The sequence below is a fragment of the Eleutherodactylus coqui genome, chromosome 4 (assembly GCF_035609145.1).
Source record: "Eleutherodactylus coqui strain aEleCoq1 chromosome 4, aEleCoq1.hap1, whole genome shotgun sequence".
NCBI lineage: Eukaryota > Metazoa > Chordata > Amphibia > Anura > Eleutherodactylidae > Eleutherodactylus > Eleutherodactylus coqui.
This window is the reverse complement of record NC_089840.1, coordinates 4459651-4748008: the sequence shown is the minus strand read 5'-3', so window position 1 is coordinate 4748008 and position 288358 is coordinate 4459651. Positions and strand designations below refer to the sequence as shown.

Genomic DNA, 288358 nt, shown 5'->3' with positions numbered 1-288358 from the left:
CCAGGGTCATCGCCGCAAAACACCACTGATCCCCAGGAGTCGGAGGGCGCAGTCATACGGATGCAAGCCTGGTGCACGAGAAGCGATTCGCTGCGCGGTTCTCGTGTTTGTGTTGCCGATGGGAGTTTTCTTCCGTCCGTGTGAGCAAAAAATACCAGAATGCCCGATCCGTCACCTCTTGTTTCACTGTCTCCTAGCAACATGCATAAAAACATCTGTGCTCGCGGCACACGCACGCGCCATCCGTGTTGGCGGCAGTTGTTTGATGCCCCCATAGACTTACACGGCTAATTTTGGTGAATGCAGACAGAACTCGCTGCGGTTTGTTTTCTGCACTCCGGTCCACATAAAACACATATGTGAATGCGCCAATTTACTTTAATGGTCATGGGATGTCCATATTTTTTCAGAACGGACCAAAGACCCCCGCTTGTGCTGGAAGGGGTTTTTCCCATTCAAGACTTTTATGCCCAATCGGCAGGATCAGAGATAAATGTCCAATCATTGGGACCCCCACACGACAGGAGACCGCCGCTCCATTCACTGCAGTTCGCTGACTAAAGGCTGCCGACGGTGTGGATTTTGCTGCACAATTTTACGCAGTGCAAAATCAGCAACACTTCTGCTACGTGTGACCGGACCCCAACCGCAAGACCTCCCCCGGACCCCCAGCCGCAAGACCTCCCCCGGACCCCCAGCCGCAAGACCTCCACCGGGACCCCCAACCGCAAGACCTCCACCGGTACCCCCAACCGCAAGACCTCCACCGGTACCCCCAACCGCAAGACCTCCACCGGTACCCCCAACCGCAAGACCTCCACCGGTACCCCCAACCGCAAGACCTCCACCGGTACCCCCAACCGCAAGACCTCCACCGGTACCCCCAACCGCAAGACCTCCACCGGTACCCCCAACCGCAAGACCTCCACCGGTACCCCCAACCGCAAGACCTCCACCGGTACCCCCAACCGCAAGACCTCCACCGGACCCCAACCGCAAGACCTCCACCGGACCCCAACCGTAAGACCTCCTTGCTGCACCGCAGCCTATCACAGCGCAGCGTGAAATAGAAGCTGCGCCATGATTGGTTGCTACGGCAGCTGGACGTCTGTTAGTAAATGAGGCGTGGTATATATGGTCCTGGAATAGCTGGGCGAGAAGCAGAGCGCGGCACCGGCGCAGCCGTGTGCTAGCGGGGTGCGTGCAACCATCTCCTTCCATGTGCAGCACACACTGCGTCATACTGAGGACGACATACATGCGTGAAAATACTCCTAACGCGTCCTACTCGCGTCTGGGTCACGGACGCACCACCGGACGGGACCGTCGCACTTGTTAATCAGGGGTTAATACAGTTTACCCAAAAACTCGTAAAGCGGCGAATACTGGCCCGCACGTTCTGTAGCAGCGGGGCCTTCAGCGCTTCCTTTAGTCCTTCTCCATCAGAGCCGGTTGGGGCTCCTGTGAACTTACGACGGGCAGTAAGACCAGCGGGATCGGCGGCTCGTGTCCACGATAATCACCGGAGGAAGCTGCGTGACGACACCGTGGGGCTCGATCACGATGATCATCGCTATATGGACACGAGAGACGCAGATCCCGGCAGGCTTATTGCCGACCTTAACTCTAGGAGTCCCTAACAATGGCTGTGTGCGCCGGTGTGCCGCATCCGTGTGCATCTGCGGGCGGTGCGCGCAGATGGGACGCGTCCGTGTGTATCCGCGGGCTGTGCCGCATCCGTGTGCATCCGCGGGCTGTGCCGCGTCCGTGTGTATCCGCGGGCTCTGCGCGTCCATGTGTCTCAGCTGGCTGTATGCGCTGATGGGCCGCGTCCGTGTGTATCCGCGGGCTGTGCGCGCCGATGGGCCGCGTCCGTGTGTATCCGCAGGCTGTGCGTGTCCGTGTGCATTCGCTGGCTGTGCGCATCAACAGGCCGCACCCGTGTGCATCCGCGGGCTGTACCCCCACTAACGCCCAATGTCCACCGGCGGATGCTTGTTGCGAAATCCAGAGGGGGCGTCCCGCAGCGATAACCCTCCACGCTGGGAAAAGCGATCCTGCACGCCCCGAGCGTAGGACTACTGTGGCCTCCACTGGCGTACAAAGATAAATAAAGATGGCGGCACGCGCCATTCACTGCGGCTCCCACTGAAGTCGATAGAACCAGTCCAGTGCGCGGGCCGGCTGCGGTCCAGATTACGGAGCGGCCGCGGACTCCGCAGGAGGCTGAGAAGAAAAACTGTAACGTGCGAAAACAGAACAGGCAGCGCTCCGAAATCACCGTGTTTTGCGCACGTCTGCGAGGCCTCATTGGAATTAATGGCGGTGCAGAACGCTGCAATAATCGCGGTAAGAAGCGTCATGTGGGCGGCAGCGGCCGGAGGGCGCCGTCACACTGCGAGAAAATGGCGTGATGCGAGAGCGAATGAACAGAATCATGAAACTAAAGAGAAAAAAGAGGAGGGAGGGCTGGCGGTGCGGACGCCAGCGGTGGGGCGCTGCAGGGGCACGATGCCAGGGGTGCTTGTGGGGATCGTCGGCACGCAGCATCCTGACTGTACGCGCCATAGTAGGGCACGCTGCACGCATTGTGTGCGGTGCGTATGTGAGAGCGGTACGGCGGGTTACATGTAGTGCCCGCTAGCCCCTCCCCCTCTACACCCAGCTTTCCCAGCACCCTGAACGTGCTGCAGGTCGTTCCTCCACACCATGCGGGCAGCCATCTCAGCTGTCACCCAACTTTCCCAGACGCAGGGAACAACAACACTCTGAGGCGGCTGACGGCGGCCTCCGTCCTGCGAGGGGCGCTAGTAGTCATTAATAACAGGCGTATAGATGTGCATTATAATATTGGATTAACCCTTGCTATGCAGCATAAAGGAGGGTTCATTTGAGTACAACTACGCCAAGCAGCAGTAAGTCCTCCTGGCACTGCGCAGAGGAGTAACCGAGGGCAGCAGAGCAGCACAACATACAACTCACATGTACTTCTATGGAGCCTGGACACTGCAACCAAACGTGAACCCACCTCACTACCCTGCTGTGCTGTCACTGCCATGACAACAGCCAACCAGCGCTCAGGAATCTTATAAGGCTCGCGGGCTTTTTGGTACGTGACAGCTGATTGGTACATTCTTTCCAAGGGGGAATATTCTGTCTCCTGATTGGCTGACTTTGCCAAGCCCACGCAAGTGAACCCGGAAGTATGCTATAGGGTGAGGAAGAAGCCGGTCATATTACCTTTTTCCACAGCACTGCTGCCCTAGTCAGCAATTCCAGCAATCTGATTGGTTGTTTGGGTTGGCTGATTCACGAAACAACCAATCAGGTTCCTGGAATTGCTGAATAGGGCAGAAGTTTTGTGGAAAAAGTTAATATGCAGCCGGCAGTGAGGTGGGAATTGAAGAGTAAAGCTTTATTAACAGCATCACTAATAAACAAAGTTAGCAGTGACGTCTTCGGCTGCTGCAGGATTCTGGAACTTGCAGTTCAATCTCATTTTTACATATTTGCCTTTTTGCATCTTTATGGACTTTTGGTTCCTCAGTTGAGTGTGACTCTGTGGGACCGCACGATGCGTACATGGACCGGATGCCTCTCTTTCTCCCCAAATTTTTGTAAGGATTCATTTAACCCCTTAGTGACGGAGCTTTTTTGCTTTTTTCCATTTTTGTTTTTTCCTACTCCCTTTTAAAAAATCGTAGCTCCTTTATTTATCCATCGCCGTCGCTGTATGAGGGCTTGTTTTTTGCGGGACAAGTTGTATTTTTCAATGGCACTATTTATTGTACCATATAATGTACTGAAAAACTTTTAAAAATCTCTAAGCGGAGAGAAATGGGAAATAAAACGACATTCCACCATCTTTCGGTGCGTCCTGTTTCTACGGCGCACAAACTGCAACAAAAACGACGTGATATTTTTATTCTATGGGTCAGTACGATTACTACGATACCAAACTTATATATTTTTTTTTTTGCTGTAGTACTTGTATTTTTTTTTTTTTTAAGATATTTAATTTTTTTCAATTATTTTCTGCGGTCATTTTGTGCGCGCGATAACTTTTTTATTTTTTCGTCGACGTAGTTGAGCAAGGGCTCATTTTTTGCGGGATGTCCTGTAGTTTCCGATAGTATCAATTTGGAATACATACGACTTTTTGATCGCTTTTTATTGCATTTTTTCTGCAAGACAGGGTAACTAAAAAAGTGTATTTCTGGCGTTCTTTTTTTTTTTTTTCGGACGACGTTCACCGTGCAGGAAAAATAATGCACTACTTTGATAGATCAGACTTTTACGGACGCGGCGATATCAAATACATATTTTTATTTTATGATTTAGATTTTTTAGTAATTGATATGGCAAAAGGGGGGTGATTTAAACTTTTATAACTTTTTTTTTTTTTACAATTTAAAAAACTTTATTGATCTTTTTTCTTACTTTACTTTGAAGTCCCCCTGGGGGACTTGAACATGCGATGCTTTGATCGCTCCTGCAGTATGACGTAATGCTATAGCATTATGTCATACTGCTTTTTTACAGGCAGTCTATGAAGCCACCCTGTGTGGATGGCTTGATAGGCAGTCTGCTAAGGCAGCCCTGGGGCCATTCATTAGGCCCCCGGCTGCCATGACACCTGCACGGCTCCCCCGATCTCACCGCGGGGGGGGGGCCGTGCGGGACCCCAAACAGCGTTCGGGGCATTTAAAGGGTTAATAGCCGCGACCGGCCAAGCGTGGCTATTGCCCGCGGGTGTCAGCTGTAATAAACAGCTGACACCCACGCTGTATGGAGGTAGATAGCGGCGCTACCTCCCTCCATACACGTCCTGCAACAGTTGGACGTAGTTTTACGATAGCGCCGTCACTAAGGGGTTAAAGTAAAAAACTAGTAATTTAGCAAATGAAATAGAGTCCAGTAATCCTACTATTTAGTGTACACAGCTCCTCTGCAGAGCAATGTGTCCCTGCGCCCAGGGTCCCGGGTGGGACAGCCTTACGCCGGGTCCCCATGAAGGGGATTGCTGGCTGGGGGGCTCAGCTGCTGTCCGGTCAGCGGGGTTAGGGGGGTCCTATAACGGGGCACAGGACCTCCTCGCTGTTTGGTAAATCTCCTGTTTTCCCCCACATACATTTTTGCGCTCGCCGGCCTCCGTATCTGCATCTCCCACCTACAGTAGTGATAATAATCCTGTTTGGCTATTTCGGCGAGCGCCCCCTCCCTCCTGACTCGGGTTTGCTGTCTTTCGGCAGTCATGCAGACCTATAGACTGGCACCGGGTAAGGTTGGCACATCGAAATACCGCTATATGGCTGATGCTTTGGCGATACTTTCCCTGTATATTGTGATGTCCGATATATCGGTGACAGCGATAGTGTAAGGCGATACAATATGGATGTCTGTATAGCAGCAGCCCGTCTTGTGGTCCGGTGACTGCATCTTCTTCCCTTTGTGTTGTACTGGATGCAGTTTTGCTCGCGGCACTAATGACCTTATAAACAAGTTCTAGAACCTTCTGTAAAGTGTCAGGTGACTCTTTGTCCCCAATCAGGTTTGCTGCAGACAGAATAGTGGGGTCTTCGGCCCCTCCGCCACATGGTTTGTTCATGGCGTTAGACGAGGCTCTGAGCGCTGGGGTCTAACGCCATGGCTGTGGGCAATGCTGTCTAAATGAAAGATGGAGGGCTGCGCTGAATGCAGGAAGGTCGCGTCCAGAAAAGGAGACGCCACATGTCGTGCGTTCAGCGCCTAACGGGAACGCAGCGCCCATAGAAAAGATAGGAGACCATCTAATGCAATTACAATTGTGTTCGGGGCGCTGCGTTGGCGGTACCAGGCCCTGCATTGTTTACAAGTTACCATGGAGACCGTTGGTCCCTCAGCGGCAACTTGAACAGATGCAGGGCCCGCAGCCCCACAGACACAGCGATCGCGCTCACATCCGTCAGGTCCAGCGGCTCCTGGCCTCCTTGTAGCCGGCAGGACCTCGTCTCAGTGTGTTTACCTCCAATCACCTTCCTGCGCTCCGGTCATGTGATGGGAGAGCCGCCAGCAGATTGATACTTCTTGGCTCATTAGATAACGATTATTGGGCCGATGATACAAAACGCCTCCTCGGATCCCTCATTATAATTCTATGTTTCATCTGTAACTTTCATCTATTTTCCTGTTATTAATAGTTAGAAGTTAATAAACACAACAGTTTGAAGTTCTAACAGTAAGCTATAATTGTTTTTGCTGATTGTTGCTCTATTAACCCCCGACCGGCTTTATTTTATACAGCATTTTAAAAAGTTGATATGTCGGAATATCCATAGTTTTCCACTGATACTTTACAATAATCGATAGTTTGTTCAGCGATAGTCGATACTATCGATATTTTTGTGTCGATGTCCCAGCCTTAGCACCGGGTTCCTGTCGCTATTCCCCCTCCGCCTCGTCCGTAACATCCCATCCCTGATCCCCGAGGCCAGGCGGATTCACATGCCGTATCCCGCTAGGGGGGCTAATGATCTGCCCCGCACTCACCAGCACAGATAGGAGGCTGTTGGCGCTGATGACATACCGGCTGTCATGGCGTCCGTGAAGACGCAACATCTGTCTTATCGGACAAGTAAACTGCAATCTTCATCTGCAGCACTGTGATAGACTTGATGATTAGTTAGTATAAAATGTCTATTGATTTGTATAAACCAAATGTATTATGCTATTGTAATGACTTTTTAACTTAGTGGAGGTTAATGGCCACACAATCTCATCATGGTATTTGTTGGACAATGGCATGGTGAAAGATGTGTGGTGTAATGTTAGCTGAGTGCATAAGTTGCACAAACAGCCTCTAAGAGTTAAAGGTCATAGTGTTATATGTATAGTCGTCCAATACTGAGTGTTTTCCTAGCCCTCTTCCACCCCCCCACACAGACACTATTTAAATAATGAGCTGCCACGTACACAGACATTGCTTAAGGTTGCCTGCATGCTAAGAAGACAAAGTCCAAGCTACATCGGGCTTGAGGAAGGGTGGGCAGAGAGGCGGGAGATTCTATATGATCCGACAAATGAGAATCTTATATGTTACTGATGTAATCTGTTGCACGCCCATTAAAGGGCAGGTGTCATGTGTTATAATAAAAAGGCTGAGGCTCTACACATTGTAGAGACTCTCCCGGTTTAGACCAGCATTTGTGTCTGATCTGGTCGATGATGTGTGCACACTATACAATTTGGAAGCTACAAAATACCCCGAAACCTGCTGGAGAAAATATAATCCAGCTCAGCACTATTTATTATACAGTGCCAACATATTCCATGGCGCCGTACAGAGGACGCCCTACACCAATCCCTGTCTGCATATATATAGCATCCCTCCCCTAGAAGGAGTATATATATATGTTAATATAACGTTGGTATAAGGGGTCAGGGAAAACTGAACTCCTTGTAGGGAGGCTCTAGTATAAGATGTGGATACAAGATATGATACTGGCAGGCATGGAGGCTCTAGTACCCTGTTGTACCACCTCTAGCTTGGATACAAGATGTGATACAGGTGGGCATGGAGGCTCTAGTACCCTGTTGTACCACCTCTAGCTTGGATACAAGATGTGATACTGGCAGGCATGGAGGCTCTAGTACCCTGTTGTACCGCCTCTAGCTTCGATACAAGATGTGATACTGGTGGGCATGGAAGCTCTAGTACCCTGCTGTACCACCTCTAGCTTGGATACAAGATGTGATACTGGCAGGCATGGAGGCTCTAGTACCCCGTTGTACCACCTCTAGCTTGGATACAAGATGTGATACAGGCAGGCATGGAGGCTCTAGTACCCTGTTGTACCGCCTCTAGCTTGGATACAAGATGTGATACAGGCTGTCATGAAGGCTCTAGTATCCTGTTGTTCTGCCTCTAGCTTGGATACAAGATGTGATACAGGAGGCATGGAGGTTCTAGTACCCTGTTGTACCACCTCTAGCCTAGATACAAGATGTGATACGGGCAGGCATGGAGGCTCTAGTACCCTGTTGGGCTGCCTCTAGCTTGGATACAAGATGTGATATGGGCAGGCATGGAGGTTCTAATACCCTGTTGTACCACCTCTAGCTTGGATACAAGATGTGATACGGGGGCATGGAGGCTCTAGTACCCTGTTGTACCACCTCTAGCTTGGATACAAGATGTGATATGGGCAGGCATGGAGGCTCCAGTACCTTGTTGTACCGCCTCCAGCTTGGATACAGGATGTGATACAGATGGGCATGGAGGTCCTAGTAACCTGTTGTACCACCTTTAGCTTGGATACAAGATGTGATACAGGAGGCATGGAGGTTCTAGTACCCTGTTGTACCACCTCTAGCTTGGATACAAGATGTGATACGGGCAGGCATGGAGGTTCTCATACCCTGTTGTACTGCCTCTAGCTTGGATACAAGATGTGATACAGGCAGGCATGGAGGTTCTAGTACCCTGTTGTACTGCCTCTAGCTTGGATACAAGATGTGATACGTTAGGGCATGAAGGCTCTAGTATCCTGTTGTACCGCCTCTAGCTTGGATACAAGATATGATACGTTAGGGCATGAAGGCTCTAGTATCCTGTTGTACCGCCTCTAGCTTGGATACAAGATGTGATACAGGCAGGCATGGAGGCTCTAGTCCTCTGTTGTACCACCTCTAGTTTGGTTACAAGATGTGATACAAGTGGGCATGAAGGCTCTAGTATCCTGTTGTACCGCCTCTAGCTTGGATACAAGATGTGATACAGACAGGCATGGAGGCTCTAGGACCCCTTAATGACGCGGCCCCTTTTTCTTTTTCCATTTTCGTTTTTTCCTCCCCCCTTCAAAAAATTCGTAACTCCTTTATTCATCCATCGCCGTCGCTGTATGAGGGCTTGTTGTTTTTTGCGGGATGAGTTTTATTTTTTAATGGTGATATTTAAAGTACCATAAAATGTACTGAAAAACTTTTCAAAAATTCTAAGTGGAGTAAAATGAAAAAAAAAACACATTTCGCTATCTTTTAGTGCGTATTGTTTCTATAGCGCACAAACGGCAACAAAAGCGACATGATAACTTTATTCTATGCGTCAGTACGATTACTACGATACCGAACTTGTAGAGGTTTTTTCTTACTATACTACTCTTTTTTTTTTTTCAAACACATTTAATTTTTTTCAATTATTTTCTGCGGTCATTTTGTGCGCGCGATAACTTTTTTATTTTTCCGTCGACATAGTTGAGCAAGGGCTCATTTTTTGCGGGATGTCCTGTAGTTTCCGATAGTATCAATTTGGAGTACATACAACTATTTGATCTCTTTTTATTGCGTATTTTTCTGGAAGACAGGGTAACTAAAAAAGTGTATTTCTGGCGTTCTTTATTTTTTTTTTCGGACAAAGTTCACTGTGCAGGAAAAATAATGCACTACTTTGATAGAGCGGACTTTTACGGACGCGGCGATACCAAATACATATTTTTATTTTATAATTTTGATTTTTTAACAATAGATATGGCAAAAGGGGGGTGATTTAAACTTTTATAACTTTTTTTTTTTTTACAATTAAAAAAACTTTATTTAGATTTTTTTTTTTTTAACTTTACTTTGAAGTCCCCCTGGGGGACTTTAACATGCGATGCTTTGATCGCTCCTGCAGTATGACGTAATGCTATAGCGGGGGGCCGATAGCGGCTATTGCCCGCGGGTGTGAGCTGTTATAAACAGCTGACGCCTGCACTTTATGAAGAGAGGTTGCCACTTAACGTTGCCAATTACGTCCTCTTAACTAAAAGGGCAAAACTGACCCAGAATGCCAGCGCCGCGCCCAGACGCAGAACCAGACGCTTCCGTGATCTTGGATGAATGATATTCACTGCAGGTGAAGTTTACAAGAGTCACTCAGGAGTCACTGCAGAATATTTACTGACAAACAGAGAAATCAGTAGAAGTTTCTCCAAAAACAGGGAGTTCTAAGAGATAAGATTGTCTTGTGGACAACAGGACGCAGGAAATGCCGCTGACCGCCGGAGACCTCATCACTGTTTATGTCAAAACATGGCAGCGGAGCTGAGCGGGGTCTCCACTGTGTAGAGGGGGACGGAAATCCCACAGGTGAGGTTATACCACCCTTCATCTCCGGTGACCCCTCCCAGGTTTTACCATATTTTGGATTCTACATATATTTCTGCATGTACAACAACCAGCAGCACATTAACCCCTTAGTGACGCAGCCGATTTCAGTCCTAAAGACACTTGGATTTTTTTGAGATTTTCATCTCCACTTTCAAAATCCATAACTTTTTTATTTTCCGTCAATGCGGCTGCAGGAGGGCTCGCTTTTTGCATTTTTGGGTACATATGATGCATTGTAGAACTTTTAGTAATTCCTTTTGTAGGACCGGGAGATAAACACATCAATTCTGCCTTGTTTTTTGTTTTATTTATTTTTTTACTATTTTTTTATGTCCCTGTAGAGAACTTGAACCTGCGAAGCTGTGATCACTCTGATAATATATTGACGTACTTCTGTACTGCAATTCATTATCGCTTCTCATAGCGATCACAGGCCATGTCAGACCACAATTACATGTTGGAGTGCCGATGACATCACAGAGGGAGCGCCCTCCCTCTATGAATCCTTTACATGCTGCAAGCAACACTGACCATGGCATGTAAAGGGTTAACAGCAAGGATCGGTGTATTCCCTGATCCCGGCTGTTGCAGTGGGAGGCCGGCTGTCAGCTTCTGAGCCCACGCTATCCATAGGACGTAATTTCCGTCCATTCACAGGAACTGCCTCCCAGCCAGGACGTACATTTAGGTCCCGGGGGGGCAGGGGTTTAATCACAAACTGGTGAAGGGAATGACGTTATGGGGTGACAGTGGCTCCTGTCGGGAGCGGGAAATATTAGGGCCCTTTTACACGGGCTGATGAATTGCTCAGATTGCTGTATGCATCTGGTTCTCTGTGAACGATCTCCGGCCGCTCCGCCTCCATTCACTAGCGGCGCTCGCTTCTGAGTAAACACTCAATAATCGTGGGGACAAGCTGTCGGACATCTGCACCTGACAGGTCATCCCGTGTAAAGACCCTTAGATGATGATGTGTTGGAAGCAGGAACAATAGGCAAGCACAAAGAACTGAGCGACTTTGAAAAGGGCCAAATTGTGATTCTGTGACAGACAAAGGGTCAGAGCCCCAGTCTTGTGGGGTGTTAGGGCAAAAACACACTGCCATAGGCGAAACTATTCTCACTTATACGGAGGAGATAGATGCCGCACGATTTTTCCCGCATGACGTATTCGCAGTAGGCGAGGAGTGGGCCCACGGACGAGGAGATGGCGGGGGTAGAGATGTCACTTGTCACGGTGGCTCTACCATCGCCTCCCCCTTAAGGGATGAACAAGATCCATCCAGGCCACTGCTTAGGGGGAGGCTTCAAGGGGAACAATGAATTGAGCTGTGGTTCAGAGCATACAGTTCGAGGTCTCGTGACGCCACTGTTCCTTCCTCTGCAGTGAAGCTGGATGATGGAATGATACCCCACACACACAGAGTATAGTTGAAAACAAAGCCGGGAACAGTTGGCAAAGTTGCTTTACTCGTAAACGCCAACACTAAACAGTCCAACAGTACATAGACCAGAGCAGAACATCGGTGCAGGCAAAGTTAGTGGTGAGACAGGGAGGCAAAACTCAGGATGACTATCGGGCCCACAGTCCCAGTTATCTGTGCAGCACCTGGAAAACACACTCCTCACTCCACCGGACTCTCAACCCGTCAACACTCACACTTCCAGCCGCTCTCAGCGCTGCGTTGCCATCTCCTCTCCCCTGCTTAGTGGGAAGAACTTCTGGGGGTACTAGTCCCAGGGACGTTCTCGGGAAATCCCTCAGCCTCCTCCATTATCCATGCACAGACTGATCAGTGTCTGTGGGGGTCCAAAAGCATCTGCTCTCTCTTGCAGACTAGACTACTGTCTCTCACTGACTGACTATTGACTCTACTCCTACTCTCCTGTATTCCACCTAGGAAGCACATATAAGAAGCATGATCACATGACTTCAAACTCACAACACAAAATGATACATTTCCAGACACAGACAACACATTTGCAGACGTTAACCCTCTCATTCCTGCAAACATTAGTACGTTTAGCTGATTCATTCCACATGACGCTATACCAGACAAAGTACAAGACAAGACAATACACATATAGCATCCATTCTGGAGGGGCCCCAGTGACTTTGGGCCAACACATATTCACGGCCGAGCAATCCCGATAGTGAAAGTGAAACCACTGAAATCTATTGACATCAGTGGTTTGGTTTTGTCCCGTTATGAGGCCGTGATTATCACCGCTGTACAAGGGGAGGGGAACACCTTTATGTGTTTTTGCCTTTACCAGAATTTAGTACCTACCAAAGGAGGTCCAAGGAAGGACAGAGGATGAGCTGTCGCCCGGGTGATGGGTAAATCCTGCTGATGAGCGACCGGAGTACCAACTGACCTAAACATTACTGCCAGAGACTCGAGGCCCCCGTACACATCAGCGAAAAGTCAGCTGAACACAACATTTTCATCAGGAGCGGTCAAACACTTAATGCGTACGGGATTGTCCCAACTTACTCTAGTAAAAGATGAATGATAGCAAGGGGGTGGAAGGTGGGGATAGCTTCGGTTTCAGGACTGGCGTGGGTGTATTACCTGCAGTTCTTATTCTTTTCTGACCCTTTGATGCACCGCTGCCGGGTCCTGCTTTCTGACATCCAAGGTGGCCGACACAAACTTCTGACTACCTAATCCCCATAGTGCATTGGTAGTGTTACACTACTAATATACTATATCTGCTCTCTGATTGGTCAGGGCTAACCATGTAATCAGCAGAGGCCAACCAGAGAGTAGCGTACAGTCTGCATTAGGTAGCTAGAAAATTTCAGTGGCCATTTTGGAGAGCTAAAAATGGGGTTGTTGGGGGTCTGTCAACGGAGACCAGTGCGAATGTTGCTTGAGTCCAAATTCAAAGGAGAATTATAATGAGTACTCATAGGTGAGAACCATAATAAGCCACTACATACACACACAGTCTAGTGAATCAGAATGAGTTCTACTTTATTGTTGAACAATTGCTAGTTTTTATGCAAGATGAAAAGAAGGCGTTTCCAAATGTTACCTGATACTAAGTTTCGAACTACTTTGCTGACCAAACCCTCATTCCAACAGATTACAATATGGCTGTAAATCAAAAGCCTTCTAAACAAAAGGTATCAGCAAAACTGTGTGAAGTGGACATCAAACAGTTGCATATGATCATAAAGATTGACTCCATACTGTCTGAGTACCCACTTAATTACACCTCTTCCCAGACCAGAATGTAATCTTAAAAGTCCATCAACAATTTGCACATCAAAAGAGGGGGCATTGGTTCTAGTTTGCACATAAAACTGGTTTAGCCACCTACTTAGTATTCAGTACATTCTGGTCAAGAAGTTCAGAATTGTGATCAAAATGGCTGAATGAAATCTAATTAATCATACATTTAGTATTTTAAAATCATCATCCAAATAAACACTTGAATATCCCTTTTGACATATGATTCTATATCCGAGTTCTATTAGCAACTTCCGGAATGTTTTACATATTTTTCATTTCCATAATACATAACATTATACAACCAAATAACTGATGTCCCATTTATTACACTGTTTCCTTATCTTTCTTATGTTGGGTTATTTAAAAATAGGATTAACCCCTAACATAATCCCCCATTTGGACATCAGAGCCACCATTATCTCCTGGTCCTGTCACACGTTGGTGCCGGCTTCAGCTTCAGGTAGGAATGGTGCACTCTATGTCCATCTAGGATATCAAGACATTTAAATGTGGGTAGAAAAATCGGCATTCAGTACATTTAGCTACACATGAAATTATTACCTTAATTTGTTGACATTTCCCGATTTCATTAGGGTCACAAGTAAAATTATAACACTCTTCAGCCAATGCAACATTTCTCACCTAAAACCGAGTCATATTCACCCAATGTGTATGTTCAGCGGCATCGCAATGGGGACAATATTTATATATATATTAAGGAAGGTGTTTTCCTGAACAACATTGTCATCTACTACATCACTATCATGGTGTGCTTTTAAATATATGTCTTGAAGAGTCTTTACAGGGGTGGGGACAGATAATAGACAAGTCCGCAAAATGTCCTTTCCACTCCTGAAGTTGGGCGTACACATGTGGGAAATATTTGCCCATCCAGTCCATCGCTTCTCAATGTGGATCGTTCGTAGTGGTGTTTCGCAATAAGAGGACAGTCCAATAAGACAAAATGCAGATGTCAAAGTCAAAATGCCCAGTCCCCCCCACCCAAACAACGCCGGGATCTCACCCATCACTTTTCCTCTGGCTCGGGAACTTTCTTGTGGGAGGCGTGTATCCAGGTAGCTCTCCCTTCTACTTTTACCGAAGTAGGTGTTGTCAACAGAACTTGGTATGGTCGGTCAAACCTTGGGTCCAAGGCCTTTCTTACATGTCTTTTTACAACCACCCAGTCTCCAGGCTGCAAGGAGTGAGTCCCCTCCAGGTTGTGAGGGTCTGGAATTGGAGAAAACACTAGACCGTGTGTTATTTTCAGTTTACGACATAGTTCTTGTACATATTCAATAACCTTATCACACCCCTGCTGCAGGGCCTGTGGATGGTACAGGCCTAATCTTGGCATAGAGCCAAACAACACTTCTTTTAACTTAAGCGTACCATTTTAGTTCTTTTAACTTTGTCTAAACTCTGCGGGTGGTATGGAAACGCTTGTTCCACCCCAAGGGCTGGCATCACCTCTCGCATCACTTCACCTGTAAAATGTGTACCTCTGTCACTCTCAATTGTCTCTGGTACCCCAAATCTACATACAAGTTCTGACACACGTTTAGTCGCTGTACATTGTGCGGTGGCTTTTATCAGGTCCACACACACAAGGACGTACTCATACCTGCCTGATTTGGAAAGCTGGATGTAGTCGATTTGTAATCTCTGAAAGGGGTACAATGGTCTGGGTGTGCACTTCCGGGGGCAAGGTGCACACTTCACATGCCTTCACATATGCCTTCGCCAACCTGTCGAACCCTGGAGCATACCATACCTTGACCACAACAGAAACCATGGCATTCCGAGAGGCATGCACTTTCCCGTGAGCTAGGACGGCGAGGTGGGGGTAGGCAGCCGCTGGTACATCATCTACGTCCTGTAGGACGCCAAATCCCAAATCAACAAGAGTGGTGGGACCAAGATCCAACTTACAGCACAAGGGGTCTTGCGTCCTGTCCTAGGAGAGCTGCAGCCTTGGCTGCCCTATCCCTTGCTCTCTGGTGACTGCCCCTGCGTGTGTGCTTTAACCTTTATTATGGCCACCTGTTCTGGCAACATGATAGCCTGCATTTAATCTTAATGGGCTTGCCTTGTGCCGTGAGAAAGCTCCTGGACCGCCAGATGGGTCCATTATCGTGTGCAGTACCAAAGGCGTACCTGGAATCAGTGTAGATGTTAGCAGTGGTAGCTTTTTCAATCGTACAGGCCTCAGTTGAAGCACGGAGCTCATCCTCCTGCGCTGACATGTATGGCGGCAGTGGTTTTTGTATAAGCATCTCATTCAGTGTAACTACTTCAAAACCTGTTACAAACCTTTCTTCGTCATTCAGGTATCTAGATCCATCCACAAACATTTCAAGGTGGGGGTTTAGGAGGGGTTTGTCAGTGACATGTGCGAACCCAGCTGTCTCCTGCTCCATGAGTGCTGCACAATCATGCTGGTGTTCTGCGTCAAAGGCCTCCTCATCATCATCAGTCAGAGAATTTGCAAAAAGCTGGTCCCCTGTACTTACTCCCCCATTTGAATCAGTGTCACCTAATGGTAATAAGGTGGCCGGATTCAAAGTGGTGCAACGTTGAAATGAGACATTGGATGAAGAGTGTACTGCAAGTTCCATTTTGATCTGTCTAGCAAGGGACAGATGTCTATGGCTTACCTGAGTCAGGATACCATGTATGTCATGTGGGGTGTAGATCACCATGGTGTGATCTAAGAAGTTTCTCTTTGCTGGCTTTGTAGCCATTCTACTCTGATGGAGGAAACACAAAAGGCTTAGTGATGCATTGAGGTAACTGTTTGTGTCAGCAGTACATAAAAGAAAATAAAAATTAATCATCAACATATTACAAGAGGACGGTGCCCTCGGGAATTGGCCAGGCATCTAATACCACCTTCATGCATCTGGTGAACTGGTTTGGGGCTATTCTGAGCCCCTTGTGGCAGCACTATCCAACAGTACTGCTTTCCTCTGAAAGTAAATGCAAACAAATACTGACAGTCTGTTGAGGTCCATCTGACTGGTAGCCCAAAGGCTCAAAGGAACGACACTAAGAACTTGTTTCTCTGCGTGCGTTAAAGTGAAGACAGGGAGAGGTGTCGCTAGGTCTGCTGCCATCCGACAGAAGGTCGGGTGACTTTCAGACCTGGGGTGTATACGAGCCTCACCGGACGGGTGACGTTTGATACAACATCCCAAGGGTCCCATCACATCGGTTCCCAATATGCTTTCAGGACTTTCCAGCACAAGGAAGCGCATGAGGCATCGCAACCCTTTAAACATTACCTCTAGCGGTTCAGTTTCTGCCAGCTGAATCGGCACTCCTGAAACCCCTTGCACTGATTACCGCTAGACAATCAGGCTGGTATTCTATTTAAAATAGATCAGAACCCTGTTGCAAAAAAAAAATAAAAATGTTTAAAATTGCTGACCTGCAATACCGAGATCACCTATGTCAGATGTTCAGTTCCTTGGGCTAAGCAATGACCCAGGAGAACAACCTTTGTTTTGCAGAATTGGAGTTTGTCTTGGAGATGGCTTACTATTTGTCAGGACCTGCGGAAAGCTGAGTTTCTGCAGTAGCTGTCAAGACAAATACATGAGCCGGATCTACCAAGAGAGCAGTTAGTTTACAAACCTCCTCTGAACTGTCACCTGAGGTCTCAACCTGTACCGATCCATCTGGTGAAAATTTGATGGATGCAGATAAGGCTTGTAAGATATTAGTACATATAACAGAGACATGACTTACAACAAGGCAGAATAATCCACAAACATCTAGCCACATTGGAATATGATATTCTTTAAGCAAATTCATTATTAATCTGATCCTGCCTGCAGTGTCTCATCAAATTTAAGAAAAAAAAACTTCCTAACTGCCCAAGCTCCTCACCCCCCTCCTTTGTAGACAAAAGAAGGATGAAACATTACGTACTTTTACATCATCTAGCTCCACCCCTTCGATACTGGTCGTTTGCATGTCTCTCCTACAGAACTTTCTCTCAGCGACAGTACAATACTAACAGCATTTAGCAGTGATACAGACATCCAACCAATCACAGAACTGACATTTACACAAAAAGCAAAAATATACCTTAAAAATCCCTATATGTTTTCTATTTTTAAGACCGTATAATTCACGTAATTCATTACAAGTTTCTTATTTCATCAGCATCTGTCTTCCTTTCTATGACACTGAATTTTTATCTCTCTATGAAACAGAACAATAACTACGATATTAATAAGCAGCTAGAACATTCAGACTTTAAACAGCATTAATCATTAGTGATGACAAGAGGTATATTTCTCTGAGGATATGAATAGTTAAACACATAGAAAAGAAAACCTGCTAAGCGCTTCTAACAGCGCAGCATTTTCTGCATTTTTAACCCTTATATCCTTAAAAGCCCCCACAGATGTGAGTGGGGTATAACTTTCTTACATTTATATGAAAAAGACTAAGACGTACAACAAAGATTAGATTACATGACATCAAGACATACAAGACAAACAATAATGGTTATTTGTCACATAATTGTCCACAGATTTTGCATGAACTTGATTTATGTCCCAAAGGAACACAAACTATAAGAGGATTCCCTTTCTCTGATAACCCCTTCCTGCCGTATCTACACTTGCCTCTATCCATCTGTCTAACATACTTTTATCCAACCTTTTGACTATCTCTGAATCTTTCCCAAGCTTGCTGGTCTAAGACTACCAAAATTCTAAACATCTTACTACATTCTTCTTCCCACAGCTAACGTGCCTTCTTTGTCTTTTACTATTTCTCCAGCTGATTTCCATATAGGCATACTCCTTGCCCTGTACGTTTCCCATATTGTCTGTTCCTTTATCTAAACCGGCGTCTCTGATATCTTTCATACTTTTTCCCGTACTGTTACCAGAACCCATAGTTAAAGGTTCCCGCTTTTCTAAGTCCTATCTTTCTATATTTTATATGCTTGTCTGCATACGTCTCCCCCTTCCCTTTCTCACACAGCTTATGGACTTACCTCTTGATTTACCACTATCACACAGTATTGAGGATGCACACAGCTTTGCACACAGCTTCCTCTGGTAAATCTGGCGGTCACACAGACCTTTTATTTGTCACACAGACCCCTATTTGTCACACAGACCTTTTATTTGTCACACAGACCCCTATTTGTCACACAGACCCCTATTTGTCACACAGACCCCTTATTATTACTATTTTTTTTATATTATTTTTTTCTTTTTTATTATTATTATTTTTCTCATCCACAAAGGTAATTTATTTCCCACTATTCATCACTAAGTATACAGGACCTTATATCACACAGTACACTAAGGACACTTAGTCCCTGGTCCTGGAATAGTTTTACGGAACTCACTTAGATTACTTAGGGGGGTTTAGGGGAGACCAGACCTCTCTTCTAAGGGAACTTCTGGTGATATTATAACAGATTCAGTAAAAGCAAATTATGGCTAACATGACACAGACTATCAACGTACAGATTTCAACAATTACTACAGGCAACATGGCATGAAAATATCCCAGTAGTGAGTTCTTCCGTGTAATACAGTTTCATGAACAAACTACACAAAGAGGCGAGGAACCTGAAAGTAACACATGCAGCGACTAACCTTCTGTCAACAGGAGACACGAGTCAGGGGAGCCCAGAGCTGAAAATGGCAAGTCAAGAGCTTACCGTACACCGGTGTTTTGTAGATCTGGGGTCCCGTGATCCTGGTCCTGGGTTGTTGGCAGTTGGTGTCGTCAGGTATCGGCTGCAGGTGAAGAGGAGTCCCCGCCCCACGTTGGGCGCCAAATAAACTGTTGGGGGTGTGTCAACGGAGACCAGTGCGATGACTGAAAGCCTCTAGGGCTTCTGTCGACCATCTTACTGTTACGATCGTGTGGGCAGGCAAAGCATGGGACCCACACGATCGTGACCAAAGGGGACGTACACGGGTATAACTAGGGTCACACGGGACTCACACGAGTTTCAGGCAACTGATCCTGTGCTACCCGGAGGTGGCATGGCCCTACCTAAGCGGGGACATTGCCCCAATAAGGGCAGCCCAGCGGTCTTCGGATCTGGGCCCTAGCTGATCCTAGAAGCCACGCACCAGAACAGGATTCATTCACATGCCACATGACCGACCCAGAATACACCGCATACAACATGCAACCACTAGTAACAGATAGGAAGCTGAATATAAATACCAGGTATTGGTTGACATGTTGTACAATATGTGGAAGCTAGCAGGCCACTTCACGGCTCCTGGTTATACTGCTAGTCCCTACACTAACCAGGAGTCCAGCAGAACCGGACACCGTTCACACCACACGCTGCAACAGGATACAGATTGCAGGGCACACAGCAAACTAACACAAAACTGACAGAATTTAAACATACAAACAGACATGAACCAAGTCACACTGCAAACCTCACCAGACAAGCATTCATGACTACTCACCTGAGGGGCCATGCAGTGACTGACCAGGAGCTGGGTTTATATGTGAGCACAGATCCAGGAGATTGGCTAGCAGACAGTACCACACCCAGCCAGCTCAATCATTAACCCTGAGAGTGCTGTGCTGCTGGAATCACAATAGTACAACAAGTCTCAGCAGCACACGTAACAGTACCTCCCCTTTAAAAAAGGGGCCTCTGGACCCTTTAAGCATAACCAAAAAAAAAAAATTATGCAACTCCTCCAAACCGCGCACGTGTACAGGATTTATCTAAAAAGGACCTGACACCAAGGCAAAGATGACAAAATGGGAGAGAGTAAGGGAATAACTAAGCAGGACCACTGCGCCTTATACCAAAAGGCCACCGAACAGTAGCCTGCATAGAATACGCACAATCCAGAGGGAAAAATGGCTACCCTCCCTACTGACATAGCGTGACCAGGACTTATCACTACGAGCCTGATGCGGACGCCAGCCAGTCAGCAGGAGAAGGAAGTACACCCTGGTACCTCCCGCACGGGGGTCTACAACAAATTACGTCCGCAGGGCGCACCTCGCCACAAAATGGACACCGGAACAGGAATACAGACTGAGATGGAACTCAGACACAAAATGCATGCCACCAAAGTTGTATGGAGCCACCACACCCACCATACCAGGGGAAGGACCGCCAGAACACCTATCTGGCTATAAGGAAAATCGTGGTCGGCATCACCAGCTCGCACCACGCACACAAAATCAGATGTTCGGAGGCCGCACCTGCCAAGGGAAAGGAGAAACCTGCGAGTGGCTACACTTGCGCGGTCACCGTGCCGCACCTACTGGGTGCACCACCCCAGAACGCCAGGAAGGAAAGGACAGCAGGTGTCCAAACCATCTGCGGGGAAATACGGGGAAACTTGCTCCAACAACCGCATGCAACAGACACTACAACACAGAGTGTCTACCATACATATGAACACCAACATCCTCAGAACATGACTATCCACACCTGATGTCTGGCCACCCGCACAGACACCGGACTAACCACACCTGAACATAATCCACACCTGAACATATAACATACCAACATATAACATACAACATACCAACATATCTATCCACACCTGAACATAATGCACCCCCTTTTGTAAGTGGGGGGGCATTATGTCACGATCGTGTGGGTCCCGTGCTTTGCCTGCCCACACGATCGTAACACTTACCAAGTCAGCCCCCTTCTTGGTAAGATTGGTCAGGGGTTGAGCAATAACAGAATAATTCTTAATGAATCTACGGTAGAAATTTGCAAAACCTAAATACCGCTGGAAAGCTTTCAGGTCATCCGGTCTGACCCATTGGGAGATTGCTGCCCCTTTATCAGACTCCATTTGAATCTCCGTGGGTGAAATCACATAACCCAGGAAAGACACTTGCTTAGCACCAAAAATGCATTTCTCCAACTTGACAAAAAGTTGGTATTCACACAAACGGGTCAGAACCAGCCTCAGGTGCCGCACATGTGAGTCATAGTCTGGGGAGTACATCAGAATGTCATCGAGATATATGACCAAGAATACCCCCAGGAAGTCGTGGAAGACCACGTTCATAAATCCCTGGAACACAGCGGGGGCATTACAAAGTCCGAAGGGCATGACTAGACATTCAAAATGTCCGAACGAGGTGTTGAATGCGGTCTTCCACTCATCTCCCTTTCGGATGCGAATTAAATTGTAAGCCCCCCTTAAGTCCAGTTTGGAAAACCAGTGGGCCCCTACCAGATTCAACAAGTCAGGAATTAGGGGCAAGGAGCACTGGTTCTTCACTGTAATTTTATTCAAAGCCCGATAATCCACACAAGGCCTCAATGTCCCATCCTTCTTCTCTACGAAGAAGAGACCTGCCCCGGCAGGAGACCTGGACGGCCTGATATGTCGTTTGGCCAGAGACTCTGAGATACAGGACTTAAGGGCTTCGTGCTCACGCCCCGACAAATTGAAAATGGCTCCCTTAGGGATGGGACTGTCGGGGATCAAATTAATACCACAGTCCCACTCCCTATGTGGAGGCAAAGTCTCAGACAGCTTCTTGGAAAATACATAATGAAAATCAGACAAACACTCAGGAATAAGTATGGTATCTGCTGAACACATAGGTATAGTAGCTAAGTGACTATGACAGGACAACCCCCAATGTGTCAATACCCGAGTGGACCAATCAAATCAGGGATTGTGCAGTGCCAACCAGGGCATACCAAGCACTACACCAACGGACATCCTTTCCATTACCAAGAACAACAGATTCTCAGAATGGAGAACACCCACAGTGAGCTGTAACATGGGAGTCCTCCATTGTACAACCCCTGCCGACAGAGGGTAGAATCGATACTAGTGAAGTGTATAGGAATCTTTAATGCCGAGAATTCAGTCATCAGAGGTCTGACAAAACTTAAACTAATCAAATTGGCGGCCGCACCCGAATCAATAAAAGCTTGACCGGACCGAGTGAAATTCCAGAAGCCAATCTGACAAGGCACCAACAACTTAGGGGGTACCTGTGGTCCTAGGCGATCCTCCCAAAAATCGCCTAGGATCTGAAGTTTTCCACCGGTTCGGACTCATGTTGTAGACGCTTCTGAGGACAAGTCGCTACACGATGTCCGGCTTTCCCACAATAAAGGCAGAGGTGATGAGTCATCCGGAACACATCGGGACTTAGCTGGTCCACTTCCATAGGCTTGGCATCAGAAGTTGGCATGGGAGAAGTGGGAGCGGGTCTGCCGGATTCCCTAGCCTTACGGGCCTGACGTTCCTCCTTTCTAGATCTCCGCCTCCTGTCAGCTTTAACCGCCAATTCCATTGCATCATTGAGTGTCACGGGAGCGGGATGAGAAATGAGTAGATCCTTGACAGCGTCAGAAAGACCCAACAAGAACACATCTTTAAGGGCGCCATCATTCCAAGAGGTTTCACCTGCATATTGTCTAAATTTAGAGCAATAGTCCTCTACCCACTGCTGCCCCTGACGTAGAGACATGAGACGAGATACCGCCAACCCTGCATGGTCCGGCTCATCAAAAATACCTCCAAGTTCCCAAAAAAACAAATCAACTGACTGCAGGCAAGCCGAACTCTCGGGTAAGGAGTAGGCCCATGTCTGGGGGAACCCTGCAGTAAGGGCATAATCAATTCAACTTTCTGGGATTCTGAGCTGGATAAGCGGGGCCGCATCCGAGAATACAATCTACATGCCTGATGAAAAACAAAAAAACTTGCTCCTCTCCCTGAAAACACCTCAGGAAGAGGACACTTGGGCTCAGGAATAGAAGGGGCGGCAGAAACATTCACTAACGGACAGGTCTTGGATTATGACCACCAAATCCTGCAACTGACTTGTGAGGGTACTCATGGCCTCCATTGGAGAGCAAAAAACCCGCTGAGCAATTTTTAATGGCCAGTTATTATGTTACGGTATACTACCCTTGATACGCCAGTCTGGGTGCCCTAGATCTCACCCACAACCCTTGTCCCTGCCTGCTTGCCTCCACTCCTGGCTAACCCCAGGCCGGCAACTGGGCGGCGGTCCCTACTCTCACTAGGGACTGAGAAGGGATGCTGGCCTATCTGATGGAAGGGTAGAATACTGACAGAAAAGGCAGATGTAAATAACCAACATGAACAATACTAAGCAGAACTGAGGCAGATGGGAAAACCTGGTGGACAATAATTATATAATATAATAATAAATCTTTATTTGTATAGCGCCATCTTATTCCGCAGCGCTAAGATGGCTTCGGATGGATAATAGCAAAGTATAGCAGACAAGATGACAGAAGCAGGAGACCAACAGAGGCAGACTAGCTAGCACACTGAGGGAAACCAATAACTGGCAGTGATTGCAAGTCTAGACCAAACCTTTAAACGAAAGCCTCCGCTCGGGGGCGGAGAGAGGGAGGCAGCCAACTCCCAACAGAGCACAACAAAGGGGAGCTCGTGCACGGCAGCTGCACTCACAGGTGTGCGCGCCACCAGCACCACGTTGGCCAGGCACCCGCACCCCCAGCAACTGGACCATGGGACCCTGCACACCACAGAGGACCAGCAACCGCCGCATGGTAACAGTCCCTGCCTTTCAGCCGCCTATTAGGGGAGTCAACACAAAGTTGTCAATAGGGACGACGCAAGGGAAGAATTGCTCCTAATATTCAAAGCATCTGAATAAGTTTCCAGAGAACTGATGTCTGCAAAAAAATAGATCAACTTCAGATGGGAGCCGTAATGTGCAGAACTTTTGGTTACATCCCAACAAGGTGAGTATCTGAGGATGACATTCCCGGGCTCAGATGTTTTTGGTTCTGTTCTGAACTGATACAAAAGATCCCAAATGGTGTCTTAGAGAAAAACAAAAAAGTTCTCAAACTCAGATGTTCAGCAGAGGTGAGTGAGGATGGAATGTTCGCGGATCATCAGGAAAATAGTGAGCTTAACAAAAAGACATCTGAGAAATGGACAACAAGCAATACATGGTAGAGCCTATATAAGTACCAGTAACTGAAGTACACTAGTGATGCAGTAAGCTGGACTCAGGACGATGGGCTGCACTAGAACTGAAGGACTATATGGGCTCCCATACTATGCTGACCAGTCCGGCCTGAGAGGAAGCACCCAAAAAGTATTAGATTATCTCATATAGCTAGACTTCTGACAAAAAGCCTACAAGCCAATGGCATCATGCGACTACTAGCTTGTAGGGCGAGCACAGCGGCCCACAGCGCAGCAGCACCCCATCTTCATACAAAAGTAAAAAAGAAGCAGCGCTGTATCAAGATGGGGCGACATACCGGGAAGGGACAGAGAATTCTCCTTTTGGCTCCTTCTTGGCTAAAGGTAGGGCGCCTGCAGACAAGCATCAACACAGAAATGCATACGATAGAGCGACATGTTGCGCAGTGAATGTTGGGTTATCGCGCACGTATAATCGCTTTTAGTGTACATTCTGCGGCGGTAGGTACGGCTCACATCAGCGCGGGACACCCCCACACTGTGATTTTAGGGTAATATCGCCCATCAGCGGCAGACATGCCGCCTCGCACTCGCACGTAGACGAGGTGTTCACCTGAGTATGATGCTCATGTTTTTGAAACATATTGAAATACAATAGTAGTGTGGGGGGGGGGGGTAGTGGGAGGTCTGCGGACACCATCTAGTAGTAGGGGGTGCTGACAACATCTAGTACTGGGGGGTGCTGACAACATCTAGTACTGGGGGTGTGCTGACAACATCTAGTAGTGGGGGCTCTGCTCACAATATATTAGTAGGAGGGTCTGCTGACAACATCTAGTAGGGGGGGTGCTGACAACAGTTGGTAGTGGGGGTGCTGACAACATCTAGTAGTGGGTGGTGCTGACAACATCTAGTAGTGGGGGTGCTGACAACATCTAGTAGTGGGGGTGCTGACAACATCTAGTAGTGGGGGTGCTGACCACATCTAGTAGTGGGTGGTGCTGACAGCATCTAGTAGGGGGTGGTGCTGACAACATCTAGTAGTGGGGGTGTGCTGACAACATCTAGTAGTGGGTGGTGCTGACAACATCTAGTAGTGGGGGTGCTGACAACATCTAGTAGTGGGTGGTGCTGACAACATCTAGTAGTGGGTGGTGCTGACAACATGTGGTAGTGGGTGGTGCTGACAACATCTAGTAGTGGGTGGTGCTGACAACATCTAGTAATGGGGGTGCTGAAAACATCTAGTAGTGGGGGGGGGGGGTGCTAACAACATCTAGTAGTGGGGGTGCTGACAACATCTAGTAGTGGGGGTGCTGACAACATCTAGTAGTGGGTGGTGCTGACAACATCTAGTAGTGGGTGGTGCTGACAACATCTAGTAATGGGGGTGCTGAAAACATCTAGTAGTGGGGGGGTGCTAACAACATCTAGTAGTGGGGGTGCTGACAACATCTAGTAGTGGGGGTGCTGACAACATCTAGTAGTGGGGGTGCTGACAACATGTGGTAGTGGGTGGTGCTGACAACATCTAGTAGTGGGTGGTGCTGACAACATCTAGTAGTGGGTGGTGCTGACAACATCTAGTAGTGGGGGTGCTGACAGCATCTAGTAGTGGGGGTGCTGACAACATCTAGTAGTGGGAGGTCTGCGGACACCATCTAGTAGTAGGGGGTGCTGACAACATCTAGTACTGGGGGGTGCTGACAACATCTAGTACTGGGGGTGTGCTGACAACATCTAGTAGTGGGGGGTCTGCTGACAACATCTAGTAGTGGGGGCTCTGCTCACAATATATTAGTAGGAGGGTCTGCTGACAACATCTAATAGGGGGGGTGCTGACAACAGTTAGTAGTGGGGGTGCTGACAACATCTAGTAGTGGGTGGTGCTGACAACATCTAGTAGTGGGTGGTGCTGACAACATCTAGAAGTGGGGGTGCTGACAACATCTAGTAGTGGGGGTGCTGACAACATCTAGTAGTGGGTGGTGCTGACAACATCTAGTAGTGGGGGTGCTGACAACATCTAGTAGTGGGTGGTGCTGATAACATCTAGTAGTGGGGGTGCTGACAACATCTAGTAGTGGGGGTGCTGACAGCATCTAGTAGTGGGGGTGCTGACAACATCTAGTAGTGGTGGTGCTGACAACATCTAGTAGTGGGTGGTGCTGACAACATCTAGTAGTGGGGGTGCTGACAACATGTGGTAGTGGGTGGTGCTGACAACATCTAGTAATGGGGGTGCTGACAACATCTAGTAGTGGGGGGGGGGGTGCTAACAACATCTAGTAGTGGGTGGTGCTGATAACATCTAGTAGTGGGGGTGCTGACAGCATCTAGTAGGGGGGGTGCTGACAACATGTGGTAGTGGGTGGTGCTGACAACATCTAGTAATGGTGGTGCTGACAACATCTAGTAGTGGGTGGTGCTGACAACATCTAGTAGTGGGGGTGCTGACAACATCTAGTAGTGGGGGTGCTGACAGCATCTAGTAGTGGGGGTGCTGACATCATCTAGTAGTGGGGGGTGCTGACAGCATCTAGTAGTGGGGGGGGGGTGCTGACAACATCTAGTAGTGGGGGTGCTGACAACATCTAGTAGTGGGGGTGCTGACAACATCTAGTAGTGGGGGTGCTGACAACATCTAGTAGTGGGGGTGCTGACAACATCTAGTAGTGGGGGTGCTGACAACATGTGGTAGTGGGTGGTGCTGACAACATCTAGTAGTGGGTGGTGCTGACAACATCTAGTAGTGGGTGGTGCTGACAACATCTAGTAGTGGGGGTGCTGACAGCATCTAGTAGTGGGGGTGCTGACAACATCTAGTAGTGGGGGTGCTGACAACATCTAGTAGTGGGGGTGCTGACAACATCTAGTAGTGGGTGGTGCTGACAACATCTAGTAGTGGGGGTGCTGACAACATCTAGTAGTGGGGGTGCTGACAACATCTAGTAGTGGGGGTGCTGACAACATGTGGTAGTGGGTGGTGCTGACAACATCTACTAGTGGGTCGTGCTGACAACATCTAGTAGTGGGTGGTGCTGACAACATCTACTAGTGGGTCGTGCTGACAACATCTAGTAGTGGGTGGTGCTGACAACATCTAGTAGTGGGGGTGCTGACAGCATCTAGTAGTGGGGGTGCTGACAATATCTAGTAGTGGGTGGTGCTGACAACATCTAGTAGTGGGGGTGCTGACAGCATCTAGTAGTGGGGGGGGGGGGTGTGCTAACAACATCTAGTAGTGGGGGGGGGTGCTAACAACATCTCTTATTGGGGGGGTGCTGACAACATCTAGTAGTGGGGCGGTGCCAACAAATATAGTAGTGCGGGTGCTGACAACACCTAGTAGTGGGGGGGGGGGGGGGTGCTGACAACATGTAGTAGTCCTAGGGTTGCTGACAACATGTAGTAGTGGGGTGTGCTGACAACATGTAGAAGTGTGTGTGGGGAGGGGGGGGGGTGCTGACAACATGTAGTAGTGGGGTGTGCTGACAACATCTAGTAGGGGGGGGTGCTGACAACATCTCTTATTGGGGGGGGTGCTGATAACATCTACTAGTGGGGTCTGTGCTGATAACATCTAGTAGTGGGGGGGGGTGCTGACAACATGTAGTAGAGGGGGTGCTGACAACATCTAGTAGGGGAGATCTGCTGACAACATCTAGTAGTGTGTGGGGGGGGGGGTGCTGACAACATGTAGTAGTGGGGACGATGCTGACAAAAAACATCTCGTATTTGGGGGGTGCTGACAACATGTAGTAGAGGGGGTGCTGACAACATCTAGTAGGGGAGATCTGCTGACAACATCTAGTAGTGTGTGGGGGGGGGGGGTGCTGACAACATCTCGTATTTGGGGGGTGCTGACAACATGTAGTAGTGGGGGCGATGCTGACAAAAAACATCTCGTATTTGGGGGGTGCTGACAACATGTAGTAGTCCTAGGGTTGCTGACAACATGTAGTAGTCCTAGGGTTGCTGACAACATGTAGTAGTGGGGGGTGCTGACAACATCTAGTAGGAGGGGTGCTGACAACATCTCTTATTGGGGGGTTGCTGACAACATGTAGTAGTGGGGTCTGTGCTGATAACATCTAGTAGTGGGGGGGGGGGTGCTGACAACATCTAGTAGGGGAGATCTGCTGACAACATCTAGTAGTGTGGGGGGTGGGGTGCTGACAACATCTCTTATTGGTGGGGTGCTGACAACATCTACTAGTGGGGGGGGGGTGCTGACAACATGTAGTATTGAGTGTGAATGCTGACAAAACGTAGTAGTGGGGGGGGGTGCCTACAACATGTAGTAGTGGGGGTGGTGCTGACAACATCTCGTATTTGGGGGGTGCTGACAACATGTAGTAGTGGTGAGTGTAGCCGCCTCTGCTTCGCCTTCTGGCAGTTGAGTCTAGTGACTGGAGAAGTGCACCTTCTACAATCCCCTGGGGGTCCGGCATCCTTCTTCCTCCCCCTCACCTGACCGGCTGTTTATTTTAGGTGAGAGCTGGAGATAAAGCAGCCTGAAGGGTCTTCCAGTCAGTTTCCAGCAAGCGGAGGTAGAAGCCGGATCTATGGATCCTGCACACTGTGCTCTGAAGACCACTGCGGCCCCCCTCTGCCCCAGCACGAGGAGTCCTGACCAAGGAGTGGGGTAAGTGGCTCTTCATTCACTATGGCCCCTCCATTCCCTGTAGCCCCTTCATTCCCTGCCGCCCCTTCATTCCTTGCCGCCCCTCCATTCCCTGTAGCCCCTTCATTCCTTGCCGTCCCCTTCATTCCCTGCCGCCCCTTCATTCCTTGCCGCCCCTTCATTCCTTGCCGCCCCTTCATTCCCTGTAGCCCCTTCATTCCTTGCCGCCCCTTCATTCCCTGCGGCCCCTTCACTCCCTGCCGCCCCTCATTCCCTGCCGCCCCTTCATTCCCTGCGGCCCCTTCACTCCCTGCCGCCCCTTCATTCCCTGTAGCCCCTTCATTCCTTGCCGCCCCTTCATTCCCTGCGGCCCCTTCACTCCCTGCCGCCCCTCATTCCCTGCTGCACCTTCATTCCCTGCGGCCCCTTCACTCCCTGCCGCCCCTCATTCCCTGCTGCACCTTCATTCCCTGCGGCCCCTTCACTCCCTGCCGCCCCTCATTCCCTGCTGCACCTTCATTCCTTGCCGTCCCTTCATTCCCTGCCGCCCCTTCATTCCTTGCCGCCCCTTCATTCCCTGCCGCCCCTTCATTGCTTATCGTCCCTTCATTCCTTACCGTCCCTTCATTCCCTGTCGCCCCTTCATTCCCTGCCGCCCCTCTCCTGGAGATTCTCCTTGAATTGAACTTCATTGCTTTTTCTTATCTCTTTTCTCCTTTTCTCCGTGCGGCTCTCTAACACTGACGACTAGACGTAATTAGTGTAAGTTTTGTTGGGAGTCTTACGGCAGAATACGTTTCGGACTTTACGGAATGTCTTGTGTTTTACGTGTTATTTGCGGTATTACGTCTCCTGTTTGTTATAAAACACCAGCTTTCTGGCTGCGGAATTTAATCTTGCGGTTTTGAAGTAAAGCCGCAGATTTCAGCAGCTGCGGATTCAGCGCCCTTAGGGTTAACATCGTGATGCAGAAATGTCCGTCCGGACTAATCCCGTCCCGCGTGACGCTATGTGCGCCACAACGTCCATGCACTTTTATGTAAAACCGCAGATAACACATGTTAGGGGCCGTGCTCTCTGATTGCTGGGGTCCGATCACAGGGACACCCACCACTCCTGACAACGGGGGTCTTGGAGGACCCCTATATGAATAGACCGCTGGTTGATCACGCACACCGCCACTCCATTCATTCCAATGGGAGTCCTGGAGATGGCGGAGTTTAAGCATTTTGGCGTTCCCATTGGTCCCATCGAGCACCGCTCCATTCTGGTCAGGACCTTTGGGATTACTGGGGTCCCAGAGGTCGGACCACCACCGAGCAGAGAGTGATCCCCTATCCTGTGGACCCTGAATCTAGCGGATAACTTTCACTCATTCATGGCACATCACCTGTCATGAGTTAACTCAGCTCTGCTACATCTTACTTAGTAAAGGGTTGGCAGGAAGGCGACTGCATATAATTGTGTCAGCAGGGATTCAGCTCTGAGACATAACGCAGACTTATCCCCCCTCTACCCCTTAATTATGGGATTAGTGCGTCTCCTCCGGGCTGGGGGGCTTTGTAGACTCAGTTATAAAGAAGTGGAGCAAAAACCCCTCGGATAGATGATGGTGAGTATAATACTCTCCCCAGCGGGACGAAGTATATAGTATTATATATAGCAGATCATAGTATATAGTGTTATATATAGGGATAGATAGATAGATAGATAGATAGATAGATAGATAGATAGATAGATAGATAGATAGATAGATAGATAGATATTAGATAGATAGATAGATAGATATGAGATAGATAGATAGATAGGAGATAGATAGATAGATAGATAGATAGATAGATAGATAGATAGATAGATAGATAGATAGATAGATAGGATAGATAGATAGATAGGAGATAGATAGATAGATAGATAGATAGATAGATAGATAGATATGAGATAGATAGATAGATAGATAGATAGATAGATAGATAGATAGGAGATAGATAGATAGATAGATAGAAGATAGATAGATAGATAGATAGATAGATAGATAGATAGATAGATAGATAGATAGATAGGAGATAGATAGATAGATAGATAGATATGAGATAGATAGATAGGAGATAGATAGATAGATAGATAGATAGAAGATAGATAGATAGATAGATAGGAGATAGATAGATAGATAGATAGATAGATAGATAGATAGATAGATAGATAGATAGATAGATAGATAGGAGATAGATAAATAGATAGATAGATAGATAGATAGATATGAGATAGATAGATAGGAGATAGATAGATAGATAGGAGATAGATAGATAGATATGAGATAGATAGATACGAGATAGATAGATAGATAGATTAGGATTAGATTCATATAAAACAAACAATGATATAGGTAAAATGGGGAGATCTTTCCAGGCTTTTCTTCTTCTGGTCTCCTGATCAGTGCCTTATACAAATATTAACCTGACGCTGACACTAAAAAGTCAAGTCCAAGACTGCTGCAACATTGCGTCTAATGCAGTGAGTGTCCAGTTAAAGGGGTTGTCCCGAGGCAGCAAGTGGGGTTATACACTTCTGCATGGCCATATTAATGCACTTTGTAATGTACATTGTGCATTAATTATGAGCCATACAGAAGTTATCAGAAGTTATTCACTTACCTGCTCCGTTGCTGGCGTCCTCGTTCCCATGGTGCCGACTAATTTTCGGCCTCCGATGGCCAAATTAGCCGTGCTTGCGCAGTCCGGGTCTTCTGCTCTCTTCAATGGAGCCGCTCGTGCAGAATGCCGGCTCCGTGTAGCTCCGCCCCGTCACGTGCCGATTCCAGCCAATCAGGAGGCTGGAATCGGCAATGGACCGCACAGAAGAGCTGCGGTCCACGGAGGGAGCAGACCCCGGCGGCCATCTTCAGCAGGTAAGTATGAAGACGCCGGACCGCCGGGATTCAGGTAAGCGCTGAGCGGTTTGTTTTTTTAACCCCTGCATCGGGGTTGTCTCGCGCTGAACGGGGGGGGGGGGTTAAAAAAAAAAAAAAACCTGTTTCGGCGCGGGACAATGTTTGTTACACATGTACATGCCATAAAAACCAGGACTTAAAGGGGTTGTCCCGCGGCAGCAAGTGGGGTTATACACTTCTGTATGGCCATATTAATGCACTTTGTAATATACATCGTGCATTAATTATGAGCCATACAGAAGTTATTCACTTACCTGCTCCGTTGCTGGCGTCCCCGTCTCCATGGTGCCGACTGAAGCCTTCTTCTCCTTCCATTAGACGCGCTTGCACTGTGCGGTCTTCTGTTCTATTGAATGGGGCCGCTCCGGCGTGCTCACGCCGGAGAGCTGGTCTGCGCATGCGTAGAAGACCTCGGCGGCGCGAGCATGCCGGAGCGGCCCCATTCAACAGAACAGAAGACCGCACAGCGCAAGCGCGTCTAATGGAAGGAGAAGAAGGCTTCAGTCGGCGCCATGGAGACGGGGACGCCACCACCGGAGGGGGTAAGTGAATAACTTCTGTATGGCTCATATTTAATGCACGATGTACATTACAAAGTGCATTAATATGGCCATACAGAAGTGTATAGACCCACTTGCTGCCGCGGGACAACCCCTTTAAGTCCATGTTCACATTGCCACGTTCATTAGCACATCATGCAAGAAAGCCGATGCACCCCAATATAGTCCACGGTGTCTGCTCCGCCCTGTTCATGTCTGGTAGATGTTGGGTCTGGCGCCATTCCCCTTGTTCGGCTCCTATGGAATAACGAAACAAATCATGAAAAATCTGAGCTCAAATGTGAGAAGGGAATTAGTGGAGCATCATTACACACTCATCACACTGCTGTTTTTCAGTAGCCCAACTCTATGGAGGCCCTGGATGTTGTCATCTAGAGACGGAATGTCAGAGGGGCAGATACTGGTAAGACAGTCATTCTATCTATCTATCTATCTCATATCTATCTATCTATCTATCTATCTATCTATCTATCTATCTATCTATCTATCTATCTATCTATCTGTCTATCTATCTATCTCATATCTATCTATCTATCTATCTCCTATCTATCTCATATCTATCTATCTATCTATCTATCTCCTATCTATCTATCTATCTATCTATCTATCTATCTATCTATCTATCTCATATCTATCTATCTATCTCCTATCTCTCATATCTATCTATCTATCTCATATCTATCTATCTCATATCTATCTATCTCCTATCTATCTCATATCTATCTCCTATCTATCTATCTATCTATCTATCTATCTATCTATCTCCTATCTATCTATCTCATATCTATCTATCTAATATCTATCTTCTATCTATCTATCTCCTATCTATCTATCTATCTCCTCTCTATCTATCTATCTTCTATCTATCTATCTCATATCTATCTATCTATCTCATATCTATCTCATATCTATCTTCTATCTATCTATCTCCTATCTATCTATCTATCTCATATCTATCTATCTATCTCATATCTATCTCCTATCTATCTATCTTCTATCTATCTATCTCATATCTATCTATCTATCTATCTATCTATCTATCTCATATCTATCTATCTATCTCCTATCTATCTCATATCTATCTATCTCCTATCTATCTATCTAATATGTATCTTCTATCTATCTATCTCCTATCTATCTATCTATCTATCTATCTATCTATCTATCTATCTATCTATCTATCTCCTATCTATCTATCTCATATCTATCTATCTATCTAATATCTATCTTCTATCTATCTATCTATCTCCTCTCTATCTATCTATCTATCTATCTATCTATCTATCTATCTTCCTTCTATCTATCTCATATCTATCCTTCTATCTCATATCTATCTCCTATCTATCTATCTTCTATCTATCTATCTCCTATCTATCTATCTTCTATCTATCTATCTCCTATCTATCTTCTATCTATCTATCTCATATCTATCTATCTATCTATCTATCTATCTATCTATCTCCTATCTATCTATCTATCTCCTATCTATCTCATATCTATCTATCTTCTATCTCATATCTATCTTCTATCTATCTATCTCATATCTATCTCCTATCTATCTATCTCATATCTATCTCATATCTATCTATCTATCTATCTATCTATCTATCTATCTCCTATCTATCTATCACATATCTATCTATCTCATATCTATCTATCTATCTATCTCCTATCTATCTATCTCATATCTATCTATCTCATATCTATCTCCTATCTATCTATCTATCTATCTCATATCTATCTATCTATCACATATCTATCTATCTATCTATCTCATATCTATCTATATATCTATCTATCTATCTCCTATCTATCTATCTCCTATCTATCTATCTCATATCTATCTCCTATCTATCTATCTCATATCTATCTATCTATCACATATCTATCTATCTATCTCATATCTATCTATCTATATATCTATCTATCTATCTCCTATCTATCTACCTTCTATATATCTATCTCATATCTATCTCCTATCTATCCATCTCATATCTATCTCCTATCTATCTATCTCCTATCTATCTGATATCTATCTATCTATCTATCTATCTATCTATCTATCTATCTATCTATCTCATATCTATCTATCTATCTATCTTCTATCTATCTCCTATCTATCTCCTATCTATCTCCTATCTATCTATCTATTTATCTATCTCCTATCTATCTATCTCCTATCTATCTATCTCCTATCTATCTCATATCTATCTATCTATCTATCTATCTCCTATCTATCTATCTATCTCCTATCTATCTCATATCTATCTATCTATCTATCTATCTATCTATCTATCTATCTATCTATCTATCTATCTTATATCTATCTCCTATCTATCTATCTCCTATCTATCTATCTATCTCCTATCTATCTATCTCATATCTATCTCCTATCTATCTATTTATCTATCTCCTATCTATCTATCTATCTATCTATCTATCTATCTATCTATCTATCTATCTCATATCTATCTCATATCTATCTATCTATCTATCTATCTATCTATCTATCTATCTATCTATCTCTCTCCTATCTATCTATCTATCTATCTATCTATCTCATATCTATCTCCTTTCTATCTATCTATCTATCTATCTATCTATCTATCTATCTATCTATCTATCTATCTATCTATCTATCTATCTATCTATCTATCTATCTATCTATCTATCCCATATCTATCTATCTGGTTAGCTGTCTGTGTATCTTAGATTTTTAGCGTTTTCTACCAGTAATACAAGAATTGCATTTGGTCGTATTCTGCCCTTTCCGGTAGCAGTGAATGTACTGCCCATCGGTGTCCAGATGACGGTCGCGCTCTTCTTCTTGAGGACAGGACGATCGCGTTCCGACAGACAGTAGCATTTCTGAATACGCCCGCAGTCACACGAGGAGCCGCTGGTCATCTCTTGTGTTGAGACTTTACTGGATCCCATTTTCAGCTCTCTAATCCCAGACTGATGGCGCTTGTAGTACCACAGGAGCCGCTGCAGACAATCACATCATGTCACTCCAATCAGTCAAACTGGATCAGTCGGAAGATATTTCTCTGCGAGGAAGTTCTGCTCTGCAGGTGGTTAATGGGGCTGATGACATGTGGACATTTAATGTCTGTAGCGCAGAAGTTTAGGGTTTAAACTGTTTAAGTTTCTCTAGAAAACATATTTAGATGAATTTTATGTTTTTCATCAACAGAGGACTGATAATGAGAATGCTGGAAAGAAAGGAGCGCTGGGGTTTCAGCACCCTGTAAGGTAAGCGCCAGTAAGTGAATGTCCGCCCTCCGCTGATATCTTATTATACCTTTATATAATGGGCGGGGCTTCATTTTGTAAAGCAGAGCTCCAATTGATCCCCTCCTCCTCTCCATGCTGGACTCAGAGGGACAGTCCTAGAGTTTGGGGACTGTTCCATTGTTTCGGTAGGCATGCCATATGGGCCAGTCTCTGCTCTATCTAGATACAGTTGAATACAATGGCAGCCATCAGCTCCTTGCTCCACCATTCACTTTGGCAATAGTTGATTGCGGAGGGGGTGCGCAATAACCCATCCTTGCTGAGAAGGACGAGCAACCCAACAAGTTCTCTCCAGTAGCAGGAAAAGCCAACGGCCGGCTGAGTATCCTGCACACAGGGAGGAGCCAGGAGGCGGGGCTTGTTGGACCCTTATGGAGCAATGGGGAGAAGAGAGCTGGAGTCTGTGAACCTAAGGAGGAGGGAACACTGAGCAGGCATAATCACTGTGAGGGGCAATATGAGCCGGCAGGGCACTATCAGTGCATGGCGCACTAGTCGGACAGATGTTTAGGCCACTAAGGGGGCCTTCACACTGCGAGGAAAATGCACAATTTCCCAGAGCTGCGAGAAATTGCAAAATTATGAAGCCAATGGCTCCATGCACGCTTGCGATGCAGAAGTTAAAACAAAATTGCGGCATGTCCATTCTTTTTGGGATCTCGCCCATTGTTTCCAATGGGGTCTGCGGCAGCAGCTCCAGCCCTGTTAAAATCAATGGGACACGATCGCGATCCTTTGGCACTCCTGTGACAGCAGTGGTAGGGGACTCCCCGTGGCGAGAATTTTCGAGGAGGGCTTGAAATATAAGCCCTACCCCAAAAATAGTCCATAACTGTAGAAAAAATAAAATATAAGAATATATCACCTCAGTAGCGCTGTTGTCTCCGGCGCATCTTCTTGTAGGTTCCCGGCACTCCTTTTCTGCTCCTTTTTTAGCCAAAAATTGAAAATCTCCACCTCTTGAAGCGCTGCCTCTGATTGGCTGAGCGCTGTGACCAATCAAAGGCAGCGCTCAGCATTGAATGACAGCTATAAGTGCATGGGGCACTAAGGTGGCACTATCAGCATGTGGAGCAGTATTAGTGTGTGGGACACTATCAGCATGGGGCTCTAAGGGGTCACTAGCAGTGTGTTGGACCCTATGGGGGCATTATAAGCATTTGGGGCACTATCATTGTATGGTACATTATCAGCATGTAGGGCTCTGTGAGTGTGGGGCACTAAGTAGACGCTATTAGCGTGTATGGCACTATCAGTATGTGGGGCACTAAGGGGACACTATCACTGTGTGGGGAACAGTCACTCTGGGGCAGTGTCAGCATGTGGGGCTGTAAGGGACGCTATCAGTGTGTCGGGGAGTATCAACATGTGGAGCACTATGACTCTGTAGGGCACTATCAGTGTGGGGCACTAAGGGGACACTATTAGTTGTGTGGGGCTCTATCACTCTGTGGGGCACGGTCAGAATGGGGTACGATCAGCATGTGGGGCACTAAGGGGACGCTATCAATGTGTGTATCCCATATCGACATGTAGAGCACTATCACTCTGTGGGGCACTATCAATGTGTGCAGCAGTATTTGTATGTGGGGCACTATCACTGAATGGGGTACGATCACTCTATGGGGACTGTCAGCATGTGGGGCTGTAAGCGGACACTATCATTCTGTGGGGTACTAAGGGGCACTATCAGTGTGTGCAGATGTGTCAGCCTGTGGGGCACTAGCACTGAATGGGGTACTATCACTCTGTGGGGCACTATCACTGAATGGGGTACTATCACTCTATGGGGCACTATCACTGAATGGGGTACTATCACTCTGTGGGGCACTATCAATGTGTGCAGCAGTATTTGTATGTGGGGCACTATCACTGAATGGGGTACGATCACTCTATGGGGCACTATCACTGAATGGGGTACTATCACTCTGTGGGGACTGTCAGCATGTGGGGCTGTAAGCGGACACTATCATTCTGTGGGGTACTAAGGGGCACTATCAGTGTGTGCAGATGTGTCAGCCTGTGGGGCACTAGCACTGTGTGGGGCACTACAGGGGCATTATCAGTGTGTGCAGATGTGTCAGCCTGTGGGGCACTAGCACTGTGTGGGGCACTACAGGGGCATTATCAGTGTGTTAGGCACTTTCTGTGCAGCACTAACATAAAGAATTGCAGCGCTAAGCGCACCTCATGAGTTTTCCCTCTTTACATTCTTTGAAGGTTGGGAGGTATGCCGATCCTCCATATCGGCACGGGGTTACATGATGCAATTGTCATTGGCTGTATTCTCACACTCCTCTCTTTGCATTTCAAAGGCTTTACATGCCAAAGTCGAAGTCAGAAGAGTATCTACAAGACATGGGGAAGAGAGTTCTCTCCAATTTCCCAGTACAGGCCACCATACACTTCTACAACGATGATTCTGAGTCTGAGGAGGAAGAAGACGAGGAGATGGACTATTACAACTATTATCACAATTGCAAAGGTTTTCCAGGAAGGGAGGCTGGAAGCATGGCGGAAAAGGACTCTGCATATTCCTCAGGAACTAAACAGACCACCAAGTAGCTGAACTGCACCCAAAAGTCGTCACATAAAGACTAGAGGTGGAGCAATTGGCTATAAAGTGCCAGTGGGGCCTTTATTTTTTCCTTCCAGCTGCCATGAGTATGAGGCCACCTTGTATTTTAGGAAGGTTCTTGTGGAATGAGGTAAGTCATCCCCAAGAAATGACTTACTGGTCTGTCAATCAAGCCTTGTGGGTATAAACCTCTCATGGAGTGAAAGAACAATGGATGCCTAGACTCGGAGATTAGAGGGTAACCTCTGAGTTGTACCAACTGCTGCAGGACAGACGGGTTTTGAGAACCCTAAAATGGAAGATCATATAAAAGGCGTGTGGTTGTGTTCTATGATGTGGACAGACGGACAGACCGGTGAAGCCTCAGCCCATCCAAATATTATGTAAAAGTCTCCTTCAGCTGCAGGAGACTTTGCTACAACATGGCGCCAACGGTTGGAGGTTGGAGCATTTTTCTACATGTTCTGCCAATAGTCGGTTCCATAAAACACAAAGCAATGAGCGGAGGGCCGGTCACCCTGGAAAGACCACCCATAGTGGGGAGACAATCCTGCTGCCAACTCAGCCAGACAACCTCCACCCAGGAGATGAAGGAAAGGCGGACAGAGCTGTCTACATGCAGATGTGCAACCAAGTGATTCACCCATATACGTCCAAGCCTCGGGAGACCCTCCTCACCGCACCACTACCGCTTTATTGTAAATGTTTGTATATGTTGTAATTACAGCACTATTTTTTATTATAAATGTTATAAAATGATTCTTTTTGCTTTTGACTATTTATATTAATGTAATAAACTAGCTGGATTAAACTGGGGGATCCCATAAAATAATAGAAATACCATGTTTACTAAGGCTATTGGTATTGTATACACAGGATGGAGGAAGGGGGTCCAGAATGTCCTCACACCCTCTCACGTTCATACATGTTGTTATGTTGTGGCCTTGTGCCCCCCTCATTCTGCACTCAGGACCCCATAATGACAAAGTGACAACAGAATCTCTTTACATTGTTTAATAATGAAAACTCCCATTTAGTGCTGACATAAGTATTCACACCCTGTACTCAGGTGGATAGCATATTCAGGAAAGCCAGAGGTTGGTAGGTCAGGTAGCAGTATGGAAGAGCAGCTAGTGGGTAAGTTTGACTACTTGCTGGGAGTACAATAAGGTCGCACTGAAGGAGAGACAGGGCCCGGTTTATATAGTGCGGCTAATCAGTGGGCGGTGGAGCTAATTAGGAGCAAGAACTGGAGAAGGTTAGGCAGGGGAGCTGTCCAGCAGGCTGAGCAGCTCGCCAGGGAGAGACGCCGCCTAGAGCAGGGAGTTCCCAGGAAACCCTGACACTAGTCCCTTCCTTCCAGGATGGCCTCCGGACATCCTAGGGGACGACTTTCCTGCAATGGAACTCCCCTATGAGCATGAATCTTCTCCTAAGAATCTTCTCCTAGGCCCTACCCTTAAACTGTACAAGGTATTGCAGTTTACCTCTCTGCGTTCTTGAGTCCAAAATGTTGTCCACCACAAACTCTTCCTCCCTCGGACCCTCGCTGGTGGAGGAGGTGGCTGGCTTCTTCTCGAAAAGGTGTTGTCAATGAATGGCTCCAGTAGCGCCACATGAAACACGGGATGGATCTTTAGTCTGCTGGGGAGTTCCAAGCAGAAGGCAACCTGACCGACCTTCACAGCAGTTTGGGAGAGGGCAAATGCATCCTCAGAATACTGGCTGAAAAAGCCTTGTGCGCAGCGCCGCTCCTTCCGTTCAAAAGCCAGGCAGCCGGACTGAAAGCAGACGGACATCATTTTAGTCAATGGGGTCTGGCCAGCGCTGTTCAGTTCTGTCCAGAGACGGAATGGAGTAGGAAAGCGGAAGGCCGAGCGCAGGGGTGAAACCACCCTACGGCCTCATGTCCACAGAAAAGTGTCATTTTAAAAATCTGTGCGAGTCTCCCACGTGCGATCCACGCCCAAAGGGAAACATTGGGCACCCGCAGGTAATTAAATACCTGTGGATGTAATTAAATACCTGCGGATGTCACTTTTCCCCCGCGTGCAGATCACACATGCGCAAGCAAAAAAGCGCAGCATGCTCCATTTTCTGCGGTTTTCCCCGCACGGACGGCTTCCACAGCCTCCATTGAAGTTAATGGAAGCTGTCCGATCCACAACACAGCCGCGGATGACAATGTGGCTGTGCTGTGGATCCGCGAGAAAGCAGAAGATTAAAGAAAAAAAGCACGGCGCATGAGTCTGGTACGTCGCCGGAACGCCTGGACGCATCTGCCATGCAGAAGAAAGAAGACCCAGCTGTGACGGCGGGGACTCGCCCAGCATCCGGACAGGTGAATTCCCCTGGAATCCATGCGTACCCGTGGACATGAGGCCTAAGTGGTCTGAGGCTCTGAAGAGTTGGCGGACCCCCTGTAAATATTGATATGCAGATTATAACAGAACCTAAGGAAATACATAGAACTATCTGCTTGTATGGTCGCCCGGCTTTATCTGCTTGTATGGTCGCCCGGCTTTATCTGCTTGTATGATCGCCCGGCTTTAGGGTCAAACAGGATAATACATCTGGAATATCTATAATAACTGCGATGCTTCAAATATCTCATTCACACTATTACAATCTGTCTACTCAGCAGGTGTTAGAAGCATCACATCCCACCGAGAGCCTCAGGGGGCTTCAATCACAGGCTGTTTATTGGGTCAATTGTGGTGGATTTAAGGGACTGACACGGACCTGCGGTGGGATATTTTAATAGTTGTCATGCGCCGATCGCATGAAAGTGTAAAAAAGTTTTTAAAAATTTAAGGATTCAGCTGCCTTCATGGATCGAACCCATATGGGCAGATGAGAGTACTCACTCCTGTCCTACGTGATGTCCTGCAGCGATCTATTTCCTCAGGACCTGACGCCGGTCTTCTGCGTATGCGTGCCAGGCGGCATTACGTCACGCGCATGCGCAGAAGGCTGGGAGCCCCGGTAAATTTGAAATCTTCTGGTCCCCAGCTCCTGAAGGTAGCCAGGAGGCAGGAGATGTCACCGGGGACCGCGGTGACCGGTCCCCGGCCCGTGATCACCGTTATCCAATGGATAACGGCAATCACGGAAAAGTGAAAAAGTTAATAAAAGCTAAAGTTTCACATCCCCCCATGGATTGGATTCATGAGGGGAGGTGTAAATACTCACCCCCGTCCTCCGTGACGTCCCGTGGCGACCTGGACCCGATAACAGTGATCATGGAAAGTTTAAAAGTGTAAAAAAAAGTTTAAAAAGTTAAAGGAGATGTCCCGCGCCGAAACGGGTTTTTTTTTTTTTAAACCCCCCCCCCCGTTCGGCGCGAGACAACCCCGATGCAGGGGTTAAAAAAACCACCCGCACAGCGCTTACCTGAATCCCGGCGGTCCGGCGTCTTCATACTCACCTGCTGAAGATGGCCGCCGGGATCCTCTGTCTTCATGGACCGCAGGGCTTCTGTGCGGTCCATTGCCGATTCCAGCCTCCTGATTGGCTGGAATCGGCACGTGACGGGGCGGAGCTACACGGAGCTACACGGAGCCCCATAGAGAAGAGGAGAAGACCCGGACTGCGCAAGCGCGGCTAATTTGGCCATCGGAGGGCGAAAATTAGTCGGCACCATGGAGACGAGGACGCCAGCAACGGAGCAGGTAAGTATAAAACTTTTTATAACTTCTGTATGGCTCATAATTAATGCACAATGTACATTACAAAGTGCATTATTATGGCCATGCAGAAGTGTATAGACCCACTTGCTGCCTCGGGACAACCCCTTTAAAGTTAAAAGTGAAATTACGTATTCCAAAGGAAGGAAAGGACCCGGCTCAGTGCCAGAGTTACCGCCCTGTTTCTCTGCTGAACGTGGACCTGAAATTGTTCTCAAAGATTTTGGCAGACAGGATTTCCCCCTTTCTACAATCTACAATTCATAAGGACCAAGTGGGCGTTGTACCACTCAGAGAGGCTAGGGACAATAGGACAAAGGCCATAAACCTGATACACTCCCCCCAAAAACAATCCCTGCCGGTTTGCTTACTGTCCACGGATGCAGACAAAGCATTCGATAGGGTGGAGTGGGACTTCCTGTTTGCCACTATGGCCCATATGGGGGTAAGCCCTAACATACTACATTGGCTTGCGGCCTATATCCAATGGACAATGGCGATCACATAAAAGTTAAAAAAAAGTTGAAGTTTCATGCCTCCTTTCTGATGCGATTGTTGAGGGGAGATGAAACTTCTTACCAGAGGCCTCCGTATTTCACCCCCAGCACAATCCTCCTCCATGGACCTTCCCTGGCTCCTGCGCATGCACCCGTTGGTAAAATGACGGACACATGCGCAGGAGCCGGGGAGCCCGGGAAATTTAAAATCAGGTAGCCAAGAGCCTGGAGCAGTGAGCGGTGGCCTCATTGAGCGGTCCCCGGTCACATGATAAAAAGGTAGCGCTCTGCCTTAGGCCGGTCTTACACGACTGGATAGAAATTGCGGATTCCGCATGCGTTTGATCTGTGGTAATACGTGGTTCAATCAAATTGCAGTACACAATTGCGCTCACATGCAGGTTGGAATTGTGTAATCCACTCGCAGAAAACAGAACGCAGCGGGTTCCATTTCACCGCGTATATCCACAACGTAGAGCCCATTGTGCTCCATGGCCGTGGATATACCCGCAGCCCATACGCATCTACATTGTGAACGGGCTGCGGGTACCAGCATCACCGCTAAGTGACGGAAATACAAACTAAGGAAGGTGTACCGTGCATGACCGCCTGTGTGAGTAGGCAGTTATGCGCAGTACATTACATGGCTGTACGCAGGGTCACAGCCGGGCTCACAGCTGGGATCCGCTGCAGGCCTCCGCAAGGGGATTCTGCATACGGCCGTGTGAGCCCAGCGTTATCAGACCGCTACCTGTAATCCGTATTTTACAAGAAGCCCCGGGAACGCTCGCCTACATGCAGGCGAGGAGCAGCTTGTTGAGCGCCTTCTGTGTGAGACCGCCGCACCTCAGCAAGATTACGGAGACTCACAGAGCGCCACTTTACACCCCGTACCCGCCGCTGAGGGCACGAAATACCCCAAAAAGCATGACAGGAGGGGGGATACCGGTTTTATTGCCCCATGTGCCCATCCCAACCAGCCTCCGCAATTACCCCTGTTTTCTGATATAGCACACAGTTCACATTATTACTTTTATCTAAGATTTAGGACACGGCAAAGGGAGGGGGGAGGGGGGATTTTTAGGGAGTCAGTTTTCTTCTGCACAAGTGGGCAATGGGGCCGGGAGTTTATTCAGTTGTGCCCTGAAATCCAACAAGTGTTCCCTCCATTATAGGCCTAGCCATGTGTCCTGTAAGTCTATTAGGGCCATAATGGGTATGTCTCTGAACACGGGACAAACAGGGGGATCCATTTTGGGGTGAAAGTCTTCATTCCTATGTGCGCTGTACAAAAAAAGACTGTTTTTAAAGTGACACAATTGCCAAAAAATGAAAATCTTAATTTTTCCCTTCTGCTTTGCTTAGAATTATTCAAAAACTGTGGGGTCAAAATCCGCAGTACACCCCTAGATAAATTCGTTAAGGGGTCTAGTTTTCAGAATGGGGACATTTGTGGGGGTTCTCCATCGTTTTGGCCGCTCCACGGCTCTACAAGTGGGCAATGCGGCCTAAATCACCTTCAAACTAAATGTCTGTTCTGAAAGCCACCGGCTGCTCCTTTCGGTTTGGGCCCCGTTGTGCAAACAGACAGAAGATTAGGGCCACAATGGGTGTTTCTGAATACAGGACAAACAGGGGGATCCATTTCGGGGTGTAAATCCTCATTTTCATGTGCGCTATAATAAAAAAAACTGCCTTTAAAATTACATATTTGCAAAAATATGACATTTTATTTTTTTCTCCTCTAAATTGTATTAATTCCTGAAAAAAAACTGTGTGGTCAAAATCCTCCGGACCCCTCAGTGAGTACATTAAGGGGTGCAGTTTATAAAAAGGGGTCATTTGGGGGGGGGGTCTATCATTCTGACACCTACGAGCCTTTACAATCTTGGCTTGGTGCAGAAAAACAAAACGTTCCTCAAAATGTTGATAATCAAAGTTAAATTTGTACGTCATCTAAATGGTTTAAAAAAAAACAAAAGTTTTTCCAATGTGCGCCAGAATAAAGTAAACAGATGGAAATATATATCCTATCAAAAATTTGTCCAGTATGTTCGCACATATCTGAGATATTACAGTTAAAAATGTGAAAAAAATGAAAATTTTTAAAATTTTTTCCCAATTTTGGCGCTTTTTAATAAATATCCACAAATTCTATCGGGCTATTGTTACCACCTAAATGAAGTACAACATGTGGCAGAAAAACATGTCAGAATCACTTGGATATACAAAGCTTAATGGTAACCTTCTATGTTAAAGTGACACAAGTACGATCTCCAAAACTTGGCTTGGCCATTAAGGCGCAAACAGGCTCAGTCACTAAGGTGTTAAATTGTTTATTTTTTTTTATGGGGAAAAGGGGGGCTTTTTGAACTTTTAATATTTGACATTTTTATTTACTCTTGATATAAACTTTTTTTTACACTTTTACGGTATTTATTCCCCACATTTGATCGCTTGTACTGTACAAAGCAATACTTCAGTATTGCAGTACATAGTGATTATTAATGTTGTCTATGAAGGCCTGCCACAGGCAGGATACGATAAGCATTTATACATGGCAGCCCTGGGAGCCATGCTAACCCATCAGCACCATCCAATTGCATTGCAGGGGGTCCCCTCCGCCTACCACTGTTTAGATGTGTGGTCAGCTTTGACCATGGTATATAAACCCGGTAACTACCGTAACCAGAACTGTCAAAAACATTGATAGCCGCCAAGTTTGGAGCAAACTTGGCTCCTGAGCCCACTCCATACACCATTCACAATGATATATATGTACGGCTGGGAAGGGTTTAAGGCCGCATGCACACAGCAGAATCATGAACTGGCCGTGGGCATTAATGTTGGCTGAACATGGCAAGATCACCTCACCATCTAAGGTGAATGAAGACCTTCGGACTCTCCTCTGACAGCAGATGGGTTTTAATGTGCCCAACCCATTTGTTTGTGGAAAGATGGGCCACTGTTAAAAAATTCTGGAAGCACTGACCCCCTGAGCCAAGTAAGGGGGGTGTCAGGAGAGTTAGCTGTCGGCTGAAGCTCCGCTACCTACAATGTATCGCCAGCTATAGGGTAGCACACAGTGACGGTATGACATACAGACGCAATGTACTGCCTGCCATACTATGTACCAAAACCAAACACTATGCTACACCCCATTGACAAGAGGAATTGTAATACCCAGTTGTCAATGTATTCATACATTTCCAGGAGGAATAACAGAGGAACAGCGCAATGCAGGGTTCTAGGAAGAGATGCTCATGTAGAATAAAGATATTAACTAAAGGAGACATGTCAGCAGCGGACAAGCCCTCCTTAAGTGGAAGGATCCTCAGAACACAAGAGATGCCAACGGACTGACGCGATCCCACGGGTCAGATGGCCCTATACGCCTACCATGATGGAATATTGTATATCCTATTTCCTCCCCCGCAGTATAATCAATCATGTTGCACAAGTGTCATATCACGGTCTGTCACATTCTGTGTAACTTCTACCTTGGGAACTCCTTACTGCAGGTAAAGACATCCTGTGCCAGCGCCGTCACGCACCGCCATAGAGCGCTCACCACAACGGCGCCTGACTGTGACGGATGGACGGGGGTCACATGCAGATTCCTGGGTCAATCGGGGAATATCTCAACATCCAGTAACATCCGGATAATGAGAGGCGATACAGGAATATTGTGACACCGGTCATTATATGTAACAAATCAATAAGGAGAAAACTAAGCATTAGTTACATTTAATCTCACATTTAGATACAAATACTTAAGGAATCTATTATCTATCTCATATCTATCTATCTCATATCTATCTATCTATCTATCTATCTATCTATCTATCTATCTATCTCATATCTATCTATCTATCTATCTATCTATCTATCTATCTATCTATCTCCTATCTATCTATCTATCTCCTATCTATCTATCTATCTATCTATCTCCTATCTATCTATCTATCTATCTCCTATCTATCTATCATCTATCTATCTCCTATCTATCTATCTATCTATCTATCTATCTATCTCATATCTATCTCATATCTATCTATCTATCTATCTCATATCTATCAATCTCCTATCTATCTCATATCTATCTATCTATCGATCTATCTATCTATCTATCTATCTATCTATCTATCTATCTATCTATCTATCTCCTATGTATCTATCTATCTATCTATCTCATATCTATCAATCTCATATCTATCTATCTATCTCCTATCTATCTCATATCTATCTATGTATCTCCTATCTATCTATCTATCTATCTATCTATCTATCTATCTATCTATCTATCTCATATCTATCTATCTATCTATCTCCTATCTATCTATCTATCTATCTCCTATCTATCTATCTATCATTTATCTATCTATCTCATATCTATCTATCTCCTATCTATCTATCTCCTATCTATCTATCTATCTATCTATCTATCTATCTCCTATCTATCTATCACATATCTATCTATCTATCTATCTCATATCTATCTATCTATCTATCTATCTATCTCCTATCTATCTCCTATCTATCTATCTATCTATCTATCTATCTATCTATCTATCTATCTATCTCCTATCTATCTATCTATCTATCTATCTCCTATCTATCTATCATCTATCTATCTCCTATCTATCTATCTATCTATCTATCTATCTCCTATCTATCTATCTATCTATCTATCTCCTATCTATCTATCATCTATCTATCTCCTATCTATCTATCTATCTATCTATCTATCTATCTATCTATCTATCTATCTATCTATCTATCTCATATCTATCTCATATCTATCTATCTATCTCATATCTATCAATCTCCTATCTATCTATCTCATATCTATCTATCTATCTATCTATCTATCGATCTATCTATCTATCTATCTATCTCCTATGTATCTATCTATCTATCTCATATCTATCAATCTCATATCTATCTATCTATCTCCTATCTATCTCATATCTATCTATGTATCTCCTATCTATCTATCTATCTATCTATCTATCTATCTATCTATCTGTCTCCTATCTATCTATCTCATATCTATCTATCTATCTATCTCCTATCTATCTATCTATCTATCTATCTATCTATCTATCTCCTATCTATCTATCTATCTATCTATCTATCATTTATCTATCTATCTCATATCTATCTATCTCCTATCTATCTATCTATCTCCTATCTATCTATCTATCTATCTATCTATCTATCTATCTATCTATCTCCTATCTATCTATCACATATCTATCTATCTATCTCCTATCTATCTCCTATCTATCTATCTATCTATCTATCTATCTCCTATCTATCTATCTATCTATCTATCTCCTATCTATCTATCATCTATCTATCTCCTATCTATCTATCTATCTATCTATCTATCTCATATCTATCTCATATCTATCTATCTATCTATCTATCTCATATCTATCAATCTCCTATCTATCTATCTCATATCTATCTATCGATCTATCTATCTATCTATCTATCTCCTGTGTATCTATCTATCTATCTCATATCTATCAATCTCATATCTATCTATCTATCTCCTATCTATCTCATATCTATCTATGTATCTCCTATCTATCTATCTATCTATCTGTCTCCTATCTATCTATCTATCTATCTCCTATCTATCTATCTATCATTTATCTATCTATCTCATATCTATCTATCTCCTATCTATCTATCTATCTCCTATCTATCTATCTATCTATCTATCTATCTATCTATCTATCTATCTATCTATCTATCTCCTATCTATCTATCTCTCTCCTATCTATCTATCTCTCTCCTATCTATCTATCTGTCTCCTATCTATCTTTCTCCTATCTATCTATCTATCTATCTATCTATCTATCTCACATCTATCTATCTATCTCCTATCTATTATCTATCTATCTCCTATCTATTATCTATCTATCTCCTATCTATCTATCTATCTATCTATCTATCTATCTATCTATCTATCTCCTATATATCTATCTATCTATCTCCTATCTATCTATCTATCTATCTAATATCTATCTATCTATCTATCTATCTATCTCCTATCTATCTATCTATCTATCTATCTATCTCATATCTATCTATCTATCTATCTAATATCTATCTATCTATCTATCTATCTATCTATCTATCTATCTATCTATCTATCTATCTCCTATCTATCTATCTCTCTCCTATCTATCTATCTCTCTCCTATCTATCTATCTGTCTCCTATCTATCTTTCTCCTATCTATCTATCTATCTATCTATCTATCTCACATCTATCTATCTATCTCCTATCTATTATCTATCTATCTCCTATCTATTATCTATCTATCTCCTATCTATCTATCTATCTATCTATCTCCTATATATCTATCTATCTATCTCCTATCTATCTATCTATCTATCTATCTAATATCTATCTATCTATCTATCTATCTCCTATCTATCTATCTATCTATCTCATATCTATCTATCTATCTCCTATCTATCTATCTCATATCTATCTATCTATCTATCTATCTAATATCTATCTATCTATCTATCTATCTCACATCTATCTATCTATCTCCTATCTATTATCTATCTATCTCCTATCTATTATCTATCTATCTCCTATCTATCTATCTATCTATCTATCTATCTATCTCCTATCTATCTATCTATCTATCTATCTATCTATCTATCTATCTATCTATCTATCTATCTATCTCCTATCTATCTATCTATCTATCTCCTATCTATCTATCTATCTATCTATCTATCTATCTATCTATCTATCTAATATCTATAATAATAATAATAATCTTTATTTGTATAGCGCCAACTTATTCCGCAGCGCTTTCAGGCATGGATAAATGCAAAACAACACAACAATTACAATATAAGGTACATTGGTTTAGACACAAATGGGTTGAGGGTGGTACAGGAGGTGCAGGGGTTGGGGAACATAGGCAATAGGAAATATTATGTACAGATCATTTATCAGAAGGCAAACAGGGTGGAGCACCATAGTGAGGGGCAGGGGACTAGGTCAGGAGATTTGGTATGCTTCCCTGAAGAGGTGCGTTTTTAAGGCACGTCTGAAATTTCGTGCATCGGGAATTGTCCGGATGCCTTGGGGTAGAGCATTCCAGAGGATGGGTGCTGCTCTAGTGAAGTCCTGGAGGCGAGCATGAGAGGTTCGTATTACAGGGGTGTTTAGTCTGAGTGTGTTAGCCGATCGGAGTGAGCGGGCTGGGTGGTATACTGACAGGAGGGAGGCAATGTATGGTGGTGCAGCGCCATGCAGAGCTTTGTGAGTGAGGTAGAGGAGTTTAAATTTAGTTCTGCAGTGGATGGGCAGCCAATGCAGCGACTGGCATAATGCAGAGGCGTCTGAGTAACGACTGGATAGAAAAATGAGTCTAGCTGCTGCATTTAGTATGGATTGGAGCGGAGCGAGTCTAGTGCGGGGGAGGCCGATGAGTAGCGAGTTGCAGTAGTCAAGCCGGGAGTGGATGAGCGCAACCACGAGCGTCTTTAGCGTGTCCGTGGTTAGGAACGGACGTATTTTAGCAATATTTCTGAGGTGCATGTGGCATGTTTGGGCCAGAGATTGGATATGGGGGGCAAAGGAGAGGTCAGAGTCCAGTGTGACCCCAAGGCATCGGGCATGCCGTCTGGGGGTTATGATGGTGCCAGACACTGGAATGGAGATGTTGAGGGGAGGTCGGTTAGAAGGTGGAAAGACAAGGAGGTCAGTTTTAGAGAGGTTTAGTTTGAGAAAAAGGGAGGACATAGTGTTAGAGACAGCGGACAGACAGTCGGTGATATTTTGGAGGAATGGTCCAGAGATTTCACGAGAGGAGGTGTATAGTTGGGTGTCGTCAGCATAGAGATGGTATTGGAGGCCAAATCTGTGGATGGTTTGTCCAATTGGGGCTGTATAGATAGAGAAAAGAAGGGGACCAAGGACTGAGCCCTGGGGTACCCCGACAGCGAGAGGAAGTGGAGCAGAGATAGAACTAGCAAAGGAAACACTGAAAGAGCGGTCAGAGAGGTAGGAGGAGAACCAGGAGAGAGCAGTATCCTTTAGACCAATAGAGTGGAGCATAGTGAGAAGGAGATTATGGTCGACCGTGTCAAATGCAGCAGACAGGTCAAGGAGGATTAGTAGAGAGTAATATCCTCTCGACTTTGCAGTCATCAGGTCATTTGTTACTTTTGTAAGGGCAGTTTCGGTCGAGTGTAGAGAGCGGAAACCAGACTGGAGGGGGGCGAGGAGCGAGTTGTCAGAGAGAAAGCGAGTAAGCCGGGAGTAGACCAGGCGTTCCAGTAATTTGGAGATAAATCCTATCTATCTATCTCCTATCTATCTATCTATCTATCTATCTATCTATCTATCTATCTATCTATCTATCTCCTATCTATCTATCTATCTCCTATCTATCCATCTATCTATCTATCTAATATCTATCTATCTATCTATCTATCTATCTATCTATCTATCTATCATCTATCTATCTCCTATCTATCTATCTATCTATCTCATATCTATCTATCATCTATCTATCTCCTATCTATCTATCTATCATTTATCTATCTATCTATCTATCTCCTATCTATCTATCTATCTCCTATCTATCTATCTATCTATCTATCTATCTATCTATCTATCTATCTATCTATCTATCTATCTATCTCCTATCTATCTATCTATCTATCTATCTCCTATCTATCTATCTATCTATCTCCTATCTATCTATCTATCTATCTATCTATCTATCTCCTATCTATCTATCTATCTATCTATCTATCTATCTATCTCATATCTATCTATCTGTCTCCTATCTATCTATCTATCTATCTATCTATCTATCTATCTATCTATCTATCTATCTATCTATCTATCTATCTATCTATCTATCTACTTCTTCTAGGGAGGGATGTTACTGACCATATGTGTATATATATATACTCCTTCTAGGTAAGGAGTAAAAACACTAAACTAAATAATTTAAATAAGAAAATAATTTTATATAAAAATCAAAGAATAATACAAATGAAGTGTTGGTCTGATTGTGGCCAGAAGTAGGAAAACTGTGAAGTCCTGTGCAGGCGAGGCGCGGGAATCAGACTCAGAATAGAATGTACTGGCACATCAGAAATACTATATACTGGGGTAAGTAACTGCTGCCGCCCCTCATGTCGGGGGGGGGGGGGGGGGGATACGGCATTTTTGAAAAACGTTTTTCATTTTAGATTTTTCAAAAAAATCTGAATTTTGGGATTTTAGACCCCTAAAACCCTTTAAGATAACATCTTCATGTAGTATTTATTGAGTATTTGCGCTCCCCCAGCACCTCCCTGTCACCTCTGTTGTAGTGAATGACAGAGCAGGTCAGGAGGTGAACATGGGGGCATTCTGAGGCCGGATATGTGATCCTGGGTCAGTCATTCCCGCCGGCTGCTGGTATCCCTGCTGACTGCTGCCGATCTGATGGCTATTGATGGGACAGATTACGTACTGAGAGATGGATGTGTGCCACTCACTGACCACCCGCTAGCATTTACCGCCACTCACTGACCGCCCGCTAGCATTCACCGCCACTCGCTGACGACCCGCTAGCATTCACCGCCACTCACTGACCACCCGCTAGCATGCACCGCCACTCACTGACTGCCCGCTAGCATTTACCGCCACTCACTGACCGCCCGCTAGCATTCACCGCCACTCACTGACCACCCGCTAGCATTCACCGCCACTCAGTGACCGCCTGCTAGCATTCACCGCCACTCACTGACTGCCCGCTAGCATTCACCGCCACTCACTGACCGCCCGCTAGCATTCACCGCCACTCACTGACCGCCCGCTAGCATTCACTGCCACTCGCTGACTGCCCGCTAGCATTCACCGCCACTCACTGACCGCCCGCTAGCATGCACCGCCACTCACTGACTGCCCGCTAGCATTCACCGCCACTCACTGACCGCCCGCTAGCATTCACTGCCACTCACTGACCGCCCGCTAGCATTCACTGCCACTCGCTGACTGCCCGCTAGCATTCACTGCCACTCACTGACCACCCGCTAGCATGCACCGCCACTCACTGACTGCCCGCTAGCATTCACCGCCACTCACTGACCGCCCGCTAGCATTCACCGCCACTCACTGACCACCCGCTAGCATTCACCGCCACTCAGTGACCGCCTGCTAGCATTCACCGCCACTCACTGACCGCCCGCTAGCATTCACCGCCACTCACTGACCGCCCGCTAGCATTCACCACCACTCACTGACCGCCCGCTAGCATTCACTGCCACTCACTGACCGCCCGCTAGCATTCACTGCCACTCGCTGACTGCCCGCTAGCATTCACGCCACTCACTGACCGCCCGCTAGCATTCATCGCCACTCACTGACGGCTTGCTAGCATTCACTGCCACTCAGTGACCGTCAGCTAGCATTCACTGCCACTCACTGACCGCCGGCTAGCATTCACTGCCACTCGCTGACCACCCGCTAGCATTCACTGCCACTCACTGACCGCCCGCTAGCATTCACTGCCACTCACTGACCGCCCGCTAGCATTCACTGCCACTCGCTGACCACCCGCTAGCATTCACGCCACTCACAGACTGCCTGCTAGCATTCACTACCACTCAGTGACAGCCCGCTAGCATTCACCGCCACTCACTGACCGCCCGCTAGCATTCACCGCCACTCACTGACCGCCCGCTAGCATTCACCACCACTCACTGACCGCCTGCTAGCATTCACCGCCACTCACTGACCGCCCGCTAGCATTCACCGCCACTCACTGACCGCTTGCTAGCATTCACCGCCACTCACTGACCGCCCGCTAGCATTCACCGCCACTCACTGACCGCCCGCTAGCATTCAACACCAGTCACTGACCGCCCGCTAGCATTCACCGCCACTCACTGACCGCCCGCTAGCATTCACTGCCACTCAGTGACCGCCCGCTAGCATTCCCCGCCACTCACTGACCACCCGCTAGCATTCACCGGCACTCACTGACCGTCCGCTAGCATTTACCGCCAGTCACTGACCGCTTGCTAGCATTCACTGCCACTCACTGACCGCCCGCTAGCATTCACTGCCACTCACTGACCGCCCGCTAGCATTCACTGCCACTCACTGACCGCCCGCTAGCATTCACCGCCACTCACTGACCGCCCGCTAGCATTCACCGCCACTCACTGACCGCCCGCTAGCATTCACCGCCACTCACTGACCGCCCGCTAGCATTCACTGCCACTCAGTGACCGCCCGCTAGCATTCCCCGCCACTCACTGACCACCCGCTAGCATTCACCGGCACTCACTGACCGTCCGCTAGCATTCACCGCCAGTCACTGACCGCTTGCTAGCATTCACTGCCACTCACTGACCGCCCGCTAGCATTCACTGCCACTCACTGACCGCCCGCTAGCATTCACTGCCACTCACTGACCGCCCGCTAGCATTCACCGCCACTCACTGACCGCCCGCTAGCATTCACCGCCACTCACTGACCGCCCGCTAGCATTCACCGCCACTCACTGACCGCCCGCTAGCATTCACCGCCACTCACTGACCGCTTGCTAGCATTCACCGCCACTCACTGACCGCCCGCTAGCATTCACCGCCACTCACTGACCGCTTGCTAGCATTCACTGCCACTCAGTGACCGTCCGCTAGCATTCACTGCCACTCACTGACCGCTGGCTAGCATTCACTGCCACTCTGTAACCACCCGCTAGCATTCACCAACACTCACTGACCGCCCGCTAGCATTCACCGCCACTCACTGACCGCCCGCTAGCATTCACCGTCAGTCACTGACCGCTTGCTAGCATTCACTGCCACTCAGTGACCGCCCGCTAGCATTCACCGCCAGTCACTGACCGCTTGCTAGCATTCACTGCCACTCACTGACCGCCCGCTAGCATTCACTGCCACTCACTGACCGCCGGCTAGCATTCACCGCCACTCACTGACCGCCTGCTAGCATTCACCGCCACTCACTGACCGCCCGCTAGCATTCACTGCCACTCACTGACCGCCCGCTAGCATTCACCGCCACTCACTGACCGCTTGCTAGCATTCACTGCCACTCAGTGACTGTCCGCTAGCATTCACTGCCACTCACTGACCGCCGGCTAGCATTCACTGCCACTCGCTGACCACCCGCTAGCATTCACGGCACTCACTGACTGCCCGCTAGCATTCACTGCCACTCTGCAACCACCCGCTAGCATTCACCACCACTCACTGACCGCCCGCCAGCATTCACCGCCACTCACTGACCGCCCGCTAGCATTCACCGCCAGTCACTGACCGCTTGCTAGCATTCACTACCACTCAGTGACCGCCCGCTAGCATTCACCGCCACTCACTGACCGCCCGCTAGCATTCACTGCCACTCACTGACCGCCCGCTAGCATTCACTGCCACTCACTGACCGCCCGCTAGCATTCACCGCCACTCACTGACCGCCCGCTAGCATTCACCGCCACTCACTGACCGCCCGCTAGCATTCACTGCCACTCACTGACTGCCCGCTAGCATTCACCGCCAGTCACTGACCGCTAGCTAGCATTCACCGCCACTCACTGACTGCCCGCTAGCATTCACTGCCACTCAGTGACCGCCCGCTAGCATTCACGCCACTCACTGACTGCCCGCTAGCATTCACTGCCACTCAGTGACCGCCCGCTAGCATTCACGCCACTCACTTACTGCCCGCTAGCATTCACTGCCACTCAGTGACCGCCCGCTAGCATTCACCGCCACTCAGTGACCGCCTGCTAGCATTCACCGCCACTCACTGACTGCCCGCTAGCATTCACTGCTACTCACTGACCACCCGCTAGCATTCACCGCCACTCACTGACCACCCGATAGCATTCACCGCCACTCGCTGACCACTCGCTAGCATTCACTGCCACTCACTGACCGCCCGCTAGCATTCACTGCCACTCGCTGACCACCCGCTAGCATTCACGCCACTCACTGACTGCCCGCTAGCATTCACTGCCAGTCAGTGACCGCCCGCTAGCATTCACCGCCACTCACTGACCGCCCGCTAGCATTCACCGCCACTCACTGACCGCCCGTTAGCATTCACCGCCACTCACTGACCGCCCGCTAGCATTCACCGCCACTCACTGACCGCTTGCTAGCATTCACTGCCACTCAGTGACCGTCCGCTAGCATTCACTGCCACTCACTGACCGCCGGCTAGCATTCACTGCCACTCACTGACCGCCCGCTAGCATTCACTGCCACTCACTGACCACCCGCTAGCATTCACTGCCACTCTGTAACCACCCGCTAGCATTCACCACCACTCACTGACCGCCCGCTAGCATTCACCGCCACTCACTGACCGCCCGCTAGCATTCACCGCCAGTCACTGACCGCTTGCTAGCATTCACTGCCACTCACTGACCGCCCGCTAGCATTCACTGCCACTCACTGACCGCCCGCTAGCATTCACCGCCACTCACTGACCGCCCGCTAGCATTCACTGCCACTCACTGACTGCCCGCTAGCATTCACTGCCACTCACTGACCGCCCGCTAGCATTCACCGCCACTCACTGACCGCTTGCTAGCATTCACTGCCTCTCAGTGACCGTCCGCTAGCATTCACTGCCACTCACTGACCGCCGGCTAGCATTCACTGCCACTCGCTGACCACCCGCTAGCATTCACGGCACTCACTGACTGCCCGCTAGCATTCACTGCCACTCTGTAACCAACCGCTAGCATTCACCACCACTCACTGACCGCCCGCTAGCATTCACCGCCACTCACTGACCGCCCGCTAGCATTCACCGCCAGTCACTGACCGCTTGCTAGCATTCACTGCCACTCAGTGACCGCCCGCTAGCATTCACTGCCACTCACTGACCGCCCGCTAGCATTCACTGCCACTCACTGACCGCCCGCTAGCATTCACTGCCACTCAGTGACCGTCCGCTAGCATTCACTGCCACACACTGACCGCCCGCTAGCATTCACCGCCACTCGCTGACCACCCGCTAGCATTCACTGCCACTCACTGACCGCCCGCTAGCATGCACCGCCACTCACTGACCGCCCGCTAGCATTCACCGCCACTCACTGACTGCCCGCTAGCATTCACCGCCACTCGCTGACCACCCGCTAGCATTCACTGCCACTCACTGACCGCCCGCTAGCATTCACCGCCACTCACTGACTGCCCGCTAGCATTCACCACCACTCACTGACCGCCCACTAGCATTCACCGCCACTCACTGACCGCCCGCTAGCATTCACCGCCAGTCACTGACCGCTTGCTAGCATTCACCGCCACTCACTGACCGCCCGCTAGCATGCACCGCCACTCACTGACTGCCCGCTAGCATTCACCGCCACTCACTGACCGCCCGCTAGCATTCACCGCCACTCACTGACCGCCCGCTAGCATTCACTGCCACTCGCTGACTGCCTGCTAGCATTCACCGCCACTCACTGACCGCCCGCTAGCATGCACCGCCACTCACTGACTGCCCGCTAGCATTCACCGCCACTCACTGACCGCCCGCTAGCATTCACTGCCACTCACTGACCGCCCGCTAGCATTCACTGCCACTCGCTGACTGCCCGCTAGCATTCACTGCCACTCACTGACCACCCGCTAGCATGCACCGCCACTCACTGACTGCCCGCTAGCATTCACCGCCACTCACTGACCGCCCGCTAGCATTCACCGCCACTCACTGACCACCCGCTAGCATTCACCGCCACTCAGTGACCGCCTGCTAGCATTCACCGCCACTCACTGACCGCCCGCTAGCATTCACCGCCACTCACTGACCGCCCGCTAGCATTCACCGCCACTCACTGACCGCCCGCTAGCATTCACTGCCACTCACTGACCGCCCGCTAGCATTCACTGCCACTCACTGACTGCCCGCTAGCATTCACGCCACTCACTGACCGCCCGCTAGCATTCATCGCCACTCACTGACGGCTTGCTAGCATTCACTGCCACTCAGTGACCGTCAGCTAGCATTCACTGCCACTCACTGACCGCCGTCTAGCATTCACTGCCACTCGCTGACCACCCGCTAGCATTCACTGCCACTCACTGACCGCCCGCTAGCATTCACTGCCACTCACTGACCGCCCGCTAGCATTCACTGCCACTCGCTGACCACCCGCTAGCATTCACGCCACTCACAGACTGCCTGCTAGCATTCACTACCACTCAGTGACAGCCCGCTAGCATTCACCGCCACTCACTGACCGCCCGCTAGCATTCACCGCCACTCACTGACCGCCCGCTAGCATTCACCACCACTCACTGACCGCCTGCTAGCATTCACCGCCACTCACTGACCGCCCGCTAGCATTCACCGCCACTCACTGACCGCCTGCTAGCATTCACCGCCACTCACTGACTGCCCGCTAGCATTCACTGCTACTCACTGACCACCCGCTAGCATTCACCGCCACTCACTGACCACCCGATAGCATTCACCGCCACTCGCTGACCACTCGCTAGCATTCACTGCCACTCACTGACCGCCCGCTAGCATTCACTGCCACTCGCTGACCACCCGCTAGCATTCACGCCACTCACTGACTGCCCGCTAGCATTCACTGCCAGTCAGTGACCGCCCGCTAGCATTCACCGCCACTCACTGACCGCCCGCTAGCATTCACCGCCACTCACTGACCGCCCGCTAGCATTCACCGCCACTCACTGACCGCCCGTTAGCATTCACCGCCACTCACTGACCGCCCGCTAGCATTCACCGCCACTCACTGACCGCTTGCTAGCATTCACTGCCACTCAGTGACCGTCCGCTAGCATTCACTGCCACTCACTGACCGCCCGCTAGCATTCACTGCCACTCGCTGACCACCCGCTAGCATTCACGCCACTCACTGACTGCCCGCTAGCATTCACTGCCAGTCAGTGACCGCCCGCTAGCATTCACCGCCACTCACTGACCGCCCGCTAGCATTCACCGCCACTCACTGACCGCGCGCTAGCATTCACCGCCACTCACTGACCGCCCGTTAGCATTCACCGCCACTCACTGACCGCCCGCTAGCATTCACCGCCACTCACTGACCGCTTGCTAGCATTCACTGCCACTCAGTGACCGTCCGCTAGCATTCACTGCCACTCACTGACCGCCGGCTAGCATTCACTGCCACTCTGTAACCACCCGCTAGCATTCACCACCACTCACTGACCGCCCGCTAGCATTCACCGCCACTCACTGACCGCCCGCTAGCATTCACCGCCAGTCACTGACCGCTTGCTAGCATTCACTGCCACTCACTGACCGCCCGCTAGCATTCACTGCCACTCACTGACCGCCCGCTAGCATTCACCGCCACTCACTGACCGCCCGCTAGCATTCACTGCCACTCACTGACTGCCCGCTAGCATTCACTGCCACTCACTGACCGCCCGCTAGCATTCACCGCCACTCACTGACCGCTTGCTAGCATTCACTGCCACTCAGTGACCGTCCGCTAGCATTCACTGCCACTCACTGACCGCCGGCTAGCATTCACTGCCACTCGCTGACCACCCGCTAGCATTCACGGCACTCACTGACTGCCCGCTAGCATTCACTGCCACTCTGTAACCAACCGCTAGCATTCACCACCACTCACTGACCGCCCGCTAGCATTCACCGCCACTCACTGACCGCCCGCTAGCATTCACCGCCAGTCACTGACCGCTTGCTAGCATTCACTGCCACTCAGTGACCGCCCGCTAGCATTCACCACCAGTCACTGACCGCTTGCTAGCATTCACTGCCACTCACTGACCGCCCGCTTGCATTCACTGCCACTCACTGACCGCCCGCTAGCATTCACTGCCACTCACTGACCGCCCGCTAGCATTCACTGCCACTCAGTGACCGTCCGCTAGCATTCACTGCCACTCACTGACCGCCCGCTAGCATTCACCGCCACTCGCTGACCACCCGCTAGCATTCACTGCCACTCACTGACCGCCCGCTAGCATGCACCGCCACTCACTGACCGCCCGCTAGCATTCACCGCCACTCACTGACCGCTTGCTAGCATTCACTGCCACTCAGTGACCGTCCGCTAGCATTCACTGCCACTCACTGACCGCCGGCTAGCATTCACTGCCACTCGCTGACCACCCGCTAGCATTCACGGCACTCACTGACTGCCCGCTAGCATTCACTGCCACTCTGTAACCAACCGCTAGCATTCACCACCACTCACTGACCGCCCGCTAGCATTCACCGCCACTCACTGACCGCCCGCTAGCATTCACCGCCAGTCACTGACCGCTTGCTAGCATTCACTGCCACTCAGTGACCGCCCGCTAGCATTCACCACCAGTCACTGACCGCTTGCTAGCATTCACTGCCACTCACTGACCGCCCGCTAGCATTCACTGCCACTCACTGACCGCCCGCTAGCATTCACTGCCACTCACTGACCGCCCGCTAGCATTCACTGCCACTCAGTGACCGTCCGCTAGCATTCACTGCCACTCACTGACCGCCGGCAAGCATTCACTGCCACTCGCTGACCACCCGCTAGCATTCACGGCACTCACTGACTGCCCGCTAGCATTCACTGCCACTCTGTAACCACCCGCTAGCATTCACCGCCACTCACTGACCGCCCGCTAGCATTCACTGCCACTCACTGACTGCCCGCTAGCATTCACCGCCAGTCACTGACCGCTTGCTAGCATTCACCGCCACTCACTGACTGCCCGCTAGCATTCACTGCCACTCAGTGACCGCCCGCTAGCATTCACGCCACTCACTGACTGCCCGCTAGCATTCACTGCCACTCAGTGACCGCCCGCTAGCATTCACGCCACTCACTGACTGCCCGCTAGCATTCACTGCCACTCAGTGACCACCCGCTAGCATTCACCGCCACTCAGTGACCGCCTGCTAGCATTCACCGCCACTCACTGACTGCCCGCTAGCATTCACTGCTACTCACTGACCACCCGCTAGCATTCACCGCCACTCACTGACCACCCGATAGCATTCACCGCCACTCACTGACCGCCCGCTAGCATTCACTGCCACTCGCTGACCACCCGCTAGCATTCACGCCACTCACTGACTGCCCGCTAGCATTCACTGCCAGTCAGTGACCGCCCGCTAGCATTCACCGCCACTCACTGACCGCCCGCTAGCATTCACCGCCACTCACTGACCGCCCGCTAGCATTCACCACCACTCACTGACCGCCCGTTAGCATTCACCGCCACTCACTGACCGCCCGCTTGCATTCACCGCCACTCACTGACCGCTTGCTAGCATTCACTGCCACTCAGTGACCGTCCGCTAGCATTCACTGCCACTCACTGACCGCCGGCTAGCATTCACTGCCACTCTGTAACCACCCGCTAGCATTCACCACCACTCACTGACCGCCCGCTAGCATTCACCGCCACTCACTGACCGCCCGCTAGCATTCACCGCCACTCACTGACCGCCCGCTAGCATTCACCGCCACTCACTGACCGCCCGCTAGCATTCACTGCCACTCACTGACTGCCCGCTAGCATTCACCGCCAGTCACTGACCGCTAGCTAGCATTCACCGCCACTCACTGACTGCCCGCTAGCATTCACTGCCACTCAGTGACCGCCCGCTAGCATTCACGCCACTCACTGACTGCCCGCTAGCATTCACTGCCACTCAGTGACCGCCCGCTAGCATTCACGCCACTCACTTACTGCCCGCTAGCATTCACTGCCACTCAGTGACCGCCCGCTAGCATTCACCGCCACTCAGTGACCGCCTGCTAGCATTCACCGCCACTCACTGACTGCCCGCTAGCATTCACTGCTACTCACTGACCACCCGCTAGCATTCACCGCCACTCACTGACCACCCGATAGCATTCACCGCCACTCGCTGACCACTCGCTAGCATTCACTGCCACTCACTGACCGCCCGCTAGCATTCACTGCCACTCGCTGACCACCCGCTAGCATTCACGCCACTCACTGACTGCCCGCTAGCATTCACTGCCAGTCAGTGACCGCCCGCTAGCATTCACCGCCACTCACTGACCGCCCGCTAGCATTCACCGCCACTCACTGACCGCCCGTTAGCATTCACCGCCACTCACTGACCGCCCGCTAGCATTCACCGCCACTCACTGACCGCTTGCTAGCATTCACTGCCACTCAGTGACCGTCCGCTAGCATTCACTGCCACTCACTGACCGCCGGCTAGCATTCACTGCCACTCACTGACCGCCCGCTAGCATTCACTGCCACTCACTGACCACCCGCTAGCATTCACTGCCACTCTGTAACCACCCGCTAGCATTCACCACCACTCACTGACCGCCCGCTAGCATTCACCGCCACTCACTGACCGCCCGCTAGCATTCACCGCCAGTCACTGACCGCTTGCTAGCATTCACTGCCACTCACTGACCGCCCGCTAGCATTCACTGCCACTCACTGACCGCCCGCTAGCATTCACCGCCACTCACTGACCGCCCGCTAGCATTCACTGCCACTCACTGACTGCCCGCTAGCATTCACTGCCACTCACTGACCGCCCGCTAGCATTCACCGCCACTCACTGACCGCTTGCTAGCATTCACTGCCTCTCAGTGACCGTCCGCTAGCATTCACTGCCACTCACTGACCGCCGGCTAGCATTCACTGCCACTCGCTGACCACCCGCTAGCATTCACGGCACTCACTGACTGCCCGCTAGCATTCACTGCCACTCTGTAACCAACCGCTAGCATTCACCACCACTCACTGACCGCCCGCTAGCATTCACCGCCACTCACTGACCGCCCGCTAGCATTCACCGCCAGTCACTGACCGCTTGCTAGCATTCACTGCCACTCAGTGACCGCCCGCTAGCATTCACTGCCACTCACTGACCGCCCGCTAGCATTCACTGCCACTCACTGACCGCCCGCTAGCATTCACTGCCACTCAGTGACCGTCCGCTAGCATTCACTGCCACACACTGACCGCCCGCTAGCATTCACCGCCACTCGCTGACCACCCGCTAGCATTCACTGCCACTCACTGACCGCCCGCTAGCATGCACCGCCACTCACTGACCGCCCGCTAGCATTCACCGCCACTCACTGACTGCCCGCTAGCATTCACCGCCACTCGCTGACCACCCGCTAGCATTCACTGCCACTCACTGACCGCCCGCTAGCATTCACCGCCACTCACTGACTGCCCGCTAGCATTCACCACCACTCACTGACCGCCCACTAGCATTCACCGCCACTCACTGACCGCCCGCTAGCATTCACCGCCAGTCACTGACCGCTTGCTAGCATTCACCGCCACTCACTGACCGCCCGCTAGCATGCACCGCCACTCACTGACTGCCCGCTAGCATTCACCGCCACTCACTGACCGCCCGCTAGCATTCACCGCCACTCACTGACCGCCCGCTAGCATTCACTGCCACTCGCTGACTGCCTGCTAGCATTCACCGCCACTCACTGACCGCCCGCTAGCATGCACCGCCACTCACTGACTGCCCGCTAGCATTCACCGCCACTCACTGACCGCCCGCTAGCATTCACTGCCACTCACTGACCGCCCGCTAGCATTCACTGCCACTCGCTGACTGCCCGCTAGCATTCACTGCCACTCACTGACCACCCGCTAGCATGCACCGCCACTCACTGACTGCCCGCTAGCATTCACCGCCACTCACTGACCGCCCGCTAGCATTCACCGCCACTCACTGACCACCCGCTAGCATTCACCGCCACTCAGTGACCGCCTGCTAGCATTCACCGCCACTCACTGACCGCCCGCTAGCATTCACCGCCACTCACTGACCGCCCGCTAGCATTCACCGCCACTCACTGACCGCCCGCTAGCATTCACTGCCACTCACTGACCGCCCGCTAGCATTCACTGCCACTCACTGACTGCCCGCTAGCATTCACGCCACTCACTGACCGCCCGCTAGCATTCATCGCCACTCACTGACGGCTTGCTAGCATTCACTGCCACTCAGTGACCGTCAGCTAGCATTCACTGCCACTCACTGACCGCCGTCTAGCATTCACTGCCACTCGCTGACCACCCGCTAGCATTCACTGCCACTCACTGACCGCCCGCTAGCATTCACTGCCACTCACTGACCGCCCGCTAGCATTCACTGCCACTCGCTGACCACCCGCTAGCATTCACGCCACTCACAGACTGCCTGCTAGCATTCACTACCACTCAGTGACAGCCCGCTAGCATTCACCGCCACTCACTGACCGCCCGCTAGCATTCACCGCCACTCACTGACCGCCCGCTAGCATTCACCACCACTCACTGACCGCCTGCTAGCATTCACCGCCACTCACTGACCGCCCGCTAGCATTCACCGCCACTCACTGACCGCCTGCTAGCATTCACCGCCACTCACTGACTGCCCGCTAGCATTCACTGCTACTCACTGACCACCCGCTAGCATTCACCGCCACTCACTGACCACCCGATAGCATTCACCGCCACTCGCTGACCACTCGCTAGCATTCACTGCCACTCACTGACCGCCCGCTAGCATTCACTGCCACTCGCTGACCACCCGCTAGCATTCACGCCACTCACTGACTGCCCGCTAGCATTCACTGCCAGTCAGTGACCGCCCGCTAGCATTCACCGCCACTCACTGACCGCCCGCTAGCATTCACCGCCACTCACTGACCGCCCGCTAGCATTCACCGCCACTCACTGACCGCCCGTTAGCATTCACCGCCACTCACTGACCGCCCGCTAGCATTCACCGCCACTCACTGACCGCTTGCTAGCATTCACTGCCACTCAGTGACCGTCCGCTAGCATTCACTGCCACTCACTGACCGCCCGCTAGCATTCACTGCCACTCGCTGACCACCCGCTAGCATTCACGCCACTCACTGACTGCCCGCTAGCATTCACTGCCAGTCAGTGACCGCCCGCTAGCATTCACCGCCACTCACTGACCGCCCGCTAGCATTCACCGCCACTCACTGACCGCGCGCTAGCATTCACCGCCACTCACTGACCGCCCGTTAGCATTCACCGCCACTCACTGACCGCCCGCTAGCATTCACCGCCACTCACTGACCGCTTGCTAGCATTCACTGCCACTCAGTGACCGTCCGCTAGCATTCACTGCCACTCACTGACCGCCGGCTAGCATTCACTGCCACTCTGTAACCACCCGCTAGCATTCACCACCACTCACTGACCGCCCGCTAGCATTCACCGCCACTCACTGACCGCCCGCTAGCATTCACCGCCAGTCACTGACCGCTTGCTAGCATTCACTGCCACTCACTGACCGCCCGCTAGCATTCACTGCCACTCACTGACCGCCCGCTAGCATTCACCGCCACTCACTGACCGCCCGCTAGCATTCACTGCCACTCACTGACTGCCCGCTAGCATTCACTGCCACTCACTGACCGCCCGCTAGCATTCACCGCCACTCACTGACCGCTTGCTAGCATTCACTGCCACTCAGTGACCGTCCGCTAGCATTCACTGCCACTCACTGACCGCCGGCTAGCATTCACTGCCACTCGCTGACCACCCGCTAGCATTCACGGCACTCACTGACTGCCCGCTAGCATTCACTGCCACTCTGTAACCAACCGCTAGCATTCACCACCACTCACTGACCGCCCGCTAGCATTCACCGCCACTCACTGACCGCCCGCTAGCATTCACCGCCAGTCACTGACCGCTTGCTAGCATTCACTGCCACTCAGTGACCGCCCGCTAGCATTCACCACCAGTCACTGACCGCTTGCTAGCATTCACTGCCACTCACTGACCGCCCGCTTGCATTCACTGCCACTCACTGACCGCCCGCTAGCATTCACTGCCACTCACTGACCGCCCGCTAGCATTCACTGCCACTCAGTGACCGTCCGCTAGCATTCACTGCCACTCACTGACCGCCCGCTAGCATTCACCGCCACTCGCTGACCACCCGCTAGCATTCACTGCCACTCACTGACCGCCCGCTAGCATGCACCGCCACTCACTGACCGCCCGCTAGCATTCACCGCCACTCACTGACCGCTTGCTAGCATTCACTGCCACTCAGTGACCGTCCGCTAGCATTCACTGCCACTCACTGACCGCCGGCTAGCATTCACTGCCACTCGCTGACCACCCGCTAGCATTCACGGCACTCACTGACTGCCCGCTAGCATTCACTGCCACTCTGTAACCAACCGCTAGCATTCACCACCACTCACTGACCGCCCGCTAGCATTCACCGCCACTCACTGACCGCCCGCTAGCATTCACCGCCAGTCACTGACCGCTTGCTAGCATTCACTGCCACTCAGTGACCGCCCGCTAGCATTCACCACCAGTCACTGACCGCTTGCTAGCATTCACTGCCACTCACTGACCGCCCGCTAGCATTCACTGCCACTCACTGACCGCCCGCTAGCATTCACTGCCACTCACTGACCGCCCGCTAGCATTCACTGCCACTCAGTGACCGTCCGCTAGCATTCACTGCCACTCACTGACCGCCGGCAAGCATTCACTGCCACTCGCTGACCACCCGCTAGCATTCACGGCACTCACTGACTGCCCGCTAGCATTCACTGCCACTCTGTAACCACCCGCTAGCATTCACCGCCACTCACTGACCGCCCGCTAGCATTCACTGCCACTCACTGACTGCCCGCTAGCATTCACCGCCAGTCACTGACCGCTTGCTAGCATTCACCGCCACTCACTGACTGCCCGCTAGCATTCACTGCCACTCAGTGACCGCCCGCTAGCATTCACGCCACTCACTGACTGCCCGCTAGCATTCACTGCCACTCAGTGACCGCCCGCTAGCATTCACGCCACTCACTGACTGCCCGCTAGCATTCACTGCCACTCAGTGACCACCCGCTAGCATTCACCGCCACTCAGTGACCGCCTGCTAGCATTCACCGCCACTCACTGACTGCCCGCTAGCATTCACTGCTACTCACTGACCACCCGCTAGCATTCACCGCCACTCACTGACCACCCGATAGCATTCACCGCCACTCACTGACCGCCCGCTAGCATTCACTGCCACTCGCTGACCACCCGCTAGCATTCACGCCACTCACTGACTGCCCGCTAGCATTCACTGCCAGTCAGTGACCGCCCGCTAGCATTCACCGCCACTCACTGACCGCCCGCTAGCATTCACCGCCACTCACTGACCGCCCGCTAGCATTCACCACCACTCACTGACCGCCCGTTAGCATTCACCGCCACTCACTGACCGCCCGCTTGCATTCACCGCCACTCACTGACCGCTTGCTAGCATTCACTGCCACTCAGTGACCGTCCGCTAGCATTCACTGCCACTCACTGACCGCCGGCTAGCATTCACTGCCACTCTGTAACCACCCGCTAGCATTCACCACCACTCACTGACCGCCCGCTAGCATTCACCGCCACTCACTGACCGCCCGCTAGCATTCACCGCCAGTCACTGACCGCTTGCTAGCATTCACTGCCACTCACTGACCGCCCGCTAGCATTCACTGCCACTCACTGACCGCCCGCTAGCATTCACCGCCACTCACTGACCGCCCGCTAGCATTCACTGCCACTCACTGACTGCCCGCTAGCATTCACTGCCACTCACTGACCGCCCGCTAGCATTCACCGCCACTCACTGACCGCCCGCTAGCATTCACGGCACTCACTGACTGCCCGCTAGCATTCACTGCCACTCTGTAACCAACCGCTAGCATTCACCACCACTCACTGACCGCCCGCTAGCATTCACCGCCACTCACTGACCGCCCGCTAGCATTCACCGCCAGTCACTGACCGCTTGCTAGCATTCACTGCCACTCAGTGACCGCCCGCTAGCATTCACCACCAGTCACTGACCGCTTGCTAGCATTCACTGCCACTCACTGACCGCCCGCTAGCATTCACTGCCACTCACTGACCGCCCGCTAGCATTCACTGCCACTCACTGACCGCCCGCTAGCATTCACTGCCACTCAGTGACCGTCCGCTAGCATTCACTGCCACTCACTGACCGCCCGCTAGCATTCACCGCCACTCGCTGACCACCCGCTAGCATTCACTGCCACTCACTGACCGCCCGCTAGCATGCACCGCCACTCACTGACCGCCCGCTAGCATTCACCGCCACTCACTGACTGCCCGCTAGCATTCACCGCCACTCGCTGACCACCCGCTAGCATTCACTGCCACTCACTGACCGCCCGCTAGCATTCACCGCCACTCACTGACTGCCCGCTAGCATTCACCACCACTCACTGACCGCCCACTAGCATTCACCGCCACTCACTGACCGCCCGCTAGCATTCACCGCCAGTCACTGACCGCTTGCTAGCATTCACTGCCACTCAGTGACCGCCCGCTAGCATTCACCACCAGTCACTGATCTCTTGCTAGCATTCACTGCCACTCACTGACCGCCCGCTAGCATTCACTGCCACTCACTGACCGCCCGCTAGCATTCACTGCCACTCACTGACCGCCCGCTAGCATTCACTGCCACTCAGTGACCGTCCGCTAGCATTCACTGCCACTCACTGACCGCCCGCTAGCATTCACCGCCACTCGCTGACCACCCGCTAGCATTCACTGCCACTCACTGACCGCCCGCTAGCATGCACCGCCACTCACTGACCGCCCGCTAGCATTCACCACCACTCACTGACCGCCCGCTAGCATTCACCACCACTCACTGACCGCCCGCTAGCATTCACCGCCACTCACTGACTGCCCGCTAGCATTCACCGCCACTCGCTGACCACCCGCTAGCATTCACTGCCACTCACTGACCGCCCGCTAGCATTCACCGCCACTCACTGACTGCCCGCTAGCATTCACCACCATTCACTGACCGCCCGCTAGCATTCACTGCCACTCACTGACCGCCCGCTAGCATGCACCGCCACTCACTGACCGCCCGCTAGCATTCACCACCACTCACTGACCGCCCGCTAGCATTCACCACCACTCACTGACCGCCCGCTAGCATTCACCGCCACTCACTGACTGCCCGCTAGCATTCACCGCCACTCGCTGACCACCCGCTAGCATTCACTGCCACTCACTGACCGCCCGCTAGCATTCACCGCCACTCACTGACTGCCCGCTAGCATTCACCACCACTCACTGACCGCCCGCTAGCATTCACCACCACTCACTGACCGCCCACTAGCATTCACTGCCACTCACTGACCGCCCGCTAGCATTCACCGCCACTCACTGACTGCCCGCTAGCATTCACCACCACTCACTGACCGCCCGCTAGCATTCACCACCACTCACTGACCGCCCACTAGCATTCACTGCCACTCACTGACCGCCCGCTAGCATTCACCGCCACTCACTGACTGCCCGCTAGCATTCACCACCACTCACTGACCGCCCGCTAGCATTCACTGCCACTCACTGACCGCCCGCTAGCATGCACCGCCACTCACTGACCGCCCGCTAGCATTCACCACCACTCACTGACCGCCCGCTAGCATTCACCACCACTCACTGACCGCCCGCTAGCATTCACCGCCACTCACTGACTGCCCGCTAGCATTCACCGCCACTCGCTGACCACCCGCTAGCATTCACCACCACTCACTGACCGCCCGCTAGCATTCACTGCCACTCACTGACCGCCCGCTAGCATTCACTGCCACTCACTGACCGCCCGCTAGCATTCACTGCCACTCAGTGACCGTCCGCTAGCATTCACTGCCACTCACTGACCGCCGGCAAGCATTCACTGCCACTCGCTGACCACCCGCTAGCATTCACGGCACTCACTGACTGCCCGCTAGCATTCACTGCCACTCTGTAACCACCCGCTAGCATTCACCGCCACTCACTGACCGCCCGCTAGCATTCACTGCCACTCACTGACTGCCCGCTAGCATTCACCGCCAGTCACTGACCGCTTGCTAGCATTCACCGCCACTCACTGACTGCCCGCTAGCATTCACTGCCACTCAGTGACCGCCCGCTAGCATTCACGCCACTCACTGACTGCCCGCTAGCATTCACTGCCACTCAGTGACCGCCCGCTAGCATTCACGCCACTCACTGACTGCCCGCTAGCATTCACTGCCACTCAGTGACCACCCGCTAGCATTCACCGCCACTCAGTGACCGCCTGCTAGCATTCACCGCCACTCACTGACTGCCCGCTAGCATTCACTGCTACTCACTGACCACCCGCTAGCATTCACCGCCACTCACTGACCACCCGATAGCATTCACCGCCACTCGCTGACCACTCGCTAGCATTCACTGCCACTCACTGACCGCCCGCTAGCATTCACTGCCACTCGCTGACCACCCGCTAGCATTCACGCCACTCACTGACTGCCCGCTAGCATTCACTGCCAGTCAGTGACCGCCCGCTAGCATTCACCGCCACTCACTGACCGCCCGCTAGCATTCACCGCCACTCACTGACCGCCCGCTAGCATTCACCACCACTCACTGACCGCCCGTTAGCATTCACCGCCACTCACTGACCGCCCGCTTGCATTCACCGCCACTCACTGACCGCTTGCTAGCATTCACTGCCACTCAGTGACCGTCCGCTAGCATTCACTGCCACTCACTGACCGCCGGCTAGCATTCACTGCCACTCTGTAACCACCCGCTAGCATTCACCACCACTCACTGACCGCCCGCTAGCATTCACCGCCACTCACTGACCGCCCGCTAGCATTCACCGCCAGTCACTGACCGCTTGCTAGCATTCACTGCCACTCACTGACCGCCCGCTAGCATTCACTGCCACTCACTGACCGCCCGCTAGCATTCACCGCCACTCACTGACCGCCCGCTAGCATTCACTGCCACTCACTGACTGCCCGCTAGCATTCACTGCCACTCACTGACCGCCCGCTAGCATTCACCGCCACTCACTGACCGCCCGCTAGCATTCACGGCACTCACTGACTGCCCGCTAGCATTCACTGCCACTCTGTAACCAACCGCTAGCATTCACCACCACTCACTGACCGCCCGCTAGCATTCACCGCCACTCACTGACCGCCCGCTAGCATTCACCGCCAGTCACTGACCGCTTGCTAGCATTCACTGCCACTCAGTGACCGCCCGCTAGCATTCACCACCAGTCACTGACCGCTTGCTAGCATTCACTGCCACTCACTGACCGCCCGCTAGCATTCACTGCCACTCACTGACCGCCCGCTAGCATTCACTGCCACTCACTGACCGCCCGCTAGCATTCACTGCCACTCAGTGACCGTCCGCTAGCATTCACTGCCACTCACTGACCGCCCGCTAGCATTCACCGCCACTCGCTGACCACCCGCTAGCATTCACTGCCACTCACTGACCGCCCGCTAGCATGCACCGCCACTCACTGACCGCCCGCTAGCATTCACCGCCACTCACTGACTGCCCGCTAGCATTCACCGCCACTCGCTGACCACCCGCTAGCATTCACTGCCACTCACTGACCGCCCGCTAGCATTCACCGCCACTCACTGACTGCCCGCTAGCATTCACCACCACTCACTGACCGCCCACTAGCATTCACCGCCACTCACTGACCGCCCGCTAGCATTCACCGCCAGTCACTGACCGCTTGCTAGCATTCACTGCCACTCAGTGACCGCCCGCTAGCATTCACCACCAGTCACTGATCTCTTGCTAGCATTCACTGCCACTCACTGACCGCCCGCTAGCATTCACTGCCACTCACTGACCGCCCGCTAGCATTCACTGCCACTCACTGACCGCCCGCTAGCATTAACTGCCACTCAGTGACCGTCCGCTAGCATTCACTGCCACTCACTGACCGCCCGCTAGCATTCACCGCCACTCGCTGACCACCCGCTAGCATTCACTGCCACTCACTGACCGCCCGCTAGCATGCACCGCCACTCACTGACCGCCCGCTAGCATTCACCACCACTCACTGACCGCCCGCTAGCATTCACCACCACTCACTGACCGCCCGCTAGCATTCACCGCCACTCACTGACTGCCCGCTAGCATTCACCGCCACTCGCTGACCACCCGCTAGCATTCACTGCCACTCACTGACCGCCCGCTAGCATTCACCGCCACTCACTGACTGCCCGCTAGCATTCACCACCATTCACTGACCGCCCGCTAGCATTCACTGCCACTCACTGACCGCCCGCTAGCATGCACCGCCACTCACTGACCGCCCGCTAGCATTCACCACCACTCACTGACCGCCCGCTAGCATTCACCACCACTCACTGACCGCCCGCTAGCATTCACCGCCACTCACTGACTGCCCGCTAGCATTCACCGCCACTCGCTGACCACCCGCTAGCATTCACTGCCACTCACTGACCGCCCGCTAGCATTCACCGCCACTCACTGACTGCCCGCTAGCATTCACCACCACTCACTGACCGCCCGCTAGCATTCACCACCACTCACTGACCGCCCACTAGCATTCACTGCCACTCACTGACCGCCCGCTAGCATTCACCGCCACTCACTGACTGCCCGCTAGCATTCACCACCACTCACTGACCGCCCACTAGCATTCACTGCCACTCACTGACCGCCCGCTAGCATTCACCGCCACTCACTGACTGCCCGCTAGCATTCACCACCACTCACTGACCGCCCGCTAGCATTCACTGCCACTCACTGACCGCCCGCTAGCATGCACCGCCACTCACTGACCGCCCGCTAGCATTCACCACCACTCACTGACCGCCCGCTAGCATTCACCACCACTCACTGACCGCCCGCTAGCATTCACCGCCACTCACTGACTGCCCGCTAGCATTCACCGCCACTCGCTGACCACCCGCTAGCATTCACCACCACTCACTGACCGCCCGCTAGCATTCACTGCCACTCACTGACCGCCCGCTAGCATTCACCGCCACTCACTGACCGCCCGCTAGCATTCAGCGCCACTCGCTGACTGCCCGCTAGCATTCACTGCCACTCGCTGACCACCCGCTAGCATTCACTGCCACTCACTGACCGCCCGCTAGCATTCACTGCCACTCGCTGACCACCCGCTAGCATTCACTGCCACTCGCTGACCACCCGCTAGCATTCACTGCCACTCACTGACCGCCCGCTAGCATGCACCGCCACTCACTGACCGCCCGCTAGCATTCACCACCACTCACTGACCGCCCGCTAGCATTCACCACCACTCACTGACCGCCCGCTAGCATTCACCGCCACTCACTGACTGCCCGCTAGCATTCACCGCCACTCGCTGACCACCCGCTAGCATTCACTGCCACTCACTGACCGCCCGCTAGCATTCACCGCCACTCACTGACTGCCCGCTAGCATTCACCACCATTCACTGACCGCCCGCTAGCATTCACTGCCACTCACTGACCGCCCGCTAGCATGCACCGCCACTCACTGACCGCCCGCTAGCATTCACCACCACTCACTGACCGCCCGCTAGCATTCACCACCACTCACTGACCGCCCGCTAGCATTCACCGCCACTCACTGACTGCCCGCTAGCATTCACCGCCACTCGCTGACCACCCGCTAGCATTCACTGCCACTCACTGACCGCCCGCTAGCATTCACCGCCACTCACTGACTGCCCGCTAGCATTCACCACCACTCACTGACCGCCCGCTAGCATTCACCACCACTCACTGACCGCCCACTAGCATTCACTGCCACTCACTGACCGCCCGCTAGCATTCACCGCCACTCACTGACTGCCCGCTAGCATTCACCACCACTCACTGACCGCCCACTAGCATTCACTGCCACTCACTGACCGCCCGCTAGCATTCACCGCCACTCACTGACTGCCCGCTAGCATTCACCACCACTCACTGACCGCCCGCTAGCATTCACTGCCACTCACTGACCGCCCGCTAGCATGCACCGCCACTCACTGACCGCCCGCTAGCATTCACCACCACTCACTGACCGCCCGCTAGCATTCACCACCACTCACTGACCGCCCGCTAGCATTCACCGCCACTCACTGACTGCCCGCTAGCATTCACCGCCACTCGCTGACCACCCGCTAGCATTCACCACCACTCACTGACCGCCCGCTAGCATTCACTGCCACTCACTGACCGCCCGCTAGCATTCACCGCCACTCACTGACCGCCCGCTAGCATTCAGCGCCACTCGCTGACTGCCCGCTAGCATTCACTGCCACTCGCTGACCACCCGCTAGCATTCACTGCCACTCACTGACCGCCCGCTAGCATTCACTGCCACTCGCTGACCACCCGCTAGCATTCACTGCCACTCGCTGACCACCCGCTAGCATTCACTGCCACTCACTGACCGCCCGCTAGCATGCACCGCCATGATCTCAGCAGCACATAATAGAATCAATGAAGTTTGTTTGCTGTTGCAGAATTCCTTTTAAGTGCGAACCAATCCCATCCATATCTGTGCCGTGTCATAAGTATATATATCCATGTCTGTGCCTTGTCATAAGTGTATATATATATATATATATATCCATATCTGTGCCTTGTCATAAGTATGTATGTTATAAGTGTGTATAAATATCCATGCCTCTTCAGATCCAATCCATAAGCCTGAAGAAGTACCCTGCGTTGGTTCGGAAGCTCGCTATTATTACATCATGTATGTTTGTAGCCATTAGAATGTATCATATCTACAAGGTTACGTCGTTTCTCTTGCTGGGAACAATCACATTTTGCTCTACTGGCGACACCGGACCAGATCTATGTTTTCATAGAATCAATGAAAGAACAGCTAATAAGATGCAAAGGAGAGACTCCTGCCATGTTGGTTCCGGGCGCATGAAGGGGGCGTCATATACCAGGGTCATCTGCGGATCAGTATGGAAAGTTACTGATCGGGATATTCAGGATATTTATACAATAAGGGGAAACACCGCAAGTCGCCATCATTTGTAAGAAAGGATGAGCTGTGCATCGGGGAGCCTTCAAGAATCTAAGAGAGAGGTGCGGCCCTCCCCAGTGTGCGGCCCTCCGCAGCCGCAGGGACAAATAATGCATGTGCTTCACTTGGACCGATCATGCGCATTGGATGATGGCGGTAACCCAACTGCTCTATGCAGTATCAGACTGTGATGTCTGGGGGCCACCACTAACATTTATGCTGGGGGCCACACTGAACAGCTCCATGCAGATAATACCTGTCTGCCCACGACCCATCTGTATGTAGTGTAGGGGGTCTTGCCCATCTGTATGTAGTGTAGGGGGTCTGGCCCATCTGTATGTAGTGTAGGGGGTCTACTGCTGCTGTCACGGAGATATTCAGCTCCTGTGGGCCAAGTCTGCTTGTCTGGTATGTGTTGGTGGGGTAAACAAGCTGCTTATCTGCCCTCCTGAGAGATTACTGCAGATGAGTAGTTTACTTAGCCAGTGTGCTTGTGCATTGAGCTGATTTCTTTAGGAAGCAGACAGCTCCATTCTTACTGCAGTGGCCAGGCTTGGTATTACGGGTAAAGTGTCCATTCATCTCAATGAGAACTTGTCCTGCAATACCAAACCTGGCCTCTGCGGTAAGAACGGAGCTGTCTGCTATCTGCAGAAATCAGCCTAGAATGCACCAGCCTGGAAAGCAGTTGATCAGTAAGGGTTGCAAATGACGACTCCTGCCAATCTACTATCAGTGGCCAATGCTGAGGATAGGCCATCAATAGTTTACAACTGGAGCGGTGATCTATCACCTATGACTCCCGCTGATCAGTTGTTCACCAGCCTGGTGTACTTGTGAATGGAGCTGATTTCTGCAAGAAGCAGACAGCTCCATTCTCACTGCGGTGGCCAAGCTTAGTATTACAGGCAACGTACCCATTCTTTTCTTCAATGCCTGCAATACCTATGAAGAAACACAGGGGACACAAGAGCTTACAATTTGTGAGAAAATAGGGAGGACAAAGAGGTAGCGGTGCTTGTTCTGTACCATGGTCGGCCATCTTGTATATGAATAGGGCAGTATCCATAAAGCCGTATGAGCCGCTCACCAGCCGCTATCTGTAATTGTATAGATGTGAGGTGTATAGGGGGTGGGGGAAGCTGTGGGATGAGGGGGTCGGGTTCTGAGGAATAAAGGTGATAGAAGGGTCTTCCCAAAAAGATGCATAAATCTCAATATGTTGGGAATTAATGTTATTATCTGGGGTAGCGGAATCCAGAGAGCTGGTGCAGCACAAGGAAAGACTTGGAGACGGGCGGTCTGGATTATGTAGGATGTCAGTCTGACTGCAGTCAGAAGTAGGAGCACAGGCAGATGAGGGGGTGCAGCACCGTACAGAGCTGTGGGGGCTTACCATCCATCCGGAGGGGGTTTGGGGGCCACAGGAGAGGAACACTGTATACTGACCCGATTGGCACGGAGGGTTTATCTGACCCACTCGCCGGCTGTATGGGCGCCCTTCCACCCATTGGCCCAGGCTGCCTCCACCTGGTGAATGGACGCCATCTGTAACAACTTCTGTAGGTTTTGCTTATATGAACATTTGCCTTTTGTTGTGTTTTGTAAACAATCGACCGAGCGAAGCCGAACCCAGGCGGATGTCAGACCTCTGCGGCTTCAAAGCCTTCGCAGGACGGGCCTGTCTCCACTGAGATGCATGGGCAGATCCGTCATTGATAGCATCTTCAGTGACTCAGGCGCCTCTCATCTCTGTCCTCAGGAGCCCGGCTGCCTCTTTCCCAGCAGTCTCTGGTATCAGGCAGCGGCTGTCACATCGGCAGGACTGATTATTACCTGGGCGGTTGTTGGCAGACTGGGGAAACAAGCTTTACACTGGGAAGAGGCGGCTGACGTCAGCAAGCTCTGTTACCGACTTCACGGTGTCCTTGTAACTGGTTTCACGGGTGGCCGATGCAAGGATGACCCGGGATTGGCATGGCCGGGTGGCCAATGCAAGGACGAGCCGGGATTGGCATGGCCACTGCATGAGCCTCCAAGAACGTGATGAAGTCCGCTGACCAAGATATGTACAAGTGGCTCAGACTAGTATTGGCAAATCTCAATATGCTTAAAGGGCCATCATTCATGATGCAGGTATCCCCCCCCAGTATATACGTCAGCTGGTGGTATCCCCCCCAGTATATACGTCAGCTGGTGGTATCCCCCCCAGTATATACGTCAGCTGGTGGTATCCCCCCCAGTATATACGTCAGCTGGTGGTATCCCCCCCAGTATATATGTCAGCTGGTGGTATCCCCCCCAGTATATACGTCAGCTGGTGGTATCCCCCCCAGTATATACGTCAGCTGGTGGTATCCCCCCCAGTATATACATCAGCTGGTGGTATCCCCCCAGTATATACGTCAGCTGGTGGTATCCCCCCAGTATATACGTCAGCTGGTGGTATCCCCCCAGTATATACGTCAGCTGGAGGCATCCCCCCAGTATATACGTCAGCTGGTAGTATCCCCCCAGTATATACGTCTGCTGGTGGTATCCCCCCAGTATATATGTCAGCTGGTGGTATCCCCCCAGTATATACGTCAGCTGGTGGTATCCCAGTAGAGGCCCATTTAAACGGGAAGAACGTTGGGCAAACGATGGCCGTCCCGCACATTCTGGCTGCGGTGCTCCTGCAGGACCTAGTATCGCTGGCTCAAAATGGGGCGGCTGCAGGAGATTTCACCCCAGCAGCACCGCTGCGAGTATGTGCAGGGACGAGCGTCCCATCTAAATGGGCCTTTAGGCCCCCTGTCCACGGGCGTTGTGATTCTCTGCTCGTGGACACGGGGCCACGCTATGGAAAGCTTCCGACAGCGAAATCACAATCGTGGACCGTGAATCTCCCGGCCTCCTCTTCCTCGGATGGTCATGTGATCTCAGTTCGGACCGGCTCAGATCTACTTGGGGTTGTGTGTTCAGTTTCTAGTTAGTTTCTCAGTCTGTGTGATGTGGTTACATGGATCTAATGCAGAAACTGCCCAGAGAGGGACACAGATACTCCTATCACGGTTACTGATGATTGATCTCACAGGTATAATAGAGGAGATCACAGCTCATGCTCCTGACTGTATATTTATGGGGTGTAGTTTATATGCTTGAGTATAGAATGTAATGCTAATTAAATTAAGGCAGAAATGGTACAGCTTATAGCTAATGTGCTGATAGGATGCATGTGAAAATAAAAGAAAAAAATCAGCCTCAAAATGGAGCCTGTTCAGTATATGACAGGGGGCTGCACTGCATGGAAGTAGTTGCAATAAACAAGACAAGACTCCCATGAGCAGGACCAGCAATCAGGTGAGGGGAAAAGACCAGCCGCTTGCCATGTCCTGCGCTGATTTGTGCAGGAATCAGACAGCGCTGTTCCCTCTGCACTGGCCAGGTCCGGTCTTACAGGTAAAGCTCCCATTCATTTCAATCTCCAAGTAATGGCAGCGCTGTGCAACACGTCTGCGCTACATAAAGGTGATACGTATTATTAGTAATACCAGGTGTGGCCGCTGCAGCAGGAATAACGCGGTCTGCTTCATGCATACATCTGCTCAGGGCACAAGTGCACCAGCCCAGAGCGCAGCCGATCAATGGGCGTCCCAGGTGGAGGGGGTGGTGGTGCGGTGCGCCATCAACAGTTTACAGCTGCACGGCTCCTTTAATGGGTTTGTTCAGGATTAACAAGTAGTGTCTATGTTTCCCTTCCAGAAACAGCGCCACTGTTATCCATTGACTGGATCTGGTATTGCAGCTCAGCCATATTCAACTGAATGGGGCTCAACTGCAATTCCAGATACAGCCAATGCATAAGAGTGGCGCTGTTTCTGGAAAAAAATGCTTTTTATTATTTTCAGAAAGTGATATTTATCTTACATAAGGGATAGGTGATAAAAGTCGGATCAGTGGGATCTCACCGCTGAGACCCCCACAAATCCCAAAAATGGGGATCCTGTGTCCCCCTCATCTCGTCACTGTGGGCGGCAGTGAGGAGGAGGTTGCACACGCCGCTCCATTTAATTTCAGTGGGGCTGACGGAGGTAGCGGAGTACAAGCCCTCCACTATCTCTAGCAATCCCAATGGAGAAGAATGGAGTCACATCATACATGCTCGCCCACCGCGGCGCCATCTCCCCATCACTACGGGTGGGTGCAGGAGGGGCACACAATACCTCCGTCCTCTGGCTCAGCGGGGGACTCATTAGAGAGACCCCACAATCATACATTCATCACCTATCCCTGCCGAGTCCACTCGCTGATAATGGTGAAATAGTGGGTGCAGCAACACAAAAAACAGACCCCCGAATCAAAGGACAGAAATTAGTGTGCCGAGCTGGCCGATTTAAAGTGACCCAATCTCTTGTGAGGATGAAGAGAGCATGTGATCCCTCCCAGCCAATCAGCTCAGAGGGGTACATATGGCACACGCTGACTTCTCCCCACCGCCCAGAGCTCCGCAGGTTCTTCACTGCCTCCTATAAGAGCCCAAATACCGGCCAGTTCTTACAATGTTCCACAGACACAAACAAAACCCCAAGAACGGAGACTGAAGACGTTCAGAACTTTCTTTTAATTGTCCCATTATAAAAAAAAAGCTAAAATTTACGATGTAATCCATCAGCGGGCGACGAGAAATGGTTCCCCGGGTCGCGTCTCTGGTCCGAGAGGAAGAACATCCTATTGACGTCACTAATGGCGATGTCCCGTAGGGCCGGGATGGCGTCTGGATCCGACACTTTTATCACTTGATTTTTGGCGTATGTGTCTGCGGGGGAGGGGAAATCATACATCATTCATTCACATAGAAGAGCGGGTACATGTTGGCAGCAGCCCCGCGGATACAAGGCAGAAGTAGCTTTTTTAATGCTTTTTCTCATATTAGCATAAAATTTTTTTTTAAAAAAGTTAAAAATACCACGTTTGGTATCGACGCGTACAATGAACACGCTTATTATCCTGCACTGCAAAAAGCGGTAAAAAAATGAAAAAACTGAGGCAAATTGCTGATGTTTAGCATTTTGCCTCCCAAAAAACGCAATAAAAGTGTTAAAAAAAAGTGTGTACCCCAAAATGGTACCAATAAAAACTACAGCTCGTCTCGCTAAACATAAGCCCTCACTGAGCCCCGCCCATGGAAAAATAAAAAAGTCATAGCGCTTTGAATGCAGCCAGTTTAGAAAAAAAAGAATTTTGGTATCGCTGTAACCGTACCGACCCGCAGAAACATATGTAGTGCGCCATTTATGCTGCATAATTAACACTTAAAAAAACCCAAAAACTTAAAAATCTGTGGCAGAATTGATGCGTTTTTTCTCCCTGCGATCATAAAAAAATAATAACAGTTTTACGATATAGTCAATGTACCCAAAAATGGTACCAATAAAAACTACAATTCGCCACGCAAAAAACAAGCCCTCATACGGCCGCGGTGACGGAAAATAAAAAAGTTATGGCTTTTGAAAAATGGAGATGAAAAGATACCAAAAATTGTTTGGTCCTCAATGCCAACATAGGCCGCGTCATTAAGGGGTTAAAGGGAACCTGTCAGCGGTTCTGATGAAGGTGAACCACGAACAGCGGGAAGCACTGCAGCTTCTCTCTCTCCAACAATGTGTCCGCAGGACGGTGGGTGGAGGCACGCCGCATGATTAGAACACTGAACATGTCCGGCGCGGCACGTAGACCCGGCAGAGCGGTCCGGCGGGCCTCAGCTGGCTGCATGTAAAGCTGTAACGCCCCTCCAGCCGCCTCCGACGAGGATGTGACGCCATCCACACATGGCGGTGAATCTATTCATCTGTGCATGTGATAATTCTCCAGACACAAGATATCACAGCGATGGCACAGCATCCGCTGCGTCAGAGGAGGCTGGAGGGGCGGGGCTTTACATGCCGCTAGCAGAGACGGTCCGGCCCAGGGGCGGGGCTTTTGGCTCTACATGCCGCTAGCAGAGACAGTCCGGCCCAGGGGCAGAGCTTTTGGCTTTATATGCCGCTAACAGACGGTTCAGCCCAGGGGCGGGGCTTTTGGCTTTACATGCCGCTAGCAGAGACGATTTAGCCCAGGGGCGGGACTTTTGGCTTTACATTCCCCTAGCAGAGATGGTCCAGCCCAGGGGCGGGGCTTTTGGTTTTAGATGCCGCTAGCAGAGACGGTCCAGCCCAGGGGTGGGACTTTTGGCTTTACATGCCCCTAGCAGAGACGGTTCGGCCCAGGGGCGGGGCTTTTGGCTCTACATGCCGCTAGCAGAGACGGTCTGGCCCAGGGGCGGGGCTTTTGGTTTACATGCCGCTAGCAGAGACGATTCAGCCCAGGGGCGGGACATCAACCACATTTTTCATAGCCATGACACCTTCACCGCATCAACTAACAATGGCCATCATTGTGAATACAATAGCAAGTGCAGCCACTGTCAGGTGGGCTCTGGGCACCGGCCGCCGCCGCCATCTGTGTCCTTCATCTCCCAAGAACGCCGGCGTCTTCTGAAACGTGTCCCGTCTCTATAAGCTCCTGTTCCCGAGAAAAAAATTAGGAGCCCATAAAACCTGAATGAACCTTGTAGAGCCCAGTAAGTGCCATTATTTGGGGGTCTCCTGTTCTCCGGGCCGCTCCTCCACAGCGGTCAGGGATGTCCCGGTGGACGGAGCCGCGCCGGTCGTCAAAATCATTATTAGAAGAATTCTAATCAGCTCAAAGGGGTTTCCTGCAGTCGACTTCTAAGGGGTCCCCCCCCAATAATTCTATAACTAGCGGGTAGGTGGGGGTCCGACCACTGGGACATCTACTGACCGTGAGGATGGAAGTCCTGAAGGTCTGCATGAATGATGAAATGGTCCCGCGTGTGTATGACCACTTCATTCACTTTGGCTATTTCTGTCAGTCCGACTAAAATGAATGAAGCAGCAGCAGCCCCCAACGATTTGTGGGGGTCCCAGTAGTGAAACCCCCACTGATCAGCTAGTAATACCCCATCCTAATGATTGGGAATAACTTCTAATGGCTGGAAAACCCATTTAAAGCAGTAGTCTGCGCAGCGCGGTCGGACCGTCCTCACCAATCCAAGACCGGGTGGCGTCTATGGGAGATATGAAGACAGTGAGGGTCCGCAGCCCCTTCATATCTCCATAGACGCTAGTGGATAGGATATAGATAGCCGGCAGCTCGGACGTATAGGAGGGGGCTGCAGATACCTGCCTTTCCTCATTGCAGTTTACATCAGTTATGGAAGAAGTTGAACGGGGTTGTAGCTGAGGGCGGTACAAGGTAAGCAGTCGCATCCAGACGCTGGTGGCCGCGTACCCTAGAGGTACTATACACGGCACGTGGTAGGTGGAGCCCTCTAACTGATTATGCATTGGGACTCAGAAGTTAAAGGGGTTGTCAGGGTTATCAAAACATGGCTGCCTTCTTCTAAACACAGCGCCACCCTTGTCCGTGGGTCATGTCTGGTATTGCAGCTCAGCTAGCATTCACTTCAATGGAGCTGAGCTGTAATACCAGACACAACCCACGGACCAGGGTGGTGCTACGCATGAAAGAAAGCAGCCATGTACTTCTAACCCTGGACAACCCCTTTAAGATCACCCCTCGGCAGCTCCAGAGGATGTTGGCACCGCACCCAGCAGGGCAGCACCCTGGCCAGTAAATACAGGTTACATGGGGTTCTGTAGATGGTGACTTGTATAGAATTAGACCCAATTACCGGTTACGGTCTCGATGGAATCCAGCGGCGCCGCGTTTATCAGGTTCACTCCAAACAAGAAGATATAGGCAATGCCGAGCACGACCATGAGGTACACCGGGATCGCCACCGCCCAATACCTAGGAGGCAAATACCGCAGTCAGAGGGGAAGGGGACGAAATACAGAATGTGCTAAAACCCCCTCAATACTGCGCTGTAACCCCTTCACGGCCGAGACGGTTTGTGCCTTAAAGGGGTTTTGTCATTAAAACACAACCCTGTCCCCCAGCTGGGCCTAAGATAACAAATGAGAGTATCCTCCCCTCTCCTGCGGCCCTGGGACGCAGCTGACAGCCGGCGGTCACTTCCAAGGAGGTGGGCTGATTAAATCACGTGACTGCTGTGGCCTCTGATTGGCCGCAGTGGTCACATGCTACCGCCGGGCCTGTCACCCCGGAAGTCCCTGCTAATGCAGCGCTGGTTGTCAGCCCAGGAGGGGCAACTGTACCCTTGTTTGTTATTTTGGGCTGGGCCGAGCTGAAGGGGGGGTTCTTTTAATGACCAAAGCCGTGAGTCGCCAGAACTGTGAGGGTCTTACCAGTCACCCTGACAAGGGTCTCTCGGTGCGTCCTGCACGGTATCTGGGTGATAGGAGGAGGCCATCCCATTTAGGTATATTTTTTGAGTAAAATATTTTAAATCTGTTGTTTTTTTTAGCGGCAGTAAATGGCGCCTCTACGCTTACTGGGCGGAGAGCAGATATATATGTACACACTGACCGTAAGGAGGAGGAGAGAGAAGGGGAGAGCACTGTGATTGGCTGTCAGTGATGACGTCATCGAGACCTCAACCAATCACACTAAGGGCTCGTTCACACAGGCATTGTGTGCAGCGCTGCGAGTCTCCCGCATTACAGCCCATACGCTCTGCCGGCAGAGGCTGCATAGGGCTGCGATTGGTACTGCACAAGCCCCAGGGTCCGACGTCACGGACAGCGCAGCGGTGCCGGCGTACGGGCGGAGTAGCCCAGTCAAGGGCAGCGTATAATGCACGGAGATACAAAGCGTGCTGCGATTTATTTCTTCTTTGTATCAATACGCAGCGCCCGGATTAGGGCGTGAATAAAAGCCCATTGACCGTCATGGTAACCATTCACCACGTGTTACATATGGGTAAGACGATGTGACAATACGCCCGTGTGAATGGGCCCTTAGTAACCGCCTGTTTCGGGTGTTTTTACCCGCTGTGGGGGCCACAATCACCGGGGGAAATCCCCAACATTTACGTCACTGCATCACAGAGCGCAGGCAGCAGCGACGTAAATGTACCGTCGGCGGTCACGAAGGGGTTAACAATCTCCAGCTGCGCTCCTGGCACATACTCACTTCTGAGGCCAGTAGGTCAGTCCTAAGGAGTGCAGCCAGGACTCCGGGATGAACGCCCACGTCAGGAACAGGACTGGAAGACATAAGGGAAGAGGCGCGTTATACAGGACATGTGCTGGAGCCCTGGGGTCCCAGCAGAAGGGGATTAGCCATTGGCAGCGCATCGCGGGAAGGGTTCAGTCGCCGGCAGCGCACCGCGGGAAGGGGTCAGCCGCCGGCAGCGCATCGCGGGAAGGGGTCAGCCGCCGGCAGCGCATCGCGGGAAGGGGTCAGCCGCCGGCAGCGCATCGCGGGAAGGGGTCAGCCGCCGGCAGCGCATCGCGGGAAGGGGTCAGCCGCCGGCAGCGCATCGCAGGAAGGGGTCAGCCGCCGGCAGCGCATCGCAGGAAGGTGATGCCCTTTAACCCCTTCCTGCCCCCAGGGCACACGTCTACATCCTAACTAGGAGGCAGATCCTGCAATTGGACATCTACTTACACGCTATGGATGGTGCGAGCTCAGAGGCTGAACCTGCGCCATCGGCAGCGGGAGGCTGGCTGTGACTGACAGCCGTCCTCTTCTTGCAACATCCGGGACCAATCCCTGCTGTCAACCCCTTACATGTCACAATCCATGTTGATTGTGGCATGGAAAGGGTTCACAAAGGGCACTTCCCATTACGTCCTCAGTACCCCACCGTTGCCATGGGAACCGGATGCCAGTCAGTGGCGTCCGGGTCTGCCATGTCCTGTGAGTAATCGCTGTGAGAAGCAATACTGCACTGCAGTATAGAAGCACTTCAATGTATTATCAGTGCAATCAAAGCATCGCAGGTTCAAGTCCCCTACAGGGACACAAAAAGTAATAGAAAAGAAAAAATAGTATAAAAACAAAAACCCTTTTTTGCTCATTTTCCCCTTTTTGTTTAAAATTTATTTATTTTTTTTTTAATTCATCCGCGATACCATAAACTGAACACAGTGTTATCCCGTACGGCAAACGCTGCAAATAACAAAAAGCTAAACAATGTATCCAAAATGGTTTTTTTAATTTTAAGTGATCAAAAACCGCCGAATGCGCTGCGAACGGGTCCCAACAACGACTTCAGCTCGTCATGCAAAAAACAAGCCTCACAGACCCGGCCGTGGGAAAAGAAGAAAGTCACGAGGCCGAAGGCAAAAACTAAGAATAATACGTATATATATAATTTCTCAAGAAGGCCCCGTGTCCACCGGCGGATCCGATTTGTGGAAGCCGCACGGGTGACCCGCAAATCAAGCTGCCCGTAGGAATACGTGGGCGTCCGCAAATACATTAAAGCATTCAGGTTTGTATTGCAGACCTTTCAGTGCGGAAAACCAACCCCAGCATGCCCCATTCAGCGGTGGATCACGGACGGATTCTATTGAAGTCAATGGCAGCCGTCCGATCCGCCACTCAGCGGAAATTCAATTTCGGACGGGCCGCGGATACCGCAGGAAAGCAGGAGTTTAAAAAAGCTTAAAAAGTACTGCGCATCATTTAGGCAGCACGATTAAGGCTTCCTGCGCACGGGCGACTACAGAGCGCGGCGTCCATGTTGGTGCCAGATCTGTCTTGCAACGCACAAACATCACAGGATTTTCTCAGCTGCGCCAAAGTTGCAAAAACAGCGGCAGAATGAAGGTGTTTTTTCTCGCTGATCTCAAAAAAGGAGATAGAAGTTCTACAAGACGTTATAAGGACCCAAAGACGGAACCAGCCGCACACCGCCGGCCGCCACGCAGAGCGCCAGCCTCACACCGCCGGCCGCCACGCAGAGCGCCAGCCTCACACCGCCGGCCGCCACGCAGAGCGCCAGCCTCACACCGCCGGCCGCCACGCAGAGCGCCAGCCTCACACCGCCGGCCGCCACGCAGAGCGCCAGCCTCACACCGCCGGTCGCCACGCAGAGCGCCAGCCTCACACCGCCGGCCGCCACGCAGAGCGCCAGCCTCACACCGCCGGCCGCCATGCAGAGCGACAGCCTCACACCGCCGGCCGCCACGCAGAGCGGCAGCCTCACACCGCCGGCCGCCACGCAGAGCGGCAGCCTCACACCGCCGGCCGCCACGCAGAGCGGCAGCCTCACACCGCCGGTCGCCACGCAGAGCGCCAGCCTCACACCGCCGGCCGCCACGCAGAGCGCCAGCCTCACACCGCCGGCCGCCACGCAGAGCGCCAGCCTCACACCGCCGGCCGCCACGCAGAGCGCCAGCCTCACACCGCCGGCCGCCACGCAGAGCGCCAGCCTCACACCGCCGGCCGCCACGCAGAGCGCCAGCCTCACACCGCCGGTCGCCACGCAGAGCGCCAGCCTCACACCGCCGGTCGCCACGCAGAGCGCCAGCCGCACACCGCCGGCCGCCACGCAGAGCGCCAGCCTCACACCGCCGGCCGCCACGCAGAGCGCCAGCCTCACACTGCCGGCCGCCACGCAGAGCGCCAGCCTCACACCACCGGCTGCCACGCAGAGCGCCAGCCGCCACGCAGAGTGCCAGCCGCACACCGCCGGCCGCCACGCAGAGCGCCAGCCTCACACCGCCAGCCGCCACGCAGAGCGCCAGCCTCACACCGCCGGTCGCCACGCAGAGCGCCAGCCTCACACCGCCGGCCGCCACGCAGAGCGCCAGCCTCACACCGCCGGCCGCCACGCAGAGCGCCAGCCTCACACCGCCGGCCGCCACGCAGAGCGCCAGCCTCACACCGCCGGCCGCCACGCAGAGCGCCAGCCTCACACCGCCGGCCGCCACGCAGAGCGCCAGCCTCACACCGCCGGTCGCCACGCAGAGCGCCAGCCTCACACCGCCGGTCGCCACGCAGAGCGCCAGCCTCACACCGCCGGTCGCCACGCAGAGCGCCAGCCTCACACTGCCGGCCGCCACGCAGAGCGCCAGCCTCACACCACCGGCTGCCACGCAGAGCGCCAGCCGCCACGCAGAGTGCCAGCCGCACACTACCGCGCCAACGGAAACATAAAACAAACGTACGGGTTTTGAACAGTAGAGATGAAGATTGTGTCTACTCACTGAATCCGCAGTGCGAGGCCAGGTACAGCACGAACCCGTAGATGGCGCGCTCCGGCAGCGGGGACGGCGAGTTTTCTACCATTTTTTTGATCTTGAAAATCCTGAAAAACAAAATAAGATTCAAAAACAGTAAAGCTGCGACACGAGCCGAGTCACCCGGAGGACCCAACGACCGTGGAGGACCCGGCGACCCAGAAGGATGCGGCGACCCCGGAGGACCCTTCCCACTCCAGCATTCTATGAGTTATGCTGAGACAGTGGTCAGCATTACGAGACAATCAGGCCAGGATCACATGACCTGGTTGAATTCAGCATGCAGGAGGGATCGGCGCGCGGAGAGAACCGCCAGGAGGGATCGGCGCGCGGAGAGAACCGCCAGGCGGGATCGGCGCGCGGAGAGAACCGCCAGGCGGGATCGGCGCGCGGAGAGAACCGCCAGGCGGGATCGGCGCGCGGAGAGAACCGCCAGGAGGGATCGGCGCGCGGAGAGAACCGCCAGGAGGGATCGGCGCGCGGAGAGAACCGCCAGGAGGGATCGGCGCGCGGAGAGAACCGCCAGGAGGGATCGGCGCGGGGAGAGAACCGCCAGGAGGGATCGGCGCGCGGAGAGAACCGCCAGGAGGGATCGGCGCGCGGAGAGAACCGCCAGGAGGGATCGGCGCGCGGAGAGAACCGCCAGGAGGGATCGGCGCGCGGAGAGAACCGCCAGGCGGGATCGGCGCGCGGACAGAACGGCCAGGCGGGATCGGCGCGCGGACAGAACGGCCAGGCGGGATCCGCTTCCCAAGGACAAGAGCGGATGTAGGGGAAGATGAAGGGAGGACGGACAGCCGGGGCGTCAGTGAAACTACAACATCTGACCGGAAACCAAGAGCCTCAGAAGGGGGCGCCGCTTCTTCCCCCCCGGGGGTCGTTCATCATCTGGTGCCGCAGCTCTGTCACAATGAACAGCTCTGAAGCTGTAGGGATTCTTCACCCGATTTTACAGACGGCTCTTAGTTTCTTAACCTCTTAAAGGGGATGTGGGGCCGCGCAGGGGGACGCGTTTATAATAATGCTGCTTCCATTATAACACACGGCGGACGGGGGCTCCACGGCAGGAAGATCCGCTGGGATGTCTGTGTCTTACTTTGCAAACGGATGTTGGAAGATTTCAAAGATGGCGCCGTTGTGCTGCAATCCCACAATGCCCTGCGCCTCCGCCCTCTGTGCCCGCTCCTGATGACAGCAAGACGCATTGACGTGAAAAAGCAGTCCCCAGGCCCCGCCCACCTCCATTGATTTAATTGGTAGTCTCTTATATAGTGATCCCCTCCAGGGTCGGCCCCGGCAGTAATAGTGCCCCCCTTACAGTCGCCGCCGCAGTAATAGAGCCCCCCCCCCCCCCCGTCACCCCGACAGTAATAGTGCCCCCCCCCCCCCAAGTCACCCTGGCAGTAATAGTGCCACCGCACAGTCGCCCCGGCAGTAATAGTGACCCCTTCCCCTTTGGCCTAGCAGTAATACTGACTCCCCCACAGTCGCCGCAGCAGTAATATTGCCACCCCCCCCCCCCCCCCACAGTCGCCACAGCAGTAATAGTGCCCAGCCAGTCGCCCCAGCAGTAATAGTGACCCCCCCACAGTCGCCCCAGCAGTAATAGTGACCCCCCCACAGTCGCCCCAGCAGTAATAGTGACCCTAACAGTCGCCCCAGCAGTAATAGTGACCCCCCCCACAGTCGACCCGGACGTAATAAGGCCCCCCCCCAGTTGCCCCAGCAGTAATAGTGCCCCCACCACCCACAGCTGCCCAAGCAGTAATAGTGCCCCCCCCCCCCCACAGTCGCCCCAGTGGTAATACTGACCCCCTCACAGTCGCCCTAGCGGTAATACTGACCCCCCCTCACAGTCGCCCTAGCGGTAATACTGCCCCCCCCCACAGTCGCCCTAGCGGTAATACTGACCCACCCCCCAAAATCGCCCCAGCGGTAATACTGACCCCCCCCCCCACAGTCGCCCCAGCGGTAATACTGACCCCCCCCCCACAGTCGCCCTAGCGGTAATACTGACCCCCCCCCCACAGTCTCCCTAGCGGTAATACTGACCCCCCCCCACAGTTGCCCTAGCGGTAATACTGACCCCCCCCCCCACAGTCACCCTAGCGGTAATACTGACCCCCCCCACAGTCGCCCCAGCAGTAATACTGACCCCCCCACAGTCGCCCCAGCAGTAATACTGACCCCCCCACAGTCGCCCTAGCGGTAATACTGACCCCCCCCCCCCCCCCACAGTCGCCCTAGCGGTAATACTGACCCCCCCACAGTCGCCCCAGCAGTAATACTGACCCCCCCACAGTCGCCCCAGCAGTAATACTGACCCCCCCACAGTCGCCCTAGCGGTAATACTGACCCCCCCCCCCACAATCGCCCTAGCGGTAATACTGACCCGCCCCCCACAATGCCCTGCACCTCCGCCCTCTGTGCGCGCTCCTGATGACAGCAAGACGCATTGACGTGAAAAAGCAGTCCCCAGGCCCCACCCACCTCCATTGATTTAATTGGTAGTCTCTCCTGGCCCCGCCCCCTCTAAGTTACACTCTACAGTATGGGACGTTCTCCTGCTGTACAGTGAACGTGGAGGGGGCGGGGCCACAGTTGCCCCAGCAGTAATACCGACTCCCTCACAGTCGCCCCAGCAGTCATAGTGATCCCCCTCAGGGTTGGCCCCGGCAGTAATAGTGACCCCCCTCCTTTGGCCTAGCAGTAATAGCGACCCCCTTACAGTCGCCCCAGCAGTAATACTGACTCCCCCACTGTCGCCCCAGCAGTAATAGTGATCCCCTCCAGGGTCGGCCCCGGCAGTAATAGTGCCCCCCTTACAGTCGCCGCAGCAGTAATAGAGCCCCCCCCCCCCGGCAGTAATAGTGCCCCCCCCCCCCCCAAGTCACCCTGGCAGTAATAGTGCCACCGCACAGTCGCCCCGGCAGTAATAGTGACCCCTTCCCCTTTGGCCTAGCAGTAATAGTGCTCCCCATACATTCGCCCCAGCAGTAATATTGCCACCCCCCCCCCCCACAGTCGCCACAGTAGTAATAGTGCCCAGCCAGTCGCCCCAGCAGTAATAGTGACCCCCGCACAGTCGCCCCAGCAGTAATACTGACCCCCCCACAGTCGTCCCAGCAGTAATACTGACCCCCCCACAGTCGCCCCAGCAGTAATAGTGACCCTAACAGTCGCCCCGGCAGTATGTGACCCCCCACAGTAGACCCGGAAGTAATAAGGCCCCCCCCAGTGGCCCGAGCAGTAATAGTGACCCCACCACCCACAGCTGCCCAAGCAGTAATAGTGCCCCCCCCCCCCCACAGTCGCCCCAGTGGTAATACTGACCCCCCCCTCACAGTCGCCCTAGCGGTAATACTGCCCCCCCCCCCACAATCGCTCTAGCGGTAATACTGACCCCCCCCCACAGTCGCCCCAGCGGTAATACTGACCCCCCCCCACAGTCGCCCTAGCGGTAATACTGACCCCCCCCCCAGTCGCCCTAGCGGTAACACTTACCCCCCCCCCCCCAGTCGCCCTAGTGGTAATACTGACCCCCCCCACAGTCGCCCCAGCAGTAATACTGATCCCCCCACAGTCGCCCTAGTGGTAATACTGACACCCCCCCCCCACAATCGCCCTAGCGGTAATACTGCCCCCCCCCCACAGTCGCCCCAGCGGTAATACTGACCCCCCCCCCCCACAGTCGCCCTAGCGGTAACACTGACCCCCCCACACACACAGTCTCCCTAGAGGTAATACTGACCCCCCCCCCCCACACACACACACAGTCGCCCTAGCGGTTATACTTACCCCCCCCCCCCCCCCCCACAGTCGCCTTAGCGGTAATACTGACCCCCCTCCCACAGTCGCCCTAGCGGTAATACTGACGCCCCCCTCCCACAGTCGCCCTAGTGGTAATACTGACCCCCCCACAGTCGCCCCAGCGGTAATACTGACCCCCCCACAGTCGCCCCAGCGGTAATACTGACCCCCCCACAGTCGCCCCAGCGGTAATACTGACCCCCCCACAGTCGCCCCAGCGGTAATACTGACCCCCCTACAGTCGCCCCAGCGGTAATACTGACCCCCCCACAGTCGCCCCAGCGGTAATACTGACCCCCCCCACAGTCGCCCCAGCGGTAATACTGACTCCCCCACAGTCGCCACAGCGGTAATACTGGCTCCCCCACAGTAGCCCCAGCAGTAATACTGACGCCCCCCACAGTCGCCCTAGCAGTAATACTGACCACCCACAGTCCCCCACGGCAGTAATAGTGACCCCCCCACAGTTGCCCCAGCAGTAGTGACCCCCCACAGTCGACCCAGCAGTAGTGACCCCCCACAGTCGCCCCAGCAGTAGTGACCCCCCACAGTCGCCCCAGCAGTAATAGTGACCCCTCTATACAGTTGCCCCAGCAGAAATACTGCCCCCCCCCACAGTCGCCCCAGCAGTAATACTGACCGCCCAGAGTCACCCCAGCAGTAATAGTGACCCCCCACAGTCGCCCCAGCAGTAATACTGACCCCTCCCTACAGTCGCCAAAGGAGTTATCCTGAACCCCCCACAGTCGCCCTGGCAGTAATAGTGATCCCCCCACAGGTGCCCCTGCAGTAATAGTGACCCCCCAACATTCGCCGCAACAGTAATAGTCACCCCCCAACAGTCACCCCAGCAGTAATACTGACCTGCCACAGTCGCCCAAGCAGTAATATTGACTCCCCCACAGTAGCCCCAGCAGTAATACTGACTCCCCCAGTCGGCCCAGCAGTAATAGTTACCCCAGCAGTAACAGTGACCCCAAATAGAGGGTCCCCATTACTAGCCGGGGCTCGCGGAGGGTCGCCATTACTAGCCGGGGCTCGCGGAGGGTCGCCATTACTAGCCGGGGCTCGCGGAGGGTCGCCATTACTAGCCGGGGCTCGCGGAGGGTCGCCATTACTAGCCGGGGCTCGCGGAGGGTCGCCATTACTAGCCGGGGCTCGCGGAGGGTCGCCATTACTAGCCGGGGCTCGCGGAGGGTCGCCATTACTAGCCGGGGCTCGCGGAGGGTCGCCATTACTAGCCGGGGCTCGCGGAGGGTCGCCATTACTAGCCGGGGCTCGCGGAGGGTCGCCATTACTAGCCGGGGCTCGCGGAGGGTCGCCATTACTAGCCGGGGCTCGCGGAGGGTCGCCATTACTAGCCGGGGCTCGCGGAGGGTCGCCATTACTAGCCGGGGCTCGTGGAGGGTCGCCATTACTAGCCGAGGCTCGTGGAGGGTCCGCATTACTAGCCGAGGCTCGTGGAGGGTCCGCATTACTAGCCGAGGCTCGTGGAGGGTCCCCATTACTAGCCGGGACTCGTGGAGGGTCCCCTTTACTAGCCGGGGCTCGTGGAGGGTCCCTTTTACTAGCCGGGACTCGTGGAGGGGCCCTAGTACTACACGGGGCTCGTGGAGGGTCATTTGGGAACCAGAGCTGTGATCTACAATATGGTGTAAGGGACGGAAAATAGGCAACGAGTAACAGGTGCAAAACCCCGACAACTGCGAAGACGAGAAGTACTGCAGACCCCCGCCGCCGCACATGGAGGATTTACTCCTGGTTCACCCTCCAGCCAAGTGTAACTGAGCAAACAGACTCTTAGATTACATAGACTGGCTGATAACAGGGAGTCAGCGCTGGAGGGGTAAAGTCACCAAAAGTTCATTGCGGTTAATCAGCAACTTAACCTAATTGTGATGAGCAAAAAATGATCAATGTCAGGTCAGGGGTGACAGGAGGAGGGAAGGAGGGGCGGCTGCACCTAAGTGTAATCATTCTGTCACCTGGACGGCCCCTCTACTCCTCCTGTCAGCAGGGGGTCCCACACGGCATCCCCCCTCTAGAAGCGTTGCGTCCGTCTGTGCGTGCGTCACACAGATTCACATGATGGCGGTTCAGTCACACAGATACTAGGATGCCAGAAACCTGCAGCGAACACGGGCGCCCGCTCTCTGCCGGGTAGAGCTACCGTAGATCCTACTGGCCGACTGCGGTCCACGAAGGTAACAACCGCACCCTGAATGCCCCGCAGCGCTCTCACTGAGACCTAGGCAGCGGACAGAGAAGAGCGCAGCGCGGTCTGACATACTGAATGTGGCGGTCACTGACCGCTGTGAAGAAGCGCCGTCCAGGAATGGCGCCGTCACACCATGCATTTATGCATCCAAAACCGAGTCACAACCCGCAGCCCTGAAGCCGACCGTGCCGCGGAACGGGCTGCGTATCTGCAACGGATGTCAGAGGATCCGGCGCTGCCCTGCCCCCGACCGTGAGGGGTCCTGGGTGTGGGGGCTGCGCGGCGCTCCTGGGAGGGACGGACACGTTGTCCTTCTGGAGACGAACACAAGAATCCAACATGGATCTCACTGCATGAATGTCACCTCTAGAGGGCGCAGCGCTGCGGATCGGCGCTCGCGGACCCCAAAGCGGACGCCACGAAGAAACTGCGCAGACTCTGCGACAAGTCACTCACCGCGCACAGCAGGAACTCCACGCGACCCGACGCACCGCGGCCCCCACTGGAGTACAGTGCCCCCTCTTGGCGCTCTTCACCCCCTTATTTGAAGAGATCCGCTGCATGACTTGACATGAATCACTTTGGCGCAGGTCCGCTCACTAGGGGCTTCTCTCTGCCGCGGCGTCTACGTGCGATTACATCATGGCGGCTCCGCAGGGCGGATCTCCTGTGGACTATCAATAGCGGAAAACCTGCAGCGGTCCTACGGCGCCGACATGAGGGGGTTTGACCGCAGTTTTGGTCGCGGTTCTGCTGCGGAGTTTAACCCTTGTGATTCCAGCATTAGTCAGCGGACGGTTTTCTTCCATAACGCTGCGGATTCCTCACGGGAAGGGCAGATTTATGACGTCTCCTCCCCGCGGTTCGTACGGTCGGCCCTGTGAACCTCGCCGGATCTACGCGTCTGAATTTCTCAGGCCACATTTAGTGCGTTCCGAGACGCAGGACCGGAGAAGCCGCTATTTGCCGCAGTTTACACGTGGCGTCACTCTGCTGCGGCGGGACGGAGACGTGCCGCACACTGTATTTTGGGGTGATATCGCCCATTATTTCTTACTGGAGGATCGACCGATACTGCGGAGGGCTTACTTTGGCGCAATCTGTAAACGCAGTGACACACATCGCGCTCATGTACGCCATCATACGGACAACCAATGGCTCCAAGGGGCCCTGGCTACATCTGGAGCCCTTGAGCGTGAAGACCTTATGGAGGGGTCCAACAACCACCCAACGACCCCCTGAGGAGTCTTGTCCACCTACCGCACTACTCACCGTCTGCCGCAGCCATGAAGCGCTTCCTGACCGTCATTCAGCGTCCCGCCAGCAGGTGGCGCCGCGTGGAACGCAAACAAGCTGGCTTCCTGTGCTGACGGTCCGCATCCCGCCGGCAGGTGGCGACAGAGAGCCAGAGACGTCAGTGACTGCAGCTTCCTGTGCCGCCCGAAGCTGGAAGTATCCGCGGCTCGTCATCACAGCGCGCCGGCCTGGTGGGACACAGCAGCGGGGGCTCCGGTACAGTGTGCCAGTGATAACCAGCGGGGGCTCCGGTACAGTGTGCAATAATAACCAGCGGGGGCTCCGGTACAGTGTGCCAGTGATAACCAGCGGGGGCTCCGGTACAGTGTGCAATAATAACCAGCGGGGGCTCCGGTACAGTGTGCCAGTGATAACCAGCGGGGGGCTCCGGTACAGTGTGCCAGTGATAACCAGCGGGGGCTCCGGTACAGTGTGCCAGTGATAACCAGCGGGGGCTCCGGTACAGTGTGCAATAATAACCAGCGGGGGCTCCGGTACAGTGTGCCAGTGATAACCAGCGGGGGCTCCGGTACAGTGTGCCAGTAATAACCAGCGGGGGCTCCGGTACAGTGTGCCAGTGATAACCAGCGGGGGCTCCGGTACAGTGTGCCAGTAATACCCAGCGGGGGCTCTGGTACAGTGTGCCAGTAATACCCAGCGGGGGCTCCGGTACAGTGTGCCAGTAATAACCAGCGGGGGGCTCCGGTACAGTGTGCCAGTAATAACCAGCGGGGGGCTCCGGTACAGTGTGCCAGTGATAACCAGCGGGGGCTCCGGTACAGTGTGCCAGTAATAACCAGCGGGGGCTCCGGTACAGTGTGCCAGTAATAACCAGCGGGGGCTCCGGTACAGTGTGCCAGTGATAACCAGCGGGGGGCTCCGGTACACTGTGCCAGTGATAACCAGCGGGGGGCTCCGGTACAGTGTGCCAGTAATAACCAGCGGGGGCTCCGGTACGGTGTGCCAGTAATAACCAGCGGGGGCTCCGGTACGGTGTGCCAGTAATAACCAGCGGGGGGCTCCGGTACACTGTGCCAGTAATAACCAGCGGGGGCTCCGGTACGGTGTGCCAGTAATAACCAGCGGGGGCTCCGGTACGGTGTGCCAGTAATAACCAGCGGGGGGCTCCGGTACAGTGTGCCAGTAATAACCAGCGCGGGGGCTCCGGTACAGTGTGCCAGTGATAACCAGCGGGGGCTCCGGTACAGTGTGCAGTGATAACCAGCGGGGGCTCCGGTACAGTGTGCCAGTAATAACCAGCGGGGGCTCCGGTACAGTGTGCCAGTAATAACCAGCGGGGGCTCCGGTACAGTGTGCCAGTGATACCCAGCGGGGGGCTCCGGTACAGTGTGCAGTAATAACCAGCGGGGGCTCCGGTACAGTGTGCCAGTGATAACCAGCGGGGGCTCCGGTACAGTGTGCCAGTAATAACCAGCGGGGGGCTCCGGTACAGTGTGCCAGTGATAACCAGTGGGGGCTCCGGTACAGTGTGCAATAATAACCAGCGGGGGCTCCGGTACAGTGTGCCAGTAATAACCAGCGGGGGCTCCGGTACAGTGTGCCAGTGATACCCAGCGGGGGGCTCCGGTACAGTGTGCCAGTAATAACCAGCGCGGGGGCTCCGGTACAGTGTGCCAGTGATAACCAGCGGGGGCTCCGGTACAGTGTGCAATAATAACCAGCGGGGGCTCCGGTACAGTGTGCCAGTAATACCCAGCGGGGGGCTCCGGTACAGTGTGCCAGTAATAACCAGCGGGGGCTCCGGTACAGTGTGCCAGTAATAACCAGCGGGGGCTCCGGTACAGTGTGCCAGTAATAACCAGCGGGGGCTCCGGTACAGTGTGCCAGTAATAACCAGCGGGGCTCCGGTACAGTGTGCCAGTGATACCCAGCGGGGGCTCCGGTACAGTGTGCAGTAATAACCAGCGGGGGGCTCCGGTACAGTGTGCAGTAATAACCAGCGGGGGCTCCGGTACAGTGTGCCAGTGATAACCAGCGGGGGGCTCCGGTACAGTGTGCCAGTAATAACCAGCGGGGGCTCCGGTACAGTGTGCCAATAATAACCAGCGGGGGGCTCCGGTACAGTGTGCCAGTGATAACCAGCGGGGGCTCCGGTACAGTGTGCAATAATAACCAGCGGGGGCTCCGGTACAGTGTGCCAGTAATAACCAGCGGGGGCTCCGGTACAGTGTGCCAGTAATACCCAGCGGGGGCTCCGGTACAGTGTGCCAGTGATAACCAGCGGGGGGCTCCAGTACAGTGTGCAATAATAACCAGCGGGGGCTCCGGTACAGTGTGCCAGTGATAACCAGCGGGGGGCTCCAGTACAGTGTGCAATAATAACCAGCGGGGGCTCCGGTACAGTGTGCCAGTGATAACCAGCGGGGGCTCCGGTACAGTGTGCCAGTGATAACCAGCGGGGGCTCCGGTACAGTGTGCCAGTGATAACCAGCGGGGGCTCCGGTACAGTGTGCCAGTGATAACCAGCGGGGGCTCCGGTACAGTGTGCCAGTGATAACCAGCGGGGGCTCCGGTACAGTGTGCCAGTGATAACCAGCGGGGGGCTCCGGTACAGTGTGCCAGTGATAACCAGCGGGGGGCTCCGCTACAGTGTGCCAGTAATAACCAGCGGGGGCTCCGGTACAGTGTGCCAGTGATACCCAGCGGGGGGCTCCGGTACAGTGTGCCAGTAATAACCAGCGGGGGGCTCCGGTACAGTGTGCCAGTAATAACCAGCGGGGGCTCCGGTACGGTGTGCCAGTAATAACCAGCGGGGGGCTCCGGTACAGTGTGCCAGTAATAACCAGCGGGGGGCTCCGGTACAGTGTGCCAGTAATAACCAGCGGGGGGCTCCGGTACAGTGTGCCAGTAATAACCAGCGGGGGGCTCCGGTACAGTGTGCCAGTGATAACCAGCGGGGGCTCCGGTACAGTGTGCCAGTGATAACCAGCGGGGGCTCCGGTACAGTGTGCCAGTGATAACCAGCGGGGGCTCCGGTACAGTGTGCCAGTGATAACCAGCGGGGGGCTCCAGTACAGTGTGCAATAATAACCAGCGGGGGCTCCGGTACAGTGTGCCAGTGATAACCAGCGGGGGGCTCCGGTACAGTGTGCCAGTGATAACCAGCGGGGCTCCGGTACAGTGTGCCAGTGATAACCAGCGGGGGCTCCGGTACAGTGTGCCAGTAATAACCAGCGGGGGCTCCGGTACAGTGTGCCAGTAATAACCAGCGGGGGCTCCGGTACAGTGTGCCAGTAATAACCAGCGGGGGCTCCGGTACAGTGTGCCAGTGATAACCAGCGGGGGGCTCCGGTACACTGTGCCAGTGATAACCAGCGGGGGGCTCCGGTACAGTGTGCCAGTGATACCCAGCGGGGGGCTTCGGTACAGTGTGCCAGTAATAACCAGCGGGGGCTCCGGTACGGTGTGCCAGTAATAACCAGCGGGGGCTCCGGTACAGTGTGCCAGTAATAACCAGCGGGGGGCTCCGGTACAGTGTGCCAGTAATAACCAGCGCGGGGGCTCCGGTACAGTGTGCCAGTGATAACCAGCGGGGGCTCCGGTACAGTGTGCAGTGATAACCAGCGGGGGCTCCGGTACAGTGTGCCAGTAATAACCAGCGGGGGCTCCGGTACAGTGTGCCAGTAATAACCAGCGGGGGCTCCGGTACAGTGTGCCAGTAATAACCAGCGGGGGCTCCGGTACAGTGTGCCAGTAATAACCAGCGGGGGGCTCCGGTACAGTGTGCCAGTAATAACCAGCGGGGGCTCCGGTACAGTGTGCCAGTGATACCCAGCGGGGGCTCCGGTACAGTGTGCCAGTGATAACCAGCGGGGGCTCCGGTACAGTGTGCAGTAATAACCAGCGGGGGCTCCGGTACAGTGTGCCAGTGATAACCAGCGGGGGCTCCGGTACAGTGTGCCAGTAATAACCAGCGGGGGGCTCCGGTACAGTGTGCCAGTAATAACCAGCGGGGGCTCCGGTACAGTGTGCCAGTGATACCCAGCGGGGGGCTCCGGTACAGTGTGCCAGTAATAACCAGCGCGGGGGCTCCGGTACAGTGTGCCAGTGATAACCAGCGGGGGCTCCGGTACAGTGTGCAATAATAACCAGCGGGGGCTCCGGTACAGTGTGCCAGTAATAACCAGCGGGGGCTCCGGTACAGTGTGCCAGTAATAACCAGCGGGGGCTCCGGTACAGTGTGCCAGTAATAACCAGCGGGGGCTCCGGTACAGTGTGCCAGTAATAACCAGCGGGGCTCCGGTACAGTGTGCCAGTGATACCCAGCGGGGGCTCCGGTACAGTGTGCAGTAATAACCAGCGGGGGGCTCCGGTACAGTGTGCAGTAATAACCAGCGGGGGCTCCGGTACAGTGTGCCAGTGATAACCAGCGGGGGGCTCCGGTACAGTGTGCCAGTAATAACCAGCGGGGGCTCCGGTACAGTGTGCCAATAATAACCAGCGGGGGGCTCCGGTACAGTGTGCCAGTGATAACCAGCGGGGGCTCCGGTACAGTGTGCAATAATAACCAGCGGGGGCTCCGGTACAGTGTGCCAGTAATAACCAGCGGGGGCTCCGGTACAGTGTGCCAGTAATACCCAGCGGGGGCTCCGGTACAGTGTGCCAGTGATAACCAGCGGGGGGCTCCAGTACAGTGTGCAATAATAACCAGCGGGGGCTCCGGTACAGTGTGCCAGTGATAACCAGCGGGGGGCTCCAGTACAGTGTGCAATAATAACCAGCGGGGGGCTCCGGTACAGTGTGCAGTAATAACCAGCGGGGGCTCCGGTACAGTGTGCCAGTGATAACCAGCGGGGGCTCCGGTACAGTGTGCCAGTGATAACCAGCGGGGGCTCCGGTACAGTGTGCCAGTGATAACCAGCGGGGGCTCCGGTACAGTGTGCCAGTGATAACCAGCGGGGGCTCCGGTACAGTGTGCCAGTGATAACCAGCGGGGGCTCCGGTACAGTGTGCCAGTGATAACCAGCGGGGGCTCCGGTACAGTGTGCCAGTGATAACCAGCGGGGGCTCCGGTACAGTGTGCCAGTGATAACCAGCGGGGGGCTCCGGTACAGTGTGCCAGTGATAACCAGCGGGGGCTCCGCTACAGTGTGCCAGTAATAACCAGCGGGGGCTCCGGTACAGTGTGCCAGTGATACCCAGCGGGGGGCTCCGGTACAGTGTGCCAGTAATAACCAGCGGGGGGCTCCGGTACAGTGTGCCAGTAATAACCAGCGGGGGGCTCCGGTACAGTGTGCCAGTAATAACCAGCGGGGGCTCCGGTACGGTGTGCCAGTAATAACCAGCGGGGGGCTCCGGTACAGTGTGCCAGTAATAACCAGCGGGGGGCTCCGGTACAGTGTGCCAGTAATAACCAGCGGGGGGCTCCGGTACAGTGTGCCAGTAATAACCAGCGGGGGGCTCCGGTACAGTGTGCCAGTGATAACCAGCGGGGGGCTCCGGTACAGTGTGCCAGTGATAACCAGCGGGGGCTCCGGTACAGTGTGCCAGTGATAACCAGCGGGGGCTCCGGTACAGTGTGCCAGTGATAACCAGCGGGGGGCTCCAGTACAGTGTGCAATAATAACCAGCGGGGGCTCCGGTACAGTGTGCCAGTGATAACCAGCGGGGGGCTCCGGTACAGTGTGCCAGTGATAACCAGCGGGGCTCCGGTACAGTGTGCCAGTGATAACCAGCGGGGGCTCCGGTACAGTGTGCCAGTAATAACCAGCGGGGGCTCCGGTACAGTGTGCCAGTAATAACCAGCGGGGGCTCCGGTACAGTGTGCCAGTGATAACCAGCGGGGGGCTCCGGTACACTGTGCCAGTGATAACCAGCGGGGGGCTCCGGTACAGTGTGCCAGTGATACCCAGCGGGGGGCTTCGGTACAGTGTGCCAGTAATAACCAGCGGGGGCTCCGGTACGGTGTGCCAGTAATAACCAGCGGGGGCTCCGGTACAGTGTGCCAGTAATAACCAGCGGGGGGCTCCGGTACAGTGTGCCAGTAATAACCAGCGCGGGGGCTCCGGTACAGTGTGCCAGTGATAACCAGCGGGGGCTCCGGTACAGTGTGCAGTGATAACCAGCGGGGGCTCCGGTACAGTGTGCAGTGATACCCAGCGGGGGCTCCGGTACAGTGTGCCAGTAATAACCAGCGGGGGCTCCGGTACAGTGTGCCAGTAATAACCAGCGGGGGCTCCGGTACAGTGTGCCAGTAATAACCAGCGGGGGGCTCCGGTACAGTGTGCCAGTAATAACCAGCGGGGGCTCCGGTACAGTGTGCCAGTGATACCCAGCGGGGGGCTCCGGTACAGTGTGCAGTAATAACCAGCGGGGGCTCCGGTACAGTGTGCCAGTGATAACCAGCGGGGGCTCCGGTACAGTGTGCCAGTAATAACCAGCGGGGGGCTCCGGTACAGTGTGCCAGTAATAACCAGCGGGGGCTCCGGTACAGTGTGCCAGTGATACCCAGCGGGGGGCTCCGGTACAGTGTGCCAGTAATAACCAGCGCGGGGGCTCCGGTACAGTGTGCCAGTGATAACCAGCGGGGGCTCCGGTACAGTGTGCAATAATAACCAGCGGGGGCTCCGGTACAGTGTGCCAGTAATAACCAGCGGGGGCTCCGGTACAGTGTGCCAGTAATAACCAGCGGGGGCTCCGGTACAGTGTGCCAGTAATAACCAGCGGGGGCTCCGGTACAGTGTGCCAGTAATAACCAGCGGGGCTCCGGTACAGTGTGCCAGTGATACCCAGCGGGGGCTCCGGTACAGTGTGCAGTAATAACCAGCGGGGGGCTCCGGTACAGTGTGCAGTAATAACCAGCGGGGGCTCCGGTACAGTGTGCCAGTGATAACCAGCGGGGGGCTCCGGTACAGTGTGCCAGTAATAACCAGCGGGGGCTCCGGTACAGTGTGCCAATAATAACCAGCGGGGGGCTCCGGTACAGTGTGCCAGTGATAACCAGCGGGGGCTCCGGTACAGTGTGCAATAATAACCAGCGGGGGCTCCGGTACAGTGTGCCAGTAATAACCAGCGGGGGCTCCGGTACAGTGTGCCAGTAATACCCAGCGGGGGCTCCGGTACAGTGTGCCAGTGATAACCAGCGGGGGGCTCCAGTACAGTGTGCAATAATAACCAGCGGGGGCTCCGGTACAGTGTGCCAGTGATAACCAGCGGGGGGCTCCGGTACAGTGTGCCAGTAATACCCAGCGGGGGCTCCGGTACAGTGTGCCAGTGATAACCAGCGGGGGGCTCCGGTACAGTGTGCAATAATAACCAGCGGGGGGCTCCGGTACAGTGTGCCAGTGAAAACCAGCGGGGGCTCCGGTACAGTGTGCAGTGATACCCAGCGGGGGGCTCCGGTACACTGTGCCAGTGATAACCAGCGGGGGCTCCGGTACAGTGTGCCAGTAATAACCAGCGGGGGCTCCGGTACGGTGTGCAGTGATACCCAGCGGGGGCTCCGGTACAGTGTGCCAGTAATAACCAGCGGGGGCTCCGGTACAGTGTGCCAGTGATAACCAGCGGGGGCTCCGGTACAGTGTGCCAGTGATAACCAGCGGGGGGCTCCGGTACAGTGTGCCAGTAATAACCAGCGGGGGGCTCCGGTACAGTGTGCCAGTAATAACCAGGGGGGGCTCCGGTACAGTGTGCCAGTAATAACCAGCGGGGGCTCCGGTACAGTGTGCCAGTGATACCCAGCGGGGGGCTCCGGTACAGTGTGCCAGTAATAACCAGCGCGGGGGCTCCGGTACAGTGTGCCAGTGATAACCAGCGGGGGCTCCGGTACAGTGTGCCAGTAATAACCAGCGGGGGGCTCCGGTACAGTGTGCCAGTAATAACCAGCGGGGGCTCCGGTACAGTGTGCCAGTAATAACCAGCGGGGGCTCCGGTACAGTGTGCCAGTAATAACCAGCGGGGGGCTCCGGTACAGTGTGCCAATAATAACCAGCGGGGGGCTCCGGTACAGTGTGCCAGTGATAACCAGCGGGGGCTCCGGTACAGTGTGCAATAATAACCAGCGGGGGCTCCGGTACAGTGTGCCAGTAATAACCAGCGGGGGCTCCGGTACAGTGTGCCAGTAATAACCAGCGGGGGCTCCGGTACAGTGTGCCAGTGATAACCAGCGGGGGGCTCCAGTACAGTGTGCAATAATAACCAGCGGGGGCTCCGGTACAGTTTGCCAGTGATAACCAGCGGGGGGCTCCGGTACAGTGTGCCAGTGATAACCAGCAGGGGGCTCCGGTACAGTGTGCCAGTGATAACCAGCGGGGGGCTCCGGTACAGTGTGCCAGTGTTAACCAGCGGGGGCTCTGGTACAGTGTGCCAGTGATAACCAGCGGGGGGCTCCGGTACAGTGTGCCAGTGATAACCAGCGGGGGCTCCGGTACAGTGTGCCAGTGATAACCAGCGGGGGCTCCGGTACAGTGTGCCAGTGATAACCAGCGGGGGCTCCGGTACAGTGTGCAGTAATAACCAGCGGGGGCTCCGGTACAGTGTGCCAGTGATAACCAGCGGGGGCTCCGGTACAGTGTGCCAGTAATAACCAGCGCGGGGGCTCCGGTACAGTGTGCCAGTGATACCCAGCGGGGGCTCCGGTACAGTGTGCAATAATAACCAGCGGGGGCTCCGGTACAGTGTGCCAGTGATAACCAGCGGGGGCTCCGGTACAGTGTGCAGTGATAACCAGCGGGGGCTCCGGTACAGTGTGCCAGTGATAACCAGCGGGGGGCTCCGGTACAGTGTGCCAGTGATAACCAGCGGGGGGCTCCGGTACAGTGTGCCAGTGATAACCAGCGGGGGGCTCCGGTACAGTGTGCCAGTGATAACCAGCGGGGCTCCGGTACAGTGTGCCAGTGATAACCAGCGGGGGCTCCGGTACAGTGTGCAGTGATAACCAGCGGGGGCTCCGGTACAGTGTGCCAGTGATAACCAGCGGGGGCTCCGGTACAGTGTGCAGTGATACCCAGCGGGGGCTCCGGTACAGTGTGCCAGTGATACCCAGCGGGGGCTCCGGTACAGTGTGCCAGTGATAACCAGCGGGGGCTCCGGTACAGTGTGCCAGTGATAACCAGCGGGGGCTCCGGTACAGTGTGCCAGTGATAACCAGCGGGGGCTCCGGTACAGTGTGCCAGTGATAACCAGCGGGGGCTCCGGTACAGTGTGCAGTAATAACCAGCGGGGGCTCCGGTACAGTGTGCCAGTGATAACCAGCGGGGGCTCCGGTACAGTGTGCCAGTAATAACCAGCGCGGGGGCTCCGGTACAGTGTGCCAGTGATACCCAGCGGGGGCTCCTGCACATTGTGCCAGGTTTCGGAGTGATTGGCGGTCAGTATAATGGCGGCTCCATCTGAGGGACCTCTAATAGTTCGCTGAGCGCAGGGAGGCAGTCATCTCGGCTCCTTCTCTTGTATTTTGTATGTTAATCACGCTGCACAAATATTGCGCTGAATGTTGTTCTGTTTTTCTGAATTCTACAATATACGTATTTTTCTCCCGTAATAAAAGACTTTTTTTTTTTTTTTTAATGTGTATTTTTTCTTTGCTTCGCTGCATTTGAAGTCCCTGCAGTGTTTTTTGTACCGCGTCCGGCGCGCTGAGGGGGCGGGCTGTCTGTGTGACGAGCTGCGGCTCTTATTGGTCGCACGTTGCGCTTCGTGAGGCTTTTATTAGCATTTTTCTTTGAAGGCAAAATGAACAAAGAAGCATTTGGGCTGTTTTTTTCTTTCTCTTCTAGCGGATGATCGCGCGCACTTTACTGTCCGGTTCGTTACGGATGCAATGAGGGGAAATGTGGGTTTTAAAAAAAACTTTAAACAAAGTGAAACGTTTGCAAAAACCTTTTTTTTTCCTGTTACTTTTAATATGTAACTTTTTTTAATGTCCCTGTAGAGGACTTGAACCTGTGATCCTGTGAGCGCCCTAATAATACACTGCAGTAGATCTATATTGCAGTGTGTGATCACAAGGCATGCCGTGGTCTGGTTGGCCTTCCATGATTACACGGCGGAGGGCCAGTCAGACAGAGCGCCCTCCCCCTGTGAACACTTTATAGGCCGTTGATCCTGGCATATAAGGGGTTAACAGCGGGGATCGGTGCTCTCATCTATCCCAACTTTGGCAGAAGAAGGCCAGAACTTTACGTCCATCCGTGGAAACCCTCCCAACCATCTTGGGGACAGGAAGGGGTTAATATGTTGACTCATGTGGCATTGAGTAATGTAGCAATATGTCTCCATGTAAGCAGCATCCGCCCCCCCCCCCCCCCCCCCCCAATCCTCTGCAGGCATGCGCCCCCCGCAGGTCCGTCGGTTCATCTCTCACTCTCTGTTCTCTTGCAGCCATGGCTACGGTGGTGAGTGAATTCGGCATGCGAACGACTCGGCTCATCCCGGGCAAATGTGAGCGGGTGAGTAGCCGATGGAGTCTCCACTATGGACCTGTGTGTTGTGCCACTTCTGTCCTTGATGTCATTGTCGTCTGCCCGCAGTGTCCGCACTTCCTGCTTATCATTCCTTATGGCGAGTTGATGCTTTACACTGCAGCTTCGCCTTTTCAGATGTGACTTTGTTGTTAAGCAAAGAGGGTCTGCAGCAGCCCGGAGGTTCATTACTGGCTTAAAGGAGTTGTTGCACAACTGTTCTCCCCATCCGCAGGGCTTCCAGAAGATAGGGCCTAACTTGCTGATTGGTAGGGGTCTTACTGTTAAAAGTCCCGCTGATCCCGATAACGGGGGTCCGGTGTCCTTACTGCATCCCCCCCGCAGCGAGGATGAGACTGTATGGAGCGCCTCACCGCTCCATTCATGGTCAATGGACTGCGGAGATATCTGAGCAGCGCCCCCTGGGGATTTCCATCAACCACGGATGCTCGATCAGTGCCACATCCACAGTGACAGGAGAGCGGGACACAGGACCCCTGATCTCAAGATTGGCGGGGGTCTCAGCGGTGAGCCCCCCAGCGATCAGCAAGCTATCCCCTGTCCTGTGGATGTCCTGTGGACGGAGGGGAGCTGGTGGTACAATCCCTGTAAGCTGCGGTCACACAGCTCTGCTGTACGTGGTCCCCATAAGGGTCCCACATGGTGGGTTTTCTGCAATTAATCCACAGATGGTTTTACCCGTTCCACTGAAGGAGTCCTCTGTGGGTCCGCAGCAAATCCGGAAACCCCCCTAGTGGTATGGCTGTGATTCAGTAGCATGGCGGGGGGATAGCAGTGGTGGGCTTGGCTGTGGCTCAGGGGGTGTTCTGAGTTCTTGTGTTGCAGACAGCTGCAGCCGCCGATCACAGATGCTTTTCCCCTAATGAGCGCAACTCGTAAACCTCCAGCGCTGCAATAAGTGACGTCGTCCGGAGAGAAGCTCTAAGATATCCAACGGCTCCTTGTGAAAGTCCTTTCATCCCTCTTAAAACCAGTGAATACAACCCAGAACATCTTTTTAGCGCTTTTGTGTTGTCATTCCTCTGCTATTCCTCCTGGAAATGTATGAATATGTTTAGACACTGCAGATTATCATTGTATCTGCAGATGCATCTCTGCTTTTGAGTTCTATCTGAGCTGGTGGGTGCAGACTGCTGTTATGATGTCTCCATACACTGTACACATAGGAGAGCATGATCTCTTCTCTATCTCTGAGCTGGTGGGTGTAGACTGCTGCTATGAGGTCTCCATACACTGTACACATAGGAGAGCAGGATGTCTTCTCTATCTCTGAGCTGGTGGGTGTAGACTGCTGCTATGATGTCTCCATACACTGCACACATAGGAGAGCAGGATCTCTTCTCTATCTCTGAGCTGGTGGGTGTAGACTGCTGCTATGAGGTCTCCATACACTGTACACATAGGAGAGCAGGATCTCTTCTCTATCTCTGAGCTGGTGGGTGTAGACTGCTGCTGTGATGTCTCCATACACTGTACACATAGGAGAGCAGGATCTCTTCTCTATCTCTGAGCTGGTGGGTGTAGACTGCTGCTGTGATGTCTCCATACACTGTACACATAGGAGAGCAGGATCTCTTCTCTATCTCTGAGCTGGTGGGTGTAGTCTGCTGCTATGATGTCTCCATACACTGTACACATAGGAGAGCAGGATCTCTTCTCTATCTCTGAGCTGGTGGGTGTAGACTGCTGCTGTGATGTCTCCATACACTGTACACATAGGGGAGCAGGATCTCTACTCTATCTCTGAGCTGGTGGGTGTAGACTGCTGCTATGGTGTCTCCATACACTGTACACATAAGAGAGCAGGATCTCTTCTCTATCTCTGAGCTGGTGGGTGTAGACTGCTGCTATAATTTCTCCATACACTGCACACATAGGAGAGCAGGATCTCTTCTCCATCTCTGAGCTGGTGGGTGTAGACTGCTGCTATGATGTCTCCATACACTGTACACATAGGAGAGCAGGATCTCTTCTCTATCTCTGAGCTGGTGGGTGTAGACTGCTGCTATGAGGTCTCCATACACTGTACACATAGGAGAGCAGGATCTCTTCTCTATCACCGAGCTGGTGGGTGTAGACTGCTGCTGTGATGTCTCCATACACTGTACACATAGGGGAGCAGGATCTCTACTCTATCTCTGAGCTGGTGGGTGTAGACTGCTGCTATGGTGTCTCCATACACTGTAAACATAAGAGAGCAGGATCTCTTCTCTATCTCTGAGCTGGTGGGTGTAGACTGCTGCTATAATGTCTCCATACACTGCACACATAGGAGAGCAGGATCTCTTCTCCATCTCTGAGCTGGTGGGTGTAGACTGCTGCTATGATGTCTCCATACACTGTACACATAGGAGAGCAGGATCTCTTCTCTATCTCTGAGCTGGTGGGTGTAGACTGCTGCTATGATGTCTCCATACACTGTACACATAGGAGAGCAGGATCTCTCCTCTGTCTCTGAGCTGGTGGGTGTAGACTGCTGCTATGATGTCTCCATACACTGTACACATAGGAGAACAGGATCTCTTCTCTATCTCTGAGCTGGTGGGTGTAAACTGCTGCTATGATGTCTCCATACAGTATACACATAGGAGAGCAGGATCTCTTCTCTATCTCTGAGCTGGTGGGTGCAGACTGCTGCTATGATGTCTCCATACACTGTACACATAGGAGAGCAGGATCTCTTCTCTATCTCTGAGTTGGTGGGTGCAGACTGCTGCTATGATGTCTCCAAGCACTGTACACATAGGAGAGCAGGATCTCTTCTCTATCTCTGAGCTGGTGGGTGTAGACTGCTGCTATGATGTCTCCATACACTGCACACATAGGAGAGCAGGATCTCTTCTCTATATCTGAGCTGGTGGGTGTAGACTGCTGCTATGATGTCTCCATACACTGTACACATAGGAGAGCAGGATCTCTTCTCCATCCCTGAGCTGCTGGATGTAGACTGCTGCTATGATGTCTCCATACACTGCACACATAGGAGAGCAGGATCTCTTCTCTCTCTCTGAGCTGGTGGGTGTAGACTGCTGCTAGGATGTCTCCATACACTGTACACATAGCAGAGCAGGATCTCTTCTCTATCTCTGAGCTGGTGGGTGTAGACTGCTGCTATGATGTCTCCATATACTGTACACATAGGAGAGCAGGATCTCTTCTCTATCTCTGAGCTGGAGGGTGTAGACTGCTGCTATGATGTCTCCATACACTGTACACATAGGAGAGCAGGATCTCTTCTCTATCTCTGAGCTGGTGGGTGCAGACTGCTGCTATGATGTCTCCAAGCACTGTACACATAGGAGAGCAGGATCTCTTCTCTATCTCTGAGCTGGTGGGTGTAGACTGCTGCTATGATGTCTCCGTACACTGTACACATAGGGAGCAGGATCTCTTCTCTATCTCTGAGCTGGTGGGTGTAGGCTGCTGCTATGATGTCTCCAAGCACTGTACACATAGGAGAGCAGGATCTCTTCTCTATATCTGAGCTGGTGGGTGCAGACTGCTGCTATGATGTCTCCATACACTGTACACATAGGAGAGCAGGATCTCTTCTCTATATCTGAGCTGGTGGGTGCAGACTGCTGCTATGATGTCTCCATACACTGTACACATAGGAGAGCAGGATCTCTTCTCTATCTCTGAGCTGGTGGGTGTAGACTGCTACTATGATGTCTCCATACACTGTACACATAGGGGAGCAGGATCTCTTCTCTATCTCTGAGCTGGTGGGTGTAGACTGCTGCTATGATGTCTCCATACACTGTACACATAGGAGAGCAGGATCTCTTCTCCATCCCTGAGCTGGTGGGTGTAGACTGCTGCTATGATGTCTCCATACACTGTACACATAGGAGAGCAGGATCTCTTCTCCATCCCTGAGCTGGTGGGTGTAGACTGCTGCTATGATGTCTCCATATACTGTACACATAGGAGAGCAGGATCTCTACTCTATCTCTGAGCTGGTGGGTGTAGACTGCTGCTGTGTCTCTCATACAGTCTAAATGTTAAAAACAGCAGATTCTGTAGCACACACAGAAATAATAGCATCATGTAGAACATTGTGCAGAAGAACTGAGCAGTGGAGATGTGATTCCAGTAGCTGTAACATCACTTAAGGTTAGGTTCAACAGCATCTTTGTGAGTTTCAGTCCCTCTGCAGCAGCTTCCTCCTCCTCCCTCCCCTCTCCATAGACTTCTGTGTACAGCAGGAAATAACCCACCCCAGCAAACTGAGAGGAGATGACTAGTAGACAATACTTCAGAGGGATCATTTTAGGTAAACGAGGTGATCTGGGCTTTTCCTCGTTATCACATGGACTCTAATAACGCTTATCTCAGGGTGCAGCGGCCACTTAAGCAGACGTGTTGGGGGAGCGGACAGATCCTTCTAGAAGAGGTATCCCCACTCTGACAGTCATGGCGGTCTGACGCCTCCGTACAGCAGCGTGTTCTCTCTGTGTGCGGTGTTACGGATCTGTACAATGCGGACCGGTGATGCGGTCGTGTGCCGGAGGCGCGAGTCACTGCCGGCACCGGTGATTAATGTGTTGTTATCCTCTAACTGAATCACCAAAACTTGTTTCCTTTATTTCAGAATCATGATAAATACACGGAAGTCCCGGTTATCGATATTGTTAGAAAAGGTAACGTCCCGTCTAGGGTGAGGGGCTGGTGGGTTTTGGCAGTCTGCGGAGGGGCAGCAGGGAGGGGCTGGCGGGCATTGGTAGGTGGAAACTCGCCAAAAAAGCCGGACCCGCCCGTCCTGCATCGCTGCTGTGACCCCCAGCAGTCCGACCCTGGAAGTGACTGAAGCACATGTAACCAACCGCCGGCCTCAGTGGGCATCTGTTCGGCGCAGGAGTGGCAGCGAGTGGCACAGAACTGCTCCACTCACTTCCGGCATTGGACTGGCGGGGGCCGCAGGGGCCGTTCGACAGGTAAATATGGCTTTTTTCTACTTTTATCTGCTCTTGTATGGGGGTTGAGCTGATAATTTCTGCCTTGAGGTTTAGTGTTTCTTCTGCAGCTTCTACTTACCCCTGTATATAGTAACTACAGACAGTAGATCCGTCGGTGAGGCTGAACTGAGAACGGTTCCCCTCTGCTCTCTCCTCTCCTGCACCTTCTGCATCCTGTGGGTAGAGGGCGACGCGCTACGGCTGCTCTGCCTCTTAATCAGATGTATGGGACACTTATTTGTGGTTTCACGGCATATTTGGCGCTAACCCCCCATGTGACCGCGGCCTTGGGGTTGGAGTTAACAAAAGGGATTTAATATCACTACAAGATATTCATATGTAGAAGTTTAGACCGAGGGTCAGAGAGAGAATTTTCCTAGTTTGAAAAGCAGCGCCACTTTTGTCCATAGGCCATGTCTGGTATTGCAGATCGGCTCCGTTCACTGGAACGCTAGATACAAACTATGCAGGAGCCCAACTACAGGCCTCGATGGTGACATTAATGTATCACTCTTGTTCCCCAGTGGATCCGGTTGGTTATTGGCTTTCTCATCTCGACGAAGAGGTGAATAAGAACTGCGATCTGATGAAGATCTACATGTTGTGGCCGATCCTGATGACCCGCAGTGGTGATAATAAACCGCAATACCAGCCCTGGTGAGCTCCCCCTCGATGTCCTGTATTCACCTGTCTGTATCCTCGACCTACTAATTCCTACAAGCCAAAGACACCCCTACTACCTCGCCCTGCTACCTCGTCCTACCATAGCAGGCATCATATATGGGAGACCCCGCTGTGGATCCCCCAGGTGTTCTCGGTGTGGGCACCCCCTCACCCTACTACCTCGCCCTACCATAGCAGGCATCATATATGGGAGACCCCGCTGTGGAGCCCTCAGGTGTTCTCGGTGTGGGCACCCCCTCACCCTACTACCTCCCCCTACCATAACAGGCATCATATATGGAAGACCCCACTGTGGAGCCCTCAGGTGTTCTCGGTGTGGGCACCCCCTCACCCTACTACCTCGCCCTACCATAGCAGGCATCATATATGGAAGACCCCGCTGTGGAGCCCTCAGGTGTTCTCGGTGTGTGCACCCCCTCATTCTACTATCTCGCCCTACCATAGCAGGCATCATATATGGAAGACCCCACTGTGGAGCCCTCAGGTGTTCTCGGTGTGGGCACCCCCTCACCCTACTACCTCGCCCTACCATAGCAGGCATTAAATAGGGAGACCCCGCTGTGGAGCCCTCAGGTGTTCTCGGTGTGGGCACCCCCTCACCCTACTACCTCGCCCTACCATAGCAGGCATCATATATGGGAGACCCCGCTGTGGATCCCCCAGGTGGTCTCGGTGTGGGCACCCCCTCACTCTACTATCTTGCCCTACTACAGCAGGCGTGATATATGGAAGACCCCGCTGTGGAGGCCTCAGGTGTTCTCGGTGTGGGCACCCCCTCACCGTACTACCTCACCCTACTATAGCAGGCATCATATATGGGAGACCCCGCTGTGGATCCCCCAGGTGTTCTCGGTGTGGGCACCCCCTCACCCTACTACCTCGCCCTACCATAGCAGGCATCATATACGGGAGACCCCGCTGTGGAGCCCTCAGGTGTTCTCGGTGTGGGCACCCCCTCACCCTAGTACAGCAGGCGCAAGATTTGTGCATTTTGAGACACGCAAATATGAACCCTGCTCATTTGAATGGGGTCACATACCTGAGCGATGTTTTTCTGCATGGACCAGCGATGCGGGAAACACGTCACAGCATGTTCTGACTGCGTGATCTCGCGTCGCACTGCCCATTGTCTTGAGTGGAGTCGTCGGCAGCAGCGCCGCCCCCCCCCCTCCGTCTTTACATGAAAACTCCTCGCGTCCACCGGCCTTCACAAGGTGGTGAGCGCGATATGGGGGCGGGATTCACGGCCTAATATCGCACTCACTGATGTGAAGCTAGACTGAAGCTGGGCTCACACGATTGTATGCCTGCATTTGATCGCGGAAGCGAACTACGCACGGTCGCGTAATCGTGCTGTTTTCCGCGTTGATGTACATTTTTGGATGGTGTATCATCCAGGTGGAAGACTGAGCGCAAGCAGGGGATGACATCACAACGTTACCCAACCCCTTGGAAACGCCCTTCTATCGCTCGGGTGACATTCCCATGTGCTGTCGTGGTGAGCGCTGCTCTGAGGGCCTTCAGGACGGTATACTGCTCTCTCGGCTCGGCTGGTTTATACTATTTTGGGAGTAGTGTAAATCACTTATTCTTGTGGAGGAGGAACAAGCGGCGGCTGCAGGCGGTCCTGATGGTTTGTTGCTCCCCGTCCGGCATCGTCCGCCCACAAACTCCTGCTTTCTTTAGGGATTCTGAGCCAATTAAATAAAATGAAATCCTAGTTCTAGTTTTCTGCCCTAAACCGCCATAACTTCGACACCTCAAGCCACCGGGACTCTCCACCACTAGACCACCGCGGTCCATCTGTTCCACCGCGGTCGAGGGGTCGTTCAGTAATTGTGTTCTCTCCACTTCCAGGCCGCTGCAGACTGTCGATATGACGATGAAGGACCTGAACTACATCGAACTGCTGGAGGATCTTGCTGACCTATTTAAGAAAGTGGCGGTGAGTATTCTGCACTCCATGATCCTGTCCGATGCCTGGATCTAGCACGGTTTAACCAATTATGGAGCCGGGTGAGTTGCTCCCTGTAGTCTCCGCTCTCCTGGAGCCTCACCTGCTTCTATGGGGCGGACCATGATAAGTGTTGGGCAATGTAAAGTGAGCGTCCCATTAGGACCCCCTCACTCCACCGCACCACCCTCGCCTCTGTTCACAGCCCTCACCCCGGAAGCTTTGAGCCGTCCTGGGATGACCATTTATCTGGTGGGAAGAACTACAGCTCATCAGGAGTGTCAGCAGCTTCCAGCTTAAAGGGATTGGCGAGACAACCCCTTTAACGTTTCCTCTGGTCTCGCGTTGGCTGCCTCTGTTTGGTGCTGGAAACGTGGGTATCGAATATTTTTGGTAAATTTTGGCCCAACATTCAGCCATAGAGAAGGGATTGTGAGACGTGTGCCGCCTGGTGCCAGCGTATAGGCAGTGTGATGGGAGTGAGCGACCCATGGCAGCAGGGCGAGGAGGGGGCAGAGTACAGCCGGGCGCCGTGGGATGAAGGACTGGAAATAGTTGGCCTAGGTAAGAGGAACCCATGTAAGCGCCAACAGGATACAGTGTGACGAATGAGAATGTAGGTAACATCCCCGACCAATCACTGCCTGAAACACAAGCTTTATTTAATGTCTTAAAACCAGGACCGCTATTAATCCCTTCCCACTAAAGGACGCACATCTACTTCCTGCAGCGCGGCTCAGTGGAGCTGTTAACCCTTTAAATGCCACTGTCCATTCTGACATCGTTCGCAGGGAGCCGTGCGGGTGTCATGGCAGCCGGAGGTCTTCTGAAAGACCCCAGACTGTCTTAGCAGACTGCCTATCAAGTCATCCCTGTGGCATGGCCTGATAGACGGCCCGCCGGATCGCAGCATGATGTAATGCTAAGGCATTACATCATACTGCAGGAGCGATCAAAGCATTACCAGCTGTGGTCCCCCGGGGGGAGTAAAAAAAAAAGTCAAAATAAGATCAATAAAGTTTTACTAATTATTAGAAACAAAACCCTTTTGCCATATTTATGATAAAAGAATCTAAATCTTAAAACAAAAATACCTGTTTGGTATCGCTGCGTCTGATCTATTACATGGTGAACATCGTCAGAAAACAAAAAAAATGCCAGAAATCTGCTGTTTGGTCACTCAGTCCCCAAGAAAAAATGCAATAAAAAGCGACCAAAAAGCCGTATGCATTCCAAAATGGTGCCAAACTACAGGACGTCCGCAAAAAATGAGCCTCGCACAACTGTGTAGACGGAAAAATAAAGTTATTGTGCGCAGAAGAGGCGGCAGAAAACAGTGTGAAAAAATACAAGTAGTAGAGCAAAAAAACCAAAAACAACAGCTGGTGTGGCAGTGATCGCACCGACCCGCACAATAAAGTTATCCGGTCATTTTGGTTGCAGTTTTTGTGCCGTAGAAACAAGACGCACCGAAAGATGTTTTTTTTTTTTCATTTTGAAAGGCAACAAGTTCAGATGCGGCTTTAACCCCTTAATGACCCGGCCCCCTTTTTGTTTTTCCATTTTCGTTTTTTCCTCCCCCCCCCTTCAAAAAAATCGTAACGCCTTTATTCATCCATCTACGTTGCTGGATGAGGGCTTGTTTTTTGCGGGGTGAGTTGTAGTTTTTAATGCCACCATTTACTGTACCATATAATGTACTGAAAAACGTAAAAAAATTCCAAGTGGAGTAAAATGAAAAAAAAAAAGCGACATTCCGCCATCTTTCGGTGCCTCTTGTTTCTACGGCGCACAAACTGCAACAAAAACGACCTGATAACTTTATTTTACGGGTTGGTGCGATTACTGCGATACTAAACTGGTATAGGTTTTTTTTTTTACTATACTTTTTTTTTTCAAAGACATTTAATTTTTTTCAATTATTTTCTGCGGTCATCTTCTGCGCACAGTAGCTTTTTAAAATTTTTCCGTCAATGTAGTTGTATGAGGGCTCATTTTTTGCAGGATGTCGTGTAGTTTCTGATAATACCAATTCGGAATACGTACGACACTTTGTTCGCTTTTTATTGCGTTTTATCTGGGAGACAGAGTAACTGAAAAAGTGCATTTCTGGCGTTCTTTTTTTTTTTTTTTTGGACGCCGTTCACCGAGCGCGGTAAATAATGTGCTAGTTTAATAGAGTGGACTTTTACGGACGCGGCAATACCAAATACATATTTTTAATTTATGATTTACATTTTTTTAATAATAGATATGGCAAAAGGGGGGGGATTTAAACGTTTACAAGTTGTTGTTTTTTTTACACAATTTATAAAACTTTATTGATTTTTTTTTTTTTTACTTTAAAGATGCTTTGATCGCTCCTGCAGTAGGACATAATGCTATAGCATTACGTCATACTGCCATTTAACAGGCAGTCTATCAAGCCACCCCACGGGGAGGCCTTGATAGGCAGTCTGGTAAGGCACCCCTGGGGCCTTTTTAAAGGCCCCCAGCGGGCCATGACACCTGCATGGCTCCCCCGATCTCACCACGGGGGGGCGTGCGGGACCCCGGGGCTTTAAATGGAGCTGTCAGAATTGATTGTTGACTCATGTTCAGTCTATGATCTATTAGTATACCCAAGTCTTTTTCACATGTGCTGCTGCTTAGCCCAATTCCTCCCGTTCTGTATGTGCTTTTATCATTTTTCTTGCCCAGATGTAGGACTTTGCATTTCTCCTTGTTAAATACCATTCTGTTAGTCGCCGCCCACTGTAGAAGCTTTTCTAGATCCTTTTGAATCCTCTCTCTTCTCTAGTGTTAGCTATCCCTCCTAGCTTTGTGTCATCGGCAGATTTGATCAGTTTCCCACAATTCCCTCCTCCAGATCATGTATAACAATGTTGACCAACACTGGGCCCAGGACAGAGCCTTGTGGTCCCCACTTGATACATTCTTCCACTTGGATATGCAGCCATGTATGACCACTCTTTGAGTACGATCACTCAGCCAGTTGTGAATCCACCTAACAGTTGCCTTGTCAATCCCAGATTTGGTCATTTCCCAATACGTCTGGTATGAGATACTTTGTCAAATGCTTTACTAAAGCCAAAATATACTATATCCACCGCATCTCCCTGATCAGCCCAGTCGGTGATTCTGTCATAGAAGGACATTAGATAAGTACATTGTCTTTAGCAGGAATGCGTTAACAATGGATTTCTTCACACTAATTAGGATCCTTCCGGCCCGATGATCCCACAGCCACCTGGACTGATTAAAAGCAATTTATATTTTATGCAAAGAAGTCGTCATTCGGCTATTTTTGCTATAATCGTCGCGTGTAAATGGGCCTTAAGATGGCGGGCTGCAAACGGCCACTTTGATACATTTTCACCACAGATGTAACCTTCATGAATTGAGGAAGCTTTGATGTCAGACATGTTAGCTGGATTACCGCATGGATGTTTATGGCGTTGCACACGGGGCTCACGTTGAATGGATGTATTGTGGGCAGAACCTTTTGCATCGTGTATATCGGAGAACAGCCTCTCCCGCACGCCGGGCGCTGAGTGATACATTCATTAATGTGAGACATCCTGTATATTGAAGGCTGCTGTAACCGGATGTCTTTGCTCAAGCTGATGGGTATCTGTTGGGCTTTTGCTGCTGGACTCACCTGACGTTCTTCTCATTCCAGGATCAACGCCGCTTCATTGAAGAGATACTAAGAATCGGCAATAAGCTGGACATAGTAAGTAATCTCAGGAAATACAAAAAGGCTTCTGGAATTTGAGATTGTGAGACCTGCACTTTAGGGGAGTTTACTGCAGACGTGTCTGGGGATTACATCTTCAAGGCTCAGCATGTCTGAAGATACTCCACATTCCTCCAAGATGTGCTTGTTGGCTACAAATCTGTGGCTTAAAGGGTTGTCTAAGTTAAGGAAACCACTGTCACCGGAACACATGCCTTAAAATAACAAGTCAGCAGTTACTCACCTCTTTCCTCACAGCTCTGCTTCATGCGCGTCACACACACGGCTCCGCTTCATGCACGTCACACACGGCTCCGCTTCATGCACGTCACACACGGCTCCGCTTCATGCACGTCACACACGGCTCCGCTTCATGCACGTCACACACGGCTCCGCTTCATGCACGTCACACACGGCTCCGCTTCATGCACGTCACACACGGCTCCGCTTCATGCACGTCACACACGGCTCCGCTTCATGCACGTCACACACGGCTCCGCTTCATGCACGTCACACACGGCTCCGCTTCATGCACGTCACACACAGCTCTGCTACATGCACGTCACACGCACACACGGCTCTGCTACATGCGCGTCACACACACACGGCTCTGCTTCATGCGCGTCACACACACGCCTGGCTTTGCTTCATGCGCGTCACACACGCCTGGCTTTGCTTCATGCGCGTCACACACACGCGCGGCTTTGCTTCATGCGCGTCACACACGCACGGCTTTGCTTCATGCGCGTCACACACGCACGGCTTTGCTTCATGCACGTCACACACACACGCACGGCTCTGCTTCATGCCGTCACACACACACGGCTCTGCTTCATGCGCGTCACACGCACACGCCCCCCCCCCCCCAGTGTTTCTAGTGGCGTTATGCGCCACGCCGCTCTGATGCATGCACGTCACAGACTTACAGCCACATACACAGCTGTGCTTCATTTTCCGGCTGTCTGATGAAAACTAATTCCTCAAAATGCGTTGCCTCATCCCTCTAGGGCGAGTGTCAAGTGCAAAATCTGGATCACCACGAGATCCCAACATGGAAGAGCCTTTTCTAGACTGGAGAGCTGTAGACGTGTTTGCAGCTTGCTGCTGGGTGTCATAATCGTCCATCTTGGTCCTGCATTGCGCCGCCTGCTGCTTGCAGCCTGAGCACAGTGGCAGTTAATGCAGCCCCTGAAGCCTTTGGTGGCCATTGCCTGTCTGCGGCTCCCGCTGAGCCTATCCTGCAGTACTGCGCTGCTTGCCAGGGCTCTGATTGTGACGCTTCTTGTACAGCCCAGCTGGTCCTCGCTACCTTCCTGCAGAGGACAGTCTGCTCCAGCCCGCGCTCCGTATCCTCTGACCCACCAGCACGAATCAGTGAGGACTAACCCCGTGAGGGCGGGCTCGGTTCTAAGGAGTTTTTTGGGAGCCCCTCACCAGCTTCTGCTAACTATATATAATTTTTCTTTTTCTCTGACTACCTGTCAGTTTAGAGCCAAGTATCTGTTGGGGGACTTGTGCCCAGTTCTTCTGGACTACAGCTTGCTCTGCTCCGTCTGCTCCCCTTCCCGTGTCTTTTAAAATATTCTTAGAAATGGCCTTTTGAAGGCAACCATAATGTTGATGTGGCCCCCGGGGAGAATGTGTCTGCCGCCTCTGCCCTTGTGCTTTCTGATGTCACAACTTTTGATGCTTATGTGACCCTTGGCTCACCATTAATACGAGGCCGGCCCCACCGACCATGTCGCCTCCTTCACAATTGTATCCTAAACAAAGTACACAATGCTATTGAATAAGAAGCAATTAACCGAAAATCAAACCCTTGTGGGTCATGTGAGGTGCGGATTAAAATATGGGAAATCTGGAAATCTGCTTCCTGAGGAGCGTCACCCCCTTCATAAAGTGGCCTTTTACACTGCCTGTGTGGCATGCCCTCTGCTGATGGAGGGCATTGTGGCCGGCTTGCGTTGTATCACACGGCGTTGCCTTCCATGCCGTACAGCAGAGAGCTGAACTGAAATGCTGCGGTGAAATAATGTGTCTTCTGTTCCTCCTTGTGTTTTTTCAGCCTAGAAACAAGACAAAGCTGGCTGCCATAGCCGACGGCCTAACGTGGGTGCAGAACGCCGGAGAGCACGCTCTCTATAGGAAGATAATGAGCTCCCAAGAGCGGATTCGCAGCAAAGCCATCTTCACCTTCTTCTACCAATGTAAGTTTTTTGTGACTTCTCAGACCACGCCAGTCGTGTCATCGGAGGCCGGCGCTGTTTGACTCACTCTAATCTCGCTAATAGATTGCTTCCTGCTGGCCAAGATGGGGGAGGAGTGCTGCACGCTGACCGATAAAGTCAAGAAGCACGAATGCTACAAGTGTGACGCGGTAAGATGGCGGGCGGGCCTGCAGGTACCAGACGCCACCAGGCTCTCGCACATACCTGGCATTGGTGTTACGACACGAGTTTACCGCAGCCGCCATTATTGTGACGTAATAATAGCTCTGCGTGCAGCGGCCATCATCCCGCCGGACCAGAATCTGCGGCAGGGGGGCCTCCTTTACGGACTTCTACGTAACCGTACACACTTGCGCAATCACTAGCTGGTATGGACACAGCGACCGCGGCGCAGCCTATACTGTAAGATCAGCTGCTTGCAAACCCTTAACCCCTTCAGGATAAGGGAATTGTTTTTTTTAGTGTCCCCCCCCCCCGCCTTCCAAGAACCATAATTTTATTTTCTTTCCACCGTTGACATGGCCGTATAATAGCGCGACTTTTGTCGGACGAGTTGCATTAACAGAGGTTTAAAAAGTGTTTGATTGAGACATTAGATGTGGGATGGATTAGTTTTTGCAGCCCTCACAGTGCGATCTGTCGCTGTGTTCTGTGGATCGGTTCGGTCACGGTGACACCAACATTTTAGTTTTTTTTCCCCAAATTTCTAAAAACAAATACATTTTTTTAATGACTTTCCGTTGCCGTGTTCTGGGAACGTTACCTTTATGTCGATTTGGCTCTGTGCAGCTTGTCTTTTTGGGGCGGTTAGCTGCAGTATTTATCAGTCTTTTTGAGTACATTTTATTTACATTTTTGGGGAGCCGGTATACAGAAAAGAACTTTTTAAGATATTTCTTTTTATTTTATTTACGGTTAAAACTTTTTTACGCTTATTTTTCCCCACATTGAACTTTGCGATGATTTGTTTGCTTGTACCATATACTGCAATGCAGTATTGCAGTGTATAGCGATTTTTGATGCCTGTGAAGCCGTGCCACGAGCAGGCCTTAATAAGCATCCATCTATGGCAACCCTGTGAGCCTTCAGTATGCTTCAGGCTGCCATGCTAGCCCATTGACACCCTCTGCTGGTGCCTATGGGGCACGGAAGGGGACCTTCCTCCTCCTGATGAACATTTAGATAACCGTCTGCTTTGACTGCAGCATGTAAACGGTTAATGAGCCGTAATCTGATCTAACCCTGATCATGACATCTAGCTGCCAGGTATGGAGCAGACTCGGCTCCGCCCACTCTACATGACCGCCTGCCGTGAGTTTACATTAGGCAGTCGTGAAGTGGTTAAATATAGGGGCTTTACATAGTTTGAGTTAAGCTCCTAAGTTCGCTGTCCTCCCTTGTTCCAGGAATGTGAAAGAAAGAAGCTTTGTGGTAACATCGCCTTCGAGAAACAGCAGTACGTCTGCGCCATTCAGTATTACACCGCGGCGATGCAGTTCAGGTACCTACCTGTAATCTACGGATGTTTAGGGGTGCGTTCACAGCCAAATTCATACAACATCCACATGACCATCTGCTGCGTTGGCGCGGGCTGTGCCAGTGTGGCGGCGGCCCGCAGACCATCTCACCTGAATAGAAGCGATGGATTCTGATAAGAGGTTTTTGTTTTTTTATGATTTTTTGCACTGTGGAGCCTCTGCAGCAGTGCGGCTGTGTGTGAACATAACACAGTAACACGTTATCCCCCATCCACAGGCTCCCTGGTGGCTAATCGCTGAAACTGCCGCCGACCCCAGGAGTGAGGGTTCCCGTAGGGTTACAGCGTCCCCTGCAGGTGGAGAGTGAACGGAGCTCTAGTTGTGCAGCAGCGCTCCATGCACTTTCAGTGGGGCTGCAGAGATGGCGAGCGAAGACCCATCTGGGTATTCCGTCAGCCCCATTGAAATGAATGGTGTGCTGAGCGCATGTGAACGGCCGGCGCTCCCTTCATGCTGACGTTACTGCGGGGGGAGAAGTAACCCCTGCAGACATAGGCTGGACACAGCAGTCCTATTCTGCAGATCAGCGGGGGTCTCAGTGTTGAGACCCCCACTGATCAGTAAGTTATCCTGTGAATAGGGGAGAAATGGCAAATGTGAGAAACCGCCTTTAAGGGGTTTTCTAAGACTTGGATATGAAGAGTCGTCAATATCTGGTCAGCGAGCGTCCGCTGCGTGAGAACCCCAACAATTACCTGCTTAAGGAGGCCGCTGCGTTGCGGTGAGTGCCGCAGCCTGGTCTCAGGCTTGTGACGCCGTGTTCACTTGTGGTCTGGTCTGAGAGCAGTTTAGTCCTGTGATCAGGATTGAGCTGCTATACCAGGCACCACCACTACAAAATGTATGGCGCTGTGGCCTCTTGAAACAACTGACCAAAGGGTTAAACTTCCACTAATCTGGTAGCACTGATGATCTGTACTGCGGGTCGGTTATCAGGTCTTCGGTATTTCAGTCCCAGAAAACACTTTAGAGTAATAATCTGCACCTTGAGGAATTTGTACTGCTGACTTGTTGCTGTTTTCGTCTCTCTTCAGCCCCCACAATCACGTGCTGTTCAGTAACCGGGCGCTCTGCTTCATTCGCTTGGAGGATTATTGGTAAGTGTCGTGTACTGCGGGGTATATTGACCCTCGGACGATGCTGCACCGCTGTCATTGGGACCCCAGGCAGCGGTGCTCAGCAGATCCTCCGTTCTTGCCTCACATCTCAGCTCGGCCGTCGGCTTTTCTCTTATTAAGCAGTTTACACCGGATTTTGTGTTTTAAAACAAGAAAAAGAAATAGCAAAATTTGGCGCGGTGCCTGCTTATGCAAAAACCTAGTGACTTTTTGCCTGCTGTGCCGCTGCCCCGCCCTGCTGGACACATCTATATCTGTTATATGGGGTAAGCCCTGGCTGACCCATTTGTGTAGGGTTACCCCAGAGCGGACCGGACGGTAACGTCTGTGAAGGCGTTGGGAGGAGCCAAGATGCGTTGGGCGCCTCCTCGTATATAAGGTGCATCGTGTTGGCAGAAATAAGACGACTTGGAGGGTTTCTGTACAGTCACTGCTTGCTTACACAGGCCCAATGACTTGAATAGCCGATTTCAGCGAGTAATGCGCGCCAAAATAAGACCTGTGGAGGGTTTGTTTATGCGACCAGAATATTCATGTTTGAATGAACTCCTTTAAATTAATGGATTCTATTCACTGCGTGTTTCACACATTATACATCAATGCAGCCGTGTGATCGAGCCCCAAGCCCAACCACAGGCACCACTTAATAGGCAACGGTCATTCCCTGGGTGCTGGGTTGGACGTAGAGGTCCGGTAGAATGGCCGTCAGGTCGCTGGACTTAACGCCTGGGGCCCTTTATCTCTGGGGCCATTTAAAGTCCCTTGTGTATGCGGAAAGATACGCAATATGGAAACCTTCCAGCGCTGTGAAGAGATATCACCCGCAGCAGTTCAGCCGTTCACAAAGACGGGATTAAATATTTAACCGTCTGCAGCCGGCAGAAGAGTCGACACATACAACACATCATGTAAAGCGCTTTGGGAAACTCCGCCCTCAGTGCCTAAACAAGTAAAGATCGCGCAAAACTCACACTTCAGGGTGCAAATTTGAGCCAAGACTGATACGTCACATGATCCCTTCCTATTGGAAAAAACTGAGCTGAATTCAGTATGGTGGAGTTCAAAATGACCGCCAAAACCGTCTCCTGCACCAAAAATGCAGCCGCCCTGCTTATTAATACTTGTGCACATCGGAAGTCAGCATTCTCATTATTACAGCAGGTAAACAGGTGTGTCCAGACTTTTGCCTCGCCCCATATATATATATCCTACACGCATGCAGTGAGCTGCAGGCTATAACCTACCACTTGGCCATTATTTGCAGGTCTAGCCAAGTGTTGCTGGTTGTGATGGTGAATCTTCTGTGTTGCAGGCACGCGCTGTGTGATGGGAAGAAGGCCATTGTGCTGAAGAACTCCTGGCCCAAGGTGGGTGCTGTAGGATTATACCTGCTGTTGGTGCGCTGTCAGACGAGTCTGTTATTACGTGTGACTATATCTTCAGTGACCGTGTGACTGGGGTCTATACTGGGAGGAAGTTCTCTGTACTACAGGCGCAGCCAATCCCTTAACAAACCTTCACGGAGGACGTGTGCGCTGGAGGAACAGGCGCGGCCCAAGATCATGACACACTTAAGGCCCTTTAGACGGGATGAGTGTGGGGCAAACGATGGCCGCCCCTCGCCCCGCACATACCGGCTGCAGTGCTGCTGCAGGAGCTAGTATCGCCGGCTCACAGCGGGGCGGCTGCAGGAGATTTCACCCACCCCTCTCCATTGACCTAACACAGCGGACGTTCAGTACTGACCAGCTGCTATTTACACTGAGCGATTAGCTCCTCCTCCATCATTTATGCAGCATATGGTGCCGGAGGATGAGCTGATCGCTCAGTGTAAATAGCAGCTGGTCAGTACTGAACGACCGCTGTGTTAGGGCAATGGAGAGTGGAAGGGAAACGAGGAGAGGAATCTGCAGCCGTGATACTAGCTCCCCTGCAGCAGTACAGCAGCCAATATGTGCGGACGAGGGGCGGCCATCGTTTATGTAGGAGCACCGCAGCCAGTATGTGCAGGACAAGGGGCGGCCATCGTTTATGTAGTTGCACCGCAGCCGGTATTTGCGGGACGAGGGGCGGCCATCGTTTATGTAGGAGCACCGCAGCCGGTATGTGCGGGACGAGGGGCGGCCATCGTTTATGTAGGAGCACCACAGCCAGTATGTACAGGACGAGGGGCGGCCATCGTTTATGTAGGAGCACCGCAGCCAGTATGTACAGGACGAGGGGCGGCCATCGTTTATGTAGGAGCACCGCAGCCAGTATGTGGGGGACGAGGGGCGGCCATCGTTTATGTAGGAGCACCGCAGCCAGTATGTGCGGGACGAGGGGCGGCCATCGTTTATGTAGGAGCACCACAGCCAGTATGTGCGGGACGAGGGGCGGCCATCGTTTATGTAGGAGCACCGCAGCCGGTATGTACAGGACGAGGGGCGGCCATCGTTTATGTAGGAGCACCGCAGCCGGTATGTGCAGGACGATGGGCGGCGATCGTTTATGTAGAAGCACCGCAGCCAGTATGTGGGGGACGAGGGGCGGCCATCGTTTATGTAGGAGCACCGCAGCCAGTATGTACAGGACGAGGGGCGGCCATCGTTTATGTAGGAGCACTGCAGCCAGTATGTGGGGGACGAGGGGCGGCCATCGTTTATGTAGGAGCACCGCAGCCAGTATGTGGGGGACGAGGGGCGGCCATCGTTTATGTAGGAGCACCGCAGCCAGTATGTGCAGGACGAGGGGCGGCCATCGTTTATGTAGGAGCACCGCAGCCAGTATGTGGGGGACGAGGGGCGGCCATCGATTATGTAGGAGCACTGCAGCCAGTATGTGGGGGACGAGGGGCGGCCATCGTTTATGTAGGAGCACCGCAGCCAGTATGTGGGGGACGAGGGGCGGCCATCGTTTATGTAGGAGCACCGCAGCCAGTATGTGGGGGACGAGGGGCGGCCATCGTTTATGTAGGAGCACCGCAGCCGGTATGTGGGGGACGAGGGGCGGCCATCGTTTATGTAGGAGCACCGCAGCCAGTATGGGGGGGACGAGGGGCGGCCATCGTTTATGTAGGAGCACCGCAGCCAGTATGTGGGGGACGAGGGGCGGCCATCGTTTATGTAGGAGCACCGCAGCCAGTATGGGGGGGACGAGGGGCGGCCATCGTTTATGTAGGAGCACCGCAGCCAGTATGGGGGGGACGAGGGGCGGCCATCGTTTATGTAGGAGCACCGCAGCCAGTATGTGGGAAACGATGGCCGCCCCTCGTCCATGTAGGAACACCGCAGCCAGTATGTGGGGGACGAGGGGCGGCCATCGTTTATGTAGGGGCACCGCAGCCAGTATGTGGGGGACGAGGGGCGGCCATCGTTTATGTAGGAGCACCGCAGCCAGTATGTGGGGGACGAGGGGCGGCCATCGTTTATGTAGGAGCACCGCAGCCGGTATGTGGGGGACGAGGGGCGGCCATCGTTTATGTAGGAGCACCGCAGCCAGTATGTGGGGGACGAGGGGCGGCCATCGTTTATGTAGGGGCACCGCAGCCAGTATGTGGGGGACGAGGGGCGGCCATCGTTTATGTAGGAGCACCGCAGCCAGTATGTGGGGGACGAGGGGCGGCCATCGTTTATGTAGGAGCACCGCAGCCGGTATGTGGGGGACGAGGGGCGGCCATCGTTTATGTAGGAGCACCGCAGCCGGTATGTGGGGGACGAGGGGCGGCCATCGTTTATGTAGGAGCACCGCAGCCAGTATGTGCGGGACGAGGGGCGGCCATCGTTTATATGTAGGAGCACCGCAGCCGGTATGTGTGGGACGTGGGGCGGCCATCGTTTATGTAGGAGCACCGCAGCCAGTATGTGTGGGACGAGGGGCGGCTATCGTTTATGTAGGAGCACCGCAGCCAGTATGTGGAGGACGAGGGGCGGCCATCGTTTATGTAGCAGCACCGCAGCCAGTATGTGGGGGACGAGGGGCAGCCATCGTTTATGTAGGAGCACCGCAGCCGGTATGTGGGGGACGAGGGGCGGCCATCGTTTATGTAGGAGCACCGCAGCCGGTATGTGGGGGACGAGGGGCGGCCATCGTTTATGTAGGAGCACCGCAGCCAGTATGTGGGGGACGAGGGGCGGCCATCGTTTATGTAGGAGCACCGCAGCCAGTATGTGGGGGACGAGGGGCGGCCATCGTTTATGTAGGAGCACCGCAGCCAGTATGTGGGGGACGAGGGGCGGCCATCGTTTATGTTGGAGCACCGCAGCCAGTATGTGCGGGACGAGGGGCGGCCATCGTTTATGTAGGAGCACCGCAGCCAGTATGTGGGGGACGAGGGGCGGCCATCGTTTATGTAGGAGCACCGCAGCCAGTATGTGCAGGACGAGGGGCGGCCATCGTTTATGTAGGAGCACCGCAGCCAGTATGTGGGGGACGAGGGGCGGCCATCGTTTATGTAGGAGCACCGCAGCCAGTATGTGGGGGACGAGGGGCAGCCATCGTTTATGTAGGAGCACTGCAGCCAGTATGTGGGGGACGAGGGGCGGCCATCATTTATGTAGGAGCACCGCAGCCGGTATGTGCGGGACGAGGGGCGGCCATCGTTTATGTAGGAGCACCGCAGCCAGTATGTACAGGACGAGGGGCGGCCATCGTTTATGTAGGAGCACCGCAGCCAGTATGTGGGGGACGAGGGGCGGCCATCGTTTGTGTAGGAGCACCGCAGCCAGTATGTGGGGGACGAGGGGCGGCCATCGTTTATGTAGGAGGACCGCAGCCGGTATGTGGGGGACGAGGGGCGGCCATCGTTTGTGTAGGAGCACCGCAGCCAGTATGTGGGGGACGAGGGGCGGCCATCGTTTATGTAGGAGCACCGCAGCCAGTATGTGCGGGACGAGGGGCGGCCATCGTTTATGTAGGAGCACCACAGCCGGTATGTGGGGGACGAGGGGCGGCCATCGTTTATGTAGGAGCACCGCAGCCGGTATGTGGGGGACGAGGGGCGGCCATCGTTTATGTAGGAGCACCGCAGCCAGTATGTACAGGACGAGGGGCGGCCATCGTTTATGTAGGGGCACCGCAGCCAGTATGTGGAGGACGAGGGGCGGCCATCGCTTATGTAGGAGCACCGCAGCCAGTATGTGGAGGACGAGGGGCGGCCATCGTTTATGTAGGGGCACCGCAGCCAGTATGTGGAGGACGAGGGGCGGCCATCGTTTATGTAGGAGCACCACAGCCGGTATGTGGAGGACGAGGGGCGGCCATCGTTTATGTAGGAGCACCGCAGCCAGTATGTGGAGGACGAGGGGCGGCCATCATTTATGTAGGAGCACCGCAGCCAGTATGTGGGGGACGAGGGGCGGCCATCGTTTATGTAGGAGCACCGCAGCCAGTATGTGGGGGACGAGGGGCGGCCATTGTTTATGTAGGAGCACCGCAGCCAATATCGGGGCTGGCCATGTGGGTGGCCCTGGAGTGTGATCGCATGTCGCTGGCTTACTGCGGATCTACAGCTGGTTTAACCCCTTCAATTTCATTTTAATTTAAAGGGTGACAATAAATCAGCATCGTGTCCTCGCACCCGTAACCCGCCGCCGCAGGCGTCCGCCTTTCTACAGAGCAGCGTCTGCCTTGGTTCAGGGTAGGGAGGGGGCAGCGCTGTATGTGACGCCCGTTACGGCATGTTGTAGGTTTTCTCATAGACAACCCTTTATAATCTGTTCTCACTGATGGGCGGCTCCTCAAGTGTGTTTTACTAGAAGCTCTGCAAAGAAGCCGCCCTGTAGAATGGACCTGTGACGACACCATCAAGGCTCTGGTGATGAGTGTGTGCCTGGGATTTACAGCGTCTGAAGGCCATTTGTAGCTTTTACTGCGATTTGATGCATTTTCAGCCAGTAAAATATTCCATCCCAGCGTCCGACAATCTGTGATAAAAGCGCACGCTGTTGTCGGCTGTCCATCGTGTGTCCAACTGCTGAGAAGTATACGTCCCCCTTCTGTAGTCCCTGCAGCGTCGCAGGGTATTGATGTGCTGAGCTGCACGCTTGGCTTCCCTCCGGTATTCTAGTCCGCAGACGCACAATGTCCGATTTTCCTTGCATCTTAGAGCATATAAGCCACAAACTGTGCAAGTAGAACGACCGAAAGTCAGTGGAGCGGTAGATACCGGGCCAAGCTGTGGTATGAGGCGTGTCCTGGGCTGCGGTGGTGTGCGGCCGCGCTGCAGACATACGGTTCCGTGTCGTTTCATTGTGTGTGTTCTGTTATTTAGGGTCATTACCGGTTTTGTGAAGCCCTTCTCTTACTGGGGGAGACGGAGCGCGCCGTGACTTCCAACAAGAAGGCGCAGGAGTTGTGCAGAAACTGTCCTTCTGGTATCCGCGACCTCATCCAGCAGCACATCCGCCTGGTCAGAGAGATGGACGCGGCGGAAGCTGAACACGGTAACCTCTTAATGTTTCTGTAGGTTCTTTTCTGCCTTCTTGCTTCTTTGGACGTTTCTCAACTTTCAACTAATCAAACAAAAAATAGCGTTCTCTTTACTTATTGCGTCCTCCACTGCTTGGGATAACCCCGGCGAGAAGAACATCAAAGGGATTGTGCGCTTGCAAACCATCGATGTGCCTATCTGCAGGACAATCCGTCGGTAGTAGAAGAGCGCAGGCCCGCTGCCTGGTGCCGCTCCTGATCAGCGGTTTCCCAGACTAGTGCGCTCACAGACACGGAGCTCCGTTCCCGCTGCAGTGTCCGTGTTTCTTATTGCCATTAAAGTAAATAGGAAATTTGCCTGTAATACTAAGCCTGGCCACTGCAGCAGGAATGGAGCTGTCTGCTTCCTGTAGTAATCGGCTCAGTGCATGAGCACACAACGGGGTCCCGGGTTTTGGACTCCCACCGATGTACTATCACTGGCCTATTCTGCAGATGGTTTGCAATTGCACAGCCCTTTTTATGTAGCCTTTGCTTCTGCATTACGAGTGCGTTCACATGTGACAGGTTCTCAACAGTGAAGAATCTGCATGAAGATCCGCGTTGTTGGTGCAGATTAGGACACGGATCCACGGCAGATCCGCCCCAAAATATGCCAAATGGCGCTAATCCGTATAGCAAAATATGCTGCGTATGTTCCTGCGGATCGGCCCCGCAGTCCTTCGGGGTTGGTTTACATGGCGGATCTGCCGTACAGCTGCTGCTCTTGCAGCATTTGTCGTGGATCCGCACGTGGATTTAGTTCGGTCGGTGTGGCGTTTCAAACATGCTTCCATGCAGATCTCACTGCTTCACGCGGATTCATGCAGAAATGCGCTTGTAGTTTTGCGCTCAGATTCCGCCCGCTGGTTTTACACGTGGAATCCGTGCAGAGAAGCTCCTTCACACGGAGCATTAAACCATTGTTTGCATTGGTGCTATTTCTCAGATGAAGCCTCAGAGCTGCACTCATAGTTCAGCTCCCTTGTTGTCAGGGGCATCATGTGAGCTCAGTGTTGGGGTCTCGTGGATTGTTTTATAGCGCTTGTGTTCTCATGGGATATGAAGTAGGGCTGAACAATTTAAGGCTGAATGCATGTGGCTGGGTCGGATTTGGCATGAGGGCTCCTGCAGCACCCGGCGCCGGGCGGGCGACCCCTGTGTAACCGTCCACAGCAGGGGCGTAACTATAGAGGGTGCAGGGGATGCGGTTACACCCGGGCCCAGGACCCTTAGGGGGCCCATAAGGCCTCTCTTCTCCATATAGGGAGCCCAGTAGTATGAATAAAGCATTATAGTTGGGGGCCCGGTTACAGGTTTTGCATTGGGGCCCAGGAGCTTCAAGTTACGCCTCTGGTCCACAGTGTTCTTTTCTGTAATGCCGTCACTGGACAATGATGCGGATTCCATTGCTCCTCTGCAGTGACTGCTATGGACGGCCCGCCGATCGGATGGCTTTCATTGACTTTAAGACGAGCCGACCGCGCGGAATCCACGCTGAAACAGAACATGCTGTGATTTTCCCTCCGGGTGGAAAATCTATTTTCTGTAGCATGGCTAGGGGCAGAGACAGACGACCCGCTCCGGATTCCGAAATATAAATACACCCGTGTGCATTTGACCTCCGGCCGCATGCACGTTGCCGGGTCAGTGGCCCCAGCGGACCTGTCCAGATCCGTTTTGCAGATGTGCCTGGAGTGCCGGCTCGCATATGCGCAGTACAGCTGATGACACGGATTCCGCGGCCCGTCCTGTTTATGTGGAATCCGCACCAAAATAGAACAGGCCGCATCACAATTGACTTCGCCTCGTGGACGTGGAAAATCGATTTCCTGTAGCATGTCTAGGGGCAGTATTTGCTGACAACCCGCTCCAGACTCCACAATGTTAATCCGCCCGTGTGCGATGGGCCTCGGGGATTTTAATAATTCACCTTTTGTTGAAGCGTAAACCGGCTCTTGGCCCCGCCCACCAATTTCTATCCCAAGGGGGGCGGCTAAAGTACGGGGGTACAAGCTGTGGAGGAGGTGTGAGAACCGCATTAGACTGAGACGGGGGGGGGGGGGGGCACAGCGGGCGCGGATGCTTCATAAGTTACTTTTATTGGTCGGCCAGATTTTGGTTCATCAGCGACAGAACTGGTCGCTCAGTATTTGGATAGACGTTTGCCCGCTGCATTGTGGGTAATTGGAGGTCTACTTTGAGTAATATCTGTGGCGGTGGCACATGAGCTTCATTCACCTGACATAAGAACGCCCCCGCCCCGCCCTGCTGCAGGTAACGCCATTGTTCACGTGAAGAACAATCGCTGTCAACATCCGAACAAATAAAGTTATGTGAAAATGAAGCGGCCGTTGTCTTCCTGGTGAGATTCTCCTCCAGTCTGATATACCCCACACCGACCCTCCCCCTGGAAGAATTAGAGTTAAATCCAAGATGGCGGCATTCAAAATGGCCGTCACGTTGGTGGCATTACTTACAGGCTTCCTCCACAGCTTGTATGCAAAAGTGCATCACCGTCTGCCGGACCGCCGCCCTCCTATTGAACATTAAGGCGCGGACAATTACTTGTCGCCTCGTTTTATGCTCCCCTCATGCATAAACTGAGCCAGTCTGCGAAGTGTTAACTGCGCCTGAACCCGCCGGTTGTGCGGAGACATTTGCACTCAACTGGCTGCAGATCAGTGAATGCAGCAGTGGAGGAAAATAGACTACAAGGGGACGTCCACATGTGGCGGAAATCCGGGGATTCTGCGCTGCGGTGAAGGACTGCTGATTGCGAGATGAGATGAGCTGCAGGACGAAATCAGCTGCAGAACTGCAACTTGAAATAAGACCCACCAATGCTGCAGGTTGTGATGCGGAAATGCTGCAGATTTGGAATTTTCAGCTCTGGAAAATCTGCCACATTTCTGCTACGTGTGAACGAGCCGCACTGCTGCGAGCCGGGGTCCGAAGAGGTTGTGACGTCCGATGTCGGCGTGCGTGCGACAGATCGTGGTGATCGTAGGGGGTCCTGGGGGTCAGACCCCCACCAGTTGCACTCTGACAGAGGGAAGAGCAGTATATGCAGTAAACCTGTGCCACATGGTATACAGTGGATGTAAGCTGCAGGGCAGTCGTGTCTCCTGTGTCTGACGAGGATGTAAGCTGCAGGACGGTCGTGTCTCCTGTGTCTGACGAGGATGTAAGCTGCAGGACGGTCGTGTCTCCTGTGTCTGACGAGGATGTAAGCTGCAGGACGGTCGTGTCTCCTGTGTCTGACGATCTGTTTTGTTTTTTTCTCCAACGGCTTCTAGAAATTAAAGTGAAGAAAAGTTCTAAATTGAAAAGCAACGGAGAGAAAAAGTGAGTAATCAGCACTAACGATGTGATAGACATGATGATTAGTTAGTATAAAATGTCTATCGATTTGTACTAAACTAGACGTATTATGTGTGTTTTGTGACTTCAGCCTAATGTGGAACTCTGCTGCATAAGGAAAGAGTTAAATCACAGTGTTATATGTTATTGCGTGTGTCCATCTTGAGTGTTTTCCCAGTCCTCCCCATCCCCCACACATAATCTTCTTCAACAAAGAGATATCTACTTTCAGTTTCAGATTTGAGCACATGTTTGTAAGACAAAGACTTGCTTATACATTGGAGTTGAGAGAAGGTGGGCAGGAAGGAGGGGGGATTCTATATGATCCGACAAATGAGAATTCTATATGTTACTGATGTAATCTGTTGCACGCCCATTAAAGGGCAGGTGTTATGCTTTACAATAAAAGGGGCCGTCTGGGTGTTTCTGCCCAGAGAGCCATTTTGGATATGAGACTGATGGCTTGTGTCTGATCTGCTCAATGATGTGTGCACACTATACAATTTGGAAGCTACAAAATACCCCGAAACCTGCTGGAGAAAACCAATGTCCAGTTCAACGAGCCGCGACGTTGTCTCTACAGGGCGCCTCTGGGGCCCCTTTAAAGCCCCTGAAAGAGTAACTGCACTTTAGTAAAACTTTTGAGCTGCCATAGAGATGTCGCATGTTTTGTTTGTCGGGGTCTAATGGTGAGACCGGAGTGAAGGGGTGGAGGCTCCCGCCTGCGATCATTACTCTTCTGCTGAATACGGGCTCACAGAAGTATATAGACGCCATCAATAGACCATGAGCCTGTTATTAAGTCTGTCTAGTCTGAGTTTAGACCACCTATTAGTTGGCTTAGTTTAAATTGTTGTACCCACGATATTATTACATAAGGCGGTGAGATGAGGGGGTTACTGCATCACATTCAGTGCATAATAACTGATACACAAATTGCAACAATGTAGCCACCTGTCTAACTCCTCCATACACCGGCAGCTTACTCTGGATGTCTTCTCTCTGTCCTTCTTTGTATTTATGTCTCTTTATTTCTTTATCTCCCTCCCTTCATATTTATGTCTCTTTTATTTTCCCTCTATTCACTGTCACAGCTGTCTCTCCTCCTCAGTGACTCACGGATTCTCAGATTTCTCTCTTGTTTCTCTCTTTCTCTCTCTATCACGGCTGATCTCTCTGTCATGGCTGATCTCTGTCTCTTTTCACTTCTCTCTCCTGCCCGACACTTTCTCTCCCCTGTCGGGTGCTTCTTTTTTCTGGCGCTCTCTCTCTGCCTGGCGTTCCTCTTCTCGGCGCTCCTCTGACTGTCACCTCTCTTTTCTCACTACTCATTACTTATTGCTTACACTTATTCTGCCTCTGCTCTCTGGCCCTTGCTTCACCTGGTACGTCTCACTCACTCGCCGGCTCCTGCGACCGTTGTCCAGCTATTTATCACCTCTGTCACCTGACCAGTTTGTCTGCAGCCAATCACAATCTATCTGGTTGCTAGGCTTCCTGCCTTACCTGAGTCTCTATGCATTTTTTCTATCTTGTGCAGCTGGCTAATAAATGTCCTTACTGGTTGCTAGGTTACCTGCATCCCTTTTGTAAACTGACTCGGATTAAACCCCTAGGTCCGGTTATTATATTACCGGTTCCCATAACTAAACAGCGCTATGTAGTGCCTATTTCCAGGCCACTACAATACTTTTAGTAATGACTTATTTAATGCATGAGGATCCGTCCGGCTTCAGGCCAAATAAAACAACAAATACTAAGTAGGTTATACCTGAATCTCAGGGCGGAACATCCAGGTTTTGGGACAGGGCTGTTCTTTCACTCGACACTGGCAAATCGTGGGCTGTTCCTCCTTCAATGAGAGGTTTGTGGCAGGGGTTAAACTGCCGTATTCAGTTCCAGGGGCATGATGATGATGACGGCAGCGACCTTTATTTATATAGGACCGAGGTATTCCGCAGCACTTACAAACAGGGGGAACAGATACAAAACCCCGGCTACATGTAGTAATCAGCTGATGGAGACAGTAGGGGTGGGGGGCTCCAAAGAGCTTACATACTACTGATAATGGGGGGATACAGAAGGTAAAGGAGGGGAGATGTGCACGGTATGGCGGGGTGGAGATGTGCACGGTATGGCAGGGTGGAGATGTGCGCGGTATGGCAGGGCTGGAGAGTGAGGGATGCTATACACAGACAATGGTCAGGCCATATAGTGGCAGAATCGGTATGACTGCAGGGGGGGGGTTGATGATGGCTAGCAGGGATTGCAGTCAGTAGGTCAGGGAGCATGTTATCAGGGGGTACAGAGGGGTTTGGTTTAGGGGATATAGTATGCCTCCCTGAAGAGGGGCGGTTTTAGAGCACGCCTAAAGTTTTGTGTGTCGGGGATTGCTCGGATAGTTTTGGGTAGCGCGTTCCAGAGGGCAGGTGCTGCTCTGGAGAAGTCTTGGAGGCGGGAAAGAGAGGTTCGGGTTAAAGGGGCGCTTAATCTGATTTTGTTGGCGGAGCGGAGAGCCTGGGCTGGATGGGGAATTGAGATGAGGGATACAATGTAGGGTGCTGTGGAGAGCTTTATAGATAAGGGATACAATGTAGGGCGCCGCGGTGCTGTGGATGAGGGATACGATGTAGGGCGGCGGGGCGCTGTGGGTGAGGGATACAATGTAGTGCGGTGCAGTGCTGTGGATGAGGGATACAATGTAGGGTGGCGGGGTGCTGTGGGTGAGGGATACAATGTAGTGCAGTGAGGTGCTGTGGGTGAGGGATACAATGTAGTGCGGTGCAGTGCTGTGGATGAGGGATACAATGTAGGGCGCCGCGGCGCTGTGGATGAGTGATATGATGTAGGGCGGCGGGGCGCTGTGGGTGAGGTATACAATGTAGGGCAGCGCGGTAGAGGAGGGATACAATGTAGGGCAGCAAGGTGGAGGGATACAATGTAGGGCAGCGCGGTGGAGGGATACAATGTAGGGCAGCGCGGTGGAAGAGGGATACAATGTAGGGCAGCGCGGTAGAGGAGGGATACAATGTAGGGCAGCGTGGGGGAGGAGGGATACAATGTAGGGCAGCGTGGGGGAGGAGGGATACAATGTAGGGCAGCCTGGCGGAGGAGGGATACAATGTAGGGCAGCCTGGCGGAGGAGGGATACAATGTAGGGCAGCCTGGCGGAGGAGGGACACAATGTAGGGCAGCCTGGCGGAGAAGGGATACAATGTAGGGCAGCGCGATGGAGGGATACAATGGAGGGCAGCGCGGTGGAGGGATACAATGTAGGGCAGCGCGGTGGAGGAGGGATACAATGTAGGGCAGCCTGGCAGAGGAGGGATACAATGTAGGGCAGCCTGGCGGAGGAGGGATACAATGTAGGGCAGCCTGGCGGAGGAGGGATACAATGTAGGGCAGCCTGGCGGAGGAGGGATACAATGTAGGGCAGCCTGGCGGAGGAGGGATACAATGTAGGGCAGCGCGATGGAGGGATACAATGGAGGGCAGCGCGGTGGAGGGATACAATGTAGGGCAGCGCGGTGGAGGAGGGATACAATGTAGGGCAGCCTGGCAGAGGAGGGATACAATGTAGGGCAGCGCGGTGGAAGAGGGATACAATGTAGGGCAGCGCGGTAGAGGAGGGATACAATGTAGGGCAGCGTGGGGGAGGAGGGATACAATGTAGGGCAGCCTGGCGGAGGAGGGATACAATGTAGGGCAGCCTGGCGGAGGAGGGATACAATGTAGGGCAGCCTGGCGGAGGAGGGATACAATGTAGGGCAGCCTGGCGGAGAAGGGATACAATGTAGGGCAGCGCGATGGAGGGATACAATGGAGGGCAGCGCGGTGGAGGGATACAATGTAGGGCAGCGCGGTGGAGGAGGGATACAATGTAGGGCAGCCTGGCAGAGGAGGGATACAATGTAGGGCAGCCTGGCGGAGGAGGGATACAATGTAGGGCAGCCTGGCGGAGGAGGGATACAATGTAGGGCAGCCTGGCGGAGGAGGGATACACTGTAGGGCAGCCTGGCGGAGGAGGGATACAATGTAGGGCAGCCTGGCGGAGGAGGGATACAATGTAGGGCAGCCTGGCGGAGGAGGGATACAATGTAGGGCAGCCTGGCGGAGGAGGGATACAATGTAGGGCAGCCTGGCGGAGGAGGGATACAATGTAGGGCAACCTGGCGGAGGAGGGATACAATGTAGGGCAGCCTGGCGGAGGAGGGATACAATGTAGTGCAGCCTGGCATAGGAGGGATACAATGTAGTGCAACATGGTGCTATGGGTGAGGAATACAATGTAGGGCCGCGCAGTGCTGTGATGCAATGTAGGGCGGGGCTGTGGGTGAGGGATACAATGTAGGACGGGGTGGTGCTGTGAATAAGGGATACAATGTAGGGCGGCGCGGTGCTGTGGAGAAAGGGATACAATGTAGGGCGGCTCTGCGGATGAGGGATACAATGTAGAGCGGCGCGGTGGAGGAGGGATACAATGTAGGGCGGCGCTATGGATGAAATATACAATGTAGGGCGGTGCGGTGCTGTGGATGAGGGATACAATGTAGGGTGGCGGGGTGCTGTGGGTGAGGGATACAATGTAGTGCGGTGAGGTGCTGTGGGTGAGGGATACAATGTAGGGCGCCGCGGCGCTGTGGATGAGTGATATGATGTAGGGCGGCGGGGCGCTGTGGGTGAGGTATACAATGTAGGGCAGCGCGGTAGAGGAGGGATACAATGTAGGGCAGCACGGTGGAGGGATACAATGTAGGGCAGCGCGGTGGAGGGATACAATGTAGGGCAGCGCGGTGGAGGAGGGATACAATGTAGGGCAGCCTGGCGGAGGAGGGATACAATGTAGGGCAGCCTGGCGGAGGAGGGATACAATGTAGGGCAGCCTGGCATAGGAGGGATACAATGTAGTGCAACGTGGTGCTATGGGTGAGGAATACAATGTAGGGCCGCGCAGTGCTGTGATGCAATGTAGGGCGGGGCTGTGGGTGAGGGATACAATGTAGGACGGGGTGGTGCTGTGAATAAGGGATACAATGTAGGGCGGCGCGGTGCTGTGGAGAAAGGGATACAATGTAGGGCGGCTCTGCGGATGAGGGATACAATGTAGAGCGGCGCGGTGGAGGAGGGATACAATGTAGGGCGGCGCTATGGATGAAATATACAATGTAGGGCGGTGCTGTGGACGAGGGATACAATGTAGTGCGGTGCTGTGGATGAGGGATACAATGTAGGGCGGCGCGGTGGAGGAGAGATACAATGTAGGGCGGTGCGGTGCTGTGCAGGAGGCATACAATGTAGGGTGGCGCTGCGGTGAGAGATACAATGTAGGGCGGGGTGGTGGATGAGGGATACGATGTAGGGCGGCACTGATGTCACTGGAAGAGGTGTATAACTGGGTGTCGGTAGAGATGGTACTGAATGCCACATTTCCTGATGGTTTGTCCAATAGGGGTTGTGTAGATGGAGAAGAGAAGGGGTCCGAGGACCGAGCCCTGGGGGACCCCACAGCAAGGGGAAGAGGAGGGGGCTGAGGACCGAGCCCTGGGGGACCCCACAGCAAGGGGAAGAGGAGGGGGCTGAGGACCGAGCCCTGGGGGACCCCACAGCAAGGGGAAGAGGAGGGGGCTGAGGACCGAGCCCTGGGGGACCCTACAGCAAGGGAAAGAGGAGAGGAGGCAGCTGAGGACCAAGCCCTGGGGGACCCTACAGCAAGGGAAAGAGGAGAGGAGGGGGCTGAGGACCGAGCCCTGGGGACCCCCAACAGCAAGAAGGAGAGGAGGGGAGGGGAGGTAGAGCCAGCTGGAGGGGCAGCTTCACATGGATCGATTTGCGTACAAAGAGAATAGAACTTGTTCTAAAATTGGAGACCCTTCAAAGGGATAAACAGCCGGGACGGTGGGCAATCCCAAATGCTTGGATATATTTTCTGGCATCTCAATGGCGACAGTTGAAGGAGGAAGAAAGAAATTGGGTGCTGTTGAATGGCAGATTTGTTTCTAAAATGGCAGGTTGTAGCCCCCCATAACTGTGTGAGAGAGGAATGAAAGGAAGGGGGAAAAAAACGATATCCAATAATTATGGAATGGGTTGAAGCAGATTTTGCTATATGCACCCCATCTGGAAGAACCCTAAACTGACAGATTTTTACATTGGAGGGAGGCGTGGCGGCCGGAAAGCATTCTTCCCACGACCGTTCAGAACTGACCGACTTCTGTTTACACTGAACACTAGTCGTTCAGTCTCTGCATGCATTTACACAGGATGAATATCGTGCAAAACCCTGCGGGAGCGTAGGGGCCTGTACAACTACCAATAATAATTGGAGGAGAGAGAGGGTGGAGGGGATAGGTGAAAGGATGGAGTAGAGGGTGGAGAAGAGGTGAGTGGGTGGAGAAGAGAGGAGAGAGAGGGTGGAGAAAAAGGAGAGAGGGTGGAGAAAAGGGAGAGAGGGTGGAGAAAAGGGAGAGAGGGTGGAGAAAAGGGAGAGAGGGTGGAGAAAAGGGAGAGAGGGTGGAGAAAAGGGAGAGAGGGTGGAGAAAAGGGAGAGAGGGTGGAGAAAAGGGAGAGAGGGTGGAGAAAAGGGAGAGAGGGTGGAGAAAAGGGAGAGAGGGTGGAGAAAAGGGAGAGAGGGTGGAGAAGAGAGGGGTAAGAGAGAGGGTGGAGAAGAGAGGGGTAAGAGAGAGGGTGGAGAAGAGAGGGGTAAGAGAGAGGGTGGAGAAGAGAGGGGTAAGAGAGAGGGTGGAGAAGAGAGGGGTAAGAGAGAGGGTGGAGAAGAGAGGGGTAAGAGAGAGGGTGGAGAAGAGAGGGGTAAGAGAGAGGGTGGAGAAGAGAGGGGTAAGAGAGAGGGTGGAGAAGAGAGGGGTAAGAGAGAGGGTGGAGGAGAGAGGGGTAAGAGAGAGGGGTAAGAGAGAGGGTGGAGAAGAGAGGGGTAAGAGAGAGGGTGGAGAAGAGAGGGGTAAGAGAGAGGGTGGAGAAGAGAGGGGTAAGAGAGAGGGCGGAGAAGAGAGGGGTAAGAGAGAGGGTGGAGAAGAGAGGGGTAAGAGAGAGGGCGGAGAAGAGAGGGGTAAGAGAGAGGGCGGAGAAGAGAGGGGTAAGAGAGAGGGCGGAGAAGAGAGGGGTAAGAGAGAGGGCGGAGAAGAGAGGAGTAAGAGAGAGGGCGGAGAAGAGAGGAGTAAGAGAGAGGCGGAGAAGAGAGGAGTAAGAGAGAGGGCGGAGAAGAGAGGAGTAAGAGAGAGGGCGGAGAAGAGAGGAGTAAGAGAGAGGGCGGAGAAGAGAGGAGTAAGAGAGAGGGCGGAGAAGAGAGGAGTAAGAGAGAGGGCGGAGAAGAGAGGGGTAAGAGAGAGGGCGGAGAAGAGAGGGGTAAGAGAGAGGGCGGAGAAGAGAGGGGTAAGAGAGAGGGCGGAGAAGAGAGGGGTAAGAGAGAGGGCGGAGAAGAGAGGGGTAAGAGAGAGGGCGGAGAAGAGAGGGGTAAGAGAGAGGGCGGAGAAGAGAGGGGTAAGAGAGAGGGCGGAGAAGAGAGGAGTAAGAGAGAGGGCGGAGAAGAGAGGAGTAAGAGAGAAGGCGGAGAAGAGAGGAGTAAGAGAGAGGGCGGAGAAGAGAGGAGTAAGAGAGAGGGCGGAGAAGAGAGGAGTAAGAGAGAGGGCGGAGAAGAGAGGAGTAAGAGAGAGGGCGGAGAAGAGAGGAGTAAGAGAGAGGGCGGAGAAGAGAGGAGTAAGAGAGAGGGCGGAGAAGACAGGGGTAAGAGAGAGGGCGGAGAAGAGAGGGGTAAGAGAGAGGGCGGAGAAGAGAGGGGTAAGAGAGAGGGCGGAGAAGAGAGGGGTAAGAGAGAGGGCGGAGAAGAGAGGGGTAAGAGAGAGGGCGGAGAAGAGAGGGGTAAGAGAGAGGGCGGAGAAGAGAGGGGTAAGAGAGAGGGCGGAGAAGAGAGGGGTAAGAGAGAGGGCGGAGAAGAGAGGGGTAAGAGAGAGGGCGGAGAAGAGAGGGGTAAGAGAGAGGGCGGAGAAGAGAGGGGTAAGAGAGAGGGCGGAGAAGAGAGGGGTAAGAGAGAGGGCGGAGAAGAGAGGGGTAAGAGAGAGGGCGGAGAAGAGAGGGGTAAGAGAGAGGGCGGAGAAGAGAGGGGTAAGAGAGAGGGCGGAGAAGAGAGGGGTAAGAGAGAGGGCGGAGAAGAGAGGGGTAAGAGAGAGGGCGGAGAAGAGAGGGGTAAGAGAGAGGGCGGAGAAGAGAGGGGTAAGAGAGAGGGCGGAGAAGAGAGGGGTAAGAGAGAGGGCGGAGAAGAGAGGGGTAAGAGAGAGGGCGGAGAAGAGAGGGGTAAGAGAGAGGGCGGAGAAGAGAGGGGTAAGAGAGAGGGCGGAGAAGAGAGGGGTAAGAGAGAGGGCGGAGAAGAGAGGGGTAAGAGAGAGGGCGGAGAAGAGAGGGGTAAGAGAGAGGGCGGAGAAGAGAGGGGTAAGAGAGAGGGCGGAGAAGAGAGGGGTAAGAGAGAGGGCGGAGAAGAGAGGGGTAAGAGAGAGGGCGGAGAAGAGAGGGGTAAGAGAGAGGGCGGAGAAGAGAGGGGTAAGAGAGAGGGCGGAGAAGAGAGGGGTAAGAGAGAGGGCGGAGAAGAGAGGGGTAAGAGAGAGGGCGGAGAAGAGAGGGGTAAGAGAGAGGGCGGAGAAGAGAGGGGTAAGAGAGAGGGCGGAGAAGAGAGGGGTAAGAGAGAGGGCGGAGAAGAGAGGGGTAAGAGAGAGGGCGGAGAAGAGAGGGGTAAGAGAGGGCGGAGAAGAGAGGGGTAAGAGAGAGGGCGGAGAAGAGAGGGGTAAGAGAGAGGGCGGAGAAGAGAGGGGTAAGAGAGGGCGGAGAAGAGAGGGGTAAGAGAGAGGGCGGAGAAGAGAGGGGTAAGAGAGAGGGCGGAGAAGAGAGGGGTAAGAGAGAGGGCGGAGAAGAGAGGGGTAAGAGAGAGGGCGGAGAAGAGAGGGGTAAGAGAGAGGGCGGAGAAGAGAGGGGTAAGAGAGAGGGCGGAGAAGAGAGGGGTAAGAGAGAGGGCGGAGAAGAGAGGGGTAAGAGAGAGGGCGGAGAAGAGAGGGGTAAGAGAGAGGGCGGAGAAGAGAGGGGTAAGAGAGAGGGCGGAGAAGAGAGGGGTAAGAGAGAGGGCGGAGAAGAGAGGGGTAAGAGAGAGGGCGGAGAAGAGAGGGGTAAGAGAGAGGGCGGAGAAGAGAGGGGTAAGAGAGAGGGCGGAGAAGAGAGGGGTAAGAGAGAGGGCGGAGAAGAGAGGGGTAAGAGAGAGGGCGGAGAAGAGAGGGGTAAGAGAGAGGGCGGAGAAGAGAGGGGTAAGAGAGAGGGCGGAGAAGAGAGGGGTAAGAGAGAGGGCGGAGAAGAGAGGGGTAAGAGAGAGGGCGGAGAAGAGAGGGGTAAGAGAGAGGGCGGAGAAGAGAGGGGTAAGAGAGAGGGCGGAGAAGAGAGGGGTAAGAGAGAGGGCGGAGAAGAGAGGGGTAAGAGAGAGGGCGGAGAAGAGAGGGGTAAGAGAGAGGGCGGAGAAGAGAGGGGTAAGAGAGAGGGCGGAGAAGAGAGGGGGAGAGAGAGAGGGTGGAGAAGAGAGGGGTAAGAGAGAGGGCAGAGAAGAGAGGGGTAAGAGAGAGGGCGGAGAAGAGAGGGGTAAGAGAGAGGGCGGAGAAGAGAGGGCGGAGAAGAGAGGGGTAGAGAGAGGGCGGAGAAGAGAGGAGTAAGAGAGAGGGCGGAGAAGAGAGGAGTAAGAGAGAGGGCGGAGAAGAGAGGAGTAAGAGAGAGGGCGGAGAAGAGAGGAGTGAGGGAGAGGGCGGAGAAGAGAGGAGTGAGGGAGAGGGCGGAGAAGAGAGGAGTGAGGGAGAGGGCGGAGAAGAGAGGAGTGAGGGAGAGGGCGGAGAAGAGAGGAGTGAGGGAGAGGGCGGAGAAGAGAGGAGTGAGGGAGAGGGCGGAGAAGAGAGGAGTGAGGGAGAGGGCGGAGAAGAGAGGAGTGAGGGAGAGGGCGGAGAAGAGAGGAGTGAGGGAGAGGGCGGAGAAGAGAGGAGTGAGGGAGAGGGCGGAGAAGAGAGGAGTGAGGGAGAGGGCGGAGAAGAGAGGAGTGAGGGAGAGGGCGGAGAAGAGAGGAGTGAGGGAGAGGGCGGAGAAGAGAGGAGTGAGGGAGAGGGCGGAGAAGAGAGGAGTGAGGGAGAGGGCGGAGAAGAGAGGAGTGAGGGAGAGGGCGGAGAAGAGAGGAGTGAGGGAGAGGGCGGAGAAGAGAGGAGTGAGGGAGAGGGCGGAGAAGAGAGGAGTGAGGGAGAGGGCGGAGAAGAGAGGAGTGAGGGAGAGGGCGGAGAAGAGAGGAGTGAGGGAGAGGGCGGAGAAGAGAGGAGTGAGGGAGAGGGCGGAGAAGAGAGGAGTGAGGGAGAGGGCGGAGAAGAGAGGAGTGAGGGAGAGGGCGGAGAAGAGAGGAGTGAGGGAGAGGGCGGAGAAGAGAGGAGTGAGGGAGAGGGCGGAGAAGAGAGGAGTGAGGGAGAGGGCGGAGAAGAGAGGAGTGAGGGAGAGGGCGGAGAAGAGAGGAGTGAGGGAGAGGGCGGAGAAGAGAGGAGTGAGGGAGAGGGCGGAGAAGAGAGGAGTGAGGGAGAGGGCGGAGAAGAGAGGAGTGAGGGAGAGGGCGGAGAAGAGAGGAGTGAGGGAGAGGGCGGAGAAGAGAGGAGTGAGGGAGAGGGCGGAGAAGAGAGGAGTGAGGGAGAGGGCGGAGAAGAGAGGAGTGAGGGAGAGGGCGGAGAAGAGAGGAGTGAGGGAGAGGGCGGAGAAGAGAGGAGTGAGGGAGAGGGCGGAGAAGAGAGGAGTGAGGGAGAGGGCGGAGAAGAGAGGAGTGAGGGAGAGGGCGGAGAAGAGAGGAGTGAGGGAGAGGGCGGAGAAGAGAGGAGTGAGGGAGAGGGCGGAGAAGAGAGGAGTGAGGGAGAGGGCGGAGAAGAGAGGAGTGAGGGAGAGGGCGGAGAAGAGAGGAGTGAGGGAGAGGGCGGAGAAGAGAGGAGTGAGGGAGAGGGCGGAGAAGAGAGGAGTGAGGGAGAGGGCGGAGAAGAGAGGAGTGAGGGAGAGGGCGGAGAAGAGAGGAGTGAGGGAGAGGGCGGAGAAGAGAGGAGTGAGGGAGAGGGCGGAGAAGAGAGGAGTGAGGGAGAGGGCGGAGAAGAGAGGAGTGAGGGAGAGGGCGGAGAAGAGAGGAGTGAGGGAGAGGGCGGAGAAGAGAGGAGTGAGGGAGAGGGCGGAGAAGAGAGGAGTGAGGGAGAGGGCGGAGAAGAGAGGAGTGAGGGAGAGGGCGGAGAAGAGAGGAGTGAGGGAGAGGGCGGAGAAGAGAGGAGTGAGGGAGAGGGCGGAGAAGAGAGGAGTGAGGGAGAGGGCGGAGAAGAGAGGAGTGAGGGAGAGGGCGGAGAAGAGAGGAGTGAGGGAGAGGGCGGAGAAGAGAGGAGTGAGGGAGAGGGCGGAGAAGAGAGGAGTGAGGGAGAGGGCGGAGAAGAGAGGAGTGAGGGAGAGGGCGGAGAAGAGAGGAGTGAGGGAGAGGGCGGAGAAGAGAGGAGTGAGGGAGAGGGCGGAGAAGAGAGGAGTGAGGGAGAGGGCGGAGAAGAGAGGAGTGAGGGAGAGGGCGGAGAAGAGAGGAGTGAGGGAGAGGGCGGAGAAGAGAGGAGTGAGGGAGAGGGCGGAGAAGAGAGGAGTGAGGGAGAGGGCGGAGAAGAGAGGAGTGAGGGAGAGGGCGGAGAAGAGAGGAGTGAGGGAGAGGGCGGAGAAGAGAGGAGTGAGGGAGAGGGCGGAGAAGAGAGGAGTGAGGGAGAGGGCGGAGAAGAGAGGAGTGAGGGAGAGGGCGGAGAAGAGAGGAGTGAGGGAGAGGGCGGAGAAGAGAGGAGTGAGGGAGAGGGCGGAGAAGAGAGGAGTGAGGGAGAGGGCGGAGAAGAGAGGAGTGAGGGAGAGGGCGGAGAAGAGAGGAGTGAGGGAGAGGGCGGAGAAGAGAGGAGTGAGGGAGAGGGCGGAGAAGAGAGGAGTGAGGGAGAGGGCGGAGAAGAGAGGAGTGAGGGAGAGGGCGGAGAAGAGAGGAGTGAGGGAGAGGGCGGAGAAGAGAGGAGTGAGGGAGAGGGCGGAGAAGAGAGGAGTGAGGGAGAGGGCGGAGAAGAGAGGAGTGAGGGAGAGGGCGGAGAAGAGAGGAGTGAGGGAGAGGGCGGAGAAGAGAGGAGTGAGGGAGAGGGCGGAGAAGAGAGGAGTGAGGGAGAGGGCGGAGAAGAGAGGAGTGAGGGAGAGGGCGGAGAGAGAGGAGTGAGGGAGAGGGCGGAGAAGAGAGGAGTGAGGGAGAGGGCGGAGAAGAGAGGAGTGGGAGAGGGCGGGGGATAGGCGGGGGAGGGGCGGAGGGGAGAGGCGTGAGAGGGGGCGGAGGAGAGAGGCGTGAGAGGGGGCGGAGGAGAGAGGCGTGAGAGGGGGCGGAGGAGAGAGGCGTGAGAGGGGGCGGAGGAGAGAGGCGTGAGAGGGGGCGGAGGAGAGAGGCGTGAGAGGGGGCGGAGGAGAGAGGCGTGAGAGGGGGCGGAGGAGAGAGGCGTGAGAGGGGGCGGAGGAGAGAGGCGTGAGAGGGGGCGGAGGAGAGAGGCGTGAGAGGGGGCGGAGCAGAGAGGCGTGAGAGGGGGCGGAGCAGAGAGGCGTGGGAGAGGGCGGAGGAGAGCGGCGTGGGAGAGGGCGGAGGAGAGCGGCGGGGGAGAGGGCGGAGGGGAGAGGCGGCGGGGGTAGAGGGCGGAGGGGAGGGGCGGAGGGGAGGGGCGGAGGGGAGGGGCGGGGAGAGGCGGGGGAGAGGGCGGAGTGGAGAGGCGGGGGAGAGGGGGCGGAGGGGAGAGGCGGGGGAGAGTGGGCGGAGTGGAGAGGAGGGTAGAGAGGGGCAGAGGAGAGAGAGAAGAGAGGGAGGAGGTGAGAGGGTGGAGTGAGGGGAGCAGTGAAGGGTGGGGTAGTAGGGGAAGAGGGTGGGAGAGAGATGAGGGGGAAGAAGGAGGAGGGTGGAGGAAAGAGGGTGAGGTGGGGGTAGTAGAGGATGAAGTTGGAGAAGAGGGAGTGGGGGGAGTAGAAATAGAGAGAGAGGGTGGAGGAGAGAGGCGTGAGAGAGGGCGGAGAAGAGAGGCGTGAGAGGGGGCGGAGAAGAGAGGCGTGAGAGAGGGCGGAGAAGAGAGGCGTGTGAGAGAGGGCGGAGAAGAGAGGAGAGAGAGGGGGCGGAGAGGAGAGAGAGGGGGCGGAGAGGAGAGAGGGGGGGCGGAGAGGAGAGAGGGGGGGCGGAGAGGAGAGAGGGGGGCGGAGAGGAGAGAGGGGGGGCGGAGAGGAGAGAGGGGGGGGCGGAGAGGAGAGGAGAGAAGAGAGGGGAGGAGGTGAGAGAGGAGAGAAGAGAGGGGAGGAGGTGAGAGAGGAGAGAAGAGAGGGGAGGAGGTGAGAGAGGAGAGAAGAGAGGGGAGGAGGTGAGAGAGGAGAGAAGAGAGGGGAGGAGGTGAGAGAGGAGAGAAGAGAGGGGAGGAGGTGAGAGAGGAGAGAAGAGAGGGGAGGAGGTGAGAGAGGAGAGAAGAGAGGGGAGGAGGTGAGAGAGGAGAGAAGAGAGGGGAGGAGGTGAGAGAGGAGCGAAGAGAGGGGAGGAGGTGAGAGAGGAGCGAAGAGAGGGGAGGAGGTGAGAGAGGAGAGAAGAGAGGGGAGGAGGTGAGAGAGGAGCGAAGAGAGGGGAGGAGGTGAGAGAGGAGAGAAGAGAGGGGAGGAGGTGAGAGAGGAGCGAAGAGAGGGGAGGAGGTGAGAGAGGAGCGAAGAGAGGGGAGGAGGTGAGAGAGGAGCGAAGAGAGGGGAGGAGGGGAGAGAGGAGCGAAGAGAGGGGAGGAGGTGAGAGAGGAGCGAAGAGAGGGAAGGAGGTGAGGGAGGAGCGAAGAGAGGGAAGGAGGTGAGGGAGGAGCGAAGAGAGGGGAGGAGGTGAGGGAGGAGCGAAGAGAGGGGAGGAGGTGGGGGAGGAGGTGAGAGAGGAGAGAAGAGAGGGGAGGAGGTGAGAGAGGAGAGAAGAGAGGGGAGGAGGTGAGAGAGGAGAGAAGAGAGGAGAGAAGAGAGGGGAGGAGGTGAGAGAGGAGAGAAGAGAGGGGAGGAGGTGAGAGAGGAGAGAAGAGAGGGGAGGAGGTGAGAGAGGAGAGAAGAGAGGGGAGGAGGTGAGAGAGGAGAGAAGAGAGGGGAGGAGGTGAGAGAGGAGAGAAGAGAGGGGAGGAGGTGAGAGAGGAGAGAAGAGAGGGGAGGAGGTGAGAGAGGAGCGAAGAGAGGGGAGGAGGTGAGAGAGGAGCGAAGAGAGGGTAGGAGGTGAGAGAGGAGCGAAGAGAGGGGAGGAGGTGAGAGAGGAGAGAAGAGAGGGGAGGAGGTGAAAGGGTGGAGAAGAGAGGGGAGCAGTGAAGGGTGGGGTAGTAGGGGAAAAGGGTGGGAGAGAGATGAGGGGGAAGAAGGAGGAGGGTGGAGGAAAGAGGGTGAGGTGGGGGTAGTAGAGGATGAAGTTGGAGAAGAGGGAGTGGAGGAGTGGGGATTGAGGAGAGAGGGTGGAGTGGGGGTAGTAGAGGAAGAGAAGTGGGGGGGAGTAGAAGGAGAGAGAGGGGGAAGAGGTAGAGAAGTGAGAGAGAGGAGAGGAGCGAGAGAGGGTGGAAAAGTAATGCTTATAATTGCCTATTCTGAACACTTTTGAAGCAACCTAGTAAAGTGCCGTACTCTTTAACCTCGCAGCGATAAGAAGGGGGATGAGGCGTCTGAGTGCTGCAGGAAGGAATTTGACTGTGATGTAATCGGGTAGTTTGCAGGAAGTCCTCGTAGGGAGAGGGACATCCTGAGTACACAGCAGCGCGCACAGCAGTCGTTATTAGGCGAGCGGCACATCACACAGCAGCCCCTAACCGTATGGATTACCCTGCGAGAAGCCTGTTGGTTGGCTAGGCTCCGTTTGCGTCACGGACTCAGTTTGCAGTCTCAGGTGCGGATCTGACACCAAATCCCAAGTGAACATTGCGGCTGGTATGCTGGAAGCTGACAGACCTCATTCTAGTCACCGGTGTCGGTCCGGCACACTGCGCTTCTTGTATTTTAATCGTCCAGCTCCGAGGATAGAGCAATGGAAATCACATTGGAGCCGGGCGTGGGTGTGAATGGGACCATAGCATTATATGTTCAGGACGGGTTTGCTTCGTGGGGGTTGTCCTCCTACAGCAACTTGCTACCTATATGGAAGATTGATGATAAATGTCTGATTGCTGGAGGTCCCACCTCTGGGACCCTTTTCCAATCATGACACCCCCATGAGTTCCCCATTTGAATGGAGCAGTGGTCACGTGTCCTTTCACAGTTTATGGGCCTGACGGAGATAGCAGCGTGGAGATGGCACTAGTGACCATTGCTCCACTGGGAGGGGGGACTTGGGAACCCCTTTCTCATTACTGGGGACCCCCAGATCCTATGGATGGGCTATAAATTGCTATGTTGACTTCTTCCCTTTGACAATTGCTGCCTGGCCTCATTTGGCGTCTATCTTAGGCCCGTGGTTGACTTTACTGTTCTCTCTTCCAATCATTTTGTCCATCTAATTGGTTCTTTAATGTTTTTTGTTTCCTTCAAGGATCGCAGCACAATTCACTTCAGTTGTAGAAAACAAAGATGTTACGGATCAACCCAGCAAATCTGAAGACCTTCCAGATCTGGTGAGTGGATTTGTAGGTACCGCTGTCGGCATACATGACAAGCTATAGGACGTCGGCCATGTTTTTCTTGCCCTATTAATGCCGTATATCTATGCATGAGCGCCTGAAGGAGGAGTGCAGGCTCCCGTCTTCAGCACCGTATGCACATTAGTGGTGGACCATCAGATGGGCGGCCCACCTCTGCAAGCTGTCCGGGTGCTATACCTGCCTCTTCATCTCAAACGTTGCTGAAGACGGGAGCCTGCGCTCCTCCTTCACACATGCATAGATATATACGGCATTAATGTGACCGACTTCCTATAAAGACGTCTTCTGACACATCTGTGCTGGTAGATATTTGCATTCGCCGTAGATCAATGGTCTGCAGGTTTCTTTCTTAGCATTTTCTGGAAGCCGTCCATCTTGCTGGTCTTTAGTAGCAGCTCGCTGGTGTCAGATGTGCGCTGTTATCTTTTGTAGCGTATCGGAGGCGTCTCATCTGTAAAAGCGTGCCGAACAGCAGCAAAACACTGTAGGGCGGTCATTAAGGGGTTAATGGGTGTGTACCACCTGGGTGAAACGGGCAGAGCGCACGGTGCCAAGGCGAGACAAAAAGATGCAGAGAGTCGGAATGCTTAAGTAAATCCTGTAAACCACGAGTGTAGAAGTCCAGAACGTCGTTGGCTTCAGTTCAAGGCTTGATGTGTTTTGTGTGTCGGGAGGAAGGAGCAGCGTGTTCTGGCGAGATAAGCGCCGCCTCTCATGAGTAAGGGTCCGGCGAGGAAGCCATGCTGAGGAGCGCCTGCGTCTGGGCCCTCCTCGTGATCACACAACTACTCTTCTTGCTGGAGCGGAAGTTGGCAGCAAATATCTGCAGATCGTAGGTACTGGGAGGCTTCCTGGTGGCTCGGAGGTTAGTGAAGCCTGTACGCTCCTGATCTCCGGTCCCTGGAGGACTCCGACCTGTCAGACCTTCATGTTGTGGCTGATCGCTGCGTTGTGATAAGATGTGGGGAGGTAATTTCTGAGAGGCACGGGTCAGACTGGAGGCCCACGGGCAGATCTGGACCGCCACATCCCTTTATGTGGCCACGACGAGATCCGGACACAGAAGGACCGGCTCTCCACGTTCCCCAATGGACGCAGCCAGCGCTTGGCAGAGGGGGCGGTGCCAGTGCAGGGAGCGGGTGCCATCTTGGATCCTGAGCTTCGGCATCCACCACCACAGCACTCTTTTTGGTGCAGACTTTACCGCGGCTTGCAGAGCCTCCTGCGGCCCATTATGCCCCGGGTCCGTCAGGCCTCATTCACAAGGGAACGTGCAGTTTCGATTTGTGAAATACAGAGCACTTTCCTGAACCAAAGCTGCACGTATTCGCTGCACACTTGGAGCTTCCTGTTTATTTTTGCGCACATATTCACTGTGCTTTTTACATGTTTCAAAAGTTATTTTTTTTGCTAGATGAGATAAGGCAGCTGCGTCAATAAACGAGAAGGTCATGGTTGTGGTCGCAGCAGACTCACTCCTGGCGCGGTCCGCTGGTTTGGCTATGGGAGCAGTAATGCAATATATCCGATACAGACTCCTCCCACCTGCTGGATCTGATTGACCATTTCTTCTGTATGGTCAGTCAGATCCAGTGGCAGGAGGAGGAAGCCGGGATCAGTTATACGGGACCGCCGGCTCCGGGTCACGGGACCTCCGTTGCCGGGTCACGGGACCTCCGTTGCCGGCGCCGGGTCACGGGACCTTCTGCTCAGTAGTTGGCCTTAAGCTTCCCAATAAATCGGATTCCATGATGTTTTCTGTACATGAGGTTCTATAAAGGGTATCTGGGGTTACAGAACGTGTCCAGCCCACGGCCACATCTGCCCGCCACGTCATTTTATTTGGCTTGCAGCGAGATCCAGCCACTGAAGGTCCAGATTTTCACTTTCCCCAGAGGACGCAGCAGGCATATGGCAGAGAGGCGGCAGCACAGGGAGCGGCTGCCATCTTGAATCCTGAGCTCTAAAGCACCTCCACACCGCAGCTCACAGGTGGTGGCACAGCTCTGCCAGCCCCCTGCCCGCGCATCCTAGCCACCCTCCAAGGTAGAAAGCTTGGAGCTAAAGAGATGAAAGGGCAGAAACCCATCCTAGTGCGGAGAGCGCCGCAGCCATGGTAAGGAGTAGTTACATTTATGGCTCATTCACACTGGCGAATGCAGTTTGTGCAACCCCTAGGGCACCTTGTACCACCTATGAGCACTGTAAAATCATTAATGGTGGTCCTACGACATGTTTCAAGGAGTCCAGGAGTGGAGCTTTTAAACTTTCCTGGCACCCTGTTCCTGTACTGTCACCCGTTGAAGTCAGCGGACTCCTCTCTGCGTGCGCTCCCATAGAGATCGCTGTGCACACAGCTTACTATGCAGGCTGTGCATGCTCACACTGTTCTCCATTGGGGTGCGTGCACAGCTGACGGTCGGGTGAGGGTAGGAGCTTAGTTGCGGGGCTGCTGACCACCTGCGGGGCTGCTAACTACCTCAGACAGACAACAAAATGCCATCCGTGATTTTTTCTTTTACAAACTGTGCTCTTCGCACGCGCCGTAAGTACTGACGTCCACCGGCGTGCTGACTTCACAGAAACACTGCAGTCAGCAGCGAGGAGCAGCCCAAGGAGGTGAGCTGGACGGCGAGTCCTTCCACCCAATCATCGCTGCTTTCTTTAGGTTCCAGCATACGCCACCGGTACTATGCAGCCCCACGACCGCGTGGATATGAGCAGGCATGGCAGTCCTGTCCTCATTTGGGTGCTGCGGCCAAAGAGAGCAGTCGGTGGGCTCCAGGCCTGTCTGCTGCCATCAGCAGAGATGTTTCTGTGATTCCGACCACCTCCCATGGCCCGTCATCCTTGTAGGCTCCTTCCTCTTTTGGTCCGGCTCCACAGCTTCAGGCTCGGTCTGGGAATGGAGGAGCTGTCAGAGCAAAGTGTTAGTAGACAGCTGCGTGCATCACCGGAGAAGAAAGGTGGTGGGCAAGAATTTACGTACGGTAGAGACAGACCATGCCACTGCTACGGGCCCTGGGAGAGAGGAGCCCCAGCTCCGCCTGCGCCATCTCTGGTAGCGAGAACATGTGCAGGGTCTTTCTCCATAGTGGAACTGCAGGAGGTGGAGATCAGCCCGAGGGTCATTTTAAAGAGCGTAGAATGGAAGGCAACTACCCGTCCCTCGTGTCCTGGGTGTCAGAAGCAGACCCCGAAATAGAGGGCCCCTTTAGGTTTTTGCTATGGAGTCCCATGTCTTCTATGTACGTATGCCAATGGTGCTGAGGGCCAATATGTACTGCTGCTACCGCTATATCCTTGGGTCTGGCGTTCCTTCTATATATACTCCTAAATGCTGCCTACGTATACGGCATCCTGTGGGCATTCAGAGGCAGCAAGTAGATGTATTAATACGTTTGTGATGCCTGGGTTAGCCTTCAGGTGAAGGGCTGTCGCAGGAGGTGATGTGCGCCGCCGCTTACAGGATGAGACGCGGATGGCGGCTGCAGAAATAGTAACAAGCAACTGGAAAACAACAGTTATGTGGTGTAAGAGGCCAAATAACCTTCACGGTACCGTAGGCAATCCTGGCCACCAGTAACGGCGTAATGCACAATACTCCTATGTCAACCGGCGACTCGCCTCACCAAGGCAGTAAAGGCCCTTGTAGACACACTGATTATCACTCAAAATTCACTCAAAAGCCGTCTCTTGAGTCATAACTGTTGGGTGTAAATGTGTGGCCATCGTGCACTGTTCGTTCATCGCTGAGGTTTAGCAAGCTAGAAATCACGGATGACTCTTATCAGCGCTGCACGCAGGGTTCGCAGCAGGACATTGCTGATAACAGTCTTTCAGCTGTTTTCCGGTTCAGACTTCTTAGCGGGACACCAGCTGAAAGCTCCGAGGACAAAGCAACTCTTTGCATTTACAAAGCAGTTGCTGTGATCTGAGCTGTCATCGGTGTCCCGCTCCGCCTGCATTTAACTCTGAGGTAGCTAATTAGCTACTGAAGAGTTTATGCAAAGATCGCTCAAAACTGTCACTCAAACTGTCGTATGAGCGATTTTTGAGCGATCATCTTTCAGTGTAAATGGGGCTGAACAATAGTTAAACAGACTACAGATATGACAGTGTAGACCCGGTTGGTGAGGCTGTAGGCCCTGCGGTCGGAGTGGGTGAGGCTGCAGGCCCTGCGGTCGGAGTGGGTGAGGCTGCAGGCCCTGCGGTCGGAGTGGGTGAGGCTGCAGGCCCTGCGGTCGGAGTGGGTGAGGCTGCAGGCCCTGCGGTCGGAGTGGGTGAGGCTGCAGGCCCTGCGGTCGGAGTGGGTGAGGCTGCAGGCCCTGCGGTCGGAGTGGGTGAGGCTGCAGGCCCTGCGGTCGGAGTGGGTGAGGCTGCAGGCCCTGCGGTCGGAGTGGGTGAGGCTGCAGGCCCTGCGGTCGGAGTGGGTGAGGCTGCAGGCCCTGCGGTCGGAGTGGGTGAGGCTGCAGGCCCTGCGGTCGGAGTGGGTGAGGCTGCAGGCCCTGCGGTCGGAGTGGGTGAGGCTGCAGGCCCTGCGGTCGGAGTGGGTGAGGCTGCAGGCCCTGCGGTCGGAGTGGGTGAGGCTGCAGGCCCTGCGGTCGGAGTGGGTGAGGCTGCAGGCCCTGCGGTCGGAGTGGGTGAGGCTGCAGGCCCTGCGGTCGGAGTGGGTGAGGCTGCAGGCCCTGCGGTCGGAGTGGGTGAGGCTGCAGGCCCTGCGGTCGGAGTGGGTGAGGCTGCAGGCCCTGCGGTCGGAGTGGGTGAGGCTGCAGGCCCTGCGGTCGGAGTGGGTGAGGCTGCAGGCCCTGCGGTCGGAGTGGGTGAGGCTGCAGGCCCTGCGGTCGGAGTGGGTGAGGCTGCAGGCCCTGCGGTCGGAGTGGGTGAGGCTGCAGGCCCTGCGGTCGGAGAGGGTGAGGCTGCAGGCCCTGCGGTCGGAGTGGGTGAGGCTGCAGGCCCTGCGGTCGGAGTGGGTGAGGCTGCAGGCCCTGCGGTCGGAGTGGGTGAGGCTGCAGGCCCTGCGGTCGGAGTGGGTGAGGCTGCAGGCCCTGCGGTCGTAGTGGGTGAGGCTGCAGGCCCTGCGGTCGGAGTGGGTGAGGCTGCAGGCCCTGCGGTCGGAGTGGGTGAGGCTGCAGGCCCTGCGGTCGGAGTGGGTGAGGCTGCAGGCCCTGCGGTCGGAGTGGGTGAGGCTGCAGGCCCTGCGGTCGGAGTGGGTGAGGCTGCAGGCCCTGCGGTCGGAGTGGGTGAGGCTGCAGGCCCTGCGGTCGGAGTCGGTGAGGCTGCAGGCCCTGGGGTCGGAGTCGGTGAGGCTGGATTGCCGGATTGGTTTTATTCTTCTCCTGAACAGATTTATCAGCTAAACTAAGCAGTCAGTCCAGCCTGACCGGTCCGACCCCCCCCCCTCCCCCCCCTGCTGATCGCCCATCAATTGTATTGATTGATTTGGATGTTATCTGTGGAAACTAACCCTGCAGATTGCAGAGGAGAAGCTTCGCCCCGCAGCTCGTCCCGTGTAAATAGACTTTAGGGGGTTAAGCGATGCCCGGTACCCGTCCCAGTGATGCTCGCTCGGTGCTGTTACACAGGAGTATCGCTGGCATCGCTCGGAGCGCGGATGGCATGGAGGCGGAGCGGCCGAGGAACGCTCTTCCCCACGCAGACTCCATTCCTTCAGAAGACGACCGCTGTTTACACTGAATGACACAGACGATTCCCGAGGGAGCCTGAACGATAAGCATCCCATTGGTGACGCGGCCTACTTTGGCGCTGAGGACGCAACGATGTTTGGGGAATTTTCATCTCTACTTTTCAGGAGCCGTAATTTTATTTTTTGAACTTACAAGTTTTGCGTTTTATAAGTTTTCCAACAAACTCCACGAACGGAAGAACAACAGGCCTGCGCAAAGAGGGGAACCGCTCTGCGGAATCCTGGAACCAGCCGGGGGCAGCTTGTCAAGACGACGAACCCAACAATGAGGAATCGGGGAAACGGCTGAAGAGTGCAGGCCGGACCGCAGACTGGTGTAGGAAAGATGCCTTATAGTCACAATGCACATGAAAAAAGTCCTGACAAGAGGTGACGCCCCCAAAGCAGTTCGCACCTCACCTGTATTCAGTGATGGTGGTGAGGTCACGCTCCATAACAACACATATACCGCTCCATGACGGGCGTCCGGAAGTCACTGAGGCGCAGGCGTGTATTGTGTCAGGAATTACCGTGATCACGTCTTATTCGCGCATCCGCAAGAGTAGTTCTCATCTCGGGAGATCACGCTGATGTCACACTGCCAGCGTCATCACCTGCCCGCCATCGTAATGCTCCACGGACGGCCAAATAAGCAATGCAGTAAGGGATTCAACATCCTACTCTATGAACTGGATTACCTGTTATATCCCGGATTCAAAAAATAAAAAAAAATAGGAAAAAGAATGCAAAAAAAATAATGAAAATAAATCTAGGGAATAGAAAAATGAGAAAAATAAAAGACAGAAAATAATCCCCATAACTGTGGAGTGTTCCTGCCAACCCAGTACAATCACATAGCCCAGGGACCAGAGCGGGTGGAATCCCCATTATGAGTTGTGGATATATCTACCCCATGTGTGATGCCTATAAGTACACCATGTAGCCATGTCCATGTCTGGGGTACATACGGCTACAGAGTGGCCCCAGAGTCCCCATTATGAGTTGTGGATATATCTACCCCATGTGTGATGCCTATAAGTACACCATGTAGTCATGTCGATGTCTGGGGTACATACAGCTACAGAGCGGCCCCAGAGTCCCCCATTATGAGTTGTGGATATATCTACCCCATGTGTGATGCCTATAAGTACACCATGTAGTCATGTCCATGTCTGGGGTACATACGGCTACAGAGCGGCCCCAGAGCGCAGGGGGAACAAATGGCTGGAGACATTTATCCGAATGTAACAGGCTGTTGTTCCAATAATCCGGGTGCCAATGCAGACGAGCCTGTAGATGCACCGCACCACCGCCATGACACTCCCCGATGGGGAACCCTGTGAAAAGCATAAACGTGAGAAGTTAAAACATACCTATCGGTGATCTACATTATAAAGCTGCGCATGCAGAGGGCACGGCGAGCTCACAGGTATTGAGACGGTCTACTGATGTACTCCTCATGGCTCCGACCCCGTCACCGCCTCTTACTGTAGGAGGTCCACTATCCGATACCCGGAACTTCAGCTGGCTGCTAGCATGGCCACCATCAGTGAAGTGTCTGCGGAGCGGGAGATCCATGAGTTCTTTGTTGGAATGTTTTATGCTCCTTCCCTCCATGGATCCTTCTGCTGCCACGTCTGCTGCCACGTCTGCTGTCACGTCTGCTGCCACGTCTGCCGTCGCACCTTCACTCTTCAGCTGTTACCCTTTGAGCCTATTTGGGATGACCTCTAACTGTCCAGCTGTATCCGGCCTACAGATTGTGCCGCCGGCGTTCTCTCTTACTGCTTGAGGAAGTCAGAGCATTGAAAGGAAGCACGTAACCGCGGCCAAGGGGGGCGAAACCGATAGCATCCCCAACAGGACGGCGCATAACACAAAGGAGTCTAAATAAAGAAGACAGGACAAATTAGGAAGAAGAAACAGGAAGGGAGGAGATGAGGGGGGGGGGGGGGGGCGAGGAAGGCCTGTCCGCAAGGTGTGCGCAAAACAAAGTGGCAAGTGAGGGTTGGATTACACGGATGATTATATCTACCTGTCAGGACGGCCCGAAACAAATAGTCAACCAGTGGTGACCAAATCCTTAAATACGTCTCCTTTTATCCATCCCCCTCCCTGACTATATGCCACGGCATGCACACTGCAACGCAGAAAAGTCGGGCGCTGGTCTTCACCGGGAAGCCGCTATAGTTTGCCTCATGGCTAAGAAAATAAAATCCGAATCCGTGCGTGGCGAGGAATAGCTGCCAGGGCACTGAGGGTTCTTTACTAGATGGCAGCCATGTCCAGAGCCAGCGTACCCGAGGGCCGCCGCCAACCGCGGCACGTGGCTCCGCCCACCTGGCATCCTCGGGAACAAGCTAGCATTGTTTATTTTTCCATTAACGGCCGTATGACGGCTTGTATTTTCCATGGCGGGCTGTGGATTTTACTGGTACTGTTTTGGGGGACATGAGGCTTTTTTAAAATCCGTTTTATTGCATTTGTTTGAGAGGAGAAATTAGCAAAAAATAAATAAATAAAAATAATAATTTTGACTCCTTTTTCCCGTTTGCCACGTGGGCTTAAAAGTGTTCAATTGCTGTACACGTCATTGATTGTGTCACGTAAAGGGTTAACGGGATTTAGGCCGGCTTCACACGACCGGATTCCTGTTGTGGAATCTGCGAATATCGTCCGCATGGAGGATCTGCAGAAAATCGCTTGCATTGCAAAGCGTGCAAATTTCCTCTTTCTCGCAAATACGATTTGCGTATTCTGCGAATGGAGGAATAATCCCAGCACGTTCAGTTTTGCTGCGGACTCCGCGTGGCCGCCCTCCGATAGTCAGTGGAGTCGGACCGAGGCCTGTGCACAAATAACACTGTCTATGGAAATACAGATATAGAAAAAAAATCTGCCGCGCATGACTGACGGCGAGCGTCCATGGTTATCCGCAATAGCAGGTACGCGGGGTCGCCGGCCAACTGCCACAGCGGAATCTGACCCGATCGCGTGAAGCCGGCCTTATTGTTTTTTTTACCGATCCCGGCTGTTGGTCACAGTTGGGTCCATAGGATGTAGGCGGGCGCCCGTTCACAGAAACCCTTCTCACCCAGGACGTAAATATATGCATTAAAGCTGAAAGGGGTTAAAATGGCGCGGAGTGAGGGGACCCTTGCAGTTTCATGTTTTGGGGGGCATGGCGAGGCCTTTCTACAGGAAACTTCCAATTAGCAATGCATAAATCAGCAAGTCTTTGTTACTCCATCCAGGAATCCACAACCGAATGCAGCGCTGAAACTAAAGACGCTTCAGAGCCCATGAGCAGCAAGAGCGGCGCCTGCATGCGTCCCGCACGCTGGAGCCTCGGGGACGCACACGCCAACCCCGTGACGAGCCAGCAGCCCAAGAAGGGAAGATCAAAGGGAAAGGCGGGCGACTGCGAGAAATCAAGGTGAGCGACATAACAGAAAGTGACGATTCCAGATAAACGGCTGTGCGCTGAAGGGCTGAGCTGACGGGCCCGCCTCCCGCTAGCCACGAGCGCTCACACAAACGATACAGACCTAATTATCTTCACGGTGGCTTTTTGCTGTGGATTTTGTTTTTTTTATGGAATCCACGCCAATTGCGCATCAAGGTCCGTGGTAGATCAGCATCCCATTACCGTGTGTGACAATCTGCGCCATAATGTATGAGGTTTTACGCACAGATTTCAAATTTGCTTTTGCAAAGAAGTGACATCACTGCTTGACGTGGATTCCACCTTGCACACAAGGAACGGACTATTGAAAAAGGCTAAATCTGTGTGCAGAGGGGCGGTCCTAGGCGTGCAGAGGGGCGGTCCTAGGCGTGCAGAGGGGCGGTCCTAGGCGTGCATAGGGGCGGTCCTAGACGTGCAGAGCCGCGGTCCTAGGCGTGCAGAGCCGCGGTCCTAGGCGTGCAGAGCCACGGTCCTAGGCGTGCAGAGCCGCGGTCCTAGGCGTGCAGAGGGGCGGTCCTAGGCGTGCAGAGCCGCAGTCCTAGACGTGCAGAGCCGCGCAGAAATCTGCAGCTCACCTGGGTTCTTAGAGTCTCAGTCCACAAGGGACGATGTGCGTTCTGCCGTCTGAACAAACCCTTAGAACATCAGGGAAAATAAGTCCCGAACAGTCCCTGCTGCTAATAGATCCCTTGCTGCGGCCCGCTTCTGCTGTAAGCTCACTCTTCTGCTAAAGGTTTGACTAGGGCTAAAAGTTACAGATGTTGTCCAGTTGTAAATATTGATGGCCTATGCTCGGGTTACTAGTAGATCAGTGCAGGTTGCTCGCCCAGGACGTCCGCCATTTAGCTGTCAGCCAGGCCGGTGTGCCCATGTACTGAGTAGATTTCTTGCTATTGCAGGTGAAGTTTCCATTGAATGAATGGATGTAATACTAAGTCTGGCCACTGCAGTAAGAACGGGGCTGTCTGCTTCCTGCAGAAATCTTCTCAGTGCATGAGTGCATCAGCCCAGAGAACAGTTGATTGGCACAGGTCAGTCACCCAATACTGCACCAATCTACTACTGGTGGTCTTACCTGAGGATAGACTAGTTTACAACTGGACGACCCTTTTAATGGTTTACCCTTAAGCTACCCTGACATGGAGTGATTATTGCCCAAATCTCGCTGGAAACCGAGTGATAATCGTCCTGTGTGCACGCGGCTGCCGGCGGTTCTGCGAGCGATCCAGTGCCACGATGACCAATCGGATACACTGGTGTAAGGGAAAAGAGGTGCTAAGCAGCTGGGCCGTGTATTAGGATAGGGCGACATGACCCAAGAGCGCTGTGGAGCCCTCCAGCCTGACGCGGTTGTTGCGGTGTGATTCACGGCAGATATTATTGTTGTTCTGTTGTCAGAAAACATTTTCTTATTTTTTTTATATTCAGGTTTTCCAATCCGAACGCTGAAATCCAGAAGCTTCCGCCTCCTGGTCCGCCGCAGGTAGGAGAAGAAGGGAACTATTATAGCCCTTTTCACACCTGTACTTGATAGTGCGGCGTCCTGCCCGGGACGGGTTGGATGCCAGGCGCACCCATTATAGCCAGTTGTGCCCGCTCTGTGCCAATCACCTTCATCTTAGATGGATTTGGCTTTCTGGTTTTCTGCTGACCCCAGTGTGAACAGGAGCGTCGATACTAAAGAGCCTGTTGTATAGCCTGCTGGCTCACTCGCTGCCCCGGGCACCCTCAGGGCATGAGATCTCCGGAAGAAAGAGATGATCCAGGTTTCCTTTTTTGAGGCAGATTTCATATAGATTTGCAATCCACGGGAGCCACGCCGTGTGAATCGGGCCTTAAGGGTATGTTGGCACGGGGCAAGCGGATGAGACTTTAAAGGGAAACTGTCCTCAACTATAGGCACCAGAAACTAAGTTATGCTCCTTCTAGTTTAGGCGAGGTGCAGTCCGGGGAACGTTCTCAGACTCCCCCGCTCCCTCGTTACTGCAGTGACCCCTGCGTGGTCAGCGAGCGCTCACCAGCTTGAGGCTCTATGGGAACTCGTGCCCACTCTTCTGGAAACGGTGACCCTGGTGTGTGCGCTGACCTCCGCAGCAACGTGGGATAGAGTGAGAATGAAGAGGCTTTGCAGACTTCATATCCCCTTAAAGGGGTTGTGTGATTAAAGGGAAACCTGGGCAGGTGGTAAAATAAAGACCACGTACTCCCTTACCTTCGGCCCCTCAGGACCGGGCTGAATGGCCCCTGCTGCCCCGTACCCTATCGCCAACAGCTGCTGGAAGTCAGGTCACCGATGCAGCCAATCAGAGGGCACAGGATCACCGTCCGAACTCCTTGCATCAGTGCTCACATACTGAGCGCAATGATAGCAGGAGTTCGTTGTGTCCTTTGATTGGCCGCAGCAGTCACCTGACTTAAGGCGGCTGATGGGGTGTTGGGAGCCGCTCAGCTAGGGGGTGGGGGAGGGAGGCAGGTAAGTATGTAGTCTTTTTTTTCTTTTATCACCTGGCCAGCTGTTAAAGGGGTTGTGTGACTATAACTAAAAGCAGCGTCCCTTGGTTTATGGTGCTGATCGTTGGCAGGTTCCTTGTGGGAAATCTCACAGCAAAGAGCGTTGAAGCAACTTACACACCATGTGTGGCCTTGGATGGGCTCAGTTGTCTCTTCTCTAAGGGTGTGTTCACACTGTGGGATTCGCCGTGTAGGTTTTGCTGTGGATCCTGTCGGTGGCCAAAATCCACACGCAGAATTCAGACGCCTTTCTGCATTAAGAGATTTCATATCACTTCTGGAGGCAGAAAGCCGAGGGGTTCCGAGGCGGGGTTCACGTGTAAATCTGCGTGGTGACCTCTGAACCCTGCCGGGCTTCACATGGAGCCGGTTTACTGAAGATTTTCAGCAGCGGAAAAGCTGCACCATTTGCACGGATTTTGACTTGGATCCCCGAACGATCCCGTCTTCTAGTTGTCGGAGTGACGTCTGCTTTGGACTTTCCTGCCCCAATTCCGCTATGTGTGAAGCCCTAAGAACAGAACGTGCGCCAGGCAGCCGCTCATGGGAGACCATCTCTGTTTCAATGGCTTTGTCTTGCAGGTTGATTTAGCCAAAGTCCAGGATACGGTGAAGTCTCTCGTCCGCGAAGCTTACGAGGCGCTCCACGACAAGCGCTGTCGCAATGCAGAGGGGATATTTTGTAAACTCCTGGACATCCTGGAACAGAATGACCCCCAGGTAAGTTGTCCTGTATAAGCGGGCACCCCCCTAACGGTTGCATGGTTCTCCTGTGGGGGTCTTTGCAGCCGCTGATACATTGTATCTCCCTGTAGACAGTGTAGCCTGTGTTTCTCATTGAGAGATCCCCACAATGCTATTTCGCTGTCCGCTTCCCGCCTTCTCTCTCCTGACGGCTGTTCCTCTCCATTACTCCAGAGTTTACACCTGACGAAGCTCGATTACCTCGTCTTCCAGTATGGCCATGCGAATGCGCTGCTTGGTATTGGTCAGTGTGTGGTAAGTGTTAATATTGATACCCCCTCCCCCATGCAGGCTAAATGTGATCATTTTATCATTTGGGTCATTTTGGATGCAGTTATAGCAATTCTGTATTGTACGTTTTTCCCTCCAAAATAAAAGGTGTTTTGTTTTTAGCTTTTCTTAGTTTTTTATGCTTCATTTTTTCCCCACTGGAGGACGGGCAAGGCTTTCATCACTCTTCTAGTACTCGGCAATGTTTCTGGGCCTGTTGGGCTCACATCCGTGGCCGAACTGGTTGTCTGTGGGCCTATATAGTGAGTCCCTCCCTTTGTTAAACCCCATAGGTGCTGCGGTTAGTATTGACCGCAGCATCGAAGGGTTAAAGGCTAGTATTGACGTTGTCCCCAATCCCAGCCTTTGCAGCAGGATAAGTGCTGTATTGTACGGCTGCTGCCGGGTCAGGCTCGGCTCGGTATGCAGCTTCCTGCGCTGTACGTTGACGCCACCTTGCAATAACCATGTATTTCCAGTGCAGCGGTCTGTAAAGGGGTTGGGGCGGTAAATGTTTTATATGTGCTGCAACAAATCTCTTCTGCTTTGTCCTCTTGCTTGCATTTGTAGGAGTTGGTGAAGGCTGAAGGCCAGTTCAAAGTAATTATACAGCAGCACTCCAAGGAGAGGTTTAACTGTCTGGCGTTTTATGGAATTGGCAATGTATATTTTAGGCAAAATCGGTAAGACTGATCATTTTGTTACCCTTTCATGTTTTTAGCAGGTTGGAGCAGTTTAATACACTATGTTATAAACAAGTATTGGGACACATCTAGAATGGTATTTAACAAGGAGAAATACAAAGTCCTACATCTGGGCAAGAAAAATGAAGAAAGCACATGCAGAATGGGAGGAATTGGGCTAAGCAGCAGCACATGTGAAAAAGACTTGGGTATACTAATAGATCATAGACTGAACATGAGTCAACAATGTGATGCAGCAGCCAAAAAGGCAAACACAATTCTGGGATGTATTAGGAGAGAAGCATAGAGTCTAGATCACATGAGGTCTTTATCCCCTCTACTCTTCCTTAGTCAGACCTCATCTGGAATACTGGGTCCAATTCTGGCACCCCACTTTAAAAAATACATTGACAAACTTTTTGATTAGTGAGGATGATCAGTGAGTAGAACAGGTTGCCACGGGAGGTGGGGAGTTCTCCTTCAATGGAAGTCTGCAGAACACCCCCCCCCCCCTCCACACACACACCATAACAGAAATTCCTCCATTGGGACAATGCAGTCATGTGAAAATGCTCTCCAGGCAACCGCCACACCCAAGTGCCGCCATCCTATCAGAAGATGGTGTCCTCTGAGTCATCCACAGCACTTGCTTCCACTCAGTTACAGTCCTTTGCTCCGAGCCCTATGGCAGGCGCCGCGGTGCATTCACTGCTTCACATGCCATTCCCTACGGAGGGTTCTGGTGCTAATGGATGTTCCAATGTCCTGTAAGACCCCCTGAGCGAGGGCAGACGATGTGTGTGGTGTCTTCACAGCCCCTACAAGGCTTCGTTGTCCCCGTTCTGACAGTTTATGAGGTCTCCTTGAACGTGGTGGCACCTCACACACCAGATGGCTTCCATCTCCCAATAGCATGACCAACAGTAGAAAGGTCCAGAAGCTGCGCTGTCCATACTGATTGGTTGATGACATCCCACCGCCAGACCCCGTTGTCAGCTCTACACCTGGTGACATCCCACCGCCAGACCCCGTTGTCAGCTCTACACCTGGTGACATCCCCCCACCAGACCCCATTGTCATCTCTACACTTGGTGACATCCCCCCTCTGGACCTCGTTGTCAGCTCGACACCTGGTGGCATTCCCCCGCCAGACCCCATTGTTAGCTCTACACCTGGAGACATCACACCACCAGACCCCGTTGTCAGCTCTACACCTGGTGACATCCCACCCCCAGACCCGGTTGTCGGCTCTACACCTGGTGATATCCCCCCCACCAGACCCCATTGTCAGCTCTACACCTGGTGACAACCCCCACCAGACCCCATTGTCAGCTCTACACCTGGTGACATTCCCCTTCCAGACCCCGTTGTCAGCTCTACACCTGGTGACAACCCTCCACCAGACCCCGTTGTCAGCTCTACACATGGTGACATCACACCACCAGACCCTGTTGTCAGCTCTATACCTGGTGACATCACACCACCAGACCCCATTGTCAGCTCTACACCTGGGGGCATCTGATGGTTTCTGTACTGGGATCTCCTGTGTAATCCTCTCCTTTATACCTAAAGCTCATACATCACCTGACCGCACAGGACTGTTGGGGGGGGGGGACAAAAATTCCAAAATACATAACACGTTCATTTGGTTAGTAAATAGCATTTACCCCGAAGTAGTGTGAAGGTTCTCAGGCACTCCGGCTGATTGGGAGTTGAATGGCTTAAATGGCAGCAACAAAGGAGAAAAGCCGGATCCTTAAAAACAGTTTTATTCTAAAAAAAAAGGATAAAATTACAATTTGTGTCTGGGGCCCTGTCTGTCTGCCTGGGGCCCCGTCTATTTGTCTGCCTGGGGCCCCGTCTGTCTGTCTGCCTGGGGCCCAGTCTGTCTGTCTGCCTGGGGCCCCGTCTGTCTGTCTGCCTGGGGCCCCGTCTGTCTGTCTGCCTGGGGCCCCGTCTGTCTGTCTGCCTGGGGCCCCGTCTGTCTGTCTGCCTGGGGCCCCGTCTGTCTGCCTGCCTGGGGCCCCGTCTGTCTGCCTGCCTGGGGCCCCGTCTGCCTGCCTGCCTGGGGCCCCGTCTGCCTGCCTGCCTGGGGCCCCGTCTGCCTGCCTGCCTGGGGCCCCGTCTGCCTGCCTGCCTGGGGCCCCGTCTGCCTGCCTGCCTGGGGCCCCGTCTGCCTGCCTGCCTGGGGCCCCGTCTGTCTGTCTGCTTGGGGCCCCGTCTGTCTGTCTGCCTGGGGTTCCGTCTGTCTGTCTGCCTGGGGCCCCGTCTGTCTGTCTGCCTGGGGCCCCGTCTGTCTGTCTGCCTGGGGCCCCGTCTGTCTGTCTGCCTGGGGCCCCGTCTGTCTGTCTGCCTGGGGCCCCGGTCTGTCTGTGGCCCTGTCTGTCTGTGGCCCTGTCTGTCTGTGGCCCCGTCTGTCTGTGGCCCCGTCTGTCTGTGGCCCCGTCTGTCTGGGGCCCCGTCTGTCTGGGGCCCCGTCTGTCTGGGGCCCCGTCTGTCTGGGGCCCCGTCTGTCTGGGGCCCCGTCTGTCTGTGGCCCCGTCTGTCTGGGGCCATCTCTTACAATTTCCTTCTGTTTTGCAGTTTTTCTGATGCATTAAATCACTATATTAAGTCCAAGACGATGCTGAATCATAAGATGCATCCGGGGATATTAACCTGGCCGACCACTTCTGTTGTTATTGAAGAAACGAGGACTGAAAAGTTGCAGGTAGGCGCTCCGCTCCGGGGGTTCCTATTCCAGTACCATTGCAGGACACGCCTTTAACCCCTTAAGGAAGCGGCCCTTTTTTCTTCCTCCCTCTAACTGTCCTGTTTCTGTTGCGGTCGCCGTCTGACGGCTCGTTGTATCTTTAAGTGATACTATTTAATGTGCCGAAAAACCTAACCGTTTCTGAGTGGAATGGAAAAGGAAAGGAACTCTGCGCCATCTTTGGAGGGGGGCGGGGCGTTTCCTGTTTTCCCAGCGCACCCATTGTGGTGACGATGCCCTGATGACCGCATGCTGCGGGTCGGCCAAAATAAAGTATCTTGGATAACAATACTTCCTGCACCGTCCTCTGACCGCCATTACTTTATTTTTCCGTAAACCTAGTTGTGCGGCCCATTTTTGCGGGCCGTCCTGTAGTTTCTGTGGTACCATTTTGGAGTGCATATGACTTTTTTTTTTTTTTTTTTTAAACTTCCTTTTATTTTTTTCAATAGTTTATGAAACTTTTCCTTTTTTTTGTAGTCCCTATAGGCGACTTGTGATTGTTTGATCGCTCCTACAGTATTCATTAAGCTGCATATTGACAGACCGTCTAGGAAGGCGTGCCTCGATCACACCTCGATAGGCATTTAGTCATGGCAGTTCTGGGGGCCTTCAGAAGACCCCAGGCTGCCATGGCAACTGAACCGCACCCCGCGACCTCACAGCTGGGATGCTGTTAGGAACCCCAGTAATGGTAAAGTTCTTGTTCCCTCTGGGGACTAAAAAAAAAAGTAAAAATTTAAGTTTAAAAAAGTTTTACTAATTTCAGTAAAAAAAAGTTACCAGTTTTTTAATAACCCGCCTTTTGCCATATTTATAATAAAAGAATCTAAAGGATAAAACTAAAATACATCTTTTGTGTCGCCGTGTTCGTAAAAGCCCGATCAATCAAAGTAACGCAATATTTACCCCCTAGGGTAAATGTCAGAAAGCATAAATAAAGAACGCCAGAATTGCGCTTTTTTGGTCACCGCATTGCCAAGAAAAATGTAATTAAAAACAATCAAAAAGTCATATGTACTCCAACATGGTACAACGGAAACTACCGGACGTCCGCAGGAAATGAGACGGAAAAGCAAAAAACGTATAGCGGTCAGCAGATGGCGCGGAAAATAACTTTGAAATGAAATTAACCTCTACAAGTTTGTATCGCAGTAATCTTATTGACCCAGAGAGTAAAGTTATCGGGTCCTTTCTTGTTGCAGTTTCTGCGCCGTAGAAACCAGACGCACCGAAGACGGCCTTTTTTTTTTTCATTTCACTCCACTAAGAATTTTTAAAAAGGATTTTATTACATTATGTAGCGCCATTGAAAAATACAACTCGTCCCGCAAAAAAACAAAAAGCCCTCAGACAGCGGTCAGAGTTATGGTTTTTTAAAAGGGGGGAGGAAAAAACGAAAATGGGAAAAAAAGGGGACGGTCCTTAAGCGGTTAAATCAGGACTTAATAGGTAAACATTAATGTCATCTCTGGGTATCTTCACAAGGCTGCTATGGTGACCGAACGGCATCCCATGATCTCGCCTCCCGGCGTCATTCACTAGACAGAGGAGCTCCCTCTGTGGACCGTTTAAATGTCGCTGTCAGTATTGAAGGTCCCTGTCATCAGTGTTTCACCTATTAACACCCGTTAACGCCCACCAACCCCCCATGATTAAACGATCTTGTAATCTGCATTTTAAAGTTGTTATTTTGGAAATCCTGTGCGAAGCATCTCTGTGTTCCGTATGAAAATGATGGGCAATGTGTCCAGTGAGCGGAGCTCCCTGCGCGGGCGGCGGCGTCTCCTCCGGAGCTCCCTGCGCGGGCGGCGGCGTCTCCTCCGGAGCTCCCTGCGCGGGCGGCGGCGTCTCCTCCGGAGCTCCCTGCGCGGGCGGCGGCGTCTCCTCCGGAGCTCCCTGCGCGGGCGGCGGCGTCTCCTCCGGAGCTCCCTGCGCGGGCGGCGGCGTCTCCTCCGGAGCTACCTGCGCGGGCGGCGGCGTCTCCTCCGGAGCTCCCTGCGCGGGCGGCGGCGTCTCCTCCGGAGCTCCCTGCGCGGGCGGCGGCGTCTCCTCCGGAGCTCCCTGCGCGGGCGGCGGCGTCTCCTCCGGAGCTCCCTGCGCGGGCGGCGGCGTCTCCTCCGGAGCTCCCTGCGCGGGCGGCGGCGTCTCCTCCGGAGCTCCCTGCGCGGGCGGCGGCGTCTCCTCCGGAGCTCCCTGCGCGGGCGGCGGCGTCTCCTCCGGAGCTCCCTGCGCGGGCGGCGGCGTCTCCTCCGGAGCTCCCTGCGCGGGCGGCGGCGTCTCCTCCGGAGCTCCCTGCGCGGGCGGCGGCGGCTCCTCCGGAGCTCCCTGCGCGGGCGGCGGCGTCTCCTCCGGAGCTCCCTGCGCGGGCGGCGGCGGCTCCTCCGGAGCTCCCTGCGCGGGCGGCGGCGGCTCCTCCGGAGCTCCCTGCGCGGGCGGCGGCGTCTCCTCCGGAGCTCCCTGCGCGGGCGGCGGCGGCTCCTCCGGAGCTCCCTGCGCGGGCGGCGGCGTCTCCTCCGGAGCTCCCTGCGCGGGCGGCGGCGTCTCCGGAGCTCCCTGCGCGGGGGGCGGCGTCTCCGGAGCTCCCTGCGCACGCACAGGATTCAGACTGCAGTGGTGATGGCAGGGATGACTTCTACATCACTTGTACAGTGAGGGCGGTGCTTGTGGAGGTATGTAGGTCACCAGAGACAGGCCGGCCGGCCCACCACACACGGGCCGGCCCACCCAATGACTGATCATCTGTGATTTGTTTGTGGCGTGGGAGAATTAAAACATGTTACAGAGATGCTTTGTACAAAATTTAAAAAAAAGAACTTGAAAATGCCCATTACAAGATTGTTAAAGGGTGTAAGGGGGTTAAACAGGTGAAAACCTGATGACCGATTCCCCTTCAACAGCAGCATCTAAGTGGTTAACGGCTGGGATAGGAGTTCTCTCTGATCCTGGCCACTTTGGCTGGGAGTGGAGTGCGCTTGGCTTCTGAGCCCTCTCCATGCAGACCCTGTGCATTAGGGGTCAGCCATGCTATAAGCTTCATAGACCTCTGCAGAAAGCAACTGTAAAGCTTGGATGCCTCTGCTAAGTGACTCGGTTCTCCTTGGATTTCTAGTTTTGCATTAGATAGAATAATCTTTCTGTAAGCGTCTGTGAATATAAGCGTTGGCGCGATCGCTCTGTACCGGGTAGCATCTCGCTCGCCCTTGAGGATGTGACGGAGGACGGGCTTCACTTCCTACCTTCAGTCTCACTTGTACCTGTTGTTCTCTCTTCAGGTTCTCCTAGATAACTGCATTGAACAGTGCAAGTTTCCTCCTAAGCCGGATGCTATTTGTCGTTATGAGCAGTGTCTAAGCTTGCCCAAAGCACAGATATATTTTTCGGACCCTGATTTCAAGGTAGGATATAATAATGGCGGCTCTTATTGCTTTAGTCCATGAGGACGGGTGCAGGCGAGGGCTGGGGGTCATGCCCTAATCACCGGATATCACAGCTCTCGTCTTTTTGGGAAATAAGACTAAAATCTGATTGGTCGCAGCCTGAAATACGTTTGGTGTCTGCGTTACCTCGAGGACCGTAATATAATATGAGAAATAATTCCAAATTCAACTTTATTAACTGGCGCCACATGCAGAGAGGTAAAACTGCGGAGGATCCCAATCAGTGTCGCTCGTGCCAGGGACAGACACCCTAGAAGGACTCTTCACATCCTGCATCACCATTACCTGACTGCGGCGGCCGCGCTGCTTCACCAGACGCTATTCTGGTCAGTACTTCGCTTGTAACCCAAAACTAAGACTGGAGCCTTCAGAGGGAACGCTCGATGGATCCACGGGGCTTCTGGTTTTTGGTTCCCTTTTGGTCTTGGCTGAAGTGTACAGATGCAAACTGCTGACCAAGCCATCACCGTGACCAAGCGGCTGTTAGGGTTATACAGTATTCTACATGCTCTGGGATGGAGTTTGTCCCATAAACTCCTCATTTCATCCTATAATCTCAGTCTAGGGAGAAGGAGAGAAAAGTAAAGCGGATGCACCTGTACCTGTAGGACGGTTATAGCGGATGGAAGGAACTGAAGGCCCCCTGACACATTAGAGCCTAGTCGTCCAACCCCACCAATAACAGCAATGCTGGACCACCCTCTAATGCAGGGGTCCCCAACTCCAGTCCTCAGGGACCACCAACAGGTCATGTTTTCAGGATATCCTATGGTAAGAACACCTGTGGCAATGTCTGAGGACCGACCATAATTACATCACCTGTATAATACTGAGGAAATCCTGAAAACATGACCTGTTGGCAGTCCCTGAGAACTGAAGTTGGGGAACACTGCTCTAATGTGTGCAGGGACAGCACAACTCTCCACCAACAGATGAGGAAAAGAAGAATCGGGGACTTTGAATTTCAACACCTAATCCTTTTGTTCCCCGAGAGATAAGTCGGTGTCAGAAATGTCTGACTGCGGCTTACCTCCCTAAACACATCAATATTTGGCTGATCCGAATGTTCATGTTTTTGAGTGAGTCGTGGGAAATCGCTGTCAGATGAATGTTTGTCCAAAAATTCTTGACAGTACTGTAAATCGGCACCTTAAAGAAGCACAAACTATTCAGATAACTTCTGCTCATCTACTGGCTTGTTAGTCTCATCATTTCTGCAACAGACTTAGATTAAAAATGTTGTTGCTTTAAATCATGTTGAAGTTACTGCCACTAGGGGTCTCCCTTCCAGCTTCTCTGTAATCCACTGTCTGTCATTAGGACAAGGATATAGATGTTTCCATCGCAACACGGGGGGGAGCCATCTTCACAGGCAGCAGGCTGACACATCTGCAGACACTGTGATAACAATCCTCATGGTCTCTGTCTCTCATGCTGTTACAATGTGTGGGTGTCTGTCTGACTATTTGTCCGCAATGTCTTTAAATGCCTGATCATCCTGGGAGAGCAGAGGGACGGGCATTCAGATACTGCCTCCTGCTGATTGGATCAGATAATGTGCAATGCAGCATGAAAAGTAAGGGCAAGGAAGTGCAGGACAGTGAACAAGTAAGGGCTTGCTACATGCCCCCTCCCTGATGGTGGATTGCAAACAGCAGAAAAACAAAAATGTGATGAAGACCAGCTGAAAATCAGACCTTGCAGACATGAAGCAGGGATGAAGGTGAGGAGAACAAAGAGTATTTTAGAACACTTGTTGAAAACTCCGGGTTAAAGCTTTAGTACCGCGTGTCGCCTCGTAGGGGCAGCAGTTATCCCCCAGCTCTCTGTGTTCACCAGTGACTCAGCTTTTACAGTAAGTAACAAAATCCATTTTCTCCCCATAAACTTCATATACTTCTAGAAAAAAAACCACTGTGTGTTTTATGCTCTGTATACATTTGCATCACTGCTCCGATCCATCCCACAATCCCAGACACAGCAGCATTGCATGCTGGGCTATTTTGTTTGGGAAAACACTAGACAGCAAAGCGGAAGCTGGATGGTCCCCATTATAGTCACGGGGGTCCATCCAGGGCCGTTGGGTTCATTATGGGACTTTCAGGTAGAGATTGTGTAGCAGAGCAGAATCCCTGCGGCCCCGAATACAACCTTCCATGAAAATAGGAAACTCCACTAAGAATCCCATGGAAAACGCATGAAATGCGGGAACTTGTTAGCTCTGTATCTGCAAAACACAGACCAAAAGATGCGGATAGAAGCATAATGCACGAAGACTATCGAGTTTCTGTAGATGCTACTGACTGATATATATACACACACAAAAATATATATATACATACATACAGAGATAGATATATAATGTGTGTGTGTAAGCCCTCACTCACTGACTCACCACTAATTCTCTAACTTCCTGAAGTCGTACAAACATGAAATTTGGCAGGCGCTTTCTTTAAGCCCTAAATAGTAAAACTTAAGGGTCACAGCTCGTTTATTCAATGCCAATTTCAAAAGTATTAGCACCCCTGTGTAAGGTAACTTCCCGATGTCGTACAAGCCTGAAATTTCGTAGGAGCATTCTTTAGGTCCTAAATTTAAAAAGTAAAGGGGTCACAACTCGAATATTCAATGCTAATTACAAAAGTAAGTGCACCCCTATGTAATGTAACTCCCTGCTTTCGTACAGGCCTGAAATTTGGCATGACCATTCTTTACGTCCTAAATAGAAAAAAGTAAAGGGGTCGTAACTCACTTTTTCAATTAGCATTAAATAATCAAGTGCCCCCCTATGTAATGTAACTTCTCCTTGTCCTACAAGTGTGAAATTTGGCACGAGCATTCTTTAGGTCCTAAGTGAGGAGAGTGGGAGGGGTGGCACATTCTGCAGAGGGACATCGGTATATGCAGCCTGAGGAGAATCTAATGCTCCTGCACGTGTATACATATGTTATTCCTTGGTTCCTCTGAAGTAACAGCCACTTCATAAAATTTTCTGTTCAAGCAACTCGCAAACATCGGTACCAAATTACCTCGGGTGAAGCCGGGCATATCAGCTAGTGTGTGTGTATATGTATGTATGTATATGTATGTGTGTGTGTATGTATGTGTATATATATATGTGTGTGTGTGTGTGTGTGTGTGTGTGTGTGTGTGTGTGTGTGTGTGTGTGTATATATATATATATATATATATATATATATATATATAAATATATAATACATACGGCTGGTGTTCCCGTCTAACACATATATATATATACGGCTGGTGTTACCGTCTAACATATATATATACTTCTGTCTCCGCAGGGCTTTATACGGCTGGTGTTGCTGTCTAACATATATATATATATTTCTGTCTCCGCAGGGCTTTATACGGCTGGTGTTCCCGTCTAACCCATATATATATATATACGGCTGGTGTTGCTGTCTAACATATATATATACTTCTGTCTCCGCAGGGCTTTATACGGCTGGTGTTACTGTCTAACATATATATATATATACTTCTGTCTCCGCAGGGCTTTATACGGCTGGTGTTACTGTCTAACATATATATATATATACTTCTGTCTCCGCAGGGCTTTATACGGCTGGTGTGCTGCCAGTTCTGTAGGGTTGAGTTTCATGTTTGTTGTTGGAAAAAAATGAAGGCCACGTTGTATTGTGATAAGAATGACAAGGTGAGCGCCCCCCTCTGCCGCATCCCGAGGGTCTTACGAAGGTTTTACCAACTTGTTTCACAATTTTTTTTTTTTTGCCCACAGGATTTCCTAAAATATACATGCCTCACCCCAGACTGCCGCGGGGTCATTTCTCATATTGTAATATTTGACTCCATGGCACAAGTAAAATGCGAGGTACGTTTTCCATTGCAGTTTGCTGAGATGGGTTGCTTGGGACTTCAGTACTCGTGACCTAGGCTCCGCCCCTCGGGATCCCAGCCAATCAGCTGCTTGTGTGGACAGAGCTGGAAACCGACAGCAGCAGCCGGATTGGCACTTCAGGCGCAGCTCCCATTGAATTCAGTGCATTACCAACCTGGGCGTCTGCAGAATGTACGGCATGCCTCCTTCCAGCTCTGTCTGCATGGACAGCGGGCCTGGCCAACAACTGCTCAGTAGGCATCCTGGGCCGCGGACCCCCACCAATAAACTATTAAGACACACTCAAAAATTCTCACCCTGCATGTTTTTTCACTGCTAATGTACGTACGTAAGCAGGAGCGGCGCAGCGACTGTAATATTCAGCCACAGCGCGGTGAGATGGAATATGAATGGGCTCTTTGTAATACCTCATTTCACCTGTGGGGGTGCTGCAGGGAAATTGAACACTTACTCCCAGGTTTTCCCACTGCTGATCGCTGGAGGTCCTAGCAAGGAACACTGTGATCGGCTTATTGTCAATGACCCTTCTAACAAGTAGCAAGTGTACAAAGCTGAGAGCCTGCTTTTAGGATAAAGTCTCACTGATATTACTGTTCTTTTCTCTTGTGTAAAGTTTGAAGATAAAACCTTAAAGAAGAGAGAACCACAGAAGCATCCGGCAAAACATAAAGTCAGCAGGTGAGGTTCTGTGTTGGTCCCTGTATCCAGCGCTGGTAGGTGGAGGTCCTTTTTGTTCCTGTTTCAGTCCTTTTCACATCGCAGCTTTGCCATTCAGCTTCCATTTTTAAACCGAGAAGAAGAGGCTGAACGCGTCTGTATATTGTTGGTGGTACACAAGGGGGCGCTCTCTCAAGTCTGGGAATTGGATGTTTCTGGGAAGACCCGTGGTGGTTGAGGCTCCAGAACAATTGCCTTTCCTAGAATTCGGTCCTGACTAGAACTTACTGCTCTTGGCCGATCACTTCTAGACTGTAGCACAGCGGAAGCATCGTGTGAATATGCGTCCCCGCCGGCCGCGTCATCCGGCACTGCCGCTGCGTCACGTGCTGTACCCGCATGCGCGCCGGCCCGCCAGGTGGGACACGTACAACGGATCCGGAGTGGTGAGTATGGGGTTTATGGGGGGCGCTGTGGTGGACTCCGCTGTGATATTCCGCTGGTGGAGTCCATCACAGCCGTAAGCATGAGGGCTTAAAATTGCCTTTAAGTATAAGAACTTTCATGTGTTGTATCCGTGACTAGAAAAATGCTTTGCCACAGGTGAATGTGGTGATGGGGTCTTATCCTCGCTCTCAGGTTTTGTCCTGTTTCTCCAACATAAAGGCCCCCAACAGGACACTTACTGTAGCGGATCAGGTACAACATCAGACGTGGAACATGTGAATGTCCCAGGATCTTATAGTCCTGCTGTGTGTTGGGGTTATGTATCCTGTCCGTGGTCCGTACATGTCAGCAGGTCTTACAGCTCCTTACATTACAGGGATCTTATAGTCCTGCTGTGTGTTGGGGTTATGTATCCTGTCTGCGGTCCGTACATGTCAGCAGGTCTTACAGCTCCTTACATTCAGGGATCTTATAGTCCTGCTGTGTGTTGGGGTTATGTATCCTGTCCGCAGTCCGTACATGTCAGCAGGTCTTACAGCTCCTTACCTTACAGGGATCTTATAGTCCTGCTGTGTGTTGGGGTTATGTATCCTGTCTGCGGTCCGTACATGTCAGCAGGTCTTACAGCTCCTTACATTACAGGGATCTTATAGTCCTGCTATGTGTTGGGGTTATGTATCCTGTCCGTGGTCCGTACATGTCAGCAGGTCTTACAGCTCCTTACATTACAGGGATCTTATAGTCCTGCTGTGTGTTGGGGTTATGTATCCTGTCCGTGGTCCGTACATGTCAGCAGGTCTTACAGCTCCTTACATTACAGGGATCTTATAGTCCTGCTGTGTGTTGGGGTTATGTATCCTGTCCGTGGTCCGTACATGTCAGCAGGTCTTACAGCTCCTTACCTTACAGGGATCTTATAGTCCTGCTGTGTGTTGGGGTTATGTATCCTGTCTGCGGTCCGTACATGTCAGCAGGTCTTACAGCTCCTTACATTACAGGGATCTTATAGTCCTGCTGTGTGTTGGGGTTATATATCCTGTCTGCGGTCCGTACATGTCAGCAGGTCTTACAGCTCCTTACATTACAGGGATCTTATAGTCCTGCTGTGTGTTGGGGTTATGTATCTTGTCCGCAGTCAGTATATGTGAGCAGGTCTTACAGCTCCTTACATTACAGGGATCTTATAGTCCTGCTGTGTGTTGGGGTTATGTATCCTGTCTGCGGTCCGTACATGTCAGCAGGTCTTACAGCTCCTTACATTACAGGGATCTTATAGTCCTGCTGTGTGTTGGGGTTATGTATCCTGTCCGCGGTCCGTACATGTCAGCAGGTCTTACAGCTCCTTACATTACAGGGATCTTATAGTCCTGCTGTGTGTTGGGGTTATGTATCCTGTCAGCGGTCCGTACATGTGAGCAGGTCTTAGAGCTCTTTACATTACAGGGATCTTATACTCCTGCTGTGTGTTGGGGTTATGTATCCTGTCCGCGGTCCGTACATGTCAGCAGGTCTTACAGCTCCTTACATTACAGGGATCTTATAGTCCTGCTGTGTGTTGGGGTTATGTATCCTGTCGGCGGTCCGTACATGTCAGCAGGTCTTACAGCTCCCTACACTACAGGGATCTTATAGTCCTGCTGTGTGTTGGGGTTATGTATCCTGTCCGCAGTCCGTACATGTCAGCAGGTCTTACAGCTCCTTACATTACAGGGATCTTATCGTCCTGCTGTATGTTGGGGTTATGTATCCTGTCTACAGTCCATACATGTCAGCAGGTCTTACAGCTCCTTACATTACAGGGATCTTATAGTCCTGCTGTGTGTTGGGGTTATGTATCCTGTCTGCGGTCCGTACATGTCAGCAGGTCTTACAGCTCCTTACCTTACAGGGATCTTATAGTCCTGCTGTATGTTGGGGTTATGTATCTTGTCTGCGGTCCGTACATGTCAGGAGGTCTTACAGCTCCTTACATTACAGGGATCTTATAGTCCTGCTGTGTGTTGGGGTTATGTATACTGTCCGTGGTCCGTACATGTCAGCAGGTCTTACAGCTCCTTACATTACAGGGATCTTATAGTCCTGCTGTGTGTTGGGGTTATGTATCCTGTCTGCGGTCCGTACATGTCAGCAGGTCTTACGGCTGCCTTACATTACGGGATCTTATAGTCCTGCTGTATGTTGGGGTTATGTATCCTGTCGGCGGTCCGTACATGTCAGCAGGTCTTACAGCTCCTTGCATTACAGGGATCTTATAGTCCTGCTGTGTGTTGGGGTTATGTATTCTGTCCGCGGTCCGTACATGTCAGCAGGTCTTACAGCTCCTTACATTACAGGGATCCTATAGTCCTGCTGTGTGTTGGGGATCTGTATCCTGTCCGCAGTCCGTACTTGTCAGCAGGTCTTACAGCTCCTTACATTACAGGGATCTTATAGTCCTGCTGTGTGTTGGGGTTATGTATCCTGTCTGCGGTCCGTACATGTCAGCAGGTCTTACAGCTCCTTACATTACAGGGATCTTATAGTCCTGCTGTGTGTTGGGGTTATGTATCCTGTCCGTGGTCCGTGCATGTCAGCAGGTCTTACAGCTCCTTACCTTACAGGGATCTTATAGTCCTGCTGTGTGTTGGGGTTATGTATCCTGTCTGCGTTCCATACATGTCAGCAGGTCTTACAGCTCCTTACGTTACAGAGATCTTATAGTCCTGCTGTGTGTTGGGATTATGTATCCTGTCCGCGGTCCGTACATGTCAGCAGGTCTTACAGCTCCTTACATTACAGGGATCTTATAGTCCTGCTGTGTGTTGGGGTTATGTATCCTGTCCGTGGTCCGTGCATGTCAGCAGGTCTTACAGCTCCTTACCTTACAGGGATCTTATAGTCCTGCTGTGTGTTGGGGTTATGTATCCTGTCTGCGTTCCATACATGTCAGCAGGTCTTACAGCTCCTTACATTACAGAGATCTTATAGTCCTGCTGTGTGTTGGGATTATGTATCCTGTCCGCGGTCCGTACATGTCAGCAGGTCTTACAGCTCCTTACATTACAGGGATCTTATAGTCCTGCTGTGTGTTGGGGTTATGTATCCTGTCCGTGGTCCGTGCATGTCAGCAGGTCTTACAGCTCCTTACCTTACAGGGATCTTATAGTCCTGCTGTGTGTTGGGGTTATGTATCCTGTCTGCGTTCCATACATGTCAGCAGGTCTTACAGCTCCTTACATTACAGGGATCTTATAGTCCTGCTGTATGTTGGGGTTATGTATCCTGTCTGCGGTCCGTACATGTCAGCAGGTCTTACAGCTGCTTACATTACAGGGATCTTATAGTCCTGCTGTGTGTTGGGGTTATGTATCCTGTCTGCGGTCCGTACATGTCAGCAGGTCTTACAGCTCCTTACATTACAGGGATCTTATAGTCCTGCTGTGTGTTGGGGTTATGTATCCTGTCCGTGGTCCGTGCATGTCAGCAGGTCTCACAGCTCCTTACATTACAGGGATCTTATAGTCCTGCTGTGTGTTGGGGTTATGTATCCTGTCCGTGGTCCGTACATGTCAGCAGGTCTTACAGCTCCTTACATTACAGGGATCTTATAGTCCTGCTGTGTGTTGGGGATCCGTATCCTGTCTGCGGTCCGTGCATGTCAGCAGGTCTTACAGCTCCTTACCTTACAGGGATCTTATAGTCCTGCTGTGTGTTGGGGTTATGTATCCTGTCTGCGTTCCATACATGTCAGCAGGTCTTACAGCTCCTTACATTACAGAGATCTTATAGTCCTGCTGTGTGTTGGGATTATGTATCCTGTCTGCGGTCCGTACATGTCAGCAGGTCTTACAGCTCCTTACATTACAGGGATCTTATAGTCCTGCTGTGTGTTGGGGTTATGTATCCTGTCTGCGGTCCGTACATGTCAGCAGGTCTTACAGCTCCTTACATTACAGGGATCTTATAGTCCTGCTGTGTGTTGGGGTTATGTATCCTGTCTGTGGTCCGTACATGTCAGCAGGTCTCACAGCTCCTTACAGTATAGGGATCTTATAGTCCTGCTGTGTGTTGGGGTTATATATCCTGTCTGCGGTCCGTACATGTCAGCAGGTCTTACAGCTCCTTACATTACAGGGATCTTATAGTCCTGCTGTGTGTTGGGGTTATGTATACTGTCTGTGGTCCGTACATGTCTTCTCCATATAGGGAACCCAGTACTATGAGTAAAGCATTATAGTTCGGGGCCCTGTTACAAGTTTTGCATCGGGGCCCAGGAGCTTCAAGTTACGCCTCTGGCCACTGGGATAACCAGAAATCAACTGCTCCAATATACAGAAAAGGAAGGAAACTGTTGTGTGCCTCTAGTAGTGACCTACAATTCATAGATATAGTTATATACTTAAAGGGGTTGTCCCGCGCCGAAACAGGGTTTTTTTTTTTTTTCAACCCCCCCCCCCCCCCCCCCCGTTCGGCGCGAGACAACCCCGATGCAGGGGTTAAAAAAGATCACCGGACGGCGCTTACCTGAATCCCCGCGCTCCGGTGACTTCTTACTTACCCGGTGAAGATGGCCGCCGGCATCTTCTCCCTCCGTGGACCGCAGGGCTTCTGTGCGGTCCATTGCCGATTCCAGCCTCCTGATTGGCTGGAATCGGCACGTGACGGGGCGGAGCTACACGGAGCCCCATTGAGAAGATAAGAAGACCCGGACTGCGCAAGCGCGTCTAATTTGGCCATTAGACGGCGAAAATTAGACGGCAACCATGGAGACGAGGACGCCAGCAACGGAGCAGGTAAGTGAATAACTTTTTATAACTTCTGTATGGCTCATAATTAATGCACAATGTACATTACAAAGTGCATTAATATGGCCATACAGAAGTGTATACCCCCACTTGCTGCCACGGGACAACCCCTTTAAGAGCATTATACTTTAAGTCCCAACATCACAGAAGAATTTAGGAATATAAGTTTATAACCACCTTTGATACTATCAGAAATAGTATGAATCTCGAAGGGGGGTTTCTACGTCAGTTAAGATTATGAGATATGAGAAACACAGAGCAAAGGTAACACGCTGGCCTAGTGGTGAACCTCTAACATCAATTTAGAGACTATAAACTTTCCCATTCCTTGTCACTGGACTCATTATTTACTGTTATGCTCATCCCTCCTTAGTATGTGCCCTCCTATCCTTATCCTCTGTTTCTGGTATTTATCATCTATGTGCAGATTAGGTTCCCCATGTCTGTGCCCCCCTGTGATCGTGTATATGTTTTATTATAAATACGTCTTTAGGTTTGTTCCATGAAGCCTGAGGAAGGACCCTGAGAGGTCGAAAAGCTTACTGTAACATCATGTATGTCTGTTGGCCATTAAAAGGTCTCATATCTACAGGATGACTCGGTTTCTCTCACTGAGAACGATCGCACTTTGCTCTCCTGGTGACTCCGGACTGAACCTTTTTCATTTTAATTATTGGAGTCTGCATACAGCTGCAGCCTGAGTTTTATCACAGGCCTTCCTTTAAGTCCTTAGTGACGCAGCCCATACTGGACCCAAGGACGTGATTTTTTTTTTGGAGTTTTTGATCTCCCCTATTTAAAACTTTTTATTTTTCCGTCAACATGGCCGATCTTGTTTTTTGCATGACGAACTGCATGTTTTATCGGTACTATTTTGGGGTACACAAGGCTTTTTGATCAGTTTTTTTTTTCTTCTTAATTTTAAGAGCAGCAAGTGCTTTAAAAGGGTTTGTTTTTTTCTGGGTTTTTTTTTTAATTAACTATTTTAACATTTTTATATACTTTTTTCTTGTCCCTGTAGGGGACCTGAACCTATGATGCTATGGTCTCTGATAATACACTGCAGTACTTCTGTTCTGCAATGTATTATTGCTAATCGTAGTGGTCACTGGCCGTGGTAGACCCAATAGAAAAATGTCATTAAAATCTTCAGTTAAAGGAAGAAAACCTGCAATGACAAAATGCTCTAAGTGCGTGGCGTTTTTTCCTCCTTTAGGCCTCATGTCCACGGGGAAAATCAGATCCGCTGCAGATTCTACATGTAGAATCTGCAGCGGGTCCCTCCTGCCCCGCGGACATGAGCGCTGAAAATAGAAATTTAAAAGCATTTACCTTTCCGTAGCGGGCGGCGAAGGTCAGCTGTTCCTCACGGCCGGATCTTCATTTTCGGCCGGCGGATGAATTCCTGACGCCGGCGGCACGTCGCCGGCACGTCGTCGACGTGCCGCGCGCATGCGCCGGGCACATCCGCCGAGCCGAAGCAAGGGAGATGCGGCCGTGACGAAGAGCAGAGCTTCGCGGTCCGCTGCGGGTGAGTAAATGCTTTTAATTCCTATTTTAGGTCTTCCATAGGCTTCAATAGAAGCCCGCGGGAGCCGTCCCCGCGGGAGACCCGCACGAAAATGGAGCATGGTCCAGATTTTTTCATGCTCCATTTTTTTTTAAATGCCTTTTATTGACGATCCGCGGGTATTTATCTACCCGCGGGTGGTCAATGCATCCCTATGGGATGCGGATCCGCGGATCCGCGCGCGGGAGATCCGCTGCGGATTTTAAATCACATTTTGCCCGTGGACATGAGCCCTTAGTTGCAGGAAATGGTATGTGTGACAGAGCGTCTTGGGAGAATCTAATTCAAACATACCGTAGAACTTGATGAGGGCACCTAAAGCCCAATCCCATAATTCGCGCAGTAAATGGCGCTCAGTCTCCTTTTTTTTTCTTTTGAAATATTCTAACAGCAAAAGCAATAAAATGAAGTATGAAAATAAATCTGAGCGCAAGAAAGCCGTAGAGGAGGAGTCTGTAGGCCACCCTGATGACAGTAAGAAGCTGCCGCCAGAAGCTGCTGTGCCTGACGCGGGCGGTAAGTGCAGACCTGACCTCACCCCGCTCCCACATGACCGCTGGGGTACCTGAGACGCATCTTCATGTTCTGTCTTCCAGTGACTAATGGCTACCGAGCCAAGTGGGATCCTTTATTGGCGCAAGTATTAAGGAAGGAGGGGCTGATAAACCGCGGATGTCCGGTCTGCTTTCCCAGCTTTTGGGAGTCTGTAAGCGTATGGAGGATTATCAGTCAGGAGAAGCTGGAGGAGCTGGAGAGGAGCGGCGCGGCGGCCGGCGGTAGAATGAAGAGCTTCCTAACCTATCTGTACCAAGTAAATGATCGGGTGAAGACCAGAGTGTTCCTGTATCTGCTGCTGGCGCAGGACGGGCTTATAACCGATAGCTTACACCAGTGGCTCCTTATAGTAAATTATAAAGGTATTCCTCTTCGCCAACGTCTTCTACAGAAGGGAAGTTTGCTGCCTTCTTTCTGTAATGTTATAATTAAGATTGTGGTACTTCGGGATTGCAAGTTATCAACGCTACTATTAGGCCTTATGTACACGGCCGTGACGGAATACCGCAGCGGAGTCCGTCACGGCGCCCCCCAAAGACCCCATACTCACCTCTGGATCCGCTGCGCGTAGTCCCGCATGACGCTCCGGCGCACGTGCAGTACAGCACATGACCCGCCGGCAGCGTCATATGACGCGGTGGGCGGGGCGTGTATGCACGCTACACAGCGGAAGTATAGCTTGACGGGCGGCTTCCATTGACTACAATGGAAGCTGTCCATGCGTACTCCCAAATAGGACATGCTGCGGGTAATTTCATGCTGCAGAATCCCGCAGCGAGTACATTGAGCTATTGTATTCAATAGAACCTAATAGCTGCAGTGAAACGCCGCGGAATTTCACCACGTTTTACGCGATGGAAATCCGCCTGTGGGAATTAGGCCTTATGGGGTGACATGAAGCATCGGGAGGTTTCATCACTCCTCATCTTACATTGCAAACAATCCAACAATCTGATGGTTGCTGTGGATGATGCAGTTGATCCCCAGCAGCACTTTTCCTCACCGGACCAAATATGCGACAGCCGCCAGGAACCTGAACCCGCTCCCAGATGGTCCAAATGAAGAAATGATGCAGCAGGTTGCAAGAAGTAACTTAACAAACGTTATTCTCCCATGACATGAAAACCGCAGATGGTCGGCTGATCGTTTCTTCATTTGGTCGCAGTGGATAATGTCACCAAGCAGATCAGCCTGAGGCATTTATGTGGATGAGTGTCCAAGCCTGACCCAAACTCAGGAAGTCATAGGAGTCTGTGAGGCTCTGTGGTCAGGTCGGTAGACCCATGGTCTGTCAGGACACTTGTTCGTAATACAAATAATATGCACAAGTGGAATCAGCCGTAAAGGGGATTCGAGTTGTAAGCGACTCATGGTCTATCCTCAGGACAGGTCATCAATAGTGGACCAATGAGGGTCCGCCGCCCGGGGTCAGCTGTTTGCTGGGAAAGTGTACTCATGTACAGACATCATTTCTGCAGGAAGCAGACAGCTCCATTCTCACTGCAGTGGTCAGGCTTAGTATGCACTTTCAGATAACTTTTGACATGTCATAGAGACACGTCTAAGAGGCAGTCTTCAGCTACTAGAAGGAGACCGAAATTAGCTGAGGGGAAACAGCGAATGTTCTCGCGATCAGCTGGGGTGTCGGCAGCAGGACCCCCACTGATCAAAACTTTTGACGGACACGCCAAAAGTTGGCTGAAAGTGTAGTTTGTATTTAACTCCCATTTACTTCAATAGAAGTTTTGGAAATAACGTAAGACCACCGGCTCGGCTACCACATAACTCCCATCTACCGCCCGTGTACAACTGTGTTGGGGAAGGCTAGATCTGTAGACAGATCCGTGCCCCCCCCCCCCCCCCCCCCCCCGGATGAAAGCACTCATTACTTTTATTTCACTTTTTCTCACTTTTTCCCCGCTGTTTTTGCTGCGTATTTGTTTTATATTACTTTTGTTTTGTTAAAAAGTAACACGAAAAATGTCTAAAACTGCAAGAAAAGTAGCAGACGAGTGCAGAGGAGTACTGAGGCGTTATTTTGGGACTTTCACCACTTTCACTTTTCTTTTTAAGGTTTGGAAGCCGCTGTAGAGTTTCGAAAGCATAATAAAGAGCGTCTGCAAAGCATTAAGTTAGAGAGCGTAATAAATATATGGAATGAAGGCTATGGGAAGAACATAAACTATATGATGGACGGCGCCTCCAGCAGTCTGGCGGACTTCGTAACTAGTATGAATGTGGAAGGATTCCGGTGTTTCTTGTGGCTTCTTGAAGACAACAAGCAGATTGCATCGGAGCTCGGCCTGGAGAAAGAATTAGATAAATATTTCCAAGAGATGGGTGAGAACGATCGGCTACATTGTCTCTATAGAAGCGGCTGACGAGATCCAGACACGAGCCTTAAATATACTCAACATTAAAACTGCAACGCCAGGAAGGAAAAGTCGTGGAACGATGGAAGTGACAGGATGGATGATATGCTAATGATATGCAAATGATGAACATTTTTTTTAAAACCCCTGGATGTGTTCAGTACGGAGTATGAGCGCCACCCGCTGTAATACACGCACTTCCACGCCTTGGCGTGCTGGCCATCAGGTTATTAATGGTTGTCTGCAGAATGTTCTGCTATGATGAATGCACTTGGGCATGAAGACCATCAAGATGCTGGCAGCTGCCTTTCCATTTACCGACCAATAAGGTCCCAGATATTGTCTGTAGGAGAGGGGTCTGGCGGGCGCCGCAGGAGACGGGAGAGGGGTCCGTAGGGCGCCACAGGCGACGGGAGAGGGGTCCGTAGGGCGCCGCAGGCGACGGGAGAGGGGTCCGTAGGGCGCCGCAAGCCATGGTAGTACGTTCAGGCCTGGCGTTGTTGTGTTGAAGGGCTCCTGGGACACTTAGGAGAAATGTCCGCACTGCCGCTTCCACGACCAAATCGGCTACTGTACATTCTGACACCCAAGACTACAACCCTGTAGGACCGGTGTGACCTCCCCTCGTGAAGGCCTCTTCATGGCGTTGCCCACTTGGTCCCCAGACCAATCTCCAGCATCGCACAATCACACCATGAGACTTCATCTGATTTGTGAGGTTTCAGGTGTCTAAAAAATTTTCTTTTGATGTGTTTTTTTTACCATTGAGCCCCTCCCACATGCCACAGATTGTAGCGGGGTGCTTGAACATTTCATCATTTGCATATCTGGACGCCGCCTCCTACTTCTCCGATTCACACGTCCTCCGGACTTCTCCTTCGTGCCGTTTCAGCGTTGAGGAGATAGGGCTGTCTTCACGGTTCCTCTCCAGATTCGCCTCTGTTGAGCCCTTCAGTTTTTCTCCGCTCTTCTGCCCCCAAAAATAGAATATAAAGAAAGAAGTAAAACTGAAATAAACGTATTTTCTGGGGTCGGAGAGTGCAGCCGGCTGCGTCATGTGATCCAACGAAAACTGAAACCGAACTGAACTGTTTGTTTAAAAACCAACTGAAATCGGTGGAGAAAAACCGGAAATGTTTATTTCAGTTTTCCTTTAGCTTTTCTCTGCTTCAAAAATAGAACAGAGCGGTGGAAAGGCGCAGGAGTACAATGCGAGAGTGGGAGGAGCCTAACCGCGCTAGATACAAGCGTTTGATGTCAGAGCAACATGGGAAATCCTTTGATCAATGGAGGTCTTCCTGTTAAGATCCCAGCTGATCATGGAAAAAAAATAAAGGGGTGCCGCGTTCCCCGAGTGCTGTGCCGCTGCAAATGTCTTCATTGTTTCTGCTCCTCCTGCCAGCTGAAGACTGAAGCATGGAGGTCTGTAGGCGTCGTAGACAGCTGCCCAGAGGAACCAACAGGAGGCGAAGACTGCTGAAGAAGCAAAGCACTCGGGGTGCTCGGAAATCTGTAGGGGGGAGGTGGGTTCAGCAATCTGTGGGGGGGAGGGGTGCTCGGCAATCTGTACGGGGGAGGTGGTTTCAGCAATCTGTGGGGGGGAGGTGGGTTCAGCAATCTGTGGGGGGGGAGGTGGGTTCAGCAATCTGTGGGGGGGGGTGTTCGGCAATCTGTACGGGGGAGGTGGGTTCAGCAATCTGTGGGGGGGAAGGGTGCTCGGCAATCTGTGGGGGGAGGGGTGCTCGGCAATCTGAGGGCATCTCAGCAGTAGCATCTCCATTGATCAAAACTTTTGACACGTTGCTCTGATATGTAAAAAGAAAAAAGTGCACTTGCTCGTTAAGGTCCGTCTACACCGTCCTATCTTCTGCCAGGAGCGAGTGCTGATCGACATTTTTACAAATTGATTGGGTTCTTGTTCAGCTCCATTTACACAGAGCAGTCCGCTCTACCGTCGGGAGGGGTATCATCACTCCTTAAGGGAGAGCACCTAAAAACTGAGGAGAATTATAAGGCCATGCATGCTCCTCTGGGAAATATATGTAAATTAGGAAGATGGAACGATATCTCTGCAGCACCACCTAGTGGATGGCAGCATTCCTGCAAATCAATGTCTGACCCTTTATACGGGTCTTAATAACAATGATTGGGAATTGAAAACCAAAGATCTGTATAAAGGGTCGGACATTGAGTTGCAGGAATGCTGACATCCAATAGGTGGCGCTGCAGAGGGATTGTTCCATCTTTCTTATTTGCATAAATAATTATTGGCACAATGTTTGGGCACATGCATCATTGCTGGCAGCACAGTACTGAGTACATGGGCGGAGTGCTGCCAATAACAGATAAAAAATGTGATCACCCAGCAAGCAAGCTTGTTTGTCAGGTGATCAGCGGCACCTTCCAAGCAGATGATCGGGGGAATAACCAGCCATGATGGACACTGCCAGCAAGATGGAAGCATTTTATTGCATGGTGCCCACTGTGATCGGTGTAATGTCTGTCTAATCCACATGTAATAAAGGGACATGGCGAGCGGGACCCTCTCTGTGGCAGGGGCACGGCAAGCGGGACCCTCTCTGTGGCAGGGTCACGGCGAGCGGGACCCTCTCTGTGGCGGGGTCACGGCGAGCGGGACCCTCTCTGTGGCGGGGTCACGGCGAGCGGGACCCTCTCTGTGGCCGGGGCACGACGAGCGGGACCCTCTCTGTGGCCGGGGCACGACGAGCGGGACCCTCTCTGTGGCCGGGGCACGACGAGCGGGACCCTCTCTGTGGCCGGGGCACGACGAGCGGGACCCTCTCTGTGGCCGGGGCACGACGAGCGGGACCCTCTCTGTGGCCGGGGCACGGCGAGCGGGACCCTCTCTGTGGCCGGGGCACGGCGAGCGGGACCCTCTCTGTGGCCGGGGCACGGCGAGCGGGACCCTCTCTGTGGCCGGGGCACGGCGAGCGGGACCCTCTCTGTGGCCGGGGCACGGCGAGCGGGACCCTCTCTGTGGCCGGGGCACGGCGAGCGGGACCCTCTCTGTGGCAGGGGCAGGGCGTTGTGTAGATCAGACCTCTCCACACTGTAGTGCTTCTAGAATCGTGTGCCAACTAACACCGCTGTGTGCCGCTTCTCTTACAGATATACCGTGCGCTCAAGTTCCCAAGCAGTCCTTTGAAAACTATAATGTAAGTTGATCAGTTGATCGTTTCGTTTGGTCGCCTGTGTTCGCCGCTGATCTCCCTGAATGTGAGCCCAATCTAGGGAACGTCTCGCGTCACGACGACCTCTTGTTCTGTCAAGTAGATCCGTGAATCGCTGGAGGTCAGCTGGTACCACTGAGGCTACCGCTGCGTCACCGCTGGAGTGACCACTGCTGGCATATATAGGGTTACACATCGCCATTAACCCCTTAGGGATGCCGCCTATTTTGGTCCTAGGAACACAACTATTTTTTTTTCTATTTTCATCTCCAGTTTTAGGAGCCATAACTTTTTTATTTTTGCGCCGCTGTTTTTGACGTGACGGGCTGTAGATTTTATTGGTGCCATTTTTGGGTACACATAAAGTATTTCAAATTTTTTCTAATTTTTGTTTTTGGAGGGCGGCAAGAAAAACCATCAATTCTGCGTTTCCTTTTTGCAGGTTAATCATGCAGTATAAAGGTTATGATACATTTTTTTCTGCGGGTCGGTGCAATTGCAGCAATACCAAAATTATATATATATATTCTTTTTAGTGCCCTCCTGTGAACCCTCTTTATGCCATGATCAAGTGGGGATCGCCATCCATAAGGTGTAAATGTTCGCTGCTTCTTGAACTACTTTCCACCCAGGATGTACACTCCGGGGCGGGAAGGGGTTAAATGATAGAGTGCAAATGAACAACAGGCGGAAAAAACCCAGGGGATCAAGCATGCATAAATTGGTGAAAGTAAGAAGGTGGTCACTGCCCAGGGGGTCTCCAGCACCCCCACTCCTGGTTAGCAATGTGTCACCACCATGTGGTCTCCAAGGACTTCAGAGGAAGGCCAGCCGATTGTGAAGTTGTCCATATTTAAGATTTATTTCTGGGCTCTACTAGTCCTAACGCATTATGAAACATATTGATACCGCCACAATCGGCTGGCCTTCCTCTGAAGTCCTTGGAGACCACATGGTGACACATTGCTAACCAGGAGTGGGGGTGCTGGAGACCCCTGGGCAGTTGACCACCTTCTTCCTTTCACCATTTGGTCCTGGTCGATCCCTCGGAGCGCTGGTGGGTTTTTTTCTACCTATCGATTTGCTTTTTCCTCATCTGATATTCCATTTTGGGGCCCCGTGTGACCAGGACAGGTTGACCCGTTAGCTAAAGTTCCCATTACTGCCTTCAGGGACCTCGGGCGTGGCGGACTACCCCATAAAGGGTGGCCTGTTCATGCCGGGTACGTCTCCTCTTATTCCTCTCGAACAGCGACACGTTTTTACCGCAGGAGCGACGCCGCTGTTCAAATTATCCTTGAAACGATTTAGTGGCGCATTTCTTAGTGGTGAGAATAGGATGATGGGTTAGGGGGGATGGTGTCCTCTGGGTGTCGTGGGGGGATGGATGTCCTCTGGGTGTCGTGGGGGGATGATGTCCTCTGGGTGTCGTGGGGGGATGATGTCCTCTGGGTGTCGTGGGGGGATGATGTCCTCTGGGTGTCGTGGGGGGATGGATGTCCTCTGGGTGTCGTGGGGGGATGATGTCCCCTGGGTGTCGTGGGGGGATGATGTCCTCTGGGTGTCGTGGGGGGATGGATGTCCTCTGGGTGTCGTGGGGGGATGGATGTCCTCTGGGTGTCGTGGGGGGATGGTGTCCTCTGGGTGTTGTGGGGGGATGGTGTCCTCTGCGTGTCGTGGGGGTATGATGTCCTCTGGGTGTCGTGAGGGGATGGTGTCCTCTGGGTGTCGTGGGGGGATGGTGTCCTCTGGGTGTCGTGGGGGGATGGTGTCCTCTGGGTGTCGTGGGGGGATGGTGTCCTCTGGGTGTCGTGGGGGGATGGTGTCCTCTGGGTGTCGTGGGGGGATGGTGTCCTCTGGGTGTCGTGAGGGGATGATGTCCTCTGGGTGTCGTGAGGGGATGATGTCCTCTGGGTGTCGTGGGGGGTTGATGTCCTCTGGGTGTCGTGGGGGGTTGATGTCCTCTGGGTGTCGTGGGGGGATGATGTCCTCTGGGTGTCGTGGGGGGATGATGTCCTCTGGGTGTCGTGGGGGGATGATGTCCTCTGGGTGTCGTGGGGGGATGATGTCCTCTGGGTGTCGTGGGGGGATGATGTCCTCTGGGTGTCGTGGGGGGATGATGTCCTCTGGGTGTCGTGGGGGGATGATGTCCTCTGGGTGTCGTGGGGGGATGATGTCCTCTGGGTGTCGTGGGGGGATGATGTCCTCTGGGTGTCGTGGGGGGATGATGTCCTCTGGGTGTCGTGGGGGGATGATGTCCTCTGGGTGTCGTGAGGGGATGGTGTCCTCTGGGTGTCGTGAGGGGATGGTGTCCTCTGGGTGTCGTGAGGGGATGGTGTCCTCTGGGTGTCGTGAGGGGATGGTGTCCTCTGGGTGTCGTGAGGGGATGGTGTCCTCTGGGTGTCGTGAGGGGATGGTGTCCTCTGGGTGTCGTGAGGGGATGGTGTCCTCTGGGTGTCGTGAGGGGATGGTGTCCTCTGGGTGTCGTGAGGGGATGGTGTCCTCTGGGTGTCGTGAGGGGATGGTGTCCTCTGGGTGTCGTGAGGGGATGGTGTCCTCTGGGTGTCGTGGGGGGATGGTGTCCTCTGGGTGTCGTGGGGGGATGGTGTCCCCTGGGTGTCCTGGGGGGATGATGTCCCCTGGGTGTCGTGAGGGGATGGATGTCCCCTGGGTGTCGTGAGGGGATGGATGTCCCCTGGGTGTCGTGAGGGGATGGATGTCCCCTGGGTGTCGTGAGGGGATGGATGTCCCCTGGGTGTCGTGGGGGGATGGATGTCCCCTGGGTGTCGTGGGGGGATGGATGTCCTCTGGGTGTCGTGGGGGGACGGTGTCCTCTGGGTTTCGCGGGGGGGAAACGGTGTCCTCTGGGTGTCGCGGGGGGGACGGTGTCCTCTGGGTGTCGCGGGGGGCGGGGTCCTCTGGGTGTCGCGGGGGGGCGGGGGTCCTCTGGGGGGGGCGGGGGTCCTCTGGGTGTCGCGGGGGGGGCGGGGGTCCTCTGGGTGTCGCGGGGGGGGCGGGGGTCTTCTGGGTGTCGCGGGGGGGGCGGGGGTCTTCTGGGTGTCGCGGGGGGGGGCGGGGGTCTTCTGGGTGTCGCGGGGGGGGGGGCGGGGGTCTTCTGGGTGTCGCGGGGGGGGGGGGTGGGGGTCCTTTGGGTGTCGCGGGGGGGGGGGCGGGGGTCCTCTGGGTGTCGCGGGGGGGGGGCGGGGGTCTTCTGGGTGTCGCGGGGGGGGGCGGGGGTCTTCTGGGTGTCGCGGGGGGGGCGGGGGTCTTCTGGCTGTCGCGGGGGGGGGGGGCGGGGGTACTCTGGGTGTCGCGGGGGGGCGGGGGTCCTCTGGGTGTCGCCGGGGGGCGGGGGTCCTCTGGGTGTCGCGGGGGGGGGGGCGGGGGTCCTCTGGGTGTCGCGGGGGGGGGGGCGGGGGTCCTCTGGGTGTCGCGGGGGGGGGGCGGGGGTCCTCTGGGTGTCGCGGGGGGGGGGGGGGCGGGGGTCCTCTGGGTGTCGCAGGGGGGGCGGGGGTCCTCTGGGTGTCGCGGGGGGGCGGGGGTCTTCTGGGTGTCGCGGGGGGGGCGGGGGTCTTCTGGGTGTCGCGGGGGGGGGGCGGGGGTCTTCTGGGTGTCGCGGGGGGGGCGGGGGTCCTCTGGGTGTCGCGGGGGGGGCGGGGGTCCTCTGGGTGTCGCGGGGGGGGGGCGGGGGTCCTCTGGGTGTCGCGGGGGGACGGGGGTCCTCTGGGTGTCGCGGGGGGGGCGGGGGTCCTCTGGGTGTCGCGGGGGGACGGGGGTCCTCTGGGTGTCGCGGGGGGGCGGTGTCCTCTGGGTGTTGTGCACTGCTCATCCTCTCCTTCTCTTTCCCCTAGAATATATGTTTGCATCTAAAAGCTAAACACAAAAAAAAGAAGCGGAACCAACCTGTGAAGGTAAGTCATTGGTGGAGATCCTGTCGGACGCTTTACATGGGTTGTAGGGTGGCCTCCGCTGTGGGATCGCTCAGCCGAACCTTCATAATCCTCAGCATGCTCGGCCCAACGTACCGAGCGCAGATGGATGAGCGTACAGATCGATGCACGGGCTGAGGGTGAGCTTATGGGACTGATGTACCGCCGTCTATGGAGACGCAGGATGGTAGCGCTGCACGCGGGGGGATGGATAAGAGCGTGATCCTGCAGCCGAGCGGTCAGCCGACAAGTGGATGTTCACTCATTCATCGGCGGATTGTTGTTCCCATTAAACTGCTTAGTTGTCTGTGAGCGTTTAGAGGAATGTCTGGGGCTGCGCAAAAGCATCGCTGAAGGCGCCAGACGCTTCGCACACGATGGCTCATACACTTGGGGCGCTTTTACCCAAGAAGGCCGTCTGTCCGTGGTAACGAATGCTGATGGCGGCGAGCGTGTGGTCTGTGCGTTGCTTCGCTCATTCCTCCCCGCCCCGCTGTTATTCGATGGCGCTGCTCCCTCTTTAGAGAGATGTGCAGACGGCCGGCGGGCCAACGTTATGCTCTTACAAATGAGACATCGGTCAATAAATGAGCGTTGGCCTGTTGGTCGGCGGACTGCTGACCCTTGTGCACGGTGCAGTCATACCGAAGACTCTCACAGCTACGTACATCTGTCGGACTTGTCAAGTGCGCCAAGATGAGCCGGCCGGCCAGTGTGCGGGGCCGGTAATTCCCGATGTTGGGGGGAGCGTCAGGGACGCTGAATTATGTCGGCCGTTTTGTCACCGTGCCATAACCTGGTGTGTTCTTGTTGCTCGCTCGCTCACGCTGCGTACCGTGTCAGTCCGTGGAATACACAGCGTTTTCACACACCAAACCCGTGCGTATTCGCTGTGTATTCGCACGTTTGTGCGCGGTTTTTTTGCTCGTCTTTTCACTGCGTTTTCCCGTTGATTTCTCCTTCCTGTAGATACGCATGTACTGGGCATTCTCTGCATATTTACGCCATCCCATTGACTTCAATGGGTGATTTCAGTCCATAATCCGGCCCCAAATAGGACATGTAAAACCGCACGCCTGACTACCACAGTGCGGACCAGTGGGGTGTAAGCACTCGGAGCACAATGGGGTGTGAGCACTCGGAGCACAAATGTCACTGTGTAATATAAGGTGCGCTCACATGGGCACCGCCCAAAAGGGAGTCTGCTGGGAAAAGGAATAGATTTGTGACATTTTGTAACTTCAGGCTTAATGGGTTTTAAAAATTGGGCATGCCCCCTCTGATAAACCACACCCACTTGTCAACTTTTGGCTATCGTGGTGGAAATGTGAATTAAAAAGTGTAATATGCCATTTTCTGCACAAATCGTGACACTTTTTGGAGCTCAGTTTAAGCCAAAAGCTGATTAATATTTGGGGCTTTTGTGTTCCAATTCGCCACAAGTTAGAAGATATTTCCTGGCAGAGTGAAAAGGCAAAAGTCTGGACACGCCCATTCACCTGGTGTAATGATGAGAACATGGACTTCCAATGTCTGCAAGTGTTCGTCATCGGAGGGGGGCCGCGTTCTTTCAGTGGAGGAGACTTTTTGGAGGCTCTTTTGAATTCCGCTCCAGTTTTTCTAATGTGGAGGGGTCATGTGATACATCAGTCTTGGCGAGAATTTACTCAGAAACACAGCGAAGTGTCCGTTTGGTGCGATCTCTACTTGTTTAGGCCTTAAGCGAGGGCAAATCTTTCCCTTAGTGATGGCTGCGTTGCTTTTTTTACGTCTGGGCTTTAATCCTGAGGGACCTAAAAACATGCATCCCAGAGGTAGCCACAACCTGGAGCTGTTGTCATGGGGGGTGGGCCACGGGAAGCCTTCCCCCGACAGTGCGATCAGAGCTATCCAGTGACCGAGGGCCGCGGTGAGCCGTCTCTGGTCATGTGATCCTTGTTATCCAATGGATAATGGCGATCGCATAAAAGTTAAAAACAGTTAAAATTCAATGTTCCTTTCATTTTGGGCCCCGCTGTGCATACAGACATAATATTAGGGCCACAATGGGTATGTTTCTGAACATGGGACAAACGAGGGGATCCACTTTAGGGTGATAGTCTACATTCCTATGTGCGCTGTACAAAAAAATGTTTTTAAAATGACAGAATTGCCAAAAAAAAGAAAATTTAATTTTTTTTCCTTCTTCTTTGCTTAGATTTATTTAAAAATTGTGAGCTCAAAATCCGCAGTGCACCCCTAGATGAATTCGTTAAGGGGTCTAGTTTTCAAAATGGGGTTATTTGTAGAGGTTCTCCATCGTTTGGCCGCTCAAGGAGTCTACAAGTGGGCGATGGGGCCTAAATCACCTTCAAGCAAAATGTCTGTTCTGGAAGCCACCGGCTGCTCCTTTCGGTTTGGGCCCCGTTGTGCATACAGACATAATATTAGGGCCACGATGGGTATTTCTATGAACACAGGACAAACAGGGGGATCCATTTTGGGTGTAAATGCTCATTTTCATGTGCACTATTGGGAAAAATGTTTTTAAAATAATTGCAAAAATATGAAAGTTTATTTTTTTCTCCTAAATTGCATTAGTTCCTAAAAGACACTGTAGGGGTCAAAATCCTCCGGACCCCTCAGTGATTACATTAAGGGGTGTAGTTTATAAAATGGGGTCATTTGGGGGGGGATCTATCATTCTGACACCTACGAGCCTTTGCCATCTTGGCTTGGTGCAGAAAAACAAAATGTTCCTCAAAATGTTGATAAGTAATGTTACATTTGTACGTCTCCTAAATGGTTAAAAAAAAACAAACAAACAGTTATTCAAATGTGCTTCCAGCATAAAGTAAACAGATGGAAATATATACAACAATGTCAGAATCACTGGGGGATGCAAAACCTTTACAGAGTTATTCTATGTTAGGCCTCCTTCCCACGAGCGTGACGGGCTCCGCAGCGTAATATTATGCTGTGAAGCCCGTCACGGCGCCCCCCAGAGCCCCTATACTTACCTGCGGGAGATAGCGTGAAATCGCTTCCCCGCCCACCGCCGCGCGTCACCGCCCGTCACCGCCCACCGCCCTCGCGTCACCAGCCGTGTCACGTGCACGGCCGGCCGTGTCACGTGACGCGGCCGGACCGCGTCATTTGGCGTCATATGACGCTCGGCGGTGGGCGGGAAAGCGTTTTTTCACGCTATCTCCCGCTGGTTACAGCGGGAGATAGCGTGAATGGACGGCTTCCATTGACTGCAATGGAAGCCGTCAGTGCGTACAGCCCGTCCTCACCCGCAGAAAATAGAGCATGCTGCGGGTGAGGACGGGAGAAATCGCGGTGCGTAATTCCGCGGTGGAATTACGCATCGTGAGCATTGTGCTATTAGGTTCAATAGAACCTAATAGCTGCGGGCAACACAGCGGATTTTCGCCGCGAATTACGCGGCGGAAATCCGTTCGTGGGAAGGAGGCCTTAAAGTAACATGTCAGATTTCCAAAATTTGGCTCCTTCACTAAGACGCAAACAGGCTTGGTCACTAAGGGGTTAATCCCGTCTGAACGGCTGAAGAACTGCAGGTGATATTTCCTCACAGCGCTGTAAGATTTCATGGTTTCAGATGAATCATTGTACATATAGCTTTCCGCATACACAAGGGACTTTAAAGTCCCCAGAGATAAAAGTCCCCAGGCTTTAGGTCCGGCGACCTTGGTGGCCATTCTACCAGACCTCTATATCCAATGCGGTGCCAGGGTAATTGTACAGCCACGGCACCGCGCGGAGGTGCGCCATCCTGTTGGAAGTGGCGTGGGACCTCGGTGTTCTGATGGGAATGTAGTATCCAGTAACATCTGGAGGGACTTCATATCACTAAGTGATCAGTCAGTACAAAAAGGTTCCGTAATACGAGTCTCCCAAATACACCAAACACGTTGTTATTGATGAGTCCGTCCATGATGGGTTATCATCGGACCATACCGGGGGCTGGGGAAAAATATGTAATATGGTTAACCTGAAACGCCGCCTCCTACAGCGCCGTGAAGAAATATCACTCGCAGTTCTTTAGCGCGTTCATGAAGACGGGATGAAGCGTTTAACCGCGTGCGTCCAGCAGAATAGTGACCCCTTGAGCAGGCCTGTGAAGCACTTTGTGAAGCATTGCCCTCACGTAACTTGTAAACAAGTAAAGATGGCGCAAAAGGGTGTTTGTAAGGAAAATCTAGCCAAGACTGATATATCGCGTGAATTTGATCTGAATTCAATATGGCGGAGTTCAAAATGGCCGCTGAAAACCTCTTTTCCACAGAAAACGCAGCCTCCCTTCCAGTGAATACTTTTGCACATTGGAAGTCAATTTTCTCATTATTGCACCAGTTAAACGGGTGTGTCCAGACTTTTGTCTGACCCTGTACTGTTTGTGTTGAAAGGAGTCAAACCGGCACACAGCCGAGAGGAGGAGCGGTCTGTGCAGGGCTGTTAGAAGTGTCCGCCTCACTGACAGTAAATATCCAGAAAATGGCAAAGGAATTGAAACAAAGTGGGAAGTTGTAGAACTTATTTATAAAGTGACTGAGGTGTTTTCTAAAAGGGTGGGGCTCTTTAACAAAAAAACAAAGCGCCTAATTCTCTTGGAAGGAGGAGGCTCTTAGCAAATGAGCTCCGCAGTAGACGCTGTTCGCTGCTGCTGGACTGAAGCACTGTGGGTATTACAGCCTCTCTGCTTGTGGCGTCTCCGGCAGCCATCCTTAGGGGTATTTTATTAGCACAACCTCTCCTTTCTTCAGGACTGATTGCTATCGATGTTCAGCATGGAATGTATGTAACTGACTGCAGTTTGGTTTTCAGACGTCTTACAAGCTGTCGGGGGCGGTCAGTACCAGGTCACAGGAGGAGGACATCTTTACTGAAGAAAACACCTTGTAAGTCTGATCACCGTCCGTCTCTGCTCGGGTCGGGATTTTATAGCTCACTCCTACATTAAAGCGGTTGTCCAGAGTTCGAAAAACATGGCTGCTTTCTTTCAAAGACAGTGCCACCCTTGTCCATAGGTTTATGTGTGGTATTGCAACTCAGCTCACATGCACTTTAATGGAGCCCCTTTAATCATGGCTGCCACGATGACTAAAAGGTCCAAGCCGGCAACCAGATGTTGCTTCCTGCCTTCACCTATTGCCCTATATATGGCAGTGGATGCTGTAGCTCACGGCGTACATCTCCATCTCCGGGCTCAGAGTAGATGGAAGGAGCATGCGTTAGTGGATATATACTGGCAACAGGCCGCTGTATACAGAGAGGGCACCCAGAAGGGAATGCTGTAAGCATTGGAGTTCAAAAGGGAGGAAATCCGTCTGTGATTACCAGAATTGCCTCTGAGTTTGCTCACGTGGCGGAGTCAGTGTGGAGGTCTCCAGCTGTTGGAGGTCTCCAGCTGTTGGAGGTCTCCAGCTGTTGGAGGTCTCCAGCTGTTGGAGGTCTCCAGCTGTTGGAGGTCTCCAGCTGTTGGAGGTCTCCAGCTATTGGAGGTCTCCAGCTGTTGGAGGTCTCCAGCTGTTGGAGGTCTCCAGCTGTTGGAGGTCTCCAGCTGTTGGAGGTCCCCAGCTGTTGGAGGTCCCCAGCTGTTGGAGGTCCCCAGCTGTTGGAGGTCTCCAGCTGTTGGAGGTCTCCAGCTGTTGGAGGTCTCCAGCTGTTGGAGGTCTCCAGCTGTTGGAGGTCTCCAGCTGTTGGAGGTCTCCAGCTGTTGGAGGTCTCCAGCTGTTGGAGGTCTCCAGCTGTTGGGTGCCTCCCAGGTGTGTTCTGCCTCTGGTGGAAATCCGCAGTTGAACCTTCTGTATAAATGTACGAATCTAAATCACTTTTTTGCCACAACACAGACTTCTAATCTGAGACGGAAAATTCTAGAATTCCATTCAAAAAGTTGGGATGTGTAGTTGTTGTGCTTTTGGCACAGTTTGTCACTATGTCAACGTACTTATAGGGTTCTCTTACACCTACCTAATTATTGGACAGATGTAACGAGCGCCGATCGACACACACATTGCTTGGCACTCATTTAATTTTTCTTTTACATGTGCCAAATGTCGGGCGACTAAGCGCTTAGAGGAACATTCTGTCCCAATAATCAGCCATGTGACTACCATGAGCCTCTGTAGCACGTGAGCACGGTCCTGTGGTTTCCTCTCCAGGCTGCAGAGTTGTCCTGGCTGTAAGAGAAGGATGAACAATGGCAGATTGGTACACTAGGCACGCTTCCTCCATGGAAGTAACTGCAGGAAGGAGACGGCTGTATACGGCTGCACACTGCTCTCTGTGATCAGGTGGAGTGACTCAGAAGCGCTCTGCCTGATCATTAAGGCAGGAGCTCTGGGAGTATGTGTGACAGTACTTTACTTGGGTGCGGATAGCTTCTGAGCTGTGCTGCTGTGCGGCCTAGAGGGCACAGTGGTGATTGCTGGGGATAGTTGTTGGGAAAAGCTGCTGTGAGTCCTGGGTGGGCGTAGAAAATGCATTCCTATACTCACAATTATATAAAACTAGCTGATATACCCGGCTTCGCTCTAGTCATTTTGGTACAGGTGTTTGTTGTCTGCATGGAAAATTTTATGACGTCGTGGAACCGAGTAATAAAATCTGTCTACACATAGAGGAGCGTTAGATTCTCCTCAGACTGCATGTACCGATGTTCCTCTGCAGAATGTGCCGCCCCTTCCCCTCTCCTCACTTTATACCCTTGAAGGTAACGCCCCTTCTATTCATATTTACCCCCCAGACTGCAGGTTGCAACCCATTCTTAGCCTTAAAGGCTCCATCCCTGCAGTCCCTGGCCGCTTCCTTGTGTACTTTACGGCCTTTCAGTATATACACATAGAGGTGAGGTAGATTCTCCTCAGTATATACACAGAGGTGAGGTAGATTCTCCTCAGTATATACACATAGAGGTGAGGTAGATTCTCCTCAGTATATACACATAGAGGTGAGGTAGATTCTCCCCAGTATATACACATAGAGGTGAGGTAGATTCTCCTCAGTATATACACATAGAGGTGAGGTAGATTCTCCTCAGTATATACACATAGAGGTGAGGTAGATTCTCCTCAGTATATACACAGAGGTGAGGTAGATTCTCCTCAGTATATACACATAGAGGTGAGCTAGTTTCTCCTCAGTATATACACATAGAGGAGAGGTAGATTCTCCTCAGTATATACACATAGAGGTGAGCTAGATTCTCCTCAGTATATACACATAGAGGTGAGGTAGATTCTCCTCAGTATATGCACATAGAGGTGAGGTAGATTCTCCTCGGTATATACACCTAGAGGTGAGGTAGATTCTCCTCGGTATATACACAGAGGTGAGGTAGATTCTCCTCGGTATATACACATAGAGGTGAGGTAGATTCTCCTCAGTATATACACCTAGAGGTGAGGTAGATTCTCCTCAGTTTATACACACAGAGGTGAGGTAGATTCTCCTCAGTATATACGTAGAGGGGAGGTAGATTCTCCTCAGTATATACACATATAGGTGAGGTAGATTTTCCTCAGTATATACACACAGAGGTGAGGTAGATTCTCCTCAGTATATACACACAGAGGTGAAGTAGATTCTCCTCAGTATATACACCTAGAGGTGAGGTAGATTCTCCTTAGTATATACACATAGAGGTGAGGTAGATTCTCCTCAGTATATATACATAGAGGTGAGGTAGATTCTCCTCAGTATATACACATAGAGGTGAGGCAGATTCTCCTCAGTATATATACACACAGAGGTGGGGTAGATTCTCCTCAGTATATACACCTAGAGGTGAGGTAGATTCTCCTCAGTATATACACCTAGAGGTGAGGTAGATTCTCCTCAGTATATACACCTAGAGGTGAGGTAGATTGTCCTCAGTATATACACATAGAGGTGAGGTAGATTCTCCTCAGTATATACACATAGAGGTGAGGCAGATTCTCCTCAGTATATACACATAGAGGTGAGGTAGATTCTCCTCAGTATATACACATAGAGGTGAGGCAGATTCTCCTTAGTATATACACATAGAGGTGAGGTAGATTCTCCTCAGTATATACACATAGAGGGGAGGTAGATTCTCCTCAGTATATACACATAGAGGTGAGGCAGATTCTCCTCAGTATATACACATAGAGGTGAGGTAGATACTCCTCAGTATATACACACATAGAGGTGAGGTAGATTCTCCTCAGTATATACACATAGAGGTGAGGTAGATTCTCCTCAGTATATACACACAGAGGTGAGGTAGATTCTCCTCAGTATATACACATAGAGGTGAGGTAGATTCTCCTCAGCATATACACATAGAGGGGAGGTAGATTCTCCTCAGTATATACACATAGAGGGGAGGTAGATTCTCCTCAGTATATACACATAGAGGTGAGATAGATTCTCCTCAGTATATACACATAGAGGGGAGGTAGATTCTCCTCATTATATACACATAGAGGTGAGGTAGATTCTCCTCAGTATATACACCTAGAGGTGAGGTAGATTCTCCTCAGTATATACACACAGAGGTGAGGTAGATTCTCCTCAGTATATACGTAGAGGGGAGGTAGATTCTCCTCAGTTTATACACATATAGGTGAGGTAGATTCTCCTTAGTATATACACACAGAGGTGAGGTAGATTCTCCTCAGTATATACACACAGAGGTGAGGTAGATTCTCCTCAGTATATACACACAGAGGTGAGGTAGATTCTCCTCAGTATATACACACAGAGGTGAGGTAGATTCTCCTCAGTATATACACCTAGAGGTGAGGTAGATTCTCCTCAGTATATACACCTAGAGGTGAGGTAGATTCTCCTCAGTATATACACCTAGAGGTGAGGTAGATTCTCCTCAGTATATACACACAGAGGTGAGGTAGATTCTCCTCAGTATATACGTAGAGGGGAGGTAGATTCTCCTCAGTATATACACACATAGGTGAGGTAGATTCTCCTCAGTATATACACCTAGAGGTGAGGTAGATTCTCCTCAGTATATACACCTAGAGGTGAGGTAGATTCTCCTCAGTATATACACCTAGAGGTGAGGTAGATTCTCCTCAGTATATACACACAGAGGTGAGGTAGATTCTCCTCAGTATATACGTAGAGGGGAGGTAGATTCTCCTCAGTATATACACACATAGGTGAGGTAGATTCTCCTCAGTATATACACACAGAGGTGAGGTAGATTCTCCTCAGTATATACACATAGAGGTGAGGTAGATTCTCCTCAGTATATACACATAGAGGTGAGGTAGATTCTCCTCAGTATATACACACAGAGGTGAGGTAGATTCTCCTCAGTATATACGTAGAGGGGAGGTAGATTCTCCTCAGTATATACACATATAGGTGAGGTAGATTCTCCTCAGTATATACACACACAGGTGAGGTAGATTCTCCTCAGTATATACACACAGAGGTGAGGTAGATTCTCCTCAATATATACACACAGAGGTGAGGTAGATTCTCCTTAGTATATACACCTAGAGGTGAGGTAGATTCTCCTTAGTATATACACCTAGAGGTGAGGTAGATTCTCCTCAGTATATACACCTAGAGGTGAGGTAGATTCTCCTCAGTATATACACACAGAGGTGGGGTAGATTCTCCTCAGTATATACACACAGAGGTGAGGTAGATTCTCCTCAGTATATACACATAGAGGTGAGGTAGATTCTCCTCAGTATATACACATAGAGGTGAGGTAGATTCTCCTCAGTATATACACACAGAGGTGAGGTAGATTCTCCTCAGTATATACACATAGAGGTGAGGTAGATTCTCCTCAGTATATACACATAGAGGTGAGGCAGATTCTCCTCAGTATATACACATAGAGGTGAGGTAGATTCTCCTCAGTATATACACACAGAGGTGAAGTAGATTCTCCTCAGTATATACACCTAGAGGTGAGGTAGATTCTCCTTAGTATATACACATAGAGGTGAGGTAGATTCTCCTCAGTATATATACATAGAGGTGAGGTAGATTCTCCTCAGTATATACACATAGAGGTGAGGCAGATTCTCCTCAGTATATATACACACAGAGGTGAGGTAGATTCTCCTCAGTATATACACATAGAGGTGAGGTAGATACTCCTCAGTATATACACACATAGAGGTGAGGTAGATTCTCCTCAGTATATACACATAGAGGTGAGGTAGATTCTCCTCAGTATATACACACAGAGGTGAGGTAGATTCTCCTCAGTATATACACATAGAGGTGAGGTAGATTCTCCTCAGCATATACACATAGAGGGGAGGTAGATTCTCCTCAGTATATACACATAGAGGGGAGGTAGATTCTCCTCAGTATATACACATAGAGGTGAGATAGATTCTCCTCAGTATATACACATAGAGGGGAGGTAGATTCTCCTCATTATATACACATAGAGGTGAGGTAGATTCTCCTCAGTATATACACCTAGAGGTGAGGTAGATTCTCCTCAGTATATACACACAGAGGTGAGGTAGATTCTCCTCAGTTTATACACATATAGGTGAGGTAGATTCTCCTTAGTATATACACACAGAGGTGAGGTAGATTCTCCTCAGTATATACACACAGAGGTGAGGTAGATTCTCCTCAGTATATACACACAGAGGTGAGGTAGATTCTCCTCAGTATATACACCTAGAGGTGAGGTAGATTCTCCTCAGTATATACACCTAGAGGTGAGGTAGATTCTCCTCAGTATATACACCTAGAGGTGAGGTAGATTCTCCTCAGTATATACACATAGAGGTGAGGTAGATTCTCCTCAGTATATACACACAGAGGTGAGGTAGATTCTCCTCAGTATATACGTAGAGGGGAGGTAGATTCTCCTCAGTATATACACATATAGGTGAGGTAGATTCTCCTCAGTATATACACACACAGGTGAGGTAGATTCTCCTCAGTATATACACAGAGGTGAGGTAGATTCTCCTCAGTATATACACACAGAGGTGAGGTAGATTCTCCTCAATATATACACACAGAGGTGAGGTAGATTCTCCTTAGTATATACACCTAGAGGTGAGGTAGATTCTCCTTAGTATATACACCTAGAGGTGAGGTAGATTCTCCTCAGTATATACACCTAGAGGTGAGGTAGATTCTCCTCAGTATATACACACAGAGGTGGGGTAGATTCTCCTCAGTATATACACACAGAGGTGAGGTAGATTCTCCTCAGTATATACACATAGAGGTGAGGTAGATTCTCCTCAGTATATACACATAGAGGTGAGGTAGATTCTCCTCAGTATATACACACAGAGGTGAGGTAGATTCTCCTCAGTATATACACATAGAGGTGAGGTAGATTCTCCTCAGTATATACACATAGAGGTGAGGCATATTCTCCTCAGTATATACACATAGAGGTGAGGTAGATTCTCCTCAGTATATACACACAGAGGTGAAGTAGATTCTCCTCAGTATATACACCTAGAGGTGAGGTAGATTCTCCTTAGTATATACACATAGAGGTGAGGTAGATTCTCCTCAGTATATATACATAGAGGTGAGGTAGATTCTCCTCAGTATATACACATAGAGGTGAGGCAGATTCTCCTCAGTATATATACACACAGAGGTGGGGTAGATTCTCCTCAGTATATACACGTAGAGGTGAGGTAGATTCTCCTCAGTATATACACCTAGAGGTGAGGTAGATTCTCCTCAGTATATACACGTAGAGGTGAGGTAGATTCTCCTCAGTATATACACCTAGAGGTGAGGTAGATTCTCCTCAGTATATACTCATAGAGGTGAGGTAGATTCTCCTCAGTATATACACATAGAGGTGAGGCAGATTCTCCTCAGTATATACACATAGAGGTGAGGTAGATTCTCCTCAGTATATACACATAGAGGTGAGGCAGATTCTCCTTAGTATATACACATAGAGGTGAGGTAGATTCTCCTCAGTATATACACACAGAGGTGAGGTAGATTCTCCTCAGTATATACGTAGAGGGGAGGTAGATTCTCCTCAGTATATACACATATAGGTGAGGTAGATTCTCCTCAGTATATACACACACAGGTGAGGTAGATTCTCCTCAGTATATACACAGAGGTGAGGTAGATTCTCCTCAGTATATACACACAGAGGTGAGGTAGATTCTCCTCAATATATACACAGAGGTGAGGTAGATTCTCCTTAGTATATACACCTAGAGGTGAGGTAGATTCTCCTTAGTATATACACCTAGAGGTGAGGTAGATTCTCCTCAGTATATACACCTAGAGGTGAGGTAGATTCTCCTCAGTATATACACACAGAGGTGGGGTAGATTCTCCTCAGTATATACACACAGAGGTGAGGTAGATTCTCCTCAGTATATACACATAGAGGTGAGGTAGATTCTCCTCAGTATATACACATAGAGGTGAGGTAGATTCTCCTCAGTATATACACACAGAGGTGAGGTAGATTCTCCTCAGTATATACACATAGAGGTGAGGTAGATTCTCCTCAGTATATACACATAGAGGTGAGGTAGATTCTCCTCAGTATATACACATAGAGGGGAGGTAGATTCTCCTCAGTATATACACATAGAGGTGAGGCAGATTCTCCTCAGTATATATACACACAGAGGTGAGGTAGATTCTCCTCAGTATATACACATAGAGGTGAGGTAGATACTCCTCAGTATATACACACATAGAGGTGAGGTAGATTCTCCTCAGTATATACACATAGAGGTGAGGTAGATTCTCCTCAGTATATACACACAGAGGTGAGGTAGATTCTCCTCAGTATATATACACACAGAGGTGAGGTAGATTCTCCTCAGTATATACACATAGAGGTGAGGTAGATTCTCCTCAGCATATACACATAGAGGGGAGGTAGATTCTCCTCAGTATATACACATAGAGGGGAGGTAGATTCTCCTCAGTATATACACATAGAGGTGAGGTAGATTCTCCTCAGTATATACACATAGAGGGGAGGTAGATTCTCCTCATTATATACACATAGAGGTGAGGTAGATTCTCCTCAGTATATACACCTAGAGGTGAGGTAGATTCTCCTCAGTATATACACACAGAGGTGAGGTAGATTCTCCTCAGTATATACACACAGAGGTGAGGTAGATTCTCCTCAGTTTATACACATATAGGTGAGGTAGATTCTCCTCAGTATATACACACAGAGGTGAGGTAGATTCTCCTCAGTATATACACACAGAGGTGAGGTAGATTCTCCTCAGTATATACACACAGAGGTGAGGTAGATTCTCCTCAGTATATACACCTAGAGGTGAGGTAGATTCTCCTCAGTATATACACCTAGAGGTGAGGTAGATTCTCCTCAGTATATACACATAGAGGTGAGGTAGATTCTCCTCAGTATATACACACAGAGGTGAGGTAGATTCTCCTCAGTATATACGTAGAGGGGAGGTAGATTCTCCTCAGTATATACACATATAGGTGAGGTAGATTCTCCTCAGTATATACACACAGAGGTGAGGTAGATTCTCCTCAGTATATACACATAGAGGTGAGGTAGATTCTCCTCAGTATATACACATAGAGGTGAGGTAGATTCTCCTCAGTATATACACACAGAGGTGAGGTAGATTCTCCTCAGTATATACGTAGAGGGGAGGTAGATTCTCCTCAGTATATACACATATAGGTGAGGTAGATTCTCCTCAGTATATACACACACAGGTGAGGTAGATTCTCCTCAGTATATACACAGAGGTGAGGTAGATTCTCCTCAGTATATACACACAGAGGTGAGGTAGATTCTCCTCAATATATACACACAGAGGTGAGGTAGATTCTCCTTAGTATATACACCTAGAGGTGAGGTAGATTCTCCTTAGTATATACACCTAGAGGTGAGGTAGATTCTCCTCAGTATATACACATAGAGGTGAGGTAGATTCTCCTCAGTATATACACATAGAGGTGAGGTAGATTCTCCTCAGTATATACACACAGAGGTGAGGTAGATTCTCCTCAGTATATACACATAGAGGTGAGGTAGATTATCCTCTGTATATACACACAGAGGTGAGGTAGATTCTCCTCATTATATACACATAGAGGTGAGGTAGATTATCCTCTGTATATACACATATAGGTGAGGTAGATTCTCCTCAGTATATACACATAGAGGTGAGGTAGATTCTCCTCAGTATATACACATAGAGGTGAGGTAGATTCTCCTCAGTATATACACATAGAGGTGAGGTAGATTCTCCTCAGTATATACACATAGAGGTGAGGTAGATTCTCCTCAGTATATACACATAGAGGTGAGGTAGATTCTCCTCAGTATATACACATAGAGGTGAGGTAGATTCTCCTCAGTATATACACATAGAGGTGAGGTAGATTCTCCTCAGTATATACACATAGAGGTGAGGTAGATTCTCCTCAGTATATACACATAGAGGTGAGGTAGATTCTCCTCAGTATATACACATAGAGGTGAGTAGATTCTCCTCAGTATATACACAGAGGTGAGGTAGATTCTCCTCAGTATATACACACAGAGGTGAGGTAGATTCTCCTCAGTATATACACATAGAGGTGAGGTAGATTCTCCTCAGTATATACACATAGAGGTGAGGTAGATTCTCCTCAGTATATACACAGAGGTCAGGTAGATTCTCCTCAGTATATATACACACAGAGGTAAGGTAGATTCTCCTCAGTATATACACATAGAGGTGAGGTAGATTCTCCTCAATATATACACATAGAGGTGAGGTAGATTCTCCTCAGTATATACACAGAGGTGAGGTAGATTCTCCTCAGTATATACACATAGAGGTGAGGTAGATTCTCCTCAGTATATACACAGAGGTGAGGTAGATTCTCCTCAGTATATACACACAGAGGTGAGGTAGATTCTCCTCAGTATATACACATAGAGGTGAGGTAGATTCTCCTCAGTATATACACATAGAGGTGAGGTAGATTCTCCTCAGTATATACACATAGAGGTGAGGTAGATTCTCCTCAGTATATACACATAGAGGTGGGGTAGATTCTCCTCAGTATATACACACAGAGGTGAGGTAGATTCTCCTCAGTATATACACATAGAGGTGAGGTAGATTCTCCTCAGTATATACACAGAGGTGAGGTAGATTCTCCTCAGTATATACACATAGAGGTGAGGTAGATTCTCCTCAGTATATACACAGAGGTGAGGTAGATTCTCCTCAGTATATACACACAGAGGTGAGGTAGATTCTCCTCAGTATATACACATAGAGGTGAGGTAGATTCTCCTCAGTATATACACATAGAGGTGAGGTAGATTCTCCTCAGTATATACACACAGATGTGAGGTAGATTCTCCTCAGTATATACACAGAGGTGAGGTAGATTCTCCTCAGTATATACACATAGAGGTGAGGTAGAGGTCAAGATAAAACTGGAATCTCTTCTGAATCTGCAGCCACTGATGTCTATTAGTCGGATATTCTTCGGTCAGCGGTGATGTAAGATGGTGATCGTTCTGCCTGTAACATCTGCATTTTTGTTTCTCGTTTCCAGAAGCCTTTTGGACCCCAACGAGCCCTTTATGGTTCCTGAGTTGCTGCGCGGTGATGTAGGGGACTTTGAGGCCCTCTATGAGTTGGGTTTATATCCGGACGGTGATCGGGGGCCGCTGCTGGATCCAGTGGAGCCGATCCGGGAAACCCTGTTTGAGTAAGTATTTCACATATTGCGGTGAGTGAGGCTTCGTCTGGACGACGATCGGTGGTCCCCGACTGGCCGGAGATCTGGGGGAGCCACGCAGTTTAACCCATTAAACACCTTACAGGTAAAAAAAATAAAGCGTTAGCGCCGGTACGGAGAAGGGGGTGAACGCACATGTTTATCCCCGAGGCTGCAGCGTATTAACTGCTAGTTACATGCATTTGGCATCCTCCTAACCAACACAAGCCGGGCGCAGGAGAACTTCGTTTTAGGTAATAAGTATCTTTGCCAGAAACGCTTTCCCCCATTTTTTGTACTTTTTTAGATGAATTTTCTCTAAAGGGGATTCGTATTAGCGCTACGTGGGGGCGTTCGCTTGTAGCGGATTTCTTGCTGCCGATTTCAGCCTTTCTATTGAGTTTATATGGAAACGGTGAAATTAGTTGTGGCTCTACACCAAATTCATGGCAATTCACCAAACAGTGTGGATTTGTTACAGATGTTTTTGGGGGGGGTGGGCCGCGTTCACACGGGGTGGGTTTACCGTGCGGATTGTCTGCAGCATATGCAGTAGCAGCAAAGAAGCAAGATGTTCAGGATCATCCAAACACTGCGGGAAAATCTGCACTAAATCAGCGTGGACCTCATATTTGCTGCAGGTTTATTACAGCAGCGCATTTGGGGGGGGGGGGGGGTCATTTTTTCCAAAAAAGAGAAGGTGAAATTGGCACCAAAATCTGCATCAAATCCTGATGAAGTTTTTGTACTCCTCATTTGCTGCAGATTCTCTGCTCAGCATGAACAGTCTGAACGACCTCTCGTTCGCACCAGCACACAATGTCCGCGTTCACGCATGCAGTCTGTTCATACAGGCAGATACATGGCACATAAACCGTTCACATTTCCTGTACTAGTGAATGTGGGGTGACCATCGTTGTTTGTTCGCTTGTTTACGCTTCGTTGCATGTAGTGATTCTCACTCGTTGTTCAGTCGTCGGCCGTGTTTACACCCAACCGTTGGCTTTCAAATTCGCACAATCCAATGATTTTTTTGAATGATCGTTCTGTGTGAATGGGCCGCTAAGCCTTATAGCCTGATCCTAGTTGGAACTCCTGATACACAGAGGTTCCGCAAGCTACTCTAGTGCCCTTTACTGGTACCAGGTGGGCTGCCCCTTTATACTTCCAGTGGAGGCAGTGGTACCAGGTGAGCTGCCCCTTTATACACCCGGTGGAGGCGGTGGTACAAGGTGAGCTGCCCCTTTATACTCCCAGTGGAGGCAGTGGTACCAGGTGAGCTGCCCCTTTATACACCTGTTGGAGGCGGTGGTACCAGGTGGGTTGCCCCTTTATACACCTGCTGGAGGCAGTGGTACCAGGTGGGCTGCCCCTTTATACACCTGCTGGAGGCGGTGGTACCAGGTGAGCTGCCCCTTTATATACCTGCTGGAGGCGGTGGTACCAGGTGGGCTGCCCCTTTATACACCCGGTGGAGGCGGTGGTACCAGGTGGGCTGCCCCTTTATACTCCCAGTGGAGGCGGTGGTACCAGGTGGGCTGCCCCTTTATACTCCCAGTGGAGGCGGTGGTACCAGGTAAGCTGCCCCTTTATACATCTGGTGGAGGCGGTGGTACCAGGTGGGCTGCCCCTTTATATTCCCAGTGGAGGCGGTGGTACCAGGTGGGCTGCCCCTTTATACTCCCAGTGGAGGCGGTGGTACCAGGTGAGCTGCCCCTTTATACACCTGCTGGAGGCGGTGGTACCAGTTGGGCTGCCCCTTTATACACCCGGTGGAGGCGATGGTACCAGGTGGGCTGCCCCTTTATACACCCGGTGGAGGCGGTGGTACAAGGTGAGCTGCCCCTTTATACTCCCAGTGGAGGCAGTGGTACCAGGTGAGCTGCCCCTTTATACACCCGGTGGAGGCGGTGGTACAAGGTGAGCTGCCCCTTTATACTCCCAGTGGAGGCGGTGGTACCAGGTGAGCTGCCCCTTTATATACCTGCTGGAGGCGGTGGTACCAGGTGGGCTGCCCCTTTATACACCCGGTGGAGGCGGTGGTACCAGGTGGGCTGCCCCTTTATACTCCCAGTGGAGGCGGTGGTACCAGGTGGGCTGCCCCTTTATACTCCCAGTGGAGGCGGTGGTACCAGGTAAGCTGCCCCTTTATACATCTGGTGGAGGCGGTGGTACCAGGTGGGCTGCCCCTTTATATTCCCAGTGGAGGCGGTGGTACCAGGTGGGCTGCCCCTTTATACTCCCAGTGGAGGCGGTGGTACCAGGTGAGCTGCCCCTTTATACACCTGCTGGAGGCGGTGGTACCAGTTGGGCTGCCCCTTTATACACCCGGTGGAGGCGATGGTACCAGGTGGGCTGCCCCTTTATACTCCCAGTGGAGGCGGTGGTACCAGGTGGGCTGCCCCTTTATACACCCGGTGGAGGCGGTGGTACCAGGTGGGCTGCCCCTTTATACTGCCAGTGGAGGCAGTGGTACCAGGTGAGCTGCCCCTTTATACACCTGCTGGAGGCGGTGGTACCAGGTGGGCTGCCCCTTTATACTCCCAGTGGAGGCGGTGGTACCAGGTGGGCTGCCCCTTTATACTCCCAGTGGAGGCGGTGGTACCAGGTGAGCTGCACCTTTATACACCTGGTGGAGGCGGTGGTACCAGGTGGGCTGCCCCTTTATATTCCCAGTGGAGGCGGTGGTACCAGGTGGGCTGCCCCTTTATACCCCCAGTGGAGGCGGTGGTACCAGGTGGGCTGCCCCTTTATACTCCCAGTGGAGGCGGTGGTACCAGGTGAGCTGCCCCTTTATACAGCTGGTGGAGGCGGTGGTACCAGGTGGGCTGCCCCTTTATATTCTCAGTGGAGGCGGTGGTACCAGGTGGGCTGCCCCTTTATATTCCCAGTGGAGGCAGTGGTACCAGGTGAGCTGCCCCTTTATACTCCCGGAGGAGGCGGTGGTACCAGGTAGGCTGCCCCTTTATACTCCCGATGGAGGTGGTGGTACCAGGTGAGCTGCCCCCTTATACTCCCGGTGGATGCGGTGGTACCAGGTGGGCTGCCCCTTTATACACCCGGTGGAGGTGGCTTCCTCTTAGTGCCCGATAGACTGTATGTAGTTTATAGACCCTGGAGAGGCTGCTGTCCTCACATAGAAAGTGATTTACAAGCAGCTCTTCTACATGCAAGAACCTGATTTATACGTATTTTCTGCTTTATTTTTCTTTAATCTGCCTTTTGGGTAACATTTTTGGGGGCTTTAGAACTAATTACCAGTTTTCCATGGAGCTCTGGTTTCATCATATAACGGTTGTCCCTGTTGAGGGACTGCTGTATGTTGTCTTCCTTGTTCTACATAGGTTTTTAAATAAAATATTAACATTTTTTGAGGAGATTTATGTTTATATTTTGTTTTGGGGAATTATGTTTGTTTGAGCGCTCCCTACTGGTTAGAGCCTAATTTTGTGGGGACCCCATTTGTTGGATATTATACAAAGAAGCCTGTCAATCAGTGTCAAGTGGGAGGAGGAGGAGGAGGAGGAGGGCGGGGCAATAGTGAACTGCTGAATATTAATGAGCGGCAGTGTAAAAGTAATATCCCCAGAGCCACTGAGCGGAGCCTTGTGTCAGTCACTACTCTCCAGTTCCCACAGATGGGGACCCTTAAAGGACCTGGCAGGATCCCCTTCAAGTGGGATTCATGGCGTGCCTGAAGCTGCCTTACGTGGGGTCTGCATAGGATAAATTGAGAATGTTCTCTACGTTTTTTACCCCCAATGTTTTTGTGTAAAAAAACAAACAAATAATGAAATGCTGCGAGGACTTGTGGAGAGCATGAGAGTTCTGCTAACCTCACCCGCTCATGGAGAAAGCCCGGTAGTCCTCATGGAGAGTTGGCGGAGGAGGAGGGGGGGTCTCACATGCTTTAGGAATAGGCGGGCAAGTAGAATTTCTGGTTTTCTGAGTAGACCGGAAAACTGGACTCTCAGACTTTGAGTAACAGGGAAGCGAGACTCCCGGGCTGTATAAGTGGACGAGGGAAGCGGGACTCGCAGGCTGTATAAGTGGACGAGGGAAGCGGGACTCACAAGCTGTATAAGTGGACGAGGGAAGCGAGACTCCCGGGCTGTATAAGTGGACGAGGGAAGCTGGACTCGCAGGCTGTATAAGTGGACGAGGGAAGCTGGACTCACAGGCTGTATAAGTGGACGAGGGAAGCGAGACTCACAGGCTGTATAAGTGGACGAGGGAAGCGAGACTCCCGGGCTGTATAAGTGGACGAGGGAAGCGGGACTCGCAGGCTGTATAAGTGGACGAGGGAAGCGAGACTCACAGGCTGTATAAGTGGACGAGGGAAGCGGGACTCGCAGGCTGTATAAGTGGACGAGGGAAGCGGGACTCGCAGGCTGTATAAGTGGACGAGGGAAGCGGGACTCGCAGGCTGTATAAGTGGACGAGGGAAGCGGGACTCACAGGCTGTATAAGTGGACGAGGGAAGCGGGACTCGCAGGCTGTATAAGTGGACGAGGGAAGCGGGACTCGCAGGCTGTATAAGTGGACGAGGGAAGCGAGACTCGCAGGCTGTTTAAGTGGACGAGGGAAGCGGGACTCGCAGGCTGTATAAGTGGGCGAGGGAAGCGGGACTCGCAGGCTGTATAAGTGGACGAGGGAAGCGAGACTCGCAGGCTGTATAAGTGGACGAGGGAAGCGGGACTCGCAGGCTGTATAAGTGGACGAGGGAAGCGGGACTCGCAGGCTGTATAAGTGGACGAGGGAAGCGGGACTCGCAGGCTGTATAAGTGGACGAGGGAAGCGTGACTCGCAGGCTGTATAAGTGGACGAGGGAAGCGGGACTCGCAGGCTGTATAAGTGGACGACGGAAGCGGGACTCGCAGGCTGTATAAGTGGACGAGGGAAGCGGGACTCGCAGGCTGTATAAGTGGACGAGGGAAGCGAGACTCCCGGGCTGTATAAGTGGACGAGGGAAGCGGGACTCGCAGGCTGTATAAGTGGACGAGGGAAGCGGGACTCGCAGGCTGTATAAGTGGACGAGGGAAGCGAGACTCGCAGGCTGTATAAGTGGACGAGGGAAGCGGGACTCGCAGGCTGTATAAGTGGACGAGGGAAGCGGGACTCGCAGGCTGTATAAGTGGACGAGGGAAGCGAGACTCCCGGGCTGTATAAGTGGACGAGGGAAGCGGGACTCGCAGGCTGTATAAGTGGACGAGGAAAGCGGGACTCGCAGGCTGTATAAGTGGACGAGGGAAGCGAGACTCGCAGGCTGTATAAGTGGACGAGGGAAGCGAGACTCGCAGGCTGTATAAGTGGACGAGGGAAGCGGGACTCGCAGGCTGTATAAGTGGACGAGGGAAGCGGGACTCGCAGGCTGTATAAGTGGACGAGGGAAGCGGGACTCGCAGGCTGTATAAGTGGACGAGGGAAGCGGGACTCGCAGGCTGTATAAGTGGACGAGGGAAGCGGGACTCGCAGGCTGTATAAGTGGACGAGGGAAGCGGGACTCGCAGGCTGTATAAGTGGACGAGGGAAGCGGGACTCGCAGGCTGTATAAGTGGACGAGGGAAGCGAGACTCGCAGGCTGTATAAGTGGACGAGGGAAGCGGGACTCGCAGGCTGTATAAGTGGACGAGGGAAGCGGGACTCGCAGGCTGTATAAGTGGACGAGGGAAGCGAGACTCCCGGGCTGTATAAGTGGACGAGGGAAGCGAGACTCGCAGGCTGTATAAGTGGACGAGGGAAGCGGGACTCGCAGGCTGTATAAGTGGACGAGGGAAGCGGGACTCACAGGCTGTATAAGTGGACGACGGAAGCGGGACTCACAAGCTCACCTATCTGCATAGGAGGCAGAAGAGGTCTCCAAAACAATTCTTCTCCCATGTTTTGGAAAGTGGCGAATTGCAGAGAAGCGCCGTCTTTTTCTTGTTGTACTTCGGCTGAGTTCCTTGTCTTTTCTTTGCAGGTACTTCGCTCAGATTTTAGATGAATATGGTCCTTTGAAACCAGACGATGAACGTTTAATAGGAGAATATAAAGATTTCCCAGAAGAAACCCACAGGATGGTGGAAGAGGCCGGCGGTCTTAAGAGTTTCCTCTTGCAGTCATACGAATTCACCATTGTGGACGACATGATCGCGCTCTCATCTCACTATGATATTCCCTTCAGAGAGCGTCGAGAGAAGTATCAGCTGAACCCCACAGCGGAGGAGTTCAGGCCGTCCTTTGGTACCCCTATATTTAATAATATGGAGCCTTATTATGCTACCAGCCATGATGACTCTACGTCTGCGGACTCCGGTGCCACCGAATGTAGTGAGCTGCCCATCTTTTATAGGGACTTAAATCTAAATTATCAGAAATTCGCGGAGCCATTTAACAGTCCCCACCTCAGCGCCTTTCCTGAGTCGGAGTATGACCTCATCGAGAATAACTCTTATGAACATCTTGTCCTAGATGACGATTTGGATGAAGTACATAGTATTACTAGCAATGGATCTGGACTATCTAGTATAGACGATGATGATGCAGTCCCTGAACCAAATACTGATCGAGGCCAAGAAGTGTCCTACTCAGAAGAATCCGACCAGAACGACCAGACCGTATCGGCCAAGAATGAGATCCAGCCAAAAATAGTTCAGACTGGTATCGTATCGGTGCAGGTGAGACTACAGCAGCGCGGTGTGGGGGGTCTGGAGAGACCCTGGGGATTGTAGGGCGCTACTCAAATATTGCAATTTTAAAGGAACTAAACCTCAAATAATATCCTAGCACTCCCTCTTTTGACCTCCTCACCCCGCAGCCTTTTTCTTTGCCTGTTTTTATTTTTTGTCCCCAGCTTCATTGTGGAAGTGATCAGGGGGTTCGGCGCTGCGGACCATGGGATGCACACACTTTTTAGCAAGACTTTTTCTTGTTAAATAGTGCATCTTATAGTCTGAAAAGTACAGTCGTTTTTATGCTCAACTACTGTTAAAATATAAAACTTTGCCATTGTCAGAGACCCATAACTTTATTTGTCTATGGCGCTGTATGAGGGCTTATTTTTCCTTGTAAGGTGACCCGTAGTTTCTACTGTTACCTTGTGGATCTACAGGAGTTGCTCTTTTAATGTTTTAGTATTTTTAAAAATTCTATTAAACATAATTTTATTCTTTTTGGTTCCATTGCGATACTTGACCATGATGGTGTTGCTTGCACAATATACTGCAATACTTCTGTACTACAGTTCCATTAGCCTATTAAACTCCATCTGTGGGCTTAAAAGGCTTGAATACTTGGGAGCCAACCACTGGGTCCCTGGCTGCTATGGCAACCCATCGGCACACCATGATCGCTTTCTATGGGGTGGGTGTTTGGGGGGTTGGCAGTGGGCCAATGCAGTAGCCTTCAATGGCAGCATCTATCTCGGCCACTTTGGGCGAACATCAGCTATTTTGCACAGCCAACACACCCACTAGATATGATGCATGCTCCATGCTCCCACCTGGTGACCAATGATGTACATGGATGTCATTAGTTGCTACGGGGTTAAAGGGTTTTTTAGACATAAAAAAGCTATACGGGCTTAAAATAAAGAAAAATTGAATGCTCACCTCTCCCGGCGGCTCCACATCCATCACTGCGTTGCCCTCCACCCGGAACCCAGAGGAAGCTGCGGGCGATCACGCGCCATAGAAGAATTCTGGTTTTCTTCTATTTTAATCCTGTGTAACTTTTTATGTCCCGAAAAATCCCTTTAATCCCGTTTTATTTGATCCCGTTACTTATATGTCACATTGGGTGCAAGGATGACAATAAGCACAGGTCAATAAATGGTTGGCCGCACAAATGCAGCTTAACAAGCAAATCTGCAGGGAAGTTCACAGGCCGCAAGGACTGCGACCGCATCGCCCTGACATGCTGAACAGTGCAAGAAGTGCATGCAGGGAGGTACTAATATAGTGCTGGTTGTGTGGCCTCAAGTCACAAATGGGCAGAACCACTCACCTAGAAGTAAGACTGCTTGTACCATTCTGCTGAGGTTCTGGTCCCGACCCAGATGGCTGCTTGTCTCAGGAGCCTACTGGATCCATCACACCCCGGGCTCTGGTCATACAGGTCCAGTAGGGTTGGCCGGCTGTCCGTAGGCGCAACAACATAGTAATCTGTCCCCCACAAACAGGTTCAGTTTTATCAGATGATGTCATCAGAATTGTTTGAATGAGATATCAGTAACTGTAAAATATCCCCTCTTACAGCGCTGCTTACTAAATGCCCCCTCTTACAGCGCTGCTTACTAAATGCCCCCTCTTACAGCGCTGCTTACTAAATGTCCCCTCTTACAGCGCTGCTTACTAAATGTCCCCTCTTACAGCGCTGCTTACTAAATGCCCCCTCTTACAGCGCTGCTTACTAAATGCCCCCTCTTACAGCGCTGCTTACTAGAGATGATCGAACGTGTCCGTTACGGACACTTACGCACCCGGACACCGGCTTTCCCGAACACTTCAGTGTTCGGGCGTAAATGTTCGGGGGCCGCCGGGGGGCGGGGGGCGCCGTGGCAGCGCGGGCGGCAGCAGCAGGGAACAGGGGGGAGCCCTCTCTCTCTCCCTCTCCCCCCCACTCCCCGCCGCACCCCCCCCCCCCCCCCCGCGCGCTGCCACGGCGACCGCCGAACATTTTTCGCCCGAACACGGAAGTACTCGCAAAGTTCGGTGTTCGGGCGAAAAGGGGCGGGGCCGAACATGTTCGATCATCTCTACTGCTTACTAAATGCCCCCTCTTACAGCGCTGCTTACTAAATGCCCCCTCTTACAGCGCTGCTTACTAAATGTCCCCTCTTACAGGGCTTCTTACTAAATGCCCCCTTTTACAGCGCTGCTTACTAAGTGCCCCCTCTTACAGCGCTACTTACTAAATGCCCCCTCTTACAGCGCTACTTACTAAATGTCCCCTCTTACAGCGCTGCTTACTGAATGCCCCCTCTTACAGCGCTGCTTACTAAATTTCCCCTCTTACAGCGCTGCTTACTAAATGTCCCCTCTTACAGCACTGCTTACTAAATGCCCCCTCTTACAGCACTGCTTACTAAATGCCCCCTCTTACAGCGCTGCTTACTAAATGCCCCCTCTTACAGCGCTGCTTACTAAATGCCCCCTCTTACAGCGCTGCTTACTAAATGCCCCCTCTTACAGCGCTGCTTACTAAATGTCCCCTCTTACAGCGCTACTTACTAAGTGCCCCCTCTTACAGCGCTGCTTACTAAATGTCCCCTCTTACAGCGCTGCTTACTAAATGCCCCCTCTTATAGGGCTTCTTACTAAATGCCCCCTCTTATAGGGCTTCTTACTAAATGCCCCCTCTTACAGCGCTACTTACTAAATGTCCCCTCTTACAGCGCTACTTACTAAATGTCCCCTCTTACAGCGCTGCTTACTAAATGCCCCCTCTTACAGCGCTGCTTACTAAATGCCCCCTCTTACAGCGCTGCTTACTAAATGTCCCCTCTTACAGCGCTACTTCCTAAATGCCCCCTCTTACAGCGCTGCTTACTAAATGTCCCCTCTTACAGCGCTACTTACTAAATGTCCCCTCTTACAGCACTGCTTACTAAATGCCCCCTCTTAGAGCGCTACTTACTAAATGTCCCCTCTTACAGTGCTGCTTACTAAATGTCCCCTCTTACAGCGCTGCTTACTAAGTGCCCCCTCTTACAGCGCTGCTTACTAAGTGCCCCCTCTTACAGCGCTGCTTACTAAGTGCCCCCTCTTACAGCGCTGCTTACTAAGTGCCCCCTCTTACAGCGCTGCTTACTAAGTGCCCCCTCTTACAGCGCTGCTTACTAAGTGCCCCCTCTTACAGCGCTGCTTACTAAATGTCCCCTCTTACAGCGCTACTTACTAAATGTCCCCTCTTACAGCACTGCTTACTAAATGCCCCCTCTTAGAGCGCTACTTACTAAATGTCCCCTCTTACAGCGCTGCTTACTAAATGTCCCCTCTTACAGCGCTGCTTACTAAGTGCCCCCTCTTACAGCGCTGCTTACTAAGTGCCCCCTCTTACAGCGCTGCTTACTAAGTGCCCCCTCTTACAGCGCTGCTTACTAAGTGCCCCCTCTTACAGCGCTGCTTACTAAGTGCCCCCTCTTACAGCGCTGCTTACTAAGTGCCCCCTCTTACAGCGCTGCTTACTAAGTGCCCCCTCTTACAGCGCTGCTTACTAAGTGCCCCCTCTTACAGCGCTGCTTACTAAGTGCCCCCTCTTACAGCGCTGCTTACTAAGTGCCCCCTCTTACAGCGCTGCTTACTAAGTGCCCCCTCTTACAGCGCTGCTTACTAAGTGCCCCCTCTTACAGCGCTGCTTACTAAGTGCCCCCTCTTACAGCGCTGCTTACTAAGTGCCCCCTCTTACAGCGCTGCTTACTAAGTGCCCCCTCTTACAGCGCTGCTTACTAAGTGCCCCCTCTTACAGCGCTGCTTACTAAGTGCCCCCTCTTACAGCGCTGCTTACTAAGTGCCCCCTCTTACAGCGCTGCTTACTAAGTGCCCCCTCTTACAGCGCTGCTTACTAAGTGCCCCCTCTTACAGCGCTGCTTACTAAGTGCCCCCTCTTACAGCGCTGCTTACTAAGTGCCCCCTCTTACAGCGCTGCTTACTAAGTGCCCCCTCTTACAGCGCTGCTTACTAAGTGCCCCCTCTTACAGCGCTGCTTACTAAGTGCCCCCTCTTACAGCGCTGCTTACTAAGTGCCCCCTCTTACAGCGCTGCTTACTAAGTGCCCCCTCTTACAGCGCTGCTTACTAAGTGCCCCCTCTTACAGCGCTGCTTACTAAGTGCCCCCTCTTACAGCGCTGCTTACTAAGTGCCCCCTCTTACAGCGCTGCTTACTAAGTGCCCCCTCTTACAGCGCTGCTTACTAAGTGCCCCCTCTTACAGCGCTGCTTACTAAGTGCCCCCTCTTACAGCGCTGCTTACTAAGTGCCCCCTCTTACAGCGCTGCTTACTAAGGGCCCCCTCTTACAGCGCTGCTTACTAAGGGCCCCCTCTTACAGCGCTGCTTACTAAGGGCCCCCTCTTACAGCGCTGCTTACTAAGGGCCCCCTCTTACAGCGCTGCTTACTAAGGGCCCCCTCTTACAGCGCTGCTTACTAAGGGCCCCCTCTTACAGCGCTGCTTACTAAGGGCCCCCTCTTACAGCGCTGCTTACTAAGGGCCCCCTCTTACAGCGCTGCTTACTAAGGGCCCCCTCTTACAGCGCTGCTTACTAAGGGCCCCCTCTTACAGCGCTGCTTACTAAGTGCCCCCTCTTACAGCGCTGCTTACTAAGTGCCCCCTCTTACAGCGCTGCTTACTAAGTGCCCCCTCTTACAGCGCTGCTTACTAAGTGCCCCCTCTTACAGCGCTGCTTACTAAGTGCCCCCTCTTACAGCGCTGCTTACTAAGTGCCCCCTCTTACAGCGCTGCTTACTAAGTGCCCCCTCTTACAGCGCTGCTTACTAAGTGCCCCCTCTTACAGCGCTGCTTACTAAGTGCCCCCTCTTACAGCGCTGCTTACTAAGTGCCCCCTCTTACAGCGCTGCTTACTAAGTGCCCCCTCTTACAGGGCTGCTTACTAAGTGCCCCCTCTTACAGGGCTGCTTACTAAGTGCCCCCTCTTACAGCGCTGCTTACTAAGTGCCCCCTCTTACAGCGCTGCTTACTAAGTGCCCCCTCTTACAGCGCTGCTTACTAAGTGCCCCCTCTTACAGCGCTGCTTACTAAGTGCCCCCTCTTACAGCGCTGCTTACTAAGTGCCCCCTCTTACAGCGCTGCTTACTAAGTGCCCCCTCTTACAGCGCTGCTTACTAAGTGCCCCCTCTTACAGCGCTGCTTACTAAGTGCCCCCTCTTACAGCGCTGCTTACTAAGTGCCCCCTCTTACAGCGCTGCTTACTAAGTGCCCCCTCTTACAGCGCTGCTTACTAAGTGCCCCCTTTTACAGCGTTGCTTACTAAGTGCCCCCTCTTACAGCGCTGCTTACTAAGTGCCCCCTTTTACAGCGCTGCTTACTAAATGCCCCCTCTTACAGCGCTGCTTACTAAATGCCCCCTCTTACAGCGCTGCTTACTAAATGCCCCTTTTTACAGCGCTGCTTACTAAATGCCCCCTCTTACAGCGCTGCTTACTAAATGCCCGCTCTTACAGCGCTGCTTACTAAATGCCCCCTTTTACAGCGCTGCTTACTAAATGCCCCCTCTTACAGCGCTGCTTACTAAATGCCCCCTTTTACAGCGCTGCTTACTAAATGCCCCCTTTTACAGCGCTGCTTACTAAATGCCCCGTTTTACAGCGCTGCTTACTAAATGCCCCCTTTTACAGAGCTGCTTACTAAATGCCCCCTTTTACAGCGCTGCTTACTAAATGCCCCCTTTTACAGCGCTGCTTCCTAAATGCCCCCTCTTACAGCGCTGCTTACTAAATGCCTTTTCTTGTCTTTTGATATTCCAGGTGGACATAGAATATTCTCATCACGAGGTTAATACCGAACCCTTCCAGCCCTTCGAGACTCAGCAGGTAACTACCATTTACGGGTCAGAAGGTCCTTCTTGCAGGTACTTTGGACACCCCGGACTCTCCGATACGTGAGCCAACTGCACCGAGGTCTCCGAGAAGCTGATTTATAGTATTGAGACGGAGCACAGCAGTCATTGTGTCACCGCTAGTACTGCAGCGCCATGTGTCTCTCCGCAGATGAAGCATCCTCTCGCCTATGTCTGTACTTTACCCTGACGGACCCTTTATTACACCCCCATCCAGTATTGGTGGACTCTTGTTTGTACTTTCCGCAGATTAGATGGCGGTGCTGACATGTTATGACCGGCTGACAGGAAGGGGTCAGAGATTCATGCTGCTTGCGCCAAATTCTGACCCCCCCATCACCACAGAGATCTGGCTCCATCTGACCAGGGGATATTTTCCCGCTGCTCAGTGATACAAGTTTTGCGCTCTTTTGCCCGCTGGAGTCTTTCTGTTTCTCTTAGACACAATGGCCCTGGAACTGGTCGCCCGCTGTTATACCATCCGTGCGGAGGAACGGCGAGTTGTGCGTTCGGACACGTTAGTTGGCGCTCCAGCGTTGTATTCAGCTGACTGTGCAGCCTGTTGGTCAGAACGATTTCTGGCATCCTCCTCCGACCCCTTTCAGGGATGAGCTGTTCCCATCTACATTCCTCCTGTAGTGCAGTGCTGCAGGGAAAATGATCAGGCGACTGCAGCTTCCGCTTGCAAACGCACCTGATTGTCACAATTGTCCCCAAATTAAAGGGATGTTCTGTGACGAGAATTTCGTCTGGTTTGTGATGCCCCATCTTATATTCCTTGGCGCTATGCCAGTACTTCCCTGATATCACTAGCGTTAAAGGGGATGTCCCCGCTTCAGTATAGCTGCCTGTAGCAAATTAATAAAGTGAAGTATACTTACCCCTCCACTGCCCCCGGGATCCCGCGCTGCAGCCCCGCTGCGATCCTGGCGTCTGCTCTGGCAGATGATGTCACAGGAAATCAGGTGACTGCTGCAGGGTCAGCGGTCACATCCCGAGGGACACGGTGCCACGAGTTTGGGGCTGTGACACTTCAGCCTCTGATTGGCTGCGGCGATCACCTGTGATGGCATCTATCACAACAAAGAATACCGTCTGCGGCGGAGGGGTAAGAACAGTTCATTATTTTAATATGGGGGTCCTGTTAATGGGGTTAGGGGTATAAGGAGTGTGTGTGTGTGTGTGGGGGGGGGGTTGTAGTTCCTCCTGGTGGCCACAAGTTCCATTCTGCGGGGTGTAAGCTGCTCTTTGTAGTAGTCGGGGCTGCGCAGATTGTGCTCGTTGTGTTTCCTGTAGTGGGTATGAAGAGGGAGCGTGCCGTTACTGATTAGCTGGCCGGATGACCGGTGGTGCAGATATATAGGAGATACTAGCCCGACTTACTGGACTGAGGAGAGCCGAGCTGCTAAATAACACTGGAGGTCCGTGATGGGGGGCCGGGACTGTGAAGGTGCAGGAAATGCATAATCCTCCGGGACCTGGGCCGGTTATCCATCAGCTACCATTGTTCTGCTTTGTGGCCGTACGGTTCTTGATATCCCCTATCATATCATACGATGGTACGAGCGAGAGCGACTAGACCGGGCAGAGAGACAGTTCCCGTCCTGCTTTCTTCAGTCTACCCTCCTAGCGAATGGCCACGGTGTAATACCCACTTTCCCCAGTGGAGGTGCTGCAGGGAAGCTGAATGCTAACTGCCAGGTGTCCCCATAAATTGCAGCCGATCACTTGGGGTCCCAGCAGGCCGTCACTTAGTGATCCACCTTATTGTCAAGGAACAAGTAGGGATTTGTCCAAAATGGAGATGAGAATAAACCCTTCTATGATCTGATTGGTTGCTGCGAGCGACACTGCTGTTACCCGTCTTCCGATTGTCACCCGGTAACAGCACGTTTACATGTGATTCCCCATGTTTAATGACACCCCCTTCTGTTTCAGGGTGATATTTTGCGTATAGAGAAGGAGCACATAGTACTGCAGGAGCAGCTGCAAGAGGCGACCGAGAAGTATGAAAATCTGCAGAGCCGCTACCGTGAAGAAGTAGCCGGGCTGGAGGCGCAGATCAGGACCACGGTGGAGAGCAATAAGGTACTGGTGTTCATCCCTCTGCTTATATTATGGTGGTGAGCATACGCGCCCTGCAGGATTTCATCATTGTTCACCAGCTATGTACACGTGATGCAGCGTAGAGGCACCACCTTATATTTAACGCTTTGGCACAAAATGCTGCAGATTTTGGCGCCGGTGCTGTAGATAACGTGGTTCAGCTCTACACTATTGATGCGCTATCCTCCGCTTAGGCCATCAGTAGTTGATCAGCGGGGGTCTACCACTTAGGGCCCCTGTCAACCAGCCATTCTCTCGGCGGCTGTCCGTGTGCACATAGCAGGAATTCAATGGCAGCCGTCCTGGACCGCTACTATATGCACAGGGCCATCTGCTGTCTGCTCTGTACATGCTGTCACCAGAACAGCGGGTCGCCAGGGATCCTGAGTGGCGGACCTGTGCAACTATTGATCTATCCGAAGGAAAAGTCATCAGTCCTCCTATAGGAGTTGTACCGCAATTACAAGTTATCCCCACAGGATAGGGATTAACTTGCTGAGCGGTGGGGGTCTCACTGCTGGGGGTCCTGTGTCCTGTACCTCCTCACTGCAGGGTTACTGCACTCTCGCTCAGGCGGTGCCGGACTACAGCCGGTAGATGCAAGCGGTGAGCGCTGAACGATAGAAGAGATGTTCGGGCGCTGGCGCTGTCATTCCAGGGCGGTTGTGGGCTGCCATAGGATGCTGTGATATGCCATGATTTTGGAATCCATCTTTTATATTGTCTATGTGTAGCGATTCTTGTTGGTAACACATTTCTGTTCGCCCTTCGTATTGTAATCCACGCGGACATTCTATTAGATTACAGCCTTAGTCTCACCTCTCCTCCTCTCTCAGGGTTGTGCTTACCTCCCAGGTGATGCCCTTCCTTTGTTACGTTTACCTTAGTTTCCCCACATTCATCCTCTCCTGTGGATCATGTCTCTCCTGGATGCTTCCCTTACACTATTTTTTCCCGTTTTTTGCTATCTGATGTATATGATGACGTTCCTCTGCAGATTGCCAAGACGGAGCTGGTTTGGCTTCAGCAGGAATATGAAAATGAGACCAAAAAATGGCTGCAGGAGAGGAAAGAGAATCAGGAGAAGCTGAAGGCTCTGAAGAATGGCGTTAAAGCGGCTACTGAGAGTATTGATAAGTAAGTGATCCACTAGACCCTTAGTAGTCACTATCTTCTACATTCCTTGATCGTTGGGGGTGATCTGACTGCCAGACCCCATCAGTCCTGAGACTGCTGTACCCCAAGTGCCCTGTGTGAATGGAGCATGTGCCATGCATGTGTCTGCTGTGGGATGGAGGGGGATTGCTGAGGGCATCCTTGTCCTGTGCATAGGAATAATTGTCTTTAGCAAAGAAAATCCTTCCAGCTGCTGTGCACGGTTGTTGGCGCGGGCCGTCCTTCCAGCTGCTGTGCACGGTTGTTGGCGCGGGCCGTCCTTCCAGCTGCTATGCACGGTTGTTGGCGCGGGCCGTCCTTCCAGCCGCTATGCACGGTGGTCGGCGCGGGCCGTCCTTCCAGCCGCTGTGCACGGTGGTCGGCGCGGGCCGTCCTTCCGGCCGCTGTGCACGGTGGTCGGCGCGGGCCGTCCTTCCAGCTGCTGTGCACGGTTGTCGGCTCGGGCTGTCCTCCCTGCCGCTGTGCACCGGTGTCCGCGTGGGCCGTCCTTCGAGCCGCTGTGCACGGTTGTCGGCGCGGGCCGTCCTTCCAGACGCTGATCCAGGGATTGGTCTGCCATTGTGGAGTCGGGAGGGAGTTTTTCTCCCCCGGGTGGGCTGATTGGCTTTTGCCTTATTTGTTTTTTTTGCCTTGCCCTGGATCAGCGTGGGGTGGGGGAGGCGAGGGGAGGAAGCGGGCTGAACTGGATGGACAGCCTAACAGACTATGTTTTGTATGGTTGTTTATAGTTAGTAACCGGCGCTGTGATTGCACGGACGTTAGTGTTAATACTCGAGCAGATTGCGCTATTCTTACCAGCATTAGGGGGGGCTGCTATGTCTATGTACATTGCAGTAAAGATGACCCCCGCCCAGGCCAGGAGAGCACTTATTCAGTTGGTATCTAACATTTCCCCTAGAAGTTATTATTTTCTTCTTTCCTTTCTCAATGTTACAGATATATAAAAGGTATAGAAGAGAAGCGAAGGCAGTATGAAGCCTACATAGAGGACTTTGCAAAGATCCAGTAAGTATATCCAGTTGCTCATCCTTTTGCGTAACACTGCCCCCTAGTGGAAGGGCCGAAAATAGTTTTTGATCTCAGGTAGCATTTTAGTGCATTAGACGGCACAAGGTGGTTTTGCATTCAGACTTTTCCAGTGGGAGGTTATGGTACTGGTGTATCTTGTCGACACCGGAAGCTAGGGGTGTGCCAGCTGTCACCAGGAGTGAATGCCCCTGTCATGCCCCTAGCTTCTGATTGGGAAACAAAATACAGCAGTAACAGCCAGGGGAGCGAGCAGCACACTCTGTATCCTGACACAGTGACTGCGCTGCGAGGCGGACGGGGACAGTGAGCGGCTGGCAGTCATCAGCCTAATGGCGCCAGTGGTGCTCGGAGCCCCCTCGGCCCCTCTGTCCAGGAACACACAGGAAACGGCCGCAGCTGCCCGCCCTGCTCATCGGGTAGCAGGAACGGTAGGAGTGTACAATGGGGGAGCCGGCAGCGAGGCCGGCATGGAGGGACGATGTTCTGTTCTTGGCTGCCGGCAGACAATACAACCGGTGACCACTGTGTATTGCCTGGCCGATCCTATCGTACGTACCATTCTGGCCATGAATCCCAGGTCAGCACTGAGATGTCTCCCTGCTCCACTGCACACGACCCCGCTTCACTGGCTGCAGCAAGAACTGCGCTTTGCCTTGGATGGAGGGTTAGGGTTTGTTTCTGTGTTGCGCTTACATTATTAGCTGCACATGCTTCCATGTAAGAGTGGCATGCAGGAACAGGGAAGTATTATCAGCTAATAATGTAAGCCTAACACTGAACCTAACCCTCCATGACAAAACTCAGTCCCCACGCTGCTCGGAACTTGCAGCAGCCAGCCAATCAGCAGCTTGTGGGCGGATACAGCCCATCACTAGGTCTCCACCCACACTTCTGGTGGCGACAAGATGCACCAGTACTGGAGGTTATTGCTGGTTATTACCACGGGGAGTGGGAGAAGCGGCGTCCTCTTCAGATAATGCACTGTTATTTTTTTTCACGCAGGTGTAGTAAATTCGAAAATGAAAAAGCAAAGCTAGAAAAACATATTGGTAAGCGCGAGGCAGAAAGAGAAGAAGCAGCGCAAAGAGCGGCGGTGGCGGAGGTGAGGATCACTGTGCGTGGGGGATGATGTGGATTAAATGCTACACATATTTATCCCCAGGTGTTGTATCTGTCTTCTATCCTTGATCCCTTAGTAACCGGCCTCATTTGTTTCTTAACCCCTTAAGTGCGCCGCCCTTTTTTTTCATTTTCCATTTTCGTTTTTCCCCCCTTTTAGAACATCATAACTCTGGTTTATCCGTCGCCGTCGCTGTATGAGGGCTTGTTGTTGTTTGTGGGAAGGGTTGTATTTTTCAGTGATACTATTTAAGTGCAATGAAAAAAAAAACATAAATTCTGCCGTTTTTGGGTGCGTCTTGTTTCTACGGCGCACACACTGCAGCAAAAATGACCCGATACCTTTATCCTGTGGCTCGGGGCGATTACTGCGATACCCAATTTATATAGTTTTTTATTTTTGCTTTACTACTTTTAATTTTTCAAAGAGATTTACTTTTTTACCAATTATTTTCGGCCGCCATCTTCTGACCGCCATAACTATTTTATTTTTCAGTCGACACAGTTGTGTGAGGCTCGTTTTGTGTGGGAAGTCCCGTAGTTTCTGTTCTTAAAATTCTTGAGTACATATGACTTTTTGATCACTTTTTATTACATTTTTTTCTTGGAGACGGGGTGACCAAAAAACCGCAATTCTGGCGTTCTTTATTTTTTTTTTCTGACGGCGTTCACCGAACGGGGTAAATAATGCGCTACTCTGATAGATCGGACTCTCACAGACGCAGCGATACCATATATGTGTTTTTGGAAAAGAGCTGCTTAAGGGAGAGCGCTCTGACTGCACGCAAAAACTGTGTGTGTGTGTGTGTGTGTATATATATATATATATATATATAGTGTGTGTATTTATATAGTGTGTGTATATATATAATATAGTGTGTGTATTTATGTGTGTATATATATAATATCGGGCGCAGGCAGCTGGAGGAGAGGGTACTCACTGCTCTGGGAGGTCTCGCTCCTGACGACCCCCTAAGAGCCATTCTTGGGCAATAGAAGCGTCCCTTGTAATAATAATATGAAGACCTTAATAGCGGTCGGCACTGCGAGCTCCGGATCACCTTCCTCTAAAGAGCTGAAAGGTGTTTTTGTTTTATTATTTAGACTCTCTTATTATAAATGACAAAAGTGTTTTTTGTTGTTTTTTTTTAATCTTTTTTTTACCTTTTTTTTCTTTTAATAATTGAAACGTTTTTAAACTTATTTTACCATTTTTTTTAGTCCCCATAGGGGACATGAAGATGCGATGCTTTGATCGCTCCTGCAGTAGGATGTAATGCCATAGCATTAGATTATACCACCATCTGACAGGCATCCTATCAAGCCACGCCCCATAGCATTCTGCTATGACAGCCCTGGGGCCTTTCAGAAGGCCCACGGCTGCCATGACACCTGCACTGCTCACTGCGATCTCACTGTGGTGGGCCTTACGGGACCCCGGAACATCGGCCGGGGGATTTAAATGCTGCTTTCAGAATTGACGTGGCATTTAAAGGGTTAACAGCTCCAAGGAGCGACGTGGCTTATCCGGGTTGTTGCAGTTGGGTGTTCCATGGTGTGTGGAGCCCCACGTTCTCCCTCCATACACCCGAAGCTGCAGGACGTGACTGTACATCCTTAAGCCTTAAGGGGTTAAGGAGCCAGCGGTTGTCATTGTTCCCTTGCAGGTTTTTGGATGAGAATGTATTAATGGCCGCACTCTGAGGTTCATGGACTGCATTGGAGACCGTTTACTACATTTTGGCTTTTGTTTTTACGGCGTTCAGCATTTAGTGAACATAGCCTGTTACTTTCTTATCTGATCGGCACGATCGCTGCGAAAACAAGTTTATAGAGATTTTTTAAAAAAAGTTTTTTTAAATATATGTAAAAACAATGTAATCTGCCTGTCTGAATGCGGCGGCCCAGAACACCTTCATGTCACCGGCGTGGGGCGCTGGCTTTTGTTGGGAGCCGTTTCAGCTACTTGTCATTTTTGGATTGCTTTTTAAAGGGGTTGTCCCGCGCCGAAACGGGTTTGTTTTTTTTTTTTCAACCCCCCCCCCCCCCCCCCCCCCCCGTTCGGCGCGAGACAAACCCGATGCAGGGGTTAAAAAAGAACACCGGAGGGTGCTTACCTGAATCCCCGCGCTCCGGTGACTTCTTACTTACCTGCTGAAGATGGCCGCCGGGATCTTCACCCTCGGTGAACCGCAGGGCTTCTGTGCGGTCCATTGCCGATTCCAGCCTCCTGATTGGCTGGAATCGGCACGTGACGGGGCGGAGCTACACGGAGCCCCATTGAGGAAAGAAGAAGACCCGGACTGCGCAAGCGCGGCTAATTTGGCCATTAGACGGCGAAAATTAGTCGGCTCAATGGAGACGAGGACGCCAGCAACGGAACAGGTAAGTGAATAACTTCTGTATGGCTCATAATTAATGCACGATGTACATTACAAAGTGCATTAATATGGCCATACAGAAGTGTATACCCCACTTGCTGCCGCGGGACAACCCCTTTAATACATTTTTTTGGAAGGCGAATAAAATGTCAAAAATTTAGCGTAACTTTTAATAATTTCTGTGGCATTCACATGTGAGATAAATCCCAGTATTCCCGTTGTCTGGGCGGTTATGTGGTAATACCCGCTACATGCCGCGGATTTAAGATATATGTATATTTTATCCCTTTCAAAATGGGTTTTTGTGGGAAAAATGAATTTTTATTTAAATGGGATTTTTTTTTAAATTACATGTTGACCTTTTTGGACACTATTTTTTAGTCTCTGAAGGGATAATGGAGATGTGATCATGTGATCGGTGGAATATTACACTGCATTACTTTTGTGTGACAGCTGGAGGCGGGGTCTAAGAGGCTGAGCACATGGCAGACGTGGAGGCCTTTGTCAGGCTTGAACCTGTTGGTACCTTGCGGTCGCACTTAGTGGTGCTGACGGGCGACAGAGGGAGCCCCCTCCCCCGTCATCTCCTTACATGCTGCAGTTCCTATGTCTGGGGCCGGGCTGCAATGTCATGGACAACCTGTGACAGGCGTGGTGCTGTTTTTAGGAGGAAGCACTAACGTTTTTCCTCTGCAGGCGCTCTTTTATTGAGTTCTTACGCGGTACATTGTATCATACTCATTCCTCCGTCTTCACAGGTTACAGTCTTGGAAAACCAAAAGGAAGCAGGATTATTAAAGCTGCAAATGAAAGCCTCAACCACCGAGCAGGGCATCAAGATGCTAAAGCCGATGGCCAACAGGTACAGGTCTAGCATTAGAGCCGGCTTTTGTCTGCCTTTAATTGGTCACTGACTTTATATGCTATATAATAACCAGCGTGATATCTAGCAAAAGGGTAATAGATTTACTAAAATGACAGCAGTGGCCAGTGGGCGTCTTTTTCCTACCTTGCTGTCCATTGCCTGTTGCCAAGTGTGTGACTGGTCAGGACAACGGTAAAACAGGAAGTGGAGGAGGTGGAATAGTTGTTGAAGTGTATAGAGATCAGAGGGAAAGGGGTGGAAGAGAGAAGAACCTTTTTCTTCTCTCCTGACATCACAATTTTTTGATGCATGTTTAAAAAACGTAAACATGCAAAAGCCTGACGGCTCACGGGCTTCTCATGAATGGCATCCATGTGCTGTTCGTTTTTATCTTTTTCCTCTTCATTGATTTGATGGGCAAATCCCATCCGTAATATGGATCAGAATAGTGCATGTGACGTTGCCCATGCCTGCTTGAAATAACTCAGTAGTGTGTATTGCACCATAGAATAAAATGGGTCTGTATGCTGTCCGTTGTCATTTTTTTTAATAATGCTAGTGTACTGAAGGCCTAATAATAAGTGACTGTTTACTGTGTTTGAGCTACTGAAATCACATCTCCACTGTTCAGTTCTGCTGTACGCTGTCCTTCGTGATGTCTCTTTGTGGCTTACTGACTGCGCACAGTGTACAGAACACAACTTTACTGCAGGTTCCTCTCACCAGTCCTGATGATTAGACATACAGCCTGCAGAGGGAGGAATAGGAAACATGCAGGATACAAGCCATATACTGACCAGATATAGTCGTGTTTCACATGTACGCACACGGAAGCTTATTCTGAAAAGTCAGGTACGCTTTAGGCTGCAGTTCAAGAAGGTATTCACACGGAGCAGATTGTTACATATGTATGAATTGGGTTTATTTTGTTGGCCAGCACATGGATTTCTCCAAGTCCCAATTAAAGGGGTTTTCCGGGACATAAAATAAGTTAAAAGAACTTAAAATGAACAATAATGTAATCCTCTCCTATCCCTGCGGCTGCCCGTGCGATGCTGCGGCCCTGGTACCTGCGCACAAAACCCGGAAGAAGCGGGGACTGATCTCATGCCGTTCATTGTGCACGTGACCGCCCGGCCAGCCATAGCCTTCAGCGGCCATAGGAGCCTGTGGGTGGCCGAATGGTCCCATGCACAATGAACGGCATGAGATCAGTCACCGCTTCTCCTGGGTTCTGCCTGGTGGGTACCAGGACTGGGGGGGGGGGGGGGGGTATTCAATGTTTCTTCGTTTTAAGCTCGTATAACTTTTTTTGTGCCCCGGTAAACCCCTTCCAAGATGTATAAGACGCTTCAAGAAATTCTTGCAGCACACCTGTACCCGCGGGCTGTAGTCGCACGACTGGCAGTGGAGGCCGGCAGACTTCCTGTGTAGTATGAAGCATTGCTGTAACGTTTCTGCACCTTCCTCTTCACAGTAATCCAGGAACGGTGGAGCAGATCAGCTCCATGGAGGCTCATCTGGTGAATCTCCGGAAAGAAATGGATGTGCTGCAGGTTGGTCATTCATTCTTCCTACATCGGCCCAAATTGTAAAGCCTGTGGCCGGGACATTGATGATTTGCTGTCACTTCTGACGTCTCTTCTAGTCCGAGTTCGATGAAAAAATTACCCTTCTGAAGAAGAGCACGAAGTTGAGTCCTGCTGCAGCGACGGCCATGAAGCAGCCGTCCGCCCCGGTGAGTGGAAGTAGAACTGATGGGATTCCTGTTGTGTGTATGTCCGTATCGGTGGCTGCCAGGAGATTTGGGTTCGGCCGTGTTATTTGTGGCTCGGTCCCATTCCCCTGTAGTCGGTGTATATACTGCGGGGGGGGGGGGGGCGGTGTCCGCTGACGCAGCGCTGTATGTACGTGTAAATAACGTCACTGTATACGCTCCTCATTTCAGGCGACCTCAGATCCTTCTGCAGTGGCTTCGGCTCCGGTATCCGCTAGGCCCAGTCCATCCCATATGAAACCAGCAAATCCACTTCCAGCCCGATCTCCAGTAAAGAAAACAAATAAAGGAGCGAAACAAAAAGTCGCTGCGAAGCCGCAAACCAAACCCAAGAGCCCAGCTCCGTCCCCAGCAAAGGTCCCGGGGACATCCGGCCCCGACAGGAGGGGGACCGGGCAGCCCGAGAGCAGGCCGTCGTCATCCGCCAAACCTACGTTATTTGATAAGATCATCGCGGAGCTCCATGACATATTCCCTCATTATAGCAGGTAACTCCCTATTCACACCGTAAACAGCGCTGCGGATACCCAACAGCATTTGCATTTGTAGCATGCGCCGATGTGCGCACGGCTTTAGTCCAGTTGAATACGGAAAATACAGGACCGTACAGGAGGATAGCGGCGCTCCAGTCACAGCCTCCTTACACCGAGTGATGACGGAGCTCACTATGCAGCCTGTTCATACAGACAGATAAATTGTCCATCCGTTCGCTTGCAAATGTTCAGTCTCTCAGATCAACTCTACCAGTGAATGTGAACAACTAAACGATCGCTGTTCACACACAATGATCTATAAACGAGCGAACGATGATTTTTATGCCTGCTTACTGATGATAATCACACAGGTGTAATAGAGGAGATCACAGCTCAACCTCCGGACTGTACAGTTATTAGCTGTAGATTATTTAGGGGAAATATAGAAGCTGATGATAATTACACTCTTCCCCCCAGCAGGCAGAAATGGTACAGCCTCAGCTAATGCTGTGCTGGTGCATCATGGGATAGATGTGAAACTGAAAGTAAAAAATCTCAGCCTCAAGATGGTAGCTGATAAGTATCAGACAGGGAAGTGACTGTAATCGGGTGAATGGAGGCGGGTGGGGGAAGAGCAAGGAGACAACTGGGTGCAGGCATGGAAAAATGTGCTTTTGCTGGAATGGCCCTTTAATAATACACTTTGACGTGGAATCTCTCTTGTGAATAAAGCCTCGGTCTGTGCACACTGCATCCGAGCTGTACATTGGTGCAACCATATACGTCCAATGTACCCATGGAGCTCTGTTCACCTCTGTGAGGGAAAGCGGGGGTTTGCATTGGCACACTTTTTTTCCCATGTATAGTGGCGCGCTATATGCATACCACGCGGCACATATGCAGAACATAAATGTATGACCCAGCGTATGCCAAGAGTCGGACCGATACGTGTTGGTATATCCCTTTTTTGTAGACTAGCTGAGTCGGCTGTGCTCCTTCATGCAGCGGGCACACTGACTCAGCTCTGCTGTTCCTGAGCTGTATTATTGTACAGAGAGGCGATGTAATATTATGGGTGTACAGACGTCGTCGCACCTTCATGGTTCGCCCATATGAAGCTTCAGTCATCGCACCTTCATGGTTCGCCCATATGAAGCTTCAGTCATCGCACCTTCATGGTTCGCCCATATGAAGCTTCAGTCGTCGCATCTTCATGGTTCAGTTCTTGCAGTTGACTACTTTGTTGCCCAGAGCCGGCCGCTACCTTCCATCCACATTCCAAGGAGGGGAAGTCATTCATGAACTTGTGTTTGGTTTTTCCACAGTGCGGAACTTGCCAGCTTCATCAAGGATTTCCGTGTTCGGAATAACGGGACCTTGTCTGGCTTGACACATGAGGAGATTATTTGTAGGGTGACAGAACACATACTGGACTGCCAGGCCAGGAACCCACCGGCTGCGGCCTCGCAGGTAAGAGGAGGTCTGTCCGGACCACCATCGTCAGACCTTTAACATTTAAAGAGCACCTATCCTGTCAGCGGGCGCTGTGGAGCTTTGTAGCCACGGACCTTCCTCATCCTTGTCATTGGGGGACACAGCCGAAGACCTTGGGTATAGCCGCAGCCACTAGGAGGCGACCTTGTTCCCCCTGCTGAGGAGGGTGGACAAAGCGGCCATAACCACTCTGTTGCCTGCCCTGGCTGGAGAAGAAAGGGAGGCACAGATGGGCCCTAACTCACCTGGGCCCTGCCAGCGACCGTGTCCTGCCCTTTTATTTCTTGTGGCAGGCTTCTGGTTTGAGGAGCTCCCTTCCTCACCAAAGGCAGGAGAGGCGCTACCAGCAGCAGACCCCGCCGCACCTTTCCTCTCCTTCCTGAGGCGCTCTTGTCTCTATTGGATAATGGAGGGGCCCTTACAGGGGGCCCAGTCAGCACTCCCTACTGTTCCCCTGCATTAGGTGGTATCCCATCCCGTGTCCTCCAGAATGGTGGGGCTTCCCGGACCCACTCACAGAGGGGAGGTACATCGTCCGGTCCTGCCCTCTTCTCTCAGCTCTATTGCCTGGCATCTTTAACCCCTTCTCAGCACCTCTGACCACTGGCTGATTGAGACCCTCCAGCCCAGAGGACCCTGCACCTGACCAGGTAGGATCTGTTCTTGGGGACCCCCACACACACATATTGGTTATAGGAGGAGTAATGGCAATATTGCAAAACTTTGTATCCAACCTGTCGGTGTAGTTGTTGCAAGCATCAACCACCTTATCACCTCCCTTCCAGAGGGGAAGTAGAGGGGCTACTCGACTCTGTCCCTGACCAGTCCAGCCTCATTACTCCCTTCCAGAGGGGAAGTAGAGGGGCTACTAGACTCTGTCCCTGACCAGTCCAGCCTCATCACCTCCCTTCCAGAGGGGAAGTAGAGGGGCTACTCGACTCTGTACATGACCAGTCCAGCCTCATTACTCCCTTCCAGAGGGGAAGTAGAGGGGCTACTAGACTCTGTCCCTGACCAGTCCAGCCTCATCACCTCCCAGAGGGGAAGTAGAGGGGCTACTCGACTCTGTACATGACCAGTCCAGCCTCATTACTCCCTTCCAGAGGGGAAGTAGAGGGGCTACTCGACTCTGTCCCTGACGAGTCCAGCCTCATTACTCCCTTCCAGAGGGGAAGTAGAGGGGCTACTCGACTCTGTACATGACCAGTCTAGCCTCATCACCTCCCTTCCAGAAAGGAAGTAGAGGGGCTGCTAGACTCTCTACCTGACCAGTGTAGGCAGTGTTGTGCGCAGCAGCCAGCCTCCTGTTAGCGCAATATTCGCTAGTTGATATGTTTTCAGGTGGCCAAATGCAAAGAGTTAATGCTCGAGCTCAAGGAAACTTACAAATCACACACAGCATTGACTGTGTTAGATAGGAAGTCGTCTGATGTATTAGTTAATCAGCAGAAGTATTTATAAAGACATTTGAAACCAGGCTAAAAGACGCCTCACTTGTGAATATGCCTAATTTATTATAACTCACATTGGTTATTAACTCAGCAAGTGCGGTGACGTCTGTAAATGTCCTTGGAAAACGGCCTTGCAATCCTGTGATTGTTTGCTATCATAATATCTGATTATATGCTAAATAAAAAGAGAAATGAAGAAGAAGAGCATGTTATTCCCCCCTGCAGGCACCAAGCTGACCAGTTTTTAGCTTCGTGTGCTTAGGAGGCAGACCTCGTTCTTGCTGGTCTTGAAGAGCCTCTTGGATTCAAGGAATACAGTGAGGCAGGACTCGCCATGTTACCCCAGTGAGGAGGGCGGACAGAACGGAGCTAAACGTGCTGTTGTCTGCCTAACCTCAGAACGTGACCTCCCACCCATAGTGTCCCTCATTTTTTTACCAGAGCACTCCTTTCCTCTTTTAAAGCAGGGCAGTGCAAGGGGGGACACCGCTGGAACTGTGGAGCCCCCTTCTTCATCGACGAAGGGTAAGTATGCTTTCTATTCAGCAGAGAGGTTATTATTATTAATAGTCCCTTACTAGCCACTAGAACCCCCATCATTGGCATATAAAAGCGCAGGGCTACTGCCCTGCTCCAAGGGGGAGTCTTAGTATCTTAGCAGGCCCTTTTTCTCTGGCTTCCTCCCTGTGCCCCTGCTCCCATTGCTCCTTCCTGCCCTCTTTACACTCGCTGGGCATATTACTCCTACCGTAGATCTTGTGCCGCTCGGTGACTGTGGACGCATGGCTCCACTCGGGCCTCCGTGGAGCTGGTGCAGCTAGAATAAGGTGCAGGTCGTCTGTCTTACCTTGTGGCGCCCGGTGTGCGGTTTTTCCTTTTGGCGACCAGACAATCTCTTTGGATCCTGGGCAGGAGCGTTGCAGCAGCGGTCAGATGCAGTGAGACGGTTCACTGTGGCTGGGTGGTACATTCAGGACCAGTGCTTTTTCCTGGTTTCCTCCTTCACAGAGCTCGCCTTCACATCCTCTTCACTATGGGCTTGCTGGGACTTGTGGTGCCATTTCCATGCACCCGGAGTACACAGGAATCCACTTATCATACAGCATTCTAGATTCAAGTAATACATCAGTCCCTAAATCGGCTCCGGATGGGGTCAGCTCTGCCTGGCGGCTAGCTCCCCAGACATTTCACCCATCCTGCAGTACACCGCTATGACAGTGTGTAATACCCTGTTTCCCCGAAAATAAGACGCGTCCTATATTAATTTTTGCTCCCAAATATGCGCTATGTCTTATTTTCAGGGGGTGTCTTATTTTTCAATGAAGAAGAATTCACATTTATTGTTTAACAAAAAAATGAACATTTATTACCGTATATACTGCACAGAACCGTAGTTGTCACCACAAACCAATATAGCTAGACAAACTAGGAAAACAAAGCAAAAATTACTTTTTCTGGCACATCATCATAAACATCTGAACCCGGAATCTCCTGCTGAATTTCTTGACACTCCATTTCTTGTAAAATCTTTGGGCCAAAGCAGGAAGGTTTTTGCCCCAAGAATCTTCCACGATTCCTTTCTTGTACTCAACGGAATAGCTCTTTCTTTTTGCGCTCATGTCTAGGGGTAAAAATATACGGTAGCAACATTGTTTATTTCTTGTACTTTAGACTCTTCAGCAAAAAAGCAGACACCCCCTATTGAATCAAAATGACACACTGTTTACCTGACTCACATACAGGGCCACAAAAAATAAGAGCTGTAAAGTACCTGGCTCCTACACACTGTCTGGAGACTGTAATGCTCACCCCCTAAGGCTGGAAATACACTCTGTGAGAACCCAGCCTTAAGAATCACACATATGGTTGCCTGACTCACACACAGAGCCATAAAAAAAAGTAACGTACCTGCAGACAGAAGTTCCTGTACCACTTGTAAGCAGGGATGGTATTGCAGCTTCCGGCCACCAGGGGGAGCTCATCACAGCAGACGTGTGCAGCAGCAACAGAACGACAGTATGGAGTTTTCCAGCCAGCAAGGGAAGCTTACAACAGCACACTCGTACAGCACAGAAGGAGGTAGGAGACAACGGGGATGGCAGCAGGGGACAGGCCTCTCGACTTGCCTGCACACTTTAGTATGCCTTATTATCGGGGTGTGCCTTATATTAGCGATTTCTGCAAATTTCTTAATGGGTCTTATTTTCGGGGGTGCCTTATTTTCGGGGAAACACGGTATTAAATACTGTCCGTGGTTTGTATGAGATCATGTCCAACTCCAAAGCAGAAGATGCCAGACGGGTCAACCAGAGCCACATACAATGCTGCAACACTAAAGTTACATGCGAGCAGGTCAAGATCTAACTGTGTTCTATTGCAGCAGGTGGCCGTAAACCCAACTACAGGCTTCCCTCCCACCCAGCCCTTACTGATCGCTGAACCGGAATTGGCACACTCCCTGTCACAGGCGGTCGCAGACCTTACTAGGCCGTCTAGTGCGATTCTAGACAGACTGAAATACGATCAGTCACCCTTTTCAGAACGTATCTGACTAAGATGACTCCTTCATGCAGGTCTCCTCCCGTGGTAGACTATGGAAGAATCATAGAATGGTAGAGTTGGAAGGGCCCTCCAGGGTCATCTGGTCCAACCCCCTGCTCAGTGCAGGATTCACTAAATCATCCCAGACAGATATCTGTCCAGCCTTTGTTTGAACACTTCCATTGAAGGAGAACTCCCCACCTGCCGTGGCAACCTGTTCCACTCATTGATCCCCCTCACTGTCTAATATCTAATCTGTGTCTCCTCCCTTTCAGTTTCATCCCATTGCTTCTAGTCTTTCCTTGTACAGATGAGAATAGGGCTGATCCCTCTGCACTGTGACAGCCCTTCAGATATTTGTAGACGGCTATTAAGTCTCCTCTCAGCCTTCTCTTCTGCTAAACATTCCCAGATCCTTTAACCGTTCCTCATAGGACATGATTTGCAGACCGCTCAGCATCTTGGTAACTCTTCTCTGAACTTGCTCCAGTTTGTCCATGTCTTTTTTAAAGTGGGGTGCCCAGAACTGGACCCAGTATTCCAGATGAGGTCTGACTAAGGAAGAGTAGAGGGGATAATGACCTCACATGATCTAGACTCTGTGCTTCTCTTAATACATCCCAGAATTGTGTTTGCCTTTTTGGCTGCTGCATCACATTTTTGACTCATGTTCAGTCTATGATCTATTAGTATACCCAAGTCTGCAGGAGATTTCACTCCCCGCTCTCCCCGCCCCTCTCTATTGACTTTACATAGCGGCCATTCAATACTGAACGATCATCCAGCGTTTAGGAGCTGAACGATGAGCTGAACTTTCTATGGCACCTTCCTCTTCGAGGTCTTCTCTTACAGGAACCCCTCTTCCACTCAAATTTGTCCACGTTTCATTTAACAGTGTGGTGGTTGAAGCAGCGGTCTTGAGAACCCATGGCTTTGTAGAAGCAGTCATTCAAACCATGATGAAACTAGATAACCGTCCTCTCAGGTTTATTATCACGTTTGCAAAAATTTCTGCCTCTGATGCAAACAACGCAGCTTCCTTCCTGTGCAGTTTTATTTATCCAACCTTCTATCCTTCCTGCAGGAAGCTCTGGGTTAGGCCTGAGCCTTGGTTCCCTGAAAGGTCAGGTATCAGCACTGTCCATACTTTTCCAACATCCATTGGCCTCAAAATTGACCATCAGTACTTTTCTACAGGGGATCACTCATGTTGCTACTTCATACCATTCTCCGGTCCATCATGAACCTGGATGCGCTACAGTTTCATCCCTTCAAGCCGTTGCATGAAGCTCCTTCTCACCTTTTAACCTGTAAGGTTGCCTTCTTGGTAGGTGTCACCTCCATCTGGGTTTCTGAGCTTGCAGCCTTGTCGGCCAATCCTTTCTTCACAGTCTTTCATCAGGACAAGGTGGTCCTTCCTAAGATGGTGTTGGCTTTCCACCTCAATGAGGACATTGTCCTGCCTTGTTTTTGTCCTGCCGCAGTTCTTACGAGAAAATGTGCCATTTACAAACTGGATCTAGGGCGAGTTTTGCGGGCCTATCTCTCTGACGGCCTCTTTCGGGCGCTGACTCTGTTCGTCATCTCTGATTGCCTCAGATGGGGCAATTTCCACATATCGTCATCTCTCGCTGGATCTGATCAGCGGTTTTAGAAGCCTACTGTGCCAAGGGCAAATCACCTCCATTCCATGTTACGGCGCATTCTACTCAGTGTGTGCCTCGTAGGCGGTACACAACGGAGCTTCTATGCAGGTCTGTAAGGCTGCTATATGGACCTCTTTAAGGTTTTACTGGGTGCATCCGCGGACGCCTTCCGTGGTCAGAGAGTTTTATTAGTGGCCGTAAACTGACCGCATGCTTCTTCCTATTCTTTTCCCAATCTCCGAGGGCCTGCTCTGGAATGTCCTGCGTGCTTCAGCTGTGTCCCCCAAGCATAAGGACGAGAAAAAAAGACTTTTGGACTTGCGGGAACGAATCTTTTTCTCGTCTGGTTTATTGGGTGTTCAGCACCCACCCAGTCTGATCTGCTGCATGTGATGCTACTCCGCTTTAGTTTTTTCATGTCGTTACATTAACTGTTTCCTGCTTGGCTGCTCCTACTGCTTATATACAAACTGGTCAGCTTGGTGCCTGCAGGAGGGATATAGCCAGTGGGAGGAGCTAACTCCTGCTTAGTGACCGCCTCCTAGTGGCAGCATCTATATCCGTGGTCCAAGCTTTGTCCCACAATGAATGAGATGAGAAAGAGATTTTCCAGTAAGTACAGAAATCTTGTTTTTTGTTACTTGCCATAATGTCGTCCCGTTCCTTGTGGGCTGCAGCACCCACCCAATTATTATTCTCTTGTCATTCGCCCTTCTGCGTGTTTCGCATCCGTTCTGGTTTTTCATAGTTTCCATGGACTTCGCTCTTTGGTTGATATCCAGTGTCTTGATGTGTTGGTTTATTCTCCTGCTTATGTACAAAGTGATGGCGCTCTCTGCCTGGTGGGAGGAGCTAACGCTTCCTACACTTAGTGTCGCCTCCTAGTGGCAGCAGCTATACCCCCAGGGTCTTGCTGTGTCCAATGAACAGAACTAGAAGTGGATTTTACTGTAAGTTACAAAAATTCTGTTTTGTTTCCTTTACCCCCTGTACGGGCTCTGTTCTCATTCGGCTCCTGCGCTGTGAATGTGCCTGCCCCACTGCTTGCTGTCAATGGGTGGCGTCAGGCTAGAGTGACCGTTAGCTAAGAGGAATCCCATACACAGTGCTGGGAGCTGAATCTAAAGGTCACTGTACAAGAGCTGACGGTCATCCCACAGACTATCGTCCCTCTGCTCTCACACAGGCGTGATAACCGTTCATAGAATGGAGATGGAGCGCTGGGGGTCTCGGCCGGCCGCCTCCATTCACTGCAGATAGCAGTTGTTCATAGAATGGAGGTGGAGCGCTGGGGGTCTCAGCCGGCCGCCTCCATTCATTGCAGATAGCAGTTGTCCATAGAATGTAGGTGGAGCGTTGTGGGTCTCGGCCGGCCGCCTCCATTCACTGCAGATAGCAGTTGTTCATAGAATGGACGTGGAGTGCTGGGGCTACGGAGCTGTCCCGGCGGCCCGCTGGCTACGGAGCTGTCCCGGCGGCGCGCTGGCTACGGAGCTGTCCCGGCGGCCCGCTGGCTACGGAGCTGTCCCGGCGGCGCGCTGGCTACGGAGCTGTCCCGGCGGCGCGCTGGCTACGGAGCTGTCCCGGCGGCGCGCTGGCTACGGAGCTGTCCCGGCGGCGCGCTGGCTACGGAGCTGTCCCGGCGGCGCGCTGACTACGGAGCTGTCCCGGCGGCCCGCTGGCTACGGAGCTGTCCCGGCGGCCCGCTGGCTTCGGGACATGGCGGCTCCTCTTTAACTTTGTTGCAATTACATTTCTTGTTTATTTTCTACAGAGTTCAGTTGGACTGAATGCGTCTAACTCCGGATCCGGCCTCGCCCAGCCCCCTCCGCCTCAGCCGAAGCAGCCATGGAGGGTGGTCACAGGGGGCGCCAAAAACAAATGGCAGAATTCTACTGATTTAGAGGTACAATATTCTCATTGGACTATAAATTTCCGCATAAGCCGATACTGCGAGCCGCTTCTCACCAGCGACTGATGGCTGTCTGCATATACACAGCCGCCTGCCTATAGCGCTCCCACCGCCAACGTGCTGGACTGCAGCTATGAGACCGCCATGTCCTCTGATTTCTACTATTGGCCACAAAGCATTTTTTTGTGCCATTCGGGCTGATAAGAGCGCTGGCGTATCGCACTGGTGTATCGCGCTGGTGTATCGCGCTGGTGTATCCCGCTGGCGTATCGCACTAGTGTATCCCGCTGGCGTATCGCGCTGGTGTATCGCGCTGGTGTATCGCGCTGGTGTATCCCGCTGGTGTATCGCACTGGTGTATCGCACTGGTGTATCGCACTGGTGTATCCCGCTGGTGTATCCCGCTGGCGTATCGCACTGGTGTATCCCGCTGGCGTATCGCACTGGTGTATCGCGCTGCCGTATCGCGCTGGTGTATCGCGCTGGTGTATCGCGCTGGTGTATCGCGCTGGTGTATCGCGCTGGTGCATTGCGCTGGTGTATCGCACTGGTGTATCCCGCTGGGTATCGCACTGGTGTATCCCGCTGGCGTATCGCACTGGTGTATCCCGCGGGCGTATCGCACTGGTGTATCCCGCTGGTGTATCGCACTGGTGTATCCCGCTGGTGTATCGCACTGGTGTATCCCGCTGGCGTATCGCACTGGTGTATCCCGCTGGTGTATCGCACTGGTGTATCCCGCTGGTGTATCGCACTGGTGTATCCCGCTGGCTTTATCCTTCTAGCGCATCCCGCTGACGTATCCCATTGGCGTATTGCGCTTGCATATCCCGGTGACCGTTCGGCTTCCTGCTTCCGCTCTTGTTTGCGTTCTCGCTGTGTTGGCGTATACATTTGGTGAGTGTGGCGATGGCTCCGGCGCTCTGGATGTGCCGCCTGCTTATACGATTGTCTCTTACAGTCTTTTGGTGAAGACCCCTGTATAATCTGCCATGATGAGTTGAAGCAGTTCGCGGTGCACAAGCTGGACTGCGGCCACTACTTCCACAAGCATGTGAGTAATCTGACCGCTCCGCGGCGAGCTGTCCTACCTGCCGGACCGCGCACAACAATCCGTTCTCTAAATTTGCATTGCAGATTCTTTGTGAAGACGGCAGCGTGGAGAGCCGCGGTCCGAGCCGCTCGTAGTATACGCTCTCCTAGGCTCCTGTATCTGGTCTGGGATGTGATGCGGTTCTGCAGCATCGGCTTCCCTATAAGATATGGGAGCCCAGGAGACGGAGCAGGACAGCGGTCATCGGCTCCCGGACCGGGGAGAATCTGCAGTGCAAGTCATTTATAACCGCCATTATTGTGCGGACTAGACTAATGCTAGAACAGCGCCCCCTGCGGTTTATAGCCACAGATATTCTAGGACTAATGCAAGGACAGTGCCCCCTGCTGTTTATAGCCACAGATATTCCATAACTAATGCAAGGACAGCGCCCCCTGCTGTTTATAGCCACAGATATTCCAGGACTAATGTTAGAATAGCGCCCCCTGCTGTCTAGAGTCACAGATATTCCATAACTAATGCTAGGACAGCGCCCCCTGCTGTTTATAGCCACAGATATTCCAGGACTAATGCTAGAATAGCGCCCCCTGCTGTTTAGAGCCACAGATATTCCATAACTAATGCTAGGACAGCGCCCCCTGCTGTTTATGCCTCCAGGACTGATGTGGCTCTTCTAATATCAGTCCTACAATATCCGGGGATAGAGACCTGTAGATACAAGTAATGTGAATAATTTTGATCTTTTCCTCGCTCCTGTTGAGGGGCGCTGGGCGTTGGGGTCACGTGTTCCGCTGTCAGCACTGACGACGTTACATTGTATCTTCTGTTTCTGCAGTGTATCAAGACGTGGCTGCACACCCAGAGCACCTGTCCGACCTGCCGCGAGCACGCGCTCCTGCCAGAAGACTTCCCCGTCCTCTCGGGAAGGATGAGAACTGCGTAGCACGGAGCCGCCGCCGCGCAGTCATTGCCATATAGCACTTCTATGGGCAGCTGTCAGCGTCAGCGTTACTCCCGTTAATGCCATGTGTCTAGATGACGGCTTCTTCACTTCAGTCTTCTTGTCTTGTGCCTTCTTGGTAGTTGTGCCAATCTGGGCTCACGTATCAACAGTCTCGGCTGCCTGACACGTGAGGTCTTATTGCTGGATGGCTGACCTGGGCGGCAGCTTATATATATATATATATATATATATATATATATATATATATATATATATATAATATATTGGAGTCGGACCATTTTTCAATTGGAATTATTTTTAAAATTGACCCTTTGTTAAGATTCGCTGTTAGACTTGTCACGGCGCCCCCTGGTGTTCTTATGGTTCCCTTGCAGAATGTCCACTTGATGTGTGAGAAGCAGCCGCTTGTTCTTATTGTGTGGCGGCTGCGCCGTAACAGGGATCGCTCTGCCGCCCATGAGAATTGGGGCGACGGACTGAGATTATCGGGGGAGGGGCTTTTTAAAAATAATCTTTCCTTTTGAAATCTTGCTATTTTGGGGGTGTAACAGAAGTTTGAAGGGGACTCCACTATCTCCAGAGGTCTCATTGAAGTGAATGGAGCAATGGTGCGCATGCGCGGCCAACTGCTACTATTTGCTATGGAACTGCGCCACGGCTGGGGTGTCTGCATGGCAGGTAAAACCTATTTTGAGACTATCCCTTTAATAGTGGAACGACCCTTTTAAAGAAGACTTCACAGTATTGAGCGCGGCTTCGTGAAATAGTTATAATCTCTAACGTAAAGAAAATTCTTCTCTGTTTCTTTGAAGGTTGAGCGACAGCCAATCTGGTATGTATTCTGGTATGGTGGGGCGAACGCAGGAAGGCCGGGGACTGATTGTCCTTACAGGTCTGAAACTATCGGACAAAATTCTGTCCTGGAACTTAAAGGGGAGGGGAAGTTCTTTGCTGCCCCTCCGATCTGCCAGTTTGGCCTTTGTTTTTGGCCGTCCCCCAATTTTCTAACTGCACTGTTCTGTGATTGGTCAGTGCTGATCACCTGTACAGCTCCAGCCAATCAGAGAGCAGGTATTGTACATTGGTAGTCTAACACTACCGACGCACTGTGGGGATTAGGTTGTCTGAAGATCATGTCAGCCATCATGGACAGTTGAAATTGGGAGCTGGAACGGCAGAGAACAACGATAGGTAATATACACCCCTCCCCCCACCAGTCCTGGGACAAAATTTTGTCTTTAAACCTGATGGTCGCGTTACGTCCCTGTAAACCTGTCGAACCATCTGACGGCAGCGCCGCCTGTCAACCTTTTATTTTTCTTATTCTAAAAAGCAGAAGTTAATTTTTGGCATCGCCATAAAAGAAAAAAAGTTGTCTCGGCGGCTGCGCTCTGCTCCTGGCCTCGCCGGCTGCGCTCTGTTCCTGGCCTCGCCGGCTGCGCTCTGCTCCTGGCCTCGCCGGCCGCGCTCTGCTCCTGGTCTCGGCGGCTGCGCTCTGCTCCTGGTCTCGCCGGCCGCGCTCTGCTCCTCGGTCTCGCCGGCCGCGCTCTGCTCCTCGGTCTCGCCGGCCGCGCTCTGCTCCTCGGTCTCGCCGGCCGCGCTCTGCTCCTCGGTCTCGCCGGCCGCGCTCTGCTCCTCGGTCTCGCCGGCCGCGCTCTGCTCCTCGGTCTCGCCGGCCGCGCTCTGCTCCTCGGTCTCGCCGGCCGCGCTCTGCTCCTCGGTCTCGCCGGCCGCGCTCTGCTCCTCGGTCTCGCCGGCCGCGCTCTGCTCCTCGGTCTCGCCGGCCGCGCTCTGCTCCTCGGTCTCGCCGGCCGCGCTCTGCTCCTCGGTCTCGCCGGCCGCGCTCTGCTCCTCGGTCTCGCCGGCCGCGCTCTGCTCCTCGGTCTCGCCGGCCGCGCTCTGCTCCTCGGTCTCGCCGGCCGCGCTCTGCTCCTCGGTCTCGCCGGCCGCGCTCTGCTCCTCGGTCTCGCCGGCCGCGCTCTGCTCCTCGGTCTCGCCGGCCGCGCTCTGCTCCTCGGTCTCGCCGGCCGCGCTCTGCTCCTCGGTCTCGCCGGCCGCGCTCTGCTCCTCGGTCTCGCCGGCCGCGCTCTGCTCCTCGGTCTCGCCGGCCGCGCTCTGCTCCTCGGTCTCGCCGGCCGCGCTCTGCTCCTCGGTCTCGCCGGCCGCGCTCTGCTCCTCGGTCTCGCCGGCCGCGCTCTGCTCCTCGGTCTCGCCGGCCGCGCTCTGCTCCTCGGTCTCGCCGGCCGCGCTCTGCTCCTCGGTCTCGCCGGCCGCGCTCTGCTCCTCGGTCTCGCCGGCCGCGCTCTGCTCCTCGGTCTCGCCGGCCGCGCTCTGCTCCTCGGTCTCGCCGGCCGCGCTCTGCTCCTCGGTCTCGCCGGCCGCGCTCTGCTCCTCGGTCTCGCCGGCCGCGCTCTGCTCCTCGGTCTCGCCGGCCGCGCTCTGCTCCTCGGTCTCGCCGGCCGCGCTCTGCTCCTCGGTCTCGCCGGCCGCGCTCTGCTCCTCGGTCTCGCCGGCCGCGCTCTGCTCCTCGGTCTCGCCGGCCGCGCTCTGCTCCTCGGTCTCGCCGGCCGCGCTCTGCTCCTCGGTCTCGCCGGCCGCGCTCTGCTCCTCGGTCTCGCCGGCCGCGCTCTGCTCCTCGGTCTCGCCGGCCGCGCTCTGCTCCTCGGTCTCGCCGGCCGCGCTCTGCTCCTCGGTCTCGCCGGCCGCGCTCTGCTCCTCGGTCTCGCCGGCCGCGCTCTGCTCCTCGGTCTCGCCGGCCGCGCTCTGCTCCTCGGTCTCGCCGGCCGCGCTCTGCTCCTCGGTCTCGCCGGCCGCGCTCTGCTCCTCGGTCTCGGCCCGCCGCGCTCTGCTCCTCGGTCTCGGCCGGCCGCGCTCTGCTCCTCGGTCTCGCCGGCCGCGCTCTGCTCCTCGGTCTCGCCGGCCGCGCTCTGCTCCTCGGTCTCGGCGGCTGCGCTCTGCTCCTCGGTCTCGCCGGCCGCGCTCTGCTCCTGGTCTCGCCGGCCGCGCTCTGCTCCTCGGTCTCGCCGGCCGCGCTCTGCTCCTCGGCCTCGCCGGCCGCGCTCTGCTCCTCGTGCGAGGCTTTGCTTCACATCATTCTGCTTTATGGTTTTCTATTTAATTTTAAGATCTAAATCTGAGCAGCCGACACTCAGCGTTTGTGTCTTGGTCGTTATCAGAGCGCTGCGGCTCCGGGGGGGGTTTTCTGGTGCTTTTCCCATCTTTCTTCTCTGTAGGATTTGAAAAATTGCTAAAAAATGCGTTTTGTTTTTTTTTAAAAAGCCACTGTGTGCTTGTAGCTCCGGCTGTTCTACACACTCATTGTCAGTAACATCCCCCCCTAGAAGGAGTGTGTGTGTGTGTGTGTGTGTGTGTGTGTGTATATGTATGTATGTGTATGTGTGTGTATGTGTGTGTGTGTATATATATATATATATATATAATATACACTCATTGTCAGTAACATCTCTAGAAGGAGTATATCAATCTACCAATTTGCGTGTGTCGAGTGAGTTGCATGCGGAGCTTCACGGCACTTGAGATGATGTCAGCCATTACCGGCTCTTATCTCCGCCCCCCCCTGATCACATGACAGTGACGTCATCATAGGTCCTTTACACATACACGGCTGGCGGTGCATACTGACCAACAACATTGAAGCATCGTCCGTCACCGCTATCTTCACATCTCCTGAACATGATATCATGTCATCTCCAGTGCCGCCAACATCGGTCCTTCATCTAATCGTCAAGCATTGTGTGTGACATGCATGTAGCAGAGCTGTGTGGTGCAGAAACACTGCTACTATAATTTCCTAATAATAATAACAGCCCTCCCAATCCAGGCAGTATTCAAGCTGTACGGCTCCTCTTCTGGATCCTGTCCTTGTTCCTTGCCCCGTTCCTCTTTGTGTGATTCGCTCCACCCAGTTCCTTGATTGGACTCCCTATTTAATCCTGGCCTAGAAGGAGTGTGTGTATATATAATGTCGCCCCACATTTGCTGTAACTGAGCCTCTAGATCATGTGAACTCGTAGGCTGTGGAAGTTTGTGTCCCAGTTGGTCCCATACAGATTATATTGGTGATAAATCTGGTGACCAGGCAGTTACGGAAGTGTGCCAATGTTGTGGGGGCTCCTGGGACCCCCTTGTGTGTGCGGCCGAGCATTATCCTGCTGGAAGCCGCCATGAGAGGAACACACGTGGCTGCAGGATGTCCTGAACATATCACTGAGCTGTCATTGTACCTCGTACCACCACTAGGGGGGACCGACTGTCGTATGCGATGGACCCCCAGACCATCACACCAGCAGGGGGCAGTGTTCCACTCCACAGCAAGGGCAGGATTGAGGCGCTCACCCCGAGGTCCCCAGACATGAACACGACCGCCCTCTGCTCCCAAACTAAACCTGGATTAATTACTGAAGACAAACCGGTTCCCCTCCGTAGCGTCCAGTTTTATTGTTCACAACACCACTGCAAACGGAGGTGATGGTGGGGGTCAGAGGCCGTACATGTAATGGGGGCGACGGTGGGTGTCAGAGGCCATACATGTAATGGGGGCGACGGTGGGTGTCAGAGGCCATACATGTAATGGGGGCGACGGTGGGTGTCAGAGGCCATACATGTAATGGGGGCGACGGTGGGTGTCAGAGGCCGTACATGTAATGGGGGCCACGGTGGGTGTCAGAGGCCGTACATGTAATGGGGGCCACGGTGGGTGTCAGAGGCCGTACATGTAATGGGGGCCACGGTGGGTGTCAGAGGCCGTACATGTAATGGGGGCCACGGTGGGTGTCAGAGGCCGTACATGTAATGGGGGCCACGGTGGGTGTCAGAGGCCGTACATGTAATGGGGGCCACGGTGGGTGTCAGAGGCCGTACATGTAATGGGGGCCACGGTGGGTGTCAGAGGCCGTACATGTAATGGGGGCCACGGTGGGTGTCAGAGGCCGTACATGTAATGGGGGCCACGGTGGGTGTCAGAGGCCGTACATGTAATGGGGGCCACGGTGGGTGTCAGAGGCCGTACATGTAATGGGGGCCACGGTGGGTGTCAGAGGCCGTACATGTAATGGGGGCCACGGTGGGTGTCAGAGGCCGTACATGTAATGGGGGCCACGGTGGGTGTCAGAGGCCGTACATGTAATGGGGGCCACGGTGGGTGTCAGAGGCCGTACATGTAATGGGGGCCACGGTGGGTGTCAGAGGCCGTACATGTAATGGGGGCCACGGTGGGTGTCAGAGGCCGTACATGTAATGGGGGCCACGGTGGGTGTCAGAGGCCGTACATGTAATGGGGGCCACGGTGGGTGTCAGAGGCCGTACATGTAATGGGGGCCACGGTGGGTGTCAGAGGCCGTACATGTAATGGGGGCGACGGTGGGGGTCAGAGGCCGTACATGTAATGGGGGCGACGGTGGGGGTCAGAGGCCGTACATGTAATGGGGGCCGTGACACCAAATGTCCTTCAGCCAAGTGCCTGGAAATGGTTCCAACAGACACTGGGGTGTAACGATGGCACCCCCTGTCTCTGGATTGCGGATCACAAAACAGTTGGAGCTGCCAGTGCTTGTCGGATGATCAAACGCTCCTCTCTACCGGTGGTCTGTAGGGGGTGTCCTGAGCCCGGTCACCTTGTGTGCCCCCATTCACTGGTCCGAACACCTCCTAACAGTCTGGTCAGATGCTCCTCTCTACTGGTAGTCTGTAGGGGGTGTCCTGAGCCCGGTCACCTTGTGTGCCCCCATCCACTGGTCCCAACACCTCCTAACAGTCTGGTCAGACACTCCTCTCTACTGGTGATCTGTAGGGGGTGTCCTGAGCCCGGTCACCTTGTGTGCCCCCATTCACTGGTCCGAACACCTCCGAACAGTCTGGTCAGACACTCCTCTCTACTGGTGGTCTGTAGGGGGCATCCTGAGCCCGCTCACCTTGTGTGCCCCCATACACTGGTCCCAACACCTTCCAACAATCTGGTCAGACGCTCCTCACTGCTGGTGGTCTGTAGGGGGCGTCCTGAGCCCGGTCACCTTGTGTGCCCTCATCCACTGGTCCCAACACCTCCTAACAGTCTGGTCAGATGCTCCTCTCTACTGCTGGTCTGTAGGGGGAGTCCTGAGCCCTGTCACCTTGTGTGCCCCCATCCACTGGTCCCAACACCTTCTAACAGTCTGATCAGACGCTCCTCTCTACTAGTGGTCTGTAGGGGGCGTCCTGAGCCCGGTCACCTTGTGTGCCCCCCTCCACTGGTCCCAACACCTCCTAACAGTCTGGTCAGATACTCCTATTTACTGGTGGTCTATCGGAGGCGTCCTGAGCCCGGTCACCTTGTGTGCCCCCATCCACTGGTCCGAACACCTCCTAACAGTCTGGTCAGACACTCCTCTCTACTGGTGGTCTGTAGGGGGCACCCTGAGCCCGGTCACCTTGTGTGCCCCCGAACACCTCTGAACAGTCTGGTCAGATGCTCCTCTCTACTGGTAGTCTGTAGGGGGCGTCCTGAGCCCGGTCAGCTTGTGTGCCCCCATCCACTGGTCCGAACACCTCCTAACAGTCTGGTCAGACACTCCTCTCTACTGGTGGTCTGTAGGGGGCACCCTGAGCCCGGTCACCTTGTGTGCCCCCATACACTGGTCCGAACACCTCTGAACAGTCTGGTCAGATGCTCCTCTCTACTGGTAGTCTGTAGGGGGTGTCCTGAGCCCGGTCACCTTGTGTGCCCCCATCCACTGGTCCCAACACCTCCTAACAGTCTGGTCAGACACTCCTCTCTACTGGTGGTCTGTAGGGGGCGTCCTGAGCCCGGTCACCTTGTGTGCCCCCATACACTGGTCCCAACACCTTCCAACAATCTGGTCAGACACTCCTCTCTACTGGTGGTCTGTAGGGGGCGTCCTGAGCCCAGTCACCTTGTATGCCCCCATCCACTGGTCCCAACACCTCCTAACAGTCTGGTCAGACGCTCATCTCTACTGGTGGTCTGTAGGGACGTCCTGAGCCCTGTCACCTTGTATGCCCCCATCCACTGGTTCCAACACCTAACAGTCTGGTCAGACGCTCCTCTCTACTGGTGGTCTGTAGGGGGCGTCCTGAGGCCGGTCACCTTGTGTGCCCTCATCCACTGCTCCCAACACCTAACAGTCTGGTCAGACGCTCCTCTCTACTGGTGGTCTGTAGGGGGCGTTCTGAGCCCTGTCACCTTGTGTCCCCCCATCCACTGGTCCCAACATCTCCTAACTGTCTGGTCAGATGATCCTCTCTACTGGTGGTCTGTAGGGGGCGTCCTGAGGCCGGTCACCTTGTGTGCCCCCATCCACTGGTCCCAACATCTCCTAACAGTCTGGTCAGATGATCCTCTCTACTGGTGGTCTGTAGGGGGCGTCCTGAGCCCGGTCACCTTGTGTCCCCCCATCCACTGGTCCCAACACCTCCTAACAGTCTGGTCAGAACGGCCGGTGGGGGACAATTCATGGATATGACCATCCTGCTTCTCACATCCCAATAATGCGCCCCCCTCTGGTAACGGGGTGAAATCTCTTCTCTGCGTCGTAGAGGCGTCTAGTGGCCAACAAGCTCTACAAGTGGAAGAAGAGGTCACTACACACAAGGAGCCTCCGAGAGCCTCTTATAGGCCAAGAGGGGAACCACTTTTAGGGCCTCCGGTGACAAGACCGTTATTCTACATACAGAATAGAAGTTGTGGCCTTTGTCAAATGTTGCTTCTTCAATGAACTTGGAGAAATAAAAGAAATAACTTTTTGCACCATATCTGCTGCAGCACTTCTTCATGTGGATCTTTGGGCCTCGTGGTTCAGGTTCCGTGAAGTGGCGCTGCATATCGCGATTTCATTTCCTCAGTCCGGTCGATGGATTTTGCGTGCTGCTGGTATAACTTCTTTTCTGAATTGAAGGCCTTTCATCTAATCAGCACAACTCTCATCATTCACATATCTGCTTAGATGGAACCGCATGCCGGGTGTTACAGCAAAATGACAACTACTTCTGGGGGCGCAGGAGGGTTTTTGACAAAGAGTGTACAAGCATCTTAAACGCTACTATAAGAGTAGATATAGAAGAATGACGTGTATACAGATCCTAGTCACCTGAATGGGAATCGTGTACAGATCAGCCCCCTAGTGGTGGGAAGAAGCAAACAAGGACAGATGTAGCAAACATTAACTTGACATTTACTTCGTTCTAACCACACAATGTACCACAGTGCTGCAAATCAAGTTATTGTCATGCGCCAGTCTTGTTAGCGATTGCTACATCTGTATGTCTTGAAGAGCGCTGCGGGTGTGAAGGACAGACAGCCTGACCAAGAGAATGCTGGAAATCGCTCTAGACGGCTTCACATGGGTGCATTTATGTGCCCATAATATGGACGATCGTCCCCGCCTGACCGCGGGTCTACTGAGCCAATCAGAGGGGTCTCTGACTCTTGAGTTTGGTCAGTAGAACTGCGATCCCGATTATGCGTCCGTAATACGCTTGCGTGAAACCGTCCTCCTGCTGGTTTCTTGGCGGTTGCAGGAGTGGCGCTGCCGCTGCCCAGTCTGTTGTAAGTTGCCTTTTATGTGGTCGACTTACTGATGCTTCTGTTTTAGAAGTTCTCCGCCTTTCCAATCACATAGCGGTTTCCCGCAGTCAGTGTGCTGCTCCATCCATAACAAGGCCGCATACCGCGAGATACGTGAGAGCGAGCCGCTGCAGTGAAACCGCTGAGCACACCCTTCTTTCCTGCCTGTCCGCACTGGCAGTCATTAGAGGTAGCGGACGGCCATCTTTTACCACGCGGCCCGCCATGTTTGGCCATATTATGGACGGAGCGGTGCGCTATGCTAACCAGGGGGGCGTGGCTTCATGAATTAGGGAAACGGAGGGGAACTTGTAAAAGGGAGGTATTAGTAAGGCCTTACTTACGCAGCCGGTAGCGAGTTGGAGTCCATCTCGCATCGCACTCCATCCGATGCCACGCATTGCAAGTCCTACGTGTGAATCGCATGAAAATACGACCTACTGCGGTTTTCCGTCTCGCACTAGTGGTGAAAATAAAGCGTGTAAATGAACCCACTGAGCACAATGGATCAATGCGATGCGTGAGTTCTGGTAATTGCGCAAACGCACAGTACTCGCCTGATTTTCATGCCTGCGTAAATAAGCCCTTAAAGTGCACCTTGTTGGCCCAGACTGCCTGCCCCTTTAAGAGATTCTTCATTGACCGAGTGACTGCAGGGTTTCGTTGGTTTTCCTATAAGTTGTGGCTTCTGCTGTTTTATTCTATAACCTGTAGAGGGCGACACTTTGTTTTTCATTTTCGTTACATCCGTATATATTCTAACGCTGCTTTGTGCGTTGTTGCTGTTTGCACCTCGTTGGGAGTCTAAACATTATAAGATGTTTGTAGCTGTGATGACGACTCCTTATTTTAGTATTATTCGGCTCTCGGACAAGATGAAGAGAAATAAATGCCGCACACCGATCCGTCATAACATGAACCACCCGCCTAATACTGCATGACCCCCCCCCCCCCCCCCCCCCCCCTGACCACCGCAAGCCCTCTGGGGTCCATCGCAGTAAGCCGGGAGCAGAGGGATCAGTCGCTGCCTGATTGATCCCGCTCCGTGACGGGCGCCACTTCATAGTATTCAGGTGGTTTTAATGTTCTGGCAGATCGCTGTATTTTTTTTTTTCTTTGGGGAGAAAACCCCCTTACAGCAAGTTGTGACCCTCTGAGGGACCTTTTATGCATTTACTTTTTTATTAATAAAGATAATTTGATTATAATGTAAATTGTCTTCTGGCTCCTAAATTGGTCGTCTTCTGTGATGAATTCTATGCCACAGGCAGAGTAAGACGCCTCTGACTTTCCTTCTCCGACCCGCAGAGTAAGACGTCTCTGACTTTCCTTCTCCGACCAACAGAGTAAGACGCCTCTGACTTTCCTTCTCCCACCCACAGAGTAAGACACCCACTGACCCACTGACTTTTCTTTTTTCCGACCCGCAGAGTAAGACGCCCTCTGACTTTTCTCTTCCGACCCGCAGAGTAAGACGCCCTCTGACTTTCTTTCTCCGACCCGCAGAGTAAGACGCCCTCTGACTTTTCTCTTCCGACCCGCAGAGTAAGACGCCCTCTGACTTTCTTTCTCCGACCCACAGAGTAAGACGCCCTCTGACTTTTCTTTTCCGACCCGCAGAGTAAGATGCCCTCTGACTTTCTTTCTCCGACCTGCAGAGTAAGACGTCTCTGACTTTCCTTCTCCGACTAGCAGAGTAAGACGTCTGACTTTCCTTCTTCGACTAGCAGAGTAAGACTCCTCTGACTTTCCTTCTCCGACCCACAGAGTAAGACACCCACTGACTTTTCTTTTTTCCGACCCGCAGAGTAAGACGCCCTCTGACTTTTCTCTTCCGACCCGCAGAGTAAGACGCCCTCTGACTTTCTTTCTCCGACCCGCAGAGTAAGACGCCCTCTGACTTTCTTTCTCCGACCCGCAGAGTAAGACGCCCTCTGACTTTCTTTCTCCGACCCGCAGAGTAAGACGCCCTCTGACTTTCTTTCTCCGACCCGCAGAGTAAGACGCCCTCTGACTTTCTTTCTCCGACCCGCAGAGTAAGACGCCCTCTGACTTTCTTTCTCCGACCCGCAGAGTAAGACGCCCTCTGACTTTCTTTCTCCGACCCGCAGAGTAAGACGCCCTCTGACTTTCTTTCTCCGACCCGCAGAGTAAGACGCCCTCTGACTTTCTTTCTCCGACCCGCAGAGTAAGACGCCCTCTGACTTTCTTTCTCCGACCCGCAGAGTAAGACGCCCTCTGACTTTCTTTCTCCGACCCGCAGAGTAAGACGCCCTCTGACTTTCTTTCTCCGACCCGCAGAGTAAGACGCCCTCTGACTTTCTTTCTCCGACCCGCAGAGTAAGACGCCCTCTGACTTTCTTTCTCCGACCCGCAGAGTAAGACGCCCTCTGACTTTCTTTCTCCGACCCGCAGAGTAAGACGCCCTCTGACTTTCTTTCTCCGACCCGCAGAGTAAGACGCCCTCTGACTTTCTTTCTCCGACCCGCAGAGTAAGACGCCCTCTGACTTTCTTTCTCCGACCCGCAGAGTAAAACGCCCTCTGACTTTCTTTCTCCGACCCGCAGAGTAAGACGCCCCCTGACTTCCTTTCTTTGACCCGCAGAGTAAGACGCCCTCTGACTTTCTTTCTCTGCCCTACTCTTATGCCTTGGAAACCTGAATCCAGAACTCAGCTGTAACAAGAAACCAGCGCTGTCATCTAAAGTTTCTCCAATAGTCCTGCAGACAGTTGAAGGATAACACTCTGGCTACTTGCAGCCACCACTAGGGGGAGCTCAGAAGACTGCTGCATACTGTGCTGTTATTGCTTTATCATCTCCTGTAAACACCCCCTAGTGGAAAAACATCAGAATCGCTTCATGTAAGGAAGTTTTCTGTCCTATTTTCAGCTGATGACTGATCCTCTAGGTAGATCATTAATAGCTGATGGATGGGGGTCCAACACTTGGGATTCCCGTCTATCAGTTGATCATCTGGCCCACTGTACAGCAGGCCGGACGCAGTCAGTGGACAGGGGAGGAAGTAGGAGCGCCGGCTTCACTCCCGTGAAATCAATGAGAGCGCTGCACTGCTATTCCAGTTCTCGCTCGTGTTACTGATGAACAGGATTTAATGAACTCAGAAAGAGGAGAGGAAGAATCCAATGGCTGGATGTTCTTAAGGACAGAAATGTCCAAGAAGGTTGGGAAATATTGTGAAATGAGATTCTCAAAGCACAATCGTTACCAATCCCTAAAAGAAGGAAGAATGGGAAGCATTTAAAGAGACCCGGATGGATGAACACAGAACTTGTACACATGTTATAGAGGAAGAAAGATATGTTTATCGAATGGAAAGAGGGGGAATATCTAAAGAAGAATATAATGGGGTCTGCAGAAACTGTAGGGCAAGTGTCAGACAAGCTAAAGCTGATAATGAATTGAGGCTTGTAAAAGAGGTCAGAAGCAATAAAAAAGGATTTGGGGGTCAAAAGCAAAACATGCTATTGGATGCTTACAGGATGAAAATGGTGAATTGGTTAAGAATGATGTGGAGAAGGACGAACTTTTACATTTCTATTTTGTATCTGTTTTCTCTCAGAAAGTGGATGGAACATCAGCTGATCTGCCATGTGCTATTGGGGAATAAAAGAATGCGGGCTATCTGTAAGCAGAGAGATGGTGAGGGAACACTTCGCTAACTTACATGAATTCACATCTCAAGGTCAAGATGAATTACATCCTAGGATACTAAAGGAGGCAGCAGAGGTAATTACTGAGCCACTCACCATAATCTGTGAAAATTCCTAGAGAACAGTTCAAATTGTATCTATCTTCAAAAAAGGGAAGAAGGTGGATCCAGGAAACTACAGGCCTGTGAGCCTGACTTCTATATGAGGAAAGATCTTTGAACAAATTAATAAACAGCATGTATGCAAGTACTTGGATAAAATATAGTAATTAACCAGAGCCAGCATGGGTTTGTAACACACAAGTCATGCCAGACAAATCTAATCTTCTATGAAAGGATCACTGACTGGGTTGATCAGAGAAATGCGGTGGATATAGTATATCTTGACTTTAGTAAAGCATTTGACAAAGTATCTCATACCAGACTTATTGAAAAAATGACCAAATCTGGGATTGACAAGACAACTGTTAGGTGGATTCACAACTGGCTGAGTGATCGTACTCAAAGAGTGGTCATAAATGGCTGCACATCCAAGTGGAAGAATGTATCAAGTGGGGACCACAAGGCTCTGTCCTGGGCCCAGTGTTGGTCAACATTGTTATAAATGATCAGGAGGAGGGAATTGTGGGAAACTGATCAAATGTGCCGACGACACAAAGCTAGGAGGGATAGCTAACACTAAGGAAGAGAGAGAGAGAGGATTCAAAAAGATCTAGAAAAGCTTGCACAGTGGGCAGCGACTAACAGAATGGTATTTAACAAGGAGGGATGCAAAGTCCTACATCTGGGTGAGAAAAATGAAGAAAGCACATACAGAATGTGAGGAATTGGGCTAAGCAGCAGCACATGTGAGAAAGACTTGGGTATACTAATAGATCACAGACTGAACATGCATCAACAATGTGATGCAGCAGTCAAAAAGGCAAACACAATTCTGGGATGTATTAAGAGAAGCATAGATTCTAGATCACATGAGGTCATTATCCCGCTCTACTCTTCCTTAGTCAGACCTCATCTGGAATACTGGGTCCAGTTCTGGGCATCCCACTTTATAAGAGACATAGACAAACTGGAGCAAGTTCAGAGAAGAGTCACCAAGATGGTGAGCGGTCTGCAAATCATGTCCTATGAGGAACGGTTAAAGGATCTGGGAATGTTTAGCAGAAGAGAAGGCTGAGAGGAGACTTAATAGCCGTCTACAAATATCTGAAGGGCTGTCACAGTGCAGAGGGATCAGCCCTATTCTCATCTGCACAAGGAAAGACTAGAAGCAATGGAATGAAACTGAAAGGGAGGAGACACAGATTAGATATTAGACAGTGAGGGGGATCAATGAGTGGAACAGGTTGCCACAGGGGGGGGGGAGTTCTGCTTCACTGGAAGTGTTCAAACAAAGGCTGGACAAATATCTGTCTGGGATGATTTAGTGATCCTGCACTGAGCAGGGGGTTGGACCTGATGACCCTGGAGGTCCCTTCCAACTCTACCATTCTATGATACTGACATCCTGTCCTGGGCGGGAAGTAAAATAGCAGCATGCGCGCTGTCATTGATTTCACTGGATATGAAGTTGGTGTTCCCACTTCCTGTCTAGTGAGCTACACTGGACAAAGTGCCACACGATCAGCTGATGAATGGGGAATCCCAAGTGGCGGACCCCCACCTAACAACTACTGATTACCTATCCAGAGAATAGATCATCACAAAAGGGCAGCTTCAAACCTGCCAGATTTGTCTGTTGCAAGAGATGCACAAATCTTGTATGAATAAAATTGCGGCGTGTCCGATCTCTGGGCGCGCTCTCGCACTGCATCTCCCATTGTTTACAATGGGGCTGGTGGCAGCATCATACCACATGCTAGGTGCACACATTGCGATACGATGCAAGGTTTCCCCATTGAAAACAATGGCAGACACTCCGCGATCCGCGGCTGATTGCTATTTCCCCGAAGTGATATTGCATGTTGGTGAGCGCGATATCGGTGTCGTGTCTCCTTAAGCATGTCTGTGCATTCTCTTCTGGCTTGGTTTCCTGTTCCCAATCATTGATAAGCCTTGTTATAAGTCACTTTGATGTGAAGGAATGCTGCCCTCCAACAGGTGGCGCTGTAGAGGTATTCCATCTTTCTTATCGGCTGTGATTCACGGCCCAATATCTCACTCTCCTGTGTGAACTTAAAGTTTAAGAGATTAGAAAAGTGTTCTTTTTTTTCTGCGCTCTCCCAGAAACAGCACCATGCTTCACCATATGGCGGTGTTTGGTACAGCAGCTTGGCTCCGTGGGTGACCTCCGCCCTGCTAGACACGTCTAGTACACTGGGCAAATGCAAAAAAGTGCAACTGTAACAATCGGGGTCAGAACATCAGAGATGGCACAGATGTCCATGTTCTCTCCGATATTCGCGCAGCCCCCCGCTGCCATGTGCTGTTCTTGTCCGAGAACGGGACAGGCTGCCATTTTATTTTCACCTGGACAATCAGTCCCTGTAAATAACCTCACTGGCTTGTGGATCTGTGAAATACGTGGACGGCACACAAATGTGAATGGTATCCATGTGTATTGGGCCTTTTACAATGAACCTGTCCCATCCCATAAGCACCAAAAACTACGTTATGGCGCTGATCGTACAGGGAATGTGCAGTCCGAGGGGGCCGTCCGATACGTTCCTAGCTCCCCGGCTGTCAGCGGGACTCTTCAGCCCCTGACCCACACACTTCTCTATGGGAGTGCGTACACAGCCTGAAGAAGAGCAGCAGCTTCCAGGGGTGACGGCGAGGGAGCGGGGAGCCCAGGAAGTAGTACGGCCCTAGGCTTGTTGTATTTTTCATTGGTTCAAAAAGTTTCTAAATTGAGTGAATTTTAAAAAACTGAATTCCACCCACTTTGGTGGTCTTGTTCCTGCAGTGTAGACGCTCCAGCACAAATGACCTGATAACATTAACTCTGCGGATCGCTGCCGTTACGATGAGACGTTATTTGTATGAGGGTTTGTTTTTATGGAACGTTCTGTACTTTCTCTTGGTGCCACATTGAAGCACATGTGACTTTAGCATCACTTTTTATGACCTTTTTACTTGCAGACGGGGCGACCATAAGTGCAGTTGTGGTGCCGCGTATATCGCTCACCGTGTGGGGTGAATAATGCGTTACTTATAGATCGGGATTCTACAGTTTTTCCGTCACTCCCGCTCCCCTCAATAGGCGTTCTGGGGACCGCCTCACATCGCTGACACGGACCGACTCCGTTACACTGATTGACAGATTTTCTTTTTGGACCAGAGTGCACAAGTCTGTATCATGGAAGCCGCGACGTCACTTTCTATGTCTTCACTTATATTGTTTGGCTAATTAAAAATGTCATTAAAATAAACGTCCCTCCGCTGAAGTTGCTGTAATTCTTTTTGAAGACGGACTTGAAGTACGGCGCTCCGTCTGCATACGATATTAGTTCGCGCAGGGATGAGCGCTGCGTGCTGAAAGTATCATTTGTTGAAGCCAGAACTGTATGGAAAACTGGTACTAAAGCCCAACCAACAGTAACAGAAAATGGGGATACCCAATACAGATGGAGCCGGTCCCTGCATATAGCAGAGGGGACAGCAGCCTCTACAGGGTCTGGACAGAACACAGTGCAGCCGGCACCACCTGATGTGCAGAGGAGCTGCTCATGACATGTAGTACTGCAGTGTACTGTAGAGAGGCGCTACTAGAGAGCCAATCAGAGTATACACCGGTGCAATGTCTTCACTGTTTGGCTGCATCTTCCATTAAAGTGCATGTACTGCAGATCCGGGCTGCTTGTGCCTTGTAGGGCGAGTCTAGCTTCATGTTACAATCTCATGGAAAAGCCAATGTGTGCTGAAATACTGTATCCCGAGGGGTCGTTGTCTGCATGAAGAAAAGCAGCTGATACAAGTAAGAGGTAATCAAACAGCATGGGAAAATAAAACGCAGTACGTGCAGCGCGGACAAAGATGGGGAGAAGCCAAGATCACCGACTCTTGTAACAGAGCATGGAAGGCCAAAAAAAGACACATGTCCATCCAGTTCAGCCTATTACCACCCCAATGTTGATCCAGAGGAAGGCTAAAAAATAACAATGAGGTAGAAGCCAATTTTCCCCACTTAAGGAAAAAACACGCGCATGTAGCAGAGCTCTGTGTATGTCACAAATACAGCTCTACTACGTACGTGCATCACAAACAGCTCTGATAGATGCCCACGTCTCACACACATACACACACACACACAGCTCTGTTTCATGCATGCATCACACACAGGTCTGCTACATGAGCTCGTTACACACACCCCGCTCTGCTACATGCTCTCATCACATACACAGCTCTGCTACTTGCATCCATTATACATACACAGCTATGCTACATGCATGTGTCACATACAACTTTGCTACATGCGCACGTAATACACAGAGCTCCGCTACATACGCGCATCACACACCAATGGCGCTCTGCTACATGTGCACATCACACAGCACTGCTTCCTGTGTCCATTACACACACAGCTGTACTACGTGCGTGTCACACACAGCTCTCCTACGTGTGCACATCACACAGCACTGATACATGCACGCGTCACACACACCTCTGCTAAATGCGTGCATCACATACACAGCTCCGCTACATGCGCTCTTTCTACACACAGCTCTGCTACTTGCATCTGTCACAGACACAGAGCTCTGTTACATGCATGTGTCACACAGCTCTGCTACATGCACGGATCACACACCACTCTGCTGTATGTGCATGTAATACAGACATAGCTCTACTACTAGTGCGTGTCACAGACACAAAGCTCTGCTACCTAGGCATGTCACACACACAGCTCTGCTACCTACAGACATCACACACATCTCTGTTACCTGCACGCGTCACAAGCAGAGCTCTACTACATGCATGCATCACAGACACACATCTATGCTACCTGTGCTCATGACACACAGCTCTGTCACATGGGCACATCACACACACACAGTACTCAACTACATGCACACGTCACACACACCAACAGGGCTTTGTTATATATGCATGTCACACAAACACAGCTCTGCAACATGCGCGTGTCACACAAAGCTCAACTATATAAGCACATCACACAGAGAGCTCTGCTACATGCGCACGTCACACACACAGCTCTGCTATATGCTTTTGTATCAGAATGGTCTGCCATTTATATCCACTTTGTGTGGGAGTATACACCAAGCAGCCACCCCCCTCTATATTAAGAGGCAGTGTGAGTGGCTGTCTCATAGGTGTCCCTCACAGGTGTAATTAGCTCCCTCATTTTGGTAGTCTGCTACCTGCATTGTGAGAGGATGCAGCAATCTGGCCTCCTTAGTCAGTGAGTATATGGCCGTTTTTTGTGATTGTTTTTATATTTCCCCTTCTGTGACGTATATATGTGTATAACACAGCTACTACATTTGTGCATAACACAGAGCTTTGTCACATGCATGCATCACACAACTCTGCTACCTACTCGCCTTACACACAGCTCTCCTACATATGTGCCTCACAAATACAGCTCTCCAACTTGTGCACGTCACACACAGCTCTGCTACCTGCGCGCATCACACACAGCTCTGCTACCTGCGTGCGTCACACACAGCTCTGCTACCTGCGTGCGTCACAAACAGCTCTGCTACATGTCTCACACAGCTCTGCTTTATGTGCGCGTCACAGACACACAGCTCTTCTACATGCACACATATTACACACACACACAACTCTGCTACATTTGTGCAAAAAACATAGCTCTGCTACTTGTGCGCTTCACACATATCTCTGCTACTTGTGCGCTTAACACACAGCTCTGCTACATGCGCGCGTCACACACAGCTCTGCTACTGCGCGCGTCACACACAGCTCTACTACATGTGCACGTTACACACAGCTCTGCTGCTTGCGTGTGTCACACACACAGCTCTGCTACATGTGTGCGTCACACATACAGCTCTGCTACTTGTGCGCATCACACACAGCTCTGCTACATTTGTGCGTCAAACATAGCTCTGCAACATGCGCGTGTCAGACACAGCTCTGCAACATGCGCGTGTCACACAAAGCTCAACTATATGAGCACATCAGATTATATGTGCGCGTCACACACAGCTCTGCTACATGCACACATTACACACACACAACTCTGCTACATGTGCGTCACACAGACAGCTCTGCTACTTGCGCATGTCACGCACAGCTCTGCTACATTTGTGTAAAAAACATAGTTCTGCTACTTGTGCATCACACACACAGCTTTGCTACATGCACGCGTGCAGAGTTCTATATGCACGCATCACACACACAACCCTGGTACGTGTGAGCGACACACAGCTCTGCTATGTGTACGAGTCATATACATACAGAGTATTGCTACCTGCACGTGTCACACACACATAGCTGTCACATGGGTGCATCAAAAACACATAGCTCTGCTACATGCTTGCATCACACAGATCTCAGCTACATGCGCAAGACACACAGCTCTGTAACATAATAGCATCACACAAACACAGTTATGCTACATGCATGCGTCACACACATAGAGCTCTGCTACATGTGTGCATCACACGCACAGCTCAGCTACTGGTGTGTATCACACACAGAGTTCTGCTACCTGCGCGCCTCCCCCACAGCTCTGCTACCTGCGCGCGTCCCACACAGCTCTGCTACCTGCGCGCGTCCCACACAGCTCTGCTACCTGCGCGCGTCCCACACAGCTCTGCTACCTGCGCGCGTCCCACACATCTCTGCTACCTGCACGCGTCCCACACAGCTCTGCTACCTGCGCGCGTCCCACACACAGCTCTGCCACATGCGCGCGTCCCAGAGTTCTATATGCACACATCACATAAACAGCTCTGCTCAATGCGTGAATCATACTCACAGCTCTAGTATGTGTGAGCGACACACAGCTCTGCTATGTGTATGAGTCATATAAATACAGAGTATTGCTACCTGCACGTGTCTCACACACACACACAGCTGTCACATGGGCGTATCAAAAACACTGAGCTCTGCTACATGCGCGTGTCAGACACAGCTCTGCAACATGCGCGTGTCACACAAAGCTCAACTATATGAGCACATCAGACTATGTGTGCATCACACACACAGCTCTGCTACATGCACACATATTACACACACACACACACACACACACCTCTGCTACATATGTGTGTCACACATACAACTCCGCTACTTGCGCACATCACGCACAGCTCTGCTACATTTGTGTAAAAAACATAGCTCTGCTACTTGTGCGTCACACACACTGCTTTGCTACATGTGTGCGTCACAGTATTATATGCACGCATCTCACACACAACCGTGGTACGTGTGAGCGACACACAGCTCTGCTATGTGTACGAGTCATATACATACAGAGTATTGCTACCTGCACGTGTCACACACACACACAGCTGTCACATGGGCGCATCAAAAACGCTGAGCTCTGCTACATGCTTGCATAACGCTGATCTCAGCTACATGCGCACGACACACAGCTCTGTAATATAATAGCATCACACAAACACAGGTATGCTACATACATGCGTCACACACATAGAGCTCTGCTACATGAGTGCATTACACACACAGCTCTGCTACATGTGTGCATCACACGCACAGCTCAGCTACATGTGTGCATCACACACAGAGTTCTGCTACATGCGCACGTCACGCACAGCTCTGCTACCTGCGCGCGTCACACAGCTCTGCTACCTGCACGCGTCACACACAGCTCTGCTACCTGCGCGCGTCACACACAGCTCTGCTACCTGCACGCGTCACACACAGCTCTGCCACATGCGCGCACGTCGCAGAGTTCTATATGCACACATCATATACACAGCTCTGCTCAATGTGTGAATCACACCCATAGCTCTACTACATGTGAGCGACACACAGCTCTGCTATGTGTATGAGTCATATACATACAGAGTATTGCTACCTGCACGTGTCTCACACACACACACAGCTGTCACATGGGCGTATCAAAAACACTGAGCTCTGCTACATTTGTGCATCAAATATAGTTCTGCAACATGCACGTGTCACACAAAGCTCAACTATATGAGCACATCAGACTATATGTGCGCGTCTCACACACACAGCTCTGCTACATGCACACATATTACACACACACACAACTCTGCTACATATGTGCGTCACACAGACAGCTCCGATACTTGCGCACGTCACGCACAGCTCTGCTACATTTGTGTAAAAAACATAGCTCTGCTACTTGTGCATCACACACACAGCTTTGCTACATGCACGCGTGCAGAGTTCTATATGCACGCATCACACACACAACCCTGGTACGTGTGAGCAACACACAGCTCTGCTATGTGTACGAGTCATATACATACAGAGTATTGCTACCTGCACGTGTCACACACACATAGCTGTCACATGGGTGCATCAAAAACACAGAGCTCTGCTACATGCTTGCATCACACAGATCTCAGCTACATGCGCACGACACACAGCTCTGTAACATAATAGCATCACACAAACACAGTTATGCTACATGCATGCGTCAAACAGAGAGCTCTGCTACATGAGTGCGTTACACACACAGCTCTGCTACATGTGTGCCTCACACGCACAGCTCAGCTACTGGTGTGTATCACACACAGAGTTCTGCTACCTGCGCGCGTCCCCCACAGCTCTGCTACCTGCGCGCGTCCCACACAGCTCTGCTACATGCGCGCGTCCCACACATCTCTGCTACCTGCACGCGTCCCACACATCTCTGCTACCTGCACGCGTCCCACACAGCTCTGCTACCTGTGCGCGTCCCACACACAGCTCTGCCACATGCGCGCGTCCCAGAGTTCTATATGCACACATCACATAAACAGCTCTGCTCAATGCGTGAATCATACTCACAGCTCTAGTATGTGTGAGCGACACACAGCTCTGCTATGTGTATGAGTCATATAAATACAGAGTATTGCTACCTGCACGTGTCTCACACACACACATAGCTGTCACATGGGCGTATCAAAAACACTGAGTTCTGCTACATTTGTGCGTCAAACAGCTCTGCAACATGCGCGTCACACAAAGCTCAACTATATGAGCACATCAGACTGTGTGCATCACACACACAGCTCTGCTACATGCACACATATTACACACACACCTCTGCTACATATGTGTGTCACACATACAACTCCGCTACTTGCGCACGTCACGCACAGCTCTGCTACATTTGTGTAAAAAACATAGCTCTGCTACTTGTGCGTCACACACACTGCTTTGCTACATGTGTGCGTCACAGTATTATATGCACGCATCACACACACAACCGTGGTACGTGTGAGCGACACACAGCTCTGCTATGTGTACGAGTCATATACAAACAGAGTATTGCTACCTGCAGGTGTCACACACACACAGCTGTCACATGGGCGCATCAAAAACGCTGAGCTCTGCTACATGCGCACGACACTCAGCTCTGTAACATAATAGCATCACACAAACACAGTTATGCTACATGCATGCGTCACACACATAGAGCTCTGCTACATGAGTGCGTTACACACACAGCTCTGCTACATGTGTGCATCACACGCACAGCTCAGCTACATGTGTGCATCACACAGAGTTCTGCTACCTGCGCACGTCACACACAGCTCTGCTACCTGCGCACGTCACACACAGCTCTGCTACCTGCGCACGTCACACAAGCTCTGCTACCTGCACGCGTCACACACAGCTCTGCTACCTGCGCGCGTCACACACAGCTCTGCCACATGCGCGCACGTCACATACACAGCTCTGCTCAATGTGTGAATCACACCCATAACTCTACTACATGTGAGCGACACACAGCTCTGCTATGTGTATGAGTCATATACATACAGAGTATTGCTACCTGCACGTGTCTCACACACACACACAGCTGTCACATGGGTGCATCAAAGACACTGAGCTCTGCTACATTTGTGCATCAAACATAGTTCTGCAACATGCACGTGTCAAACATAGCTCTGCAACATGCGCGTCACACAAAGCTCAACTATATGAGCACATCAGACTATATGTACGCGTCACACACACAGCTCTGCTACCTGCACACATATTACACACACACACAACTCTCCTACATATGTGCGTCACACAGACAGCTCCGATACTTGCGCACGTCACGCACAGCTCTGCTACATTTGTGTAAAAAACATAGCTTTGCTACTTGTGCGTCACACACACTGCTTTGCTACATGTGTGCGTCACAGAGTTCTATATGCACACATCACACACACAACCGTGGTACGTGTGAGTGACACACAGCTCTGCTATGTGTACGAGTCATATACAGAGTATTGCTACCTGCACGTGTCACAAACACACAGCTGTCACATGGGTGCATCAAAAACACAGAGCTCTGCTACATGCTTGCATCACACAGATCTCAGCTACATGCGCACGACACACAGCTCTGTAACATAATAGCAAACACAGTTATGCTACATGCATGCGTCACACACATAGAGCTCTGCTACATGTGTGCATCACACGCACAGCTCAGCTACTGGTGTGTATCACACACAGAGTTCTGCTACATGCGCACGTCACACACAGCTCTGCTACATGCGCGTGTCACACACAGCTCTGCTACATCTGCGCGTCACACAGCTCTGCCACCTGCGCGCATCACACACAGCTCTGCCACCTGCGCGCGTCACACACAGCTCTGCTACCTGCGCGCATTACACACAGCTCTGCCACATGCGCGCACGTCACAGAGTTCTATATGCACACATCACATACACAGCTCTGCTCAATGTGTGAATCACACCCATAGCTCTACTACATGTCAGCGACACACAGCTCTTCTATGTAAATGAGTCATATACATACAGAGTATTGCTACCTGCACATGTCTCACACACACACACACACACACACACACACACACACACACACACAGCTGTCACATGGGCATATCAAAAACATTGAGCTCTGCTACATGCTCGCGTCACACACAGATCTCCGCTACATGAGCACGACACACAGCTCTATAACATAAAAGCGTCATACAAACACAGCTATACTACATGCATGCGTCACACACACACTGCCGCTGCGCGCGTCACGCACAGTTCTGCCACCTGCGCGCGTCTCACACACAGAGCGCTGCCTCCTGCGCGCGTCTCACACACACAGCGCTGCCGCCTGCGCGCGTCTCACACACACAGCGCTGCCACCTGCGCGCGTCTCACACACACAGCGCTGCCGCCTGCGTGCGTCTCACACACACAGCGCTGCCGCCTGCGCGCAACACACACAGCTCTGCTACATTCAACACATGCAGCTTTGCTGCTTGCGTGTCACACATGCACAGAAGTTTGCTACTGGTGCACATTATACACACATAGCTTTGCTGCATGCACTCGTCACACACAGCTTTGCTGCATGCACTCGTCACACACAGCTCTGCTGCATGCACTCGTCACACACAGCTCTGCTGCCTGCACTCGTCACGCACATCCCTGCTACCTGCGCGCGTCACGCACATCCCTGCTACCTGCGCGCGTCACGCACATCCCTGCTACCTGCGCGCGTCACGCACATCCCTGCTACCTGCGCGCGTCACGCACGCAGCTCTGCTACCTGCGCGCGTCACGCACGCAGCTCTGCTACCTGCGCGCGTCACGCACGCAGCTCTTCTACCTGCGCGCGTCACGCACGCAGCTCTGCTACCTGTGCGCGTCGCGCACGCAGCTCTGCTACCTGCGCGCGTCACGCACGCAGCTCTGCTACCTGCGCGCATCACGCACGCAGCTCTGCTACCTGCGCGCGTCACGCACGCAGCTCTACTGCATGTGCTTTTCACACACAGCTACATGTGCGCTCTACTACATGCGTGTGTCACATACAACTCTGCTACTTGTGTGCATCACACGAGCACAGAGCTCTGCTACATTCGCGCATAACACGGAGCTTTGTCACACGCGTGCATCACACAGCTCTGCTACCTACTTGCCTCACATACAGCTCTCCTACATATGTGCCTCACTAACACAGCTCTGCTACTTGCACACGTCCCACACAGCTCTGCAACTTGTGCATGTCCCAGACAGCTCTGCAAGTTGTGCACGTCACACACAGCTCTGGTACCTGAACACGTCACACACAGCTCTGTGACATGGGTGCATCAAACACACAGAGCTTAACTACATGTGGGTGTCACACAAAGCTCTGCTACATGCGTTCATCACAAACAGAGTTCTGCTACATATATGCATTACACACACAGCACTGCCACCTGCGCGCGTCACACACACCTCTGCTATCTGCGCGCGTCACACACAGCTCTCTTACCTGCGCGCGTCACACAAAGCTCTGCTACCTGTGTGTGTCACACAGAGCTCTGCTACATATGGGTGTCACACACAGCTTTGCTAGCTGTGCGTCACACACACTGAGCTCTGCTACATGCATGTCTCACACAACTCTGCTATATGTGTGCATCACACACACAGCTCTTCTACATGCACACAACTCACACACACAACTTTGATACATATGTGCGTCACACATGCAGCTCTGCTACTTGCAAGCGTCACACACAGCTCTGCTACATTTGTGCAACAAACATAGCTCTGCTACCTGCGCGCGCCACACACAGCTCTGCTACCTGCGCGTGCCACACACAGCTCTGCTACCTGCGCGCGCCACACACAGCTCTGCTACCTGCGTGCGCCACACACAGCTCTGCTACCTGCGCGCGCCACACACAGCTCTGCTACCTGCGCGCGCCACACACAGCTCTGCTACCTGCGCGCGCGCGACACACAGCTCTGCTACCTGCGCGCGCGCGACACACAGCTCTGCTACCTGCGCGCGCGCGACACACAGCTCTGCTACCTGCGCGCGCGCGCGACACACAGCTCTGCTACCTGCGCGCGCGCGCGACACACAGCTCTGCTACCTGCGCGCGCGCGCGACACACAGCTCTGCTACCTGCGCGCGCGCGCGACACACAGCTCTGCTACCTGCGCGCGCGCGCGACACACAGCTCTGCTACCTGCGCGCGCGCGACACACAGCTCTGCTACCTGCGCGCGCGCGCGACACACAGCTCTGCTACCTGCGCGCGCGCGCGACACACAGCTCTGCTACCTGCGCGCGCGCGCGACACACAGCTCTGCTACCTGCGCGCGCGCGCGCGACACACACAGCTCTGCTACCTGCGCGCGCGCGACACACACAGCTCTGCTACCTGCGCGCGCGACACACATAACAGCGCTTTGCTTTATTACAGATTACATGAGATCTTATACCCTTTTGTCTCATCACCAGGAATGGGTGATGGGCTCATTGGCTAAAATTCACAGCATAACCATATATGGGAAGTCCGGATTTCCGGCCTGAGACAGTGAAAGTTCAGATGCATAGTTGAACAGTTGTTATCTTGCTACGGCGCCTCTGGAAAAACAGCCAAGTACGCGTCCTTGTGTCTGGTTCTTCCTTTGCTGGGTTTTAAGATACATTTTGTCTTTGTCTCGCAAGGCCTTTGGAATATCTGATGTAAGGCGACAGATTGTTTTTTCTCATTTGGAATTGAATAGAACTTGCATATAGGTATAAAGCATAAAAACATATGGCAATATATACATATACCCTCACAAACCCCCCTAAAAAACTTAATATGGAGATCAAGTACCAGACCTTGCACTCTTCCTCGGTCGCCTCTCCCTTGCGTCAGGGTTTCTCCACTTGCCCGTAAGTCCCTACTCCTAAAAGGGGGGGATCCCTACCTCACCTCAGAAGGAGGCCATGGATTCCCTGGGCTTATTTCCGGGCATCCATACCCTCTATCTGTACAAGTTAACACCCCACAGGGTGTGCCCTCGCCGGAACCTAAGGTCTTCTGCACTGTCCCTAGGCAAATGGGAAGTCCACTGACAGTCCATCTTATGAGACCGGGGCAGACACAGTACTAGTACATTTCTCCATTCTTCTGGTAACGTACGTGGTTGGCATTATCGGAACTGGCTCTTCATCTTTTTCTCAAACAAGGGAAATTTTGGTTACATTATCCAGTCCCTTACTCATACTCTTTTTGATTAAAGGGATAATACACATACAGGAAATTACATACCCCACCTCTTTCTGCTAAAATCATATCCACGGCCACTCTATTTTAGAACGCCATGGATGCAGTGGGCCCTAACTGGTCAGCTAACCCTTGTAAAGCGTCTCTGGTGTAGTTTACAAACCTCTGCTGATTGTAATAGATATAATTCATCCAATCTACATTATTATTAACAGTGACAAAAGCAAATAAGGACTCAAAACCTGCTTTAACCTGATCTCTAGAATTAAATTCATCTGGCACCCCCCTTGGCACTCCTATTACATCTATGTGTACATGTGGATCAAAGTTACCACCTGGAGTGTCAACGTCTCTCTTAGCACGATGCGGTGTTGGATTCTCACCCTCAGTGTAGGATTCATATTGCATGTTTGATTGTATTAATTTGTTCTGATCCCTAAAACAGGGGGCTAGTGTACAGTAGTCAAAGGTGTGTGTTAGAGGAATTGTACCACATTATAGCATGTAAAGGATATGCAGGATCATGAGTTCTTTCAGTGTGAAGTGTGGATCCAAGTGGGCTTTCCTTCGAGCTAGACTGCAGTTGGGGTGGTGAGCAACATCTGGTAGGGACATTCAAACAGGGTTTCTCTCTCAAACTTTTTTACATAGACCCTGTCACCTGGTTTTAGATTGTGACACTCATCTGTAGGACCTGGGGAAAAGCAGAGACTGCAGAATGGATTACTAACAATTCCTTAGAGAGGCCTATGACAAAATTAACAAGAAAATCATTCCCCAAACTCGGATACTGTGGCATGTATCCTCCAGAGAAAAAGAACTAATAGAAGACACTCAATTCAAGATTTACCCATTTTCTTCATTGTCTTTTGTATCTACTTTCCCACTACTCCGTGGATGGTAGGGTGTGTGAAAAACCTGGAATATACCCAAAACAGACATGATGTGTTGCATTATTTCACCTGTGACATTTGTACCTTTGTTTGACTCAATCACTTCCGGTACCCCATATCTGCGGATTACCTCATTCATGAACTTCTGTGCAGTTACCTGCTTATTTACTTTGGTAACAGGGTAGGCCTCCAACCTGAAAAGACATCAACAACAACAAGCACATATTCATGCTTCCCAACAAGTAGGAGCTGAGTGTAGCCAATTTGCAATCCCTGAAATGGGTAGAGTGGCCTAGGCAAGTGTTATGTGGCAAATTTTACTTCTGCCCTGTTGCTTACGGCAAAGATCATGCAAAACTGGACAAATGATGCAGCAGCTACAGAAAACCCAGGAGCCACCCGTCCTCGTTCAAGCGTCGACATCATTGCTGCTTTACGAGGTGCGTCTTTCCGTGCGTCAGCTGGGCCATCATGGGGCACAGGGACTATGGTAAGCAAGTTCTGTTGACTGTTCACCATACGCCGTCCCTTTTTAGTCCATTTGTCTTTTTCTTAACTGTAAAGTCTTTAGCATATCAAAGTTCAAATTTTTATCAAAGTCCAAGTTTTTATCAAAGTCCAAGTTTTTATCAAAGTCCAAAGTTATTATCAAATTCTTCTTTTCTTCTTTCTTCCACGGCTTGAGGGCCGCTGCTTTTGCTGTGTGGCCTGTGATGGCGTTGCCTCTTGCTTCTCTGGTGTAGGAATTGGTGTGAGCTTTCCACTTTGTCAGGTAGAAGTAGGTAGGGCCTCCATGAGACTCTGCACCACTGCAACATTCTTAATTGGCTGTCCTGCTGTGGTAAAAAACTGTCTGGCCTTCCATGTTGGGCCGTAATCATGAGCTATGCCAAATGCATACCGGGAGTCAGTGTAAATGTTTGCCGTCTTACCTTCCTCCACTCTACACGCCTCAGTGAGGGCTTTTAGTTCCGCTTCTTGTACTGTGACATGCGGAGGCATTCTGCTTTTAGGACATCTTGTTGTGTAACCACTGTATATCCAGTGTGGAGTCGTCAATCACCCTGGGTACCATCTATAAAAAACAACTCAAAATATGCATTATTAACAAGGGCTTCAGTAACTTTTTAAAACTTAAATTTTCTTGTTGCATCACTGCTAGCCAATCAGGCTGATATTCTATTTCAAAAAGATCAGAATCTTGTTGCAAAAAATTTAAAAATTTAAAAATGGCTTGCAAAAATTTTTTAAAAATGGCTGAATTTAAAAATGGCTGACTTGCAATACCTAGATCACCTATGCCTTCTCCTCCCCCCCTTTAAACCAGGGTACTCAATTGGAACAATAGTACCCGGTTTAAGGTACTACAACATTGTAAAAAGATTTGATGGATGCAGATAAGGCCTGTAAGATGTTAGCACCCATAACAGAAACATGAGTTACATCGGGGAAGAATAATCTACAAAACATCTATTCATATTTGAAATGTGAGATCCCTTTAAGTGAATTCATTATTAGTCTGATCCTGCATGCAATATCTTATAAAATCTGAGACAGGAGAAAAAAAAAACCCAAAACAAAAACTTTTACTAGCTGCTCAAGCTCCTCACCCCCTCCCTTGTACAAGAGGGATGAAACATTACGTACTATTACATCATCTAGCTCCACCCCTTCGATATTGGCTCCGTGCGTCTTTCTTCCCAGCTCCATTTCAGCGTAACAGTCCACACGTCCACATCTCAACCAAGCAAAGTCCCATGCATGGGGAGGACTTTTATCCCCAGTCATTACCTGCATCACACATTCCACCACAGCCCGAACACGGGTCACTAACTCTCATCCATCCATGCTCTCAAGTCTGCTCCGTCACCCCCCTATTGAAGGTGTACCAGTACATACAGATGCACAGACAAAAAAAGTTTGGCAAACATACATACATCAGTTGAAAAACATTGAGGTGAGTACTATAATTTTATAAAGTACATGATTCTATTGAGATGAGATTGTGAATGAGCGCTATCTTTGACAAATTATGTGAAAAAAAGTTTGCTGATACATTCTATATTTCTTATCTACTGAAGCTATTATATGCTGTATTAAACGCTGAAGTATTTTAGAATCTCTGGGTATTTTTCTGCCCCCCTTGTGACCCTGAGCTCAGAGTGAATCTGAAAGCCCCCACCTTTTTAAAACAAACTGTTATCTCTCCGCGAATATGAAACACAGACTGAATTGTTTTAGCGTAAACTATTGCCTGCATTTTGAAATCATAATTACAGCGCAACATGTTCTTCATTTTCAACCCCTGTATAAGTAAGAATATACATTAGAAATTACTATATTTCCTGCCTACTAAGACGGTATAATTAATTAAATTCATTTCAATTCATTGTAAGCAAGCAAAGATATTAACCAAGGTTGTTATTGCATTTTCTCTCTCGCTGTTATCTTCCGACCTTGGAAAGCTTACACAGACTCGCAGCTACATGTCAACAAAACTCTTCTCCCCTAAAAGCAAGCTCAGTTAACTATTTGCACATACAGTATATATATATATATATATATATATACACACACATATATATCCACCTGGTATGGATTATACATCTTATACACCTTTTACTCTCTCTTTGCCAACAAATCACATGCATTGTAACTTTCTTATCGACTTGCTTGCTCCCCTTATTTCTCTCCCCTACCTAACTGCCAATATAACCTTCAATAGACACTCTCCTGACGCCCTCTTGATCACTTACTGTACTTTTCAACATTTCACTTACGGATACTTTCTTAAACAAATAATGTGTATATACTTAACTTACTCTGACTGTCTCTTTCTCTCTCCTCCTCCTCCAGCATTTTCTAGCAAACCTTGGTCTTCCAAGGCACCTCTCGGTCCTAAAGACCTCCCTCCCAGACACCATTTTGTAATCTGCCGTGCGGGACGGTATCACACATTTTCATTAGAGTTTTCTTACATTTTACAGATTCATCCACACGGCGGCAGCCCTTGAGGGGCTCTATCTTCTTTAATAAGATCTTACGCATATTACAACAACAACAATAATAATAATAACACGCTCCATAGAATGTATCCTTCTTAATTCCAAATTGTCAGGCCCTTTATATACCGGCAAGACAACCAAAGGTCTCTTCTCCTATGGAACCAACTTCACAGAATGCATCCCTCTGAAATCAAATCGTTAGCCCCATATATAGGGCAAACCGACCGAGGGTCCCTTCTCCTATGAAGCCTATCTCACAAAATGCATCCCTCTCTGCTAAACCATTAACAACTAACTAAACTAAACTGAGGGTCCCTTCTCTTGTGAGACTAAATGAAAAGAAAGAGAGAAAAAAAAAACTTCTGCAGATAGAACAATCTCCACTATTATTAAAACGTTAAAACTTCAAAGTACAAATAGACTACAGACTAGTTTCTGGGTGACCGATTGGTGCGCATATCACGGTCAGTGGTCCATGACGGCAAACCCGGAGCCCACACGAGTTACCGTGTAGAACTCTTAACCCAACCCGTCCGGTCACAAACCACAGATAGTCTGTCCTGCTGCAAAACTCTCAGTGTAAAACACAACATAAATATATGCCGGCCTTACCTGGAGTTCTTGTGAGTTGATCAGGCTCGGTTTGCAGCAGGACGGCTTCCCCGTGGCGTGGATCCGGGTGGAATGCGTTGTAGGCTCTGGCTTTGTCGCCCCAGTTGGTCGCGCCATTTTTCAGGGTAATATAATTCTAAGTACAGCACCAATCAGGCCCACCCCACTTGCCCGCTGCCGGCGATAAGAAGAAAACACCACACGGAGGTCTGGTATAGTTTCTCACACGGGACATGGCTCTCAGCTGTGCTTTATTACAGATTACATGAGATCTTATACCCTTTGTCCCATCCCCATCAAGGGGTGATGGGCTTATAACCATATATGGGCAGTCCGGATTTCCAGCCTGACAGTGAAAATTATGTACATGGTTGAACATCTTGATATCTTGTTCCAGCGCTTCTGGGAAAACAGCCAAGTACACGCGGCCTTGTGTCTGGTTCCGTATCTTCTCTGAATTTCTAGAACATCTCTCTCAGCCTTCTAAAGCCTTGGAATATCTGATGTAAGGCGACATATACGTTTTTTCTCATTTGGAATTGAATAAAACTTGCATATAGGTATAAAAGTATAAAGAACATATGGCAATATATATATATACCCTCACACTGCTACTTGTGCATCACACACACAGCTTTGCTACATGCACACGTGCAGAGTTCTATATGCACGCATCACACACACAACCCTGGTACGTGTGAGCAACACACAGCTCTGCTATGTGTACGAGTCATATACATACAGAGTATTGCTACCTGCACGTGTCACACACACATAGCTGTCACATGGGTGCATCAAAAACACAGAGCTCTGCTACATGCGCACGACACACAGCTCTGTAACAAAAAAGCATCACACAAACACAGTTATGCTACATGCATGCGTCACACACAGAGAGCTCTGCTACATGAGTGCGTTACACACACAGCTCTGCTACATGTGTGCCTCACACGCACAGCTCAGCTACTGGTGTGTATCACACACAGAGTTCTGCTACCTGCGCGCGTCCCACACAGCTCTGCTACCTGCGCGTGTCCCACACAGCTCTGCTACATGCGCGCATCCCACACAGCTCTGCTACCTGCACGCGTCCCACACAGCTCTGCTACCTGCGCGCGTCCCACACACAGCTCTGCCACATGCGCGCGCGTCCCAGAGTTCTAGATGCACACATCACATAAACAGCTCTGCTCAATGCGTGAATCATACTCACAGCTCTAGTATGTGTGAGCGACACACAGCTCTGCTATGTGTATGAGTCATATAAATACAGAGTATTGCTACCTGCACGTGTCACACACACATAGCTGTCACATGGGTGCATCAAAAACACAGAGCTCTGCTACATGCGCACGACACACAGCTCTGTAACAAAAAAGCATCACACAAACACAGTTATGCTACATGCATGCGTCACACACAGAGAGCTCTGCGACATGAGTGCGTTACACACACAGCTCTGCTACATGTGTGCCTCACACGCACAGCTCAGCTACTGGTGTGTATCACACACAGAGTTCTGCTACCTGCGCGCGTCCCACACAGCTCTGCTACCTGCGCGCGTCCCACACAGCTCTGCTACATGCGCGCGTCCCACACAGCTCTGCTACCTGCACGCGTCCCACACAGCTCTGCTACCTGCGCGCGTCCCACACACAGCTCTGCCACATGCGCGCGCGTCCCAGAGTTCTATATGCACACATCACATAAACAGCTCTGCTCAATGCGTGAATCATACTCACAGCTCTAGTATGTGTGAGCGACACACAGCTCTGCTATGTGTATGAGTCATATAAATACAGAGTATTGCTACCTGCACGTGTCTCACACACTCACACACACACACACAGCTGTCACATGGGCGTATCAAAAACACTGAGCTCTGCTACATTTGTGCGTCAAACAGCTCTGCAACATGCGCGTCACACAAAGCTCAACTATATGAGCACATCAGACTATGTGTGCATCACACACACAGCTCTGCTACATGCACACATATTACACACACACACCTCTGCTACATATGTGTGTCACACATACAACTCTGCTACTTGCGCACGTCACGCACAGCTCTGCTACATTTGTGTAAAAAACATAGCTCTGCTACTTGTGCGTCACACACACTGCTTTGCTACATGTGTGCGTCACAGTATTATTTGCACGCATCACACACACAACCGTGGTACGTGTGAGCGACACACAGCTCTGCTATGTGTACGAGTCATATACAAATAGAGTATTGCTACCTGCACGTGTCACACACACAGCTGTCACATGGGCGCATCAAAAACGCTGAGCTCTGCTACATGCGCACGACACACAGCTCTGTAACATAATAGCATCACACAAACACAGTTATGCTACATGCATGCGTCACACACATAGAGCACTGCTACATGAGTGCGTTACACACACAGCTCTGCTACATGTGTGCATCACACGCACAGCTCAGCTACATGTGTGCATCACACACAGAGTTCTGCTACATGCGCACGTCACACACAGCTCTGCTACCTGCGCACGTCACACACAGCTCTGCTACCTGCACGCGTCACACACAGCTCTGCTACCTGCGCGCGTCACACACAGCTCTGCCACATGCGCGCACGTCACATACACAGCTCTGCTCAATGTGTGAATCACACCCATAGCTCTACTACATGTGAGCGACACACAGCTCTGCTATGTGTATGAGTCATATACATACAGAGTATTGCTACCTGCACGTGTCACACACAAACAGCTGTCACATGGGCGTATCAAAAACACTGAGCTCTGCTACATTTGTGTATCAAACATAGTTCTGCAACATGCACGTGTCAAACATAGCTCTGCAACATGCGCGTCACACAAAGCTCAACTATATGAGCACATCAGACTATATGTGCGCGTCACACACACAGCTCTGCTACATGCACACATATTACACACACAACTCTCCTACATATGTGCGTCACACAGACAGCTCCGATACTTGCGCACGTCACACACAGCTCTGCTACATTTGTGTAAAAAACATAGCTCTGCTACTTGTGCGTCACACACACTGCTTTGCTACATGTGTGCGTCACAGAGTTCTATATGCACACATCACACACACAACCGTGGTACGTGTGAGTGACACACAGCTCTGCTATGTGTACGAGTCATATACAGAGTATTGCTACCTGCACGTGTCACAAACACACAGCTGTCACATGGGTGCATCAAAAACACAGAGCTCTGCTACATGCTTGCATCACACAGATCTCAGCTACATGCGCACGACACACAGCTCTGTAACATAATAGCAAACACAGTTATGCTACATGCATGCGTCACACACATAGAGCTCTGCTACATGTGTGCATCATATGCACAGCTCAGCTACTGGTGTGTATCACACACAGAGTTCTGCTACATGTGCACGTCACACACAGCTCTGCTACATGCGCGTGTCACACACAACTCTGCTACATCTGCGCGTCACACACAGCTCTGCTACCTGCGCGCATCACACACAGCTCTGCTACCTGCGCGCGTCACACACAGCTCTGCTACCTGCGCGCGTCACACACAGCTCTGCTACCTGCGCGCGTTACACACAGCTCTGCCACATGCGCGCACGTCACAGAGTTCTATATGCACACATCACATACACAGCTCTGCTCAATGTGTGAATCACACCCATAGCTCTACTACATGTGAGCGACACACAGCTCTGCTATGTGAATGAGTCATATACATACAGAGTATTGCTACCTGCACATGTCTCACACACACACACACACACACACACAAACAGCTGTCACATGGGCATATCAAAAACATTGAGCTCTGCTACCTGCGCGCGCGACACACAGCTCTGCTACCTGCGCGGGCGACACACAGCTCTGCTACCTGCGCGCGCGACACACAGCTCTGCTACCTGCGCGCGCGACACACAGCTCTGCTACCTGCGCGCGACACACAGCTCTGCTACCTGCGCGCGACACACAGCTCTGCTACCTGCGCGCGTCACACACACAGCTCTGCTACCTGCGCGCGTCACACACACAGCTCTGCTACCTGCGCGCGTCACACACAGCTCTGCTACCTGCGCGCGTCACACACACAGCTCTGCTACCTGCGCGCGTCACACGAGCACAGAGCTCTGCTATATTTGTGTATAACACAGCTACTACATTCGTGCATAACACAGAGCTTTGTTGCACGCGTGCATCACACAGCTCTGCTACCTACCCACCTCACACACAGCTCTCCTACATATGTGCCTTACAAATACAGCTCTGCAACTTGTGCACGTCCCACACAGCTCTGCAACTTGTGCACGTCCCACACAGCTCTGCTACTTCCGCACGTCCCACACAGCTCTGCAACTTGTGCACGTCCCACACAGCTCTGCTACTTCCGCACGTCCCACACAGCTCTGCTACTTCCGCACGTCCCACACAGCACTGCTACTTCCGCACGTCCCACACAGCTCTGCTACTTCCGCACGTCCCACACAGCTCTGCAACTTGTGCACGTCCCACACAGCTCTGCAAGTTGTGCACGTCACACACAGCTCTGGTACCTGCACACGTTTCACACAGCTCTGCTACCTGCGCGCGTCACACACACACAGCTCTGTGACATGGGTGCATCAAACACACAGGGCTCAACTACATGTGGGTGTCAAACAAAGCTCTGCTACATGCGTGCATCACAAACACAGAGCTCTGCTACATAAATGCATCACACACAGAGCACTGCTACCTGCATGCGTTACACACACAGCTCTGCTATATGCGTTTGTCACACTTACAGCTTTGCTACATGTGTGCATCAAACACACAGCTCTACTACCTGCATGCATTATACACGCACAGACCTCTGCTATATGCGCACGTCACACACACAGCTCTGCTACCTGCGCGCGTCACACACACAGCTCTGCTACCTGCGCGCGTCACACACACAGCTCTGCTACCTGCGCGCGTCACACACAGCTCTGCTACCTGCGCGCGTCACACACACAGCTCTGCTACCTGCGCGCGTCACACGAGCACAGAGCTCTGCTATATTTGTGTATAACACAGCTACTACATTCGTGCATAACACAGAGCTTTGTTGCACGCGTGCATCACACAGCTCTGCTACCTACCCACCTCACACACAGCTCTCCTACATATGTGCCTTACAAATACAGCTCTGCAACTTGTGCACGTCCCACACAGCTCTGCAACTTGTGCACGTCCCACACAGCTCTGCTACTTCCGCACGTCCCACACAGCTCTGCTACTTCCGCACGTCCCACACAGCACTGCTACTTCTGCACGTCCCACACAGCTCTGCTACTTCCGCACGTCCCACACAGCTCTGCAACTTATGCACGTCCCACACAGCTCTGCAAGTTGTGCACGTCACACACAGCTCTGGTACCTGCACACGTTTCACACAGCTCTGCTACCTGCGCGCGTCACACACACACAGCTCTGTGACATGGGTGCATCAAACACACAGGGCTCAACTACATGTGGGTGTCAAACAAAGCTCTGCTACATGCGTGCATCACAAACACAGAGCTCTGCTACATAAATGCATCACACACAGAGCACTGCTACCTGCATGCGTTACACACACAGCTCTGCTATATGCGTGTGTCACACTTACAGCTTTGCTACATGTGTGCATCAAACACACAGCTCTACTACCTGCATGCATTATACACGCACAGACCTCTGCTATATGCGCACTTCACACACAGCACTGTTACATGAATGCATCACACAGCATTGCTACCTGCGCGCGTCACACACAGCTCTGCTACCTGCACGCATCACACACAGCTCTGCTACCTGCGCGCGTCACACACAGCTCTGCTACCTGTTCCGCGTCACACACAGCTCTTTCATGCGCGCGTCATACGCAGATCTACCTACGCGAGTCACACAAAGCTCTGCTACCTATGCGTGTCACAAAGAGCTGTGCTACATATGGGTGTCACACACAGCTTTGCTAGCTGTGCATCACACACACAGAGCTCTGCTACATGCGTGTCACAAAGCTCTGCTATATGTGCGTGTCACACACACAGCTCTTCTACATGCACACAACTCTGCTACATATGTGCGTCACACATACAGCTCTGCTACTTGCAAGCGTCACACACAGCTCTGCTACAGTTGTGCAACAAACATAGCTCTGCTACTTCTGCACGTCACACACAGCGCTGCTACATGCGCGCATTACACACAGCTCTGCTACTTGCGCGCATCACACATAGCTCTGCTACTTGCGCGCGTCACACATAGCTCTGCTACATGTGTGTGTCACACATAGCTCTGCTACATGTGTGTGTCACACATACAGCTCTGCTACATTTGTGTGTCACACATGCAGCTCTGCTACTTGCGTGCATCACGCACAGCTCTGCTACATTTGTGCACCAAACATAGCTCTGCTACTTGTGCGTGTCACACACAGCTTTGCTACATACGCGTGTCACACACAGCTCTGCTACTTGCGGGAGTCACACACACAGCTCTGCTACATGTGTGCATCACACACACAGCTCTGCTACCTGCATGCGTTACACATGCATGCACCTCTGCTATATGCGCACATCACACACACAGCACTTTTACATGCATGGGTCACACACACAGCTCTGCTACATGCGTGCCTCACAAACCCAGCTCTGTTATATGTGTATGTCATACTCACAGCTCTGTTATGTGTGCGCGACACACAGCTCTGCTACCTTCGTGCGTCTTATATACACAGAGCTCTTCTACATGTGCGCATCACATACACACAGATCAACTACATGCGTGCGTCACACCAATGGAGCTCTTACATGTGCATGCAATGCACATAGAGCTCTCCTGCATGCGTGCGTCACACAAAGCTCTGTCACATGCGCGCGCATCACACACAGTTTGGCTCTATGCGCGCACAACATACACAGCACTGCTACATGCGTGCATCACACACATAGCTCTGCTGCATGCATGCGTCACACAGACAGCTCTGCTACAGGTGTGCATCACACTCACACACAGCTTTGCTACAGGTGTGCATCACACTCACACACAGCTTTGCTACATGCGAACGACACAGAGCTCTGCTATGTGTGCAAGTCATACACATACAGAGTATTGCTACCTGTGCGTGTCTCACACACACACACAGAGCTGTCACATGGGTACATCACACACAGAGCTCAACTACACTTGAGCGTCACACACACACAGCTGTGCTACATATACGCATCACATACACAGCACTTCTCCATCCGTGCGTTACACACTCACACAGCTCTGCTAAATGTGTGCGTCCAACTCACATGTGGCTCCGTTATATGTGCACGACACACAACTCCGCTATGTGTGCAACTCATACACATAAAGAACTCTGCTACATGTGCGCATGACATACACACAAATCAACTACATGTGCGCATCATACACTAATGGAGCTCTGTTACATGTGCACGTAATGCACACAGATCTCTGCTGCCTGCATGCGTCTCACTCACCTCTGCTACTTACGTGCATACATCACACAGAGCTCTGCTACGTGAGCGCATTACACACAGAGCTCTACTACATGCATGCATCACACACAGCTCTGCTACCTGTGCGCATTACACACACAGAGTTCTGCTACATGCGTGCGTCACACACTCTCAGACCTCTACTATATGCACGCATCACAGGATTCTGCTACATGCACTTCACTAATGGAGCTCTGCTACATACACGTGTCACACACACAAAGCTCTGCTACATGCTTTTGTCACACAGCTCTGCTATATGCGCACGTCACAAATAGAGTTCTGCTACCTACGTGCCTCACACACAGAGAGCTCTGCTATATGCGCGCTTCACACGCAGCACTGCTTTTTCTGTGCATCACACACACAGCTCTGCTACATGCACATGAAACACCCACGAAGCTCTGTAACAAGCGCACATCACACAAACAGCCCTGCTACATGTATGTGTCACACACACAGCTCTGCTACATTCATCCGTCACACACAGCTTTGCTACTTGCGTTCGTCACACACAGCTCTGCTACATGCATGCGTCACGCACACTTAGCTCTGCTACATGCGCACAGCACACACACCTAGCTCTGCTACATACGCACAGTACACACACCTAGCTCTGCTACATACGCACGTCACACACACTTAGCTCTGCTACCTGCGCGCGTCACACACACTTAGCTCTGCTACATGCATGTGTCATAGACACACCCAGAGCTCTGCTACATTCATTTTTTATCCTATACAACAGGGATCACAACTGGCACAGCAGAGTCCTGGTAACATTGATCATCCACTGGTCATTGGAGCTCGGACTTCTCCCATACAGGTCCTCGTCATACACACAGCGCTCTGCTACCTACACTCCTCTCACAGAGCACCTCTACATGTGCGTCACACACACACAGCTCTGCTACATGTATGCATCACACACAGCTCTGTTACATGCACATGTCACACAGAGCTCTACTACATGCGTGCATCACACACACAGCTCTGCTACATGCACGTGTCACAGTGAGTTCTGCTACATGTGCTTCACAGATAGAGCTGTGCTACATGCGCGCATCACACACAGCACTGCTACACGTGCTTCACATATAGAGCTCTTCTACATGCACGGCACCCACACAGAGTTCTGCTACATGTGCACTTCATAGACAGCACTGCTATATGCACGTTCCATACACACACAGCTGTGCTACATGTGCGCGTCGCACAGAGCTGTGCTGCATGTGCGCATCGTACACAGAGCTGTGCTGCATGTGCGTGTCGCACACACAGCTGTGCTGCATGCGCACGTCACACGCAGAGATTTGCTGCATGCGCTCATCACACACAGCTGTGCTGCATGCAAGCGCTACGCGCAGAGCTGTGCTACTTACATTTTTTAGCCCATACAACAGGGATCACAACAGGAACAGCAGAGTCCTGATAAAACAGATCATCCCCTGGTTATGTGACCTCGGATTCCTCCCAAACAGGTCCTCATCACACACAGCGCTCTGCTACCTACACTCCTAACACAAAGCACTGCTACATGCATGCGTCATACACAAACAGCTCTGCTAGATATTTGTCACACACAGCTCTGCTACACCGGCATGCATCACTCATGCAGAGTTATGCTACCTGCGCGTGTCACACACAGCTGTTACATGCACACGTCACACACATAGAGCTCTGCTATATGCCTGCATGAAACACCTCTCTGCACCATGTGCACGTCACACACACAGAGCTCTGCTACGTGTGCGCGTCACACACACAGCTTTGTTACATGCGCGCGTCACACACACAGCTTTGTTACATGCACATTTCACACACACACAGCGCTGCTATGTGCGCGCGTCACATACACAGCTCTGCTATGTGCGCGCATCACATACACAGCTCTGCTATGTGCACTCGTCACACACAGCTCTGCTGCATGCGTTTGTCACACGCAGCCCTGCTGCATGCACGTGTCACACGCTGCTCTGCTACATGCACGTCACACACAGCTCTGCTATATGTGTGCGCCACACAACTCTGCTACATGTGCATCACACAGCTCTGCTGCATGTGCATGTTGAAGACACAGCTCTGTTTCATGCGCATGTTGAAGACACAGCTCTGCTTCGTGCATTTGCCTCACACATGGCTTTGTTACGTGCATGCGCCACACACCGCTCTGCTACATGCATGCACTAAACATACACGCACAGCTCTGATACATATGTGCATCACACACAAGGATCAGCTACATTGGTGCCTCATACACACACACACCTCTACTACCTGCGCGCGCCAGACGCAGACCTGTGCTACGTGCGCGCGTCAGAGCTCTGCTACATGCATGCCTCACACACCGCACTGATACATGCGCTTCACAGATAGAGCTCTGCTACCTACATGCCTCACACACACAGAGCTCTGCCATATGCACGCTTCACACACAGCACTGCTACATGCGCACATCACACATACAAAGAGCTGTGCTACATGCGCGTGTCACACACACAGCTGTGCTACATGGGCGTGTCACACACAGCTGTGCTACATGGGCGCATCACAAACACAGCTGTGCTACATGCACACGTCACATACGCAGCTGTGCTACATGCGTGCGTCACAGAGCTGTCCGGTACAGGTGTATCTTGATGCAACCACAAGCAAGGGGTTTGATGTAGCTTGGATGCAGGAACGCCCCTAGCTCCTGATTGGCAGACATTTGTAAGGTCCTAGTAATACAGTGTGTAGATATTTTTGGCTGTTTTGGAGGGTTACGGTTAAAGGAAACCGTAAAAGGTTACAGTAAAGGGGAATAATCCCTTCCCCTAACCGTCCAGGGTAGGCAAATATGTCTACACACCATATGTAGCAGCTGTCCCCCTTGCATTTGCCCTCCAGTGTAACAGTGACATCCCACAGCGGCCCCCAGTGTAACAGTGACACTCCACAGCGGCCCCCAGTGTAACAGTGACACTCCACAGCGGCCCCCAGTGTAACAGTGACACCCCCCCACCCCCGAGACCCATATACTTACACCCTCCTCCTTGTAGCAGCTCCGCTCCTCCTCTGCACTGCATTGCTCCTGGCACTGATCCTGGAAGCATATTAACTTTTTCTTCCCCACTTCTGCCCTAATCAGCAATTCCATCAACCTGATTGGTGATTAGGGCAGAAGTGGGGAAGAAAAAGTTAATATGCATCCCGACACACACTGTGAAGTCAGTGTGCTGCCGGACGCTTCCTCCCCATGCTCTCGCGGAACCAAGTAGTAGGAGACGTCGGGGGAGGAGGATCACGGCTGCACACTGACTTCACTGTGTGTGCCAGGATCAGCGTTGCTAGTGTCAGGGTAATTCTAAGTACAGCACCAATCAGGCCCACCCCACTTGCCCCGCTGCCGGCGGAAAGAAGAAAACACCACACGGAGGTCTGGTATAGTTTCTCACACGGGGACATAACAGAGCTTTGCTTTATTACAGATTACATGAGCTCTTATACCCTTTTGTCTCATCACCAGGAATGGGTGATGGGCTCATTGGCTAACATTCACAGCATAACCATATATGGGAAGTCCGGATTTCCGGCCTGAGACAGTGAAAGTTCAGATGCATAGTTGAACAGTTGTTATCTTGCTACGGCGCCTCTGGAAAAACAGCCAAGTACGCGTCCTTGTGTCTGGTTCTTCCTTCGCTGGGTTTTAAGATACATTTTGTCTTTGTCTCGCAAGGCCTTTGGAATATCTGATGTAAGGCGACAGATTAAGTTTTTTCTCATTTGGAATTGAATAGAACTTGCATATAGGTATAAAGCATAAAAAACATATGGCAATATATACATATACCCTCACAAACCCCCCTAAAAAACTTAATATGGAGATCAAGTACCAGACCTTGCACTCTTCCTCGGTCGCCTCTCCCTTGCGTCAGGGTTTCTCCACTTGCCCGTAAGTCCCTACTCCTAAAAGGGGGGGATCCCTACCTCACCTCAGAAGGAGGCCATGGATTCCCTGGGCTTATTTCCGGGCATCCATACCCTCTATCTGTACAAGTTAACACCCCACAGGGTGTGCCCTCGCCGGAACCTAAGGTCTTCTGCACTTTCCCTAGGCAAATGGGAAGTCCACTGACAGTCCATCTTATGAGACCGGGGCAGACACAGTACTAGTACATTTCTCCATTCTTCTGGTAACGTATCTGGTTGGCATTATCGGAACTGGCTCTTCATCTTTTTCTCAAACAAGGGAAATGTTGGTGTCACATTGTCCAGTCCCTTACTCATACTCTTTTTGATTAAAGGGATAATACACATACAGGAAATTACATACCCCACCTCTTTCTGCTAAAATTATATCCAGGGCCACTCTATTTTGGAACGCCATGGATGCAGTGGGCCCTAACTGGTCAACTAACCCTTGTAAAGCATCTCTGGTGTAGTTTACAAACCTCTGCTGATTGTAATAATAATAATGTAGATTGGATGAATTATATCTAACAGTGACAATAGCAAATAAGGACTCAAAACCTGCTTTAACCTGATCTCTAGAATTAAATTCATCTGGCACCCCCCTTGGCACTCCTATTGCATCTATGTATACATGTGGATCAAAGTTACCACCTGGAGCGTCAACGTCTCTCTTAGCACGATGCAGTGTTAGATTCTTACCCTCAGTGTAGGCTTATTGCACATTTCATTATATTAATTTGTTCTGAAACAGGGGGCTAGTGTACAGTAGTCAAAGGTGTGTGTGGCTATGGGTGTTAGAGGAATTGTACCACATTATAGCATGTAAAGGATATGCAGGATCATGAGGTTTTTCAGTGCGAAGTGTGGATCCAAGTGGGCTTTCCTTCGAGCTTGACTGCAGTTGGGGTGGTGAGCAACATCTGGTAAGGACATTCAAACAGGATTTCTCTCTCAAACTTTTTTACATAGACCCTGTCACCTGGTTTTAGATTGTGACACTCATCTGTAGGACCTGGGAGAAAAGCAGAGACTGCAGAATGGATTACTAACAATTCCTTAGAGAGGCCTGTGACAAAATTAACAAGAAAATCATTCCCCAAACTCAGATACTGTGGTATGTATCCTCCAGAGAAAAAGAAAAACTAATGAAGACACTCAATTCAAAATTTGCCCATTTCCTCTATTGTCTTTTGGATCTACTTTCCCCCTACTCCGCGGATGGTAGGGTGTGTGAAAAGCCTGGAATATACCCAAAGCAGACATGATGTGTTGCATTATTTCACCTGTGAAGTGTGTACCTTTGTTTGACTCAATCACTTCCGGTACCCGTATCTGCAGATTACCTCATTCATGAGCTTCTGTGCGGTTACCTGCTTATTTACTTTGGTAGCAGAGTAGGTCTCCAACCTGAAAAGAAATCAACAACAAGCACATATTCATACTTCCCAACAAGTGGGAGCTGAGTGTAGCCAATTTGCAATCCCTGAAATGGGTAGAGTGGCCCCGGCAAGTGTGATGTGGCAAATTTACTTCTGCCCTGTTGCTTACGGCAAAGATCATGCAAAACTGGACAAATGATGCAGCAGCTACAGAAAACCCAGGAGCCACCCGTCCTTGTTCAAGCGTCGACATCATTGCTGCTTTGAGAGGTGCGTCTTTCCGTGCGTCAGCTGGGCCATCATGGGGCACAGGGACCGTGGTGGCCAAGTTCTGTTGACTGTTCACCATATGCCGTCCCTTTTTAGTCCATTTTTCCTTTTCTTCCTTGCTGGCTTGTAACTGTAAAGTCTTTAGCATATCAAAGTCCAAGTTTTTATCAAAGTCCAAAATGTAGTCAAAGTCCAAAGTTATTGTCAAATTATTCTTCTTCTTTTCTTCCACGGCTTGAGGGCCGCTGCCTTTGCTGTGTGGCCTGTGATGGCATTGCCTCTTGCTTCTCCGGTGTAGGAATTTGTGTGAGCTTTCCACTTTGTCAGGTAGAAGTAGGGCCTCTGTGAGACTCTGCACCGCTGCATCATTCTCAATTGGCTGTCCTGCTGAGGTAAAAAACTGTCTGGCCTTCCATGTTGTGCCGTAATCATGAGCTATGCCAAATGCATACCGGGAGTCAGTGTAAATGGTTGCCGTCTTACCTTCTACCACTCTACACGCCTCAGTGAGGGCCTTTTTAGTTCCGCTTCTTGTGCTGAGACATGCGGAGACATTCTGCCTTTAGGACATCTTGTTGTGTAACCACTGTATATCCAGTGTGGAGTCGTCAATCACCCTGGTACCATCTATAAAAAACAACTCAAAATATGCATTGTTAGCAAGGGCTTTCAGTAACTTTTTTAAAACTTAAATTTTCTTGTTGCATCACTGCTAGACAATCATGCTGGTATTCTATTTGAAATAGATCAGAATCTTGTTGCAAAAAATTAAAAAATTTAAAAATGGCTTGCAAAAAATTTAAAAATGGCTGATTTGCAATACCTAGATCACCTATGCCTTCTCCTCCCCCCTGTGAACCAGGGTACTCAATTGGAAGAAATAGTAGCCAGGTTCAAGTTAGTACAACATTGTAAAAAGATTTGATGGATGCAGATAAGGCCTGTAAGATGTCAGCACCAATAACAGAGACATGAGTTACATCAGGGAAGAATAACCTACAAAACATCTATTAATATTTGAAATGTGATATTCCTTTAAGCAAATTCATTATTAATCTGATCCTGCCTGCAATGTCTTATCAAATTTGAGACAGGAGAAAAAACAAAACAAAAACTTTTACTAGCTGCTCAAGATCCTCACCCCCTCCCTTGTCGAGAAGAGGGATGAAACATTACATACTATTACATCATCTAGCTCCACCCCTTCGATACTGGCTGCGTGCGTCTTTTTTCACAGCTCATTTCAGCTTAACAGTCTACACGTCCACATCTCAACCAAGCAAAGTCCCATGCATGGGGGGGACTTTTATCCCCAGTCATTACCTGCATCACACACTCACCACAGCCCGAACACGGGTCACTAACTCTCATCCATCCATGCGCTCAAGTCTGCTCCGTCACCCCCTATTAAGGTGTCCCAGTACATGCAGATGCACAGACAAAAAAAAGTTTGACAAACATACATACATCAGTTGAAAAACATTGAGGTGAGTGCTATAATGTTATAAAGTACATGATTCTATTGAGATGAGATTGTGAATGAGCGCTATCTTTGACAAATTATGTGAAAAAAGTTTGCTGAGTGACTGAGACATTCTATATTTCTTATCTACTGAAGCTATTATATGCTGTATTAAACGCTGAAGTGTTTTAGTTTCTGTGACCCTGAGCTTAGAGTGAATCTGAAAGCCCCCACCTTTTCAAAACATCTGTTATCTCTCTACGAATATGCATTCACCGACAAAGTTGTTTTAGTTTAACTATTGCCTGCATTTGAACTCATAAATAACACATATCCTGGGACCTTGCAACATGTTCATTTTCAACCCCTGTATAAGTAAGAATATATCTTAGAAATTGCTATATTTCCTGCCTACTAAGACAGTATAATTAATTAAATTCATTTCAAGCCTCCATTCCATTTAAGCAAGCAGAGATATTTTCCAGGGTCAGTATTTCATTTTCTCTGCTTTGTTATCGCCCGACCTTGAAAACTAGACAGACTGCAGCTACATGTCAACAAGCCTTCTCACACTAAAAGCAAGCTCAGTTAACTATTTGCACATACAGTATATGCATATATACACACATATACATCTATTATCTATCTTGTATTATACACCTTTTCTTCTTTCTCTCTGCCAACAAATCACATGCATTGTAACTTTCTTCTCGACTTTGCTTGTTCCTTCAGCACTTTCTCCCTACCTAACTGCCAATGTAACCTTCAATAGACACTCTCCCGACACCCTCTTGATCACTTACTGTACTTTCCAACATTTCACTTACGGATACTTACTTAAACAAATAATGTGTATATACTTAACTTTCTCTGACTGTCTCTCTCTCCTCCTCCTCCTCCAGCACTTTCTAGCAAACCTTGGTCTTTCAAGGCGCCCTACTTGGTCCTAAAGACCTCCTCCCAGACACCATACTGTAATCTACCGTGCGGGTCCTTGTTACACATTTTTTATAAGTTTTCTTACAGTTTACAAATTGGAACTCTCCTCCACCAATTGATCCGCACGGCGGAAGCCCTTGGGGGGCTCTGTCTTCTTTAATAAGATCTTACACATATTAGAAGAACAACAACAACAATAATAATAATAACACGCTCCATAGAGTGCATCCTTCTGACCCGAATTGTCAGCCCCTTATATATGGCAAAACAACCGAAGGCATCTTCTTCTATGGAACCAGTCCCAAAGAGTGCATCCCTCTCCTCAGCTAAACCATCAACAACTAAACTAAACTAAAACCGAGGGTCTCTTCTTCTATGGGACCTGTCTCACAGAGTGCTTCCCTCTCCTTAGCTAAACCATTAACAACTAAAACAACCGAGGGTTCCTTCTTCTGTGAGACCAAATGAAAAGAAAAAGAGGAAAAAAAATTCTGCAGATACAACAAACAACCTTCACTATTGCTAAAACACTACGGACTTCAAAGTACAAATGGACTACAGACTAGTTCCTGGGTGAGCAATTGGTGCGCATATCACCGTCAGTGGTCCAAGACGGCAAACCCGAAGCCCACGAGTTACCGTGTAGAACTCTTAACCCAACCCGTCCGGTCACAAACGACAGATAGTACCTCCTGCTGCAAGACTCAGCGTAAAACACAACATAAATATATGCTGGTCTTACCTGGAGTTCTGTGAGTTGATCAGGCTCGGTTTGCAGCAGGACGGCTTCTCCGTGGCGTGGATCCGGGTGGCATGCGTTGTACGGCTCCGGTTTTGTCGCCCCAGTTGGTTGCACCATTTGTCAGGGTAATTCTAAGTACAGCACCAATTAGGCCCACCCCACTTGCCCCGCTGCCGGCGTAAAGAAGAAAACACCACACGGAGGTCTGGTATAGTTTCTCACACGGGGACATAACAGCGCTTTGCTTTATTACAGATTACATGAGATCTTAAACCCTTTTGTCTCATCACCAGGAATGGGTGATGGGCTCATTGGCTAAAATTCACAGCATAACCATATATGGGAAGTCCGGATTTCCGGCCTGAGACAGTGAAAGTTATGTACATAGTTGAACAGTTGTTATCTTGCTACGGCGCCTCTGGAAAAACAGCCAAGTACGTGTCCTTGTGTCTGGTTCTTCCTTTGCTGGGTTTTAAGATACATTTTGTCTTTGTCTCGCAAGGCCTTTGGAATATCTGATATAAGGCGACAGATTAAGTTTTTTCTCATTTGGAATTGAATAGAACTTGCATATAGGTATAAAGCATAAAAAACATATGGCAATATATACATATACCCTCACACTAGCAGCGGTGCTGAGTAAATGCCGGCAGGGGAGCCGCGGCCCCTGCCGGTATTCACAAGTGGTGAGCGGCCGATGGCGCCGCGTGCCAGCAGGGAGGGCTCTGCGTGCCACCTCTGGCATGCGTGCCACAGGTTCGCCACCACTGGTTTAGGCAAACATAAGTATATATAACCACCTTCATAGGAAATAGCAGGTAAATGGTTAACAAGCTCAATATTATACCCTGGTATGTACAAGTACAAGTTGAAGCTAAACCTCTCACGTATGGTTCCCAGCGCTAGCTATGAAGAGGAGGAACTTCTTATCAATAAGAAGTAACTGTGGTGCAGATTGGAATATTAATAAAGTCTATGCTACTTGGGTATATAGGAATTACATGTTCACATAGCGACATACACCTGGGGTGTAAACATATGTTAATCAGCAGCATCATTACATACTAGGCCAATCATGAGTTGTTATGATGTTGGGGGGGGGGGGGGGGGGTTGGCTGTGTGCATGTAATTGGTGCGCCATATTCAGTATATCTGTATTGTACTTCCTTTGAATAAAGCAGAAGATTATTGGGGGCTGATGGCTAATGTCTGTCAGTTCAAATACATATATTCATGCATGAAGCTTTTCATCATAACCAATCTGGAGCAGATCAGTGAAATCTTCTGGAATATGATATATTCCTATAACAGTTGTATTCTTCAAGCCTTGTATCCAATCATGTGTATCATCCCACCAAGTTTCCGTGAAGCCGATGACATCATATTTCTCTTCCTGTTTGGAGCTCCAATTCTCCTTGTTTGTTTCCCATGCTCTGTGCATTTGTGTACAAACATGTTAGTTTGTGATCGGGGTCTCTTGCTCCTCTACTTTACTTTTCTTCTGAATTTTTTTGTTTTTGTTCTCTTTCCACTTTTAGTAACGAGCTTCTCAAATGTATTAATTAGCTGTATATTTTTACCTTTCCCTTCCCTTCCCTTCCCATATTGTTCTAGTGTAAAGCTCTCCTAATGAGTGAAGCAAGGCGCCCACCAAATATATGCTTACTAGTGATGAGCGAGTATACTCGCTAAAGGCAATTGCTCGAGCGAGCATTGCCTTTAGCGAGTATCTCCCCCGCTCGAGACTGAAGGTTCGGGTGCCAGCGCGGGGGAGCGGTGAGTAGCGGCTGTCAGGAGGGAGCGGGGGGAAGAGAGAGATCTCCCCTCCGTTCCGCCCCGCTCTCCCCCGCAGCTCCATGCCTGCTGCCGGCACCCAAACCTGCAGTCTCGAGCAGGGGAGATACTCGCTAAAGGCAATGCTCGCTCGAGCAATTGCCTTTAGCGAGTATACTCGCTCATCTATAATGCTTACCTGTCTGTAAGGTGCAACCCGTCTCTAGCAGGCAGTCCATCTTATAGGTAATTCACTCCATGGTCTAGGAAACCACATCTTTGCTGATGGCACCATCGATGTAGCCAGTTGTTCACCTCTAGAATCCTGTTGCATCTCCTTATTCCATGGCCATCCACTGGGAGGATGGATGAGAAGACCACCTGAGCTCCTAGTTCCTTCCCCTTCTTTCCGAGGTCTTCACAGTCGCTACAGATAGTTGCTGAGTCATTTGTCCCTACATGTATTAGTAGGAATGGATAGTGTTCTGGAGAACTGAAGAGTCTTGACAGCCTATCAGACACATCTTTGATTTAGGCCCCTGGAAGAACACCTCTCATGAGGTGTCAGGTCTGCAGACAGGGGCCTCTGTTCCTCTTAATAGGGAATCCCCACAACCATTATTTTGTTTACCCCACCGTTTCTTTTTAGGAGTTAATGCAATTTAGAGAAAAAATAAAATTTCATATTTTTGCAAATATGTCATTTTAAAGACAGTTTTTTTTCTATAGTAAACATGAAAATGAGGATTTGCACTCCAAAATGCATCCCCCTGCTTGTCCTGTGTTTAGAAACATACCCATTGAGGCCCTAATCTTCTGTCCATATGCACAACGGGGCCCAAACAAAAAGGAGCAGGCGGTGGCTTTCAGAACAGACATTTTGCTGGAAGGTGTTTCAAGCCCCATTGCCCACTTGTAGAGCCCTTGGACGGCCAAAATGATGAACCCCCACAAATGACCCTATTTTGAAAGCTAGACCCCTTAACAAGTTCATCTAGGGGTGTACTGCGTATTGTTACCCCAGTTTTTGAACGAATAAAGCAAAGCAGAAGGGGAAAAAATTGCATTTTTCATTTTTTGGCTATTGTGTCATTTAAAAAAAACGCTTTTTTTTGTACAGCACACGTATGAATGAAGACTTTCACCCCAAAACGGATCCCTCTGTTTGTCCTGTGTTCACAAACATGCCCATTGTAGTCCCAATCTGCTCACAGGACACGCGGCTCGGCCTATAATGCAGGGAACACCCGATGTGAATGAATTCCAAGCCTGATAGCTCACTTGTGCAGAAAAAAAATTGACTCCCTAAAATAATCCCCCCCCCCTCTCTTTTTGGCATTCCCTAAATCTTAGATAAAAGTAATAATGTAAACTGGTATATCTGAAAACAGGGGTAATTATGGGTCCTGGTTAGGATGGGCACATGAGGCAATAAAATCGGGTATTCCTCCTCCTCCCATGCTTGCTGCAAACCCGACAATTTTTGGGGGGGTATTTCTTGACCTCAATGGCAGGGATGGGGTTTACCTTCAGGCAGGTACTTAAAACCAGGAGAAGCACCCGACCGCCAGGGAAGAGAGATGCTGTAGAAGGGGGATTAAAAACCAATGGCTGGTGGGCCACGTTGAAGCTAGGGCTTGAACGGGCCTCCTTTTCTTCTGAGGGCAAGGCAGGCAGCAGTACGGTTAGTTCCATTCTGCTCGCCCGCCTCGGTGGGGTAGTAGGGAGAGTTCTGCCTCTCTGTATTCCTTAGATCCAAAAGGTACTTGAAGACCGGCAATGAGGTCTTCCTCCTAAGGACACTAAGCATAAGCTGGTTAGCTTGATACCTGCAGGAGGGGTATAGCTGGTAGGAGGAGCTAACACTTTTTCTGCTTAGTGACCACCTCTTACTGACAGCAGCTATGCCCACGGTCTACAGCTGTGTCCCTCAATGATACGAATGAGAAAACAAAGTTGCTGCACTCCCAGCCTGTTTCCACATGGATACAACACAGCTACGGTTAAGGCTCATTTACACACAACGATAATCGCTCAAAAGAGGTCGCTCAAGAGACTTTTGAGCGATCATCGTTGTGTCATTTAAAGCTCAAAATGAGCGATCACCTTGCGCTGCCAGGGGAGAATGCAGAAGACAAGTGGGGTGTCCCCGCTTGTCTTCTGCATCCAGCTGTTTCCCCGCTCCAAGCGCCAGATGTTATACAGCTGAGCGCTGGCAGCGGAGGATGCAGAAGACAAGCGGGGTGT

The 288358-nt window shown here is 51.6% G+C and overlaps 6 protein-coding genes across 7 annotated transcripts in view; 3 read left to right on the top strand and 3 right to left on the bottom strand.

The window, feature by feature from the left end:
- The window catches only part of HLCS (holocarboxylase synthetase), a 186073-nt gene extending 183032 nt beyond the window's left edge, over positions 1-3041 (bottom strand). The window contains exon 1 of the mRNA XM_066598979.1: positions 2983-3041. The gene's annotated coding sequence lies outside the window, so the exon portion shown is untranslated. The remainder of the gene's footprint in view (positions 1-2982) is intronic.
- A 25811-nt stretch (positions 3042-28852) lies between these two features.
- RIPPLY3 (ripply transcriptional repressor 3) lies at positions 28853-39110 on the top strand. 2 transcript variants are annotated; one of them, XM_066598519.1, is made up of 4 exons: positions 28853-28954; positions 32780-32843; positions 35637-35695; positions 38053-39110. In XM_066598519.1, exons 1-4 carry the CDS (start codon positions 28875-28877, stop codon positions 38300-38302), a joined length of 453 nt encoding a protein of 150 aa, XP_066454616.1. In that variant the 5' UTR covers positions 28853-28874; the 3' UTR covers positions 38303-39110. The 2 variants fall into 2 exon arrangements, with proteins under 2 accessions (XP_066454616.1, XP_066454615.1); XM_066598518.1 differs by having other exon boundaries at positions 28855-28954; positions 32777-32843.
- A 39860-nt stretch (positions 39111-78970) lies between these two features.
- On the bottom strand, positions 78971-93967 carry PIGP (phosphatidylinositol glycan anchor biosynthesis class P). Its single transcript, XM_066598978.1, has 5 exons — positions 93845-93967; positions 86512-86612; positions 83486-83558; positions 82122-82240; positions 78971-79184 (listed from the first exon to the last, which is right to left on the bottom strand). Exons 2-5 carry the CDS (start codon positions 86591-86593, stop codon positions 79015-79017), a joined length of 444 nt encoding a protein of 147 aa, XP_066455075.1. The 5' UTR covers positions 86594-86612; positions 93845-93967; the 3' UTR covers positions 78971-79014.
- A 36-nt stretch (positions 93968-94003) lies between these two features.
- Positions 94004-237435, top strand: TTC3 (tetratricopeptide repeat domain 3). Its single transcript, XM_066598977.1, has 45 exons — positions 94004-94084; positions 104210-104277; positions 108905-108953; positions 109793-109925; positions 111810-111897; positions 115589-115642; positions 117711-117852; positions 117937-118022; positions 119280-119374; positions 120446-120508; positions 121842-121896; positions 126780-126951; positions 130276-130324; positions 145926-146007; positions 154975-155156; positions 156615-156669; positions 158280-158417; positions 158616-158696; positions 159282-159394; positions 161978-162104; positions 165422-165544; positions 169164-169265; positions 169350-169442; positions 170083-170147; positions 177319-177443; positions 177524-177844; positions 179556-179822; positions 182984-183030; positions 186897-186956; positions 191802-191875; positions 202515-202670; positions 208642-209338; positions 215143-215208; positions 217173-217322; positions 218338-218477; positions 219453-219521; positions 220548-220647; positions 223804-223907; positions 225388-225466; positions 225559-225648; positions 225859-226175; positions 227486-227630; positions 235067-235198; positions 236166-236258; positions 237094-237435. Exons 2-45 carry the CDS (start codon positions 104212-104214, stop codon positions 237199-237201), a joined length of 5553 nt encoding a protein of 1850 aa, XP_066455074.1. The 5' UTR covers positions 94004-94084; positions 104210-104211; the 3' UTR covers positions 237202-237435.
- A 1107-nt stretch (positions 237436-238542) lies between these two features.
- LOC136625023 (dentin matrix acidic phosphoprotein 1-like) lies at positions 238543-240925 on the bottom strand. Its single transcript, XM_066598942.1, has 2 exons — positions 240866-240925; positions 238543-240300 (listed from the first exon to the last, which is right to left on the bottom strand). The coding sequence occupies exons 1-2, from the start codon at positions 240923-240925 to the stop codon at positions 238543-238545; spliced, it is 1818 nt and encodes a 605-aa protein (XP_066455039.1).
- Positions 240062-247014, top strand: LOC136625044 (mediator of DNA damage checkpoint protein 1-like). Its single transcript, XM_066598975.1, has 2 exons — positions 240062-243579; positions 243667-247014. The coding sequence occupies exons 1-2, from the start codon at positions 242664-242666 to the stop codon at positions 244698-244700; spliced, it is 1950 nt and encodes a 649-aa protein (XP_066455072.1). The 5' UTR covers positions 240062-242663; the 3' UTR covers positions 244701-247014.
- Positions 247015-288358: the final 41344 nt, after the last annotated feature.

Excerpts from the sequence above, each read along its gene's own strand:
- RIPPLY3 (XM_066598518.1), top strand. The coding sequence starts at position 28,875 with ATGGATCCTGCACACTGTGCTCTGAAGACCACTGCGGCCCCCCTCTGC. Across the intron at positions 32,844-35,636 it reads TGTCAGAGGGGCAGATACTG|AGGACTGATAATGAGAATGC; the intron begins GTAAGACAGTCA and ends TTTCATCAACAG. Across the intron at positions 35,696-38,052 it reads GGGTTTCAGCACCCTGTAAG|GCTTTACATGCCAAAGTCGA; the intron begins GTAAGCGCCAGT and ends TGCATTTCAAAG.
- TTC3 (XM_066598977.1), top strand. The coding sequence starts at position 104,212 with ATGGCTACGGTGGTGAGTGAATTCGGCATGCGAACGACTCGGCTCATC. Across the intron at positions 104,278-108,904 it reads TCCCGGGCAAATGTGAGCGG|AATCATGATAAATACACGGA; the intron begins GTGAGTAGCCGA and ends CCTTTATTTCAG. Across the intron at positions 158,697-159,281 it reads TTGGTATTGGTCAGTGTGTG|GAGTTGGTGAAGGCTGAAGG; the intron begins GTAAGTGTTAAT and ends TTGCATTTGTAG.
- PIGP (XM_066598978.1), bottom strand. The coding sequence starts at position 86,593 with ATGGTAGAAAACTCGCCGTCCCCGCTGCCGGAGCGCGCCATCTACGGG. Across the intron at positions 82,241-83,485 it reads CTGACCTACTGGCCTCAGAA|GTATTGGGCGGTGGCGATCC; the intron begins GTGAGTATGTGC and ends TTTGCCTCCTAG. Across the intron at positions 79,185-82,121 it reads TTCCATCGAGACCGTAACCG|ACACATACGCCAAAAATCAA; the intron begins GTAATTGGGTCT and ends CCTCCCCCGCAG.
- LOC136625023 (XM_066598942.1), bottom strand. The coding sequence starts at position 240,925 with ATGATATCATGTTCAGGAGATGTGAAGATAGCGGTGACGGACGATGCT. Across the intron at positions 240,301-240,865 it reads ACGATGCTTCAATGTTGTTG|CCTCGCACGAGGAGCAGAGC; the intron begins GTCAGTATGCAC and ends TGTGAAGCAAAG.
- LOC136625044 (XM_066598975.1), top strand. The coding sequence starts at position 242,664 with ATGGGGGCCGTGACACCAAATGTCCTTCAGCCAAGTGCCTGGAAATGG. Across the intron at positions 243,580-243,666 it reads CCATCCACTGGTCCGAACAC|CTCTGAACAGTCTGGTCAGA; the intron begins CTCCTAACAGTC and ends GCCCCCGAACAC.